The 275,053-nt window shown below is 48.4% G+C and overlaps 3 protein-coding genes and 1 pseudogene across 8 annotated transcripts; 1 reads left to right on the top strand and 3 right to left on the bottom strand.

Annotated features, from left to right (window-relative positions):
- The first annotated feature begins 20,050 nt into the window (after window positions 1–20,050).
- Window positions 20,051–109,614, top strand: JPH3 (junctophilin 3). Its single transcript, XM_090260949.1, has 5 exons — window positions 20,051–20,480; window positions 53,927–54,704; window positions 101,857–101,981; window positions 104,384–105,267; window positions 107,719–109,614. The coding sequence occupies exons 1-5, from the start codon at window positions 20,099–20,101 to the stop codon at window positions 107,797–107,799; spliced, it is 2,250 nt and encodes a 749-aa protein (XP_090117075.1). The 5' UTR covers window positions 20,051–20,098; the 3' UTR covers window positions 107,800–109,614.
- Window positions 109,615–117,323: 7,709 nt separating this feature from the next.
- KLHDC4 (kelch domain containing 4) lies at window positions 117,324–168,940 on the bottom strand. Of its 2 annotated transcripts, XM_090260950.1 has the most exons (12): window positions 168,782–168,940; window positions 165,692–165,783; window positions 162,352–162,430; window positions 161,641–161,739; window positions 154,668–154,804; window positions 132,607–132,699; window positions 128,954–129,113; window positions 122,223–122,298; window positions 119,806–120,014; window positions 118,763–119,165; window positions 117,834–117,947; window positions 117,324–117,586 (listed from the first exon to the last, which is right to left on the bottom strand). In XM_090260950.1, exons 1-12 carry the CDS (start codon window positions 168,878–168,880, stop codon window positions 117,414–117,416), a joined length of 1,734 nt encoding a protein of 577 aa, XP_090117076.1. In that variant the 5' UTR covers window positions 168,881–168,940; the 3' UTR covers window positions 117,324–117,413. The 2 variants fall into 2 exon arrangements, with proteins under 2 accessions (XP_090117076.1, XP_090117077.1); XM_090260951.1 differs by lacking the exons at window positions 154,668–154,804; window positions 161,641–161,739; window positions 162,352–162,430; window positions 165,692–165,783; window positions 168,782–168,940 and adding an exon at window positions 140,216–140,494.
- A 9,624-nt stretch (window positions 168,941–178,564) lies between these two features.
- Window positions 178,565–194,611, bottom strand: LOC149994384 (cell adhesion molecule CEACAM21-like; annotated as a pseudogene). Its single transcript, XR_016507599.1, has 5 exons — window positions 194,427–194,611; window positions 193,395–193,748; window positions 182,352–182,629; window positions 179,334–179,455; window positions 178,565–178,625 (listed from the first exon to the last, which is right to left on the bottom strand). The product of XR_016507599.1 is annotated as a cell adhesion molecule CEACAM21-like (transcript).
- Window positions 194,612–198,688: 4,077 nt separating this feature from the next.
- LOC149994385 (kelch domain-containing protein 4-like) lies at window positions 198,689–227,392 on the bottom strand. Of its 4 annotated transcripts, none has more exons than XR_016507749.1 (4): window positions 227,226–227,392; window positions 224,179–224,270; window positions 203,578–203,751; window positions 198,689–199,540 (listed from the first exon to the last, which is right to left on the bottom strand). XR_016507749.1 is itself a non-coding variant. In XM_090260486.1 (3 exons), the coding sequence occupies exons 1-3, from the start codon at window positions 227,328–227,330 to the stop codon at window positions 209,515–209,517; spliced, it is 288 nt and encodes a 95-aa protein (XP_090116612.1). In that variant the 5' UTR covers window positions 227,331–227,392; the 3' UTR covers window positions 208,881–209,514. The 4 variants fall into 4 exon arrangements, 1 of the variants encoding a protein (XP_090116612.1); XR_016507748.1 differs by lacking the exons at window positions 198,689–199,540; window positions 203,578–203,751 and adding exons at window positions 204,359–204,502; window positions 209,147–209,605; XM_090260486.1 differs by lacking the exons at window positions 198,689–199,540; window positions 203,578–203,751 and adding an exon at window positions 208,881–209,605.
- Window positions 227,393–275,053: the final 47,661 nt, after the last annotated feature.

Raw genomic sequence — 275,053 nt, forward strand, 5'->3', positions numbered from 1 at the left:
TGGGTTTTTGGGCACCCTCACTCCCCATTCCTCCCTAAGGAATGCAGAAGTATCTGCAGCTTCTCAGGTGGAGTGAAACCCAGCACACAGTGTCTCTGTTTCCCAAGGCAGGACTTGGCTGTGGGGAGAGAGCTGCCGGCACTGCACAGATGCTCCTGTCCAGACGGGGTCTCCCTGGGCCAGCCATGTGCTCCGGGCCTGCTTGCAGCACCGCAGGATGGAAACCTGAAGCCTGGGAGGCTGCAGGAAAGGCCCTCCATGCACAAGGCAGGACCCCCGTTGCCTGGCCTTGGTACTGAGAGCCAGTCTCACTAATCCTTTCTGGGTGGAATAGATTCACAGCAATTGGCGCATAAACAGCCCATCTGGGCTGGCAGCTAATGGCAGAGACTCAGGCTCCTCGGGGAGGGAAGGAGCTATGCGGACACAAGCAGTGTGCCAGGAATGGTTTCTCCAGGCCTCACGGCTCTCTACCAGCCAGCCACGAACACTTTCAGGGGCCATGGTCTGTCTGTCCTGGCCCCACTGAGCACCAAGCTTTCTGCAAGAAGGGTGTGGCAGAGAACATGTGAGCACCTGGGGACCTCTGCTACTCAGAGGGTGGTCCTGGACCAAGAAGCATCAGCACCACCTTAGAAACTCAGAGTCTGGGGCTTTGCCCAGCCCTGCCAAACCAGAATCAGAGCCAGGTGATTCTGACCCATGTGGAACAGATGTAACAAGGAGGACCATCCCGGTGGCGGCAGAAGGTTTGCAAAATGCCCTTTGACCTAGCTGTTCTGCATTTTGGAATGTATCCAAAGGAATCAGAGATGCCCATACGGAAATGTTTGACATGGCAATGCAGTGCTTACCATGCACGTCCTGCCCCAGGCACCGTGGATGTCCCAGTTCACGTCCCTGGGAGGTGGCTCCCTGATAAAGAAAGAACTTACGAAAGGTAAGGAGCCTAAAGTTATCCAGCCAGAACACAGTAAAGTTAGGAGTTAAGTTTAGACAGTTGGCTGTGGGCCACTGGCTGCCCCCGGCTGTGCCCTCTGTCTACCTGTGTGAATGTACAGTGTTATTTATATGTCACGGAACAGAAGGATGCATCTCCAGCACTGAGGGCTGGCCAGGTAGAAGGTGGTCTATCTGTATAACTGGATGTCCTGCTCTCTAGTTTGAAGCATAGATACCACCCAGCCCCCTAGAAGGAGCCTCATGCACACCTGATCAACACCTCTCCAAATTGGCCTGATGTCTACAGTCTCCTCCCTTCTTCCTGCCTCTGGAAAATGTTGTAGAATCTCAGGGGCTCGTGTGGCTTCCCAAGGGAGGGGTGTGCCTTTTCGGTGAGCCCGGGTCTTTGTTCCACTCTTGCTGCCATTGGCCAGAGAAGGTCCTGTGTGGTGGCTCAGGTCGCCATTGCCATGGGCAGCTTGGGTCAGTCCTCCTTCTAGAACAAGGTGTTTGAGACCAAGGGGGTCAGGAAACAGGGAAGAACAGAACAACCTCCTTGTGTTACTGCAGCTATGGGAGCTCCAAGTTAAGTTAAGTTCCAAGTTAGCTCCAAGTTAACCCAGCACTTCTTGCAGGTGCATGCAGGTGCACATGGCCACACAGACAGGCATGACTACCTTCTCCACCACAGGCTTCTGAGAATGACGTGACTGAGTCACAGATGGCCCAGTATCAGTTAAGACACTGGGCCCAGAGTCAGCTGGCCTTCCTGCCACCTCTTAGTCTGACTTCCAGGATCATCTCTGTCCTGTTTCTGCCCATAATGAGAGACACTTTAGAGGCAGGGTGAACTCGAGCCAGACGGCCTGGGTTCAAATTCTAGACCCACCACTTAGCAGCTGTGTGACCTTGGGCAAGTGGCTCCACTTCTCTGTGCCTCAGCTTCCTCCTCTGTATGGGGTCATAAAAGTAGACTTAGTTCATGTGGTTGTTGTGAAGATTAAATGTTACTCTATGGAAAGCATTGAACATGTATGAGTACAATATAATTGTACTCATTGTATAATTGTAATGTAATGTAATTTCTGTTGTCAAACATTATAATCTCTAAAACACGATATAAACTATACATATACATAAGCGTTTCCTATTAACAGTTATCCGCCTCGCTAGCTGGAACATCAGGACCATGTGCCCCGGACTTACTGCAGACCTTCCGTGGATCAAGGGTGCCAGGAAAACTGCTGTCATCGATAGGGAACTGGCACGACTAAACATCGACATTGCGGCTCTACAGGAGACCCGGTTGGCCGACAATGGAACTATCAGAGAAACCAACTACACCTTCTACTGGCAAGGGAAGTCTCCGGACCAACCAAGACAGCACGGTGTTGGGTTCGCTGTGAAGAACACGCTTGTTAACTCCATAGAGCCACCCACAGGAGGCACAGAGAGATTACTTACCCTCCGATTGTCAACAACTTTCGGCCCAGTCAGCATTCTTAGCACGTATGCCCCAATCCTCTGCGCCACCACCGAAGAGAAAGAACAGTTCTACCATGCACTGGACGAAGCGTTATCCAAGATTCCCAGAAGTAACGCTCTCTATCTCCTTGGAGACTTCAACGCAAGAGTAGGAGCCGACCACATGGCCTGGCCCACCTGCCTTGGAAACTTTGGGAGAGGAAAGATCAATGAGAATGGTCAGCGACTGCTTGAGCTCTTGTGTCACCACGGCCTGTGCGTGACAAACACATTCTTCAAGTGCAAAGAGATCCACCAGGTGTCATGGAGGCACCCCCGCTCCCGCCATTGGCACCAGCTTGACCTCGTCATCACCAGAAGAACGGATATTGGCAGCACCCTCCTCACCCGCAGCTACCACAGTGCAGACTGCGACACGGACCATGCCCTCGTGGTAAGCAAGGTGCGCATAATGCCGAAGAGGTTGCACCACTCCAAGATGAAGGGTCGCCCACGCATCAACACCAGTTGTGCCAGCAACCCAGTTAAGACCCAGCAATTCATCAACAGGATGGAAGATGCACTCGGCGAGGGAATGGCGGCAGATGACATTATCGAATCCAATTGGCCACGTCTCCGCGACGCCATATACAACTCCGCCATTATTGCTTACGGGAAGAAAGAGCGGAAGAACGCTGACTGGTACGAGGCTCACTGGGAAGAAATGGAACCCGTGATCGAGGCTAAGAGGAAGGCCCTACTGGCTTACAAGGTCACGCCCACTCCCAGTACACTTCAAGCTCTACGGGTTGCCAGGAACAAAGTCCAGAAGACCGCCCGCCACTGTGCCAACACCTATTGGCTAAACCTGTGCAGAAGCATTCAGGAAGCCACCGATATAGGCAACGCACGAGGAATGTATGAGGGTATCAAGAAGGCAACAGGCCCAATCCCCTCCAAGATCGCCCCCCTTAAGTCCAAGACAGGTGAGGTCATCACTGACCAGGAACAGCAAATGCGGCGGTGGACCGAGCACTACCTCGAGCTGTACGCAACGAAGAACACCGTAACAGACACTGCTCTTAAAGCCATCCCAGACCTACCAGTCATGGAGGAGCTAGACACCCCACCTACTGCGGCAGAGCTCGGCAAAGCCATCGACCGCCTTGCTTGCGGGAAAGCACCAGGAAGCGACAGAATCCCTCCAGAAATCCTAAAGAGCGGGAAACCAGTCCTGCTACAGCCGCTCCACCATCTACTCTGTCGCTGCTGGAAGGAGGGTTACATCCCCCAGGATATGAGAGACGCCAACATTATCACCATGTACAAGAACAAAGGAGACCGCAGTGACTGCAACAACTACCGGGGCATCTCTCTCCTCAGCGTCGTCGGCAAAGTATTCGCCCGGGTCGCTCTTGCCCGCCTGCAGACCCTTGCTTCCCGCGTCTACCCAGAGTCCCAGTGTGGCTTCAGAGCTGGCCGATCAACAGTGGACATGATCTTCTCCCTACGCCAGCTGCAGGAGAAGTGTCACGAGCAGCATAAACCACTCTACCTCGCCTTTATTGACCTCACGAAGGCGTTTGATCTGGTCAGTCGAAGCGGACTCTTCAGCTTGCTACGGAAGATTGGCTGTCCACCACATCTGCTTGCTGTGGTCATGTCCTTTCACGACAACATGCACAGCACGGTGTCCTACAACGGCGCAACCTCTGAGGCCTTCCCAGTCAGCAGCGGAGTAAAGCAGGGCTGCGTCCTCGCGCCTACGCTGTTCGGAATCTTCTTCTCCATGCTCCTCCAATACGCCTTTAAGGACTGCAGCGAGGGTGTCTTCATTCACACCAGATCCGATGGCAAGCTCTACAACCTGGCCCGTCTACGAGCCAAGACCAAAGTCAAAGAGGTGCTCATCCGTGAGATGCTCTTCGCCGACAACGCAGCTTTGACATCACACTCCGAAGAGGGACTCCAGCAGCTAGTCACTTGCCTTTCCCACGCATGCAAGGAGTTTGGACTAGCCATCAGCCTGACGAAGACGAATGTTATGGCTCAAGGCACGGGGACTCCCCCATGCATCACCATCGACGGATACACCCTGGAGGTTGTCAACGACTTCACTTACCTTGGGTCCACCATCTCGAGCTCTCTGTCAGTCGACTTGGAGGTCAACCGGAGAATCGCCAGGGCAGCCACAGTTATGGCCAGACTGAACCGGCGAGCGTGGAACAATTCCAGCCTCACTGAGAAAACCAGACTGCGCATCTACCAAGCCTGCGTACTCAGCACTCTCCTCTATGGCAGCGAGACGTGGACCACCTACGCAAGGCACGAAAGGAAACTCAACAGCTTCCACATGAGGTGCCTGTGACGCGTCCTGCATGTCGCCTGGCAGGATAAGGTCCCCAACACCGAGGTGCTGAAGCGAGCCAATATGAGCAGTTTGCATGCAGTTCTTAGCGAGAGACGCCTCAGGTGGCTCGGCCATGTCAAAAGAATGGATGCAGGCCGTATCCCTAAAGACCTCCTCTACGGCGAGCTAGCAGAAGGCAAGAGGATGACAGGGCGCCCAAAACTGCGGTTCAAAGACATCTGCAAAAAGGACATGACACAATGCTCCATCAATCTCAACACATGGGAAGTTCAAGCAGACGACCGCCTAGCCTGGAGGCTCGCGGTCAGGCAAGGTACGTCACGCGCGGAGGCTGCGCGCAACGAGGAGGCGGTCCAGAAAAGATCGAGGCGGAAGCAGCGTCAACAGCAGCAACAACGGCCATCTGCCTTCACCTGTACCAAGTGCGGCAGGGATTGTCACTCCCGAATCGGACTGCACAGCCATTCTCGGCGGTGCAGATAGACTCTCGAGAAGCTACGCCATCGTCTCTCGAGACGGACGGCTGCCGACGATTAACAGTTATAGAAGGATGCTAGCAACCTTTAAGTGGGGCTGTAGATGACAATCTGATGATGGGAAAATGCTCAGGACATATGCTAAGTGGGAAAAAAAGTAAGTACAAAACAGCCTTTTTAGCATGATCCTGATTTTGTAAAATACAGGTGGTCCCTATGATATTTCGACTTTACAATGATGTGAAAGCACCCTGCATGCATTAGAAACCCTACTTTGAAAAAAAAAAAAAAGAGAAAGAAACCCTACTTTGAATGTCGAGTTCTGATCTTTCCCTGGGTTAATAATAAGCAGTATGGTAATCTCCTGTGATGCTGCACAGCAGCCATTCAGCCATGTGATCATGAGGGTGAATAACCGGTACTCTACTATGTAGTATTGCCAGCATTTTTTGGATGTTATGGTTTGGTTCTTACATCTGATTGTGTCTACAAAAACACCCGTTTTTGCCTCCTGCTTCTGGAGAAGAAGAAGAGGAAGAGGAAGAGGAAGGCAATTACTCTTAAGATAAAACCCAAGACAGTTGCCCAGCTGCAGGCTAATGTAGATGTGCTGAGTGCTTTTAGAGGCAGGCTGGGCTAAGCTATGATGTTCAGTAGATTAGATGTATGAAATGCATTTCAACTTACGATAGGGTTGTGGCCCTATACCCCATCATAAGTCAAAAATATTATAAGTCGAGGAGCATCTATATATTTGTGTTAAATATGCACAGAAGAAAATGACAGAAGGAAATAAATCAATTGTTAACTGAAACTGCTGGGTGATGGATGATGATGATTTTCATTTCTTGTGTGTGATTTTATGTGTTTTCCAAAATGTGTATAGTAAGTGTAATGGTTATAATAAGGACTGTGCACATCTTTAAAAGCTGCTCTGTGAAGAAGAAAGCTGTAGTCCAAGGGGCCTCCGACAGTTTTTATGAAGGGGAGCTAGCTTCCATTTTCTAAAGCTGCAGCTCCATTGCAGGGTAAAGGTGTGGGGGGGGAGATGGACCAGTGGGAGGTAAGGAGAACCACTCCATTTCCCCCACACACCAGGGAACTAGAGAGAGCCTGTCGACCCAGGGTCTGCCTCTCCCCCAGCCTGGGGCTTCTTCTTCTTTTCCTGGGGGTGCCTCCCACGTGGGCTTATTGTGCTGATTGATAGGTAATGCTTAGGTCAGCTCCTTGCACACAGCTCTTCATAAACAAAGGGATTGCCAGCACCTCCTGCCAGGTTAGCACGAACCATCACTTACATTGGTAGTGTGTGCACAACCTGGTTCTGTGCAGGGAGGAAGGGCTGATTCTTCTTCCCATTTGACAGGTGATGACTCTGAGGCTCAGAATGGCTGAGTGATTTGCTCAAGGCCATGTAGCTAACAAAGGGCAAAGTTAGGACTTAGCGCACATCTTGTGAGTCCACTCCTGGCTTTCAGAAATTCTTCATCATGTGACTCTTTATTCAGATAGGTGAGTTCTTAACTGAAGTAACTATTTACCAGTCAAGCCTGTTCTGCACATCATCAGTAACTGTAATTTCTGTTGTCAAAGCTTTTACAGTGTGATAGTTTTCTGGGCACATGGGCAAAGACCATGACTGCTTTATTCTCTGCCACATCCCCAGCCCTAGCCTTGGGTTCCTTGAATGAATGTTGAATGAGTTGTTGAATGTTCAAGGTGAAGGGTCTATGTTTTAGAGGCAGGAGAGGTGGGTAGGTTAGGGGAGAGAACACAGAAAGAAGTTAATCTGCTCAGTTCTTCACTTGGCGAAGGGAAGAGACTGGGTGCCAGCTGCTCACAAAAGCTGTAATGAGCCTGGAGAGTCATCAGATTCAGGCAGGCTTCAGGCTCTTCAGCCCCCTGTAGTGGAGTGGAGCTTGACTTGTGCTTACACTCTCTGATTGACCCCCTCTCTGTGTCTTCTACACCTTGCTGGCCCTTCCTCCAGGAAGCCCCTGTGTGTCCAATCAGCTCTGGTCACGGTGGGAAACAGGAGTAAATATCCTGGGACCTAGTCTATGCAGGTGCCTGGAGTGCTTTCCCCAAGAACCCACTGTGAGGTGTTGAACAACACTGACATCATTGGTTGTACCCTGCACCCTCACCCATCTTCGGGGCCCTTGTTTGGGAGGTGAGGCCGCCATGCTGGAATGACATCGAGCAGGCCAAATTGATAAGGGTGAGCAGTCCTCTCAAAGAAGGCGGATATGTTAGTTAAGGTCCTTTAGCAATGACACCAAAAGCACCACTACCAACAATAAAAAATAGGTGCATAGAATTTCATCAAAATAAAAAATTTGTGCCACAACTAATAGATGCCATAAGAAAATGAAAAGACCATCTATAGAGGAAAATATTTGCAAAGCAGATAGATCGGATAAGAGATTTGTATCCAGAATATATAAAGAACTCTAACTCAAAAAATAAAAATAAAAATTTAGAAAAGGGCAAGGATTTGAATACATATTTCTTCAAGAGAATACACACAAGTGGTCACAGGCACATGAAAAGATGCTCAGCATCACTAATCACTAGGGAAATACTGCAGCTGGTCTGGAAAACAGTCTGACAGTTCCTCAAAAGGTGAAATGGAACTACCGTATAACCCAGCAATTCCTCAAAAAAAAAAAAAAGCTGTGCATGAGTGCTCACAGCAGCACCATTCACAACAGCCAAAAGTGTAAACAACCCAAATGTTCATCAGCTGATGAATGGGTAAACCAAATGTGGCCCATTCAAACAATGGAAGACTATTTGGCCTTAAGAAGGAATGAAGTCCTCCTACATGCTATAACATGGTTGAGCCTCGAGAACATGCTGAATGAAAGAAGTCAGCCACAAAAGGCCCATAGTGTATGGTCCTATTTACAAAAAAGTGTCCAGAATAAGAAAACCCATAGAGACAGGAAATAGAGTAGAGCTTTCCAAGGACTGGGGGAGGGGAGACTAGGGAGCAGCTGCTAATAGGTATAAGTTTCTTTTTGGAGTGATGAAAAGGTAAAATTACATTGTGGTGATAGTTCACAACTTGACGATTGTGCTGAAAACATTGAAATATACACTTTAAATGTATGTATTATATGGTATGTGAATTGTATCTCAATAAAACTGTTTGAAAATATCTTTTTGCAAATACTAGAAAACCCAACTCAGAGCGATGTAAGTAAAAGGGAATTTGTCAGCTTCTGTACTTCAGTAAACAGGTAAGTTCAAACACAGACTGCCTTCAGGTAATGTGTGATTCAGGGACTAAAACAGGTCAGCAACACTTGGATGAAGATTACCCAATACATGGGTTGAGGATCAGGAAGCAATCTGAATGTTTTTGCCTAAGTAAAGGGTAACAGATGCTGAATGACCCTATGGCCATTGCAAGCTTGACTAGGCACAAGAGGTAGCCACTAGAAAGGAGGAGAGGGAGACCTTCTGGCTTTGTCTATGCAGAAGGCAAGGTTAGGGGGCAGGGCTGGGAGAGGGAAGAAGCTGTCCCCAGACCCAGTTACCTCTGAGTCACTCCATGGTCCTGAGCAAGTACTTGATCATCTTACTTATTCAGTCACCACAACTCATATTTATTGAGCACATACTATGCACAGACACTGCATTGGGATAGAATGTGAACACAGTGGTCACAGACCCTGCCCTTAGTCACCTAGCAGAGAATGCTGACGATAAAACAAACCAGGACTCCATAGTGTGTCAAATGCTATGAGTCAGAAGGTGCAAGGAGTTCTGGGAGCACAGGGCAGGAGCATCCAGCTCAGGGCAGAGGGTCAGGTAGGCTTCCTGGGAAAAGGAGTTACTAAGCTGAGATATGAAAACATGCAGCACTGCGGGGTAGGGGCGAGAACAGAGTATGCGAGGGTGAGGGAGGCCAGCCTAGACAGGGTGGGATATAGGAGGAGGGAGTATGGAGGAGGGAGGGAAGAGGCAGGAGTAGGCAGCCACCAGTCAGGGTCCTTGTCAATCACGTTAAGGAGGCTGGATGCTATCCTGAGGCCAGTGGGCTCTGATGAAGCCCATCACTGATAGAATAGGAGGGAACTCATCTGGGCTGGCCTGTGCACCACCTGGTTTACTCTGGCCACGCCTCCAATACATTACTGTGAGTTCTGGATTCACCTCCCCAACCTCTGAGCCTCTGCACGCCTTTGATGGGTGTCTTCGAGGCTCTGAACCGCAGAGACACCCAGCAACCTATGGCAGCTCAGCCCCTACCCACAGTCCTTGCCCATATTCCATGGCTTTCATTTTCCTCTCTGATGAACCAGCAGGTCTGTGGGCCGCTTCCTGCCACCACCCGCTCGCTAATCTTCCTTAGGGATGGACAAATTGAATACACAGTAGATAAGGAAAAGGCATGAGGAAACTAGCTGTCTTGCTCTAATGAGGTTTAATCACACTTATTAGCCCCGGGAGGCAGAGAAGGAGGAAATAGAAAAAGGCAATGTGGCTGGAAGCACTTTTTTGGATGTCTTTATGCATCCAACAAACTGCCTACTGAGCAGGAAGGGTGAGTGAGGCTTCTGTCATCCTCCCCATTCCTCTGCCTGTAGACTGTGTCCCCAGTTGCCATGTCTGTGATATCGGCCTGTGTCACACAAGGTCAAAACACAGATCAGAAGCAGCCACAGCTGAGTGAACGTCTTAATAGCGCCTCTGGGCTCCACTAGTCACTTGTATGACAAGCTTCAGTGCTACAAATGTATAGGGGAATGCTGACTGTTCATTCATTTATTCATTTGTTCATTCATCATTTACTCAAAATGCAATCACTGCATTCCTAGTGCATGCAGACATCATGCTGGGTGTGAAGGGGGAGGAGAGGAATCTGACAGGGTCTCACCTTGCAGCACTCCCTCTCCCCATGTGAGTGAATGAGACCCTGAATTAAAAGGTAACTACATGGCAGAGTGACATATGCACAGGTGCTCAGAGAAGAGGAATCCCTGGAGAAGGATGTTTATGGTGAGTCCTGAGAGTGAACAAGGGTTCCTGGACCAAGAGATGTGTGCACATATTTCAGAATATATAGACCAACAAGAGGAAGCAGTTGTTTGTAATAGCCCCAAACTGGAAACCAGCGAAATGTCCAGTTACAGGAGGATAGGTATTCATAGTGAGTATTTTACAGCTAAGAGAATGAATGGGCCCCACAAATGCACAACCATATGAAGGAACCTCAAACACAATGTTGGCAAAAGAGAATGCATAAATCTAGTCACGTAAAGTTCAACAACAGGCAAAACTGAACTATAGTGCTTAGGAATGCATATGCACAAGTGGTAAAACTATAAAGGAAAAAAAGATGGTTATAAATGCAGATTGGTGGTTCTGTCTGTGGGGAGGAGAAGGCTATGACTGGGGAGGCGCACATCATGAGTTTTAGGGGTGCTAATGATGTGCAATTCCTTGGCCTGGGTGGTTGTTCACAGGCATTTGCAATATAACCATTCATCACATTGTGCAAATATATGGCTTGACCGTAGACAACAACTCTTCTTCTCCAGTGAGGGGGCGTTTACACACTTGAGACAGAAGAGTGTGCTGGTTGCAAGCCCATGCTCTGCTGTCAACTGCCTTGGGCAAGTGACTTGACCCGTCCACATCTTACATTTCCTCACCTTTAAAATGAGGATAATAAGAGTATAAGCCTCATAAGGTTGTTTTAGAGTTAAATGTGATAATGAATGTACAGTGTTGAGCACAGAGCCAGGAACATCAATATAAAATTAATCACTGTCATCATCACCATTATTATCGTCATTATCACCATTGTGTCACCATCAACATTACCATAACTATCATCTCTATCATCACCATTATCACCATCATTACCATCATCCTTGTCATCATAATCACTATTACCATCACCACCATGATCATCACCATTACCATAAGTATCATCTCCATAATCACCATCGTCATCATAATCACCATTACCATGATCAACATCATCACCTTCACTATTATCACCACTACCATAGCCTCTCTTTTTCCTTCTTGCTAATCCATCCAAATCACTGCTGCATTATCCTCCTCTTCCTCCTTTCCTTCATGTCTCTCTTTTTCATAATTTTCTTCCTCTAGAAATTGAATGACCAGTGCTCCTTTTGGGGTCATTTAGTTCTTGGTAAATAAGAAAGTAAAATTATGCCTGCCATTTTTTCATAGCTCTTTTGTTCTCAATGTCAAATCATCTGTCCCATCGACAGAATACACACCCCAATTTTTGATTCAGAATGTGTCTCCTCTACTTGCACTAGAAATGTCAGTTATGTTTTCTTCCTGCTGTCACAAGGCAGGACCCTACTCCCTGACCACAGCTGACTGGGTCAGGAATGGGCACCTGACCTATGCTGGCCCAAGCTGAATCTCTCTCCCAGTAATCAGGATTCACAAAGTCCAGGTTATGGACTGTCAGGGTGTTGGACTGAGAGATGCTGTAAAGAGCAGGCTGCAGCAGAGATCACTGGTGTATGGAGAGCAGAAAACTGAAGCACACAGGCCAAGAGGAGAGACAGTAGGGCCTAAGAAAAGGAAGAGCCTTGGGTTCTGACTTTTCAGTTCTTGGTTTCTGTCCAGAGCCTGCTTTTACCATCATCCTTGAGGTCAGAGAGGTCTGCCTCTCTTTCATTAAATTGCCACATTCTCATCCCTGCTGGCCTAGTAACTGCATAATATTATTCTTTAAGTGTGTCTCCCGCATCCTTTAAAAAAAACTTGGATAGATTTATTTTCAAAGAAAAATTTACATTAGCAATCTAAATAGAAAATCTGTGGCATATGATATTCTCAGAAGGAAACTGTAAAAATAAATACAACAAATAAATAATATGAATAGATATAAGCATAAAAAATAAAAATTAAATAATAAAATACAAGTAAAAAATAAGCTTCATTAATTTACAAAGTGTTTATCTAATAAATGCAAATTAAACTCACAATAAGGTACCATTCTATATCCATTAGATTAGCTAAAATGAAAGATGAACATTACCAAAGTGTTGGATGTGGAGCAGCTGGAGCCCTCACCCTCTGCTGGGGAAGTGCCGCTTGACTCAACCATTCTGGGAAGGTAAATCTTCAAGTTAAATATGTATCTACCCAAGGTCCCAGAAAATTCACTCCTAGAAGCGACATACAAAAGTGCTCATACTAGCTTTATTCAAAATAACCCCAGATTGGGAAAGACACACGTTTATAAACAGAAGAATAGATAAATAAATTGTAGGATATTTACAAAATGAAATACTATACAGCAATGAAAAGAACAAAGTACCATTATACATCACAAAATTAGATGATTCTGAGACATAATGTTGAATGAAAGAAGCCAGACACAAAAGTATGATTCCATTAATATGAAGTTCAAGGATAAGACAGAACTAATTCATGGTGCTACAAGTCAGAATAGCTGTTCCCTGTGATGTGTGGAGGGAAACAGTGATAGGACGTGTACAGGAAAACAGTCTATATCTTGAACAGGATGTTGCTGCTATTGTTGCTGCACTTGTTACCTCTGAGGGTGGGCACCAGGCAGAGCAGAGTGGAGGCTGTTATTGCTGCTAGCTCCTGATGCCATGATTCCAGTGGCTGAGATGGAAAGGGTAGTTTAGGGACGAGGATGAGGGTTTGTAACAGGATAGCAGGATGGAAGGAGGTGGCCATATGCCTGCTCTGAATCCGCACTGCCATTTACTGGCAGGTAAGTTCATTTATCCAAGGCTCTGGCTCCTCATCCATAAAGTAGCACCCACCCTAGAGACTGAAATGGCTTGAGGGAGGTAGGAATTTGGGAGTACTGAGCCCAGCTCACAGCAGGCACCCACTGGCTGTTCTTATGAAAGGTGGTCAGGGACAGGGGTTCCTGGAATTCATGGTGGAGAAGACAAATACAGCACATGAATCTGGAAACACTTGAACTTGGAATGTCCAGGTTGCAGCATATCAAGGTGGTTCAGCTGATTGGAATGTTGTCTGGTACACCAACAGGTTGCAGGTTTGACTTCTGGTCAGGGCACACACCTAGGTTGTGGGTTTGATCCCTGGTTGGGGTGCGTGCGGTTGGCAACCAACTGATGTTCTCTCTCTCTCTCTCTCTCTCTCTCTCTCTCTCTCTCTCTCTCTCTCTCTCTCTCTCTCTCCCTCTCTCTCCCGCTCTCTCTCTCCCTCTCTCTCCCTCTCTCTCCCGCTCTCTCTCTCTCTCTCTCTCTCTCTCTCTCTCTCTCTCTCTCTCACTTCTTTTCTCTCTAAAATCAATAAACATATCCTTGGGTGAGATTTAAAAAATAAAAAAGAATTTACTTGCCTATCTTAGGCAAGTCACCCCTCCTACTATCTGCTCTCTGCCTCCGTTTTCTCATCCATAACATGGGGATAAACACATCCTCTAGGAACCACTTATTGGAGTTGTTATGAGGCATAAACGAATTAAACACGGGAAAATGCTGAGATAGAGCCTGGTGCACAGTCGCCAGTGCTTTTGGCCATTGCTGTTACTAGCCTTTCCTGGGATAAAGATGTGGGCCTTGTCAGCTTACCAGGTAAGGGAAAACACACCCAGCGGGTGTCTTAGAGTTGAATTCAAAGCTCAGATTAAGATTTTTCAACCTTTCTCCTTAGTAGACCCTTGACCCTGGAGCTGGTCAGCAATTAATCAAAAACAAAGGCTGTCTAGCCCTGGCCGGCGTGGCTCAGTGGTTGGGGCGTCAACCCGTAAACCGAAAGGTCATCTGAAAGGTCGCGGGTTCGATTTTCAGTCAGGGTGCATGCCTAGGTTTTGGGTTCCATCCTGAGGCCGGTATGACTTTTTGATGTTTTTCTCTCATGAGCAATATCTCTCTCCCTCTCTCTCTCCCTCCCTTCCTCTCTCTCTAAAATCAATAAGCATGTCCTCAGGTGAGAATTAAAAAGATTTAAAAAGGATTCCTGCCCCAAAGGCTGGGTTCTGGTAGTGGACAGCAGCCCAGGAGTGAAAGATCCCCCAATTTCTCCTTGTCTTTTTGGGGACAAGCCCTGGTGCTGACACTTACTAGCTGTCTGTGGCCTTGGGCCACTCTATCTGCCCAAGCCTCAGTTTCCCCATCTTTCAGGAGGAAGGATGCTTGCAGTCTGAACCCCAAAGGGTTATGCCAGGCTTTAGATGAAATAAGGTGCTCAAGATCTGGCACAAAGAAATTGGCCAACCACACCCAGTCTTTCTGACTACTCACCTTGCTCTCACCAAGGGCTGGCATCTTTCACTGCCTCTGGTTTGGGAAGAATCAAGAGCCCCAGGACAATCTCAAGGTTTAGACCCCTATGAGCACCTCCAAGCCATTGTCATCTCTTCCCTGGGGCCTGAGTATGGACAAGTGGAGATCTACAACCAGAAGCTGTGTGGCAGAGAAGGAGAGGGAGAGGGAGAGGGAGGGAGGATACAGGGCACCTGCAGCACCTCTGGGCCATAGGCAGCACCTGTACCAGATGACTGTCTTTATTTTGGGAATAACCATTCCTGGAGAGAGAGAGGGAATAATAATAACTATGAGTTACTGAGGCCCAGCAAGGTGCTGAGGACCAGCAAGGTGCTAAGGACCACCCAACACCTTTCCTACCTGTGTCAAGTTGGTTACTCTTCGCCCCAACCCTACAAAGTGGGAATAGGTGTTGGTGCCACTTTAAAGATGAGGAGAGAGGCACAGAGACATCCCATAATTGACTCCTAGCAAGTAAGCAGCTGTACTGATTTTCATACCCAGGCAGCTAAGGGGACTGACTGCATGGATGAGACAGGGGACACCCTCTCAAACAACTGCTCCTGGTACTCCAGCTGTGGCGGCTCCACATCTGCCACACTCATGGTCCTGATGAGTGATCCACTGCACAAGGACTATAAGTAAACTCACCCCCCACGCAGTAGGGCAGGATCACACTGGACTGCAGGAAGAAGGGCAATGAGTGCCGAGGAAAATTCTAGAACTATAGAACTGACAGACCAGGGAAACCATCTAGTTTCCCATTTTAAAGGTGAAGACACTGGGCCTCGGGAAGCTGGTAGACTTGACTGATGTCACACACAACAAGTTAGTGTCAGAACCAAGACCAGAACCCAGATCCCTCGATACCCAGAGAGTGTTTTCCCTATCACCAAGATATTGACCACCAACTCATGGGTTGATAATTTGTGTCACAGAAGTGTATCATACACCATGTGTGCCTTCTTACTGAGGGCAGATGTGGTTCCTTCTACACAAAGCTTACAGCCTGTTCTGTTTACCACAGTTGTGTGTCAAACCACCCAAAACTCAGTGGCTTGAGGCAGTGTATCACAGACTGAATGTGACCCCCAAATTAATATACTGAAGCCCCAACCCCCAGTGTGGCTGGATTTGCAGTAAGGAAGTAATTAATGTTAAATGAGGTCTTAAGGGTGGGGCCTGATCACACAGGATTAGTGTCCGTATAAGAAAAAAACACCCAAACACTCTTGCTTGCTTCTGCTCACTGGGTCTTTTCTTTCTCCTTCCCTCTCCTGCCTGCCCAACTGTGAGGACACAGTGAGAGGCACAGGAAGAGGGTCTGCACCAGAACCCAGCCATGTTGGCACTCTGTCCTCAGACTTCCAGCCTCTAGAACTGTGAGAAAATAAATTTCCATGTTTAAGTCCCCCAGTCTATGGTATTTTGTTATGGCAGCCTGAGTCAAGTAACACACAGGGCTTGACAAACTCTGTACAGAACAAGACGGTAAATATATTTGGCTTTATGGGCCATATAGTCTCCCCTGTAAGGATTCAACTCCTCCATTGTGGTGGGAAAGCAGCCACAGGCATGTGAATGAATGGCGGGCGGCTGCGTTCTGATAAAACTTTACTTACAAAACCAGGCAGTGAGCCAGACTTGTATGGCCCCTAGCTTAACATTACAACAATCACTAATTTTGTTCAGAAATTGAAATTATGACAGGACGCGGTGGGAAAAGCTCCATGGGTGGGATCTCTGCTCCACGTGGCATTCATGGGGGTGGCCCACCTGAGCTAGAGGATCTAGTTCAAGATGGTGCACCCACATGGCTGTCCGTATGTGCTGGCCTGGCTGGGACTGTGGGCTGGAGGCCCTGTTTCTCTCCTGTGCTCTTTCCTCTCCATGGGCTACTTGGGCTTCCTCATAGCATGGTGACTCTGTTCCAAGCTCTAGCATCCTGAGACCATGAGGTGGAAGCTGTGTCACCATTTATGCCCTGACCTTTAAAGTCACATTGCGTCACTTCTGCTACATTCACTAGTTGACCCATCTCTCAGCAGGAGGAGTGTGCATGTCACTTTATAGGAGAGCCCCCAGAATGGGACATCTTGGTGTGGACAACTCAGTGTGGGAGTAAACACTGGCACAGACTAGAGGACTGGTAACTGAAGGAAACAAACAGGCTTCTGTGGAGTTGAAAGGGGGGGTGTTCGTCATACAGGGAAATGGAAGGCCTTTCAGGAGCTGAAACCAGAAAACTTCCAGGTCGTGGTCATGGAAGAGGGTGAAGGGAATGGCAGTACAATGCCTGGAGGCCAGAAATGTTACAGGCTGGAAAACCAGGCAGCTTGGGCCAGCATCCTGCTTGGTCATTCTTTTCCCTTCGGCCAGACACTTCCCTTAGGTAGGCTCCAAACTGGTCTTTACAAAAGGGGAGTATGTAATCCCAGGTCACCCAAGGAGTGCCCGTAGGGTCACCGATGTGAGGTATTCATCCCATAGCCTGCTGCACACAGCCATGAAGTTCTGCATGCTGATATAGTTTCCAGTTTTTCTTCCTGGTTTTGTTTGGAAACTTCCGGCTGGTACTATGTTTATAGCCTTGTGGAGTTTTCTACAAAATGAGATCAATGCCCCCAACCCCACATTATGGGAGAATGATTTACAAATTGCACAAAATGAAGGTCTCTAATATCTGCACTTCAGACAGTAGAATCTGTCACTGCTGAAGCTAATCTGACCATGCACTGGAAAGAAGGGAGGGTCAGTGTGTATGTGTGTGTATTGGAATTATCAGGGGCCCAGAGGTAGAAGGTGCTGACCAGGAATTACCATTTTCCAATAAGATCACCATTTTCCAATAAGATCCCAGTTGCAATCCACTGCTCCTGTGGGGACGGGCTGCTGAATTAGCAAGGGAAAAAAATGTGTTGGAAATAAAATGGAAGAAAGTGCAGAGTATACAGGAGAAACAATGATTTTATGTCAACAGTGTTTGGGGGAGCAGGCTGAAGGCTGGGTATCCCACATAAGAACCCATGACCTTTATTGAGGGGCTGGTCTTCTAATAACAACTTGGCTTCCTATTTCTTCAGTGCTTACCATGCGCTGAGTGCCTAGCTACTTAAATACTCATAGCACCCTTATGTGAACTACTATTATACATAGCCATCTCACAGATAAGAAAACTGAGCTCAGTGATATTAAATGACTGCCCAAAGCCACACAGCTGGCCAACTCTGGAGGCAATATTTGAACCTGAATCTTGTGAGGAAAGTCTGCAGCCCTTTTGTCTACACACTTACTATATGTAATTTTTCATTTTCACCAAACAGCCAAATGCTATTTCATATCTGTTTAGACTGACAAAATAAAATAAATGAAAACCTAATATAAGTCCAGTAATACCAAGTGCTGGCCAGGAAGTAGAGGACCGGACGCGCAGGTGCACTGAAGGGTTAAAAGGAAATCCTCCAAGTGTTCTGGAGAGCAACTTCTACTAAGGTAGAAGGTGCTTTGAATTTTTGTAACTGTGAATCACAAAGCTAAACCGAAAACTCCCTAAAGGACCCTCCCCAGGGGGATGGGTGAGGAGGTAACTGCCCTCCAGGCCAGTGGCCCTTTAGGGTGGGTGCTTGGGTGCCCAGAGCAAGACATGAAGTCAGAGCTTGAACTTTGAGGGTCGGAGGAGGGGTTACTTTTCCAGTGAGGGCCTGTTTACCCAAAAGTGGGAACAACGCAGGCAGGAGAAGGCAGAGCGGAGCCCTAGGCTTATTGGAGGTTTCATTGCACCCCTTCTGCTGTGCTAAATCTCAGGCTCCCCTGCCTGGTTTGCAAGTCCTGGCTCAACCCAGCCCGCCACCCGCCCGCGCTCCAGTTAGCCCGGACCTGGTGCAGACTCCGTCCGAAGCACTGGCTGCTGCCATTTGTCACATGTGCTCCCAGAGAGCTAGGAACACAGGCTCTGCCTTACGGATTATGGTCCAGGAAATGCATTTTAAATTGGTCCCAGGATACTGGGATCCAGGAATCAGACACCATCTCTTGGGGGTGGGGTTAGGCATGGGAATATGTGTGGAGAGAGACCAAGTAACGCTGGTGTGGAGATCACACTTTACTCCCGAAGCGTGACCATTCCCGTTGTGGGCGGGGTGGGTGCGGGGTGCTACCTGTTGTCCAGGGCGCAGGGGAGAAACGGGGCTGGGGTACCTTTACTCCAAGATATGTATGTATGGCTGGACTTTCTTATAATTTATGGGGAGGGGACATGTTTTCTGAGACTAGCACCCCCCTCCCTCCCACGTTTTGGAGTCAAACTGCTTGTAAGGAAAAAGATGGATTGTCTGTCATAGGGAAAACCACCTGTGGTCTGCCAAGAGCCTGTCCAGTCAAGCCACGGGCAGGCGTCGCAGACAGGATCCAGGCGGGAGGGTCGAGGCGCGGAGCTGGGGAACCGAAAGCTTCGGGGCGCCCCAAGGGGCGTCCCCCGAACCGCCCCAGGCCTGCTCGGCCGGTCTTCACTCTCGGCTCCCGGCAGGGGTAGAGGGCACCCTGGGTGCTGGGCACCTTCTCGTTACGCAGTTCCTGTCCCTTTAAATCCAAGTCCCGGGAAGGGGGGCGGTGCTGGGGTGCCCTGGCTGGACCCCTATTTCCAGGCGGGCCTGGACAAGGTGGGGGGGAGTTTAGCGGGAGGTAGCACAAGGTGGGGATGAGGGCGGGGAGCCTGGGGTCCCGGCCTGCGCCCCGCGCCCAACGCCAGGAGGGGCAGCGCCCCTGTTCAAGCTGCCCGCGCGTCGGGGGGCCGGGAGCCGGGGCGAGGGCACGCGGGCGGGCTCTGGGTGCGGGGCAGGGGCGCGCGGGCGGTGTGCGGACGCGCGCCGCGCAGGCCCGAGCGCGCAGGCCGGGCTGAGAGCGGACGCCGTCGCCGCTGTTGTCGCCGCCGCCCGACCCGCCGCATTGCTGCTGCCGCCGCCGCCGCCGCCGCCGTCCCGGCCCGGCCCGGCCCGTGGCCCCCAATATGGTGCAGCCGCCCGCACCGCCGCCAGTGCCGCCGCCCGCGGGCCCCGCCGCCGCCCTCGGGCGCCCGCAGCGCGGCAGCCGCAGGTGTGGGGCTGCCCCCTGAGCCTGAGCCTCAGTCCCCGCGCCGGCCTGCGTGGCCAGCCCCGCGGGCTCGCCTCTGAGGGGCACTTCGCGCTGAGGTGGAGTCGTTTGCACCAGCGCCGCTGCTCCTGCCCCCTCCCTCCCTTCCCCTCCCCTCCCCTCCCCTCCCCTCCCCCTCCCTCCTCCCCTCCGGTCCTGTCTCCAGCGGGAGCGCGAGACGCTGGTCAGGCTCCGCGGCGCAGCTCGAAAATGAATAATCGCCCCCGATTGACTTAAATTCCACCGAAGCCGGCGCCGCCGCCGCCCGCCGCTTGGGATCTGCTCGCTGTGTTTTTGCTTTCTCCATGCTTTCTTTTTTTTAAAAATAGCAAAACAAAACCAGTCAGCCAACCAAGAATCCGGTTTGTTGATAGCCTTTTTTTTTTTTTTTTTTTTTTTTTTCACCGTTTGCGGGATTTGCAAACCGAGTTACATGCATGTCCAGTGGGGGTAGGTTTAATTTTGACGATGGAGGGTCCTACTGTGGAGGCTGGGAGGACGGCAAGGCGCACGGCCATGGCGTCTGCACCGGCCCCAAGGGCCAAGGCGAATACACCGGCTCGTGGAGCCACGGCTTCGAGGTACTGGGCGTCTACACCTGGCCCAGCGGCAACACGTACCAGGGCACTTGGGCGCAGGGCAAGCGCCACGGCATCGGCCTGGAGAGCAAGGGGAAGTGGGTGTACAAGGGCGAGTGGACGCACGGATTTAAGGGGCGCTACGGGGTGCGGGAGTGCACGGGCAACGGGGCCAAGTACGAAGGGACCTGGAGCAACGGGCTGCAGGACGGCTATGGCACCGAGACCTACTCGGATGGAGGTAGGTGCGCCGGTGCGGGCGGGCGGGCCGGGGGCTGGGCGGAGGAGGGACCTTCTCTTGTCTTCTGTTTATCTCTGGGGAAGTTGAGCTTCTCCCTCCAGTGGGGCCCTGGGCATTTCCTGGGGTTCCCTGGAGGCCCAGCTGCCCTGGCTACAGGTTGCCCCACTGCTTGGTGGGGGATAGTACCCCTGTGCCAGCTGAAGGGTGTTGGGGGCTTTCCAGGAGCAGAGCCAGGCCCTGGAGCTGCGGAGCTGAGCAGTGTCTGTGCATCACCCAAGAGCAGGCCAGAGATTTGCGGGAAGGCCAGACTGGGCCCACGGCCTCCTCTGGGACCCACTGAGGGCGGGCGGGGGCTGAGAGAGGCCCCCCTAACCTTGTTGACAGAGCTCCTTTGTTGTGGGCCTCCAGGAGTCAGGCCCCAGCTTTGCTTCTTGTTTTCCTGCGGTACTAAAGGGCCTCCCTCAGACCTGATCAACCCAAGCCAATGGAAAGGGAGTGATTAGGAAAGCTAGAGGCGGGGGACACGAACCTAAACCAACACAACAAGGCAATAAACTTCTAGGTGGTTGGACATGGGCTAGCGCTGTCAGAGCAGGCTGCTAAAGGGAGAGAGGGAGGGAGGCCCATCTGTTTAGTGAGAGCCCAGGAATCTCACTGTTCAGTGGCTGAATCATTTTCTCCATTAGTTCAGGGAATGGTCTGTGCCTTCATTCTAACATGCCACCACATTCAGGGCTGAGCTGGTGCAGGAAGCCAGGGAGCTGTCCACCCGCTGCCTACCACTGCTGTAAGATTTCTGTGCAGGGAGCCTTGATGGCCTTGCAGCTACCCCCCGTCCCAGACACTCCTTGGTGCATCCGAGAGGCATGGAGCATTTACTGTTCCTGGAAGCCAGACCCCAAACAAGCCTGCTCTCCAGATGCAACCTATCCTCCACCCCCCCGCCACCCCCCTGCCGCCAATCTGGAAGCTCATCCTCAGAAGTGGTTTGGTAATTTTTCAGGCAAGGAATGGGGCACAGCAGCGACTTGCTTCTGGGGGCATAGAAATCATGAGTGTACGTGTGGTCTTCTCCCTGCCTGCTCGCTGCCTCCGAGCCGCATGAAGCAAGTACTAAACACCTGCTCCCCGGCCTCATCCAGGAGTGACAGAGGGCTGGAGAGTAATTATTATTTTGGCTTATGCAACTGAGAGGTAGGGTTCATTATTTCTCAAAGGGGAGGAGGCATGGGGGCAGTTAATTATATAATGCTCCTGCCTGTCATAGCCCTGCCCAGCCCTGGTCCCAGGTGGCCTCTACTGTGCTGTTGTTTTCACTGATCAGGTTGGAGGGTTCCCTGACCTAGGGGCATGGGGCCAGGCGAGCAGACCAGCCTGCTGGGTTCCAGGTTCCAGGTTGTGGGCGTGCGTGCCTCTGTGTGTGTGTGTGTGTGTGTGTGTGTGTGTGTGTGTGTGCAGGCACAGTGAGGCCTGGACAGCAGATGTGGGTGGCTGAGGTGGGCGGTTGAGCAGCCTGGCGCTCCCAGCTGGACGCTTTGGGAGCTCAGGGGCAGTTGTCACCTCAGAGCTTTGGCCAGGCTGCTCTGCAGATCTGTCCCTCCAGAGGTGTTCCCAGCTGTGCCTGAGCCAGGAGAGTGGCTTTGTGATCCTGTGCAGGGGACCTCATGTGGGGGCATGAGGAGAAGAGTCAGGAGCTCCCCAGAGTATCTGAGGGTGAGGTCTAGCACCCCAGGCTGCCCACCTTCCCTGGACATCTTCAGTGGCCTGTGGAATTCTGTCCTTCATTCAACAAATATCTACTGTGTGCCTCTAATGAGCAGGTGCTCTGGACTCTGGGAAAAGAGCAGTGAGCAAAGCAGAGAGAAATCTTTGCCCTCATGGAGCTTCTGTTTTAGAAGGAAGGGTAATTACATTGTAATTACTGGGGGAAGAGAGAATCTGCCTCTGTGGCTGGGCATGAATTTAGGATCCGACATGTTGATGTGAGAAATGCTTCTTTTATTGGATTTACATCCTTGGGTCTCTATCTGCTATCCACCCAGCTAAGCAGTGTTCAGCTCCCTAAAGCACTTCCCCTCTGCATCTTCTTGCTTGAGTGTCACATGATGGAGGGGATCATGGCCCTTTTACAGAGGCGGGTAGTGAGGCCCAGGAGCCAGTCCCCCAGCCTCTGGTGGCAGAGTTGAAGGTTTGAACCTCAGTCTGTCCTCATCACACCACCTGTGTGCTGAGGACACACAGATGCAGGGCGCCAGGGCCAGCTGCTCCCTTTGGGTTTGCGACATGGCATGGCAGAAAATCGAATTGACCCTCTGGCCTAGGGTAATCAAGCCCAACATCTGGGGCCACTTTTCTGGAACACGACCCCTGCTTCTCATTAGGAAGGAAGTGACTGTGGAGAATGTGTGCCTTTGAGCAGTCCATCATGCAAGCAGAGCTAAAGTGGGGTGTCATGATCTGCTGGAACCAAACAGTTCTATGCTTTCTCCCCAGTCCACTGGTGGGCTGTGATGGGTCTTCCTTCAGAGAGGGCAGAGCCTTTAATGAGTTAAAGGTCTAACCAACTTTTCCTGTGCACAAGGAATGGGAATATTGGGCGGGCATCTGCAAAGCTCCCAAACTTCAGCCTAGCTCCCAGTGCTGGCTTGGGAAAACAGTGATATTCATGAATAATACACAAACGGCAAATGTATTCTACATTTAGCTGGAATTTGTATGGAATCCATTTCATCTGGGGACACTTCTGCCAACTCCTCCTCCTTCAGGTTCATCCTCCTATGAGCACAAGGCAGGTATTGCTCATTGAAGAGAGCTGAGTGGCTTCCACTGTCTATTGGTGACTCCACAGAGATGGTGAGGCTGGGGTGTGGGGTGACAGAGCACATGCTGTGTAGTTTACAGCCATTGTGCTTGAATCCCAGCAGTGTCTTTGCTCTGTGACCTTGGGCAAGTTATTTAACTTCTCTGAGCTTCTGTTCCTTCACCTGTTCAAAGGGCTGATAATAATTCCTGTAAAACAGGTGGGCATTAAGTGAGGTGGTATACATGGCTATACCAGTAGGCATCATTATTATTTATGACTGTTTTCTTATTACAGTTCACATGTAGTGTATGTCACATGTAATGAGATCCAATATCTAGACATGACAATGATGATTTTGAAAAGGATAATAAATGGGAATATTAAATACTTCCTGTGGTCAGGGCATGGGGCAAGTGTTGGCATGAATTATAGTACTTAATTCCTATACCTCTCCGGGATTGTCCCTCTGATTTTCCACATTGGGAAGTGGAGGCTCAGAGAAGGCAGATGAGCATTGAGCCACACCCAGATTCACTCTCAGGATGGCGGTTCCAGATCCCGTGCTTTCATGTGGAACACCTGTTTCTAAACTGCCTGGTTCTAAACTACTTCCTTGTTCCTCCGTCTTCCTCCACACCTGTTCTTCTCTTCTGGGCACAGTGGCCCAGAGTTGTAGACAAGGGCACATTCACAGATACACACACGCAGACCCTGCTGCTTGGGTCCCACCAGTCGCATTGCCTGTTCTACACTTGCTGGACCCCTGCACTAAGCTGCACAGGTAAATATTTCTTCCTGGGTGCCGTGTCATAGGACCCCTGGGACCAAAAGTTACCCCCTCCAAATAAACCCTCCCACAGCCTGAAAGATATGAGTCATCTCACACACCCGGCCTCTCCCCCTCATACACAGATTCCGTTCACCCGCCCAGATCCCTCCGCCCACACAAATCACACACGCCCACAGTTGAAATTCAGATTCCCTGGCGCCTGCGTGCGCAGGCACACAATATACCTGTCACCCAGAGACATTTTCCATCTTGCCCCCCAAAACACAGCCACGTGCACCCTCCCAGCTTTGTTCTCTGGCCAAGTACTCCATCCCTACCAATGCCTGCTCCTGAGAAGCAGCCATCCCTGTGAAGGGAGAGTGCCAGCACTAGAGGAGGGCTCAGGTTACAGATGGAGCAGAAAGCTTCATTTCCACTTTAAATACACATTTATGCAGTCAATGCTGCTTGTAAGGGGGGAAACTCTTTCTCCAAACAAAAGAAACAACCGTTGAGCATATTTTTAGTACTTAGCCATGGATACGTGAATGTAAATTTTTAAGTCCAAATGCCCAGGTTAGGAAGAATGAGGCCCATCGACATATTACGTCCATCAGAACTCCTTCCAGAAATAAAAAGAATTAAGCACTCAGCTATGGGAGATAAAAGCATCTCCTCAGAAATTCTCTTTCAGACACTTTGGGGAGGGAGAAGACTCCACGAGGTGAAAGGAGAAGGAAACGGCAAATAACTAGTTCTTTGTTGCCAATAATAGCTGAGAAAGAAGTGTTACTGAAGACTCCCTCACCCAGCACAGCCCTGAAGCAATTTGTCGGGCTTTATATTAGGAAGCCCAGCAGGGCTGGTGAGGAAGTGAGGATCAGCACCCTCCGAAAATAGCCACTCCACCCATAGTTACTGAGTAGCCCCTAGGTGAGGTTAACAATTAATGCAGCTAACCCAAGAAAAGGGGCATGGGAAGACCCCAGAAAAACAAAGGGTGGTAGTGGCTATAGTGGGAGGGCCGGGACCTCTGCTATTTTTCTTCAAGACTTCTTTTCTTCCTCAGATTTCCTCCAGGCCTCTACTACTGTAAAGACAACCAGCCATCAACTCTTAGGTGGTCATTTTGTGTACAAAACTCATTATATCTTTAAAGGACAACCAGATATTTGTAGAGTTGTGAGCACTACAAAAAGAGTGGTGTTTAATTTTCCACAATGGTCCACTCTCTCTTAGATCATCCACTACCTAATTTGTAGTTTTCTGGTTTGTGAGAGGCGACATGGTAGATGAAGGTGAGCGCTGCGGGGTTCTGGGGGTTTTGGCATTGCCACAAACAGGCTCTGTGGTTTAGGCCAAGGGGCTGGCTCCCTTGGGTTCACCTGTCTGCCTTGGTGGGTGGGGGGTGAGGCCGGGGAAGAGAGCGAGAGAGCTCAGCCTCTTCAGCACCTTGGAGAGCGCCCCACAAACACTGCCTGAGCAGCTGGCTTTGCTCTAATTCTCGCCAGGCCGCCTTTTCCAGCCAAACCACGTTTGTCTCCTGGCCAGTGACTGCCTGGCTCTGACCCCTTCCGCACACTTGGCTATCAGAAGTCTGCCTGCTCTCATTCTGTCAGTGTGTGGGTTCCTTACTCCAAGAAACACCACCCCTGGGGGTGTTTGCCTATTTTTCACCCCAATCCTGTCAGTCTTTTCTAAAAAAGTTGAGTACCCCCCTGGTGTTGCCTACTGAAGTGGGAGAGTCTCTCCCAGATGATATAGGAGGGTTTTTGGAGTGTCCTTTAGTAAGTCTTGTAGACATTGCCCTGAAATCAGAGGTTTACTTCTGCCTCATGTTGTATGTGCTCAGTTTCCACGGAGCACGGAGGGGTTATAAGTGCACAACGAAAAGTAGGCAAAGGAGTGATCTATTTTACCATTGTTCCCTTTAACTTGACATCAGTGGATTAGTCACATAGACCAGGCCTGCCCAATCTAGTGACTGGCCTCATGTGACTATTGGAATTTAAATTTAAATGAGTTAAAATGACATAAAATTTACCAGTTCAGTGCCTCAGCCACACTGGTCAAATTTCAAGTGCGCAGTAGCCACATATGGCCAATAATGGCACCATATTGGACAGTGCTGAGGTAGCACATTCCCATCGTCATGGAAAGTTCTCTTGGACTGTGCTGGTGGAGTGAAGTAAGTCTCTTGCAGGAAGGGATGTGTTGTCTGTGCTGGTCCCTGCTGTGTGTCCAGGGGCTAAGATAGTGCCAGCATCTAGTGGCCACTCAATAAATATCTGTGGAATGGACGAACTGGTAAATGCAGTAGTAGTTGATAAGTTCATTCACCATCATCGTTTCATACATCCATCTCATTGCTAGAACTTAGAACTGTACACAGACCATTAAAGGGAAAAGTTAAAACTTGCTTTAAAGCATCACTGTTATAACTCCTTGATCAGTTCTGTTTGTTATTGGCTCTGTCATTGCTCTTAAGAGTCTCTGCCAGTGTTTTACCTGAGTAAGATGGATGGTGTTGAATACAATAAATAATAGATTAATAATGTCCTAATGGTGCAAACCAGTTGTGACCAGAAGACATTTTTGGAGCACTATTTAATGAGCAGCACTCATTGCAAAGTGCTAGCTAAGATGAGCAGAAAACACCCTTCCATCTGCTCACTTTCTATCTCTTTATTGCTACCTTTTCCTTGGCTTAATTCATTCGGTCATTGAGAAGCACTTCCTGAGTTCCTGCTATATTCAAGGCACAGAGACAGAAAAGCTCAGCTCCCCCTTCAGTGAATTAACCTGGAAATATTTACGGAGCACTGACTGTGTTTCAGTCTGTTCAGGCTGCTATAACAGACACCACAGACAGGGGGCTAATAAACACCAGTCATTTCTCACAGAGGCCGGAAGTTTAAGATCAAAGTGCTGAGAAATTTGGTGTTTGGTGAAGGCCATCTTCTGGGTTGCAGGCTGCCAGCTTCTTTACATCTTCACATGGTGGAAAGGACAAAGGAGATTTCAAAGGTCCCTTTTATAAGGCACTAATGCCATTTATGGGGGTTCCACCTTCATGAACGCTGCAGGTGTTTGCCTATTTTTCATCCCAATCCTGTCAGTCTTTTCTAAAAATGTTGAGTGCCTTTCTAATACTATTACATTGGGAGTTGGGATTTCAATATTTGAGTCTTGGGGACACAGATATTCAGTCTATAACACTATGTAAGTGGTACATATATTTTTAAAAAATGTATTTATTTGTTTGTGTTTTTTTTTATTTATTTTTTATTTTCTAGAGAGAGGTGAAAGGAGAAAGAAAGGGAGAGAAACATCAATATGTGGTTGCCTCTCACTTGTGCCCCCAACTGGGGACCTGATGTGCAACCTAGTCATGTGCCCTGACTGGGAATCGAACCAGCGACACTTGGCTCGCAGGCCAATGCTCAATCCACTGAGCCACAGCAGTCAGGGCAAGTGGTACATATTTTGCAGTAATGTAGGCTATAGGGAAAAAATAAACATATAAAAAAATGATATAAGAAAAAGGATGACATGACTTCTGCCAAAAAGAATATGCAGTCTGGATTCAAAACTAAAGCATGTGAAATAATTAGGGGTTTCTCATGCCAGACTTTGGGGATCCTGCATGGACATGTTGTAGGTGAGAGTTCTGAGGTGGGACGGGAGCGTGTGTGTCCTTGAGAGAGCAGCAGGGGTACCTAGGGGAGGGGATACCTGACTTGAATCTGGGAGGGTGGGCAGGGCAGCTGTTGCTCCAAGACTGAAGTTGCTGACCTTGAAGAAGGCTCTTCCTCTCTCGGCTTCAGTGTTCTCACTTCTGTGATGGAATCATACCACTTTTTCCCTTTCAATGTGTGCCATCTCCTGCTTTCCCAGGAATGTCACAGGTTTTAGGGACCCAGGGGGTCCCCTGGTGCTTTGGAGGTCCCCCCAAGTAATTAAGGGTCAGTTTGGCAGGGTGTTGGTTTGCCACTGCCTGTCACTCTAGGCCAGTGCTCTGTAAACTTGTGTGTGTATCAGGATCACCTGGAAGGCAGGTGAAAACCGATTGCTGACCCCATCCCTGAGAGCTTGCCCAGAAATTGACATTTCTTACAAGTTTCAATGGATGCTGATGCTGCTGGACCAGGGATCTACCTTTAGAATCATGGCTCTAGGCTAGTGCCTATGAGCCCTACTGCACATTAAAATCATGAAGAATGGTCCCCTGGGAGACAGTTACAAATGCAGACTTTCAGGACCCAGTGCCGACCTCCAGGGGAGTGTCCAAGTGTTTGAGAGATGCCCAGGAGGTTCAAGTGTGGGAAGCACTGCTCTAGCACACTAGTTCTGATCTTGGCTGTGCAGGAAATCACCTGGGTGCTTTGAAAAATGCTGATGCCTGGGCTGAATGAGGTGGTCTACATGCAGCCTGGAACTGGGGGTCTTTTGTAAACTGTCCAGGTGTTCTAGTGTACACCTCAGGTTGAGGGCCTCTCTTCCAGATCACCCTCGGCTGCACATAGGAATCCCTGGGATGCAGTTGGGGTTCCATCCAACACCACTCCATCCAGGATCTTGGAGGGGGACACCCAGCCTGAGTATGTGATAACAGCAGCCAGAGCCAAGACTTGCTACTATAGACAGAGGTTTTCAAGCCCTGGGTCAAGTGGCTCATGAAATTAATGTTTTGCTTCACTTAGAAAACTGAAATAGACTAGAGAGTTTCCAAGCACAACACTTATATTACAGCAAGGAAGAGCACTGCTCTGTCACCACGTGGCCTTCTCCTCCGTGTCTGTGTCCTCCCTTCTTCCTTTCTTATCAGGACACTTATCATTGGATTTAGGTCCCAGCCAAAACCCAGGATGAGCTCATCTCAAGATCTTTAACTTCACTGCATCTGCAAAAGGCAAATTAACAGGTACCAGGAGTTTGGTGTAGATGTATCTTTTTTTGTTGGGGGTGGGGAGTCACTATTCAACTCACTGCAGTGTCTCACAGACTTCACTGTGAAGTAGCTCTAAAACACAGAAGTGAAACCTAGAATCTCAAAGCCAGGGAGAGCCCTGTGAAAGAAGGATGCAGATTTTAAATGTCCACTTTGTTCTGAGTACAGCACTTTACCATAAGTGTTATTTCTTTTATTCTTTAAAACAGTGCTTTGAGATAAGCCATGTGCTCCCATGCAAGAGAGGAGAAAAGTGAGACAGGGTTATGTGGCCTGATGAGGTCCTATGTGGACGGTGGGGCTTGACTGGTCCGGAATAGTCTCCAGCACCCAGCCACGGAGCAGTTATTCCAGCCACTTCCTTGCTTTACAGATGACAAAACCAAGAGGCCTGGAGAGGAGCCTGGGGCCTAACAGTGCAGGAGAGGCAGAGAAAGGGGACACCATGCTCTTCTAAACCTGGCCTTCAGTGGCCTCTGTCCTGCCATCCATAAACCTGTGTGTTCTTCCAGACCCCTCTGAGAGTGGGATGAAGCTGCAGGTCCCCTCCCAGGATACACCCATGTCCCTACACACGTGCAGTTGTTCGCGGACACTTACTGGGTTCACAGACTCCCTGGGACTTATTCATGGACCCCAGGATAAGAACCCTTTCTTCTCCACAGGCGCTTAAATGTGCAGAGATGGAGCTCAGCGAGCACAGCAAGTGGGAGATGGGAGGAGGGCAGAGCCAGCAGACTCCTGCTGGCCTGTGGGTCCAAAGCAAAGGCCAGGAGCAGGCAGAGCGGGAGATGTGGGAACAGGGACTCAGCAACGTGTGGTCGCCAGGCCTCTGGACAGGCTCCTCAGAAGAGAGCTCAGAAGTTTACAGAAGGATCACACACCTGATACAGGGGGTCCTAAGGACATATCTTGAGAAGCACCTGTGCTCCTCCCAATCAGTCCATGCCTCAGGGTGAGGACCACTATAAAGGATAATGAGGCATAGGGGGTAGCAGTCTGACTGTAGGGAGGCCCAGGAGGGCTTTTCAATGGGGAGGGTTTCAGAAATTAAGGGAGGCAGGAAGATCCTCCTGGGAATATGGGGCTGGGGTAGCAGGGGGAGCGCTACCTGGTAGGCAGGCATCACACCCTCACCTTACTTGGAGGCTAGTTGTAAAAGCAAATCCAAGGGGCCATGAGCTGGTACCATCCCCCTGCCAGCCTGGAGACTGTCCAGCTAACTGTTGTGCATAAGCTTTCTGTGGCCCCACCCCTGGCCATTTGGTTGCTCACTGTTAAGTTCAGAGGCCTAGCTGCTTGTGGGTAACTTGGGATAGGTGGGGGAGCAATAGTTGAAATGCACTTTGGTGAGGATGGTATGGGGTAATGGATGGGTTTGCCGGGTGCAGGACATCTTCCTCTGACCTCTGCAGTGCTCTGTGCCCTCCATTATTGTGCGTGCGCCTGTGTACTGTAACTAGTGGCTTCTGGGGCTGTCTCCTCCCCTTGGACTGGAACCTCCTAGAGGGCAGAGACCCAGGCTGCAGGATTGCTCACTGTGGCCCTAGTGTGGCGATAGTACCTGTAGTGGGGGTGGGGGGAACTCTGGAAGTCAAGGTTGGACAGTGAACGATGCATACAAATCAGTGGAGTGCTGGAGGATATGAGTCATATGGAGCGTGGGAGAAATAGTGTGCAGGGAGGGAAAACAGCACGTGCAAAGGCTCAGAGGCTGAAACAAGCTTGGCTTGTTCCAAGATCCAAGGGAAGAGGCATGTGGCCACAGCAGGCCAAGGGGGAGAGAGAGGGTTAGGGGGTCTGAGCACAGAAATCTTCCATGGAAGGGATTTTGGATTTCGGATTTTGTCTGGAGGCCAGGGAAGGGCACTGAATAATTTAAGCAGGGCAGCAACACTATCTGGTGTTTGTGTTTTCATAATTAAGCTTTTTTATTTTGAGATGATTATAGATTCACAGGTGTGAGAAATAATACAGAGAGATCCCAGTGTATTCCACCTCGCTTCCCCCAATGGTAACATCTTTGAAAACCTTTAGTGCAATGTCACAGCCAGGATACTATATTGATAGAGTCACACACAGAACATTCCATCACCACAAGACTCCTCCACTCATCCTTTTACAGCCATGCCCACCTCCCCCTCGCCCCTGTATCTCCTCACCCCCAGCCACCCCTGACCTGCTCTCCATTTCAGGAATCTTCTGTAACTGGAATCATATGCTATCTAATCTTTGGGGTTGGCTTTTTTCACTCACTGTATTTCTTTGGAGATTCATCCAGGTCATTACTGCATCCATAGCTCATTCCTTGTTATTGCTGCCTAGTATTCCATGGTGTGGGTGGACCACTATATATTTAAGCAGTTGCTGGATGAGGGGCATCTGGGGTATTTCTTGTTCGGGGCTATGAGGGATATAGCTGCTACAGACTTGCATGTAGAGTTTTTTTATGTGAGCGTGAGCCTTCATTTCTCTGGAATAAATATCCAGGCGTGTACTTGCTGGGCCCTGTGGTAGTTGTATGGCTGTTTTTAAATAATCACCCTCGCTGTTCAGTGGGGAAGAAAATGGGGAGAAGGCTGGAAGCTGGGGGTGCAGGTGTCCTGGATCTGGCTGGGGGCAGTGGGTTGGGAAGAACCAGAACCCTGAGAGCTTGGAGGTGGGCTGAGCAGGAGGACAGAGTCCAGGACAGCCAGCTCCTAACACTCGCTTGTCTTGGCCACATGACCAACATTTTCATCCACTATGTTATGTTATTGCCCCACTCCTTCATGAGTCCAGGTCCGTAGGGTACTGTGCCTGCCCACTTACAGGCAATAAACCAAAGCGGGGCTGGGGTGCAGAGAGGGGTACGTTAGAGTGACTTGCCCAAGTCACTCTCCAGAAGCCACTGAATCACATGGCATAGAATTGAGTTCAGAGTCAAGTTACTCTGTTACAAGCCGGCATAGGTTCTTCCTGAAGGTTGGATGTGAGATCAGGTGAGGGTTTCTGAGCATACACCTGGTGCACGCAGATGCTGCATAAATAAGCTGTCGTTACTGCTATTGTTGTCATTATGTTGTAAACCTTAGAAACCCCAGGGGTGGATTAGATACCCCATCCTGCACTTCACATTTCCCCCCACTTTCCTGGCTAATGTCCTAAAGGTCGTACCCTATGCAACCTCTATACCCTGAGAGGAAACAGATGGTATCACAGTGACATTTTTTGGGTATCATCTTTATTGAGATACAATTTACATATCATAAAATTCACCCTTTAAAGTTTATACTTCAGTGGTTTGTAGTATGTTTACAAGATTGTGCAACTGTCACCACAACCTAATTTTAGAACATTTTTTTCACCCCCAAAAGAAACCCCATATGCATTAAACAGTCCCCATTGTGGTCACCTGCCCCAACCCTCAATGACCACAAATTTACTTTGTCTCTTTGGATTTGCCTATTCTGAATATTTCCTACAAATGGAATCATATAAAATGTTATTTCTTTCATTTAACCCAATGGTGTCAAGGTTTATCTATGTCACATGTATCAGAACTTGATTCCTTTTTTAGACTGAATAATATTCCATTGTGTGACTGGACCACATTTTGTTTATCTGTTCATCAGTTGATGGACTTTTGGGTTGGTTCCACCTTTGGGCTGTTGTGGATAGCACTGTTGTGAACATTTGTGTACCAGGTTTTATGTGGATATATGTTTTCCATTCTCTTGGGTAGCTATCTATAACTGGAATTACTGAGCCCTATGTTTCACCTTTTTAAGAACTGTTTCTAGGGCAGCTGCACCATTTTACATTCCCATCCACAGCATTCAAGGATTCCAGTTACTCCATGGCCTCACCAACACCTGTTACTATGTCTTTTTCATTAATTAATTTCATGAGCCATCCTAGTAGTGCGCATGAAGTGGCATCGCACTGAGGTTTTGATTTTTATTTCCCTAATAATGTTAAGCATCTTTTCATTTGCTTATTGGTCATTTGTATGTCTTTGGAGAAATGTTTCTTCAGATCTGTGACCACTTTAAAATCGAGTTTTTTGTCTTTTTATTGTTGAATTGTAAGCTTTTAAAAATATATTTTTTATTGATTTACTTTTAGAGAGAAGGTAAGGGAATGAGGAAGAGAGGGAAAGAAACATCGATTGGTTGCCTCTTGTACATACCCCGACTGGGGACTGACCCCTAAACCTAGGCATGTGCCCTACTGGAAATCAGACTGGTGACATTTCACTTTGCAGGATGAGGCCCAACCCACCGAGCCACACCACTCAGGGTGGCTTTTTTTGTTTGTTTGTTTTAATATAATGTAGATCCACCGGTGACTTAGACTCTAGTGCCTGACTTCTGACCACCCCCACAATGGCTGTTTGCATGTGGCCTCCCCAATGGATGGTAGATTCCTTGAAATAAACTGTGTGGGCGCCTTTCTCTTGTCCCTAGAGTACCTAGCACAGTGCCAAGCGCACAGTAGGTGCTCAGGAAGTGTCAACTTGACAGAACCCTTCCCACTGCCCACTGTCCAGTTCTCACTGCAGAGGCTTTGATGGGCTGTGTACAGGGTCTGCTCTACCCGCAGGGAAAGAACAGCCATGGTGTCTGCAGGGAGGCTGGTACCCATGGGGTATTTATTGAGCACTGACAGTGTGCCAGGCAATGAGCTGGCTCCAGGGACGGCAGTGAATAGATAGCCCCAGGGTTCTGTGGGGGACACAGCTCCCCAGGTTTAATGCTGGTGGGAAGCGGGGCCAGGCCAGACTAACAGAGAGACTGGGCGGGCATCTGGGGCAGCTTAGAAAGCCTCTGGGAAAGTGATTTTCCCATGAGGACCTGAGGATGGAAGCTTCATAGATGCTTCTGGAGAAGCATTATTAAGCACTTGGAGGTAGAGGGAGCAAGGCCACCAGAAACCAGCATGATTTTGTCTGTGCCAAAGCACCAGGGGCCACATCCCTCCTGGGTGGTGGAGGCCCTGGCTTGACCCTTTGGGTCTGCACACAATCAACTCGATTGTTAGGAGAAACAAGACAGGAGGCAAACCCACTGGGGATGACGGGCCCAGTCCAGAGCCCCACTGGAGGTCTCCTGCTGCTCCAGGATCCCACAGACAGAGTGGGGACTTGCACTCCCTGCATGGAGGCTGAGTGGCCACATCCATGGTGCAGGGCCAGATGCAGAGGAAAGTAAGTGTGTGTGTGTGTGTGTCCTCAAGTGAATGTGGCAGAACTATGATAGAGGTCAGGGTTTTCTCAGGCTTGAGGTGGCTCTGGTAACAGGGACCATGGGGTTCCTGTTCAGTGGAGGCCTGAGCAGCAGGAGGAAAACCAGGAATGTGTGAGCCAGGGGTGGAAATTAGTGGAGAGACAGTGGGAGGGGGTTAGGGGAGAGACAGAGGGAGAAAAACAAATGGGTGGGAGGGAGGCACAGGCAGGAGAGAGGGGGGAGAAAAAGGAGGAAGGGGAGGAGAGGTAAGAAGAGGGGAGTGGAGGAGGAAGAGGCAGAAAGACTGGGTGGGTTGTGAAGGGGCAGCGGGGAGGGAGAGGGAGGAGAGAGCTGGAGAGAGGGGGTGAATGAAGTGCGCCTGCTGTCAGGGGCACAGATTACTTCTCACCCTGCCCTGTGGAAGCTGCAGCTCTTGCTCCTTGGCACTGTAGCAGCCCTGGGCTGAGCGCCTTCCAGGCACCCGACCTTTATGTCCAGGCAGCAACTTCTGCAGCAGGGCACCCTGTTGCACTGAGGCGGGGCAGCACCTGAGCTTACATAGGCTCCAGTATGGAGCAGGGGCCTGTGTGGGCTGGGTGCCCAGGCTGTCCAGTGCCCCTCCCTGCCTCAGTTTCCAGTTTTGTGCCTGCCTCTCAGGGCTGTGAGGGGCATTCACTAGAAACTGGGTCCCAGCAGGGTTGGGGATTTTGAGGTAATGCTCAACAGTGCTTCTGGGCAAGCTGGGGTGGGTGGTTGTCTGGATGATTCTGAGCTTGTGGGCATCAGAGGCAGTGGGCGCAGCCCTGGTGCCTCTGACCCTCAGGAAGGCAGTAGCCCCCTGCCTCCCAGGCTACCTCTCCACCCCCAGCTGCCGGAGGGGAGGACTCCTGTGGAAATACCCAGAACTCCCTCAGGGATGCTGGAGCCCTCTGGCCAAGACCCAGGAGCTCACCCAGGGTGGAACAGTCAAGTTTACTCCTTGTTTAGCAAGGGTGGACCCTCCCCAGGGGAACATAGGGAGAGGGTGTTACGGCCCCTCCTGCCCATGTGACCGGGACTGTGGCAGGTGCCTGGAAGGAGTGCTCTGGCCCTGAGCCAGTGGGACTGGGGTGGGGTCTGGCCAGGTTTCCTGGGGAGGAGCTAGGCAGAGTGGGGGGCAGGGGGGCCCCAGAAAGGGTCAGGATCTCCAATCTATTTACCAGACCTCACCTGTGGAGCCTTCAGTGTGCCCCCTGCTCTGGGCAGCATCAGCCTGGGGCATGAAGACTCAGTACCGGATGTCCCGTCTCCAGGCCAGCACCAGCTTGGAGTGGCATTCGTGGGGTCAGAGGACTGTGAGCACTGTGTCCTTGGCCCTGTCCACCCTTGGCTGGCTGATCTGGTATCCGGCGGGTGGGTGTGAAGTTCATCCTGAGCTCTCCGGCCCTGCTCCGGCAGCAGCAGGCCTGGGTGTAACTCTATCCCAGGGTGTTTGCAGCTACTCTCATGGGACATGCCATTTCTGTTGGTGACAAAATCACAGGATTGCCATACACCACAGTAATCTGATGCCTATCTACATCTCAGGTAGAGGTTAGTAAAAAGTAATAATAATAAGGCTAATTTCTCTCCCCATGACCCCCGGATTGTAACCATGGACTCCCAGGGGTCTGCACGCTCCAGATTGGGAGCACCAAGCATGCCTTTAGGAGCAAATGTCACATCTGAAGTTGGATGCTCCACCTCTGTGTCCTGAGGGGAGTCCGGAACCTGCCTTCTCCTCTGCATAGGCCACTGGAGTCCTCTGGCACACTTGAGGGGTGCTCTGTAGAGGTTTGGGGCACAGCCTGGAAACAAAGCTCAGCTGTGGGGGCTCCTGGTTTGCTGAGCAAGCTCTCTGAGAAATACTCATCCTGTGAGAGCCCCCACCCAAGGGACCTAGGCAAGGAGCGGGTGGTGCTTAAACAGAGGCTTTGGGCGTTTACAGGAAGGAGGGCGGACAGGGCAGCCGTGATGTCTGTTAGGAGGGGCCGAGGCCTCTGTTCCCCTCCCTGGGGCAAAGGCAGGCTGGAGCTGCCTCACGCCAGATTGCAGAGAGGGGTCCACCAACTCACACCTTTATTTTTAATAGCTCTATAGAGATAAAGTTCACATCCCATACCATTCACCCATTTAAAGTGTACAATTTAATGATTCCCTGCATATTCACAGTCGATTTTAGAACACTTTCATCACCTCAGAAAGAAACCTCACGCCTAGAGGTCATTTCCCTCTCCCCTCTCCCCCAGCCCCTGACCGCCACTGATCTGCTTTCTGTCTATGGATTTGCCTGTTCTGGACATCTCATATAGATGGCATTATGTGACATGTGACCTTTTGTGACTGGCTTCTCTCACCATCATGGTTCTGAGGTTCGTCCACATGTCATATGCCAGTGTTTCATTCCTTTGTAAGACAGAGGAATATTCCAGTGTATGGCTGGACCACATTAGTCCGTCCAGTCACCCAGTGAGGGACACTTGGTTTGTTCCTGCCTTTGGCTTTTCTGGTAACGCTGCTGTGAACATTTGTGTACGTGTTTTTGTGTGGATGTGTGCTTTCATAGCTCTTGGGTAGGTGCACCGAGGAGTGGAATTGTTGGGTCATATGGTCGCTCTAGGTTTGTTCGAGGAGCTGCCAGACTGTTTTCCAAAGTGTTTGTACCATTTTACATACTCATTGAGCTTCTTTTAAAAATAAATTTCTGGAAGCTGAGAAGGCCTTACCAGTCCCCCCTAGGGGGTTTATTGCTGGACATGGAGAAAATCCTAACAGGATGGAGACAGTGATTTGTGGAATGTACAGTCTGTAGTCACAGGGACCATGCAGTGTCACCTGTGCAGGGCGTCCTGACCATATTCCTGCCCTTTCTTCCTCTACCCCCAGCCCTGCTGTACTTTTCTTTATAGTGGTGGTGTTCACGGAATGTCTCTCTGCTTCTCTCAAGCTCAGATCCAAGAGGTTCTTGTTCTCTGTATATTGTCAGCCCCTGGCATGCGGTAGAGACAATATCTGCTTGGCAGTAGCTAGTGGTCAGGAGAATACGCAGGGGGTTAGAGTAGGCGGTGTTACCTCCACGCTGCCAGAAGCTGAGGCTGGGGCGAGGGCGGGGGCCTTGAGGAAGCTCAAAGCTGAGTAGTGACGGCCAGTGGTCGAGCTCAGCAGGAAGGAAGTGACGTTGCTGGACAAGGTGGCTTCCAACCACTCTTTCATTTTTCTCAGGACAGATTCTGGGGGGGACCTCTCTGAGGAGATGCCAGGCACCTGGGGGGACCTCCATGAGGAGATGCCAGGCACCTGGGGGGACCTCCATTAGGAGATGCCAGGCACCTGGGGGGACCTCCATGAGGAGATGACAGGCACCTCGGGGTGTCTGTGAGGATAAAAGAGCACACAGGGACCCGCCCCTCACTCTCAGCGGCCGCTCCAGATTCCCAGGCCCAGTCATGGTCTCGCCGCAGTCTCGCAGGTGAGGAGCTGTTGTTGTCACCCTTTATAGACATGGAAACTGAGGGTAAGTCAGTCGCCCAGCCCCACAGTTAATGGGGGAGCTGGACTTGAACCAAGGGGTCTATGGGTGACTTCCTCTGCCAGTCCCCCTGGCAGAGGAGCTGCATACAGAGGCCTCACCGCTCCCCTAGGAGGTCGTCTGGTCCAACGCTCTGGAAACTGAGGCTGGTGGAGGTCTCACTGGGGCCCATCGATGGCCTTGAGGAGGCCTGGAGCCCCCGTGTACAGTTATGGGTGGACATGTGTCTCTTCCTGCAACTTTGGCTCATAAATCCTATCGCAAACCCTCCATTTTAATGCGGATCCTGGGCCTGAAGGCTGGGCCCCCAGCCGTGGTGGGAAAGGAAGGCCAGCGAGGGTGAGGCTTCCCGGAGAGCGTGAGACCGAGGAGGCCTCTGTCTGAAGTGAAGGCAGAAGCTGGACCTGCCGGCAGCTTTTCAGCAACAGGATCGATGGTCCTCAAAAACATAATGAAAAACGAAAGTGATTGTTTCTTCTGAAAAAGGAATCACCTGGGAGCTTTAAAAACCCTCTGGGCCTCAACTCTGACTCACTGAATCTGTGTCTCTGGGAGGCCTGGCATCAGTAATCATTTTTCAAAGTCCCGCAAGTGAGTCCGATGGGATATCCTGGACTGTGGGCCACGAGTGAGATCAGAGTCACCTGGAAGGCATGCTATTTCTCTGGCTGTCAGTCCTCCCCCAGAGTTCGGTGGGCCTGGGTCCAGCCTGAGAACCTGCATTTCAGTAAATGCCCAGGTGACACGGACGTGGCCGGGAGAAGCGCGGCCTGGAGTAGCGCAGGGAGCCCTGTTTGTCAGGAGCCGCCCCCGCGCCTCCCCTGTGCCCGTTCACTTCTCAGACCACAAGCCTGCAGGGTGGATGTTGTCATTGCTCCTGTTTCACAGAAGGGGACACTAAGGCACGGTGAAGTTGGGTCCCTTGCCCAGGCTTTTCCTGCTGTGTTCCTCTATTGTAGCTCAGAGGAAAATAATTTTTATCCGCATTTTGCAAATGGGGAACGCAGGGCTCAGAGAGGTCAGGGAGCCTTGTCCAGGGTCACAGGGCCAGGACCTGAGCTGAGACCTGCCTGACTTCCAGCCACACTGGTGAAGGGTCCTGTCCCGTGAAAGGGGCTCCCTACGTCCTCCTCCCACACTCCCTGCTGCCTCACCTCACAGGCATTTCTCTTAACCCCTGACCTCTGAGAGGGCAGCCTCGTGGGCCTCAGGCAGCTGATGAGCTTCAGTGCCCGCTGGGCGACCACGAGGGGAGTATGGGCCCAAGGAAGGTGCCCCCAGGTGGCAGGATACCAAGCAGCACCCTCTCTGTGCTGCCTCCCCTGTTCATGCCCCAGGGAGGAGCAGCCAGGGATGGATGAATCTGGGGTTGGGGGGCAAGGGTGGTCCCTACTTGCTGAGGACATGGGGCTAACACTTGGAAGCTGGCAGGAGGGTTGCCCAGGTCTCCTCAAGCTGCACATGTGAACTGTTCACCATAGGGAGGAGACAGCACTTGACCTCAGCGGTATCAGGAGCAGCCGCGGGCCTCCTTAAATGAACCCCAGCGTCCTCCCACTGCCCAGTTACCAGCTGCCAGGGCTGGGTGTTCAGCCACCACCCAGGGGGAGGGGGCACCTTCACACATAACGAGTCTTCCTCCTACTCACCTCCCTGCTATCCTGTGTGAGCGACCCTGTGTGTGCACAGGTGTGAGGACCACTGACTCAGTGGTGACGTGGTGGGCTTGGAGCTGGAGCCTGCCTTCCTGGGTGTTGGCTTCACCCCTCCCCCCCATTTGACGGGGAGCAGTGCAGAATAATCATCCCGATGTGGGCTTGGACATCAGACACCCCTGGCAGGGGGCCTAGCTCAGCTTCCTCAACATCACAGCTTTGGACAAGTGACAACCTCACCACACCTCTGTTTGCATCTGTAAAATGGGTACAGTGATGTAGTAACACACCCCTCACAGGTCATCTTGAGAACCAAGTGAGGGGCTCATGGAAGCTCTTAGCATGTTATGGACACACTGTGGGCACTCAGCAGGATTGGGGTGTCATTCCTGTTGGCAGGTGGGTGAGGCTGCCCTTCCTGGTGAGGTCCGGGTGATGAGGTGAGCAGAGTCTATCCCCATAGGGAGTATGGCATGGAGGGAACAACATGAGACCACCATACTTCCAGAAAAGAGGACACCTGACTGAGGTCTACAGACCAGCCTCTTCTTCCCAGACTTGCACTTATCAGCCAACAGCACAGGGGTGGGCCTCCCTATGACAAGGACAAGGAGTCAGGAGGGGGCTCCCATGTCCCCACAGCCTCTGTTAGCTCTGGGGATAGCTGAGTGGGGTGGGTCAGATCTCCACCTTTTCCTGCTTTGTGGTCTTGGACAAATCACCTCACCTCTCTGAGTCCATGTCCTGTTGTTAAATGACAACACCTGGCACTCCATGTTCTGTGAGTGCTCAGCAAATGTCAGCTGACATTGTCCTTCAGACATGGTGGCCGTGGTTCCTGACTGTGGAATCCAGGAGGGTTGTCCAGGTGCCCCCAAACTAAGAAGGCAGCTGACACAGGGAAGTTTGAAAGATAAATATTTGATTTGAAACAACATTCTTTATTCTGAGATTAGACTCATCTTTTTTATGTGAAAAAGACTTTCTCTTTTTTCATAATTCCCCAAAACCTGGAAGCAACAAAATGCCCTTCAGTAGGGGAATAAACAAACTATGGTGCAAGTCCACAGAAAGACATGGAGGAATCTTTAATGCATATTACTAAGTGAACAAAGCCAGTGTGAAAAGGCTGCATGCTGTCTGATCCCAACTCTTCATTCTGGAAAAGGCAACACTATGGAGACAGAAAAATGACTGGTGGTTGCCCGCGTTTGGCGGGCACAGAGGATTTTTAGGGCAGTGGAATGGTGATACCACAATAGTGGATGCATGCTGTTACACATTTGTCCAAATCCATAAAAGGTACAACACCAAGAGTGAAGCCTCCTGTGGACTATGGAGTCTAGTTAATAATGAGTCAATATTGGCTCATCAATTGTAACAAGTGCACCACGCTAATAGGAGCTAATAGGGAAGTGTGTGTCTGGTAGGAGGTGAAGGGGTACATGAAAAATCTCTGTGCTTTCCCCTCAATTTTTCTGTAAACCTAAAACTGCTCTAAAAAAATAGTCTATTATTTTAAAAAAGAAAAAGTTAAAGAATAAGCCGTTCCCATGATGAACGATGTGGAGTTTGGGATCCACCCCCAAGGTGGGAAGATGGTAGAGGTGGGCACTCGTGGGTGGGCCATCATGCTTTCTGCGTCTATGAGGCTGAACACACCACCTGGACCCGAATGCCCTCTCACCTGGGTGACATGGAGGCAACTGTGCAGGTCGTATTTGCCCCTCCCCACTGGGGTCTGCTCTGACACCCCACCCCTTCCTGACTCTGGGGTTGCTTCCTGGCTAGTCTCCCTAAGATAAGTGTGGCCTCTTAAGTGGCCTCTGACAGTCACCCAGTCTGCATGTATCTGAGGCCTTCTAAAGGAAGCTTCTCCCCACTGTCCCCCACAGGGGACCACAGACCTGCCTCTTCTGCCCCCTCTTTCTATTTTTCCCCACCAACCTTTTAACTATATGGCCCGAGCATTCGCTGGGCCACTGTCCTCCATGAGGATCAGGGCTTTGTATCACAGGGCCGAGTTCAGATCCCCACTCCCAGGAAGCACAAATCCTCTCTGAGCCTTGGTGTCTGAAGCTGGAAAAATGACAATATCACCATTGTGAGAATTTTCTCATAAAGGTGTCCCCACTCCCATTCCCCTTGAAATTTTTCATTTTTAAAAAATACTGTGTGCTCATAGGTTAAGAGGTCAGGCACGGCTAAAACCAAAATAGTGCCTAGAACAGACATCAGCAGGACCCTGGCCCCTCTGTCTGCTGTGGCCCCAAACTGCACTTTGAACTCTTGCAGCTGTGTCGTCAGAGACGCACCTCCAAGCTGCCACATACCTGCTCTCACTGCTTTCGCTTAGCCATTGTCTATTGATTTCCTACCATTGTACATGAAGGTTTCAGTCTTTTGGAATCCTCTTCCTCTTACCTTCCTTAACCATTCCAGTATTTTGTCACAATTTTTTGGTTAACCAGTCAGTTATTTCATTATTAAAAGCCTGTGTTAAATATTGCTTACTGGTGAGCCAAGCAATGCACTCTTGATTCTATACACTTTTCATACACAACTTGAATTAGTAGTTGCCTCATTTTTACAATTGCAGAGGGTTTTTTTGTTTGTTTTTTGTTTTTAATCATTGGTTAGTTCTTTCCCTACCTTCCAAATGCTTAGGAAAGTACAATGCAGCTTTTCACATGAACAAACCCACCAGATTCTCTACAGATAACACACACACTTTTAATATATTTGCATATTTTCATTTATTGCTTTCTGTAAGTCATATATACACATGGGGATATATACATATACATAGCCCTGTTCGCACTAACGCCTCTTCTTCCTGGAAATGTCCTTTGCCCTTCCTGTGTTGGACCTCTCCTGTGTCTTCCTCTTTCTTGGTTTACTCCCTCCTTTTTGGTGGAGTGCACCGTGCAGCAGCTCCCCGAGAAAGGACGCAAGGAAGATACAGTTTTGGTGGCTTGGTGACTTAATTGATAAATTACTTGTGTGTAGAATTCTAGATTGATGATGATTTTTGTTCAGAACTTGGTCGCGGGGGAGGGACAATTTCCCACTGACTCCTAGGTTTTGGCACTGCTATTGAGAAGTTTTATGTCATTCTCATTCTCAGTCTTGCACATATAATCTACTTTTCTTTTCTCTGGAAGCATTGGGGATCTTGCTCACTGGATTTCTGAAATTTCGTGATGCCATGTCTCGATATGAGTCATTTTCCTTTGTTGTGAAGAGGCCGAGCCTCTTTAGCCTGGACACACTCACACCCTTCAATTCTCCTATTTTATACCTTTGGTGATTTTTCTTCGTTGATCTCTGGAATATATGGACTTGGGGCCTGCTGGATGGCTGTAAGCATCTCAGTACCCTTACTACTCTGCTCACTCCTTTGTTCCTGTTTATTGAAAGATTTTCTTGAACTTATCTTCCAACTCATTTACCAAAATTGTTATTTTAGCTATTCATACTTTTAATTTCCAGGAGCTCTTTCTTTTTCTCTGATGTTTCCTTTTTAAAAATTACATTTTATTCTCATTTTGTGGATGTCATAACTGATTTGAAGATATAATTTCTGGCTTCTCTGATGTCTTCTTCCACACTTTGCATTTTGTCATGATTCCCCCAAATTCTTTTCCCATTTATTTGTATGTTTTGGTCTCTGTCTACCCTGTTGGAGGCTTTCTCCAAATGTCGGATGACCCTTGGTTGTTCATTTATTAGAGTAAGGTACCAAAAAGTTGATTGGAAGTTCTGTGTGTCCTTCACCCCCAGCCTAGTTCAGTCTCTTCAAAGGAATTTCCTCTCCCGCCCGGGTGTAGTAATTCCAGTTGGATGGGCCGGGAAGCAGACAAGGTCTCTGCTCAGAGTGAGGACTTCCTTCTACTAGTCCTGTGTCTGGTCTAAGCCTCATCCTGCCCTCCTTTCTGCCTGGTGGCCCCCCTGACACGATCTTCTGGTTCTATAATATTTCTCCAGAAACTTTTCTCCCTTAAAAGAGAGAAGGCTCTCTTTTAGAATGTATTGTATATATGTTCTTAGCAATATAACTTTCATTTTTTCTCTTGGTTTGTCCTCCTAGCTTTTACTTTTTACTTCTTACTTCTGTAGTTACCTCACCTGACTGGAGACTGAGAATCCTGTAAAGGTTTCTAGGCTGCTGTAGCAGAAGATCACAGACTGGGAGACGGAACCAACAGACATTTATTGTCTCACAGCTCTGGAGGTGGAAAGCCCAGGTCAAGGTGCCAGCAGACCTGGATCCTTCTGAGGCCTCTGTCCTTGGCTCGCCAATGGCCACCCTCTCACATTCTCCTCACATGGTGTCCCTTCCTCTTCCTGTAGGAACACCAGTCCTATTGAATTATGGCCCACCCTAATGGTCTCCTTTTTAAATTGCAGTAAAATGCACATCACGTAGAATTTATCATCTTAACCATTTTTAAATGTATATTAAATCCATTCAGAATGTTCTGCAGCTATCATCACCATCCGTCTCCAGAAATCTTTCATCTTGTGAAACTGAAACTCTGTTCCCATTAAACAATAATTCCCTCTGCCGCCCCCAAGCCCCGGCACCGTCTTCCTACTTGCTGTACCGCTCTAAGTACCTCATATACGTGGAATCATACAGTAATTGCCTGTCTCTATCTGGCTTATGTTTCCTAGTATAATGTCCTCAAGATTCATTTGTGCCGTGGAGTATGACAGAATTTCCTTCCTTTTGAAGGCTGAGAAATAGTCGATTGTATGGTTGGACATGTTTGCTTTATCCATTTGTCCTTCCACAGACACTTAGGTGGCTTGTACTTCTTGGCTGTTGTGTGTGTGCATATACCCAGCTTTCAGTTCTTTGGGTACATGCCCAGAAGTGGAGTTGCTGGGTCAGACAGTGATTCTGTGCTTCATTTCTTGAGGAACTGCCAGACTGTCCCACAGTAAACAAGGGTTCCTGTTTCTCCACATCCTCTCCAGCACATGCTGTTTCTTGGTTTTTGTTGTTTTTGTTCTTTTTGTGATAGTAGCCAGTCTAATGGCATACAGTGGTACTTGGTGTGGTTTTGACTTGCATTTCCCTCATGCTCAGTGATGCTGAGCATCTTTTCATGCACTTATTGCCTAACAACCTCATTTTATCTTAATTATCTCCTTAAACAGCATGTCTCCAAACACGAGTATGTTGTAAGGCACCAGGGTTAGGACTCCAATGTACAGATTTGGGGGGAACATAGTTCATCCCGTAACAAACTCCACTAGCTGTAACTCTTCAGAGCCCATCTGAGAACAGATTTTTAAGAGTGATACTTTCTGGCGCTGGTGATGATGTGGCAAGAATCTTTTCTGAGGCCAGTTTATCAAAAACCTTCAAAAATTTCTTCCTTTTGACCAAGCCATTTCATTCTAGAAATTTATCCTAAGGATATAACTTAACATTGTGTACCAAGATTAGCCAGCAAAAATAAGAACTACTTGAGTATCCTGCAGGACAGGGTTGGCTTGTAATTTATATGACTGTACAGCATTCATATGCTGGAATAGTTGCAACCATTATTATTATGTTTTTAATATGCTTTATTGATTATGCTGTTACAGTTGTCCCAATTTCTTTTCCCTCTGCTCCCCTCCACCCAGTGACCGCCCTCCCTCCAGTTGTCCTCCCCACTTAGTCTATGCCCATTGGTTGTGCATATAGTTCTTCTCAACCTCTTCCTGTCTGCTCCACTCCCTCCTACTATGCTTCTTAATTCCTATACCATCTCCCTCCCTTCCCCTCCTTCCCCCTCCCTGCTGACCCCCCCCATAATGTACCCATACCTATAATTCTTTTTCCACTCTCATTGCCTACTTAGTTTGCCTATGTTTTGATTCCCTAGCTTCTGTTGTTGGTTGTTGTGATGCAGTTTTCATTTTAATGTTCATCATTTTGATCCTCCTTCTTCTAACATCTCATATAACAGTAGTTTGGATCTGATGAACTCCTTCAGTTTTACTTTGTCTTGGAAGCACTTTCTCTGCCCTTCTATTCTGAATGACAGCTTCACTGGATAGAGTAATCATGGCTGTAGGTTTTTGCTTTTCATTACTTTGAATATTTCTTGCCAGTCCCTTCTTGCCTGCAGAGTCTCCTTTGAGAAATCAGCTGATAGTCTAATTGAGACCTCTTTGTACATAATTCTCTTCTTCTCTCTTGCTACTTTTAAGAGTCTCTCTTTATTTTTAATTTTTGACATTTTGATTACAATGTGTCTTGGTGTGGTCCTCCCTGGGTCCAGCCTATCCGAAACTCTCTGTGCTTCCTGGACCTGTAAGTCTATTTCCTTCCCCAAGTTAGGGAAGTTCTGCTTCATTATTTTTTCACATAATTTTTCAATTTCTAGTTCTTCATCTTCTGGCAACCCTACAATTTGTATTTTCACTCTCTTATAGTTGTCCCAGAGGTTTCTGATCTTCTCATTTTCCTCACTTTTCGTTTCCTCTTTCTGCACTGGTTGACTGTTTGTTCCTTCCCTATGTTCCGATTTGTTGATTTGATCCCTGGTTTTCCTTCCTTCACCACTTGTTTCGTATGTGTTTTCATTCATTTCAGCAGGACTAGCCTTCATTCCTTCCCCGTCTTGATTAAGTCCCGCTGTTAGTTCTGTAAGCTGTCTTATAACACCTCTGAACTGAGCCTCAGAAAGGTGATCTATCTGTTCATCCATTAATTCATGTATTTGCTTTCTGGTCAGCTGTGTGATTGGAATCCCTATCATTATCTCTGCCATCCTGGTAGTTTTTGCTTCCTGGGTGGGGCTGTCACACCTCCTACACTTAGGGGGCAGAGCCCCGTGCACTCATCACTACCTGGTGACCCTTTTCACCACACTGTGGCGCTTTGTGTGTGTATGGGGGACGGGGTCCAAGATGGATTCCTGCCGTTCCCTCTCCACTGAGAGACCAGGAGCCTCCTCCTCCATCCCCACCCGCTCTGGGCCTCACAGTCTGAGGCAATGGGGGCCTGCCTTCCCTGGCATTGGAATCGCAAGCTGACGAGTTTGGTCAGCAGCTAGGGGTGCTCCCCAGGTGCTTTTCGCCTCCCCTTAAATACGGGTGTCTGTGCTTACCGCTGTCCCACCGCCGGTCGCCACTGCTGCTGCCACCTCCAGCACAGCTTGACCTCTCCATCCCACCTTCGCCCCTCCTACCTGTCCGGACAAGCACCACTTGTTTATAACTTCATACGCTGGACTTCCATGTAACTTTATTTTCTTGAACTTCTGGTTATTTCTGGTTTTGCGGTAGTTGTAGTCCTTCTTAGTTGTCAAGGGAGATGGAGCGTGTCAGTCTAGGCCTCCATTTTTGCCAGAAGTCTGCAACCTTATTAATGATGTAGAAAAGGTGGAGGTGGGTTCAGGATACAGTGTAAACTAAGGAAGGTTCCAGAACATTGTACAACCACCTGTGCCCTGGCTCTGCCGCCCGTGAGCTGGGTGACCTTGAACTAGTCGCTTCACCTCCTGTTCTTCCTTTTCCATATCCCTAACAGCCAGGGATGCCCTGCTGAGGAGAGCTAATGGGAGGCTGTGACAATTACAGGTCACCCGGTCATCTCTGGCCATCCTGATTCTGTAGGTTGGCCTGGAAATTTGTATTTTCCTTCCCCTCTTTTTAAAGAAATACAAACACAATAGTTGACTTTCATCTTATCTTCGGGAACACTTGGGAAGCAATAATTTCCTCACTGGTCATTTTAGAGTCCTGCCTGGCTTGGAGATTCTGGGCTTGGTCCTTGTGCTGTGAAGTCGCTGTGGTAGTCTTTTTAACTCTGGACAGAGTGCACTCTGATGTTTATGTACACAGGCTCTGGGAAAACCACTTCCTGGTTGAACTGCGAAGCAAAAGCAATAACAGAGCATTGTTTGGTGCATCCTCATGATGGTCAAATGGCCTCTCTGGCCACCTGGGGCCTGGGGCAGATGAGACGGGAAGGCAGGGCAAAGGGCTTTTGGTCCACCTGTGAAAGAAAAGGGGCCTGGAGCTTTGTACATGCCATTTGTTACCTGCAGGGAGATGCCCTTCAACATGTGATTCGCGCAACCAACTCGAACACACACCTAGAGCCTGATGCTGTGAGGGGTCCAGGGGCCATTTCATCTGGCCAGGCATCTCCAAGCTGATGCTGTCCCAGCTCTGGAGGCCAGCCCATAGTGAGACTGGTCCTCTGGGCCTGTGATGAAGGCTTCAGAACTTCATCTTATGGGTGGGGGCTGCAGAGGAGGAAAATAAGAGTGTGTGTGAGATGCGTGGGGCCCAAGACAGATGCTAATAACTTGGCAAGGGCTGACTATTCACACTAACCCAAGATGCCGGGGGATGGGGTTGCGGCTGGAACTTAACTGACTTAGTAGCGTGGGCCTAGCTGGCCAGACTGTGCTCCAGCCTAGGGCTCTGGTTTTCAAATTCAGACCCAGATATTTCCTGAACCAAACAACATTGGTGCCCACACAAGCCAGGTGCTGTGCCAGGTGCTGGAGTGAAACTCAGAGTGGGGTCCCGAGAGTACTGCATCAGCCTCGCCTGGGAGCTCTTTACAAATGCAGATGCTTGGGTGCACCCACCCCGTGGGGTCAGAAACTTGGGTTTTAACACACCTGGTGGTGGATGCTGACACTGTTCAAGTGTGAGGCCCACTGGTGGTCTTGTCTTGTTTGCTCTTACCCGCTGTCTAGATCATTCTAGTTGGCATTTGAAGGCAAGGTTTAGGGAGGTTTCTTTCCTCACCTGCGTCCACTCAGATCTCCTGTCCAGGTGTGGGTGACAGGGACCTTCACCCCCACTCTCCTCAATGAAAGAGAGAGAGAGAGAGAGGGAGGGAGAGAGAGAGAGAGAGAGAGAGAGAGAGAGAGAGAGAGAGAGAGAGAGAGAGAGAGAGAACAGGAGAGAGGAGCCCCGGAAGGGGGCCTCAGAGGCCCCACAGCCTTCCTTTGGGCAGAGCCGTCTCCTTGCTGAGCTGGCTGGCGTTCTCTTTCTTGCTCTTTACCACCCTTTGCGGTGGAGCCATGAGGCCGAGCTGCCCGAGGCACTCATAGCAGAGCTGATCTGGAGAGTGTTTCTGTATGTCAAAACCCATTTTCTTATTGATATCAGTTATGAAATCAGAGCTATATCCCCACTGGGGGCAAAAATGCAGATATAACTAGACTGCAAACTTTAGGCAAGGCAGGCTTAGCCGCCCCGTCACGCCCAGTGCTTAAGTGCGTGTGTTGCAGAACGTGAACCTAGTGTATGGGCACAGTTATCGCCTCCATTATACAGGTGAATAACCAGAGTCTGAGGAGTGAAGTGCGGACCCTCAGGTTGTGGGCTCTGCTGTCGCAAAGCTTTAGCTGCTCTGGGTGGACCACCCCAGCAAGACCCTATTGGCCGCAGGAGTTTGTTTTAAAGGCCACATCCCTGACTTTACTCTCAAGATCCCCTAGAAATTGATCATCTCTTCTTTTGTCTCGTTTTGAGAATTTGAAATTATATCTACATAATTTTTTTACTGTGCTTTCATTAATTTCTTGACTACCAATCATTATATCCTTAAAAAATCGATATGAAATCTATATAATGTAACACTAATTATTTTAAAGTAAACAGTTCAGTGGCATCTAACACATTCAGAATGGCCACCTCTGTCTGGTTCCAAACCATTTTCATCACCGAAAAAGGAAACCCGTCTCCATTTTCCCGCCCCCAGCCCCAGCAACCACCAGTCTGCTTTCTGTCTCTGTGTATTTGTCTGTTCAAGACATGAAGTGACGTAAGGTCCTTTCTCCTCACTGATCACCCTTGTCTGGGCCCAAGGCGTGCCCTGTGCGCACATTTTGACCCTTCCTAGTGTTAGCTAATCCGTCAAGCGGTCTCCAGAGTCACAGAATTCAGAAGTAAGTCGCTGAGTGGATGCCCTCATTTCACTGATATGAAAGCTGAGGTTATAGAGGCTGTGGTTTGTCCTGGTCACTCAGCTCCTCAAGGACATGGTTGGGTGGCTCGTGGAAGGCCAGGGTGACATGACATGGGAGCTCAGGGAGAGTATGAGGGACAACCCGAAGCTGGATCTGGAACCACTGCTCTGCTCACTCTGTCACTTAGAACAAGCTAAGGTTTGCCTTTGGTCTTTTGTTAGATACCCTCTGTGCATTCACATGTGGGGGACAGTAACGGTGATGTTCAGCTTGTAGCATGGACTGAAAAGTGAGGTGCTATTTACTCCTTAAGGTTTTGATGATGATGATTAATGATTGTTAACTGACTGTTAATGACCAACCAGCACTTTACCTTGATTATCCCATTTTACAGATGAGGAAACCGAGGCACAGAGAAGTTAAAGCACTTTCCCAAGGTCACAGATCCACAAAGTATGGAGGTGGGGTTCAAACCCTGCTCCTCACTCCTCCACGAGCCCCTGCACCTCACAGCCTCCACCGAGCCATGCGTGAAGCTCCTATGAGCGCCTTCACTTCTTTTTTGTGGCAAAATATACATGACATGAAATTTACCATTTTCACCGTTTTTAAGTGTACTGTTCAGTGGCATTAAGTACATTCACAGTGTTGTACAACCATCATCCCATCCAGTTCCAGAACTTTCCCACCTTCCCAAACAGAAACTCCATCCCCACTAAAGACTAACTCCCCGCAGTTCCTGACACTGACCCTTCTCCTTTCCATCTCTATGAATTTGACTGCCGTAGGAGCCTCATGTAACTAGAATCATACAGTACTTGTCTTTTTGTGACAAGCTTATTTCACTGAGCATATGTCCTCAACATTTGTCCATGTCATAGTGTGTGTCAATTTCCTTCCTTTCCACTGAATGGAGATCCCATTTTGTTTGTCCGTTACGCCTTCACTCTTTAAACTTCGTTCTATCCTTATCCGTAAGCCCAGTCTCCTTTGAGAGGAAGCAGAGGTGCTGGGGACAGGGTGCTTAGTCTCCTTCCATTGCAGGGGGATCCTCAACTTGGGAGGGGGCTGTCATCCTCAGCACCCCTGCCTCAGCAAAACCCTCGGTGCCATCTTGGGAAGTCCCAGCCAGGGGTCCATGTTCAGCAAAAATCCTATGGATGCCCAGTTACATTTGAAGTTCAAATCACCAGTCTGATCTTTTCTAGTGTACATATGTTCCATGCAGTGTCTCCTAAAAAATTATTTGTTGTTCATATGAAACTCAGATTTAACTGGGTGTCCTGTGTTTTATCTGGCAGCCCCATCTCCAGCTCAGAAGTAGAGGGGGCAGTAAGTCAAGGGTAAGCTTTGCAGGAGAGAGTCCTTACAATGGCAGCCCGTCACTGGCTGGAGGGGGCTGCAGGAGGTCACTGTCCAGGCATCAGTCTGGCCCAGGCAGGGGGGAAGCCACCGAGCTACAGAGCCTGGTCCCAGGATCCTTCTTATAACCCCGGACTGGGGCAAGCCTTGGAGTCTCTGCCCAGCATGGGCCATGCTGGGATGCTGAGCAGCACAAAATCAGCCACTCCCTTTGCCTGCCCCTCCATGACTGTGCTCTGCTGGAAGCCAGGCTGGCAGATTCTGGGGTGGCAGTGCAGGCAGGGGGTGCTGTGGGTCATGCAGGTGCATGGCCCTCTTGAGGAGAAGGTGCCCACTGCCCAGAGCTCAGCATGGGCCACCAGGCCACCGTCGCCTGAGGCAAGAAAGCCTTTGATTGGGGTAGAGGTTGGGAGGAGGGAAGTGGGTGCTGAGCATTTCCCCTGAGTCAGGGGTAGCTTCCAGTGTTGATGGCAGTAGGCTTTACCTGCCTCACTCTGTACCCCCACATCCCCAGCTTTTGGGGTGGGGTGAATTCCATTCAGCTCCCCATGCCATCAACCTGGGGCAGCGGTCCAGCTGAGACCATCTCCTCTTGGCTCCTCGCTGCCCTTTCTCCCTCTTGTACCCCCTCCCCCAAAGAATCAAATTCACAAAGTCTTAGGCTCCGCTCCTAGAAAACACCTGGGTCATGTGTCACTTTTTAAATGGACAGACTGAGCCCCGACTAGTGTGACTCAGTGTGTTGTGTGACATCCCACAAACCGAAAGGTCATCAGTTTGATTACCGGTCAGGGCATGTGCCTGGGTTGTGGGCCAGGTCCCAGGTTGAGGGCATGGGGGAGGCAACTGATTGATGTTTCTCACATATCAGTGTTTCTCTCCCTCTCTTTCTCACTCCCTTCCCCTCTCTCTAAAAACAAACAAACAAACAAAACCTTTTAAAACTGGACAGGCTGCTTTCTACTGCAGCACAGAGGGCTCTCAGGTTCTTTGTCTGAGGGCCCTGGCCAGTTCTGGGCTGTTTGCACTTATGAGGGCTCAGCTCACGTTGTATGGAGAACAAGGTGTCTAGAAAGCAAGGCCCATTCCCCCGGGGACTGTGTAATCTGGATGAGCAGGGAAAATGCATTCAGCAAATGTGGAAGAACCCAGGCACTCTCCTGAGCCCACCCATGGAGTGTTGGACACAGGCCCAAAGCTGTCATGCTTGGTAGGGAGCACTGTGGGCTGGGATGTTCCACCAAGCTGTTATTGACAAGGGGTGCAAGCTGGGCTCGGTTGGGTATGAGTTGAATGGTAGGGTGGAGATTTTGAGTAAGGACAGGCTGTGTGGATGAGGCCTTAGAGACAGAAAAGCCTATGAGTGGCCAAAACCAGTTCTGACTTGGGGTTGATGGCAATGTGGAGTGGTGACAAATCAGTGACAGATCACTTGGGACCATGTGTTGGGATTCCATACTTAGTCTGGATTTTACCTTCAGTGCAGGACATGTAAATAAAGGAGATGGCCTGGGTGGGACACAGTAGGGAGTAGTAGGGAATGGGGCAAACTGGATGGGGCATGCCTATCTAGAGGAGGCAACTACTACTGTACTCCAGTCCATTTTGCTATCTGAAAATAAAGACCCAGGTTTGTCAGATCTTGTATATTTTAGGAGAAACAAGAGATCTGAAATTTTATGTGAAATCTTTTGATTTTGAAATATTGGCAACTAATTCCATTTTTTTAATAAAAAGGCTCTGTGGGACAAATAAAACCTGCATATTGGCAAGTTTTAGCATCAGAACCTCTGGTTTTCAGCCTCTGCTACAGTGTGTTGGAAGAGCGATGGGACAGGAACCTTACCCCCCATTCTCACCCCAAAGCCCTTACCAGATGAAATGTTTCCTCATTGGTGCCTTGCTGAGGCCTGGTAATAATTCAAATAACACTTAGGACAGATGCAGATTGAGGTTTACTTTATGTATGGCACCATGCTGAAGGTCATTTAATTCTCACAATGACCTATGGCTTGAGGAATTTTAGATTCCTTCTATTATAGATGAAGAAACTGAGGGTTCAGAGAGGTCCAGAAACTTGCTGAAAGTCACACAACCAATAAGTAGGGAAAGAAATATGAGCCAGTTTTGCTGATTTTTTTTTCTTTTTTCTTTTATTATGGTAAGATATAGATAACATAAAATGTGCCATTTTCATCACTTTTAAGAGCACAGTTCAGTGGCATTCTTTACATTCATTGTTATGCAACCATCACCTCAAACAGAAACTGTTTCCATGAAATAACTCCTTATTTCTCCCTCCCCCAGCCCCTGGCAATTACTACTCCACTTTCTGTCTTTATGAATTTATTCTAAATACCTTATATAAATGTAATCATATAGCTTTTGCCCCTTTGTTTCACTCAACATAATGTCCTCAAAGTTCACCCGTGTTGCAGCCTGTGCCAGAATTTTTTCCCTTTTTAGTGCTGAATAATATTCCATGCTATGGATAGACCCTTCTTTGCTCATTCATTCATGCGTCAGCGATCACTTGGGTTGTTTCTACCTGTCGGCTATTATGAATAGTGCTGCTGTGGATGTGACAAATATCTCTTCAAGTCCCTGCTTTTGATTCTTTGGGGGATATCAGGTCTGCCAGTTTCAATGCCTGAAGATCTCCAAGCACTTAGGTCCCCATCAGTAAGATGTCCCCATACAGTAAGGAGTCCCCAGCAGTAAGGTATCTCCAGCAAGAGCTCTTCCAAACTCTTCTTGGCAATGGGGAAGTTACTACCTCCAAAGCAGCCTCTTCAGTACCCAGTTTGTAGCCCAGATGTGTCCTTATAGCTGCCGCTCCCCCAGGATGTACTGCTTCTTTTTTCTCCCAGCCTTTTTGGAGTGGCCTTCTGCCCATGTACAGGAGAGATCTCCAATTTATTCTCGACTCTGTGCCCCTGACTATACATCACAGACTATTAGGCCTCCCTCCCCCCACCCCAGCTTTTAAGGAAGAGAACAAAATGCAACTGTGGGAAGCATGATGGAAGTATCTTTAAAAGACAACCATCAGTGATTTAAGTCATAAAAACGCACCATGGTCTGCCAATCTCAGTTTCACCTCCCCGAGTTGTCCCAAGACAGAGTTAGGACCATGGAGGCTGCGTCCACCCTGTAAGGTGCCCCTCCTCCGTTACTGTCTTGGGAGCTCACCCTGCCTCCTTTGTCTCCACAGGGACCTACCAGGGCCAGTGGGTTGGTGGCATGCGCCAAGGCTACGGTGTGCGGCAGAGTGTCCCCTACGGCATGGCGGCGGTCATCCGCTCGCCCCTGAGGACGTCCATCAACTCTCTGCGCAGTGAGCACACCAACGGTGCTGCGCTGCACCCTGACGCCTCCCCCGCGGTGGCCGGGTCGCCGGCTGTGTCCCGAGGTGGCTTCGTGCTTGTGGCCCACAGTGACTCCGAGATCCTCAAGAGCAAGAAGAAGGGGCTGTTCCGGCGCTCGCTGCTGAGCGGGCTGAAGCTGCGCAAGTCGGAGTCCAAGAGCAGCCTGGCCAGCCAGCGCAGCAAGCAGAGCTCCTTCCGCAGCGAGGCCGGCATGAGCACGGTCAGCTCCACGGCCAGCGACATCCACTCCACCATCAGCCTGGGCGAGGGCGAGGCTGAGCTGTCGGTCATCGAGGACGACATCGACGCCACCACCACTGAGACCTACGTGGGTGAGTGGAAGAACGACAAGCGGGCGGGCTTCGGCGTGAGCCAGCGCTCTGACGGGCTCAAGTACGAGGGCGAGTGGGCCAGCAACCGGCGGCATGGCTACGGCTGCATGACCTTCCCCGACGGCACCAAGGAGGAGGGCAAGTACAAGCAGAACATCCTCGTGAGCGGCAAGCGCAAGAACCTCATCCCGCTGCGCGCCAGCAAGATCCGCGAGAAGGTGGATCGCGCTGTGGAGGCGGCGGAGCGGGCTGCTACCATCGCCAAGCAGAAGGCGGAGATTGCAGCCTCCAGGTAGGAGGGTGCAGAGGTGGTGTGGGGCAGCAGGGTGGTTCTGAGTTGCCAGCTGGGCCTGACCCAGTCAATCATGCTGCCTAGTTAGAAGCCTACGCTGGCATTTCTCTAACTATGCCCCTTGGAACCCTGGGGTTCCTCAGAGGTTCTCAGAGATGAGGCAAAAGGTTTTGGGTCCTACAGCCCCTCCTCAAATAGAGCAGTATCTCTTTTGTCTGTTTTATATGCTGTTTTGTGTTTAATGTAAAATCTTGACGAATAAAGAAGGTGGGCCATTCTGCTGGTAAGACACACGAGACAGTGCCGGCTCAGAGCAGGGCAATGCCTCTGTGGCCGCATTTCCAGCTGGGCATGGAGCGCCCAGCATTGCTGGGATGTGGGAGGAGGGTGGAAGCTGCCCTGGCCACCTGGCCTCCAGCCCGGAGCGTCCCTGGGCCTCAGGAGACAGCACCAACTGGGCAGATGGGCTGTAGGCGCCAGGTAAGCCTTGCTGCTGTGGTCAGCAGCTGTTCTGAATGGGATACAGGACTTACTGAGTTTGGGGTCAGCAGGGCTGCTGGACCCTAAGCAGCAGGTCCAGAGTTGATGCGTGTGGGCACCATGTTGAATTTGCAAGTATCTTTGGTGTCGGTGCAGGGATGGGGACTTCAGAGCTGGAAGAGGGGGTGCCCAGGGACTATCTCCCTGGGAGCTGCAGAGGTAAGCTTGTAAGCCTGGATCTGGTCCAGGTGAGGCTTTGGGAGGCTGTGGACAATAGGAACGAGGCAGGCGCTTGCCACAGGTCGAAGGAAGCTGCCCTGTTGAAATCCAAGGGCTCTCAGGTTGCCACACTCCTGGATTCTAGAGGAACAACTCCTGACTGAGGTGGCCAGAAGGTCCCACCATCTGGTTGCTTTCCTGGGTCAGGATGGAGCCCTCGAGGTCGGCCCTGGGCGCCCTTGGGCTGGGGACAGGGTCTGGGGACTGCTTTAGGTCCCTCAGGGTGCCCAGGCAGGAGGCTTCTAGGACAGGCGTCTTTCTGGATGATTCTGTATTCCCAGCCAGGGGCAGGCCTGGAGTTAGTCCAGGAAAGCTCCCAGCTCAGTTATACTCAGGTCTTCCCAACCTTGTCACTTAAAGTTTTAGCCCATTTTGTTCTGGTTTTCAATGACCTTTGATCCATAGTGAAAGGATAAAAATGGTGGCTGTGGTTTGCTGGCAGAATATCTGCCATTCACAGCAGCTGAGCCTTTAGTGGGAGACGAAAATGGCAATACTACCTACCTGAACAGCGAGGTCAAAATTGCTCTGTTCACACCCTCTCTACTCCCCCAGAAATGTTCAGGCAATAGAAATAAATAGGAGCTGCATGTATGACGACTCACCTGGTATTTTAAGAGCAGATGAGGTTCAATCATTTTTTTTTTTTTTTCATTTTAAGTGTAATGCTTGCCTCATATAGAAAAATTGGAAAATGGAATGTGAAAGGAGAGAAGTGACATGAGGTCTGGTCTGATATGTCACCAGAGACTTGTTGGCATTTCACCATATTTCTCTCCTTTCAGTGTTTTGTTTTGTTTTTTCCCTTTGTATTATGTTTGTTTTGTTGACCTCACTGAAGAAGTAGTTACAGGGCAGGGCAGAGCATCATCAAAGGTTTGGCTCAGTTGGTTGGAGTGTCATCCTGTACACCAGAAGGTCTTGATTAGGGCACATACCTAGGTTGCAGGTTTGGTCCCCGGTCGGGGCACGTACAAGAAGCAACTATCTCCCCCCCCCCCAAATCAATAAACATACCCTCAGGTGAGGATTATTAAAAAAATGGTTTAGGGTGCGTGTGACAGCTCTTGTCTGGCCTGAGGTTAGTTCTAGGCCAAGGGTCTGGGAGGCAGAAGCACAGAATTCAGTGGGCACGGAACCAGTTTTGATTTTAGAGTCCAACAACCAGGCAAATTTCTTAGGACTGAGGACTTTTCTGACAAATCCCACAGAAATCTGGAGGGTGCTTGTCTCATTAGGGAACTGAGGGGGTGGAGTGGGCAGAACTCAGAGCCAGCACACCCAGGGAGCTTTTCAGTGTTTCTGAGCCCTGGTTTCCTCATCTGTGAAATAGGGGTAATGGCTCCTGCCTCCCCTGAAGGCCTGGGAACTGAGGACAGCTTGCTCCTGGGCCTGGGGCCTCCCTGCTCCCCTGGACAGGGGGAGAGTGTGGGGTTTTGTGAGGGCAGATGGATAAGCAGCATGGATCAGGAGAAGGCCAGGGTGCTGGGCCAGGAGGGCAGGAGGGCAAGAGGGACACCAAGAAGTTGGGGCAGTTCGGAATCCATAGGGCACTGGCGAGCCAGCCCCCCTTGGGGCTCCCACATCTCCTGGGGAGGCCTTGCTAGTGTGTTACTTCATGGGGGGAGGACTGAGCGAGGGTGGGGAGATGGCTGGTGTTTGTGCCACCGAGAGGATTAATTCCGGTCAAGGGTGTGACCAGTGCCTGGGCAGTGGTGGGGAGGACTCAAGTGGCTTCCTGATTGCCTGACTCTGCTACACTTGGGGCTTTGGAGCCCCACCCTCATGAGAGCCAGACCGGCCGACGGACGTGTCCTGCTCTGTACACACACATTTGCACACACCCCACACAACTCACGCATACACTCTCATAAACACCTTCACACCCTCACACACAAAACGCAGACACCCCCATACACATCCAGGCATGCACACGGAACCGTGGGCACTGTGGGAGGGGTGGTGCGTAGCCTGGGCCTGTGCAGTGTGGGGTGGGGATGCAGCCCCCGTGGCCCCTCCATCCTCTCCCAGGTGGGTCTCCCAGGTCATGGGAACAAAGTTCCAGAGGCCAGCATTTAAAACATGTCTGAGAGGAGGGTAAACCTGAGGCGGCATCGGGCACTGCCTCTCAGAGTCTGAGCTCTCGGAGCCTGCAAACCCATGGGCCCATCACTGCTGAGTTACCTGGGGGAGAGGCTTACTGGGCCAGGTTTCCCATTGAAAGATGGGAGGGGCAGCACACAGAGCCCTCAGCAAGTGTAAGGCCTAGTGCGCTCTATTGCCCCCCCCCCACACACACACACACATACTCTCTCCTGAGCCATGCCGGCCCCTCCCACCTCCAGCCCCCAGCCTTGCAGGGAGGTGGGCATGTCTGCACATCCACAGGTGCGACCTAGTCATGCTGGCCTCCTGGTGTCCAGCGTTGGTTGCTCCTTGGAGGCCGGGAGTGACAGTGTTTTCAGTTACCACGATGGGGATGAGAATGAGCCTTGTCACAGGCTGCGGTGGAGCTGTGCATTCTGCATTTTCTCAATGGGCTTAGATCTGAAAAAAAAGGAGGAGGGAACAGAGGCTTCGTTCTCGAGAGTGAAGCCAGCAGATGGATGGCTGGATCGGCGTCCCCAAAGCCCCAAGGCCCACCCTCCACTGGAGTGTGAAAGTGGCTCTATGGGGCTGTGGAGACTCCGGTCACTGTCACAGCCAAGAAAGAGACCCCCGGGCGACAGGGGAGCTCTGACTGGCAGGGCGGCAGGGCGTGGGTTACTGAGCTGAGTCGAAGAGAAATGGTTTGGCGTGTCCTCATTAGAGTGCCTGGAGCTTTCTGGTTAAGCAGAGGGGTGGGGTGGGGTGGTCCACACAGAGTTGAGTTCTGAGAGGTGGTCCCATTCTCTCCGTTCCGGAGTGGCCCAAGGCCCACAGCAGCCATGGGCCGGGGACTGGCCACACAGCTAAGGGGAGCCGGGATGCCTCCTGGGACAGGGTCGGCATCAGGTTCCCTCTCCCCCTTCGCCCTCCCACCTTGTGAATGCTGGAATTGCCTGGGGGCTTAGACACAAGTGCTGACCACAGCAGATGCTGAGCTCCTGGGCTCCAGACCCCTTCAGGTCTCTCCAGGTGACTCTCAGGGGTCCTTAGCACTCGGGAGGTGTATAAAATGCAAATGGCTGGACTGCACCTCCAGAGCTTCTGATTGGGCAGGTCTGGGTATGGGCCTGAGAACCTGCATTCCTGAGGGCTTCCCAGGATGCTGGCTCTGCTGGCCTGAGAAACTCTACTCTTCTCCCTCACAGGAGGCCACAGGGGAGAGGCAGTGCTCGCAGCCGTGCCTGTGACAAAGGCAGAAGGTGGAGGGTACCCTGACAGGGGCTTCGGTGGGAGGCCAGGGTGAGGGGCAGGTGTGCCGGGCTGGTTGATCTGCATGAGATGAGATCAGAGCAGAAGGGGCTGCCATCCTTCACTTGTGCCTCTCTTCTGTAGGGTCCTCTTCACCCCATTGTGAACCCCCATTTGTGATGGGCTGTGATATACTCCATTTTGCCCTGTCACTTGGCCAAGTTGGTCCCAGTCAAGTTGGAAATTGGGGTCACTTCCAGTTAACCTGCTTTAAGCACCTGTGTTCTCACAGGCAGACCTCTCTCGCCTTCATGCAGTCGGGACGCTGTTATGAAGTGGTTTCTGTAATACCTAGATAGCAAATAGGTTACCTTTGCACCTGCGACTTCTCATCCCTCACCTCACCTGTGGCAGATGTAACTAGTCAGTCACAGTGCTCCTAGCTGCGATCACCGTCATTGCTCAGCAGAGGGCTGGTCCAGCCTGTGGGATGGTTGGGAATCAAAGTCTAAACCTGACCGCCTACTAGAGATGAAAGAGGCACAGAGAACATCTAACCCACAGGTTGTCACACTTTACCTTCCGGTCCAGAGCCCTTTGTCATGCAAACTCCCCAAGGTATAAAATAGATGAAGTCACTATTCAGAGTCAAGCTGGGGGCCAGTCGGGGCAGATTGTGGCCTGTCTGCCCCTCCCCTTCCGACCTCTGTGTGGTGGCCCTGGGACATTCAGCAGCATCCTGGGTTGGTGGCTCAGGCTTGAGAAGGTGTCAGACACTGCACCCAGAGCCCTGGGACAGAGTGCTGGGGTCGACTAGCTATGTCTGCCCAGGGCCAGAGTGGGATGTGAAACTCATCCACCAGTTGGACCCTACAGACCCTGCATTCCTCTATGATTTGTCTCAAGTGTTTCTGTGAAGAGATGTCAAAGGGTTTTGCAAAGTGGTAAAACGCTGAGAGAAGGAGGTATTCATTATCATGTATTGACTCCATTCTGTTGGTACATGAACTTCCCCAGGCCAGGGTTCACTGCTGGGTCCCTGGAGCCTGGGACAGTGTCTGGCTTAATGGCTTCTTGTCCATGCAGGAGTTATGTTTTGAGTGAATGAACAAATGTATAACTGCTTAGGCCCCACTTGCTTTCATTGTCAGGGGCACTGGCTGCTTCCTTTGGTTCTGGGGACCTGGAGGTGTGGCAGTGGCCATGGCCACCTTGGGGCACAGGGTGACTGGGTCAAGTTCACAAGGAGCAGGGGTTGCAACAGCTGAGTGATCAGTCCTTTACAAGGGATCCCACTTGCCCCTTGGTGCTCACAGATTCTCAAGGGTGTGAGGTAGACCCTCCTGGGTATGGCAAGGTAGTGTCTTCTGGCAAAGTTCATGGGGAGAGAGAACTGTGTGCTCCTGCGGCTTAGTTCAGTGCGCGGCGCCGGGGCCCCGACAGCACACAGATGTGGCTGAGTCACAATGCACTGGCTGGCTCCACGGCTGTGGGCACATCACCAACTCCACAGAGGGTGGTGCAGGTACATTGCCCCTGGGGTCCTGTGTGTGGGGATCACCTACAAGGTGGTGTGTGTACAGTGTGTAGCACAGCACCCAGGTGTGGGAGGTGTTCATGAAGGTGAAGGTGAGAACTCACTGTGTGCAACAGTCCTACCTCGGGGGTCCCTGCAGAGGACCAGGTTGGCCCCTGAACTTGCTCTTTGGGTTGACTGTGTGGCTGGAGTGGTGGGGGCAGACAGCCGGAACACACTGGGCAGGGTGATGCTCCAAATGCTCCACATCTCCACCTGCTACTTCTTGGCCTGGCTTCCTTCTGGTGCTCAACCTGAAGCCTAGAGCTTGGAGCCCTGTCTGCTTCCTGGCAGGGACCGCTCGCTGTGCTTGGGGCTGAGGAGGAGGCAGACGGGCAGTTGTGCTTTTCGAGGATCTCTCGTTCTGGGAGCAGTTGGGTGAACATGGGTGCGTGGGCTGGGGGTAGGGCTGGGCTGGGAGGCCTGGGGCTCGGAGGCCTCTGTCCCGGCGGAGGCAGGAGCCTTCCTAGAGGTGACTGTGCAGATGAGGGCACCTGCCCCTGTACACCGAGGCTGTCAGGGTCGTCGCGGTAGTTGACAGGGTTGTAACAACTGGCCTGCATGCCAGCTGTCAGCTGCCACCCTGTCTTATGATGCTTTGCTGAGTGAGCAGAATCGCAGGCAGGTGGAGGCAGGAGGGACCTTGATAGGCATTAGATGGGAAATGACAAATTTTTGGTACATTGGCAGCCATTCCTCTTCCTGAAACCATGGCAGACATGGCTAATTGATTGTTGCACTCAGAATCCTCCCACTAGGCAAGTAGGCCCTCTGAAGGATGGGACCAGCACTGCCAGCACCGCAGGCAGTGTGGCCGAGAGCCAGGTTCCCTACATTCCAGGGCAGCGCCGGGTCTCAGAACTAGGAATAGACCTTGTGTCTCGGGTGCTGCCTCCTGCCCTGCTCCATATCTCTGCCCCTTCAGACCTGGACCAAATTCAGGGAACCCCAGTCATGAATTTGAGGCTGTTGGCTGGCTACCTTGAAATGTTCATTAAATACAGCATTGCCCCCAGAATGGGAAGGATTTGGTGTACAAACCCCATGAGTGGCCCGCTTAGGGAGGGGCTTCCAAATGCACAGCCAATGTCTGAGCGCTTGCTGTATGCCAGGCCTTGAGCTGGTATCTCTGCTGCCAGGTCTCAGGGCACCTGGTCTATTTACCGTCAGCTGTCCGCAATGGCTCCGCTGCCCCTGTGACTCACAGCCCCAGAGGCCCATCCCAGAGCCAGTGCACGGAGACGTGCACAGAGCCCTGGTCCAGGTGAGAGCGGTTCCCTGCCAGATTTCCGACTGGGGCATCTCTGCATTTCAAAGGAAACAGAATCTCTGAGGGTTTGAAATTGGGGGAGGGGATGGTTTAAAAATATTAAAATGATAACATATTCTTGTAAAATATTAAAACAGTAAAGCAGATTGGTATGAAGTAACTGTGTCCCACCAGGACCTGCTCATCTCCCTATAGAGAATTAGAGTTTTTTCAGACATTTTTAAACACATGTATGTCACACCTACATGCTTTCTGGTTACACTAATGGGGTCGCACTGTCTGTGTTCTTTTGTAATTAGTTTTTCTTTCCTCCTCACTTACATCAAGGACATCTTTCTTGTCAGTATATCTAGACTTGTAGGTTTCTATAATGGCTACATCATGCCCCATATTGCTCCAACCCTTACTCTGTTTGTGGATGTTTCAGATGCATCCAATCTTTCAGTCTTGCCGGCCAGGCCGCAGAGACTAGCCTTGTCTACCCACCTTCGCTGCTGGCCTGGGTGTGTTTGCACCATCATCTCCCCGAGCAGGCACCGCTGGCTGAGAGATGCGTGCATGCAAGTCTGTGGGAGATCCTGCCACATTGCCTGGCAAAAAGGCTGCCCAGTTTACCGTGTCTGGGAGGAAGGCCTGCAGGAGGAGGGGATGGGTGGCCTTGACCACTGCTGTGCCACTGAGGAGTTTGTCCCCCAAAGAGGAATCTCCCTGGAATCTGTGGGTGTCACATTCCATGGCAAAGTGGTTAAATGAAGGACCTTGAGATGAGGGGATTGTGCAGGATTATGAGGTGGGGGGTGGGGGGGGCGTCAGTATAATCACAAGGGTCCTCATTAGAGGTCAGAGCCAGAGAAGGGGCAAGGATGATGGAAACAAAGGTTGGAGTGGTGTGGCCACATGCTAAGAACATGGGCGACTTCTAGCAGCTGGGAAGCCTGAGGAAACAGATTCTCCCCTGGAGCTTGCAGAAGCAAACATCCCTGGCGACACCTTGATTTCAGCCTCCGTAGATTCAGTTTGGGCTTCTGACCTCCAGAACTATAGGATGATCAATGTATATTGCTTGAAGCCACGGAGCATGTGGGGATTTGCTACAGCTCCATTGGAAACCCCTGCACTCTGCATTCTGGCTGAAAACAGGGCATTTCTACTCCCCCCACACCGTGTTCCCCAGGTGTCCCCCTCCAGAATGGGCATGCCCATCCCCTTCCTGCCCCCTGCAGGCGGCCAGCTCTGGAGTCACGTTTCCTGGCCCTGTGGAATTGGGCCCTCTGTGCAGGGTACACGCAGCTTCCTGCCTCGGTGGAGGGCCTGCCACATGTCACATTGGGCAACAGCCATCTGTTCCAGATATGCCCTCCAGACATAGAAAAACAAACAAACAAACAAACAAAAAATGAAGAAGGAAAGACTAGGGAGTGGGTGCACGATCCTGGGAAACGGCCAGATGCAGGGCAAGCTGAGGGCTCGGTGCAGGGTTGAGAAGCTGTGCCCCGGGACCGGGTGTGCCCACAAACCTTGGGTTCCATCCCAGAGATCCAGGAACTTTTCACCTTGGGCCTGTATCTAGCATCTCACCGGTGCTTCTTGGGGACTGACAGGTGTCAGAGGCCTGGGACTCAGGGAGCCAGCTCCTGCCTGCACCTCCACCACCTCTGGTCCTTGCCCTACGGTGTCTCAGCCTCGAGAATGGGGTCAGGGGATGAGGACTGTCAGGTGCGATTAGGATCTGGCCCATTTCACTCTGCACCACTTGTTAGACAGAATGCACAGAGTCTCTGACTCATCCACAGGCAGCTTTCCCACTTGGCACTTGGAAGGCACCTTGGGTGACGTGGGGAACTGGGAGCCAGCCCTGAGCTGGCTGTGTCCAGGAGAGTTTTGGGCCAGAGGTCCTGGGGCCCAGAGTCGGCCCAGGTGCTATGGAGGCTTTAATCTGTCCTCCCCTGAGCTCCCTTCCTTGTAAGACAACCTGTTGCCTTTTACAAGGCCCTGGAGAAAGGGACTCCAAAATGGTCTTGGTGATATGTCCCCAGACTTGACGACTGTAGGAATTTTTCCTTTAAATCTAACCCAAACCCTCCTGTTGCAGCTGGAGCCCATTTCTTCTCCATCTTTGAAAGAAGTGGTGAGTGGTTCTGCTCTTCTTAGCTCTCTAGCCTCAGGCACGCTGCATAAACTCCCTGGGCCTTCATTTTCAAGTCTGTGAAATGGGTTGAAGATAGTATGTGTCCAGTAAGGTTGTTGTGAAGAGTAACAATGTCTCAAGGAAAGACAGGACTCCTGGATCTCTTTACCCTGACACATTAAAGCAGGCAGGGAGAGAGGTGTGGAGAGGACTCCCTGGCCCTCAACTCCTTGACAGTGACTGAGCTCAGCTTCCCCACCTGAGTGAAACTGCACTCAATGCCTAGGATGCCATATCCACATTGGTCATATCTGAGAAGTTTCTTTAATTTCATTTAAGTTCATTTCAGTTCAGCTGGAAACCTGAAGTGCTGTGGTAGGATTCACCTTTGGTCCTGATTTCTCTCCCAATTACTGGGCCCATGCTCTTTGCCCTGTGACTTTGGCTCTCCCACTGGAGGCTTTGTTTGGTCAGTGGATGGCAGTGATGATGTGCCAGTCCCAAGCTGAGGCCCAGGGAGGCTTTGTATGCTCATCCTTCTTGTACTTCTGCCAGTGTCATGGCAACATGCCCTGGGAAGGACTATCCACCCCTCAACGCCTGCCCCGCCATCCCTGGGGATGAGGGACCCTTGGGATGACCCAGATGCATGAGTAAAAAACAAATGATTATTCTAAGTCCCCTGCCTTTGGGGAGGGGAATTGTTACTCAATATTATTGTGGGAACAACTGACTGATACAGCATTCAGTGGGTAGTTCTTGAAGGAAGAAAGGAGTGTCTTCACTGTGCTCATCCCTACAAACCGTGGGCTTCAGCCACACTGGATCAGTGGTCCTTTTGAGGCAGTCCTGATCATCTCTGTGTAAGTGTCCTAGAGCCGCCATAACAAAGTGCCATAAACTGGGGGGGCCTAAAACAACAGAAATTTATTCTCTCGCAGTCCTGGAGACCAGAGGTCCAAAATCAAGGTGTCATCAGGGCTACTCCCTCTTGAGGCTTTAGGGAAGGATCCTTCCTGCCTCTTCAGGCTCTTGGTGGCTGCGGGCATTCCTTGGTTTGTGGCCATATCACTCCAGTGTCTGCCTGTGTTTTCATGTGGCCTCCTCCTCTGTGTCTCTCTGTGTCTTCTCTTCTTATAAGAATACTGTACATTATTGGATTTAGGGCCCACCCTATCCTAGTATGACCTTATCTTAATTATGTCTGCAAATACCCTATTCCTTTAAAAAAAATTTTTTTTAATTGATTTTTACAGAAAGATAGAGGAAGGGGGAGAGTGTGGGGGGAGGGAAAGAGAATGAGAGAGAGAGAAAAATCAATTTGTTGTTCCACTTATTTATGCATTCATTGGTTGAGCCTTGTATGTGCTCTGACTGGGGACTAAACCCACAACCTTGGTGTATTGGGATGATGCTCTAACCAACTGAGTTACCCAGCCAGGGCAAGACCCTATTCCTAATAAGGTCATACTCTGAAGTTCCTGGTGGTTGTAAATTTTGGGGTCCATTCAGCGCACTATACTTGGCACACTGCCGCACAGCCAGGCTGTTTCCATGGCTGTAAATGCCTTTCTTCCCATTTCTTCATTTCAGCTACTCTGTAAATCACAGCTCATGCCTCTGGGATCAAGCCTGCCCTCCAGAGAGCACAGATCAGAATTTACTTACCTGAACAGCCCAGAGTCAGCTCAAGCCCTGTACCCCACTCAGCTCCCCCGCAAATTTACTTGGTTCTCAGGTTCTTGTATGCTCATGCTTTGTGCCCCTAAGCTTGTGGGCATTGCTTCAGCTTTCCTGGCTTTTTGCTGAGCATGAACTTTCCATGAAAGATGACCTACATGAGGCAAGTGTGTGTGTGATGGACTATACAGGTGGTTCGAAGAGATGGAAGGGGTGTGATCTCAGCTACTAAAAGGACCCGCCACTGCTTACAGATGTCACTATTCTCAGAATGCCCCCGACACTCATGCACGGTGAGATCCAGGTTCTGTCCATGGTCAGTCCCCCGCCCCCACCCCGCCACCACCCCAGACTCTGCCCTAGGTGGCCCTTTGCCTCCAAAGACCCATTAATGGGCTCTGCCAGGCAATGGGTCATCAGTCCCAGGTCTCCCCCTGCCAGCTGTCTAGTGCCCAGGGAAGTCACAACACTGGAGCACTAAAGTTATGAGTTGAACCAGCTTGGGGGCAGGAGGGAGAAACAGCGGCAGGTGTGGAAGGAACAGGGTGGGAAATGGGAACTTCTCCCTGCACAAGCACGTTGCAGGGAGAAGATCTGTGTGTTTTGTATCACAGAATCCCTAAATGGGTAACCACAGGTGATTTTGAAGACTCATTTTGAGGTTTTCTCCAAACCTATGTTTGTGGAAAATGTGACCTGGCTGTATTAATCAGGACTCAGAAGCAAGCAACAGAATCACAGCTCAGATGAGCTCAAGCCAAAAGGCCCTGTATTGCCCTAAAATTCTCGGGTTGGCTGAGGCACGGCTGGGTCAGTGTCCAGATAACGTCAGGGTTCCGTCTCTCCCTTCCTCTCTCAGCTCTGCTTTCCTCTCTGTGCTCATTCATTCTCCGGCAGGCCCTGGGCACCTGCAGTCAGAAAGTGCAGCAGCGTTGTTCTCACAGAACCCTTACAGCTCTGCGCCGTGGAGGGGAGGGGAGTTTTGCTCCAGCACCTGTATAGTAATGACCTGGAAAGGCCCCACTGACTCTGCTGGGGTCACCTGCCCACTCACTGCCCAGGAGGGATGGGACTTTCTGATTGCCCAGGCTGGGTCATGTGCCCACCTCAATTGTGAGGGGGGTGAGAAGAGAAGAGACACCCTGACTGACACCCCACTAGGACATGGAGTGGGGAGGGTTAGTCCCCAGTGGGGGATGCTGGGCAAACAGACTTCAGAAGGGAGCATTGTCAAGGTTCATATACTCATATCTGTGAGAAAAGATGGAAGTGCCTCCTTCACTCTCTTTTCATTGAGATATATTCACAGACCACACAAATCACCCTTTGGAAATGTACTAGTCACTGGTTTCCAGTGGATTCACAGAGCTGCTCAGTCATCACCACTATTACTTCCAGAACATCTTATCACCCCCCAAAAGAAACCTGTTCCCCACTAGCAGTCACTCCTCATCACCCTCCCCCAGGCCCCTGCAACTACAAATCTACATGCTCCGTGAATTTGCCTGTTCTGGACGTTTCATATAAGTGGAGTCACACGATATGGGAGCTTCTGTGCCTGGCTTCGCTCTCTCAGCATAACATTTTCCAGGTTAATCCGTGTTGTAGCGTGTCAGAGCTTCACTCCTTTTCATGGCTGAGTTATATTCCGTCGTACGGATAGACCACCTTTTACTTATCCGTTCATCGCTGATGGACATTTTGGTTGTTTCCACCTTTGTCTGTTGCGAATAATGCTGCTCTGAGCACTCGTGCACAGGTTTTGTGTGGGCCTGTGCTTTCAGTTCTCTTGGCCGCACACCGAAGAGTGGGATTACTGGGCCATATGGCAATTCTAGCTTCCACTTTCTGAGGCCCCGCCACACTGTTCTCCACATTGGCTGCCCCATTTTGCATTCCTGTCAGCAGTGGGGTGGGTTCCAGTTTCTCCCTGTTCTCGTCAACACTTGTCTGCCTTTTGATTCTAGCCATCCCAGTGAGGGTGCAGTGGCATCTCCTGTGGGTTTGATTTTTGTTTCCCCAATTGTGAGTGACATTGAGCATCTTTCGTGTATGTGTGTGCTTGTTGCCATGTGGAGAATTGCCTGCAACTTGGGTTTTTAATAAATATTTGTGTCCTCTTTACTGTCCCCTGCATTTGCTCTATACTGACAGGCAGACTCCGGGGCCTTGGCCCTGTGGCTCTGTCCTGGGGGAAGCAGTGGGGTTAGTCTGGGGGCAGACATGAATTTTTCTGCAGTTGTCACCAGGGAGGCTGGATCCCTTCTGCCCCAAGGCCCCAGTGAGCTCTTTGTCCAGAGGAGTTAAAAGCCCTTCTTGGCTTGGGTGCCTCAAGGAAGAGACTGAAGCTGCTCAGACCCTGACCCTTTCCTGAACGAACCATGGGATGCTACCCAGGCACCTGGGAAGTCTGAAGAGTGTCACAGAGGCAAGAGGATGTCTGTCTCTCTCTCATCTCATCTTGGCCTCTCTGGGTCCCACTTCCTCTTCCCTTGAGCCCCCACCCCCAGCCCTGGGCCCCTGGATGGGGGGAAGAGGATGGTGTAGGGGTTAGGATTCTTGGGCCTCAGTCCCCGTGCACCTATGCTAAATGGATAAGAACACTGCCTTTGGGGCTGGTGCAAGCACAGTACTTACCATGAGGGGCTGGTTGGGGATGAACAGTGCCCCCAAAATTCTTGTCTACCTAACCTCAGATGAGACCTTATCTGGAAATAGGGTCTTTACAGATACAGTTTGCTAAGATGAGGACATACTGGAGTAGGATAGACCTTAATCCAGTGACAGGTGTCCTTGTGAGAAGGCCATATGAGGACTCTGAGACACACATGGAGAAGCAGATTGGAGGGATGCAGCCACACACCAGGGGGCCCCAGGAGGGAGTGTGGCCCTGCCTAAAGTTCTCTTGTTCTAACCCACCCATTCCATGCCCACTGGCTGCAGTGGCCTCAGGAAACGATGCCATGCTCAAACCCAGGCCTATTCCGGGCATGGTGCCTTTGCTGTTGTGGCATTTTGCTCGTAGCCCCATGTCTGCAAGCTGTGCAGGGAGATGCCACACCTTCTTCACCGGGACCAGGGTCACATGGGACCACTCCCTTGACTTGGGTAGATTCATCACTTTCTCGCTTTTTTGAAAATGACCTTGAGTAGGAATATACTTGTAAAAAGGAAACTTATAGCCAAACAAGGCTCCATTTCCTCTCCATCCTGCTGGTTGCTGGGTCCACCATGACTATGCAGGGCTGGATCTCAGACCACCAACCCAGTCCCCTTCTCCCTTGGGCATCCTACTTTGAAGGGGATTGAGTCACCATTTTTTTTAATGTATAATGTTTCTTGTATATTATATATTCTTCAATAAATGTCTCTTTTTCATAGTACATGGCTGGGCACAGCTGGTGGCATCTCCCAGCCTCCCTGTGGTTGAGGTGGCCCCGTGTTCCACGAGGAAATGACCTTCCTCTTTGGGTTCTTGGCTTCCCCAGATACACGTGGCAGCCCTGGAAGCCAGTGAAGGACAAAGGCACCTGGGTCCTGAGTCACCACCTGGAGGAAAGTCACTGCCAATGAGGAACTTGCATTTAAAGTACACATATCATAAAATTCACCATCTTAACTATTTTTAAGTGTACAGCTTAGTGGTGTTAAATCCATTCATAATGTTGTGCAGCCGTCTCCACCGTCCATCCACAGAACTTCTCCTCTTTCCAAACTAACACTATCTCTGCATCCCAGCCCCAGCCTTGACAGCCAGCACCCTACTTTCTGTCTCGGGTGACTGCTCTAGGGAAGCCCTGTGAGTGGAATCATACAGTATTTGACTTTTGTGACTGGCTTATGTCCTTTACCTTATTGTCCTCAAGGTTCGTCCATGTCATAGTCGGTGCTTCAGTGCTTTCTACTGTTGGATAATAATCCATTGTCTGGAGATACAGCAGTTTTTTATCCATTCATTCATCAGTGGACATGCGGGTTACTTATACCTTCTGGCTGTCGTGAATAATGCTGCAATGAACATGGGTGTGCTGTTTACTTTTACCAGGTCTGTCCGGAAAAAATCCAGCCATTGTTAATATAACAAGAACAGTTTGTGCAACATCGATGTAACCAGGCAGCTAAGGAAGGTGGACTGGCATGCATATGCATGAATAATGACAACTTCACTGTACTGGTCGGTGGAGGTGGTAGAAGCCATTGAGTGCGCACATGTACTGTGTGGCTGTCGTATTAAAAATGACTGAGCAAGTAGAGCAATGAATCAGCATCAAATTTTGCATTAAGTTTGAACATTCCTCAAGAAGGTCATAACTGGAGATGATTCATGGGTCTACGGCTATGAGCCGGAAATGAAGGCCCAGTCATCCCAATAGAAGTTGCCTGGTTCTCCACGCCCAAAGAAGGCATGGCAAGTCGCAGCAAAATCAAGGCCTTCTTACCTGTGTTTTTTGATTGGGAAGGTGTCCATCATGAGTACACTCCTTCAGGCTAAACAGTTAATAAGGAGTTCTTCATTGGTTGAGAGATGCAATATGATGAAAACAGCTGCAGCTATGGACAACTAGTGATTGGCAGCTTCATCATGATAATGTGCCTACTTATGCATCATGTCTCGTGCCGAGTTTTTGACAAGACATCAAATCACCCAGCTGACTTAGCCCCCCCCTACAGTCCAGATTTGGTGCCCTCTGATTTCTGGCTTTTTCTAAAACCAAAATCACCTTTGAAAGGGAAGAGATTTAAGATTGTTGATGAGATTCAGGAAAATACGATGGGGTAGCTGATGGCAATTCCAACAAAGGATTTTGCAGTGTTTTGAAAACTGTGAGGTCCCAAGGTGCCTACTTTGAAGGGGACTGAGGCACCATTTTTCTGTGTACAGTGTTTCTTGTATCTTACATATTCTTCAATAAATGTCTCTTTTTCATAGTACATGGCTGGGTACTTTCTGGACAGACCTCTGTATTTCTAATTTTGTGTTCACTGTATATTATGGAAAACTTCAAACATATACAAAAGTGGCGAGAAGAGTCTAATGAATGCCATAGGGTACTCACCTGGCTTGAACTGTTAGGAGCTCATGACTCTTGTTTTTCTGAACCCTGACCCACCCCTCCCTCAAGGTTACTGTTTTTTTAAAATATATTTTATTGATTATGCTATTACAGTTGACCCAATTTTTCCCCTTTGCCCCCCTCTGCCCGGTATCCCGATTCCCTCCAGCAGTCCCCTGCTTAGTTCATGTCCATAGGTCATGCATGTAAGTTTTTTGGCTACAGTATTCTTAACATCCCCCTATTTTGTACCTACCAGTTTATGCTTCTTAATTCCTGTACCTTTTCCCCCATTCTCCCTTCCCCCCTCCCAGCTGATAACCCTCCAACTGATCTCCATATCTATGATTCTGTTCCTATTCTGCTTGTTTGCTTAGTTTGTTTTTTAGATTCAATTGTTGATAGTTGTGAATTTATTGCCATTTTAATATTCATAGTTTTGATCTTCTCTTTCTTATATAATTCCCTTTAGCATTTCATATAATAATGGCTTGGTGATTGTGAACTCTTTAGTTTTATCTTGTCTGGGAAGCACTTTATCTGCCCTTCCATTCTGAAGGATAGCTTTGCTAGATAGAGTAATCTAGCTTGTAGGTGCTGGCTTTTCATTACTTTGAATACTTCTTGTCTGTCCCTTCTAGTCTGCAAAGTTTCTTTTGAGAAATAGGCTGACAATCTTATGGGAACTCCTTTGTAGGTAATTGTCTGCTTTTCTCTTGCTACTTTTAAGATTCTCTCTTTATCTTTAACTTTTGGTATTTTAATTATGATGTCTCTTGGTGTGGTCCTCTGTGGGTCCAACTTGTTTGGGACACTCTGTGCTTGCTGAGCTTCTATGTCTATTTCCTTTATCAAATTAAGGAAGTTTACTTTCCTTGTTTTTTTCCAAAAAGTTTTCAATTTCTTGCTCTTCCTTTTTAACTTCTGGCACCCCTATGATTCAGATGTTGGCATGTTTGAAGATGGCCCAGAAGATCCTTAGCCTATCCTCATTTTTTGAATTCTTTTTCCTTCTTGCTATTCTGATTGAATACTTTTTTCTTCCTTATGTTCCATATTGATTTGATTCTCGACTTCATCACTCCACTGTTGGTTCCCTGTAGATTTTTCTTTAATTCACTTAATGTAACCTTCATTTCTGCCTGGTTCTTTTTTATGCTGTTGAAGTACCCAATGAGTTTCTGGAGCATCCCAATAACCAGTATTTTGAACTCTGCATCTAATAGGTTGGCTGTCCCCATTTTGTTTAGTTCTTTTTCTGGAGTTTTGTTCTGTCCTTTCATTTGGGCCATATTTCTTTGTCTCCTCATGTTGACAGCCTCCCTGTTTTTGTTTCTGTGTATTAGGTAGAGCTGCTTTGACTCCCTGTCTCAGCAGTGTGGCCTATTGTAGTAAAACATACCTGTAAGTTGTGTGGGGTGGAGCCTCAGGTAATTGCCAGGGTGGGGCAACCTGTGTCACTGCTCTGTGGCTCTGTGTGGGGCAGGGCTCAGTGAGAGGACTAGGCTGCTGCCTGTCCTCTGAAGTTTTACCCAGGAGGAAGCTGTCTCCCGGCACTCGCCCTATTGCCAGTCACTTCAGTTTCTCCCTGTATGCCACTGGTGCCCTTCCAGCTGTTGCTCTGGTACTGAATCCTCGAAGGGGTGGGTCTGAGTAAGTCCTAAGTCTGTTGCAAGTCCTTTAAGAGGAGTCTCCTGAGAATCCCATAGTTTCTTCTGCCTCCTAGCCCCAACTGGTTTTTATAGTGAGAAGTTACAGGGACTTATCTTCCTGGCGCTAGAACCCTGGTCTGGGTGGCCTGGTCTGGGGCTGGGATCCTTCGTTACTGAGATATGCTTCCTGATTTTTGTCTACCACACATGGATGTGGGACCACCCATTCCATGTCTCCGCACCTCTCCGCACTTCTCCACACCTCTCCACACATTTCCACTCTTCCTACCCATCTGGATGGACGTTAGACTTCCATACAGCTCAATTTTCTGACAATTCTGGGTGATATTTGTTTTGTAGCATAGCTGTAATTTTTACTGTAGTTGTGTGAGGGGATAAGGCATGTTTATTTACACCTCCATCTTGACCAGAAGTCAAGGTTACTGTTGTTGTCGTTGTTTTAATTTTAGTCCTCACCTGAGCATATGCTTATTGAATTTAGAGAGAGAAGAAGGGGGAGAAGGAGAGGGAGAAGGAGGGGGGAGAGAAAAAGAAAAAGAGAGAGCAAAACATTGATCAGTTTCCTCCCATATGTGCCCGACCGGAGATTGAACCCACAATCTAGGTATATACCATGACTGGGGATAGAATCTGCAGCCTTCTGGTGTATGGGATGACGCTCCAACCAACTGAGAGCCCAGCAGGGCTGCCTCATTTTAAATTATTTGTTTAAATCAGGCTTAACATAAGATCCATATGTTGTCATTGGTTGATGTGTCTCTTAGATCTCTTTTAAGCTCTAGCTTACCACCCCCCCTTTTTTCCCTTGAGACAGTCATGTTATTTGTCCTGTAGAATTGCCCAGTTGGGGTCTTGCTGAGTGTTTGGCGGGGGGGGGGGTAATATGAAACTCTGTCCCATGGATTTCCTAAAACTGGTAGTTAGACCAAGAGGCTTGATCAGATTACAATGATGTTTGCTTGTTTGTTTCTGCAAGAACATTTCTTCGATGTGCTGAGTAACTCTAAAGACAGTGGGTACATAGAGGTCTCTTTGTGAGGCCAACAGTCAGTTATGGTCATTGCCTGGTTCCTATTTCAGAAACACCTGGATTTGACTGGACATGAACAAGAAATAAACGTCTTTTTCATCTGAGCCATTATCTGTCATTGGGCCCATTTGTTACAGCTGTTAGCCTGGCCTGACTGATACACTGACTGCTTAAACTGAAGTCTGCCCTGCTGCAGTACTTGTGGGGGCTCCCTGCTCTCAGCACCAGGCCCCGCCATTGGGGAAGCTGGTGGGCTCCCTCCAGGCTGCTGGCTGGTCCCCCAGAGCCCAGAGAGCCAAGGCCTTTCCCAGTGCTTGCTGGCTCATCCCCAGGCAAGCGTGGCTCCTGCTCCCTCTGTGCTGCTTGGATGGGAATGAAGCCAAGCTGGCCCTGCAGTTCAGCAAAGCAGGACTGACCTGGCATTCACTTGCCATTAGTGCCAGGCAGTGACCCAGAGAGGCAGCTGGTGGGTAAGAAACTTGGCCTGCTGGTGAATGGGACCCCTCCATTCCCAGACTCAGCAACAAGACTGCCCTCCTCCAGCCCCCAGCCAAGGGAGGGGCCTTTCCTCACTCTTCTCTCAGGCTGGCCATTGGGCCCCATTTGTCTCTCCCTCAGCTTGCTCCTAGTATTACTATTTTCTTCCTCTTTTTATTAAAGAGTCTGGTAAAAATGCAGCCTCCAGGCCCTGCCACCCGGAGTCGCTGTTAATATGTTAGGCAGCTCCTGTCATGGGTGTGTTTTTCCTGTGCATATGGAAGTGTGTGCATCCATAGGAAGAATCTGTGTGTTTCTTCTATAATTCCACAGCCATCTTTTATTCCAGATACTTTCAAACATCTCTGTGTGATGCAGAGAGCAGTGAGACGTAATGTACTCCTTCCCTGGAGCAAAGTGGCTTCTATGGCGCTCTTGATGTAAGGCTAAAGTAAAAATTATGGGCTTTAAAATTGTATGTATATTATGAGGCTATCTTCACACACAAAAAAGCTAAAAGTATATATTTATGAATCTTTAGATGAATAAATTTTGGCCCTGTGGCTTAATCTCTGTAATTTTCCCAAGCCCTTTAAATTCCCCTGTGACTGGGACGACGCTGGGCCCCCAGGGGGTGCCGCGAATTGCTGCGCTAACAGCTTAGAGCAGGGCAGTGCTACAGAGGTGGGGTCCCTGCAGCAGGGACCTTGTGTCCTGGTCTCATCCCCTATCCTCATAGCAAAGGCAGGAACCCAGGAGGTCCTCAGGGATGGCTCAGGACTTTTCAGCCACAAGCCCCCTTGCGTTGGCACCCTGTCCCTTTCTTGGATCTTGAGACTGTGACCTCTGGTTCCAGCCCCTGATGAGGCTTTGAGGTGAGGTCTGCAGGCCTGCTCTTCCTGAAGGGGAGTTCACGGGGAACCAGGCCTAGAGTGAGCACACCCAAGTGCACTGGTCCCCTGGCGCATGACCTGCCAACAAGGACCCCTGACAAAACCCCCGCAATCCTATCCCCACCCCTGTTTGGCTCTGAGAAAACATTGTCCCACAGACGAGCCTCTCTTCATTGCCAAGTACTCAAGGGTTGTGACCCAGCAGTTGTCTTAGCCAAGGGCCGGGTGGCACTGTGGGGCTAGAAAGGGCTCAGGGACTGTCAGCCTCCTTGAGGCTCTGCTCTGCTTACTCTTGAGAGTCCACACTCCATGGGACGGGGGGACCACCCGCTGCTGAGCAGCATTCTCAGCCTCTCCCACCACTCCCACCACCAGCCACCCAGCCAGGGCAGTGAGCTTCCTAGAAGTGTGGTCCACATGATGGTCTCCCGGAGACTGCCACCCGGGCCGTCCCTGCCTCTCCCCACTCAGCCACCTGACAGAGCTGTTTCTCCTTGAGCCTCAGTTTCCCTGTCCACAGAACAGGAATCATGTCTCAGTTTTACCTTCCATTTCCTCTTTTCCCTAAACAGTCATTACTGTTCCCAGGGATGATATTCAAAATTCTAACAGCCAACTCGCACAGCACCAGCCAGTGTCCCAGCCCTGCAGAGGGAACTGTGTAGCTGTCCCAGCTCCACACTTCCGGCCTCAAGGAGGTCCTGGGGTGAATTAGGTGAGGGTACGAGCACACACACACCTGCTACCAGGTTCATGCTCAGGAATCTCAGCTGCTGCTCCACTGCCATTGCAGATCCTGCCCCTCCATGCACCACCCCCCCTTTGTGGGCATTGGCAGGCTGGGAGGTGGGGTGCAGGGTTGTGCTCCCACCATGGGGCAGCTGGACAAGCCAGCTTTGCTTCCTGGCCACCTTCCTTCTCCAGGCTGTCTGCCTGGGGTATGATGACAGTGTTGTATAAGGTTCTGAACCCTCACCAACAGCCGTGGGCGGGTGGCGTGCTGTCTGGGCTTGCTGCAGGGGCTGGAGCATTGCTGTCTGCCCCCCACAGCCACGGGTCCCTCCCCTTTCCGACTGAAGCTCCCCTCTTAGTTATTTACCCTGCAGGCTGCGTGACTGGCTGGTGCCTGGCGGGGTAATTACAGGAAGTGTCTGAACTGGGAGTGATTACCGTAGGGCGCCACAGCCTGTGGCTGCGACCTCGGTTATTGGTTACCGCTGGCGCTGGCCAAGGTGCCAGGGTGAGACACTGTGGCCAAGGCCTGAGACAGCCTGCCCTGAGTCTGGAGCTGGTTCTGGTTTAGAGTAGCTGTGGAGCAGCTTGCAGGGAACGGCCGCTGCCATCTCTGGTGGGTGGTCTACCCAGGGCTCTGGGTTGGGAAGGATTCTGAGGCCAAGTCTGGGTCAGTGGAAGGGCCTTGATTGAGCAGTAATGCCTGTCATGGGCGTACAGAGGGGGGCTACCAGCAAAGGCCCCATGTGCTCATCCTTTAGCCGCCCTGAGGAGCAACATGCAGGGAGGTGACACAGTGCTCCGGCTGCTGGGCTGAACTTCTCTGGAGCACGTTGTTCACTCTCTTCGGCCCTTGGTGGCTATGGCATTTTTGTTCTCAATTTTTTGAATTGTGGTAAAATACATGTTATATAAATTTTATCATCTAATCCCATTTAAGCATACAGTTCAGCAGTATTAAATCCATTCATAATGGTGTGCAACCATGACTGCCGCCCATCTTCAAAACTTTTCCATTTTCCCAAACTGAACCTCTGTCCCCATTAAACACAAATTCTTCATTCCCTCCTCCCTAAGCCCCTAGCAACTACTATTCTGCTTTCTGTCCAGGAATCTGACTCCTCTACAGGCCTCATATAAGTGGAATCATGCAGAATTTGTCTTTTGTGACTGGCTTATTTCTCTGAGCATGAAGTCCTCAAGGTCTCCCCATGTTGTAGCATGTGTCAGAGTGTCCTTCCCTTTTTAAAGCTGAATATTATTCCATTGTGTATATAAAATAGTTTGCTTATCCATCCATGCATCGATGGAGACTTGGTTACTTCCATGTTTCAGTGACTGTGAGTAATACTGCTCTGAACACGGTTGTACACATATCTCTGTGAGGCTCTACTTTCTGTTCTTTTGGGTATGTACCCAGAGAGAGGTAGAATTGCTGGGTCATATGGTAATTCTATGTTTAATTTCTTGAAGTCTCTCCAAACTATTTCCACAGCGACTGTACCACTTTCCATTCCCACAAACAGTGCACGAGGGTTCTGATTTCTCCACATCTTTGCCAACACTTGTTACTTTTTGTTTTTTTGATAGTGGCCATCCTAGTGGGTGTGCGCCTGCAGCATTTTGTACCAGCTTCTGTTAAATCTAAGTTTCCTGCCTCAGTAGAAGATGCCCATCCGCCCAACTGGGCAGACCAGAAACACAGACGTACCCTTGGACCCCCTGCCTCCTCCAGCCCTGGCTAATCCCTGTCAGCCCTGCTGGGTCCCTGCGACTCTACCCCCAGGGTGGCCCTCAGGTGCCTCTTTCCTCCCGTGGGTTCCCTCACCGCCCTGCCTGGAGTAAGTGGCTGCCCCTCCTGGCTCTCTTCTCTCCATGGTCCTCCCACAGCCAGCCTCAGGCTCCCAGGGGAAGTGCTCGCAGGTTCCTGGCTCAGAACCCTCAGTGCTTCCCACCACCACCAGGAGGGGCCCAGAGCGCTGGTGGCGTCCCTGGTGCGGCAGCATTTCTCCTGACTGCCCAGCCTCGTCCTGGCCCTCGCGCACCCCGCACACCCGCCTCTGCAGCTGTGCTTTCAGGCTCAGCAAACCACCCCCAGTGGCCGCACCTGCTGTCCTTCACCTGTGGCCCAGGCACTGCCTCACTGGGGGCTTTCCAGACCCTTCCCTAGGCCATGGGAGGTGCTTCTTCTCAGAGTTGCCACTGCCTGTTTACCAGGAGTTGCCCCTCCTGGTCTATGAAGGGCCTCAGGGGCGGGGAGAAGTCCTAGGGAGGCACAACCTGGCCCTGCCTCTCCCCTCCTGGGCCATCCCTCCCCGCTTCAAGGAGAGGCCTTCCCATGACTCCTGGAGGTGGGGAGAGAGGTCAAGCCCTCCACTCATTGCCCTGAAACCCTGGGCAATGCCGAGGCTTCCCGACAGGCTCAGATGGGGAAATAAATAGCACACTGTGCTTGCACTAACCTCTAGGCGGAAGTTAGCATTTCCCCTGATTACAAGCCTCAGACGGCATTTTCTTAGCATGAGGTGGGGCGTACCCAGCACCAGAGGCAGATTTAATCGCGAGCGCACCAGGTGCACGCCCTGGGCCCCGACTTCTGAAGGGCCCCGCAAAACCCCAACTTTACACTTTTTTCTAATGACACCAAGTTTGGTTTCATATGTGCAATTTTAATTACGTACAAGTTGTAAACTTGCGGGGCCCCTCAGAAGTCGGGGCCCAGGGCACACGCCTGGTAGGCCCGCCGTTAAATCCACCTCTGCCCAGCACCACTCCTAAATCACGTCCCCATTAGGCAGACTGCTGCATCTTGTCTCCTGTGTGCACCAAGGCGCGTGGCACAACACATGACTCGCTCGCAAATGCGGTCGGTCAAGAGCATTTCAGAACCATTGGTCTCTTTCATAACTGCATGTCTTATTTTATGTATTTCAAATCGTCCTGGGACAGCACTGGAAGTGCCTGCCGCTGGCACAGAGACGCTCATGGGCCTGGCTCGAGAACGCAGGATCCGCCTGTACTTCCCTGTGTCGGGCAGCCACCCCGTGTTGCTGGGCCAGCAGCAGCCCTGTTGTGGGAGGTGTGCCATGTGGACCAGGGACGGGGACGAGGGAGGTGTCATGCTTGAGGCTCTCTGTACAACACGCCTGGCCAAGAAGTGCTCTGTCACCCTCTGAGGTCCATGTGAACCAGGGGCGGCGAATGGTTTTGAAACTGAAACCGGAAGGACAGCTGGAGGGTATCCCTCCCTGCCCCCTGCCACCTAATTTTACCAGGCTCATGTCTGATTTCTTAAGACTGTTTGCTCATGGGCCAGGTTAATTCTGTGGCTGTTTCTGCTGTCCTGGCTCAACTTCTGGGCTGTCTGGATGGGGAATAAAATCCCGAGGGGTAGATAGAGCGGGACATCAGGGTGAGTGAGCCTTGGCCGATCCACAGTCAGTCTTGGGTCAGAACCTAGTGTTTGCCAGACCCTACTGAGGGTTTGGGATGAGGGCCCTGTCTCTTGGGTTGGCTTTTCCATTTACCCTTTAAATTAAAATGTTGCATCTTCCATGTGAGGGTCCCACACCCTCTTTTTTGTCTCCCTCTGAAATCCACCCTCCACGGGGCAGCCCCCTGACCTGAGAAGGCCCTTCCCTGCTAAAAACCCTTCCGGGGCTCCCCTGTTGCCTGGAGTAAAAAACATAGGCCTTTCCCAACAACTCCCAGGGCCCCCTGGGGTCTGGCACCACCAACACTACAGCCACCGAGTGCTCACCCGGCAGCGTGCTCTCAGGCACCCGGCTGTTTTCCAGCCCCTCTCAGACCATAAAAGTGTGACAGTTAGGGGGGTTTGCTCTGTGTACAGGGCGATAGGATTGTTTCAAGGTTAGCTTCTTGATAGAGGTAGTTATGTAGTCAGTTCTGCTACAATGCTTGTTTTTAAAACGCAGATCAGCTGCAACACGACTGATACATGAGGGAACAATTTGGACATCGTATAATTTGCATGTTTCCTCATGCACGATTTCATCTGCCAGAAACACTGAGTGAACGCAGATTACGGCAGCAGGGAGTTGGGGGCGACGGGAGAGGTGCGGGTAAAGTCAGAAGGCGAGGGCCCCTATCACCCAGGCCCCTTCATGCCAGGGAAGCTGACATCATCCCTGGGCATCCTGGGAGACTGGTGAGGAAAGCCCCAAGAACAGGGGCAGTCTGAGAGCAAAGGGCCAGGCCCCCCAGACTCTGCTCTCTGCAGGCTGAGCAATCTGGGAGCAGACCCCCTACCTCCTGGCATCTGCTTGGGAGCTCACTCAGAGCTAGTCCTTTCCGACATTCCTGTTTCTTTCCTCCAGCTCTGCTCTTTCACTCAGTATGTATATTTCCCCAAACAATTAAATACTTTTACAAGAATTTAAACTTCCCTGAGACAAGCAGACCCCGGGCTTTTACCCAGGCCATTCCCAGCACTTATAAGCCCCTCCCACGTCACCTCACGGCCACTCTGAGGTTCAGGGTGCAGCTTAGTGATGACAGTAGGAACAGCAGTGCAGTCAGGCGCTGTACCAGTTCCGCATGGACAACGGTGCCCCATCTACAGGCCTGCTCTGCAGCCTCTCCCGCCCCAGGGCTGTGGCTCCGCGGCGCCCCCGTCCTCCCTTATGGCACCAGATGTCTGTTATAATCATCTGCCATCCAGTTACCATCCTGCTTCACAGAGAGAACGTGGAAGCGAAGGCCACGCAGCTGGTGTGTGGAGGGAGCTGTAGCCTTGTTGCTGAAGGCTAGGCCTGTGTCTCCCTCACCTCTGTCCTCAGGTGTCTGGCTTGGTGCTGCCACCTGAAGGCACAATAAAGATTGAACCAATGGCTCCTTCCTGGAGGCCTGGGCAGAGCCAGTGGCTCAGAGATGTTGGTGCAGCAGCCCTGATCTCAGCAGCTGGATAGGACCGTGCCCCGCCCATCCCCCCCCCCACAGGACCATCTAGTGATGACAGTCTTGTCATCACTGAAAAAGTGACTTCAGTGGAGGCTAGTGGCAGGACGGGAGGGAACACCAGAGTCGATGACCCCGTAAGTGCTGCCCACATGCCCTTACTGTCCTCACAAGGCCTGGGTGAGACGGCATTATGATCAGTATCTCACATGTGGGGAAACGGAGGCCCCAGGGGCATGTGACTTGTCCAGGGTCCCACCCAGCAAGTAAGTGGCAGAGCTGGAGTCACAACCAGTCATCCAAGTCACTGCTGAAACTCCAGATCCAGCCTTGCCCCCAGCCCAGCTTGCACTTCTGTCCCCTCCAAGCCCCCGCCGCACAAAACTTTGAGCACCTTGTGTGCAGATGTCTCGTCCACCTCCAGGCTCATCTAGCTTGCTCCTGGCAAATAGGTGGCACTCAGTGGTGGATTCTTGCATGATGGATAAACCAGAGAACCAGTCACCCACCTTGCTCCTCACCCCAAGCTCTTCCCTCTGATGTGGAGGAGATGCTGGTGGCCTCATCTTCTGGGGGAGGGAATGAGCTCATTGCAGAGTGGCTGGACTGGAACCTTCCTCCCAGGGCAGCACTCATGGCACCAAGCCAGGACACTCGAGCTGGTGGCTGCTCTGGATGTGCTGTTTCATTTCAGCTTCGCTGACCTCTGCAGCTGCCACCTTCCTCCCTGCCTGCCTTCATCTCACTTCCGCTCACATCCCCACCGAGCCCGGCGTGAACCTGGCAGACCACATCCTCATCCCCCGTCTTTGATGAGGCCATTTGACAAAGCACTTGTCTGCTCTCCAGTATGTTCTGTCCCCAGTTGGAACTTTGATCATCATGATTCTGTTCTCAGTTTTGACATCAGGTCTCATCGTTGACCCTAACCCCGGGCAGTCAGGTGGCCCCATGTCCTCCAGCCTGTCTCCTTACTGATGCTGAACTGCTGATGTGCAGTATCACCTTTAATCCAGAGTCAGCAGATACAGACCAGGATGCTCAGTGATAGTTGCGTTTCAGAAAAACAACAAATAATTTGTATTATAAGTGTGTCCATGGTAACCCCAATCTGTCATGGGCACCCCTTGAGGTGGGCAGCATTGTTATTCTCATTCTGTAAGGGAGACTGAGGCGACCTGGGTTGGAACCCAGACCATCTGGCTCCAGTACCTGTGTATTCCCTGGACAGCTGGGTGAGGGTCCTAGTCTGCAGACATTTGTCCTCTCATAGCGCTGGAGGCTGGAAGTCTGGACTCTAGGCGTGGACAGGACCATGCTCCCTCCAGAGGCTCCGGGGGAGGGTCCTTCCTGTCTCCTCCAGCTCCTGGTGGTTCCAGGTGTCCCTTGGCTATGGCAGCATCACTCCAGTCTCTGCCTCTGTGGTTACATGGCTTCTTCCTCCTCTGTCTCAGGCTGCTCTCTGTGCACCTCATGAAAGGACACTTGTAATGGCATTTGAAGTCCATGAGAACAATCCAGGATGGTCCCAAGATCCTTCATGGAGTCACTCTTGCACTCAGAGTCAGGACAGTTACTAAATCGCCTTCTCTTATAGGTAGCTGTCCTGGGTCTGGGATTCTGCATGGGCCTGGCCCCGGCTTAAAGACTCAGCCTCTCCAGAAGTGCTCTTTCTGGGTCCTTTTCAAATCCCAGCCATTGGTGGGACTTGGGCAGGTGAGTTTGGAAGCATAGCTGAGCCTTAGTTCCTGTCTGAGAGACGATACCATCTCGCTGTCTGTCATGCCAGGGTCGGGGAGAAGTTTCACTCAGCCCAGAGCATGGCCTGTCATGCTGGCTTTGTGTCTGTTACAGCAACCTACTATTTCCTCTTCTGTAAAATGGGAGAGAATCACCTATTCTGGCTCCGTGTCTAGAGGGAGTTCAAGGAGCTGAGTCAGGCCTGGGCAGTGTGGTCCTGTCCTGTCCCCCTGATGAAGTAGGGCCCACACGTTGGCTGCTTGAACGGATGGTCTGTCTCTAAATGGGCCCTTTCATGGCTTCTGCTGAGCCCCTGGTGCTCTTGGCATTACGGACCAAAGAGCTGGACTCAGGGGCCACCTTCCCACCCCTTCCACTGGGAAAATGGGAGGGAGCTTCCCTAAGGAACCTGGGCTTAGACCCAGGCCTCCCAGCCCCACTTCCCTTGGCCACCATGCTGGGCAGGGTTCCTCCAGCTGGCCCCTTCACAGGCCTGGATCTGGTCTCCAGGGAGCTGCAGACACTTTACTAACAGCTCATTAAGCCTCTCAAGGTCCTGTGAGGTTAAGCTCATGCAGCTCTGCCTTCGGAGAACTGAAAATTAGCGAGGAATTCTCTCCCAGCTTCTTTGGGTGGACACGAAAGCATTGAGATGCTGCCGATGTCTCCTGTCTCAGGCCGGGTGGGAGGGGGACCTCTGTAGTCGTCAGGGTCTGCCCTGGGCCCTCACAGGCTGGTGGTACAGGAAGCAGCTAGCTGCAGGGGTGGGGGTGGGCTGAAAGCCCTGCCCACCCCCCTCCTGCAGGAAACCCAGTCCTGTCAGTCAGTGGGTGAGGGATTTTTTACCTCGATGTCCACATGTTGGGTGGAGCTAAAGCCCAGAATGGGTGTCTCGTCTCCTCCACACCTGACTTGAGAGGGGCTGAATACAAGAGAGACTTGGTTACATGTAGGTGCTCAAGATCCTGTCACCCCTCCGCCCCTTGCCTGTCACCTTGGGCAGATGCAGAACCTCCTTTGTGCTGTGCCTCAGTGTTCTCTCTGTGAAGTGGGGTGATCCTAGCACCAGGTGCTCTGAGAGATGCTGCACAGGAAGTGCAGGGCGTTGGGGGTCCTCAGCCTGCAGCGGCAGCTGCGTCCCACCTCACTGGTCCCTCTCCAGTCCTGGCTCTCAGTGACTGCCAGTCCAAGTGGAATGAGTGGCATAATGTGTGAGAGCTGCTGACCCCGAGGGGAGGGGTAGCCAAGCCTGTCCGGGCGGAGGAAAGAAAAAGAACGTTGGTTGCAGCAAGAGTAGCAGCAGCAGCAGCTGACATTCATGGGGCACGTCCCCAGTGCCTGGCACACTCACAGGGCAAATCCCTGGTGCCTGGCCCTGTGGGAGACTGTGTGTGCTGACTCTCTTGGCCTCACCCCCCATTTTACGTTTAGGAGTTCAGAGAGGATAGAGGAACATTCCAGTGTCACACAGTAGGTGTTCAGCTAGCGTGAAGCCTGGGCTGGGTTGTCCACAGGTGTAGCCACATCTCTGCCTGCCCGACGACTCCGTCTGGTCATCTCAGCCGCTGGGGCCTCGGGGACAGCCTGCTTGCTCGGCGCTGTGTCCAGGATGTTGTAGGAATTGCTCCTTTCACTCTGCCCCAGAGCAGCTCAGCCCCTTCCACAGCTGGAGATGTGGAGGTAGGAACCTTCTGTGGCGGGTCAGCATCACGCTCGGCCCACCCTGCGGCACGGCTGGTTCCTAGAGGTCCGGGGCCTGACAGAGACTGGCTTTCATGCCACAGGAGCAGAAAGGATGACGGGTCATGATGAGGGGGCTGAGCTAGCACAGAGGGTGACTCCTGCACCCAGCAGCAGTGACGGTGGCCTGGGGGGACACGGCTAGAAAGGTGGCTCCTGTTATAAATGGTCTTCTCCTTCTTTCATCCCATCACTGACATCCTGGGAGAAGCCAACTCATATCCTGCACTGAGTCAGCTGGTGGAAGGCTCTCTGCCAGGTCTGGGAGCACGAGCTTGACCCCTGATTAACATCCCTGACTTGCTATCCAAGGTCCACTAGGGCCTGGCCTGGCATTATTTCACTTATTCTATCAACAAACACTTACTGATTTTGCTGTATGTACATCACTGTGCCAGGTTTCAGGATCCACATGAGTGGACCATGGGTGAGGGTCTGCCCACACCTTCCTCGGGCAGCGACCTGTTGGTCCTCCTTCTGTGCCTGCTTAGCCTGTCCTGTCCTCCTTTCCATCCAGTTGTTCATTAGACATGTGCCTCCTGAGCACCCCCTGTGCACCAGACTCTGTTGATGGGGCTGTCAGCCCCATCCCCAAGGAGCTAGTGGGGAGGAGACAGATGATTCTGAAGAACCACAGAAATATATTGCTTTTCAGTTCAACGAATGCCTATATAGGGCCCACCCTACACCTGCCACTGGTCTTGGTACACTGGCCTGCTCTCATGGGGCTCTGGAAGCTTCTAAGAAGGGTGGGGAGAGGTAGGGATAGGAAGGACTTCTCAGAGAAAGTGGCATTTGGTCAGGGATGGAGCAGCCCTCCCTGCATTAGGAGGCAGAGGGTGGCAGCGGCGGTAAGCAGGTTGTATGGGCGGTGCTGTCACTGGGGGTCCACCCCCAGAAGGGCCCTGCACTTGGATTCAATGCCTGGTGTCCCCACCTTGACCTTCTGAATCACAGCTTTGAAACCGTTGTGTAAATGAGGTCCCATGGACAGGCGCTGGGGTCTTGGAGCCTCGGCTCACACAGACAGGTTCTCGGCCCCGCACGGCCCTCTGGGGAAGGCCTCCCCTTTATCACCTCGAGATGGTGACCGAGCCCATGTTCTACCATTGCCCTTGGCCCTGGCGGGGACCTGGGAGCCTGGAGGTTTGGGACCCAGAGCATGGCCTGCCCTGAGCTGAGAGGGTCACAGCATGTCTGGTGAGCTGCATGGCAGGGCCTCTCGTCCTGCCCCATCCCCGCGCCAGCACATCCTCGCTGGTAGGTTGCCCTCCCGGTTGCCTGCCTGCCAGGCTTGAGGATAGCAGGCGCATTGGAGGGGAGTCCAGTGGCCCTGAGCCCAGGCCAGACTTCATGGATGGACGGGCTCCTGTTTTAACTGAATATAACTAAGTTATTTCAAAAATGACATTGCAGGCAGGGCATTGAGTGGGCAAACTAAAGAGGACCCGGACACAAGCTTCCCTGACTGGTCTTAAGTAAGTGTGTCCCAGCCTGACCTTTCTGTGCCTGGGAAAGACAGCACCCAGGGTTTGGTTCGGCTCATTCTGTGTTCAGGATCTGTCCCTGCCCTGGCACCATGCCTCCCATCCTGTCCGTTCTGGTCCTCCCTACCCCAACACACCCACCCCACCCCCCTGACCATGTCCAGGTCAGCCACAGGGACAATCGCAGGCAGGTGTGACCTGTGCACCAGGCTGAGCTGGGTGGTAGCGCAGCACCCCGTTTAGCCGTCTTGGCACTTGTTCAGTGGGTATGTAGGCTAATTGTGGGGAGCTGCTTGCCTGCTATTCCTGGTATGTGGGGGCTTGGGGTGTGGGGTGAGGGAGGAGGAAAGTGGGTGCTCAGTCTAAACATAGACTGCAGCCCAGAGGGGAGGAGAGGCGGGAGGAGAGAGAAATGGTGTTGGGAAATCAACTCTTTAGGAGGCTCCAGTTTCTAATGAGCAGGAGGTTGTGGGTTGCCATGGCAACCGGGAAGGTGCCTGTCTCCACCCCACTAGCCACCCCTACTCTCAAACCCCATGCCCAAAACAAGCCAGCCCAGGGCCTAACAGGATAATTTCCCTGGGCTGGCCTGGCTGAGATGGCCACTGAGCTTCCAGCTGGAGACGGTAAACACAGCAGCCACAGGGCTTCGCCTCCGGTGGCCTCAGTTTTCTCACCTGTGAAGTGGGGATGGCAGTGGCAGCCTCCTAGAGATTCTCTGAACACTCGCTCCTACACATCAGCAAGGAAAACGCCTGCCCCCACTCCTAACAGCTGAAGTGCAAGTTAAAATCACAAAGAGACAGCACCATGTTTCACCTGTAAGCTCAGGAAAGATAAAAAATTGGTAACCCGCTGACCTGGAGAGGATGTAGGGAAACGACCCTCTCTGTACTGCTCCTGTAAATGGGTGTGACCTCTCTGGATAGCAAATTTTCATCTCTATCCAAGGTCAGACTACAGGAACATTTAAACTGCATCGTTGACTCAGCAGCTGCACTTCTGGAACTGTATCCTGAAGAGAGATTTGTGTGTGAAATGTCAGATGCACCAGGGTATCACTGTACCATGATTTATAAAAGCAGAAAGTGGAAAACAGCATACATGTCCCTCAGTAGGGGCAGGCTCTCTGTATTTCAGCACAAAACCCATTAAAAAGAACAAGAAAGCTCTGTGTTTGCTGATGTGGAACACCCTCCAAGTTACAGTGTTAGGTTAAAAAAAAAAAGCCGAAAAAGCAAGAGGCAGAACAGTGCGGTGTGCTAACATGTGTTGAGTTTTTATTGCGATATTATGCAGGCCTTAAAAGCAATAAGAAATAGCTTGGCGCACTTATAAGCAGAAGTGCCTGTGGCATATTAAAGGCAAAAACAAGTCATAGGAAAAATATGTAGAGTATGACCTCATTTATATTTCAAAAATAAGATGCGTGTGCCTGTAAGTATATAGAAAAGTAGCTGAAAGAGACTCCACCAGATTTAGGGGTTGTTATCTGTGGGATGTTGAATAGATGAGGAAAGTGTTGAAAGGGGAAATTTATATTCATTATCCACACTTTTTTTTTTTATTTTTTAATTTTAAAGAAACCATATTCCTTTTGTATGTTTTTTAAAAGAAAATATCCAGCCACAATAGCCAGAGAGTGGAAGGATTTTTTTAATTATAGGTTATTGTTGTCTCAATTTCTTCCCCTTTGCCCCCCTCCATCCAGCCCCACCCCCACTCCCTCTAGCAATCCTCACACCACTGTCCATGTCCATGGGTCCTGCATGTATGCTCTTTGGCTGCTCCATTCCCTGTGCTGTGCTCTGCATCCCCGTTGCTATATATGAATGACAGTGGAAGGTTTTAAACCCAGTTTCTTAAGGTTGTTTCTACCACCCTACTCCCTCCCCACTAGCAGAGGCTGCTGCCCACCCACCTCCCTGTACACTCTCACCTCCCTCAGTCCCCTGACATGTCGCTCCCTCCCCTGCCCCTGGGCCTTTGCACTGCTGTCCCTTCATTCTGGAACTGCCTTCTCCTGGCCAAGCCTTCCTTGCCTCTCAGGCCTCGGGGGCCGGTGTCCATCCCAGAGCATTGTTGATGCTCCCCGTTCTGTGGCTGTGTCCAGCCCAGCGTCCCTCATCAGAACTTCCGCTCCCTCTGGGCCGGCCCTGCCCCTGTGCTTTGAGCTCCTGGCGCCTGCATGTGTCCAGCCCGTCTGCCCCACACTGAGCCCCACCAGGCCTGCTGTCCCAGGTCATGGCTGGTGGCCTGCAGTCACTGAGCAGTACTATGGATGTTTGTGTCTGGGGCCAGTTTTCTGCACTCCCCTGTCTTCTGTTGTGTGCCAGGAGCATGGTTTTCTAGTTTTGTCAGCTTTTACAGCAAAGACAGTCTTTTAACTCAAAAAAGAACTCCATAATGAAAGGAGTTCATAGGTGGCCCAGGTGCAGTGGGAGAGCCAAAGGGGGCCGCAGCACTGGCCCTGCCTGATGGGGTCACCTGGTCCCACGTTTCCCTACACACCTATCCCTCTCCCCGCCCCACTGGCAGACTCAAACACAGCTGCTTGAGCCTCTCCCCTGCCAGCCCTTGGCTCCTTAATTCCTCCCTGAGAGAAATACTCAACAAAAGAACAAAAACGCAAAGCAGACTACAATTGACAGGAGCTGGAGGAATGGGGAGTGACTGCCACGGGTACGAGGTTTCTTGTAAGGGTGATGCGAGTGCTGTAAAATCAGATTATGGCGACGGCTGCACAACCCTAAAAATACTAAAACCCAGAGCAACACACCACTTAAATGGGAGACTGTTATGGTGTGTAAGTTATATCTCAATAATCGGCAGCCGTCTGTCTCGAGAGACGATGGTGTAGCTTCTTAAGAGTCTATCTGCACCGCCGAGAATGGCTGTGCAGTCCAACTCAGGAGTGACACGGTATCTGTCTCCTCCCGTGTTGAATCGACATCTTGCGATGACGCTGGAGTGTCCTCTCCAGTGAAGCTGAAGCTACAGAGCCTGGGCAGGGTGATATGGAGGGTCTGCTGTTGCCCATGCAGCAGACCCCCCCTCTCTTCGCAGCTGAAGGGTCCAAGGGAAAGACGGAGTCAATACAGCTTGGCTTCAGGTGCGCCGCAGGAGTTGCCGGTGTTGACAACAACGTCAAACCGCCTTAGGGACTCCGGCTCCGGATTTTCTGTCGGGGTTTACTCCCTTAGCCTTTCCCCTGAAGAGGTATGCCGCAAGGCAGCGGAGGTTTTTTGGAGTCAGAGTTTTCCTTCTCTGATGTGCCCTGACTGGAGGATCGAACCAGCGACACTTAGCTCGCAGGCCGACGCTCAATCCACTGAGCCAAACCAGCCAGGGGTATATCTCAATAAAGCTGCTAATAAAAAACAAAACTCACACACAAAATATCCACTAAGATTCCCAGAGCTGCGTGCTGTCTCCTGACTACAGAGATCCTGCAAGGGTCCTTATTACCGTACCCATTCTGCAGTTGAGGAAACTGAGGCTCAGAGGCATAGCTGACGCCTCTTGCAGTAGCTGGTGAGTGAGTGGGGAGTCTGGATGCCAACACACTGAGCCCCATCACATCCTCCTGGGTCATGATGCCAATCTTAGGAAGCCCAGAATGCTTGTGGGGGTGGTGGGTAGGGGTCAGGACTGCTTTCTGGGAGTGACATATGGCCTGGGATCGAAAGTCACAGAGCAATGGAACACTAGTACCCCATAGGAGGTTAATGGTAGCCCCCAAGAGATATGTCCAGCCAGAACCTCAGACTGTGCCCTTATTTGGAAATAGGGACATCACAGATGTAATTAAGGTAAGGATCTTGAGATGAGGTCCTCCTGGATTAGGGTGGATCCTAAACCCAATGAGAGTACCCTTTAAGAGAAGAGACAGGGAAACACACAGAGACACGCGGACAGGGGGAGGGACTGAGTGATGTGGGTCCCAGCCAGGGCATGTGCAAGCCTGTAGGGCCTTCAGAGGGAGTGTGGCCCCTGGCCTCCAGACCTCTGTGAGGATTTTTGTTGTTTTAAGCCCCCAGTCTGTGGCCATTGTTACTGCAGCTCCGGGACACTCATCTTGCAGGCTGAGGCAGCTCCTGACCTCAGATGCACCCCTCCGCCCACCCCCACCTGCAAGCCCAAGTCTCAGCCCTTGCTCATCTCCAGGCTTGGTCCAAGGTGCTGGTGGCTGGATGGCCCTCCATGTGGCATCTCCGTGACCCCGTCTGTTTCTGGCTGCCTTTGTGAGTCAGCCTGGCTGGAGCCCACTGGTGCACCAGACACGTTTCTTTCATTACTTTGGGCTTTTATTTATTTATTTTTCTTTGAAGATTTTTTTAATAGGAGAAAAAAATGGGGGTAGAGGAAGATGTGGCAGGAGGAAGAGAGGCCAGCTGTCATGATTTGGTCTTGAGTGTTTTCCAGCTTTTCAGGCAGTTCCACTGTGTGACCTGCGCATCTTCAGTGCTGAAACCGGATCTGGCCAGGTGACCTATACTTTCCAGGGACTTGGGTGGGATTCAGGCTCCTTCCCCCATGTCCTGCAGGGCTCCGGTAGAAAACCCCATTAGAACAATTGTAACAGGGACTTTCATTTTATACCGTTTGGCTCTGAATTCTTTTTTGACTTTAATAAATTTTTTTTTAAATCTGCCTATTCCCTGCCTTACTCATATGGACCAGCTTAGGCAGGGATGCAAAGATGTCACACATACTGTAGAGGTCAGTGATCAGTCAGTTCTGCATATTTCTGACAGGGCTCCTCCTCTCAGCGCATACCTCAGAGCTGGTCCCATCCTGCCCACAGCCCTTCAGAGGCCCCTCACTGGCCTTGGAATAAATGAGGCCTCTGTAATCCAGCTCCTGCCCAGCTCCTTTCTCTACTAGGGCCGTTGGGTGCAGCATGCCTTTCATTCCCACCCAAGACCTTCACATGCCCCATCCAGCCTCTTGCATTCACTTTTACCGCTCTCTTGCTAGTCCTTCAAATCTAGCTATCACCTCCTCCAGGAAGCCCTCCCTGACCAGGTATGAGCCCCTGGGAATACATTCTCAGCAATCTCATTTTCTCTGCAGCACTCATTATAACTGGTTACAGAGTTATAACCAATGGTGTTGTGGTTAGTTGATGCCTGTTTTGCCCTCGAAGCCTCCTGTGGCAGGTGCTGGGTCTTTCTTCCTCCCGTGTCCCTGGTACTTGCACTGGGTCTGACACAGTTGTGGAACTCCAGGAAGGTTGCTGTGTAAGTGATTTAAAGCCAAGGCCTTCCCTCTCTCTGGTCGTGGCAACCCATCCTGCCACCTGGAGCTGAAGCACACAGACATTGAGGGTTTAGCCTTCTTTTGCCACCAGAGTACTTGAGGGTGGACGCCTGACCTTCCATGACTCACATGTGCAATCCCTGACCACAGCACACAGACAACAGAAGGGCAGGGAAGGATGCTATGAGTTGGGGATGCCCCTAAGAACCTCCAACTCTCTGTCTGATGGGTCTTCTCAGCCAGTTTGCCTGCTGCCCATAACAACGTAACAGCACAGTGCAGATGACAAATGGTGGGAGACATCCCTCTTATTAATTCCCATGTGCAAGTGCCAGTGGCTGGTGCTCCAGGGGGCAGGACGCCCAGGGCAAACATGTTCCCCATGGGGTGCACAAGCTGGGCCCTGAGACAGTAGCCCCAAAGGTATCCGGGAATGTCTTGCCAGCAAACCGGTGTGTTTGGCAGCCCTGGCCTGGATGGGCACCCAGGCCTACCTGGGAGGGACGCTGGGGCCCAGCGGGCCCTGGGAGGGCCACTCTTACCCGTGCTGTGTCACCATCTCTCCTGTTCCTGGGAAGGAGGGGCCTTTCAAGGAGGACTTCATTTTCGATGATGTCACTCAGTCCACTACAAAATGGAATGAACCTGATCATGGCTCATCTTCACCCGCAGATGATATTGCAGCGTTGCCAACCCCGTGTCTGAGTGTCCCCCACCCTGCCCCCCAGGTTGAGCCTCCCTCCCCCAGAGGTAGATCCCAGGAATCAATGAAGCATGATCATCGGGGTTTTCACAACATACCCACGCAGGCCTTTTGTATTCTTTCTCTCAAAGAAGGCCCCCAGCTTTGGCTCCTCTCGTGGCCCAGCTTTAGCCTGATCGGGGCTGTGGCCCAGGACCATGTGGGCCTTTCTGGGGCGCTGGTCTGTGTGTGTTAGCATCCCCTGGAGGGCTAGTTCAGGCAGATGTCTGGCGTTCCTGATTGAGCAGGGCTGGAGGGCCTGAGAATCTGCATTCTGGACGCCCCCAGTGATGCAGGTGCTGCAGATTTAGGGACCTAATTGTGAGCAGCATAGGTGAGCCCTTGACCACCTCTGGCAGGTGTGTCCCAGTCTGGCTGGGGTAAGGCACACGTAGAACAGTAAGTCCCTTTGGCTGATGTCTGTACTGTTCAGTGTTTTTACCATAATCAGACTGGCCCAGGGTTCTCCACAAGCTTATGCTGATACAGAAATAAGTAGCAGTCTGCCCAGGGACGGCACCTAGCTCGCAGCTTGCCAGCTGATTCTGACTGGTCGGTCAGGGTGGCTGAAAGCACGGAGGGCTCCCAGGCTGTGGCCAGAGCCCCTGGAAAGAATGCAGTGATTGCTTAGTGATGTCTGCCCAGGAGGGGCCATGGGAGCCGCCCCTGACATGAATATTAATCTCTTGTCCATTGGGTTCCTGAGATGAAGCAGCCTCAGGGCTGTGCCAAGAAGGGATGTTCCATTTACAAATGGGGGGACAGGGTCCCAGGGTTCTCCCCCAGGATGACCAGAGTCTGGACTCCAGGGCCCGTCTGCCTGCTCTGAACACAGAAGCTCTTTCTAACACACCGTCCCTGCCAGGGCTCCGCCCACCCATCCCCCACCCCCGAGCTTGGGGCAGGGGTGGGGGGTCTGACCCTGTGGCAGCAGGCCCATGGAGAGCTGGGGGGCTGTCTACACCGGGGCTGTGCTTGCAGGCCTGTGCCCGGAGCACCGCTGGTCCTGCCAGGGGTCTGCTCCCTCTCAGCTTGGTGGTGGGAGGCAGGAGAGGTCTGGAGAAAATCCTTAGTCACATGAGGGCAGCAAGGAAGGGTGCTGGGGGAGGAGCACCCCCCATCCTAGGCTGGGAGCAGGGCTGGCTCAGGCACCAGCAGCCCCCCTTCCCCACTGATGGGCAGGGACTGCCATCCGGAGCCAAAAGAACACAGCTTCCCAATCTGCCAGCATTTACTCTGTGCTGGGTGTGTGTTGGGTGTGTGGCCTGTGCCATTTCAGTTAATTATTGCGATGGCTCTGTTTTACAGACGGGAAGACTGAGGCCGATGGGGCCTGGTGACCAGCCCAGATCTCTCCACAGCTACAGGGCGGGGCCTCCCAGGGAAGTCCCCAGTCCTGGCACCCCCTGAATCGTGATGGGCAAAACCATGGACTTGGAGGTGGTGTCATGTCTCAGCTCAGCCTTTTCTGGGCCAGGTTTATCTGGGGCAAGTCCCTTGACCCTCTTTGTGCCCTGGCAGGTTCCCAGGGACTCTCAGGGTGTCCTCCCTCTAGCGTGTGGTTCTGGGACCCATGGAGGGGGCGCCCCAGGCAGAATGTAAGAAAGAAAGAGTGGGAGTTGGTGCTCTCCTGTGCCATCAGCTGGCACTTCCAAGACTTCGCCAAGCTATAAATTCCATGTTAAAAGACAGGTTCTGATCCTGCGGTTGGGCAGGGCCTGCGAAGAACATGCATTCTGACCGTCTCCCAGGTGATGCTGCGGGCCCTGGCTCCTCAGGAGGAACAAGGCTGGGGGCTGCTCTCAGCTTAAGATACTTGGGTGTGTACTGTTGTCGTTGAGGCCACTAGCACCCAGCCAGCCTCTCCCATCCCCTGCATCAGCCTGGAGAGTGTCCATCTGCCTATAGACGACTCATCAGAGCACAGACTCCTGGGAAGGAAGTCGCGGGCTTGCAAAAGGTGCAGCCCCTTATTCAGAAGAAACACTGGGCCTAAGCTGAATAGGACTGGCAACCTGTTTATGAAAATGCATTTTCTAAGGCAGTGAAAGGAGAGGGCTGGTTGGAGGGGTGGACAGGGAGGCCGAGGCAGGAGGAGGAGGAGGCACTGGCCATCTTCTCTGGCTTCCTCGCTCAGGGCTCCCAGGAGATGAGGTTTTGGACAACTGAGGAAATGGGGGCTTCAGGACAGCCTGCTGTGTGTCACAGGCAGACGTGCAGAGCAGGGAGATTGGGTTTGGAAGCTGGCTTCCAGCTTCTTCAGGCCTTAGTTTCCTCATCTGTAAAATAGAAACAACACTAATTCTCTTTGTGGGCCAAGCCCTCTGCTGCCTGACGCTGGGCGACAGGGCCTAGGATCCTAAATCCAGGAGAGACGGGCTCTAGTCCTGTAGGGACTGACCTGTGGGCCTGGGCCTCCAGGGCTGGGTCAGGCTCTGGGCACTGGCTCAGAGGGGTGGGAGGCCTGCTGTGCACCCAACCCTGGATGTGGGTCCCTCCCTCCAGGAGGCGGGGTTGCCTTGGCAACTGCAGCCAAGAAGGAACAACTTGCTCTGGGCTGGGCTGTCTCCCTTTCTGCAATACATGGTCCGGAAGCCGGGCTTGCTTTGGAGGCAGGGCAAGAGGTTTTCTTCCTTTGACTTGGAATTAGGTTTAGTGGGAGCATCCCTGAGCCACTGGGTCAGTGGGATTGGCTTGAACCAAAGGCCGGGGTGTGAGTTCAGGGTTAGCAGTGACCAGAAAAGAAGAGATGCCACGAGTAAAAGGAGTCCGTGGAAAGAAACCACAGATAACGTGTTAGTCTGCTCAGGCGGCTGAGACAGCAGATTCTCTCCCAGTTCGAGAGGCTGCAGTCTGAGGTCCTGGTGCCGGCAGCCTGGTTCTGTCCAAGGCCTCTCTCCTTAGCTAGCAGCTGGTGGCCTTCTCCCTTGTCCTTCCCTCTGTGGGTTTGTGCCCTAGTCCCTCTTCTTATAAGTGGATTAGGGTCCACCCGCAAGACCACATTTTTGCTTCATTGCCTCTATGAAGATCTTACTTCCAAACAAGGTCATGTACACAGGTACCAGGGGTGAGGACTTCAAGATGTGTAGTTTGGGGGCACAATTCAACCCATGACATACACTTATATCCTTTGTCATGTAAGGGGGGAAAACAACGCATTTTTACAGTGGGAAGAAAACCCACCCTGCCTCTTGGTAGCTGTCAGAGCCCCTGGGGTCTGAGACCCCGACTCCGCTTGCTCTGGGTGCGATGCTGGGTGTGTCCCCTCGTTTCTGTGGACCCTGGTTTTCTCATCTGTGAAATGCCATATGGAGGTTTGATCCTCATCGGGGCTCCCATCCTGTGTCATCAGCCTCACCCTCTCGGCTGGGTCACCCGTCTGCCAGCATGCTCTGGTTGGCACCTCTCCCCAGGAAAAGCCTCGAAGGCACAGCCTGCCCATTTCCTGCCCGTGTCCCCCTCCAGGGCTGAGAAGGTGTGGACGGTGAAAGACCAACTGGTAGGGGTGGGATGGGGCTGAATCCTGAATCAGGGAACCTAGCAAGCTGATTGATGGGAACCACATGTGGGCTGGTTTCTATTCGACAATGGTACATTAGTCCTTAAAATGCAGAAATCTATCTGTGTGCCCCCCTGACCCCCACCATGCATCCTAGACTCTCCTCTCGTGTCCTGGGAACCCCAGGCAAGTCGGTCAACCTCTCAGGCCCCAAGTTTTGTCACCTGCAAAAGGGCCTCACCGACCTCCTGGAGTCGGGGTAAGCGGAGCGTGTGTGCGAGGGGCCTGAGCACAGGGAGGGTGAGTGGTCAGACCTGGGTGGCCGTCCAGGGGCAGGAGATCAGTCAAGACAGTGCTGGAGCCCAGCATGAAGCTGGAAGCGCTGGCGTTGTTGTTCCTGCCCAGGCTGGAGCTGGCGGGCTGGTTCTTAGCCCCATCAGTGGGACACCTGTCCTTGAGGAGCCGACTGGTTGTGGGAGAACAAGGAGCAGCGCATGTGAAGATAATCCAGTTCTGAACTGGGAGAGGGATGGTGAGGCTGGAGACCCAGCAGCAGGTCACACGCCCCACTCCTCTGCAGGCGAGAGTGGGGCTGTGCTGGGACCCGTGGGCTCTCATTCCCGGGGCGGGGGTGGGGCGGGCTGGCCAGAGGACACACAGAGGGTCTGGAAGTCGGGCTGTCCCGGAGCTAGGGCAGGTGCAGCAGAACAGGAAGTAGCAGGCAGGAGGGGGGCACAGAATTTAGAGGTCTCCCACTACGTGCCAAGTCTCAGACTGACAGCTGCGGACCACCAGCAGCCAGTTCCCAGGCCCTGCCTCTGACCTGCTGAGTCAGACACTGGGGGCAGCCAGGTGGCAGGGTTTTATCGCACCTCGGGAGACCCTGTTTCCAAGTTAAAGTCACATTCCCAGGTTCCAGGACAAAGTTTGGAGGGACACTGTTCAGTACAGTACAGGTGATAAGGGTGGGCCTGCAGGGACAAGGGCAGGTCACCCTCTGCCCTGCCTACTCCTCCTCTTGTGCATCTGTGACCTTGACCTCTCTGTGGCCCCTGAGGTTGCATATCCATCCCCTGGGCTGCCTACAAGGGCTGGTGACTCAAGTTGAAGAAGCCCGGCCCCTGCCCGCCCGCCGGTCAGCAGCAGCGCAGGAACCCCGTGTGCTTTCCACGGCCACTTCTCTGGGATCCCAGCTGGTTGTGGGAGCAGGGTGGGGGTGGGGTGCAGAGCCTGATTAACACTGCGGGCAGGGGGACGAACGTGACTGAGGTGCAGCTGGTGGAGTGGCCAGCAACTGAGGAGCTCGGTGGCCATCCTGACCTGCCCCGTACCCACCAGGTGTCAGCCAGAGGAGTCTTGGCCCCCAGCTGAGCCTGACCCAGCCATTACCCATCCAGGAGCTTGGCTGCTGGCCCGAGTCCTGAAAGTAAAATTAACCTTTGTGATGCACCAGGAGGTTTTTTCTCTACTAAATGCACTTGCACTTGTCTTGATTTAATTTTATTTTAGGGTTGGCACAGCACAGTCTTTTTATGTATGTGTGAACATACATATGTAAATACACGTAAGATGTTGTGGAATTAGGTATATTTACTAAGCGAAGCAGTAGAAGCCAACAGTGGCCCCTTCGGGAATGTTCCCATTTGCTCACTTGTCCTGCATATGTGCTAGAGGAGCTCGGAGCAGGTGGGGAGCGACATGCCTTCCTGTTCAAGAGTGCATAGTCTCGGGGGACGGTCATGACAGGCGCCCATTGAGGGTGGGTCGGTGGGTGCTGTGATGACAGGGCCACAGGACCTGAGGGATGGGACGAGTCGGCACTCCCCGCCATGCTGGCTCTGAGGAGGGGCAGCGTCTGGGACCCATCCAGCAGAGCCCAGGCTGCCTTGAAAATGCCACATGCAATGAGCCCTACCAGGAGCAGACCTGCCTCGCTAAGAGTCAGCCAGGCGGGCAGGGGTGGTTTTTATTTCCAAGGGTTCAGGACAAAAGAGAAACACATGCAGTGAAAGAATGATCTTTGCTCGACCTCTGGACATGTCCCCCTCCCCCCAGGAAAGGCTACCATCACTGAGCCACACATGTCCTGTGAGAACAGGGCACCTGGCGGGTACGACATGGTGTTTGCTTGCATGCTGTTGGCATGCGTGTGTGCAGAAATGCCTTGGAATGACATCCTATTAGCTTGGCTTTGGGGGGGTTTAAGCTGAGTTCTGTGAAGTGGGCAGTCATATAATAAACAAAGGTCACATTATTCCCCTAAGTGAGGAACCATCAAACCTGTTACTTTAAAAAAACACAAAATCTCACTTTCATGTTTCCTCATAACTTCATTCTGTGCACAGCCGTGTCCAGTCCAGCATGTTGCGCTTGGCTGTGGACTTGAGCGCACACTGTCACTCCGGAGCCTCTAACCACCTCTGCTCAGCAGCCTCCCACAGCTCCGCAAGCCCCCGCAGCCTGGCAGCGCTCGCTTCACCCTGGGTTGGCCCATCCTGCCTTTCCCTCCTCGGTCAGGCCATGCCCCTGCTGCGCCCTCTCTGCAGGGTGGTCAGTCCCATCTCTTGGTCCAGAGCTTTGTTTGGGATCTGTGCTCATCACCTTCTGTCCTGGTCAGCAACACGGACTGTTAAGGATGTGGAGATCTGCTGTTAGCAGGCAGCAGAGAATGTTCTGTCTCAGATTCTCATCAGGGGGAGACGCCTGCCCCAAGCTATCCAAGCTTGACCTCAAAGAGGGATCTCCACAGAAGTGCATCAGGCCTCTTCCAGCCTGAGGTACTGTCTCTGGGTCATCCGGCTCTTCGTTTATTTCCACTGAGCTCACTTTGCATGGCCCCGGCAGCCTACATTGAGGGTCTTTACAAGGAGCCCCCAAGGAAAGCTGTGAGGCCGAGTGAGACGTCCTTCAGGTCCAGGTCCAGGCTTGGCCTGGCTGTCCCTCTCCTGGGCCACAGCTTTCATTTTGGCTGATGTGCACCCTGATCCTCATCAGTGCTGTTCCCTGCTTGCCTTGGCCTCCAGGGAGCTCGAACGCTCGTGGCGGCCCGGGTCCTGAGCGCACACTCTGTTACTCTCCCCTCTGGCTTCCTGCCTCTGTCCGTTCCCTCACTTCCTCGGGACCGTAAGTTATTCTCGTATCGGTTCATTTCTCTGCCTGCCCTTGTTAGAAGGCACTGGAGTACAAGGTGAGTAAATGCTGTAATGACAAGTGTGACAATAGACATGAATGAGCCTGGTCCTCCTCGTCCCCAGCCTTGTTCCCTCCCCTTGGCCTTTTGAAATCCCCATCTTTGAAGCCCCCTCACTCACCATGTCTCCCACCAGTTTGGGGAGGCCCCCTTGCCCCTCCCCTGACCACCTGGCCATTCACTGTCTCCAGCACTTGACTCACAGCCCTTAAAGCATACTTACTTTTCAGATTCCATCACTCAACATGAGTGACCCTAAGCACCAGGCCAAGTGGTGGACAAAAGTGCACAGGTGGTTCAGGGTGGACGTCACCTGCTTGGGTCCCAGCCAGACACAGGGCTTTAGGGACACTCGTCAGTCAGCTGTGATGCTCCTTTGCCAGCTGATTACCCCAGGTCCCTGGGATTAGGGGCACTCGGCCAGCAGGGGGACGGCCCTGGCATTCCACACAGCAGCCATGTGCAGCTGGCCCCGTGGTGGTGGTCCCCTGGGGCCAGGCACGCAGGTGGGAGTGGGAGTGACTGCTAATGGGTTTGGGTCTCCTGTTTGAGGTGACGGAAGTGATCTATAATGAGGTAGGGGTGGTGGCTGCATAGCACTCCGAATGTGCAGATGCCACTGAACGCTTTTAAATGGTTCACGTTATGTCATGTGAATTACACCTCAATTTTTTAAAAAAAGGGAAATGAAAACCTTAAAAAAAAACCTAGTTGGGCACGGCATGTCCAGAATAGGCAAACTTATTGAGACAGAAAGAGCTTGGAGGTTGCCTAGGGCTGGTGGGAAGGTGTTGGGGAAAATGGGGGACGGGGGAGTGACGGGCAAAGGGCACAGGGTTTGTGGGGGCACAAATGTTCTAAAGTGGGTTGTGGTGATGGTTGCAGAACTATGAATATACACACTAAAAATGATTGAATTTTAAATGGAAGACTGTATAGTATGTGAGTTATATCTCAATAAAAGTTATTACTGAAAACAAAACCAAAAGACCAGCCCTCGGCATGTTCTGGAGAGAAGCATGTCATCCCGGCAGAGGTGAGCCCGGGGCGCACTGGCTGTGCCGGGGTCCACCTGCAGCTGCGCGGTGGGCGGCGGCTCCTGGCCACGGGCCGCCTGCGTCTCCAACTGGACCAGGCTCGCTGCGGGTCGTTTCGGCTTTGGGGCATCACAGAGCCTTAGGGAATCTGATGAAAGCCGTGAACCCTCTGCCTCCGGGTGGAGGGGAAGCTTGCAGAGCTTTCTGAGTACAATCTCAGGGGACACGTGGACCCATCCAAAGGCCCCCAGTGCAGAGTCCCACCAGGGGGTTGCTCAGGGCCTCTGTCAGCCCCTGGGTATCCGGGTTGGGGCGGCTGTGCTGCTCCAGCTGTCCTCTCACTGGGTTTCAGCCCAGGACAGACGCATGACATGCGGTGGGGAGCTGCTCTGCTTGCCCTCCCTGTCACCCTCTACCCTCCCCTCCATCGTGACATTCCCACCCAAGATGTGGCCTTGGACAACTGAGGCCACTCACTGGCCCTCACTGGGTCTGACTTCCGCCCATGTTTCTCGTGTGATGACACTGATGGCTCTCGAGATACGGACGCGCCTCTTCCAGCCCAAATTGTTCACTCGTGGCTGTGACCTTCAGGGACTCAGGGCTGGGACACACTGGCTTTAAGTGGAAGAGGTTGCTCAGGAGCTTGTGGAGTGGGGATGGGCTAAAGACTGCAGTAGTGATTTATCCAATTGATTTATTACTGATACAAATGAAGCATCAATAATTAGTGCTTTATCCATGGCTTTGTCTCCAAGAGGCTCCTGTCTCTCTTCAGTTGCAATTGCAACCAAGGGTTCCAAAGGAATCTTCGAGAAGGTGGTGCTTCTCAGCTTATGCTCCCAAGGGACACAGGGCTGCAGCTGTCTTGAATGACAGTCATCTTTTCCCAGTGTCTAGGAGAGAAACTCTGAACGGGAGGATTTCCTCAATGCTACATTTTTGCAGAGGTTTTTCTTCATCTCTCCAGCCTTTGGGGTCTGCTCCCAGGCGATGGGGTGACTGCAGGCGTGGGTGTGCCTGGGGAGGCCCATCAGCAGGAGCCCTGGGGACTGCTGCGCAGACATTCTCAGCAGCTCAATTCCTTTCTTGGACACGTGTGTGTGTATGACAGATACATTTGTTTTCTTCTAGTCAAGTTGGTCCTAGTTAGTGTGGTAGGATTTTGAAAAAAGAAAGACTAGTCACTCACAAGGAGCAAGGGGCCCCTTGTGAAGCCTATGGACTGTGAGAACCTTGGGTATTAGGAGGGTCAGTCTGCTCAGAGGAGCCTTGAGGGGTAGGCTACCCCTTGTCTTGGGGAATTGGTCATTGTGCCTCAGTTTCCCTGGTGTTGGGTAGCAGTGCCCCCTAGGAGCCAAGACACCAGGCAAGTGAAAAGTAGGGACCCCTGGCATTGTCCTGCCGTGAGCAACCAGTCCAGCCCCCTTTATAAAGGAGGGTCTCCTGTGGGCCTCAGCAGGGGAGAGGCATAGGGCAGGTGAGGGCCACGCATACCCTGGAGCCCTGAGTCAGTGTCCTGGGACCCCTGGGCTACAAGTGTCAAGGCGGCAACATCAAGCCAACTGCTGGCCCCACCACCAGGCCCACCCTGGTGTGGGGCATCACCAAGTCTGCTACTTGGTGCAGCATGTTCAGAATGTTTATTGATGTGAGAGAAAACCCATGACCCCCAACCCCCAACCTATGTTTGGAAATTTCATGAGCCACCCCCTGCCACACACACACACACACACACACACAAGGTTGGTGGTGTCACTTCATATGACCACGGTAGAAGCCAAAGCACAGAGAGGCAGGACTTCCACTGGACCTCTGGGCTCCTGCATGGAGGGGCCATGCCTGTGCTCCGAGGATTGCCATCACCCACATTAAGGTGCTAGTGGGAGTCAGGCCTCATCTCTGGGCAGAGTCCATGGGGAGCAGACTTGTTTTCTCAGCATCTGGAGACCACATTTCATATGGACTTGGAGAAGCTTCTTAAACTCTCTAAGCCTGTCTCCTCCACATACGGGTCAGTGATAGCAGCTTCCAGAAGGTGCCAGATGATGGCTGGCTGAGGGGATGCCCCACCTGGCCCTATGAGTGTGGGGTGTGAGTGGAAGAAGCTGCAGTCCCAAGCTCTGGTCTCCCAGCATCTCCTTCCCCAGCTCCCAGCTCACCTGTGCTTCCTTCTCAGGGCAGAGCTCAGGGGCTGGCAGTGCCATTTGCTGGGACAAGTGAGGCCCAGTTCACACCTGATGGGGCAGCCTGGGAACAGGATATTAGGCATCTGGAAGTATCTGCAGAATCCTTCAGCAGTGACACAGCCTCCAGCAGGACTGGCCCACACCCTTCCTGGGGCTGGGGCCATGCCTGGTGCCGGGAGAGCATTTTGTTCCTTACGCCCTTGAACTGCTGCTGTGAGCTGACTGGTCCTACCATCAAGCCTCTCTGTTCCTGCTCAAGAGCCCAGCTGGCCAGTTGCTCACCCTCTTGGGTGCAGTGGGGTTCAACTGCCCCCAAACTGTATTTGTCAGGTCAACATGATTAAGGACCTGCTCACCCCTGGAGACTGAGATCAGTCAGCCGTGGATCTCGGCCTCCAGTCCATGGGCACAACACAGGGCAGGAGGGACACTCTCTGGACCTGAAGCTTAGTCCAGGACAGTCTCCCTTCTAAAGGCAGCACTTCCATCTGGGATCCAGGCCCTACACAGGGTGTGGTCTGCCCTGTGCCCAAAGGAGCTGGCAGTCTCTCTGGCCTGGCTGGTGTCCAGTGATGTTTGCTGAATGAATGAATGAATGAATGAGAGATCCGGAGGTATGAGGGCATGACCCCCTGGGCACCCAGCATCCTGTCTTGGCCCAATCCACTGTGGGGAGGAGCAGCTGCCCAGCCCTCTCTGTCTCCTGTGCCTTCACTGCCCTCCCTGTCTCTCCCCACCCAGGACCTCCCACTCCCGGGCCAAGGCCGAGGCAGCTCTCACTGCGGCTCAGAAGGCCCAGGAGGAAGCACGGATTGCCAGGATCACTGCCAAAGAGTTCTCACCTTCCTTCCAGCACAGGGAAAATGGTGAGTCGGGGTGCAACGTGGGGGTGGAGCAGTGAGGAGTCCTCCAAGGCCACATTCCAGCAGGTTCTGCCCACTGCCATCTCACCTCATGTTCACTGTCCTTCATAATGGTGTGTGTCCCTGCAAGGAGCCTTGGCACACGCCTCCCTCAGACACACGTGTCAGAGCGTGAGGTTTCAGTATTTCTCCCTGCCTCCAGAGCCGTGTCCCTGCGTGCACATATTTCTGAGCATCACTCCCCTGCTTCCCATGATGCGGGATGTCTATGTGCTCTGCGTGGGCATGTGGTCTGTCTCCCTCCCTGGCCCTCAGTGTTATTCTAGAACTTTCTGTGATGCACAAACTATTCTGTAACTGCTCTGTCCAGTGAGGTAGCTACTAGCCATGTGGGTGCTGCGACTAGTGTGGCAGAGGGCTGGTGTCATTGGTTTTGATCATGACTGATCTATATTTAAGTGTCGATGGCCATGTGTGCCTGTTGGCAGCCACGCTGGACAGAGCAGCTCTGGAACAGTTAGGGGAGCTTCTGCCATGTCCTTGGTGGGAGCTGGGAGGAGCTAGAAGCCACTGCAGGTGGGCCAGATCTGTGAGCCTCGTCCTTCTCTCTGGGGAACAGGCCTGAGGGAGGCAGAGTAGGCTGGAGAAGAGCGTGTTGATGATGGGAGGCCCGCTGGAGCTGAGGGTCAGACCAGCCCACCCCTCCACCCCGTTTTCCACCCCACACTTCCCTCTGGTCTCCCTTGGCAGCTTCCTTGGCAGCAGGGAGCCCCAGAGAACAGTTAGACTGCTTCCCTCAGGGCCACACTTGCCAGTAGGAGTTTTAGGATGGAATCTGCCTGCGCAGTCTCTGCCCTGAGACCACACACTGAGCTCACCTCCTAGAGCCCCGAAGCTCCTGGCCTCATGGGTGGGGTCCTGGTCTTGGGGGCAAAGGATGTCAAGGCCCAGCTCTGGGGAGGCAGGAGGACCCAAGACAGGGACAAAGTGTTGTAATTCAGAACACATGTTCTGTTTTGCATTTTCACAAGGATGCTTCCAGGAATGTCACATGCTCTGGAACTAATTTTAGCTGAGAACGAACTCCAGAATGGTGGCACTGACAGGGAGCTGGAGCTTAGCGTGAGGGTGTGGGGTCCGCAGGCTGGCCAGAGCTGACCCTGGGGCTTTCAGTGGATAGATGGTCTAGCTGGGGAGGCCACAGGACCCTGCAGGGCTCGGTGTTCAGGCTTATCCAGGTCCCTAGGTGTAAAGTGCAGGGGCCTGGCCCCCCAGAAGCCCAGATCACATTTGGGGCAGGTTGAGGGAGTGATCATGGGAGCCCTATGATGGGGCCGGGGGGCCCTCCCATGTGTTGCCCTCAGGGTCCCCCACAGGGAAGGCAGTTATCCATGTGGTTCCTCTAGCTTGTTTCCTTCTCTGCTGGGGACTGGGGGGCGGGGAAGGTGGTGGTGGCTGCAGCCCAGCCCATTGTTCCCGTCCCATGGCCGCACAGGTGTAGTAGTTGAATGAGACCTGGGCTCACCTGGGCACAGCCCATGTGGCAGATGGGGTGCAGGTGCAGGGGGCTGACTGCTTGCCCTGAGCCCCATGCATCTGTCTCCCCAGCACTCATGGGTCTCAGGTTTCCCCATCCAGGACCATACGGGGCTCCTTTTGGGGGTCCTCGCCCTTCTGTGGAACAGCCATGGTGGCTGTCATGGGTGTCTGCAGCTCCGCCTTGTACTGGCCACTGCCGCATCTCACACCCTAAAGTGAGAGAAGGAGCTTCAGGCTACCATGGGAGCCACCAGTGGCACGGTGGATGTCCCCTCATAAACAGGGTGCCTGGTCCCTGCTGGACTGGCCACCATCAAGGGTACCATGTCCCCCGAGGCCTTCTCCTGCCCTGGCTCAGAGGCTCCAGTATGGAAGCAGGGAGGGAAGCCCAGCCCCAGGCCAGGAAGCCAACCCCTGTTCTCTCAGGACAGGCTACCAGAAGGCCTAGACCACCCTGAGATGGAGGTGTCCTGGCTGGATCAGATAAGTGACCATGATGTGTCGCCTCGCTCACTAGGCTGAGACCCCATAGAAGGTGGCCTAGCAGGAGATGCTTCCTTTCATCCTCAAGAGGACCCCATGGGGGTGGGACTTGAGGCCCCCAAAGTAGGCTGATCCCAAGTCCCTGTACACTCTGAGCCTTGGGTCTGCTGTGCCACTGGGGACTGGGGCCAGAGTTTTCTACCACTGCCTGTAGTGACCTGGTCCTCCTCAAAGCACCTATGGGGGGGAGGGGGCTTGGCATCCATGGGGGTACTTTGGGAATCACTGTGTCCCAGGGTGTTCTTGTGCCTTCCTCGGGCACAACCAGGCCGACACGCCCGAGTAAGGCAACCTGTGTGTGCTGCCCACTCCCCGTCATGTAGGGCTCGAGTACCAGCGGCCGAAGCATCAGGCTTCCAGCGATGACATCGAGGGGCTCTCCATCGGGACGCCCATGCAGCAGGAGAGCCCCGAGCTGTACCGCAAGGGCACCACCCCCTCGGACCTGACCCCCGATGACAGCCCCCTGCAGAGCTTCCCTGCCAGCCCCTCAGCCACCCCACCACCGGCCCCTGCCTCCAGGAACAAGGTCGCCCACTTCTCGCGGCAGGTATCGGTGGATGAGGAGCGAAGCGGGGACATCCAGATGCTCCTGGAGGGCAGAGGAGGGGACTACGGCCGCAACAGTTGGGGTGAGGACAAGGCAGGAGGCTCCAGGGGGGTCCGCAGCGGCACCCTCCGCAGCGGCCAGCCTGCGGAGGACTTCCGCACCCGGGGCTCGGCCCACAAGCAGCCCGCTAACCCCAAGCCCCGGGAGCGGCGGACGGAGTCGCCCCCTGCATTCTCCTGGACTTCCCACCCTCGGGGTGGCAACCCCAGCTCAGGGGGCGCCAAGCTGCTGGAGCTGGATGAGGAAAAGCTGAGCAACTATGAGATGGAAATGAAGCCCCTGCTGCGGGTGGACTCCCACGTTCAGGAAGCGCACCCTCAGAAGAGACGTTACAGCAGGGGCGCTGCCTGCCGGGGCCTGGGCGAGGACCGGGGCTTTGGGGTACAGAGACTGAGATCCAAGTCCCAGAATAAGGAGAATGTCCGGCCAGCTGCGAGCGGGGAGCCCGCGGTGCAGAGACTGGAGAGCCTGCGGCTGGGCGACAGGGCCGAGCCCCGGCTGCTGCGCTGGGACCTGACCTTCTCCCCCCCCCAGAAGTCCTCGCCTGTGGCACTGGAATCGGACGAGGAGAACGGGGACGAGCTCAAGTCCAGCACAGTAAGTGGGCACGGGACAGTCTTGGAGAGTAAGAGCCAGGTCCACGGACCCTGACTGAGACTGCCACGGAGCCCTCCTCCAGCTGGCGGGGTGGGGGTGGGGGGGCAGGAGGTGTGGCTCTCGGGGTGAGGGGGTGAGCTTCCACAGGCCTGGGGCCCTCCCCCACAGGAAGGCCCCCCAGGGCTAGGGTGGCATTTCCTTCAGACAGAGCCTCAAGAGGGCTGCTCCCAAGGCTTGATCCTTGCAGCGAAAGCACCCGGGCAGCTTTGGAAGCTCCCTGCAAGAAACAGGGCAGCATGGGACCCCAACCTCACCCAGACCTTTCCCCACCTTGCTCAAAATCCCCAGCTGTGCAGGAGGGTCCTCCCCTGCGCTGGAGGTTGTCTCCTTGGTAAGTAACCTTCGCCATCACTGTCTCTCAGAAGTCTCCCAGTCCCGGAGACACACAGAGGGCCCGACATGGAGCAGGTGTGGTGTCAGGCTGGGTCAGGTCCCCTTTGTCCAGGCCACACCACTTACTTATGGGCCAGGCACTGTGGTCCCCCCATCTGCCAGAACACACGTGTGTCCTGCTCCAACAAAGCCTGCTTTCTAATGGGTGAGACGGACAGTCCCCTTGCTACCAGAGCCACGGTTCCCCGCGTGTGGGCCGGGCTCCCTGCACAGGCTCCTCTGGAGGCCTCTGACCCCCCAGGGCCTGTGGGACAGTGGCTGCGTGTGTGGCTGTGGTGCAGGTTGATGGGGCCCTGCGTGGGGCACTGGGGCTGCTCCGGAGGGGGGCCGTGCCTCTCAGGTGCATCCTCACCTAGAAGCCCTCCTCCTGAGGTGCGTGGAGGACAGAACAGTCCCCTAGGCAGGACTGGGCGGGGGGGCTGGGGAGGGCTCCTGCACCCCAAATACCGTTAGGTGGCTTCCACATGTCAGCAGAGAAGCCTTGGTCCCTTGGCAAGCGGCAGCAGGAAGGGCCAATGGAGCACACGTCACACCCACAAAGCAGGGCAACGCCCCTGTGCAGTCCCACACAACCCACCACAGCCTCACGTGCACAGGAGGAACACGCGGGCCTGCCTCACGGGCACACAGAGCCCAACACCTACGCTTCGGTGTCCAGACCCCAGGAGCCTCGTCCCTCATCTGGGTGTCATCCCTGTGTGTCAGGATGTAGTGCCCCTTGGAATAGAGGCTTCCTGTCCGAAGCTGGTCTGCTGGCCCTCGAGGCCATTTTTGCTTCTCCTTGAAACCACTGTGAGCATGTCTTTCTTGCTGGTGGGCTGGTTCCTAAAATGTTTCACCCTCCCTGTGCCCAAATCCTCCTAGACCCTCCTGGAGAGCAGCCCCTATAGGACCTAAATACCAGCTGGCACTCACAATTCCATTTTCCTCCTGGCAGCTGAAAATATGAGCATGTGCGCCATATGTATATGGTGTATGTGCATGTGGTGTATACCCACCCATGTGCACATGTGCACATATGTGGCTATTTTAGGGACAGCCGAGGGATAGGCAGGGGTGGGAGATGCAGTTAAGGGTTCCATATTTAGCCCACTTAAGCATGCTGGTACATCTAGGTGCTTTAACGTGCAGCTCCCTTGGGTAGAGATGCAAGGCTTCCAGCTGGGTGCCTGTCCTTTCTCAGCAGACCAATACCTGGTCCTGAGTGGCAGCTGGGGACCCCGCAGTTGGGGGGAGCTTCCAGCGGAGGCCTCGGATGCTGCCTCTTATCCTGTCCTGCGGGGTGGCCCCTGCACCCCTCACTGAGAGGCTTCAAGGACAGCAAGCTGAGAGGAGGAGCCTGTGGTTGGAGTGCCCAGGTGGGCCGGGGTCTCTGCTCTGAGAGCACCTGGCACTTCACACTCCAGGAAAGGCTCGAAGGAAAACCAAGTGCTCCTTCCTGCCCACGAGGGAGGCCGGGCCTGCACAGGATGACAGTGAGCACAGAGCATGCGCAGTTCACAGGAAGGCTTTTACTGCGGAAGATGGGTTTAGAGGCCTATTGGAGGGTTCTCCCATTGCCGGTTCTGGGATCTCAGGATGAATTTAGAGGCCACTCTGGGCAGGCTATTATCTGGAACTGAGTGACAGCGTCTCAAGTCCCAGTTGTAACAGAGCTGGAGGCAAAAATAGTGTGGACAGGGGATGTTTACTTAAAGAGAGACCTGGGGCACCAGGAGGGAGGGCAGATGTTAGTTTTCCAAGCCATAAGGAGTCCCAAGAGCAGTAACCACAGACTTAGAATCAAGTAGGCAACTTCTTCCTCAAGTCTGACTTCTGAAGGGCTTCACGCTCTGAAGAGTCAGATGCTTGGTTCTGAGGGTCTTCCTAAGTAATCTACTGCCCTCCCACCCTCTCAGACCTCCTACGTTGGCCTGGGGCTGGGTGGGGGTGTGGTTGTGGCCAGGGAGAGAACACTCCAGACCAGGCTGAAGGCTCACTTCTCTCCTCCTGTTCCAGGGCTCAGCTCCCATCCTGGTAGCCATGGTGATCTTGCTCAACATTGGAGTCGCCATTTTGTTTATTAACTTTTTCATCTGATGAGACTTTCACATTAGCAAAAATACCAGTTGATGTACAAAAGGGGGACATTAAAAGCAAAACAACAAAAAGGAAAGGATCATAATTCGGACAGCTGACAGCTACTTGCAAGTTTCCTCACAGAACAACACGATTGGGTATTACTCACAGTTTGCCTTTTTTTCTGGGTAATGTTTTTTGGATTTTAGCCAAAATTCTTTGCTTGTATAACACTATGCTGTGTGGCATGGCAGAAGGAGGCCAGCACGCCGACCCTCCAGCTTGAAGTGGAAAGAAAAGGGATCCCAGCAAATCAGCGGCAAAAAAACAAAATCGTCATTGTCATCAATATCATCACCCTCCCACCTGGGAGGTGGAGGAGGAGGCAGCCGAGGAAGACCCCGCCGTGTCCAGCTGTGCCGGCCAGGGACGGGGTGGGGGGGCAGCTGCTGTGAGGTGTAACATGGGAAGTCAGCTAAGGCCACTTTTCCTCTCTGTTCTGGAATAGCAGGTGACAAGCAGGGGTGTGAGGCATGGGGAAGAGGGTGTCCTGTCCTGGCTGGCAGCAGCCTGGGCCTTTTTCTATTTTAAATCTGTGCAGCACAGTTAAGGAAGCAGAAGTCTACTCTTCTCTTCCCCATGAACAGGTTGTAACGCTGCCGTAGTCTCGGCACCGACCTGTGGCTTTCCTTACAAGGCCAGATCCCCACACCAAGTTTTAAAGTGAAATCCTTATTTCCCCGCTGTCCCTCCCCATATCAGCAGCCTCCCACCAGACCCCAGGGAGCCACGCTGCAGACGTTCAGAGGCCTGTGGAAGCCTGGGGCTGGTGCTGGAGGGCAGGGAACAGTGTGGGGTGTCCTGGATCATCATGTCTAGGTTCTTAGCATGTGGCATTCCTGTATGTTCTGTGCAAGACAGGTATCAGGACTCCTGTGTCCCTGTCAGACGTCTGCAGCCCTTAAGGTGATATCATCTTCTCTCATTGTCACTGAGCCCACGGGTTTCACATCTTTGTCCTGTGCCTGCAACTTCCCCCACGGACACGCTTGTTCCTTCCAGATGCGCCTCATTCATTCTCTGGAACTGGTCTGGTTCCAGGACAGGAATGTGGTTGAAACCCAGTGGCCTGAAAATTCCTGAGAAATAGTTGCATATCCATCTCCCCCAAAACATGTAACATGGCTTGTTTCAAACAAAAACAGGTTCTTGGTGGTTGTGCCTTCTCAACCAACGTTGCTCTGTCACCCAAACAAAGAACAAGATTCGAGAATGTTTTGAGTGCCCTGTGGCCCTCGCTATGGAGCCAGCCCAGCCTGTGTGTATGGACGTGTCAATGAGGCCATGGTCATGTCCATACGCAGGTCCCCCTGTGCTCACACCTGGGAAGGCCCTTAAAGTGAGTTCACACGGTTGTCCTGGGTACAGCCAGTCTACAACTCTGCCTTGCTTTGCTTATGTTCAGCTGTTTCTCTGCTACCTTTCAAGCAGATTTCTTTACTACACTGCACTGGATTGCTATATTTTTAACCAGAAATAAACTAAAGATTAGAGCATGTTCCAGTTAAATTCAGTTTTATTTTTTTCTGTTACACATTCAATCCCCATTCCTTCTCACAGTTTGGTTTAGGTTGGGGTCTTTTTGGGGGGAGTAGGGACATGGGAGAGGGAGGGAGGATCTGTAGGAAATACATTTCTGATAACGTTGCTTTCTAAAGGGGTATTACATCTTTTTGTACATCTTATTTTCCATTCCTCTTTTTTAATATTGAGTGGTTGCTGCAGACCTGAAGTGAACCAAATAAAGATGCCTGCTCCTTGCAGCTCTAAGAATCATCCATGCTGGGATATGTGTTTTATAATTCTGTTTGCAACTCTTTGTAAAGATGATAGACATTTTTTGTACATTCCAATAACTGCATGACAAAAACAGTACCTACAAATGCAGGTTACATATTTACATGCAAACACCATGAGGTAGGTAGATGAATAAAAGCAACAGCACAGAAACATGCATCATTCAACAGAAGCAGTAGTGGTTTCATGACTAGGTGTCCCCATCACTAGTCCAGCTGCCAGTCATGCACATGTGAAAACCAAACCAACACTCCTCCACACCTGCAGAGGGTGGAGCCATTTCCCAGCATTCCAAGTGGATTCCACCAAGACCAAAACATACTGGGTCTGAGAGGCTCCAGAAAGCTCATTTTCAGTTGTTCCAAACAGTGTGATTAAAGACCAGGTTGCCTTGCAGCATCCCTGCGAATAGGTCAAATGCTTTCCGATCAGCCCCACCTGCTTGTCCTACCTGCCCACAACCTCAGGTCTCCCCGACAGGTGTGCCAGTCACCTCCCTCCAGGGCCAGGTCAGGTGACCTGCTTCTCTCACGCACATGCCTAGTGGATGTGAGCGTGCTGAGCTCACAAGGACATGTGGGACTGTGGGGAAGAACAGGCGTGTGTCACAGCTGGCCCCCAGTGGTGCAGAGCGCTGACAAGTTGCGCTGACGAGTTTTAATTAATCCCAGAGCAACCTCGTGAGAGCCATTTCTCCCCTGACATGCTCTGGATGTGAAAATCAGAGGCAGAGAAATTGAGAAACCTGAGACATGGGGCTGCAGCCATGGGGAGGAGGGCTCACCACCATGCCCACCTCTCCTCACCCACCCAAGGTGGGAACCTGCACTGGCACCTCACCCTAAAAGAGCTGGAAAGGACACTGCCCTCTGAGGTCACCAGGCAACTTGTCGGGGCCAGTGGTTCACCAGCTCCACTTACTACAAACGTGAGGAGCCTTGTGCATCAGAGTCACTTGTGCTTTTCAGTCTGTTTAGTGCCTGAAAAATTATCTTTATCCATCCTTTTGAATTCTAAGTGTTTTAATCATTAGCACACAGAGATTCCCAGAGACAGAGATGAGTTATGCAATATATAAGCCAAAGAAGATGATGCTGACATAGAAAAATTAAGTGCAGCCACAAAAATGCAATGCGCATTACCAAAATCAGTCAAGAGAGAGGAGTCATCGAAATGTAAGCACTCTCTGACTCACTTTCCTAAGATGTCTGCAACCGCATCTAACAGCCAACACACTCGGGTCTCTGTTGAAACACCATGGTGTGGGGTACGAGTAAACCCACGTGGTAGGATGACAGGCTCCTTCTGACATGCACTAAACCTAAGATAACTATGAGGTCTCACCAGTCCACAGGCTCCCCTCAGGGCCTGTCTGGCGCCCAGGGCGCACAAACTGAGCAGCCCCACGTCCTGGCTAACACCTGATGTCCCAGCCTTGTTGTGAAAGCACTCCTGTTCCCTTTCAGAAGAGTTCCAGTTTGGACAGTAAGTTACATAGCCACCCCACTTACAGACAACAGTGCATCACTGAGAGCCTAGTGGAGGTGCTCAGACCGCATGAGTCTATGATGTTAAGAATTTGTTAAAACAGATGAAATATTTGCATTTTTTTTTTTTTTTCAGTTTGGATTTTTGATTATCCTTTAAAGACATCCAAGCATCCACCTCCAGTATTATCCCTCTGGGCCGGTGTTTCCTGTCAGGGCAGTGCTCACCTGCACCCGAGGGTGGGAGCGCCCGAAGAGGCCCAGTGGGTGCACCCAGAGATGCCCACAGTGACTCCTCCTGGGGCAGCTGCGTATTTCATTTCACGTGCACAACAACACACTTTTCAATAATAAGGGTGGAAGGAACAACCTCTTTTCTACATTAAGCTTAGTTTCTTTAACTCTACAGGTCTTGTCTTCCAACTTTCCTTGCCTTGGGTCTCAGAACTTAACATACAGGTGCCTCTATTCCCATAGCTGGTACACTGCCTGACCCCTACAACGAAGCGACAGTACTGAGCACAGCTGACACCACCTCAGTTTCATGATACCGAGGAAACACCACAACAGAGTCATTTTTAATCTCGCCAAGGACAAGGATGTGCTCCTAGTCGGTTAAGCGTAAAAGTGAAGTGACAGGATCAAGTCCCAGATAAGAAAGGAGGAATCGGGGTAAAGCTCTGACTGTGGGTAAACTTAAGGTGTCTGGTTAGTTCTGTTCTCTTGCCCAGGGCAGGCCACATGTCAGACAAGGCCACCAGTAAGCAAAGACTGAAAAAACGATCTGTCCCAAGTGCCAAGAAGTGTCCCTAACTCAGCCTTAAAAGAAGAAAAAGTGTAGTTGCCTTTGTTTAAAAATAAAAAATGAAGCTGTATTTTTACAGTGTACCCATATGCCTAGACAATGTGAACCACAAAATATACAGAATGTCTGAAAGCTATGGAGACACAGGGTCACAGTCACTTAACGTGTGGGGTTGGCCCTTACTAAGGAAGTCATGAGCGGACACACCTGGCTCCTAGAGAGAAGTGCAGGAGGACACGATAGCACGGGGTGGTGCCCTGAACAGGTCAACACCCCCTAGGGCAATGGCAGCGAAGCTTTGGAAGATGACTAAATGTTCTCCAAACCCACAGGACAATGCTATTTTCAGAGTTTGCTTCCACATGAAACCCCAATATGGAAGTGCCTGAGACAGAAATGTGCAAACGTGTTCCTAAACCCCTGAGAAGCAGAGAGCCAGCAGGGGCAGAGCACGGTGTGGACATGAGCTTGCCATGGGCAGGTTGGGGGCAGTGAGCCCAGGCCCGGGGCTTTGGCGGATGGTGAGCAGGGCAGGGTGAGAGCGGCAGACCTCACGCACCTACCTCACCTGTCTGCCCCACCACAGCCCGCTGCCTCAGCCACAGACACATGGCTCACTGTGCGCCGGGGCCACGGGGTCAGGCCCCACGCTTGGCATGCCTGTCAGCACATCTGTGCACACCTGCTGCCTTTCCCATCATGTCTGTGCCACACACGGATGCAGGCCTCCAGTTGTGACATGGTGACAGCAGCAGTCCAAACCCACAAATGCAGAAGGCACCAAGGAATGGGGAAGACCAGTCTTGGCTGGACCCTGCTCCCCTCCACCCTGCTGGCAGTACCAGCCTTGGTAATTCATCCACAACTACTAAGGTCAGAGAAGCCCCAGGGCTGCCTCCTGAGAGGTCAGCGCTTAAGATTAGAGCGCTCATCCTACAAGAACACTTAGTCCCCAAATTGCTCTTCCCCTCTCAATGTTATTAGTTCCAGCGGGGCAGACACACTAGGCACCCACTGACCTTCCATGAATGACGTCTATGCCATACTACGTGAGCCTCTGAAAGGCAGGGTCAGGAGGAGGGCTGCCCCACGTGGGTCCCCAAGCGTCGGAACAGGTCAGGAAGAAGACAGAGTGGGGCTCAGGAGGAAAGAGTCAGCTCTGAGGGCCAGCTCTGCGCCCGCTCCCTTCAGGGTACTCAGGCAGCCCTGACCCTGGGACCAAGCTCTTCCCTCTGAGTGAGCCTGCTCTTTAGCACGGTCACTGCCACCATCAGAGCAGCATGGCCTGCAGGTGGCCGTCACACACACTCGGGCTTACCCAGACCGCGTGCCCCTGAGCACTATCTGCCAGTGCGTCCCGAACACTGAGCTAAACCTGATGACATTCTCCAGCTGGACCCTGCTTATTTGCACTGTTTACCATCTCCAAAGAAATGCCATCCAGTGTGGCCTGAATGAAATAAAACCGATACATCCTCACCATTCTGGTGAGCAGCGTATGAAATTCATCTTCACTCTAGCCATGAAACCACTAACCCTGACATAGATGCCTTTTTTGTGAATGAACCCTAGCATAGGTCTGTCTCAATCTGCATTTTCTTTTTCCCATTTTTTTTTTTCCTGTGGTGCATGTAAACTGTTTGCTATACTGTGTGATCATTCTGTGCATTGGCAAAAGAGAATGTGGACTATGTTCTGTTTTTCTTATTAATGAAGCAGCTAAAAACATTACCTCGGCCTTTTTCTTTTAGCTGGAAAAAAATAGCTTGGTTACTTACAGAATGAAAATAAAGTAATTTTCTTTAATGAATGTAAGTGTTTCAATCATACCATTACTATATATTTCACTATTTGAAAGCAAGGGACACTGTTGTGATTCAAGACAAATCTTGCTCCTTTTAGTAATAAACGCTGTCATTTGAAATTTGGATAACTGGCATCATTTCATAAATCAGTGTCTTTACTGCAAGTTCCTTCTAGTGACAAAATTTCAAAATGGATAATTGCGACTTACAGAACCAGGCCTCCGTTAACGAACAGCACCCTCTGTCATATTTGGAGGATCTTATTCTGAGTAGGAAAGCTCTGTGAACACGAATCTGAAATGCGCCCCACCTTCTCCTATTTGACTGGACAGCCCCTGTCCACTCTCTCAGGACCCAGATTCCTCACCATAAACTGAGTGCCTGAGGCCTCCAATCCCTCCCCAGTGCTCACTCCTCTCTGCTCTCTAACTGGCCCCAAGAATCTCACAGTATTGCATTTTAAAATCTATTTTAATTTTATTAAACATCAACATCTATGTTTCTCATAGGGTGGTTACTAAATATCTTTCTTTCCCATTAAGAGTTTCTTTGCCTCAGAATCGTCCCGGACACACAATGGTCTTTCCAGGCTCAGGTCCACAGATGAGACCCACACCGAGCCTCACAGTCCCTCCGACACAGCTCAACATGCCCGTCTTCAGCCCAAGAGCTAGAGGTTCCATGGTGGCTCCTAGCACTTGGGCCACCAGCTGCTCTGGTCAGTGCCTCAGCTTACTGCTGGACATCATGGTCAGACCCCTGGTGACCAGGCACAGCCTGGACTCGGAAGGCACTGCCAAAGCTCCCTTGCAAAACGGAGAAAAGGATGACTATGGTTTATCATGGGATGAGATGAGACTAGTCTCTGGTGATCAACCACCTATACACAGCTCGCTTCCTGATCGAAAACACTTGGAAAGCAGTGGTTACTGGACTGTTCCCTCAGTACACATGGAACTAAGCAGTAGACCTGATCACTTGTCCTCCATGCCAGGGAACAAGTGTTCCCTCCCTGCCATCCTCGGACACAATCAACACTGGTGTCACCTTCTCACTGCAGCGCACTTAGGGGCTTCGAACCAAGCTCCTCATCTCATGCGGGGCAGCCTCTTGAGGGCTCCCTCTCACCCCAAGTGGGAGGCCCCTGGAGAGACTGTCACCAGCAGGCCCATCCAATATCTGACCCCTCTAGCCACTGACTTTCTGCTTATACCAACTTAGTAAAAGAAAGAAAAAAAATGTCAAATTGCAATAAACACCACTGTTGCACTTCTTAAAAAATCAACACTTTAAATGATGAACACTCCCAAGCTTCATTGGTGGTTCCCTTGATTTTTACTCAATTCAACCCAATCTCACGAAAGCCACTGCCTTTCACCATCCCCTCTGAATTCCTCATTTCGGCCTGACCCAGACAGCGGCTCGGCTTCTCCTGGGAAGTGGGGGAACAGAGAACCCTTCATTCCCAAACCCCATGGAACCCTCCCAGGAGCTCCGGCACAGTGTCCACGGGGCTGACGTGGCAAGCCGATGGGCACCAGTGAGAGAAAGGTGTAGAACCCACCAAGGGGTTGGGTATTCAGGGCGGCTTTCCAACAACCACCAGCCAGCCAAGGGACAGGGAGACGGGATGCACCATTGCAGGGTCCCTGCTGACCTGAACACGGCCGTCTGTCTCCCAGCTGTTCCGGCTTTGGCAAGGCAGGAGCTTCGACCTAGCCTCTCATGGCCAAGGCAGCTGTTGGGATGTCAAGAGCATTCAGTTCGGCAAACCAATTACCGACGAAGAGAAGGCCACGTGGCTCCAAGTCGAATTCCCACCTCCCCAGCTGCTGTACATTGAAGGCACAGCGTTACCAGTGTTTTAATCACAGCAGTTAAACAGCAGAGAGAGCAACTCTTCTGGAAGCTCATTTATTTAATCCTTGTGGGTTCTGATCAACCTCTTCACTCAACCTGCATCTTTAGTAACAGCCCCATGGACATGACAGCAAAACATATTTGTACAAGTTTTTTCTTTGGAGACTGTTATTGCTTTCAACTTAGTTTATTAAAAATTATCATCTTCTTTCAAATATCATTTAGCTACAGGCTCCTCTAAGAAAAATGGCCTCTGATAACAGACAGCTGTGTTGAGCTGGACCTTCCAATTATTTCTCCCCAAAGTCTTAGCAAAGCCTTAGCGACTGCACAACCCACTCTGCTGTGCTCATGTCAAACCATCGGGCAGAAGGGGCCTGAAGCCTCTGTGAGGTTCCCGAGGGCCAGCTGTGGCCTTCACCTGGCTTTTCAGCCCTGCCCGAGGGGCTTTCAGCTACATTCTGACCAGAAAGTCAGAAAAGGACTCAGGCTGCCCCAGTACCCAACGGAAGTTGCCAAAATAAGAGGGTAATGCCAGAACGCCTCACCCTTCCACCCAACTCAGCCCACACCAACCAGCCAGGCACCATGCCACCTAACACCCACCTGGCTTCTCCCTGATGGCCAGGGCTCCTATGGGCCCTGCAAGGCACCACACCCAGAGGGAGGCTCCTGCAGACAGCTGTGGCGGTCAGGCTATTGTCAAAGAGCTGCTTTCCAATCAGCCTGCAAGAGCCCATTTCCCCTCTGAATCCTGTTACAGCACACGGGTCACACCCATGGGAGCTGGTAGGGGCCAAGCCCCGTGAGAAGATAAAAGGCAAGGTGGAAGGAGGGGCTGCTGTTGGAGCACCCTGGCCCCTGTCCTTCACTGAAGCCTGGGCCCATACCCTGCTCTGCTAGAGGTAGACATCCCCACATTTTTTTAAAAGACATTCCCACATTTTTTTTAAACAGGTAATGAATGGGATGTTGGCCCCGATACTGAAAACTAAGATCTTACATTTTCATTGTTAAAGATATTTAAGTGAAAAAAAAAAAAAAATGCACCAGGTGGTAATTCAAAGCCCAAATTTTGACCCCAATTATACAAATAAAAAGTGGTCTCCTGTCACTCACCTTGGAGAAGGCACCAGCCAGCGTGTTAACACACCAGGACTTCTGCTGTGAGGGAACCCTGCTCCCAGGCCAGGCACTACACAGCAACACTCCCTGGGGACGGTGGGGAACTGTGTTCCAGCTTCCCTGCCTCTCTGCTACTTTGCAAATGACAGCCTTGAGCCCGACAGAGGGCTCCAGCTCCTCCTCCCCAACAAGGCGAAGGGAGTGGTCCTGAAGCTGCGGGTCCACTTGATCACCAAGGGAGCCCCAAGAAAAGTCAGTGGCAGAAAAGGAGCAGAACCACCCAGCCAAGAGATTTTATTTCACAGAAAATAAGAAACCTCATGCAGGCAGTTAGAGGGCTACCCCTGATCATTTTTAGAAGTCAAAAGGCCAATCTCCAGGTTGATGATATGTGGTCAATCAGAACACTTATCTCCTAGTTTTGCAGAAGGGAAACCCCCACAAAGCACAAATGTTCCAGTTTTATTAGAACAGAAATGTGTTTCCTGTGGGCACTTCATCTTGCTGCCTGCTGTGCAGGCGGCCCACCCTCAGCCTGGCCCTGCCCGCAGGCCCCACCAGGACTCGGTGCCTGCAGGGACACACAGATGACACCTCTGCAGCAGCCTTGTTCCAAGTCCGGTTTATTGTCAATCATACCAGTGATGTCAGGGAAGACAACCTCACTCAGTTTAACTTCTGGCCCAGCCTGGCGGCTCATGCAGACTCATCAAAGAAAGCTTTTGCCATGGCATGGGCTACCTTTAGTAATCTCTTCTCCTTTGCTTCTGGCCCAACATCATCTCGGGCACGCCTCACCCAATACTGCTCAGTCCTAGGCAGGTAGTCCACAAACTGTTCACCAGGCGTCACCAAGGGGTGCTGTGGCTCTTTCGTGGGGAAGGAAAAGAATAAGAAACACATTCAGCTGAGGAAGGAGGCCTGGGCCAGGCAGTGAAGGCCACCAGCTCATGGCCTGACAGAGTGAATACAGGAGGACCCAATTTACAGAAACGACACCACGATGACACTGCTCAAATATCAAGTTCCTCAAACACACTCCAGATGCAAATACCTTTTCAAAAACTTAGGCTCGCCTCCAGGGCCTATCTACAAAGCAGCCAAATTTTCACTCACCCCCGTCCTCCTCGCTGCTGTCCTCATCTTCCTCATCCTCCTCTCCGCCTTCAGCACCCTCGGCCACATCACTGTCCTCCTCCGAGTCGGTCTCCTCCAGCCACTCCTGAGTTTCTTCAGAGCAAAACAAACGTCCCCAGTGTCAGTGCACCCAGAGCCAGGGGAGCCGAGATGGGAGCTCCTGAGGATCCCTCCTTCCCACTAAAGAAACTCGACCCGAAAGCAAGTCCCCTGCCCCCGACGTGTCACACAGCATTGTTTGACCTGGATCCTAAAAGAGGTGGTGAGAATGAGATCAGCAAAACCAGAGTTTTCGCCAACCTTGCTTTGCTGTAAGACAGAAACAAATCCTACACCAGCGGTTTTATACCTTGACCTAAAGGTGTGGATTTTAACTTTACTTTCAGTCTCAGATCTTAAAGATATGAGTAGTGACTTAAGAAATGAGCATTGTATCACCAGCGCCAGCCTGTGTTACAATGTGAAAGTGAAGGAATGCGGCAGCTTGGATCAGAGTAAACGAGGCCCAGCGGTTCCGAAGGCCACAGACAGGAAAGTGGCTGCCTGGTCTGCTTGTGTGCACACAGCAGGCGCCGTCACCAGGAAGAATCCACAGGTAAAGCTGCTTTGAAACTGTGTGCCCATGAGCAGCACCTGGGGAGCTCTGAGGCTCACACAGGTAGCGTCAAGAGTGAGCCCATCGCCTGCAGTGTAACTAGCTTGCTCCCCAGCTCCTGGAGCAGGATGGGTGTGTTGGGGAGGTGCCACCTCCCTGTGACCAGGGCCTGCTCTCACCTGAACAGCTAGAGAGCACACAGCTCACCGGCATGGGCGGATCTGGGTGGCACTTGGGGGCACACTTGATGAAGATGCTTTCAGAGTTCTGACCCCAACCAACCCAAGGAGGTGCTTACCCCACGACAGCTCACCTGGATCCACCTCCACCAAGACTGTCCACTCATCCATCTTATGCAGGTCAAGGCAGTACAAGTCGCTGAGGGTGACCTGGCGGGTACCAGCCTCAAACATGCCGCCATAGAGGTAGAGATGGCCATGCTTCACAGCCAGCATGGCATTGGAGCGGGGGCAGGGTTCCACCGAGGAGCCACCTGCTTCCTCAGGGCTGTCGTCCTCATCCACCTGTGGCTGTTTTGACAGGCCTGGGGCAGCAAGCACCTGCTTAATGGTGACCACAGTCCCGTCCTCTGTGACTACCTCTTTGACCACCTCCAGGGGTGCCTGGGCTCTGGCCTCTGCACACTCCTGCTTGTCAGCACCCTCAGGCTCTGCTTTCATGGCCCGCCTGCGCTTCCTCTTCTCCAACTTGGGACCCTGTTGACAAAAAGTGGGACAGCCCACTTTAGCAGGAGACAGGGTGGCCTGGGAGCTCCAGAGTGCATGTCCCCATGCACCACCCACCCCTGGTGCTGGCAGACAGCTAGAGAGTGGCACCCCCATTCCACCAATTAGGAGCACCTCTCAAAGACCACACCCAGTGTCACCTGTACCCAGTGTTACCCCTCAGAGAAGGCGTAAGAAGGTGGTGAGCTCAGAAACAGGTCCTCATGCTCACCCAACCCTCAGCAGATGCACTGAGACCCTTCGCCCGGGCTGAGTCTCTGCCACCAAGCGCAGCTGCCCTCCCGCAGCCTCAGGTCCTATTTCTAAAGCCGCTGACCTGACCTCATCAGCTTGAGACCCAAAGCCCCTGGGGGTCCCACTATTGGTACGGATCCTATTGTGTGGACAGAGGTGATCAGTTCCCTGCTTATAGTGACAACCCACAGAGCCACATAGAAGGACCTGGGGGCCTGGGTGTCTCAACACCTGGCCTGGAAGGCAGAACCGGCTGACAAGACCACACAGCCTCTACCCAGTGTCACCTACAGAGGTAAGAGCCAGGTGTTCTGTGTTAAGCTGCGTGTCTGGTGTATGACATACCATGGCAACCACTCTGGAGCCCAACTCTTACCTTCAGCTGTCCCTCAAACCAGCGGTTCTTGGTGGCATCGTAGAAGTACAGGTCATTGAGGAAGTTGCCCTCCAGGCTCTCCTCCTCTTCCTCATCACAGACACCCCCGAAGAGCAGCGTCTGCTGGTTTGGTGCCACAGACACAGAAAAGCCAGACCTGGGAGTGGGCTTGGCGCCTGAAGGGTTAATCCGGGTCCACACCCATCTGCCTGTCACAGGAGAGCAGGAGCTGAGGTAAGATGTAGGGATGGAAGGGTACCAAGGGCCAGCCAATCACATGAATGTCCCCAATACCTCCAGTGACTAGGATAGGTGAAAAAATGTGAGACTGGGTAAAAAACAACCCTGGCTGGTTTGGCTCAGTGGATTGAGCGTCGGCCTGCGAGCTAAGTGTCGCTGGTTCGATCTTCCAGTCAGGGCACATCAGAGAAGGAAAACTCTGACTCCAAAAAACCTCCGCTGCCTTGCGGCATACCTCTTCAGGGGAAAGGCTAAGGGAGTAAACCCCGACAGAAAATCCGGAGCCGGAGTCCCTAAGGCGGTTTGACGTTGTAGTCAACACCGGCAACTCCTGCGGCGCACCTGAAGCCAAGCTGTATTGACTCCGTCTTTCCCTTGGACCCTTCAGCTGCGAAGAGAGGGGGGGTCTGCTGCATGGGCAACAGCAGACCCTCCATATCACCCTGCCCAGGCTCTGTAGCTTCAGCTTCACTGGAGAGGACACTCCAGCGTCATCGCAAGATGTCGATTCAACACGGGAGGAGACAGATACCGTGTCACTCCCGAGTCGGACTGCACAGCCATTCTCGGCGGTGCAGATAGACTCTTAAGAAGCTACACCATCGTCTCTCGAGACGGACGGCTGCCGACGACGGGTAAAAAACACCGAGTTCACTCATTTCTCTCCCTCTCAGGAAAAACAAAGCATAATTCAATACCCTACCCCAAGTTTAATTCTCCCTAAAGTGCAGTTTGCACTTGGGTCACCTTTTTCACAAACCCTTCCAACGCTGCCCCCTGGGGGCACTTTCAGGCCATGAACAGAGCCGGGCACACCCAGTGCTGGGAGAAGCCCATGCCGCACCCTGCCCTCCGAGAGGGCTTTGCTCCACCCCACATGCGCTGTAGGGTCCTGGCTGCATGCCAACAGGCCCACCTACAGGCCACAGCACTTTATGTTCTTCCCTCTGGCTTGTGTCTAATTTCTGGGATCACCCTCAAGATGTAGCCTAGTGTAAAATGTGGGGGAAAGTTTTCTACCACATCTGGAAAAAGGAACTGAGATATTCCCTCTAACAAACATTAAGAAAAAACAAAACAGAAGTAGTAAATGGCAGACATTCTACTGTGTCCTGCCTACATGTCCTCCTTCAGTGCACAGTGCAGGCGTGACTTCAGGCTGTACCCATCAGTGGGCCATGAGATTGATCCATTACCACCAGCATTTTAATGCTTTGAGGAGACAGAAAAGGATACACGTCAGAGTGCCCTGCACAGAGCCAGGTAACACATACTTGTATGCCACATACATACAATCAAGCATCAGCTCATGATGCACCACGTCCTTCTCACGACAGAGATCAAGGGCCTGATGACCAAGACACTGGGGGCAACACGCAAGCTTAGGGGGTCTCACTCTCTGGAACACAGTCTAGCTTTCAAGTTCAAGTTCAACTAAGCAAGTTACCTCATGGATCTAAAGCTAAGTTCCCACTTGAAAATGCAGATGTCCTCAATAGTCAGGCAATGCAGTAAAGTTGGCACCTGAGAAGCACCTGGGTAGGAATATTTCTGAAGCCTTGGCTTGAAGAATTTTAAAGAAGAAATGAGATAAAGGTATTCTGCACAACAGTCCCTCATTTTGCAGACAACAGACCTCACAGGGAGATGAAATAACTCACGAGAAGTCATAAAGCAGACCTAGATCATACTGGATCCCTTGGGTCTAGTCCAGTCCTCTCATCACAAGACCTGTGTCATACAAATGAACCACAACCTTGTTTTTTGTAAAGGAGCTTTAAAAAGTCAACATTGGGGATGCCAACCCCATAGTAAGCGTTCTGGAAATCTATATCCTAACATTAGTCACTGAGCAAGAACAAGAGAAATGACTAGAAAGCTGTGGTTCCCACTCTCTACAAAGTGTCTTCAAGCCACTCCCTCTTCAACTCCCTCAGAGGGTGAACACTCTTCAGCCGCTTCTGCTGTACAGACAAGCGGACACTCAGGGTTATTTACAGAATGTCTGGCTTGGCCTGCTCAGGGGCAAGGATGGCTTGCCCGCAGCTCCAGGCAGCAAGCAGGGGCTGACGACCAACTCCACACCCACAAGGGCAGCTGGGCTTATTTCTCTGCCTTGGCTTCTGCAGCAACACGCAGACCACCCCCTGGCCCATCCTCTCCCACAGTACACGAACCTTCTCTTCCTTCCTCAAATTTCAGCAGAAACATATCTGAATGCTGGGTGCCTTTATCCACATCTTTCTTGACTCTCTGCAAAGGAAAAGGAGAGTTGGTGAGAACTACCAGGGCACCATCTACAAAACCTAAGAATAGATTTTAAATTTAAAAAATCTGCCATTCTAATAACTACAATCATGCTAGAAACACTCTAGTGCTCTTTCTTACTACAACTTCCTATGCCTCCAGCAGTAATGCTGTTTCAGGTGGATGGGGGCTCGAATGGAGATACTGTGGGACTGCTAATGATATCACAATATAACTATCCTTCCATTTTCAGTCCCTGCATATCTTCGGTTCCCATAATCTTTCAAATTATGTGATTCAGGCTTTACCGCAAGGATCAAATTAATGCTGCAGAAGCCAGCCACTACCCATGTGAAAACTTTGTAAAAACAAGCTCAGGTATCTGAACCCAGAGTCCTCAGCTTCATCTCAGTGTTATTAGCTAGCCAGACCGACACCTCGTTCTCAACAGCAATGTCTTCCAGGCCTCTTGCTGGAGCTGTTACCCAAACCCTTGGCAAATATGATCCTGGGTGGACGGATGTCAGTAAATCTTAACTTCTTTGTATTTGTACTTTAAATTTTCTATTTTAATATAATTTTAATTTCAGAATAGTTTTACAATTACAGAAAAATTCAGAATATAGCACCAAAGATTCCCATATACGTACCCCGCACCCAGTTTCCCCGACAGTTAACATCTTACATTAGTGTGGCACATTTGTCACAACTAATGAACCCATATAGACAAATTACTATTAACTGAAATATTCCTTTATTCAGATTTCCTTAGTTTTTCCCTAATGTCCTTTTCTGTTCTAGGACACCATGTTACATTTAGTCGTCATGAGTCCTTAAGAGTCCTCTGGGCCGTGACAGTTCTTTAGACTTGCCTTGTTTTTGATGACCTTGGCAGTCTTGAGGAGAGCTGGTCAGGTGTTTTGCAGAATGTAAATAACCATGGGTCCATATGATCACAAACAAATGACTGAATAGATACATTGGAGGACAAAGCTCCCATGCAGAGTTCCACAGAAACTGGGTAGACAGTACACTTTCCAGGAGGTAGAACATGACTCACGTCTCTGTAAGTGGGGTCTATAATCCAGTATCATTTCATTTTGTTGCTCAAATTGTTTCAGCTTTGGCCACTGGGAACTCTTTCAGTTGGCTCCTGCATCCTTTGACACACCCCATCAATATGGCTTTCTTATAAACACTTTATTAGGATCTGGCACTACAAGTTGCTGGACTCATCTTGTATATTTCTTGCTCCAGTCCTAGACCTGGCCATGTCTCCAAGGAGTCATGGCTCTTTTTATAGAAGGTGGTGTTAGAAACCAAGATCTGAGCACTGGTGCACTCACTGCTGCTGGGTGCTGTTGCTTTTTGGCCCGCTCAGCGGACAGAGCCAGAAAATGTATATGCACAATTCTTTTAACTAATGAGCATGTATTGTATTTACTATAAGGCAGGGGGTGGGGGGCTATTCTTTTGGAAACGAAACCAACAATCCAATTGTCCATGTATTGGATATGTGACCTGAATATCCTAAAACCAAGGAGGTTCAACATGGGTCATGTGTAGGAAACAGCTGGAGTCTTAGGAAATGAAAGCTGGTGCAAGCCTCTTATTTTCCTTCTGGAAACATCTGTACAATTCAAATGATGCAATTTCTGCATGTTACACAGTTATTAAGACTAGACAGTCTTCTCTTTTTCTAGGAGGTTAATACAAAGGAAAGGACTGCCACTCCATGCCTACCCTTCTGGACTGAAAGACGCAGCATTTTCAGGAACTAAATTCACACCCAGAGGCCTCTCCCATTGGGCAGACAGTGAAGGAATTCAGTGACATCTCTGCCTGCATTAGAAACTCAGATACCAGCTATGCTTCGGCAAACTCTCACTTGGCCTCCTCGTTATCACTGCACCTGCCAACATTAACTGTACTGTTTTGCTGACAGCAATGATTTTTTTCTCAGAACCAATAGGCTTTTACAGCATAACATTTAAACACATCCCCTTCAAGTCCCTAATAGCCAGAACCCTTCCTAAGGAGGGCCACTAGCTCACCCAAGTCCACGGACTCCGCAGAGTGGCAAACCAGGAAGAGCTCTGGGTGGGAACAAGAAAGCCTTACCCTTCCAACGGGAGCTGACTCGTTAACAGGTCAGCACACCCCAGCAGCTTTCTAACCCCTCCTTCATAGCAGTTTCTTTTCTTGAAGTGTTGTAACTTACGCCAAATTCCAACATCCTTGTTCTCAAAGGGAAGAAAAAGCTGCTTTGCATTATTCTCTTATTGTAGATCACCTACGCCAGATTCTTTCTGTTACTGCATATCACACACTGGCTTTAAATTCACCCAGTTAGTCTTTTCACTGGATTAAATTGTACTAGAAGGGGAAACAGAATTTGCATGAATTTTTAGAGGTGTCAAGTTTCCATCTAGCTCTGAAGAAGGTCCAGCTTTTCTCTAAGGATGCGCCACCTCCTCCTCTAAGCAGCTCAGGAGACTGACATTAATGCCACACATCAGTAACCTGGGTGTTCACTCTACAGAGCAGAATTTATTCCTCCACTCATAAATTTCTGTCTTATAAAATATTAATGAAATCCAAAGACATCCAAGAGAGAGAGATGTGTATCAAGTGTTACAACATCAAGTTGAAAAAAAACTCAACTGTCCCTGAAATTATTTGGAGTCTGTCTGAGACCCCAGAGCCCAGCAATGGGCTGCGCACCAACCCCCCCACCCCAGTCCCAGGCTGTGTCCTCAAAGCTGGCAGCCAACCACTGTACCCCGTCCTCGAATCAGCAGCTCTGGCTCCCTCAGTCTTAGACTAAAAGAAGGACCATTTCGGCTGTCGTGAGAGCAGACACCCCTGGACACCCACTTGACTCCCGTTTTCAGTGCAGTCCAGTCCCTGAAAAAGGTGGCAACAGCTCTAAGGTGAGCAAAGGCCTTGCACTCCAGAGAACCAAACTCGACCATCTCGGCCTGAAGAGCCCTTACTTCTCCTGACCGCTCCCTGGGGCATCCCAAAGTTTATCCCCAAAGGGCAGGGGGAAGTTCCATAGAAAGCAGCTGCAACCTGGTCAAGATTCAAACAAAATGAAAAGCCCTGAAAGGGAGAAGCCACCTGCTTTTCGGGGGTCAATTAAAGCAGCCTTGCAACACATCCAAACCAGCAACCGTGCAAACAGAAAGCCCCCGTCCTAAGGGCTAAGAGACAGCAATACAACCAACAGCGAGGGCAGGAGGCCCCGCCAGCCTAACTGACAGCAACAGCCCCAATCTGCATGTGTGCTCAAGACACCCTTGCAGAGCGGTGAGAATGAGCTACAGCCCCCCCACCCCCGTATTCATGGTTTCACTTTCCTCCATTTCATTTAACCTGTGCTCAACCACGACTGCAAAATATTAAACGGAAAATTCCCAAAATAAACAATTTACATTTTAAATTGCAAGTCATGAAATAGCATGATGAAACCTCACACTGCCCCACCTGAGGCATGACCTGTTCCTTTGGTGTCTCTACATGGTACACGCTCCCTGACCATTAGTCACTCTTCAAATCAACTGTCATGGCATTACAGTGCTTGTGTTCAAGTAATCCTTACTTTACTTACTAATGCCCCAAAGCACAGGAGTAGTGATGCTGGCAATTCAGACATGCCAAAGAGAAGCCGTGTTTCCATTAAGCGAAAAGGTGAAAAAGTTCCTGACTTAATAAGGAAAGAAAAAACCTTGGATGTGAGGTTGCTGAGACCTACAGTAAGAACAAATCTTCTAGACGAGAAACTGTAAAGAAGAAAAAAGAAATTAATGCTCCTCTTGCTGATGTACCACAAACTGCAAAAACAAAGGCCAGAGTGCATGTAAGTGAGTTAAGATGGAAAAGCATTACATTTGTGGGTGGAAGACATGAATGGAAAGTGTGTTGCAACTGATGACAACGTGGTGGACCAGAAAGCATGTGCCTACAGAAAGACTTCAGCAAGTAACCCCCTGAACTGAGTGACACCAAGCCATTCACTGCAAGGTTACTGAATGGTTAGACTCAAGAATAGGTTTGGACTGGAAAATATAAAAATTATTGGAGAGCAAGCACTCACATAACTTTTATTACAGTATGTTGTTATACTATTTTATTATTAGTTATTGTTAATATTTTACTGTGTCTGATTTACAAAGTAAACTCTATCAGTGGTATGTGTGCATAGGAAAAACAGTATATATAGGGTTTGGTACTCTCCATGGTTTCAGGCATCCACTGGGAGGCTTAAAACATATTTCCCACACTTCAGGGAGACGACTGTACTTAAAAATGCCAAGGATTCCTCTCAGCTCATGTGTCTGGAGCAGTGTAAGTTGACTTCTATTCTCTAGCCTGCCAACATTATCGACCGACTTCCAGCCACCCTCAGCATCTTGGTTAATGGGAGGTCAGATTTACCAAGTTATCAGAATTTCGTCCTGGTTCCCCTGAATTTACAATGGCAGTAATTTTTCAAAACCAGGCACAGTGATGGCTGCGGTCCCCAGCTGGAATATCTGTGAAACACAGAGTCCACTGGGAGGCTGCCCTTCTGACGCCTCGTGATTTAAGACCCTACATGCACCGGCAGCTCTGAGACGGTGTCAAGGCATTTTCACTGCACAATGTGCTGGGCACGTCATCAGCTCCCCATGAAGGTCACCCAGCAACCCCCCTTTGCCAGGTGGTGGTGCACGTGAGAAGCTCTCCCATCCAGGAGGCTCCCTGTGAAAGACTTTCTAAAGGGACTTGAGCAGACTACTGTCAGTCATTCCATGCCTACCCCCTACTTAGACTAATTTGTTAATATTCCATAGAATTCACAACTCAGATTTTTCACTAATTCTGATAAACTCCCCTCAATAAATCCAAACAGACAAGCTTTTCACTACAATTCAAATGCCACAGGCCTGAAGAGAGTGGACGAGGATCAGCCACCCGGCTAGTTTACGTGGCAGGCTGGTGGTAAGTAGGCACTATGTTAATTAAAGTGGCAACAGCTTGACAAGGTTTCACTCTTTACCACCCTGGTTTAGTCTAGGAGGCATCTGCTATGATAAAGTGCTGGAGCTGGGCACTTTGTACAGCTTTTGGCCACACTGGCCTGTTTCTCAGACCCTCCTGTCAAACCTCTCGCTGAGGCTGGGCAGGTCACAACTGCAGAAAATGCACCCATTTTCTCTTTCCAGAACCAAGGCTGACTGCTCACTGGGGTAGATGGGGGTATGGAAGAAGGTGGACACAGGATACCTCCCTGCCACAATTATCCCAACCATCCCACAGGCAGCCTGCTCAGCCACCAAGTTGGAGGGCCCATTTCAGCCAGAAGAAATGAGAATTAAAACCACATGAGATGGCATACACCCACCAGAAAGGCTGAAAATAAAAAATGTACCTCAACAAATGCTGGCAAGGATGTGGAGTGGCCACAGCTCTCAGAAGTTCTGGTGCAACTACTCTGGGACAAGGCCCGGCACTTTTCTTATTAAGTTACATCCCTCTGTGGCCCAGCAGGTTTACTCCCAGAAATCTACCAGAGATATCAAAATGCACAGCGAGAGAATGACTCACAGCCCTTTATTCATAGTAGTCAAAAAGTGGAAAGAGACCAGGTGTCCACCAATAAAAAACGGACAAACTGTGGTGCATTATACACCAAATACTCATCAGCATGAACGTGCAATGCGGCAGAATCTCGAAACGTGCTGCGTGAAAGGAGCTTCCTCTAAAGAACCCATGTTGTACGGCTGCACCTATCAGAAGTTCCTGAACCAGCAAACTGAATACACGGTGGGACAGACCAGAGCAGTCCTTGCCTCTGGAGGGTGGTGAGGGCAGAGGGTGGCTGGGGAGGGCGTGGCAAACAAGGCTCACAGGTGCACACAGTTGTCATAACCAACGAGTACACACTCAAAATGTGTGCAATTCACTATAGGTATTTTAACATTAAAAGTTAAACATTGAACTCTACTCAATGATACACACATTCTGGTATTTAGGGGGAAGCGTACAGATGTGTCTGCACTTTTCTTTGAAATACATTTTTAAAAATGGGTACATAGCAGTACAGATATGAACAAATATGTAATAAAGCAAGTACAGTGAAATGCCAATGGCAGAATTCTTTCTAGTTAGTGAATGTTGGAAAATTTTTCAAAAGAAAAAAAAAAGAAAAATCCTACAATGAGATACCAATTCATCCCTCTCAGATTCACACATTGGTGAAGTGCAGATAAGCATGAAGTGAGAGGAACGCTGGTGGGTTTTGATGGTGTGAGTGGGCACACTGTGTGGAGGCCACAGCCAGAAGGAGACCCTTGAGAGCACGTGCTCCCGGAGACGTGCACAAGAACATTCACGCCAGCATGATAGCACTGATTGCAGATGAGAAAAGAAAAGGCCCATTAGCAGTAGGGAGAACAAATCATGGTATCTTCTACAATGGAACAACATACAGCATTAGATCCCCACATACAGAATTATTCATACTGCAACATTTGTTGGGCATACAGATTAGAACGTAATATGGCTGGAGCAGATTAACACCATCTGTCCACCTCTAACTCAGTAAAAATGGTCATTTATACGCAGTAAGTTATCACTGGTGAAGTCACTGTACTTTCCTACACGCTGGTCTTACCTGTTTTGAGTAGCCCCCATAGATGACGATGCTGCCCTGGGGAGTGGCGGACATTTGGCAGCCCGATCTGGGTGTGGGACCAGTCCCTGATGGGGACAGCTTGCTCCACGTGAATGTGTCCAGGTTAAAGGCATACACATCATTGTAATAGATGTAATCTCTGGTTATAATAAATGAAGTCACACAAACAAAAAGAGCGACATTAAAAAGCAAATCTAATTCAAAGTTAAGTTTTCCATCATTTGTATTGTCAGTTTAATTAAAATTTAAATTCATGACACGACTGAAAGCATATGCGAGTTTGCATTTGAAATTAAAATAATGCTAAACCACAGAAACACAGTAATTTGCCTGGATCTGAAACCCTTTCCGTCGGCAGCCGTCCGTCTCGAGAGACGATGGTGTAGCTTCTTAAGGGTCTATCTGCACTGCCGAGAATGGCTGTGCAGTCCGACTCGGGAGTGACACGGTATCTGTCTCCTCCCGTGTTGAATCGACATCTTGCGATGACGCTGGAGTGTCCTCTCCAGTGAAGCAGAAGCTACAGAGCCTGGGCAGGGTGATATGGAGGGTCTGCTGTTGCCCATGCAGCAGACCCCCCCCTCTCTTCGCAGCTGAAGGGTCCAAGGGAAAGACGGAGTCAATACAGCTTGGCTTCAGGTGCGCCGCAGGAGTTGCCGGTGTTGACTACAACGTCGAACCGCCTTAGGGACTCCGGCTCCGGATTTTCTGTCGGGGTTTACTCCCTTAGCCTTTCCCCTGAAGAGGTATGCCGCAAGGCAGCGGAGGTTTTTTGGAGTCAGAGTTTTCCTTCTCTGATGTGCCCTGACTGGAAGATCGAACCAGCGACACTTAGCTCGCAGGCCGATGCTCAATCCACTGAGCCAAACCAGCCACCCTTTAATCTGAAAGTTACACCATACTTCCTTACACAGTTCATAATATCACAATCTAGCAAATAATTACATTAGGTTACTACACATGTAATTTTAAGCTTAACAATGAATTATAGACCTAAATGTATTTTCAGGATGGCGATAGTCACAGCTTGGCAAGAGCTGGGAAGAGACCCTGGACTGGGTGGAGATGAGGCCAAGAAGGATGCAGGAGAGTCAAACCCTTTGACTCTATAAGCACAGGCAACAACAAGGCCATGGTTGAGGCATTCCAGGAGGCACTGTGGCCCTGCCCTGTTTAATGCTCCCAGGACTTAAGTGACAAAGGACTCAAAACACAGAAAGGCCTTGCGAAGGGTGCCCCTGGTGCAGGGAAAGCAGCAGCTCTGCCGAGGCACAGGGAGCATGCTGTGTCCTGACCTGGCAATTTTACAGATGACCACAGGCCGCAGGTCAAAATTACACCAAAAGCATAACAGACCCCACTCCAGCTATTCAAAAGAGAGAGCCTAGAACTGGTTTTTAAAAGAAAATGTGGAGGAAGTGAACTGCTTCATCCCGGTCTGAAGGAATTTCTGTCTTTTACACAGCATTTTAATAATGCAGGACTGGGGCTCCACAGCAGAAGGACCACTGTGCAAGGCCAGTCTGCTGCCTATACCCTCAAACGCTGCGCAAAGCATGGCACTTAGAATAAGTTGTCTGCTGGACAACAAAGAAACAAACTTTCTGACTGGCAGCATGATCAAATGCACCCTTTTGTGGGTGGAACAGGGAGGCTTGTAGTTTTTAAAAGACTTCACCACATTCCACTATTTCCTCAGATTTCACACTGCAGATTTTCAGCAAAAATATCCTATTCTGAACATACAATAACTATCAACTGTTCTTTAGTTTCTAAAAGTCAAACTCATTTTGTTTAATAAGGATGGTAACTACACAGCTATCTGTTCTTCATTTTTTTCTGTATGTTTAAAATACTTCATAAACAATAATTTTAAACAAGGTAACAGCTGAGAATAGCCTTGAAAAAATTTCTCATTTTGAAATGGTTGCAAATTACAACCACTGTAAAACCGGATTCACTTTATAACCTAGAGCACCAGGAGGAAGGGCTGCCCTGCACACAGTAGGTGCTGACTTAATGTGCTGACAAAATCATAAATCCCCATGTCTGTATATGACAATTATTTCTTTTTAAAAACACATTCCAAGAATAAATAAAAAGGACAATTCCTTGGGTATTAATTTTTAAAAATAGCCCAGGCTCCCTTGTCCAAATGGCAATGACTAATCAAACATCTACTCGGCAGGAGGGCAGGCCTAGGCCAGCGAGCCGGGTGAAGGCAGGAGGACAGAACATAAGACCAACTGAAAATAAGCAATCTTTGGTTAAGGACAAATTCTACTACTTATTAGTTATCTTTGTTTCCTCTACTTTGAGATAACCTGTCCTACCATTAGCTTTAAGAGAATGTGTAAAAACCACCTGGTAAACTATATCACAAGACAAAAAGACTAAAGCTTTATTATGCCCAAGTTATGCCTTTAAGAATACAAAATCACTCCTTGTTTAATTTGGATTATACTTTTAAAATCCCACCCAAAAGCATTTATAAATGCTTGTTTCTCAATTCATAAAAATATTCCTTATTCATGAAGAAAATGGAAGCTTTAATGGAGCCAAATTATACTACAATCCTCAGCCTAAGATGTGAGAATGGGAAAAACATTACAACACTCACTCACCAAATGCCTCCTTCTTCACATGTATGTGTGAGGATTTAGTTTCATAAGCCAGGAATTACTTAAAAAAATTTTTGTGTGTAAATGGACCTGTAATGTGACAAAATGTGAGTGGGGCGACCATAATTAACAAATTAATAAGTGTGCTATTTTTTAAAGGAGGAGAGAGGACAGCAAAAATGAGGCACTCAGAGAAAAACATCCACCCACCTTCTTTGACAAGGTCATGGTCAGAGAAAAAGCACTGCAAGCATGGCCTTCACTAGGCATTAGAGTCTAAACCATTTACTCCCTAAAATGCTGTTGAATTATGATGGTGACAGGAATACTACTAACCTAGTCACCATATACTTTGTTTTTCTAGACTAAACTAAGGATATTCAAGAGCATGTCTGTACATATGCCAGGCTTAAAACAATCAGGGGCCCTGATAGGCTGGCCTGGGTAAGCAGTGTGGCTTATACCAAGGTAACCATGACAGTGGAGGAAAAGTGGAGGTCCCTCTTCAGACACCACTGCAGAACACCAGCTACTACTGCATTTCCAAACGAGGAAAGGGTCCCCTGGCCAGCAGCATCAGCATCACCTGCAAGTCTACAGAAATGCAGATCCTCAGGCCCCAGGCCTACTGAGTCAGAAACCTGAGGCAGGCTCAGCAACCAGTTTTAACAAGCCCTCCAGGGGACTCTGTACCAGGCTCAAGTCTGAAAATCCTGTGTTAGATACGACTAACCACATCACCTGCAGGGGGTGGTGCAAAATAAAAATGTGGGGCATGTTCAATAATTATTAAGAATTGCAAGACAGTGACAGCAGAGCATTAAATCAAGCTCAGGCCTGCCTATGTGTGGGGCCCTGGCTGGTACTTGAGCTGCCTGTCAATGAAGCTGGCACTGGTTTTAGCAGATGGGTAGCATGTTCCACATGTATTTAGAATGATACTTCCCATAAAAAGTCCACTCCTTACTTACTAGTCCAGGAAAGAAAACTCTTCCTGCTATTGGCACTAACCTTGCACTCTCATGGAAGCCACCAAAAAGGATTAACTGTCTCTTCCAGGCTACCATCCGATGTCCACTCCGACCTGAAGGACCTCCTGGTGATCTAAAGTTTAAAAAAAAAGAAGACAATCAATTTTTTAGACCAATTTCTGTTTTGCAAGCACTTACTGAGTACCATTTAATTTGACCAAGAGTTTTGCAGACCTCAATGAGCTCCTTAAAAGTGCTGAAAACATGAACCACAACATTGAAAGGTTTTCTTTAATAGAGAGCAATGTTCATGGTGTGTATATACTTACTGTAATTTGCAATTATAGTATATCTATAATGAAAATAAGAAACAAACCGAGCCAACCGCCAAGGACATATTTTGGAAAGAGTGGTACCTCCTCAGAAAAAGCCTCAGGCAGGTCCTTCAGGAGATGCTCCAGGAGAGGCCGAGTTACCACAGAGATAGCTGCATGTGTTACTGCCCCTGGGGACCTTCCAGTGCGACAGATGCAGAGGTGGAAGGCCACATACTCATGATCTGGACTCTCTGTAGGCTTAAGCTAATGTATGTGTTTGTTTGTGTCTTAGTTTTTAACAGAAAGACATTTAAAAAGTAAAATAAAAATTAACAAACTTTAAATGGATAAAAACTTATTTAAAAAAAGGATATAAAGAAAGAAAATATATTTGTACAGCCATACAATGTGTTTGTGTTTTAAGCCAAGTGTTACTACAAAAGGGTTGAAAAGTTAAAAAAATGTTTTAAGTTTATAAACTAAAAAAAGTTACAGTAAGCTAAGGTTGATTTATTTTTGAAGGAAAAAAAATTTATATATTTAGTGGAGCCTAAGTGTACAGTGTTTACAAAGTCTGCAGTCGGGTACAAAATGCCGGAGGCCTTCTCACTCACGCACCACTCACTCACTGCCTCACCCAGAGCAGCTTCCAGTCCTGCATGCTCCTTTCACGGGAAGTGCCCTATACAGGTGCACCATCTTTACTTTTTGTATTTTTACTGTGCATTGTCAATGTTTAGATGCACAAATACTGAACACTGTATTACAACTGCTTAAGGTATTCAGTACAGTAACACGATGTACAAGTTTGCAGCCTAGGAGCAACAGCCTAGACTATAGAGCCTAGGTGCGTAGTAGGCTGTACCATCAAGGTTTCTGTAAGTACACTCTATATTTGCACTATGACAAAATCACCTAACAACACATTTCTCAGAACACAGCTCCATCACTAAGCAATGTGTAACTACAGATATGCCTTGCAAGGAATGTTTTTTAAAAGTTCTTCAGAGAAAAAGGAAATAATATAGGTCAGAAACATAGAGTCAAATTGAAAATGGTAAAAATAAAAACTTTTACTTAATTGACCTAAAAGATAACAATTAGTTTAAAATAATAGAAATAATGTATTTCATTATGTAAGCTTTTATGCACACACACTTATGCATGTGTGTGTATATAAGTAAAATTAATGACAGCAATGATACGAAGGACAGAGGTAAAAAATCAATTTTTTATTATAAAGTATTCATATTACTCATGAAGTAGTGTAGTGTTATTTGAAAGTGTACTTAGATTAGTTATAAATGTCAGGCAACCACTAAAAAAAGAAGTGTAACTCATATGCTAAGAAAGGAAAGAAAATATAATCATATAAAATGCTCAGTTAAAACCACAAAAGGGGGGACTTCCAGCCAAGATGGAGGCATAGACAGGTACACTGCGTCTCCCTCCACAACTAAGAAGGAATACAACTACCTCAAAAGTAGAAACCACCAGAAATTCCAGAAAATCAAACTACATGGGAGTCCAGCAAACAAAGATATAAAGAAAAAATATTCATCCAGACAGGTAGGAGGGGCGGAGCCAGGGCGGAGAGGACTCGGTGTGGTGGCAGCAGCAGTGGCGGTGGCAGCTGCAGGCTGGCAGAAAGTGCAGTCACACGTTTTAAAAAGTCAGGAGGGACACCTGGGGAACACTCCCAGCTCCTCAATGGACCTCACAGCTCACAGTCCCAGCACCAGGGAAAATCAAGCCTCACTGCTTTTGACTGTGCAGACCAGTGGGGGTTGGGGTGGAGGCGGAAACTGCTGGTCTCTGCGGAGTCCACTTGTTTAAAGGGCCCCCATGGTCCTAGAACAGCCACAGACCCACCCACTCTGGGAACGACAGCCAGGGCAGCAGCTAGATGAGCGCCAGTCCCATACGGAAGTGGGAGAGGTGCCTGGAAAATGGGTGAGTGCTGAGCTGGTGGCATTGTTCCCTCTCGGACCCCTCCCCCACACACAGCGCCACAGTGTGGTGAAACAGGTCGCCCTGTACTGACGAATCCCTAAGGCTCCGCTCCTTACAACGTAACAGGAGTGACAGCTCTACCTGGGACGCGGAGGCAAACAAACAGGAGCCTGTCAGAATGAGGAGACAGAGAGGTAGGGCCAAATGGGGAAATGGATCAAGGTTCCAGTGGGAGAACTAAGCGACGAGGAGATAGACAACCTAACAGATGAGGAGATAGACAACTTCACAGACACAGAATTCAAAACACTGGTGATAAAGATGCTCACAGGCTTGACAGATATGCTTGAGTACGGCAAACGCATAAAAGAAGTAGTAAAGGCTATGCTAAGTGAAACAAAGGAAAATCCACACAAAACCAATGGTGAAGGGAAGAAAATCAGGGTTCAAATCAATGATTTGGAACATAAGGAAGAAAAGAACAGTCAACTAGTGCAGAATGAGGAAGCAAGAATTGAAAAAAATGAGGAAAACTTCCCAAATTTTGTGAAGGAGATGGACATACAGGTCCGGGAAGCACAGAGGGTCCCGGGCAAGCTGGACCCAGAGGGGACCACACCAGGACGAGATGCCAAAGGTGAAAGATAAAGACAGAGTCCTGGGGACAGCAAGACACAGGCGAAGAGTTGCCTACAGGGGGGTGCCTACAGGACTATCAGCTGATTTCTCAGAGGACACTTTGCAGGGAGGAAGGGACTGGCAAGCAGTATTCAATGTGATGAAAAGCAAGGACCTACAACCAAGATTACTCTATGCAGCAAAGCTATCATTTAGAATGGAAGGGCAGATAAAGTGCTTCCCAGACAAGGTAAAGCTAAAGGGGGTTCATCATCACCAAGCCATTATTATATGAATTGTTAAAGGGACTTATTTAAGAACAAGAAGAAGATCAAAACCATGAACATTAAAATGACAACAAACTCACAACTATCAACAACTGAATCTAAAAAATAAAAACAAAAACAAGCTAAGCAAACAACTAGAACAAGAACAGGATCATAGGTATGGGGGTCATGTGGAGGATTATCAGCTGGGAGGGGCAAGGGGGAGAATGGGAGAAAGGCACAGGGACTAAGAAACATAATTGGTAGGTACAAAACAGGCAGGAAGACGTTAAAAATAGTAGAGGAAAGGGAGAAGCCAAAGAACTTATATGCACAACCCATGGACATGAACTAAGGGGGAGGATTACTGGAGGGAATGGGGTACTGGGCAGAGGGAGTAAAAGGGGGAAAAACTAGGACAACTGTAATAGCATAATCAATAAAATATACTTAAAAGGACACATCTTGAAAATGGCTAAATAAATTTGTCATGTTTTCCTGGTGATGGGTCTTGAGTCCATGTTAATATATTATCTATAAGCCCAATACAGCGAGTCATTATAAAAAAGGTATTCCTGAAAGGGAAAAAAAAAAAAAAGTGAAAACATCACTATATTCACTTTATATAATCCCACAGAAATTAAAATAATAAGGGAACATTATGAACAACTCTATGGTGACAAATCTGATTACCCAGATGAAACGGACCAATTTGTTAAAAGACAATTTGCCAAAACCCACACAAGAAGAAACAATCTTAATAGTCCTATATCTATTAAAGAAGTTGAATCAATAATTAATAACCTTCAAGAACTGCCTGCACAAGACCCAGATGGGTTTGCTAGTGAATTCTAACAAATATTTAAGGAGGAAATTGTATCAATACTCTATAATTTCTTCCAGATAGTAGTTTCTATCCTCTATCCAGCATTATTCTAATACCAAAACCAGACAAAGACATCACATGAAAAGAAGACTACAGACCATGTCGCTAATAGACACAGGTGCAAAAACCCTCAATAAAATACTAAGAAATTGAATCCATAAAGTACAAAAATATGACCAAATGTGATTTATGCTGGGTATGCCAGTCTGGGTCAACATTCAAAAATCCATTAATATAATGCATCACATCAATAGACTTAAAAAGAAAAACTGCATGACCAATAAAGATATAGCCATTTGACAAAGTACCTGTTCATGATAAAAAAAAAAAAAAAAAAAAAAAAAAACCCTCAGTATAGGAATAAAGCAGAATGTTCTGAACTTGATAAAGTGCTACCAAAAAAAATCTACAGCTAATACCACACTTAATAATTAAAAACTCAAAGCTTTCCCTCTAAGATCAGGTACGAGGCGAGGATGAACCCTTTCACCTCTCCTTTTCAACACTGTGTTGGAAGTCCTTGCTAATGCAGTAAGGCAAGAAAAGTATATAAAATGTATACATACTGAGAAGGAAGATATGAAACTGTCTTTGTTAGCAAATGACATAATCATCTATGTATTGGATTGGCCAAAAAGTTCACTTGTTTTTTTCCATAAGATGACTCTAGTAGCAATTAGCTTTCTTTCATTTCATTTGAAACAATTTTGTTAGATTGTAATGTGACAGCTGACATAGCAGCATGTGTTTGAAAAGTAACTTATCAAAATTGGTGTTTCTTTTGTGTAGCCATTTTAATGTTGAAGATGGAAGAAAATACACAACATTTTCAGCATATTATGCTTTATTATTTCAAGAAAAGTAAGAATGCAACTAAAATGCAGAAAAAGATTTATGCAGTGTATGGAGAAGGTGCTGTGACTGATCGAACGTGTCAAAAGTGGTTTGCGAAGTTTCGTGTCAGAGATTTCTCACTGGACAGTGCTCCACAGTCAAGCAGACCAGTTGAAGTTGATAGTGATCAAATCAAGACATGAACTGAAAATGATAAACATTTTACCATGCGGGAGAGAGCCAACGTACTCAAAATATCCAAATCAATAGTTAATAGTGAAAATGAAAACTGTGTCTTTTATTTTACAAAAAAAAAAAAATACGAACGTTTTGGCCGACCCAATAGAAAACCCAGAAGAATTGAAAATAAAACTCCTAGAACTAATAAGCAATTATAGCAAAGTTGTAGGCAACAAGGTTAATTTACAAAAGTCAATTGTTTCCCTATATACCAGCAGTGAACAAGTGAAATTTGAAATCAAAACAATACCATTTATATTAATGCTCTAAAATAAAATACTTAGATGTAAATCTAACAAAATATGTACAAAGTCTATAGGAAAAACTACAAAATTCAGATGAACAAACGCAAAGAACTAAATAAATGGATGGACATTCTATGTTCATGTAAAGGAAGACATTAACTGTCAAGATGTCAGTTCTTCCAAAACTGATCTCTAAATTCAATGTAATATCAATCAAAATTCCAGCAAATTATTTTATGAATAGCAACATACGGATTCTAAAGTTTACAAGGAGAGGCAAAAGCCCCAGAATAGCCAACACAATATTAAAGGAGAAGAATAAAGTGGCAGATTAACACCACCTGAGTTCAAGACTTACTATAAAGCTACAATAATCAACACAGTGTGGTTTGGGTGAGAGAATAAACAAATAGATCAATGGAGCAGAACAGGCAACACATAAGTAGACCCCTATAAATACAGTCAACTGATCTTTGACAAAGGAGCAAAGATAGTCTCTTCAACAAACGGTGCTCGACCAACTGAACATTCACAAGCAAAATAATGAACCAAGACACAGATCTCACACTCTTCACAAAAATTTATCAAAAATGGATCACAGACCTAATTGTAAAATAATTGATAAGTTGAACTGTATTAATATTTAAGTCTTCTGCTCTGCAAAAAAACAGTATCAAGCAAATTAGGAAGGAAGTCACAGCCTGGGAAAAATATGTGCAGAAGACACACCTGATAAATGACTGTTACCCAAAATATGCAAACACTTAAAACTCAAAAACAAGAAACAACTTGATTAAAATATCCTCTCTACGCTGGAATCGACACCCCTCCCCCAAGTACCTCTGCTCACCCTGTTTGACTGGTTGTTCTCTAGGCCTGGCTCTCCCACCTATGGAATCCCACCATCAAGGCCAGTGACCCCAAAGACCTCAACAACTCCAGGCTGCAGAGAACAGTCACATACTGAACCACACAATTATAGAACACACCATTCTATACGCCTTTCCTCAAAACAGATGCCCTCAAGAATACGTCAGCATGCAGAATCTCATAGTGAAAAGGAAACCTGAGCTGCCCAATCTAAATATCTCCCCTTCAGCAAATTTCAATGAACAGTTCATCATACTTCTCTATGAGGCCCCCCCCAGGGACTTCCCTTATTCCAACCCAGACTGGATTCCCTTCTTGTCACTCTTCTTCAAATGCTTGATCATACTGATCTCTCACCCCTAATGCCCTAAATTTATTTACATCTCTTTAAATGTGTCACTCAAAATGACAGTTTGGGAAAAGTCAGCCAAAAGTCACCAACACTTGTTCAACCTTTAAGCATTGGCCTCTGGGTAGCCTCATCATATATCAATGCCTACCCGAATTACAGTTCCAAATCCCTCTATTCTATGAGCAAGGGCAGCTTCTTTTCTTTTCTTTTTTTTAAAGGTCATATCTCCTACTCCTGTATTTATATGATGTCTACTAGGAAACTTTATCCCACTTCAATACTTTAAAAAATTTTAGCCTAGCTTTTACTGATAGCATATTTGTATTTAGTAACCATATCTGAAAGTATTTTTTAAATATTTAAAAAATTTTTCAATTACAGTTGACATTCAATATTGCATTAATATTAGTTTCTAGTGCACAGCATATAGGTCATTTACATAACTTATGAAGTGATTCCTCCCCAGCAGGCCTACTACCCTACTGACTGACTCCATACACAGTTATCACAGTACTATTGACTGTATTCCCCAAGCTATACTGTACTTCCCTGGGACTATTTTATAACTGCCAATCTGTGCCTCCTAATCCCTTTCATCTTTTTTACCCAGCCCCTCCTGGCAACCACCAGTTTTTTTCTCTGTATCAATGAGTCCATTTCTGTTTTGTTTGTTCATTTATTTTCTTAGATTCCATATATAAGTGAAATCATATGATATTTGTCTTTGTCTGACGTACTTTACTTAGCATAATACCCTCTATGTCCATCCATGTTGTCGCAAATGGAAAATTTCATTCTTTTTATGGCTGAGTAATATTGCATTTTATATATGTACACTTCTTTATCCAATTGTCTATCAATGGATACAGGTTGCTTCCATATCTTGGCTATTGTAAATAATGCTGCAATGAACACAGAGATGCATGTATCTTTTTAAATTTGTGTTTTGGATTTCTTCAGATAAATACCCAGAGTGGGAGTGCTGCGTCACATGACAGTTCTATTTTTAATTTTTTGAGCAACTTCCATACTGTTTCCCATAGTCGCTGTACAAATTTGCAAACCCACCAACAGTGCATGAAGGTTTCCTTTTCTCCACATCCTCCTGAGCACTTGTTTGTTGATTTTCTGACGGCAGCTACTGTAACAGGTGTGAGGTGATATCCATTGTAGTTTTATTTTGGATTTTTCTGATGGTTAGTGATGTTAAGCATCTTTTCATATATTTATTGGCTATCTGTATGTCCTCTTTGAAAAAATGTCTCTTCAGGTTCTCTGCCCATTTTTAAATCGGATTGTTTGTCTTTTTGGTGTTCAGTTATATGAGTTCCTTATATATTTTGGATATTAAACCTTAATTGCATATATATCATTGGCAAATTATCTTCTCCCAGTCAGTAGGTTTTCATTTTGTTGATGGTTTCCTTTGTTGTGCAAAAACTTTTTAGTTTGATGTAGTTCCACTTATTAATTTTTTTTGTTTTTCTTGCCTAAGGAGACATATCCAAAAAAAATATTACTAAGAACAATGTTATAGAGTTCACTGCCTATGTTTTCCTCTAGGAGTATTATGGTTTTGAGTCTTACATTTAAGTCTTAATCCATTTTGAGTTTATTCTTGTATATGTTGTAAGAAAACAGTCTACTTTTTTTTTTTTTTTTTTGGCATTTATCTGTCCAATTGTACCAACACCATTTCTTGAAGAGACGATCTTTTTCCCAATGTATATTCTTGCCTTTTCTTGGTCATAGATTGACTATATAGGTATGGCTTTATTTCTGGGCTCTCTTCTGTTCTACTAATCTATGCGTCTGTTTTCATACCAGTACCATGTTATTTTGATTACTATAGCCTTGTAGTATAGTTGGATAGTGATATCTTCTTCTTCTTTCTCAAGATTGCTTTGGCTATTCGGGGTCTTTTGTGGCTCCATATAAATTTTAGAAAGGGGAGAGGAGGGGGGGAGAGAGAGTGGGGGAGGAGGGAGGGGGTGAGAGAGAGAGAGAGAGAGAGAGAGAGAGAGAGAGAGAGAGAGAAACATCAATTTGTTGTTCTACTTATTTATACATTCATTGGTTGATTCTTGTATGTGCCCTGACTGCGGTTCGAACCCACAACCCTGGCATACTAGGACAATGCTCTAACCAACTGAACTACCCAGCCAGGAAAATATGAACATTTTAATGATGTTAATTCTTTCTATATGCTTCCATTTATATCTTCTTCAATTTCTTTCTTCGGTATCTTACATTTTTTCTGAGTATAGGTCTTTTACCTTTTTGGTTGAATTTATCCCTAGGTATTTTTTGATGCAATTATAAGTGGGATTTTCTTAATTTCTCTGACAATTTGTGTATAAAAATGCAACCAATTTCTGAATATTAATTTTGTATCCTGCTACTTACAGTAATCAGTTCTAATAGCTTTTTTTTTTTTTGGAGTCTATTTATTTATTTTTAGAGAGAGAGGAAGGGAGGGAGAAAAGAATGAGGGAAACATCAATGTGTGGTTACCTCTTGCATGCCCCAACCAGGGGCCTGGCCCATAACCCAGACATGTGCCCTGAGTGGGTATTGAACCAGCGATGCTTGGTTCACAGGCCGGTGCTCAATCCACTGAACCACACCAGCCAGGGCAATTCTAGTAGATTTTGATAGAACCTTTGGGGCTCTCTCTATATAGTATTATGTCATCTGCAAATAATGACAATTTTACTTCTTCCTTTCCAATCTGGATGCCATTTATTTCCTTTTCTTGTCTGATTAATGTGGCTAGGACTTCTAATGTTATGTTGAATAAAAATAGTAAAAGTGAACATGCTTTTCTGGTTCCTGACCTTAAACACTTCCAGCTTTTCACCACTGAGTATGATGGTAGCTATAAGTCTGTCATATATGGCCTTTATTATGTTGTTCCTTCTATTCCCACTTTGCTGAGAGTTATCATACGCGGATGGATTTTACAAAATCCACTTCAACACTTCTTGTTAGATTTGATCCACAGGATAATTTTGGATATGTCAACAACTTATTTTCTACCCAAATTTATGATAAAAATACCAAATGAACAAGGTTTGGAAGGAGAACCTGGGTGTGCCATGATAGTACCACCTGCAGGTTCACACCACCTCTGGGCACTGGCCTCAACTGGCACTCTGCGCAGTGGGAAAGGGTTCTCCTTGGAGCTGGCCCCACGCTCCCGACTGAAATGAATGGCACAACATCGCCATCCCCTCTGTGCTGGGTGCTGAGGAAATGGGCCACATGGTACAACTGTACAATAGAGAAGCTGTAAGAAGCCACATGTGCTGGGCAAGAAGCAACCTGCCCTTTTGATAAATTCTTGGATGTAATACTTAAGAAGTACAACCTGGGGAACAATTCAACAACTAGGATGGTCCAAGTCTACTTCAAAAAAATTACACAGGAGAGCCGGAATGCTACCGACGTTAGTCCAGTAACAGTGAACCTAATGGCCCAGAGACCTATGGAAAGTGTCAGCAACCTCTCATCTTTAAATAACTCCCAGCAGCCGAGATGCACCAGGTTAAGGACTTACTGCCCACAAATCTGATGGGTGTTTTGTCCTCTGGTGATCCAGGCACAAAGGATTTAATTTACTTTTGGTAGCAGCAGCCAAGTACCGCTGTGCTTTGTAACCAAAACGAGAAAATTTTTCCATAAAAAGACTTCATATACCCCTTTAGAAATATAAAGTGACCCCCAAAAAGCCTGTTTATATCTGAATCTCCAACAGACACTTTTCAACTGCCATCACTCCTAAGTATGGCGTCTTAAAAAATTCCCATGTTGTATGCAGCCAAATCTATATACAGCACAAAAATACATGTGCAATGCTGTGGGAGTAAGTGCTTTCAGGACAGCTGAGTTATGCCGAGTTATGTGCAGAACGGCATGCCAACAGGGCAAGGAGCTACTCGTTGTCACCCAGGCCCCTTCTAACGGGTCACTGGGGTGACATCCTTGGGATTAGAGTACATACAGAGTGTTCAGCATCCAGCACATAAATGCTCCCTAAGATATTTCAAAGTTTACACCTTACAAAATACATGCTATAGTACCATGCCATACCAGGCAGCCCCGGGACATTTACTGAGCAAAGGAACAATTTATCTCATAAAACCTGAGTCAACATCACAAAGGCCCACCTGAAAGGAAACTGTCTAGTGGCTCATCCTTCACCAGAAAAGGCCCCTCTTCCAAAAATGGTTAGAGCATGGCCCAAGCAAAAACCGTGTGCAAAAAGCATTGCCCCTTTCATTTCAAACAGTGTCCCTTTGGCATTCGATCCCACTTTTCCAAGTTTCAAATCAACATAGTAATGATTTGAGGCTTAGTAAGTATAGGGTATTTTATTACCTTGTATAGAATAACAGCAGTCAAACTGTTTTCTTGTTTTATTTCTTTTTTAACTATTACCATTAATAAGAAAACTATTATTTGTAGAGAGTTTATTCTATGCTATGTGCATTTATTCCTCACAATAAATGCATGGCGCAGACATTATATTTAATCCCATTTTACAAATGAGAGAATCAAAACTTAGAAGTCAAGAAACACACTAAGCTAGTCAGTGACAGAGCCAGAATTTAAATCAAGGCAATCTGGTCCTAGAACCTGCACTTTAAACAACCAATTTAGACACTAAACTACACCAAATGAAGTCAGAGGTATCGTACTAAAGAACTCTATGGGCCAAAAAATGACTACTTACCCTAATGACAGTCTTCAATTTTATACATCCTTTGCCTTACCCCTTGATTTTCCTAAAATCAGTCACACTCTCTGTGTTGGTCTTCCCTCCCCCTTACACACAAGCACATCAAATCAAGGCAATCATCAACCAGCAGTGAAGGAGCAGGGGGTCCACACAAGCTTCCACTCCCAATTCTAGGGGTTGTTGGTTTCACTCCCATTTGCTGCACAGCTGTTAATAAAACTTGCCTAACTATGAGGTCCAGAAAGCCTCAGACCGTTAGTCCAACCAGCTCACTGGAAAACCCAGAGAGCAAAGCACATGTGTGTTTCTATTTCTACATGCATGTTTCTCACCCACAAGATTCACATTCTTTATAATTATGGGGCATGGTCTGATACTAGCTAATTCATTACTGCTTTTTGCAACAGGATTGTAAAAAGAACTCTGAATCATTTTGCTAATAATTCTTCTTTTCTAAGATGTCAACTTTTCTCAGATACAGCTTTAAGATAATACACTAAGTGGGTTTTACTAAAGACTCCATAGACATTGGTTCCTTTCCCAAATCAAGAGAGAACAGTGCATGTGTGCACATGGGTGCACACACTTATACAGTATATATTTCAATCAATTTTTATTGATCATGTACTAAGTGCTTCGATGCATATAAAAATGTATTAGTTGTACACAAATGTTCATAGCAGAATTACTCTCATGAGTGGGAAGTGGAGACAACTCATGGATAAATAAAACATGGTATATCAAAACAATGGAACATATTCAGCCATAAAAAAGAAATTCTGACACATACTGCAGAATAGATGAACCTTAAAAATATTATGTTAAGTGTAAGCCAGTCACAAAAGAACAAATACCATAGGATTCTAGTTACATGAAATATCTAGAATAGGCAAAACCACAGAGACAGTAAGCAAACTAAAGGTGACCAGAGACTAGGGGAAAGGACAAATGTAGGGTGAGTGGTATTGGGAATGGAGTCTTTTCGGAGTAATGGAAAGACTCTGTATTTAAAGAGCAGAGGTAACTGTACAACTATGTGAATATGCTAAAAAATACCGAATTATATATTTTGAAAGGGTAATTTTTTTTTTTTTTAAGCATATGAAAAACATCTAAAAACAGTTGAATTCTATAAGTAGCTGGACCTCCTGTCTGTGGTTTATGGAGTCACAGATGACTAACTAGGATGGCACCAACTTTAGAAACAGAGAAAGGGTGCTGAAATCTTTCTTCCTTTGCCCAACTGCATCTCCTCCAGGGGTAAGGAAGGAAAGCGGGGTTCGCCTTTGGAAATGCTGGCTTTTGAGTGTGGCAGGCTGCCCTAACCAAACTTTATCAAACAGGCAACCTGAACTGGTACGGCAGGCCCGCTATGATTGAAGGAAGGGCTAAAAGTGCCTGAGCACTCCAGCTGGTTACACATGCGGTTCCTCTCCCAGGGCTCCTGGCTTTGCTCACCATCAAAGAAGTCCCACCAGAGCACGAAGCACCAGTGGGAGACTGCAGGTGCATGGAGGAGAGGGAAGGAACCAGGGCACAGCCTCTCTGTCCTACTTCGGCACTTTCTCAGGAGCACATCTCCTCCAGCTCCAGCCCCAACCCCACCCCACTTCCAAAGCTGAGCAGTGGGATGTGGCTTCTAGCTGTCCCACTGGTTTGGCTTTCTCCACCACAGGTGTGACCAATCACCCTTGCATCTTTCTGATTAGACCCTCACTGATACACCAACCTACTTCAAAGGAAAGGTCTTTGTAAACACCAGTTGCTAGGTGTTGGGCTGAATGTTTGTATTCCCCCACATCCAAATGCATATGTTTAAGCCCTAACCCCACCCCACCCCCACCCCGTGTGATGGTATTTGGAAGTGAGACTTTTGGGAGTGATTGATCAGGTTTAGATGAAGTCAGGAGGGTGAGGCCCCCATGATTGGATCAGGGCCTTTATAAACAACAGAAAGAAAAAACACTTTCCATAAGCAAAAAAAAAAAAACCAAACCATGTGAGGACACAGCAAGACGACAGCCATCTAGGAACCAGGACGTGGGCTCTCACCAGATATCAGATCTGCCTTCATCTGGGACTCCCAGCCTCCAGAACTGGGAGAAATCAGTGTCTGTTGTTGAAGTCCCCCGCTCTATAGTATTCTGTTATAGCAGCCCCAACAGGCTAAGACACTGGCCTTTCTAGTGTTTCACTATTTCAAGGTTGTTTTGCTGATAATCAAAGATATACCTTCAATCACCAGCCATTCATTTGCTTAAGTGGGAGGGGAAAGGTAAATTCTTTCAATCCCTTTCCTCTCCCCAGCCCCTCTGCTGGTTCTCCATTGTGAAACATGGTAAAAGCCTCTGTACTGTGAGTGCCAGAGCAGGCAGGGCAGACACTGAATCCTGTCTTTGGTGTCTAACTTCCCTCAAACTCACATAGGTGCACATACATTTAAACACAGACAGCCACCCACTTTGTTTCCCTACCCCTGGGAGCAGATGTAGTTGGGGAAAGAAAGATTGATTGTATGTTTTATAAAAATAAAAAGTTAGTATACAGAACCTATGTTGCCAAATCAAGCTTTTTTTTTCTTTTTAAATTATCAGGACAGTTTTGCAGGCACTTCCCACTGAAGATAGAGCCTGAGGGAATCAAAATATCTGCCAAAAGCTGGTCGAATACGTCCAACAGAAAATGAGGAGGCTGAAGCTGACATTTCATTTAAGTTTTGGTCCTCTTGATGTTAGTAATCCTATGATTTTTTCCTCTGACTTTCAAGCTGTTATGATGTCAAGTAAATGTCTCTTGCTAGAATAGAGACTGTGCATATATGAAAACAATAAAAGGTTACTAAGTGTCCATTTGCTGTCCGATGTGCTACAGAAACACCACCATAATAGCAAAACCCAGAGATGAAAATGCCAAGCACTGGTCTGGGTGGAACAGGGGGAGTTCTCCTGCCCAGCTCATGGTTCTGTAAATCAGCACCACCAGTGTGGGAAACGGTTTGCCACAGCAGGCTCCAGCAGAACGTGGGCAATCCTAGCCCCCATTGCCTTATTCTACTCTTTAGATGTAAATTTAATGGAAACGCATATATATGTTCATCATAAGATGTGTAAAAGAATGCTAACAGCAGCATCATTTGTAAGAACTGGAAAATGGTGACTTTCCAATGCCCACCACCAGTCAAACACACGGGGACCCATTTCTATAATGGAATATTATACAGCATCAAAATAGACAAACTATTACCACATGCAACAGAGGCAAATCTCACAAAAATACCGCTCAGTGAAAAATGCCAAATGTAAGAGTACATTTATGATGTTCAAACCAAGCAAACCTAATTTGTGCCTGGGGCGGGCAGTGGGGCCTTTCTTTGGGATGCTAATAGCACCTTTTCCTGGACCTGAGCAGACAGGCGCATCTACTTTATAAAATTCTTCAAGCTGCGTAACTGTACTTTTCTTTATATAAAGTTTACTTTATTACAGTTTACTTTAAAAAAAAAAATAAACAGCACTTTTACAACAACTAAACGCACCTTTGGTCCCTTTGGGGCCATTGGCACCATTTGGAGACGCTGTCCTCTGAGCAGACAGTGGCTGCAGAAGTGTCCAGCCCACAGGTTGCTGCCTGGCTGCTAATGGCTGCACTTGGCTCCTGTTATGCCCACACACAGCCACTCCAACGCCACTTGGGGTGGAGGCAGGACCTGCTCATGTCACTCAGCTTCCAGTGGCAAGACAAGGCCATGAGGAGGATGTGGTCAGAACCTGTGCTCTTGTCTCCACACCCAGCGACCAGGGAACATCGCTGCTAAACACAAAGTTGCAGGCGCTGCTCGTTCAAGGCAGCCCTTCAGTGACCTGCCGGTGAGCTTGCATCACCTGACTTCTGACCTCAGAAGAACCATTCTTACCGAACTACTCCAGACCCTGCCCATGCAAGGATGGGCTAAATACACTTGCCATATGAGAAGCCTAGTTCAAATCAGAACACCGGCACTGAAAAAAGCATTATATTAATCAAAAGTCACCAGCTAGGAAGAGAGAACCCATCCTACCCCGCGATGAGGAAAAACCTGTTTAAAAGTCAAGAAAGGGTCTAAATACAGATGTTGATTTAACTTGACCTCTGTTGGCCTTTACCAATATGCAACCGTTCTCACTTTCAGTCAGTCTCCCCAACTGTAAAACTAACCCTATGGGAGTGAAAAACATTTACAAAAAAATGAATGCAGAGTGCCCAGCCAAATTCTGTTAACAAAATATAGTTCATAGCAAAATAGTATAGTTTATAGCAAACTCCACTGTGCTTTTCAAGTGATACGAGCCCACATCATGTGGATTTTCCTAGGCTGAACAGTCTTCCCTAGAAATGGAAAATCAGTCTTCATTTTAGCTAAATCTGCTTACCTTTTCTTTTAGATCAGTTTCTTTAAAAAATTATAGAAGATAAACTGTCAGCAGCATTCCTCTTTCAACAGTGGCCATTACGTCAGTGCACTAATAACCAAATCCAATGACAGGCAGCAGCTGCTCTAACTCAAAATCCCACCTGCTGTATGTAACCTCGCCCAAGGACTCAACAGGCGGACTCTAATAATCAGTCACCTGCACTTTTCCGAGGTTATACTGGGTCAGGTCAACTAGGCCTGCACAGCCCTGCTGAACAACAGTTAGGTGATGCTTTCATTTTGGAAAATTAGTAAGTTACAAAAGCAATACTGTCATAATTTGAGTTCTTAAGGATCTAAGAAGCATTTTGCATGAGTTTTCTTACTTCTGAAAGAGCAGCACACATCTTCACATCAGTGAACAATGTTCAAAATCAGCATGGGACCCACCAGTAACCAAGGCTGATGGACCAATAACCGAGGTCTCCAGCTGTGGTCCAGGGTCTCAGAGATGAGGCTCACTGCAGGGGCTGGGGTGGAGTTAATGTAAACTGCGGATTCCTAAGCCCAATCTTAAACCTGTTATAAGTCAGACTTGATATTTGGGGTAAGGGCAGAAATGTGGATTTTCAAAGCTCCCTAGGTGCTACTTGGCACATGGAAGTCTGAGAATCACTAACGGAGTAACAGGTATTCTCTCAGCACTGAGTCATCTCCCCAGGCTGACACGTCTCCCAACCACTCCTGCTGGGAAACCTGCTTCACTGTGCCCCTTTCAAGTGCAGATAAGGCCAGAAAAACTGCTCATTCAGGAGGCAGCCCACCGGAAGGAAGTCTAGCACCTGCTATGCTGTGAAGCAGGGCGCGCAGTTAACGAGTATGACCAGCAGCCAGAAAAGAAGGCTGTGAGTGGAGGAGCTCTGGGAAACAGGCTTCCCTCCGCGCACTCAGCGTGGGGGTACCCAGTAGTGTCTTGGGGAACGACGAGACACAAAGTAAAGGCTTAGGAACATCTCCACCTTTGACTTTGCAAGTCTACTTCTAGGCTGTTTTGAACTTTACTGAAGGATAAAAAAATGAACCTAACTAAATGGAGATAAGTACAATGTTCTTGACTGGGAAGAGTAAGGATCAGAAACATGTCCTCTATCTAAATGTATCTATAAATAAAAGCAATTCAATCAAAATCCTATTGAAATGTTTAAAAACAGAACTTGAAAGACTGATTCTGAAGCTCATATCAAGAGACTGAGAACATGACAAAGAAATATTTTAAGTAAATGGGAAAAACCATCCAGCTATCAAAATATACTGTAAAGTTATTAAAGTGAAGTGATATCAGAACAGGTGAAAACAGAAGACCAATGAATCAGAAGAAAACCCAAAACTAATCCAGACTTTTCCTTGTGTGCGTGTGTGCGCGCAGGCGCCTCTGTAAGCACCAGGTTTTCTGGCCCAACTTGTAAACACACGTGCAGGTACATTTACACTCAGACTTTTTCCTCAGGCATGTGCTGTTCTGCATCTTGTTTCTTTGTGTGTATTTTTGTACATACTTTTCTGCACAAAATGAGAGTATTTCTCTAAGGTACATACCTAAAAGTGAATTTGGGGCCAAAAGGTATGCACATTTAAAATAGGATGAAATGACAGGTGCTGCCAACCAGCATCAGTCTGTTTTCCCAACTGTCACTGTCACTAAACAGGGCTGTGTCTTTTAGTGTTTGCCATTTGTGACTTGCCTTTTTATGTCCTTTGCCCAATTCCCTGTCAAGCTACTCATTGCTTACCAAATTACAGAAGACCTTTATTTTGCACACGAGCTCACTTAACGCTGCTGGTACTTTGTCTGCACTTGTCACTACACTCTACTTCCCTTGTGGTGTCATTTCCCATAGAAAACCTTTAATATTTCATATGCTCAGGTCTAGCGATCTCTTGAGGATCCTGGTGCAGTGACTGACTGAGGAAGCCCTGACAGAGATGGATCGTAGACAACTGGAACAGCGAGAGAAGGGGCCACACCAAGCTGTGCTCTCCTCAACAAGGCAGCAGGTGGAAGGGCTGCAGCTGTGGGGATGGGCAAGGCACCAAATATGTTAGGAAGGCTGCAGGTTAACACCCAAGATGAATAAGGGTGGGAGACAATAAAGACAGGGAAGCAGACATCTCTCAAACAGTATCTTGTGCATACCATATGTGATTTTTTGCAACCCATGAAGAGCCTTAAAAACTGAGTAAGCCCCAGGACTTCTGGCCAAGATGGAGGCTTAGACTGACATGCTCGGTCTCCCTCCACAACTAAGTAGGAATACAACTACCTCAAAACCAAAGATAACCAGAAATTCCAGAAAATAAAACTACATGGAAGCCCAACGTATGAAGTTATAAACCAGCGGTGCTCGTCTGGATGGGTAGGAGGGGCGAAAAACCAGAGCAGAAAGGTCGGGCGGTGCTGTCCGCGGTAGCAGCAGGGATAGCTGGTGGGACTGCAAGAAACACCAGGGGAGCAATCCTGACTACAGTTGAGACCTGCCAACTTGCGATTACAACGCTGGGGAAAGCAGACCCCTATTGCCTCGGACTGTGAGGCCCAGAGGGCGTGGGGTCGGAGGAAGAAGATCCCGGTCTCTTGGCGGAGAGTAACAGCAGGAATCCATCTTGGAACCTCGCTCTCACACAAAGCGCCACCGTGCAGCGAAAAAGGTCACTGGTTGCTGCCAGTCGCCGGGTAGTGATGAGTGCACGGGACTCCACCCCCATAGCCCGCCCAGGAAGCAAAGCTAAACGCAAGACTGTCAGGATGAAGCAGAGCACAACTGAAATGCCGGTGACGCAGCTCACCAGGCAGCAGATGAGGGACTTAACCAATGAGCAAATAGGAAATCTTTCTGAGGCTCAGTTCAGAGCTATAGTCATAAGGTGGCTTACAGAATTAACAAAAGATTTGGAACAAGATGGGGAAGGAATGAAAGCTAGTCCTGCTGAAATGAACGAAAACACATACGAGACAAGTGGTGAGGAAATGAAAACCAGAGATCAAATCAACAAATCGGAGCATAGGGAAGGAACAACAGTCAAACAGCGCAGAAAGAGGAAACAAAAAGGGAGAAATGTGAGGAGAGGCTCAGCAACCTATGGGACAGCTATAAGCGAATGAACATTCGAATTATAGGATTGCCAGAGGGCGAAGAAGAAAAACTAGAAACTGAAAAATTATGTGAAAAAATAATGAAGCAGAACTTCCCAAACTTGGAGAAGGAAACAGACTTACAGGTCCAGGAAGCACAGAGAGTTCCAGAAAAACTGGACCCAGGGAGAAACACTCCGAGACACATTATAATCAAATTGCCAAAAATTAAAGATAAAGAGAGAATCTCAAAAGCAGCAAGAGAGAAGAAAAGAATTATGTACAAAGGGGTTCCAATTAGACTATCAGCTGATTTCTCAAAGGAGACCCTGCAGGCAAGAAGGGATTAGCAAGAAATATTCAAAATAATGAAAATCAAAAACCTACAGCCACGAATACTCTATCCAGTGAAACTGTCATTCAGAATAGAAGGGCAGAGAAAGTGCTTCCAGGACAAAGTAAAACTGAAGGAGTTCATTAGATCCAAACCACTGTTATATGAGATGTTAAAGGGATTGGTTTAGAAGAAGGAGGATCAAAATTTATGAACATTAAAATTGAACTGCATCACAACAACCAATAACAGAAGCTAGGGAATCGAAACAAAGGCAAACTAAGTAGGCAACGAGAGTGGGAAAAGAATTATAGGTATGGGGAACATATTGGGGGTGGTGTCAGCAGGGAGGGGGAAGGGGGAAAGGGAGGTAGAATGTACAGGAATTAAGAAGCATAGTAGGAGGGAATGGAGTAGACAGGAAGAGGTTGAGAAGAACTATATGCACAACCAATGGGCATGGACTAAAAGGGGGGGAACAACTGGAGGGAAGGGGGTCACTGGGTGAAGGGGAGCAGAGGGAAAAGAAACTGTGACAACTGTAACAGCATAATCAATAAAACATATTAAAAAAAAAAAAAAAAAAAACTGAGTAAGCCCCAAACATAAGGCATCTCATTAACCAGAAATTTGTGAAGTAGCAGCATCTGAACTTTGCTGAGCAACAGAAACACAGAAATTAACCTGGTCATTTAAAATCTCCTGGCAAACGAAAGAAGAGGCAAAGCTGGGAACAGACTCTCCATCTCCTGACTTCCTGTTCTGTACTCAACAGGTGGCACCTTTCTAGTCAGACACTCCCACATGGCCTCAGGGACCACAGGTTCAGGTAAAATGCACTCTTCACACCCAGGCCACCAAAGGGAACAGCTCAAAGCAACACTCGGCCAGTCTCTCTGCTCATCCCACCCACAAAGAACCAGAAACCACTAACTAGAAGAAAGGCTTGAAAAAACAGTGATCTAGACAAAAAATCAAGCATATAATCCCTTTCTTGCCTCACCACTCACTTAGACTAAAATACAGGGGTTAAGAATGGCAACTGAATTTTATCTTTGTAGTTTGTAGTTTCACATTAGTTTTTAATAGTCTCTAGACTGTGCCTTTAAAAATATTCTCACAATAAGCAAGTATTCAAGTAACGAGAATGCATTTATCAGAGACAATTTTTGATTTAGGACAGATGCATCAAATGCTGCATAAGCATAATGGAGGCAACTGGAGTCATGCACTGAGGCACCTTCCCATCACTGACTGGCTGGGGGACAGTGGGGACAGTGGCCACAACGAGTTGTTCAATGGACACTCCCCAAGTGACCACACGTCAATACTGCCTCCCTGCTTCCTTGCAACACCCATGATACACGTTATAGAGCCAGAAAAGGCTGAAGGCCACAAGAAAGCATGCACGTCACAAAATAGCTTAGAATGTCCCTGCAGGAACACTCCACAGATGTGCTGTCATCACCACTAAGCCTAGCCAAGTACCTGTAAGATTTGTACACATTCTTTCATGGACAGGGTTTATTGTCCCTCATCCATAAATTTGGACAAACAGCAACCAAAAGTGATAAAAATGCTAAGAAAATACCAGAAATCAATTCGCCAGCAATGACAATCAATCAAATAAAATTGGATTTTGAAAAAAGTAATTGAAGCAAAACAAGAAAACACAAATTGCATACTTTGGGCCTAAATACTTTTTAAATTAAGGGGAAAATGACTAAGTTTCAATATACATATAATGAAATCAATTATAACATGAAAATAATTTCTTGACTGGTGTGCCTACTAAGCTAACGATACTTTCCCAAAGCAAGTAAGAGAAGGGAAGCGGAGTCAGTAATTGGTAATGCACACCAAGGCTCGTTCTGGCTCTGGTTTGATTCAGGTTGCCACTGTGCCCTTCTCCAGCAGGCTAGCCCAGCTTGGGGCATCTATTTACACTCCCCCCTTACACAATAGACTCTTTACATAGTTAGCTCCACTCTAGGCCTGAAGCCAATCAGATCAGGCCTCCACAGCCAAGCAGACCCTCCAGCGAGGGACGTTTCCCTCTGACGAACCTCAAACACCTCGCGCCACTACTGAACTCCACAGTGCAGCTGCCTGCTCAGGAGGTGAAGGGACTCCAGTGGAGAGAAGGCACTCTGCAACACGGTGCGCACAGCCTGGCAAGCAGGCATGCCCACCCGAGAAGAATGAAGCCAACTAACTCTTCTGATCTGTCACTCTCCTAGGTTTCTTCTCATAAACAATTTATATGCAGACACAATGTCTGTCCCTTCACAGAGTCAGGTGTGTAGTGCTGACCACTGCACTAGTAGTGAAGCCCCATGGTAAACGTGACAACCACATACCATCGCTGAAAGGTGCAGAAATCAGGCTCCAACGATGGCTGAGCCTAGTTTATTGAAGAGTGATATAAAGGCCTTCCCATCCTTCATCTCCTAGTTCCACTGTTTCTATGTCAACTAGACCTAGAAAGAGCACTCCCTTTTCGTAAATACCACAGCTCCATTCCAGGAAGGTGAAACCCAGAGCGTTGTCTTTAAGGACATAAACAGATGGTTCAGGAGCAGAACTGCAGTAAAATATAATAGATTTAATGCAGACAAGGGAGGAACAAGAAAACGAATGTGAATACAGAACTGCTCTCAGCAACCCTTTGTTGGGAGATGTTGAAGGCAACACCTTCAACAAAGCCGGGTGTCAGGCAGTAAGCAGTAGCCAAGCAGGGCTGCTCTACAAAGGATACAGAAGAACTTACTGCAGTTACCGCTGCAGCTGGTCCCTCAGGGCTCTGTGCTCCATGCTCCTCCAAGTCCTGTAATTCTGCAAGATCCGATCTCGTCACTGTGAGCCAAGCATGCTGGCACAGAAAGGAGCCGGGCCCAGAGGTTGGCTCATCAACCAGCGTCTTACCTGACTTGCTCCCAGGTCTTGGTGGCCAAATGCAGAACCCAGAGATCCTTGTAGTGGTAAAACTGCTCTCCATCGGGAGAAGCAAACTCCCCTCCAAAGATCCACAGCTGCCCGCCACCCTGAGGCACCACCACAGCCTGTGAAAGGAAAGGCGACAGGTCAGGACAAAGCCACACAGCTCTTGGCGAACTCCAGAGGTGCGGAGCAGCACCTGCACCACCCACCAGAATACAGCCCACCTGCACCACCCACCAGAATACAGCCCACAGTAGTCTTGGCCAGTGCCCACACTCCGGCCTTTGAGGGAAAAATTCCTGAAAAATCCCTCATCAACAAATCCTAAGTCAAAATCTAATCTAACCTAGGCATTCCTAGGTTGCAAAATTACCATCTACTTACATTTAAACAACCCCATATCCCATTAAAATGAGGACAAGTATGTCAAAAATTAACATCAGTTATAACACAAACTGACAAGAGTATTTTTTTATTAAATATCTATACCAAAGCTGTTTATCTGCACTCATTAATTCTTTTCCTAGCTATTAAGCATTGTACACCTAAAACCACATTCATGAAGAAGACATGTTTATGTAGCATTATAAACATTTACTTTTTAAAAGATATAAGCATAACAGGAAGGCACACGGAAGCAGTGAGGACAATGCCCTTTGGGCTGCACGTGCAGGAAGCTCCCACATAGGAGAGGACAGAGTGGCACAGTAGCTACACTGACCCTGCACCGCACCACATCGAACTTTCAAGATGCACACATGCATATTTCAAAGTATTACTAGGCTTACCAGAATATCAAAGTATTCACAGTACCAGAGAAGGAAAACTCTGACTCCAAAGAACCTCCGCTGCCTTGCAGCATACCTCTTCAGGGGAAAGGCTAAGGGAGTAAACCCCGACAGAAAATCCGGAGCCGGAGTCCCTAAGGCGGTTTGACGTTGTAGTCAACACCGGCAACTCCTGCGGCGCACCTGAAGCCAAGCTGTATTGACTCCGTCTTTCCCTTGGACCCTTCAGCTGCGAAGAGAGGGGGGGTCTGCTGTATGGGCAACAGCAGACCCTCCATATCACCCTGCCCAGGCTCTGTAGCTTCAGCTTCACTGGAGAGGACACTCCAGCGTCATCGCAAGATGTCGATTCAACACGGGAGGAGACAGATACCGTGTCACTCCCGAGTCGGACTGCACAGCCATTCTCGGCGGTGCAGATAGACTCTTAAGAAGCTACACCATCGTCTCTCGAGACGGACGGCTGCCGACAGTACCAAGAGTCCACGGCCAAACATTCCATAAACTAATGAGCTAATATGAGGGGAAAAGCGGCTTAGAACAGGAAGTCCAAGGCTCATATCCCATGAGCAAAATTACTCTTCACACTTCAAGGTTACTCACCAACTCAACGAAAATGAAGCAAGAACACTCAATAACCCATACCCTGCACTAGTATCAGGAATGCAAGTATGAAAACACAGAAGTTTGGCCAAGCCATCTTGTTCTCAGAGTAATCAAGCAGTTGAGTTTTCTGTCACCTCACTGAAAGCTGCATCTCTGTGGGGCAAGGGCAACATTCCAGACTCTAGACTAGGACCGCCATGCTAGATCCCCCATAAGGAGAGAAAAGCAAGTCAAAGCATGTAAAAAGGCCTTTCCAGATAAGGAAAATATTGGGCAAGGGCAGCAATTTTCAACTGGTGTGCCATAAAAAATTTTAAAACATGCAATACCTGACTGTGTAGTCAGGGGCACTGACCTCTTTTCCCTTAGATTGTCAAATAAAAAACCGAAACAGCCGACACAACAATAGCTGTCCATGTAAATGAGTCAAAATTATACCTATGTTTCTGTCACATTGAAAAAAAATTTTTTTTGGTGTGCCGCAGTTTTAGTCATTAGTTTATGTGTGCCATGAGATGAAAAAGGTTGAAAGTCGTTGAGTAAGGGAATGTATTTCAGATAGTCACAATAACAGTGGATGCTAGTTCATGTAAAATAACCTCTATAGATGCAAATTCAAGAAACACAGATTTGGAGAATTTTAAAGGCAATTTATACACTACCTAGGCCCAGGGTTTTTAAGCTTTGGGTTGGATTTTTGTTGAAGATTGCTGACGTGAAGTCCAAATGATAACATATAAAATTGGAGCCCCCTCACCCAGAATTCCAGATTGGCCTCCTTCTCACCAAGGACACTTATCTTACAATGCCTGCACTGTCCACTGTCCTCTCTGTGGTTTTGCTAAAGACCCAGGATGACTCTGAGGTCCCAATGGAACCACCCATAACTGCCTGAACCCTCCAGAGTCACACAACCCACTGGCTGGCCAATGACCAACAGAGCCATCCCTCCACTGATAAAGTTCAATGGTGTGCCACTTGCTGGATGGCACAATTTCAAAAACAAATCACGATGTGGCTGGTTTTATGGTTAGCTGACCTATAAACCGAGTATCTGAGGGGACAAACTGCACAGAAACGACTTCTCCTGCAAGTACCCCACAGACATGGGGTTTGACACTCACTCAGTCAATGCGTGGCACAGCGCAGGGCAACAAAGCAGACAACGTAACCAAATCCTTCACACCAAGGGTGTATGGACAGGGAACAGCAAAGGGGCCTTCTTGCCAAGGAGCCTGGATCGGTGGCGGCAGCAAGCTCAGTGTGACTGAGGGAGGGGATCTGGGTCAGGGGCTATGCGCACCAGGACGCTCCTGAGCATTCTGTGTGAATGCCTACTTGCCCTCACATACCTCCACGGAAAAGTTCCCACTGGAAGGGTCAGACAGTGGCTGGCAGGAGGGTCCAGCCCCAGGCACCTAGAGTTCCCACTGCAGCACGGGTTCTCTGACCTACCTGGCACTTAAGAACACTGCAGAACCACGGCTCTGTCACTGATAGCATTCTTGTCCTGGACTACCTGGAGGGTCCTGAGTGGCATACTTAAGAGTAACACAGCTCTCTTTCCACTCCCATTTTCAGACACTTTTGTGTGTAGCATGTCAGCACAGGTGACTGACATATAAAGGGACAAGCCAGTTCCCTATCACTCAGTAGTTCTAGAGGAAAGAAACTGATCGTTTCAAATCTTTAACACAGGTGTGATGATTAACTCAGGCCCAAACCTAACACATTTCTTGAGTTTAATGAAGTTAGGTGATATATTCATGCTCCGTAATATAATGAGTTCTGAAAATCATATTATAGAAGGCTACTTAATGTCATGAGATAACAGTATAATAATGCATCAACTGGGAAAAACAGTATAGAAAAACATATACATATATGTGTGCGTTTATATGTATATGCCAACTAATATGAAATACAGATGTGTAGAAATATAAATATGCAGAGAAAATACGAAGAAATATAAATTAGCAGTTCTAGAATGATGGGCAATGAACTTTTCTACTTTTTTTTTTTTTTTTACAATGAATATCACTTATATAATCAATGTAAAAGCCATTTAAAAAAAATGAAGTCCAACTCCAGGCAAGAAGAAAGGACTTAAGCCACAGTTCACCTCTACATTCCATCCCCCCTCTTCCTCACAATACCAGGCCTGTCCCAGTCAAAAGCGTAGGGACTCTTGGAAGCTGGGTCAATAGTCAGTGATCTGAGGGATCTGTATTAACCTGGTCCTCAAAGAAGAAAGTTAATATATTATTCTAGAGATTAGAACTATAAAGAGACAGGCACAAGACTTCTACTTCTGACCATGATGGAGCAACCTATACCATGTGAACAGGGAGAAAACTGGACAAAATCTATGAAGGAACTAGAATCAGATGACAGGCAGCACAGGACTGTGATGCCGAGGCTGGGAAATGAGGATGGTGAGCCTGTGCCTCTGGAGGCAGTCCCTGCACCCTGGTACAGGGGAAGGAGCCCAAGAGAGCAGGTGGTCTTGTTGGACTGAGGAGACAAAGGTCAGAGTTTAGGGATGCTGAGGTAGCTGGAATTTGCAGGCAGAGTACTGGACAAAGAGCACCCTAGAAATCCACATGGGGTCCCTTGGAGCCTTTGAGCACTAAACTGCACATCTGCAGGAGAGGCTGAAAAGAGAATCACCACTATAAGTCGGAAAGCTTGAAAGTGACCTCCACTTACATAGGGCTTAGAAACAGGCAGTTTCCAACCAGATGCAGTGAAAAATGTCACTGAACACCCAGGGCATTCAGTAGAGACCCCATAAAGGACATGTCCTAGTGCTAAGCCCTCTCTAGAGAAAGTTTCAAAGGGGTCACAATGACCTGCAAGTGACTTAACTACCTCCCCAAACAAAATTCATCATGCTGACAGACAGAAACAAAATCCAGACAGTCAACATGCAGCATTTACAAAGTGCAGCATCTAACCACATAGTTCTAGCAGGAAAATGTGGCTTATGACAAGGAAAAAGGTCAGTCCACAGAAAGAGACTCAGAAATGACAAAGATGAGAAAATCAGCAAACAAGGACTTGAAAACAGTTTTTATAAATATGTCCAAAGATTTAAAGGCAAACATGAACAAAATAAACAAACATGAAAACAATAATCAAGAAGCAAACAACTTCTAGAACTGAAAAATACCATACATAAATGAATAATCCGCAAGTTCACAGCATATCCACTTACCTTGAAGGGCAATAACAACTATCAAAATGAAAAGAGAAAAAAGACTTTAAAAATAAAAATAAGAAGACAGAGACTCAATAAAATATATCCTCAGGTAAAAATTAAAACAAAAAAACAAAAAAACAAAAAAGGGCTAAGTGTTTAAAAAAAAAAAAAAAGCCAAAGCATTTCAACAAAATTATTTTCTATAATATCCTTCAAAGATAAGAATTCTTCTGCATACAGAGGAGGTATGAGCTGGCCTATTATCAGCTCCTCAGAAGAAGGTGAGCTGGACCCCAGGAAGAAATGAAGGCACTGGCGGGAACCGAGATAAAAGCAGGCCTTTCTCCTGCTTACTCACTACTCATGCCCCTTTGCACTGTCAGACTTACAGAAGTTTACGCCCCCAAGCTGTACTATGGGTGATTAATTTATGTATGTTGAAAAGAAAGCTATAAAAATAAAAGCCCTTTAAATATATATATTCATGTACACATATACAGTTGTTTTGAAAACCGTTTAACTATCTGACAACCAACAGTCTCTGCCTGGATCTAAAGCAGGCACAGCACTAGGGAGGCAGTGACCAAGTGCATGAAGTAGGGCAGCACTGCTCCAGGGCCAAGGCCAGGCCATCCTCTTCAGCACCCACTGCCAGCAGATGTTATAACCCTTTACTTTCTTTCACTGGGTTGTATTCATTTTACAAAGGGCCATCTAAACTCTAAAATTACACACTAAAATAAACTTCACCCCATCCCAAAAGCCAGAATCTAGGAGAAAAGAATAAAGGGTATATGTATAAGCTTTTTCTTTCTACTCCTTTTGCATTATAATTGAATAGAGAGAAGATCAAGACCATGGCTTCTAATATCACATTCACTAAACTAGTCTGTAATGAGAAAACTTATGTCTCAAATTTAATGTGGTAGAATTTAAACTGCAAAAACCTTCAGGCAAAAGACTTTATAACCAATTTTCTGTTTGTCATCACTGTGATTCATTGTGAACTTCACAGCATAAACAGCAAGCCAACCTTAACTACAAGGATATTATTAAGCTCCAAACTAATAAAGTCCTCATCAGGCAGGCCTATGAATCAGAGCCTGCTGAGCACCCTGCCAAAATAACTGAATTTTGAAATCTCAGACCTTTATGACTCCAATTATTCAAGGATACTTAATAACTGTGATTGAAATGGATGAGAAAATAAACACAGAAGCAACCCCTAGCCTGCACTGTGACACGGGCATGAAGCTTGACTGTTCCACTGCGACATCAGCATTCCCGGGGCCCAGGAATCTGACGAGGCATCTGAGAGGCCTGGGGTGCTCACCTCTGGGACAAGACAGGACTCAGTCCTCTGCTTAGAGGCCTGGGGCAGATTATTCACACTTCAGAACTGGAGTGGGCTCTGGTAAATGAACTTAAACTTATCAAAATCCATTTGTTTATTAAAATCCAAGCTGATTAAATCTGGCTTTTCAACCTGAAAACAAGAGCATGCCTCTTTTCCAGAAGATAAACCAGTCCAAATGCTTGCAAGCCTTCATGTGCACCGGATGTTGGTGCAGTTCAGGCAGGCAGGCCCTCCTCTTACCCACTTCCAGATCAGTAGGCTATATTTGAGCACAGAATCAGAAAAAGGAGAACCACACACACCATGGTGGGCTCATACAATCATCTTCTTCCACCCTAGATAGGTATCACTCACTCAAATTGTTTTTTTGAGCCCCAACACTGTTCCAAGTACTGGGTTATAAGAATGAACAAGACCAAGGGCCTGTCCTCATGCAGTTGTACAGAATCTCAAACCAGGACCCCTTTCCTGATAGGGTAACAGCTCTGACAGAGCTCTCCTGGGGTAAGCAAAAACCAGCCAACAACATGCTGATTTAGTGCTACTCCTTCTTTATCCCTGGTTATGACTCATTCATTCTATAATAATTATTTTCCGAGCAGCATTTACACCTATTTTTGAACATTGTTTTCTCATTTTCAGCTCTCCAGACACCAGACCATGGGCTTCTGGGAGTCTCTCTCACTCTAAAAGAGGAGCAATTTGCTGACTACTACATGCCAGCCACCAAACTAGGTATTTTAACCTGGATTATTTCATATGATCTTCACACTACCTGGAGGAGCAGGTGTCCATCTCCCCATCTTACATGTGAAGACACTGATGTGTGAAGAAGTTCAGTAACAAGTCCAAGTTAGAAAACAGCAAAGTGAGGACCATGTGCAAGGCCCAGCCTCTCTGCACGAGGCTGCCTGTCATTTATCAATTCTAAAAGTCTCTCACGGAATCCTTGGCCTCAAGGCCTAACAGGAACATGGGAGAATAAGGGTTAATACTGACACATACCTGGTGAGCACAGCGCCTCGGAGGTGGATTGGGGATTTCAACCTTGGTCCAGGTGTCCTTTCTGATGTTGTAGATATAGAGCTCATTATATAAAAACGTCTGCAGGAAGGAAGGGGACCTTTACTGTCATGAATGATGCTCCCATGCAAGTGACAGTTAAGTGGAAAGAAGGCTTTCCATCACTGGCCTTCCCTGGAACATGTGTTTCCTAAAGCAATGTAAATCATACCAATACAGGACAGGTGCAGCTGGGCCCAGGACCCTTTAGGGTGATGACACAAAGAAAAAGACCATCTACCTACCACGGAGGGAAGGTAGTTTTTATGCTTTTCCAAATGTTTCATACGCAACTCTGAAACACCATTCTGGCCTTTTTAAAAATAAAAATTAGCTCTAAATCAGTACTTTTCCTATTCAAAACAATTTTAGAAACCCATCATAAGGAAAAACAGCATGAACAATCAACCTGAATGAGTAGTGTGCTGGTCAACCTCAAGCAGGTAGTAAGAGGAGTGACCCTAAAGGTCGCTAAAGGATGCTCTTAGCTTGTCAAGTACAACGTCACATACCACTCCTGCAGCTCAAGAGGCAGGACACATGGGAGAGGAGTTAAAGGACCAACAAGTATTTGATATCACTGCTTTAAATTAATTTTACTACAAAAGAGACCCATGGAAATTTGGGAAGAAAAGAAAAACATATATACTTTACTTTTTGGCCATTGAAATATTCACCTCCGAAAAGGACTAATTCATCTTTCTCAGGATGAGCGGAGAGAGAGGCATTTAACCTGCAAGAGACAAAAGCAGCAGATCAACACAAAATCAGACCATTCGCTGCCCAACCTGAGAGCTCTTCTTTCTTCCATCAGAGGGCTTTACCAGGGACGGCCTTTTCTAAACTTTTGTGAAAGAGGAGCCTGGGGTTGCGAACAGAAGGCACTACCCTTAAATGTTGTCTGGGCCACGATACTAATGCCCAGGCTCCTTTCCCAGGAATGCTGGCACAGGGCTACCCCCACAGTATCTGGCTAAAATTATCAGGCAGTGGCAAGTCTAATTGCTCCTACTTATGTGCCAAATTTTCCAGAACTGTCTTATTTTAAGGGTCTATCCTCTTAAATCAGAATCAAAACTGCTCTTAAAAGTCCAGCATTTAAGCATTTCAATATACATCCCAGTCACCTTCCATCTGGAAAAAATGGCAAATAACTTTTCTACTTATTTCACACATGAGGACAAAAGAACAGCTATAAGGAAATTATACATATATCCTGTCCATTTCAGCGAAAAGTAATGAAAGCTATGGTGACTGAGGTAGTCAGTCACTGGAAAATGCCCTTCCTTCAAAATCCTGTTGAGTAGTATTCCCCAAGGTGCATTCCATAACACTAATTTCAAAAGACACTTCTCAGGAAAGAAAGTCTGAAGGTCAAGTAAGTCTGGGAAATCTGAAAACTCTTATTTTTTCTCCTGGAGATTTATCATACACAGAAACATCTTACAAGCTGAAAAATTCTGCATTGAAGAAACCAGTGTTAAGCCCTGGCTGGTGTGGCTCAGTGGACTGAGCAGCAGCCTGCATACCAAAAGGTCACTGGTTTGATTCCCAGTCAGGGCACATGCTGGGTGGTAGGCCAGGTCCCCAGTTGGGGGCGTGCTAGAGGCAACCAATCAATATAGTAACATTCATGTTTCTTTCCCTCTCTTTCTCCCACCCTTCTCCTCTCTCTAAAAGTAAATAAATAAAATCTTAAAACAAACAAAAGTGTTAAAATAATGCTGCCATAGCAGTCTCTCAAAAGTTAAACAGAATTTTACACTCCTAGGTATATAATCAAGAAAAGTGAAAACTGCAATATTCATTACACTAGTACTAATAATAGCCCCAAAGTGGAAACAACCCAAGGGTCCACCAATAAATAGATCCATGGATGAAAGGGCAAAATGTGGTCCATCCACACACGGAACACTGTCCAATCTTAAAAGGAATAACGTTCAGATTCAGGCTACAACATGGACAAACCTTGAGGACATTATACTAAGTGAAAAAAGCCAGTCACAAAAGGGGGGTTATTATATGAAATATTTAGAAGAGGCAAATCAGAGGGAGGGTAGAGGTCACCAGGGACTAAGAGAGATGGAAAGGAGAGCAACTGCTTAATGGGTATAGAGGTCCTATTTGGGGTGATGAAATTTTTAGAAATAGATGGTGGTGATGGTTGCATAGCATTGTCACTGTAAGTAATCCCACAGATTAGTTCAGTTACAATGGTAAATTCTGTTTTATATTTTATCACAACGAAAAAAAAATTTTTTCAAAAAGTGGAAATCAGTGTTCCCCCAAAGTTCTTAGAGCACAAATCTTTTTCTCAAATAACACATTAATTTTCTGTGGAAAAGTCACACACACAACTTGGAAAACAATTCAGTTCAGGCACAGAGCACTAAAATGCCACTGCTGTCCCAGCCCATCCACACCAACCTTCTCCGAGTCACAGACACACGAGCACTGCATCCTTATTTCCCCATTAAGTTACATCTCGGCCAATACTTGGGAACACACACTTACCAAACTTGGTATTTTCATGGCTTTGTTACCATGACATGATGGAGAGGTAGGAGGTGAGAAGTAACAAACATTACCAAACAAAAGGTATTAATCTCATTATATCTCAGCTCCATCAACTGTAAGGAAGCATTCCCAGCTGACCCAGGGAACCACCAACCTTTCGAATTACATCCTAACATTACACCTGGCTCTTCAGGCAAAGATACTTCAGGAAAAGTTATGAAATGTTATCCAAAAATAATCAACCCACAAGTGGCTTCCCTCAGGGGCACTGCACGTATGAAGCCTTAAAGATCTCAAGAATTTATTTGCTTCAACAATTCAAATGAAAAAGTACATCTACCAACATGTGGATCTTATGTTTGGCTCCAATGATAACATGCTGAGTAACGGAGAAAATAAAACAAGATTCCTAATGCAACTTATTAAATAAGAACAGGAAGGACCTTCCAACTTTGGGAGCTGCTGCATCAGGTCGTTTGGCTCAGGGGCTAATCAAGTCGCCAACCCCACCCCACCAACGGGTGATAATTAAATCCTGGGTCCCGGGTCAGCAGAATTTGCAGAATTCAAGGGAAAGAGCCGTCACCTGTCCCTCCCTGAACTGGAGGCAGCACTATAACCACGTGTCTTCCTGAGGTGCTGGACCCCAGGCCTCCATTCAGGCTGACGACAGCTCTAAGGAGACTGACCTCATTCTGAGGGAAACGAAGCAAATCACTTCTCAACACAGCCCCAGCCCCAGGTGCTTGTGGAGCTAACACTTCCCCCTTCTCTGAAGGACACGGTGTCTCTTTATTAGGGTCACTTGGCCTTTCCCAGGTTTCTAACTCAGTGCATTCGGTGTCTTGCCTCTGCTCTGTTGGCAAATATAAGAATTGCAGAGCCTGAAATAAAACTATAAAACAACTGGAATTCAGAAGCCAAAGGAGCGGAACTGACGCAGAGGAATAATAAGTCAGATGGAAACCAAAGCCTGCTCATTTCAGCTCACACCACGAGTGTCTGAAATCCTTTGGAGTTTTCAAATAATTTAGAAATTCATTTAAAACGGCTTATATAAAATTTGTATTTAATCACATTTTTCACAAGAATTTAAAAGCACTATAAACAAACACAGCTAAAAGCTATTGTGATTTTAAGCTTTCTACCTGTGACAGGCACTTTTAAAATACCTTGAGAACCAAAGCAGAGCTCACTAGGACCACACTTTAGTCCGCAATCGTTACCGGGTGGGGAGCTTTCAAACCCGCACAACTTCCCAGGGGAGCAGCTGTGCTGAGACTCGTCTCCCTGTTTCTGCATGGTAAGAGACTGGAGAAAGTGAAAACGTGTTCTGTGGGAGCTGACCAGACAGGTTTCAATGATGAAAATGTCCCAAGTATCTGGTTATTTATGGAAACATGTTGCCTATTTAAAGCAGTTTTCCAATTTATACAAGAAAACTGTCAGAAGCTATAATGAAGTCTTGCTCACTTACCTTGGTGAAGGTGGGGAACAGGATGTTTCCACGATCTGAGTCTTTCTGGCATCCAGCGTCTGGAAATGGGCTATGAGAGCTTCAAGATCTTCCTAAAGGCAGATGAGCAATCACACGTGAGACGTTCCCTTAAACCCTACTACGGGGCCGAAAGCCTGGGGCAGCTTTCCCACTGCCCAGGCAGAATCTGACACATGCAAAAACACTCAGAGCTTCGCCTCACAGGGAGTTTTCCTGGAAGTGCGGATGCTTGCACGTATCCTCTCACTGCAAACCCTCACTCACACTGCCCCCGCAGAGGGCCTTCCACTTAGGCAAGCCCACCCTGACTTCACACCGGCATCTTCAACCACTTCTCAGAAACGCAACACCGGGCAACCGCACCAGCCTGCTTTGCTGTCTGCAGAGCAGTATCTGATATGAGAATTCCTGCTCATGTATTTTTTATTTTATTTCCATGTCCCTCCCACCAAAACAGTAAGAGCTCCAAGCAAGACTTGACAGTCTGCACAGACACAGCCTCTATGGGGGCTTGGCAACTCTGGGCTGCAGCCACTCTGTGTAATAGGGTCTCTACGTTTACAACTGCAAACAGGATGTAGGATTTACCTGCCCAGCACGTGGCACTGGAACCTGGTCTTCCTACTCGCAGTCCAGAGCCTGTTTCCCCGTATTAACCTCCCCACACCCACAACCCCGAAAGGCGATGATGCATGGCCTGCCTGTGTGTCATGAGGAAAGTCACCTTCCTGGGGACCGCATCCCCTGGAATACATCCCCGGCCTTCCTCCCTACTCCCTACCAACACACACCACCCAAAGCCCTCTTTCCCCGAGTTCCACATGCCACACTGAAGGTAGGTTAGGTGGCCTTCCTGCCCCTGCAGACACTTGCAGACCATTCTTCCTTCCTCTCCGGCCTCATCTCCCACTCCACCTCCTACCCTCAAGCTTCACTGGCTTCCCCTCAGGTCCTTTAACCAGAACACGTTCCCCTGGCCTAAACAGCCACCAGCACCACCCAGCACTTCCACCTGATGTAGCTGCTGTCTGGAACTGGGAGTCATTACTCTCCAGCATTTCTTTTTTTCTTTTCTTAATTTATTTATTTTAGAGAGAGGACAGGAGAAGAAAGAAAGGAAGGAGGGAGGTAGATTTGTTGTTCCACTTATCTATGCATTCATTGGCTGCTTTGTGTCCTCACCAGAGACTGAACCACAACTTTGGCATATCGGGACCACGCTCTAATCAACTGAGCTACCTGGCCAGGGATGCCAGCATTTCTTTACATTTTTACCACATGTTATATAACCCTCAGCAATATATACATATGTGTGTGTGTATGTGTATGTATATATATATATATATGTGTGTGTGTGTGTGTGTGTGTATATATATATATATATGTGTGTGTGTGTGTGTATATATATATATATAAAGGTCCTCAAAAAAACACCATTTCCTTATAACGTTGATGAGATGCCAGAGGATTTAATTCTTGTTTCTATCAATTAGCCTAGAGTAAAAGTGGTTTCAGTATATAGCAACCTTAGAGATATTTCGGGTTCAGTTTCAGATCACCGCAATAAAGCAAGTATCACAAGGAAACAGTCATAATCTTACAGCTGGTGGAGAGTCTTACCTTCCATATGTAAAAAACTCAACATCTATGAACACAATAAAACAAGGTATGCCTGTAGTATGTTGTTTCACTTAAACTCACAGAACCTATGGACGAGGTTAAGGACTTAATTCTTTTACATTTTTCAATTCCATATAAATGGTATCACACTGTATATCTTGCAAAATGCTCTTCTGTTAAACAGCTTGATACACTGAATGCACTCACTCCCACTGTGGCAGAGCTTCCACTCCATCACAGCTTCTCTATCCAGACTGTTGATGAACAAACATCTGGGTCAATTACTTTTTTTTGTTTCTATAAAGGATACTACTATGGTCATTCTTGTACCTGCCTTTGTGTAGATGAGGGAAGTTTTTGCAAGGTAAGCCTTCAGGTGCAGAGGTACAAGGCTGCAGCTTCCACTGCTCTAGATATTGACAAAGTAGGATCCAAAGTGGCTCTGCCAATCTTCACCCTCACAGCAGCATATGAAAGTGCCCCTTACCCTGCCGCTTCTATGTGGGCAGTTATACAACGACCGTCCTGTTGACCAGCACGTCCTAATGCCAAATGTGCTGAATTAAGTATTCAAGACGAATTACTGAATGACTAGACTTTTACCGAAAGACCTGGAAGAAGGAGGAACTGTGGGAGTCACAATTACTTCAGAGCGTGGGGTCCAGTGTCAGTCACCTCAGAAACAATCTTCCCTAAGGTGGAGTGGCTGCAATGAGCAGCAGCAGGTGTGAAGGGCCCGCTGCTCTACCCGTCCTGGTGCAAGCTGGCGCTAACACCCACCACTCTGCAGCGAACCCCAGTCACATGCGGACAGGGGTTTCCACCGGCGTCTCGTTGGGAGCGGGCTTGGGTGCTCCCCTTATTGACAGCTTAGGCTCTGCTGTCTGTCGACCCCTTCAACTCCCCCTTCCTGCCACTTCACAGCTGCGTGACCCTGGGCGGCGTGTTCTCATTCCCTAACTATCAGACGGGGACGCCAAAGCTACCTAATTCGCCTGCCTGTGAGGATTAGAGCCCAGAGAGTAGCAAACACGCATGAACCATTACAAACTGCCCGGCTTCGGGAGCCGGAGAACAGTAACAGAAAGCACAACGCTCAACTCGAAGCTCAGCCTGTCCCACTTGCAAACCCCGCTCAGAGAGAGAGGGGGGAAGAGGGACTGAGAAGGATGAGAGGGGCGGCTCCCACCCACTGCTACGGAAAGCCGAGTTTCACCTACTCCGCGGACGCTCGCTGCTCGCGGTCGCGCTCAAACGACTGACCGTCTTTTCAAGACGAGCACTGAAGCTCGGAAGTTAAGCCCTTGCGCCCAGATCACGCCCCTTGCAGAGGCGCGCCCGCTTACACCAACTCCCGGCCGGGCGCTGGAGGGGCCGCACGACACCCCGCCACGCCACGGACACGGGACGAAGGAAGCCAGCAGACAGGCGCGCGGCGGCCCCGCTCACCTCCTCCTTCCGGGAGCGCTTGGACACCTTCTTCTCCATTTTCGCGGCCGTCTTCTCCGCCCCGCGACCCTTCTTCTCCTTCTTGCCCTTCTTGCCCATCGCGCTTGTTTGAGGCAGCGCCGAACACCGAGGATGGAGAACAGCGCCCGGCGCGCCGGAAGTACATTTACGGGGCTGGTGCGCGGAAGAGCGTCACTTCCGGGTGTGTGGGGCCAGGTTCTGGCCGCTTTTACACCCTTCGGGAAAGGGACTTGAGGGCCTCGTGCACAGGCTGGCCGCGCCCAAAAGTAGCAGATCTACGCCTGGTCCCCACCGCCGTGTGTTCTTAGCCGTATTGTGAGGTGCCATCGTTGTTTTCTTGGTGCGACCCAACCTGGCCTTGAAGGTTGGCTTCGGTGTTTATTGTACTTGGGCAATTTGTTTAGCCCTGTGTGGAATGACCCGAATGGGTGACCCTGTAAGGGATTCACATTTTTTCCCTACCTTGGAGTTTTTCGATATGTAATGATTTTTGTGGCTTCATCCCGATAAAAATGTTCATGCACCTACAAGGACTGGCCGGCCCTAAGTGAAGGCAAGCCCTTCTCCCACACAAAGCTGCTAGTACCGTTAGGTGTGGAGTATGAAATCGGAAAACTTGGCATACTGCTGCCTGTCACTACCAGAACTAGTAAGTAGAGACAAGGATTGATATTTCTGAGCACTTTATTCAGATGTTGGTGATCTGAGAGAATGGTGGGGGTATGTACCCTAAAAAACGCCTTAATGTCTTATCTGAAGCTGACTCCATAAGTAGAAGAAAAGGATAGGTCAGGGTTTCGGAAAAGGTTAATCAGATAAGAGTTGCAGTCAGTTGGCGATTTTCATTGTATTTCTTCATCGTTATTCTTAGGTTCAGTAAGAGCCTCAAAACCCCCACCCAATAAGTTGATTAGCAGGAAGTAAAAACTACAAACAATGGCTATTGAGCAGTCCAGTGAAAAGTTCCTCAAATCTTGCAGACCACCAGTAGGAGGTAGAAAATTTTTTACTCCCTTATTCTATTCTTCTCTCCAGCAACATGCCCAATAAATCACCAAGTACCTTCTCCCAACAGAACACCAAGTGCCTCGTTGTTCCCACCATTGTGCCCGCCGTTACCCCCAGACTCAACCCATTGTTCCTGCCGTTACCCCCAGGCCAAACCAATCACTAGGCGCCCCAATAGCCTGTTCCAGTCACCTATCCCTCCCTTTAAAACCTTGTCAGCCTGTACGCCAGCTGCTGTTCTCTCCTTTGAGACAGCCCGGCAGGTTCCTCTTAATAAATCTTGCATCTCAGCTTCCTTGGTTTCGGTTTTTACTATTTCTAACAGTTATATGCATCAGGGAGGCTGACTCGGATACTATCTCCATTGCTTGCAGACCTCCCTGGGGCACAAAGATTGAATTGCTCGTCCACCTCCTGGAGTCAGGTAGTTCATGTATTCTAGTTCCTAAACCACAGCTTTCCACTTGAGTTAATCACATAAGCCTATCAACTCTAACTAAAGCTAAAATCTTTAACTCGAGTTCCACTATCAAGAATATTGTGCTCAACAAGAAAACCTTAGCCCTGCCATTCCACATTCTATGTGACTTTCTTTCCCTCAACCGCCCTGCGTTAGAGGACTTGTTTCTTCATTGGTAGAACAGGATTCCAAGGGTAGTCATTTTATCAAGCCTGAAAAACTAGAATTGCCCGCGAGGAAATTGTACTCTAGTATTTGACTGAAATAGCATAATAAATGGGAAAGCCATTTGTAGGACATGGAATGCTGTGGTTTGAATAGAGCATTAGTGAAAATGCTTGTCCCTACTTAGAAGATGGCTTCTAATCAAAGCAATAGGAAAAATTAAGGACAATCACAAGCAAACATTTGCCAAAAGCGAAGTGTAAATCAAGAAATGACCTAGCTTCTTATTTTGTAGGTGAACTGCCACAGAGCTTAGCCTTAAATAAATTACCTCAGATCTAATCAATTTACTAATTATTGAACAGCTAGGGAGGAATGCTTTTCTAAACAACTCTAAGCCTTGTCCAGAAACTAGTTCATTAAGAAGAAAATGAAATTTGAGGAAATTATGAGAAGAGAAGGTAGACTAGGATTCTGACTGCCACTGTCTCAGCACCACCTGTCAGAGAACAGAACACCTGTGATGATTAAAACAAAAACAAACAAAAAACAGAAGCTGATTAAGATGGAAAGATGGAGCCAGAGAATTTCACAGAAACCTGGGTCCTGAATCTTGTCGTCAACAAAGAGCTACAAAAGGCCAAATCCTCACTATTGCCTTGTGGAAATCATTACTTTCCTTCTAGTGCAATGTGACTTGACGGACATGCCTAATTCTTTTATACTTTTCTAAGAATATAAGGTAACCCTGAGGCAATGCACTTGAAGCAAAATGGCCCTTCATTCACAGCACATTTGTCGAAATACATTACAGGAGCCCCCTTAAGAGGACTGCAAAAGGGGAGCACGTTCCCTGTTGAAGATGTAGAAGGATCTGGTAGATTCGGGGCTTAATAGTTTTATTATCTGAAAGAATCTTGAAGCTGAATCGGAAGGCTCTTGGATTATGTGTCATGGTTGATACAGAGAGATCTGATCAAATTACTGGGAGGAGTAGGGTTGAGCCATAGGAGGAAGCAATGGTAAACATCTAGGATGGGATTGGCTGAGTAGCTGAATGCCTCCAGAGCACATGGAATTATGGGCTAAAAGATTTGACATAAAAGATGGCTAGCTCTCTGACCCTAGGGTCTCAGGTTGGCTCAGGCTGTTAGGCTCACTGGCTGGCTTTCTTCTATCTCAAGCTGCCTGAGTTTTGCAACAGATGGTATTTTGGATGGGAAGGAACTCCTGGCACAGCCTAGGATCTGGCTGGCCTGGTAGAGGGTGACAGGTTTATTCCTTGGGTGTTCTAGAGGGGACAACCTCTGAGACAGAAGCCTGCCATTTTTCCAAAATTGTGTAACTTTTGTATCTTATGTTGTTTTAGTTTTGTAAATTAACCCTATAGAAATAAAATAACTAAAAACTAACAGGGGGAAATGATAGCAGAACCCAGGTGTCAGTTTCGCCTTAATTCTTAGGTTTAAGTGATTTAAGCTGAGACTTGATAGGCTTAAGTGACTGCTTTTGAATAAAGACTGCTTTCCTTTATCACCAAACCTTTGCCTCTGGAATTTTACCTACAGGGTGGGCAGCAGGACTCATTGTTCAGTAGCGTGGTGAGTTACATGTAAGTTGAAATTCTCATTATGAGAAAGAAAGAGAATAGAACATTTCAAATGAGATCAGAATCCTAAGATAGTAAAAAGATTAAGTACAAGGTCCTATTGTAGTGCCATTCACATTTTTGAAACTTTAATGGATTATCTTAAATTTAATAATATATCATTAACTTTCAAGTGTACTTTTGTGTGGTCAGGTGCTCTCTGCTATCTTCAAGTTGAAATCCAGAAGAGAGAAAGATATTAATAATGGACCTAACTAACTTCTAAATTACGGTCACCACCAACAATCCATGTAATTAGAAAGTTCTGTCAAGCGTGGTATAGATGAGACGGTTCTTTGCACATTTCCCTCATGGAGGGTAAGGATGTTAAATCTGCCCACCCACTACACAGAATTCTTGGGAGAATCAAGTGAAAACATAAGAAAGGTTAGACAAATAAAAAGCAAAATATAAATTTAAGAGATTTTATGTGCTCCAAAATGAGGCCATGATTTGAACTGACTGACAGTCATTTCATTAACTGGATACTACAATGTGTGGACATTGTACCAGGTCACCTGAGATACAAAACAGAACACCCAACCACCGCTTCAAGTTTTTGTACTAGTGAGAAAAACATCATGTTCTGCAAATACTGTGTGAATTGAAGCAAGGAATAAGGAGGGAGGAAGAAAGGAAAGAGAAGGGAGACAATGAAATCAAAGGGAAGGAGTGAAATCAAAACCATTGTTTCATATATTTTGTCCAGTTTTCTAGTTATCTGAGAAGAAAGGATAAATTCAGTCCCATTGCCCAGTGTGGCCAAAAACAAAACTCTCTCTTCTTTGGGGTTACAGAATGCTACTTAATGTCCAAATATTTGGAGATCTTTTTGTTATTTATTTCTAATTTAATTAAAGATATCTAAGAATTTAGTGCTCTCAATTTCCCTTTAAATTCTGCTTCAGCAGCACCCTACAATTTTTAGTATGTTGTGCTTTGATTTTCATTCTGTTCAAGACATTATACTTCCTCTTTTGATTCCTTCTTAAACCCTGGGTTACTAAGAAGTGTATTATTTAGTGTCCAGATATTTAAGGATTTTCTAAAGATCTTTCTGGAAGATAATGTTCTCTTAACTGCTTTTATGATTTTCAGTTTCACCAAGATATATTTAGGTATTAATTTATTTTTATCTGTTTTGCTGGGGAATTGGTAATCTTCATGAAGCTGTTGATGATTCTTAAAGTTAAGTTTTTTGTTTTCTTTTCCAGATTAGTGTAAAGTTGTTTTGTTTTTGATTTTTAGATTTTATTTATTTTTAGAGAGAGGGGTAGGGAGGGAGAAAGAGAGGGCAAGAAACATTGACATGCAAGATAAGTTGATTTTTTTAATCCTTATAATATCATTGTTTTGAACATCTGGTTCTTTAATCCTGCCTGACCCAGGGACCAGCTCAATTGCCAAGCCCAGTCATCTCACAGTCAACCAACCACTTATGCTTAGGGTTCATGCAGTAAGTAGCCCCTTAAATTCCAGCTGCCTACCCATGAAAATAGATTGCATCCACCAAAAGTGGAAGGGCTTTTCTGTCACTGTTCATGATTGTCTAACCACTATGTGAACACAAACTAATAATGAATGTAAACTGTATTGAAAGAAAAAGACCTTGGTTTGCTCATCTCTACAGTGCACACAGCTGTGCTTCAGGCGGGTCTTCCAGGTCTCTGTCTAGAATCCTCTGTGACTGAGGTCACAAGGACAGAGGCAGATTCCAGAACCCCAGGGTTGGGTCCAGCTCTCACTCTGTGCATTGGGAATGATGAGGAAAAATCCTTCTGTTTTCCCACTGTCCCCAGGCCACCCTCTCCTCTTCCCAGTTCCTCTATCCCTTCCTCCTCACCTGGTGTCCCCCACTGCCTTTGACAGGCCCCCACTCTGGGCCCTCAACCTGACTCTCTTCCTGCTCCCCCACCTCACCAGACCAAGTTCCCATCTCTCACCAGTGGGCACCACACTCACTTGGGAGCCCACAAGGCCTGCAGCCTCTAAAGGTCCACTGGGGTCCTCTGCTGCCCTTGCTCTGCCAGTTCCCCTTCCCCTCCTTCTCTCCACCCTGTGTGCTTGGCCTTTCTCTCTGCTTCTTTTCATTCTTTCTTTGCCACACACACCCCTTATGGTCCTTCTCTGGCCTCCAGATACCTGGGCAGAAGGCTCACCTGCCCCCACCCCCCTCCTACCCAGTCACCTTTTTCCACCATCCCCCCTTCTTGGGTCAACCTGCAAATTGTCTCCGGGGCCTGGAGTCCCTGCCAGTGGGCACCTGTTGGGTGCAGGGAGCAAGAACATGGTGGGCAGCAACTATAGGCAATCCTGGTGGGCCCTCCAGTGCTCCAGGAATTCCCTCCCCCTTTTCCACAATGACGTCTCAGTCATCTGGGTGATGTTCCTCTTGGGGGCTGGTCCACAGAACAAAGAAACGTAACAAGCTTCTGTGTGTCAACACTTAGGCCCACCCAGGCCCTCTGAGCTGCCATTGGAAGAAGGTGGCTGGGGTTGGTGGACTCGGGGCAGCTTTCCTGACAGGCTCCTTCCCTCCGTGTGGCCAAGTATGGTCCCATCATTCAAAAAGAGCAACCACCCTGTTCCTAATACATACCAGCCTCCTCAGGACACAGGGCTAGGGGTCCCTCTGGCAAAGCAAAGACTTCATAGGTGAGTGGGACTGTGGCAGTAGGAGCGAGGCAAAGCTCTGCTGTTAAGGTATCAGGGCCTGGAGGCTGGTAGACAGCTGGGACCTCACTGGAATGAAGGGCCTTTTTCACTGCAGTCCCGGCTACTCAGGGGCAGTTGATGAGCTCTGCGGCTGAGCTGGCCCTCAGCATTCAGCTAGATCAAAGACCCTGTTCCTGCAGCCTCCCTGGGGGCAGCCGAAGGCTTCTGTGGAGGGTGGGAGAATGTAGCAGGTGGCGGTGAAGGCTTTCTTGAGGGGCCTCTCTGAGGCCTCAGAGCCCCCCACACTCCCCTTTCTTCTCTTCCCTGCATCTGATTCACTGGAGCCACCAGTGTATCAAGTGTTACTTGATCCTAATGAAAAAGCCAGGACAAGCAGTTTCTTCCAGGCAGGTTGCAGCTGTAGGGCGTTGCTTCTAGACAGACTCACTTTGTTTTCTGGTGCACAAATGAGTTTGGCTAATTCTCTCATCACCAGATCAAATATCTGTAGGCTTAGAAATAGGCTTCGACTCCTGATTTAGCAATATCTCTTCCTTCTGCCTGTAAAGAAGACACTGTCTAAAAACTGGGAGGCAGCATTTTGATATAGAATGTATAATTTTTATTATAAATATAGAAGAAGTTTTACAAATAATTCAAAAGTGGCCTTAGTCAGGCAAAATTAAGTAACACAGACTACCACAGATGAAGGGAAGTATATACAGTCTATGTCAAGGTTAGGAAAACCTGATTGAGGTACCTGAGTACAGAGAACTCCCAGCTAGCCCTCTCCGAGGGGCCTCTGAGACACAGCATGAGACCAAGTCATCAATATCGAATAAATTCTTTCTCAGCAGTCCCAAAGAGAGGCGTGTGTGTGGAAGGCTGGGTGGGCAGTATGTTTGCCTCTCCTCCTGCCCTTCCTTTTTATTCTGACACATTGGGATCATAGACCACATGGGAGAAACACATTTCAGAGCCTGCTCACGAAGCCAGGGGCCCAGTTATGATCATCCCTGTGTCCTAAGGACCAGGGCAGCTTTCTGGGTTGTAAACAATGCCCACAGCGTGAGTGACAGTGCTTGTTTCAGGGCACACACTTCTCACGGTCCAAATACACCTTAGCAGAGGCCACATTTCCCTGAGAAAGGGAGTAGGCAAGACGGACAGGACATGCACAGGCAGAAACATGGCATCTGACGATGGCTGATGACCGGCCTGAGATGCCTGGAAATGGACTTAGACCTGCTGCTAGCTGTGAATGAGGAAACTGATTCTGCTTTTCTATTTGGAGTCCCTGACATAGAAGCCTTGAGGAGCTCCTGGCCAAGGGGTCTTGAGGGATTTTGGTGGCTTCTATCTCCTAAGGACCTCAGACAGGTTTGAACAGCAAAGCCAAGTAAAAACAACACCTTTCCCATAAATAAGGAGTTGTAAAAACTGAAATGATGGAATGTCTCAGAGAAATGGAAAAAAACCCAATACCCCAAATTGTGTGTTCTTTAATAATTACTTAAACAATCTCTGAAGCGTAACTCTCTGAGTCCTTTCTGAAATTCCCAGCAGATCATCTCTATTAGGAGCTGATACCTTCTAAAGCTATAACCCCTCCCTCTGTAGGCATTTCTGTGAAAAAAAGCCCACAAAGTTATTAAAACATATATGCATTTAATTGCATTTTCCCTTGGGAATCACCTATATTTTCCTAGTTGCTTCTAATGGCTTCTCTGAAGACAAGCTTGCCAAGGGGCTTAGGTGGGATTCTAGCCAAGCAGCCAGGTGTTTGGGCTCTGGTCCTACCTGTGGACAGACACCCTGACAGTGGACAAAGGTATAGAATTTTCCTGTTGAGAGCTGGTTATACACTTGTTTTCCTGTGTATGGCAGCTTCACACTGGGCTTTGGACAGATAGGAGATTCTTTTACTTTTTCTCTCTCTTCTTCTCTGGCACATGCATTGCAGTGGATAACGACATAACTCTCAAGATTATTGCAAATTCAAGTTAGACTCCAACAGGACAGGACTGGGGTGGGAAGAAATGAGTATATGCTGAATAGGTTGTTTAGAGCAAGTCTAGACCAGAGAGGTAGGAGGGGAAGGATGTTCTGGCAATTCTCCCAAGGCCCGCTTTGCCAGATTTTAATGACAAAAAAGGTTGGGCTTCCTACAGACTCTGGATGTTCCTTTTTATCTGTTGACACTGAAGGGAGAGGCTGTGATAAGGAGCCCAGAGATGCCTCCTAAGGGAGTGAAGATGGGGTGGGGGAAAAGATGCCTGTTCTCATTTTTCCTGAGAATGAAGGGATCACCTAGTGATGAGGATGAGAAGCTTGGAATAAGTCAGCAGTGCGGTGAGCAGGGCAGGTTGCATTAGGTCCTTTTTTGACATCCGACTGTTTCTGTGGCTGAAGTTGGTTTCTTTGATTCCTGGACATTGAAGTGTAGGGAAGAATATGTAACTTCATTGACCTGAAAGGCATGAGCAGTGATCAGTTAAACCAGTGTCATAGGTGAGGCCGTTACCTGGTCTGGTGTGATTCAGCACCATCTGCTTTGGAGAAGGGCTTTTATTACTCTCCTTTGAATGGCCATTAGAAGAGGTAGGTTATGGTATTCATACAATGGAATATGACAATACAGCAATGAGAATGAACTACAGATTCATAGCACAATATGGATAAATCTCACAAAACCATTTTGAACAAAAGAAACCAGACACATATAAAGATACACTGTGTTTTTCCATGTAAAAGCACAAACAGGCAAAACTAATCTAGCGCCTGGCACATGCTTGGGCACTGTGCTGGTGCTTTATATTTGTTATCTCATTCCCTCAACTTCTCTCTGCAGTAGGCAGCACACTCATTTTACAGATGAGAAAGCTGAGGATTAAAGAGGTTAAGATACCTGCCCAAGGTCCCAGAGCTACAAGGAGTCACAGCCAGGATTCAAACACAGGATGGGGTTCACTCCAGAGCCCACGTTCTTGCATGAGGGAGGAGTAGCTGATCTATACATCTTGAGTTGTTGCTGCAGTGAGGAACCCTGACCCAAACTTGATTGCGTTTGTGCCTTCAAGGGTAACTCATTCTACACAGAGATGTTTCCATGAGAAAATGAGCCAGTGAAACTGGCTGTGTTTACCTTGTCAGGTGAGTTGCCAGTGGCCTGACCTGGGGAAGTAAAAGAAAAGTTACCAATCCATGAAAATCCAAAGCTGACTTGGGGCCTTGCAGCCCTCGTGCTCCTAAGCTGTTGTGATTTCCAGCTGAAGAAGATGGCAGGCAGTGGGAGAGTGGGGTGGAGAGGTGGCCCGGGATCACTTACGGAATTTAATTCCCTCAGAGTCTGTGGTCCAGGCCCAGGGTGTTCGTACCTGCTGGAAGAGGGCAGGAGGAGACCCTCAGTCCACTTGTGAAGACCTTCTTCCAATTCGCAAGGCCTTGCTTTTTGCCCAGTTGTGTTCCTCAGCAACAGGCGGCAGTGGCAAGAAGGGGCATTGAGACCCACAGCAGCCAGAGCACCACATGACGCTCACCAAAGGGAGGTGCCCACATCCATAAAGGAGGCAGGAGGGGGAGGGGGAAGTTGAGGAATGGCTTGGAGAAGCGTGTCCATCTTACTCAGGCCTGCCTGGTCTGGCTGAGTGAGTCTCTCCCAGGGCCGGGCCTCAGTGAAATCTTATGTGGCTAGGAAGTTCTGGGGACCTAAGCCAACTTACGGTTGGAAAGTGGAGATCCCTTTCAAACATTCAGAAGGTACCAGGACTCCTTACTAAGGCAGGGCGCACAGTGGAAACAGATCAGCTCTCACTGGGCGGAGGCTTTACTTAGTGTGGGTAGAGGCTGAGGGTTTGTGCTCTGTGACATCGCACTGGCTGCTGGCCCTAAATAAATCTCAGACACTGTGACTGCTGCTCCCAAGCGTAGGGTCTTGCTCCTTGAAATAGGAAGAACACTGTCAGCCCATAATTCCTTGGGGGTCCTTGGTACTCATTTATACCAGGGCCGGCACTGCCTTCCCTCCCAGGGCCCACCACCCCCTGTAATGTGCACTCCTTTCCTGCTGGCCTGCTGTCCACATGAGTCCATTCTTTATCAACTGCTTCTGAGCCCGCTTCTACCCCGACATCTGTCCCTTTTGAAGGTAAATGTTGTTTTATTCTCACTTTGTTTAGTGCCCCAAAGGCCTTCAGTTTCTGCCTTTTCTTAGGTTCTCTTCCTGTCCCGCCCCTCTGTTTTCCTTCTTTTTCTATAGTTGACAGAGCACAGGACTTGCTTTCTCCTGCTCCTCTTTTCATTTCTTCATTTGTTTTCCTTAGACCTTGATTTCCCTGATTGGGGCTTGGTGAACCATAATCAGATATGCCCTCTCTAAACCAGATGGGATGTGAATACCCATGTTCCAGAGCGAGTGGAATGAAGATGCTTGGAAACCAGGGAAGAAGAAGCTGCAGGGATTAGTGATGAGAAGCAGGGTTTAGGAAGGAGGAGGAGCAGATCCAGGCCCAGAGACAGAGGGGAAGTCTCCTTTTCTCTCCTAGGCACGGTGGTTAGCCTTGTAGGAAGTGGGGCAGGAGGAAAGGCTGTCATGCCCTCCAGTCTTCCTGATGTACAGAAGTACACCAGGACATCAGAACCACCCCAGCCAGGACTCCAGTTGTGATGCTGGTAATAGTCCCATCTGAGAGGCCAGGATTTTGTGGTGTTGAATCATTTTCATGGATAGAAAAGAAAAGGATGAATGAAGGTGACATTATTTTACAGTTGTGGGTGCCCTGGGAAACTACTTTCAACATGAAGTAGTTTGTACTTATTCCTCCAAGGAATAAATTTTCTGTGGGAAGATTGCTGTGTGGTGATCAGCTGACTACATCTTTGTAACTTTTTTCTTTCACTGTATTTCTAGGTTGGTGGCCATGGGCAGGAAACTAGATACACAAACAGTGGAACAGAATTGGTAGCCCAGAAATGAACTCACATGTATATACGGGCAACTAATTTTCAATGAAGGAGCCAAAATACACAATGGAGGAAAAGAAAGTCTCTTCAATAAATGGTGTTGGGAAAATTGTAAAGCCACATGCAAAAAAGTGAAACTAAACTGCCCTCTGACACCATGCACAAAAATTAATTCAAAATGGTTGAAGATTTGAATATGAGACCTGAAACAATAAAGCACATAGAACAAAACATAGGTACTAAATGTATGGACCTTCGTCTTAAAAAGGTTTCTGTGAACTTGACCACAAAGGCAAAGGAAATAAAAGTAAAAATAAACAAATGGGACTACGCCAAACCAAAAAGTTTCTGCACAACAAAAAACATTCATAACTTAATAAAAAGAATCCAACTGAATGGGAAAAGATACTTGTAAATGATACTTTTGATAAAGGGTTTTAATATCCAAAATATATAAAGAATTCATACAACTCAACAACAATTAAATAATCTAACTTAATAATGGGCAAAGGACCTAAACAGGCACTTTTCCCAAAAGGACAAAAGATATGTGAAAAGATGTTCAACTTCATGAGCTACAAGAGAAATGCAAATCAAAATCACAACGAGATATCTCACACCAGTTAGAATGGCTACTGTCAATAAGACAAGAAATAATGAGTGTCGAAGAGCATGTGGAGAAAAAAGGAACCCTAGTACACTGCTGGTGGGAAGGTAAATTGGTATGGCCATTATGGAAAACAGTATAAATGTATTTGAAAAAAAAATTAAGAACAGAGCTACCATATGACCCAACAATTTTTCTTCTAGGTACCTACATGAAAAATTTTTAAGCTTTTATTTGTAAAGATATGTACCCCTATGTTTATTGCAGCATAATTTACAACAGCCAAGACATGGAAACAACCTAAGTGTCCTTTGATGAATGATTGGATGAAAAATATGTGGTGTGTATATACAATACAGTATTCCTCAGCCATAAGAAAAGATGAAAGATTGCCACTTGTGATAGCATGGATGGGTTTTGAGAGTATCATGTTAAGTGAAATTTCACATGGAAAAGAATAAGAAGCATAATGATTACACTCACATGTGGGATAGAAAAATCAACAAATAAAAATACTCATAGACACAGACAACAATTCGGTGGTCACGAGAGTTGAAGCGGGGAGAGGGTAAGGAAGGTAAAGGGGGTCAAATATATGGTGACAGAAGGAGACTAGTCTTTGGGTGGTGAGCACATAATGTGATAGAGTTGATGTGTTATAGAATTGTACACCTGCAACTTAGATAATGTTATTAACCAATGTCACTCCAATACATTTAACTTTCAAAAAATTGAACAAAGAATTATCATTTGATCCAGCAATTCCACTTCTGTGTATATACCAAAAGGAATTGAAAGCAAGGGTTTGAACAGATATCTGTACACCCACATTCATAGCAGCATTATTCACAACAGCCAAAGGGTAAAAAAACAGCCCAAAAGTTCAAAGATGGATGAAAGATAATGAAAATATGATGTATACATAAAGGGAATATTATTCAGCCTTTAAAAAGAATGAAATTCTGACATATGCTACAACATGGATGAACTTGAAGACTTTATGATAAGTGAAATAAGCCAGACACAAAAGGACAAATATCATGATTCCACTTACATGAGGTACCTAGAATAGTCAAATTATAGAGACAAAAAGTGAAACAGTGGTTAGCAGGGGTTGGTGTGGGGGAGTGAGGAGTTATTGTTTAATGGATACAGAGTTCCAGCACATACGGTAAGATGAAAATTTCCTGGAAGTGGATAATGGTGATATTTGCACAACCACTAATGTAGATTACTAATGCCACTGAACTATACACTGAAAATAGTTAAAACAGTAAATTTTATATGTATTTTATCACATAAATATTATAGCAGAAACCCTGGCTGGTTTAGCTCAGTGGATTGAGCATCGGCCTGCGAGCTAAGTGTCGCTGGTTCGATCTTCCAGTCAGGGCACATCAGAGAAGGAAAACTCTGACTCCAAAAAAACCTCCGCTGCCTTGCAGCATACCTCTTCGGGGGAAAGGCTAAGGGAGTAAACCCCGACAGAAAATCCGGAGCCGGAGTCCCTAAGGCGGTTTGACGTTGTAGTCAACACCGGCAACTCCTGCGGCGCACCTGAAGCCAAGCTGTATTGACTCCGTCTTTCCCTTGGACCCTTCAGCTGCGAAGAGAGGGGGGGTCTGCTGCATGGGCAACAGCAGACCCTCCATATCACCCTGCCCAGGCTCTGTAGCTTCATCACAAGATGTCGATTCAACACGGGAGGAGACAGATACCATGTCACTCCCGAGTCGGACTGCACAGCCATTCTCGGCGGTGCAGATAGACTCTTAAGAAGCTACACCATCGTCTCTCGAGACGGACGGCTGCCGCCGATTATAGCAGAAAACAAAAACCTTGTGCAAAATCAGAGTGAATTCCAGACCCAAGATAATAAGCTAATATATGTGATTCAGTGACTGAACTCTTAACCACTTGGCATTCTGTTTACCAAAATGGTCTCCTGATTGAAATTCTACCCCTGTGATTTCTATCCACTTCACACACCATTGAGGGGGCAATCCTTCCAGGGAGGTGTAGGAAGGAGCAAGGGGTCACCTGCATTGCACATCCAGCCTGAAGGGGTCACTTTTGTTGGAACTGACAGGGTTGGAGACCTTATACTGAAAATCCCCAGCATCTTCTCTTCTGACGCAGTCTATACTGAGGGTGCTGTTGTCCCAGGAGAACTTCATCCTCTCCATGAGTCACAGACTCTGGTCACTGAAAAACCATGGGTGGAAATTCCAGTGTAATTTGTGAGACAAATCAGGATCATGGTGTCCTTATGCTCTGTGACTGTGGTGTTCCTGGCTCGGATGGAGGGCTTTCCCACAGGCTCTGTGGAGAAACAGAGGAGGTGACTGGTGGAGAGTGGACTCCTTCCTCAGAGATCTCAGCCACTCACAGTCCCCAGTGAGCTCTGTAATGATCACCAGGAAATGGCCTTCTGCAGAAGGAAGGGTGTGTTTGTCCAGGTGACAATCTGTAAGGAGAGGGTTGTACCTCCTCTCCAATACCAGATCACCCTGGAATGACCCCTGACCTGTCCCCCTGGACATCTGTAGTATCAACCCCAGGAAACTCTTCTCAGCCCACGTGTCTAGCATCCTCATCATCAGATGAAATTTTTCACCCATTGACTTTTGTATGACCCTTTCCTGTAGTTTTCTGTGACTTTCTAAAAGATCAGACCCCCTCTCCAGTATGGTGGCATTTCTTGTTTGTTAAGTGATTTATTCAAGAATAAGAATAGTTTAGCCAGTTTTTATGACCCTGGGACCTTGAGAACTTCTAAGCTAAAGGATCTCTCAGTCTGAATAGGACTTTCACTTCCTGGTCTGTGGATTGGTTACCACAGAGAAGAAAGGAGATCTCTAAAGAGAAGTAGTCACAGTTTACCCAAAAGGCTGGTACTCTCCGCCTTCTCCGAAAATGATAAACTTGGTGGCATTGCTCCTTCTGTCCCATGAAGGGACTTCATGGGTAAATCTACCTATGTGCCAAGTGCACACCAGTGTTTACCGCTCTCCTTTGGAATATCATATACATGGGTGTCGCACAGCATTATGCAGCTGGTGACTTCAGAGCCAGTACCCAGCTCAAAAGAGTCTATTCAATGGTTCATTCTCTTTCCATTTCTGTCCAGCCTGGCCTGAGGGGGGCCCTGGTGTCAGTGGGTGGCACAGTTTGGCCAGACAGAGAACAGGCCACCTGTGCAACTTTTCCATGGGCCCCTGTCCCAGCACAGATGGCAGCAGAGCTGATCATCCTACAGCACACAGGACAGCTCCCAACAAGAATTACCAGCCTGCAATATCACTGTTGAGGAGAGCCCTGCTGTGTGCCCTGCCCCCAACATTGCCAGGGGCGGTTCCCTCGCCCCCGTTTCTCATCTCTCCCGACCTTGTCCACCCCGTCCCCATCCTCTTGCATCTTCAGTTCCAGTCCTTCTGAACCTGAATGTGCCCTTTGTCCAAGGTCAGCTCTAACCTCTCAATCCCACCCCCCACCCCTTTTTTCCTCTTCCAGCAAGAAGAATCCACTAGAGGGCACTCACGCTCCTGCTCTCCTGCCACAAACCCAGCCCCGGAATGCTCTTTAGATTTGCCCAGTGTGAATCTCCTGCATCAGACGTCACAGTCCCCAGGGAACAAACTCACACTGGAGGATGTGGCAGCATGGACTGGAGCTTGGAACCGATCCCAGGCCCCAAGTCACTAGGGAGAGGGACGACCAGTGCAGGCTGGACATTCAGGGCCCCGACGCCCCCAGCCGGTGTGTCGTCACTGGGGGAAATGACAGGGAGTCCGTGGCCCAGAGGATTGGATCACTCCTCTTACCTGTCTCTGTCCTTCCCACAGCCGAATCACACAGCAGCACCCTCCCTTTGAGACCTTGCAGTTCCTCCCACTAGAGAGGAGCGTGCCCGCCCCTCCCCATTTGTCTTGGGAGAAGCTGCAGGCTCGCTCAGGCAGGAGTCTCAGGCAGGAGTCCAGGTCTGGGTCAGTTCCCACCATGCAATAGAGGCTCCCGGTTTCCTTGTTTCTCCCAGTCAGCGGCAAGAACAGTGTCTCACGGTGGCCTCTTTATCTCTGGTGCATTCAGGAAACCTGCTGTGTGTCTCAGGCCTGAGGTCACCTCAGAGTCACCCCTAGGAAAGGCCCTAGCACCAGCTCCTCCTGTCTTTGTTCTGAGAGGTCTGAGCCGTTAGTCTGGTCTTCCTGTCCAGGGAGTGGCCCTACCTGAGGTCCAGGTCCCCTCAAGACACTCTGACCCTAAGTAGGGCTTCCGCACCAGCCTTCACTGTGGCTCTGCCCCTGACCTTGAGCTGTCCCCATGGGTGAGTCTTGTAGGAGGTCGAGGCCCACAGGCTTGGAGTCCATGTGGTGGGCACAGGCAGCTGGGCCTCCCTGCTGACCCGCGTGGTGCTGCAGGGGCTCCCCAGTGCGTCTGGGGCTCGCTGCAGTACGGTGGGCACCTTCCTCAGGCCAAGGAGCTCCCCCTTCTCCCAGTGCGCCATCAGTGCCTGCCTGTCCAAATCTGAGTGAACGAGGAGTGTCTCAAAGACCACTTCGCCTCTCTTGTCGTCATTATATTATTCTCCAGTTAACCCGTTGGTGTGGTAAAAGGCAGTGGTTGATTTGTGACTGGTAAGGCCACCTTGCATTCCCGAGGACCAAACTCAACTTGATAAATCCTGATGGATGTCGATAGCATTTTTCTTTAGGGATTTTTCATCTCTGCTCGTGAGAAGGGCCTGCACTTTCACTCCCTCATTCTTTCCTGGTCTGGTTTTGACACAAAGGTTATGCTGCCCCATTAAAGGAGTGAATGAGAGTCCTTTACTTTTACTTTTCTCTGGGAAAGTTGTGTTGGGTTGGACTGGGCTGCCCTGTGATTGCTTTGTGGATATTTCTGTTTAACCTGAAGAAATGTTACACTCCTTTTCTTGTAAAGTAACATGAATGTTGCAGTCAATGCCCGCATGTGTGCGTGCTCAGGAGACCTCTGCCCAGATCCCGGTAGAGAGCTGTGCCCAAACCAGGAACCGCTCTCCTGCCCTCCCAACAGTTACAGCCCCAATGTCACCTCCATTCTGATCAGCAGCACTCCAGACTAACGTGTCCTTTTGGGAACTTTTACACAAGTAGAATTGTTTCTTATATTTCTTTCTACATTTGACAACTTCATTCAAGTCTGCATATGAGATGATCCATGCTGTTGTGGGAGCAGTAATTTATCCCTTTTTCATGCTGTATAATATTCCTTTGTTTGTATACACCACAATATTTAGCCATTGGCTGTAGGACATTTGGATTGTCTGGTTTTGGCTCTTCTGAACAATACTGATGTGAATATTTATGTACATGTATTTTGGTGGATCGAACACATGTTCTTGCAATAATACCATTGTATTTGCTGGAACATCTTCTAAAATATATATAAATTATAGATTCTTCTGCCAGATAGTTGAACAAAGTTATATTTCCACCACCAATGTTCACATGTCTAGGTTTCCAGCTGTTGGGGTCATCAATCCTTTAAATTTTAGCCATTCTCATGTGGTTGAAATAACATTTCATAATGGCTTTTATTTGCATTTCCCAAATAAACAATAAAGCACATTCTTCTTTACATATGCTTACTGGCCATTTACGTATGTTCCACTGTTTAGTGTCTCTTCAAGTTTTTAGTCATTTCAAAAAAATGGATTGTCAGTCTTTTTCTTGTTGCTTTTGTAGGATTTTGTTATGCACTTTGGATATGGCTTCTTTGTCATATAGATGTACAAATACACATATATAACTCCCCCACTCCCAAAACTAATACAATATTGTATTAGTCAGCTTCAACTTAAAGTCGTCGTCGGCAGCCGTCCGTCTCGAGAGACGATGGCGTAGCTTCCTGAGAGTCTATCTGCACCGCCGAGAATGGCTGTGCAGTCCGACTCGGGAGTGACAATCCCTGCCACACTTGTTACAGGTGAAGGCAGATGGCTGTTGTTGCTGCTGTTGACGCTGCTTCCGCCTCAATCTTTTCTGGACCGCCTCCTCGTTGCGCGCAGCCTCCGCGCGTGACGTACCTTGCCTGACCGCGAGCCTCCAGGCTAGGCGGTCGTCTGCTTGAACTTCCCATGTGTTGAGATTGATGGAGCATTGTGTCATGTCCTTTTTGCAGATGTCTTTGAACCGCAGTTTTGGGCGCCCTGTCATCCTCTGGCCTTCTGCTAGCTCGCCGTAGAGGAGGTCTTTGGGAATACGGCCTGCATCCATTCTTTTGACATGGCCGAGCCACCTGAGGCGTCTCTCGCTAAGAACTGCATGCAAACTGCTCATGTTGGCTCGCTTCAGCACCTCGGTGTTGGGGACCTTATCCTGCCAGGCGACATGCAGGACGCGTCGCAGGCACCTCATGTGGAAGCTGTTGAGTTTCCTTTCGTGCCTTGCGTAGGTGGTCCACGTCTCGCTGCCATAGAGGAGAGTGCTGAGTACGCAGGCTTGGTAGATGCGCAGTCTGGTTTTCTCAGTGAGGCTGGAATTGTTCCACGCTCGCTGGTTCAGTTTGGCCATAACTGTGGCTGCCCTGGCGATTCTCCGATTGACCTCCAAGTCGACTGACAGAGAGCTCGAGATGGTGGACCCAAGGTAAGTGAAATCGTTGACAACCTCCAGGGTGTATCTGTCGATGGTGATGCATGGGGGAGTCCCCGTGCCTTGAGCCATAACGTTCGTCTTCGTCAGGCTGATGGCTAGTCCGAACTCCTTGCATGTGTGGGAATGGACATTTTCTGGTGAGCCTGTCAGACACTTGTCCCAGGGACTCAGCTCCTTCAAACAGGGTCCTGTCCGTGCCTGGGCTGGAGAGGGACATAGACAGTGGCCTTGAGCAGGTCAGTCAGGAGCCAGTCAACACCCAGGACCAGGCTGGGGCAAAGCCACCTCCCCTTGAGCAGTATTCCCAGGACATGCCCTTGGAGGGAAGACTTGGCAGGGACCCAGATGGAGCCCATGAAGCCACCGCCCTCAGAGCGCACTGTTCTTATAACCCTCGAGATGTGGGGGCAGCTTCCTCTGACCTCCCCCACCCTTCCCTTTGCTCCTGTTTGTCCCTCAGACCTGGTCCTGCCCTGTCCCCAGGCTTCTCTCCATCCAACTGAGCACTTTCCACAGCCACTACCCTGCATCAGAACCTCTCAACCTCACGCTGCCTCCCCGAGAGCCCTCCTTGGAGATGCAGTCAGATTGCTGGTTCTCCCAGGGAGGCCAGGGGGACAGAGTGAGAGCCCAGTCGCCAGTCACCTGCCTGGATGGGAACAGTGGGGTTTAGGGCTGTGCAGTTCACTGAGCCCCTGGGGAGAGGGAGATCCCAGAAGAAGAGCCTCCTGGGCCTTGGGAGGCTGAGGGGAAGAACGAGGTCAGGCCCCACATGGCCAACCTGTGGATGTCCGCTGCAGGGACATCTGGGTGTCCAGGAATCCCTGAGGCTTAGTGTGCTGAAAGCCACTCCCTGGAGGCTGGAGGTTGGGGGTTGCACACTTAGGTGGGCAAAGCCTACAGGGGCTGGTACAGGTATGGAAGGTGTAGGATGTCCTAGAACTTTGGGGTTCACCTCTAGCATGAGTCAGCCTGGATGGTGTCCCCATGAGCAGGTGTGCCTGGGTGCATCTTTCTGTGGTGATGGTGGAGCCTCATGTGGAGAGAAATCTTGTCCTGCGTGAGCCCCTCTATTGTTGAGTCTCAGCCCAGGGGATCCCTGTCCCTACAGAAGACATGTGTCCCTGATTCACACATTGCCCTTCAGGAGGTGGGATGGGGTCTTTAGATGGTGTTGGAACCTGCATGGAGACTGACCCTTCTCTCCAGGTTGCACCTTATCCCAGGGTCTCAGCTTGAGACCTGGACTCTCCCATCCTCTCTCCTCCCACCTCTGAGCAGGATGATGGGAGCAGTTGCTTTATGTCAAGGGCATTTCTTCTTGGTGTTACCGGCTGCACATGGGTCCTCCTGTCTATTCCTGTTGTCCATGCCGGAGTCCAGGAGGCATCCACATGTCCCCCTGGAGAAGGGACAGAGCTTGGATTCCTGCAAGCTTATCACGTGCTCCCACCAGTCATCACATAACCACTCCCCATCCTCTGAGTGACTCAGTGATGTCACCTCCACTGTAGAGATGGTGCAACTGAGACCAACCAGAGGTGAGGGCTGGTGTGGAATATTATTTAAGTCAACAACAATGACAATGTCTGTTCGCATTTTTGAGCATTTATTGATTCAATGCAAGTCTTCTAAGGACTTTCCACTTCCCTCACTGACTATTCACAGGAAAACTATTTAGAAAGTGCAACATAACCATCATTTTCGGATAAGAAAAAATTTATTCAGAATTTAATGATATAGAGAAGGGGATGAGGGTCACTCATATTTCCAGCTGATGGGGTTGGAGACCTCACGCTGATATAACCCCAGCGTCCTCCCTCCTGACAGGGTCTATGATGAGGGTGCTATTGCCCCGGGACAGCTTCATCCTCTCCATGAGCAGGAGACTCTGGTTATTGGAGAACCACCTGGTGTAGACCCCAGTGTCATTTGTGAGACAAGACAGGACCACAGTGCTCCTGGCCCAGATGGAGGGCTTTCCCACGGGCTCTGTGGAGAAACAGAGGAGGTGACTGATGGAGTGGGCTCCTTCCTCAGAGAGCTCAGCCACTCACTGTCCCCAGTGAGCTCTGTGAACATCACCAGAAGATGGCCCTGACCTCTGCAGAAGAATGAGTGTCTTTGTTAAGGCAACAATGTGTAAGGAGAGGGCTGCAACTCCTCTCTGACTCCTGATCACCCCAGGGCGAGCCCTGACCTGTCCCCATGGACATCTCTGTACTATCAGCACCAGGAACCTCCCTTCAGCCCCTGTGTCCTACAACCTCATCCTCAGGTGGGGTTTTTTTCTACAAACTTTCTGACCCTTTCCTAAACTTTCTTTGACTTCAAGGAAGATCAGCTTTTGCTCCTCATGTAGACTTCATGTTTGTAGGGGAAGGCAGGCTTGCCATTTCTGTCCAGCTCTGGGGCCAAGGAAACCTTACAGAAAGTGGGAAGGCACCTACTTCTTGTTAAATAATTTACTAGACAATAAAACAGCCCAACCCGTCTTTATGACCTTGGACCTACAAAGGTGTCATCTAAGGGTTTCTCAATCTGAGCAGGACTTTACTCCCTGGTCTGTGGATTGAATATCACCGTGAAGAAAATCTGTAGAGAGAAGTGGTTATAGTTTTAACAAAAGACAGGAATGGTAAGAATAGAATACAACTATTCAACAGGGTAAAGACCACACATAAAAGCCCACAGCTAACATGATACTCCATGGAGAAACTCTGAAATGTTACTAAACTGTGAACAGGACAAAGATGTTGCTTTCACCATTTCTATCCACCATACTGAAAGTTTGGCCAGAATACCCAGGCAAGAAGATGAAATATAAGGCATACGAATTGGAAAGGAAGAAGAAAAATTATCTCCTTTTAACAGAGGACATGGTTTTATATGTAGAAAATCCTCAATATTCCACATATAGAAAAAAAAACCTGTTAGAATAAATGAATTCATTGAAATCACAGGAGACAAAATCAACACTCAGCATCATCTTTGTTTCTTTACAAAAACCATGAACAATCCCAAAACAGAATAAAAAAAACAATTCCATTTACAACAGTATCAGAATGAATAAAATACTTAGCAATAAACTTAAACAGGGAGGTGGAAGATATATACACTGAAAACTACATTTCTGAAAGGAAGCAAAGAAATAAATGAAAAGACATCCATGTTCATGGATTAAAAGATTTAATATTGTTAGAATGTCAATATATCCCCAAATGTCTATATATTTGATATGATCCTATCAAAACCCCAATGAAACTTTTGCAGAAATAGGAAAATCCATTCTAGAATTTATATGGAATTTTTAGGGACCCCAAATAGTTGTGACAATCTTAAAAAAGAACAAATTTGGAGGTCTCACACTTCCTAATTTTAAAACTCACTACAGAGCTCAAGCAACCAAAGTATTCAGGCACTGGCATCAAGGCAGATATCCAGATTGTGGAAGACAGTAGGAACCCAGAAATAAAGCCTCCGTCACATGAGAAAATGGTCTCAAGAAAGAAGCCAACACCATTCAATGGAGAAAGGACAGTCTTTTCAACAAATGGTGATGAACAACGACAACCACTGCAAACAAATGAAGTGAACCACTGTCTTACACTGTACACAAAATTAACTCAGATGGACTTAGTTCTAAAAGGAAGACCTCAAATTATAATACTCAGAGGAAAATATAAGGGGAAGCTTAATGACATTGGATTTGGCAATGATTTCTTGAATATGACATTAAGAACACAGGCAAAAGAAAAAGAAAAAATTGATAAACTGAACTTTGCAAAAAATGAAAAACTGTTCATCAAAGGACACGTTCTACAGAGTGAAAGGTGACTTATGGAATGGGGGAAAATACTTTGCAAATCATATATAGGATGAGGGGTTAATATCCAGAATAGAGAGAAAGAACTACAACTCAACAACAACAACAAAACCAAATAACCAGGTTGAAAAATGGGCAAAGCACTTGAATAGACATTTCTCCAAAGAAGATATACAAATGGCCTGTGAGCACAAGGAAAGATGCTCAACATCACTATCTAAACTCTTGGGGTCAGAGTTGTTGCCTATGGTGTTAGGAGTGGGTAACTCTGTTGTGCAGGTAACAGAGGGAACACATCCCTACGTGGTACCTTTGATCCCTCCAAAGGCTTCTTCAATTACAGTTGGCACCTCTCACCTCTTGGCCAACTTGAGTCCTTAAAAGAGTAAGGCAGGTCTATGTATCTCAAGACAAATGGATGAGAATCTGAGTACTCAGAGAATGCAAGGCCTGCCACTCTAAGTCTGGGAGAAAGCACAGACTTTCTCAGGTGTCACTTAAGTAACAGGGTTTGATCATGGGTGTCAGAGATCGCCCGCACTTCCCCTGGTTCTTCACTGACCAGCTGACTGCCTGGCTGAACAGGGGCCATTCCTTCCAGCGGCACAGACCTCTATCACCCAGCTGAGCCACGATTTCCCAGGATGTCCTCAGACTGGGATTTGAGCAGAAATAACACATGGGGACCAGGAGCGATCCAGTGGTCCACTGACTACTCAGGCCCCTGGGCCAAGAGGTGGGTCAGGTCTTCCCAGGTAAGAGTGACTGACGTAAGTCAGTGAACCAATAGATGATAGAGCAGAGTCCAAGGAATGATCTAGAAAAGAATGAGGCAAACAGGCAGGAGCTGGTTGTGGCAACAAACCCATGTGCTCTGCACTTGGTCATTGAAGTCATTCTCCCTCTGCTGAAGGCAGGTGGGGACTTGGGCAGATGCAGAGGGGTGGCAAAGGGCAAGTGGGGAACATGAACCTGCTGAAATTCTGGCTCCTGTGGACCATTTGTGTTTGGTAGTTGAGATAGAAATGTGGAAAGAAGTTAACATTTTTCCATATGTAAATTTATTATTAATGTTTCAGGGGCTAAGACCAATTGCAGGAAGGAATATTTCTCTAGAGAGCAGCAAAGAGTCTGAGACAGGGGTCTCAGTTCCTGGAGAAACAGGGAGCCTGTGTCCTGTGGCCAGAATTCCAAGGACTCTGAATCCAGGTTCCAGTCTCTGAAGAGATTTTGGATTACATTCACTCATTCATTCAGCACTCACTCCCTCTCTCTTACATAAGAGAGCCATTGAGGGCTGGTCCCTGAGCTGGTTGCAGGTGTGCAGTGGGGAGTGAGAAAGCAAAGTCCTTTCCTTTGTATCGAGCAGGAGTGATACCAACACATCAGGGAACAAATAAGTGGTTTCAAGTCCAGTGCTGGGAGGTGTGGATCGGCCACGTGGGAAGCCCTGGGCATTCCCAGCACTGACTCTGATTGTTCATGAAGGTAATTTGGTTCTGGAGTAAAAAAAAAAAAAAAAAAAAAAAAAAAAATTAATTCTCCATTTGCTCCACATCCCAGACCAGAATCTGTCCCTCTGAGCTGAGGATGCCTAAGAAGAAAGGGTCTGAACCAATGGTTGGTCTAGGGATCCACAGGCACCTAATAAGGCCCTCAGGGTGGAGGAGAGTGTGGGGCTGTGCCTGAGGCAGACCTCTCATTAGATCAGCTGCTCATGGTCTGTGTGACTTTGCTTTAGTGACTGTACCTCCCTGTGCTGCCGTTTCTCCTCAGTGGAGGGGGATGAATATTTGGCTGCCAGGTTGTCAGGATATTAACCGTAAAATATTCATAGTATCTGACCTAAATCTTGGGATAGGGGAGCTGCTCAAATTAGAGGCATGTTACTGATCAGCTCCCAGAGTGAATCCCCTGGGCTGATCCCTGGTGGACAGGAGCTGCCAGGATACTGACCTTCCTCTAAGCTCTCCTAAGTCCCCCAAGGCAGCCCACAAACGGCCTGGTGACCTTGTCCATCTGTGCTCTCCACACAGTCTCAGGTGAGGACCAGGCTCCAGCCCTGCCCAGACGTGGCTCTTGGGGCTGAGCCCTGGCTGGTGAACAGCTCAAGAGCCACAGGCAACTTGGAAGTCATTGCTCCCAGTCAGCCCCGCCCATAGACCAAACCCAGCCTGACACAGGCTCCCCAGAATCCCTGGAGTCAGGAGCCCTGGACCAAAGGTCTGGGGAGGGACTGACCAGGCTGAGCTTCTCCGTGAAGATTCCAGGGGCCCCTCAGTCCAGGCCCTGACTGAGCCCTGCAGGGTCTTTCTCTGGGTCATGGTCATGGGGAGGGGCCCAGGGCACTGGACTGAGACAGGATTCTCTTTGCTGAGTCACTCCTATCAGACTGGTCCTTCTCTCTGTGGCAAATGCCTTCAGGGCTGGACTCCATGATGAGAACCCTGATCTTAGAGAATCTGTCTCTGCTGTGTGTATCCTGCACAAAATGACCCAACCCCAACCTGGGGCATGATGCAGAGGGGCACAGAGGCAGGGTCCAGGGCTGTGAGTCCTGCGTGAGAGCAGAATTCAGAATTCTCCCCGCCTGACACCCCGAGGTCAGAGAGCAATCACTCACAGTGTACTCGGAGCTCTCCAGTTGCTCTGTCACCTTGAAAATTTTTTTTAATGGCCAGTAGAGTGTAGTATCCGGTGTCCTGCAGGGTGATGTTCTGGAACAGCAGCGATCCATTGGGGTATACTGTCTCTCGGCTGCTGTATGCAGGTCCTGGGTGTGTTTCTTGAGCATCTATTACATATGATGCAATTTGACAGTCGCTGTCCACGCTTTCCCCTTTGAACCAGACATAGCCTGCAAGAAACCCTGGCGGATTGTGGACAAGGAGAAGAGCATCCTTCCCTTCAGTAGCGCTGGTCGAAACTATAGTGAGTTGGGCAGTGGTGGGCAGGCTCCAGAAGATAAAGAGTGAGACTAGGAAGGAAGAGAGAAATTGATCGACACTTGAGTCTACGTATTAGGAGGGAAGGATAAGGCCCTGGGTCCTGAGCAGGTCTCTTCTTCTCTCAGCCATGGTCTGTGTGAGCATGAGTGTCTGTGTCTGCACCTGTGAGTGTAAGTGTGTGTGTGTGTGTGTGTGTCTTCCATGGTCAAGGTCAGCAGCATGGTCACCATGACTTCAGTACCTCTGAACCTGTTATTTTCTCTGTTTCAAATACTCTTCCCCAGGTGTCTGCCCGGCTCACCCCCTCACTGCCCTCAAGACCCCTGCTGACACTCAGGGACATCCTTAGGAGACAACTTCACTGACCACCTCTTTTAATTACCCTCTGTCTTCGCTTTCTGACCTGTCCCTGCTTTGTTCCCTTCATGATACATGTGGGTACCTGACGTCACATCTAGATCTTTCCTTGGCCCTCTCCTCTCCATAGAACATGAGCTGCATGGGGGCAGGCGCCTGTTGTACCCCCAGATCATGAGATTTCCCTGTTGCTGAGCCCCCTCCCCCATCCTACTCTATTCCTCTGTTCTCTCCCCTCAGGTCCAAGTGGCAGTCCTCTGTTCCCTCTCAGAGCGCTGTCCTCCCCAGGAGACCCAGCCCGTCTCTGTCCCCCATCCTCCTGTCCACCCCCAGGGATTGTCCCGTTTTACCAGCCAGCAGGAGCCACTGCCAGGGGACACGCCCTGAGGAGAACTCCATGGTGTCTGCTGCCTGCTCCGTCTCTCCTTCTGCAAGAAGCTCCAGCTCCAGAAACGGTCACAGGCACCTCTGTGCTGAAGTGCGGGACCTGCTGTCCTTCCTACCTTTGAGCTGAGTCTCCTCCCAAAGCAGGAGTGCTTACCCAGTCACATGGGAGGGGCGGGCCTCTGCCCAGGACCCTCCTCCTCCCCTCACTCTCCAGTCTCCTGCCCCTCCTTCCCTTTTCCTTCTGGGCACTGCCATGGCTTCTTTAGCTGTGACTCTCCACCACGTACACACACACACACACACACACAAGCACAAGCCTGTGGTGTCAGGGTTCCAGACAACTGCCACAGCCCCCCTTATCACTTGGGATTTTTCCCTTCAGAACAGGATCCTGGGGTCACATCAGGAATTCTCCTCACAAAGATGTCATTCCTGTGGTGCAGCAGAATCACCTGTGAAACTTTTTGTAAAGCTTGAGATGCCCAGGTGACAACTTAAAATTGCTGCTTCAGCAGCTGTCCAGCTACGGTGACAAGCAGGCCAGGCAACGCCCTGTGATGTGGGGGCAAACAGGGAGTGGCTCCAGATTTCGTTCATATGTGGATTCTGACTCAGCAGCTGTGCTGTGGTCCAGAGAGTTTGCACACAGCCTTGGACTCTGCTGTGTAGTGGCTGTGGTCTGCCATCAACAGAGAGCCCCAGGGGTCCCCAAACCTGGGGTTTACTTCCATCTTTGATACAGAAGCTCAGCAGTGCACTGGGTCTGTCTCATGGTCCCAGATGTTCTGGGAGGGTTGGATTTCCTCCCTGGAAGGGGTCACATAGATTGAATCTAAGGTGAAAAAGGGGGAATCTGACTGATGGCAGGTGAAGGGGATCCACTTTCTTTCCCCAGGTGTCATCAGCCTGGCCTCAGCTTCCAGGAAAGAGACCCAGGACTGGGTGTCTCAGGAGAGCCTGCAGTTCCCTGGTGTGAATGGGGAGGCATACTGAGTGTCCTGAGAGGTGAAGACTGGGCTTGTGGTCAGGGGGCTGTGGCTCCCTGGTCCTCAGATTCCAGGTTTCAGGGAGACCCTCCCTCTCCATATCTGTTGGCTGAGCTGTGGTGCAGAGCCTGCCTCTCCATGTGCTCCCTGAAGATTGAGGCACATGCCTGGGGGATCTCCTGTGGTCACCTGCCTTCCCTACGGTGGTGCCAGGCAGGCAGTGCGGAGCAGCACAGAGACTTCCCGACAGCACGAGTGGGTGGAACAGAGCAGGCATAAGGGAGGGGCCCAGAAGGTGTGTCTATGGAAATCAGGCTCTTCTTTCCACCTCCATAGCCAAAGCCAGGTTCACGCGTTAATTTTGTCTCAATGTCGCCCCCTGGAGGGAATAAGGAGACCTGCGTCTAATGTCAGCGGCTGCACCGGGGACGCTGACCAGGCTCCAGAGGATGTGAGTATATATACCCTGAGCCCTGGGCAGAGATGGGCTTTGACCTCCAGGCTGAGTAGACAGTCATTGTGGGTCCCATGCTTTTCCACTCCATCCCAGAGCAGGGTGAGCCCAGTGAGAAGACAGGCATTGTCCAAAGGAATCCGGATCTAGTGTCAGGAGAACTGTTCCCCCAGGGGCATGTGCTGCTTCAGTTGTTTGTCCCTGAAGTTTCAAAAGAAGGGCCTGGTGAGGGGTCTCCTGTGGCTTACAGCAGAGGGTGCCAGCCTGGGGAGCTGTTCCCCAAAATGCCCTGTGTCCCCCATCACAGCACTGGAGCGTTACATCCAAGTCACCTGTGTCCACCTGTCACCTGCTCTAGGCTTCCCATGCCCCAGGAACTGGTGCAGCTTTGTGTGGATACTCGGTCAGGAGACCCTGTGGGTTCATCTGTTAAGGGAGGGGAAGTCCCTGTAAGATCTTCTGTCCCTCCGAGATGGAAGTGACCACGGACCCTGGGTCCTCCTGTCCCATCCTGCACGGGAAGTGCCCCTTGTTCCCCAGAACACCATGGCCTGGTGGATGTCTTCAGGGCCCACAGGCAGGTCTCCCACAGACCAGGGACCTTGGGGATGGGGAATCAGCTCCTGATTCCATTGTCAGAGTGGGCTCCTTTGTCCCCTGGTAGTAACTCCACCTGGGGTGGAGGATCTAGAGTTTCTGCCAGGTCAGGTCTCTGTGAGAAGAGGAAGGACACAGGCTGTTCCCAGGAGCACCAGAAGACAAGACATCACTCACAAGCTGGGGGTAGGGAGGACTCCGATTTTTGGAGAATGAATGGGGTCAGGATGTTACAGGACCTCGAATGCCAGGTCTCTGAGTCTCGATGCCATAGAATGAGCACTGAACTCCTCACAAGATAAAGCAGATGGTTTATTGAAAAGAGCTTGTGCACAAGAGCCAACCAGGAAACAGAAGTTGAGCCGCCCAAGGGGCTCTTGTGGACGACTTGTGTAGGGGCCTAAGGGAGGACGGAGGGTTTGGGTTGAGGTCAGTTGTCCCACAATTGTCATCTGGTGGCAGTTGATCCCGGGGGAGTCACAGGATGTCTTCCATGGCCAGTGGGCCACTCAAAGGGCCTCTAAAATAATGGTTGCACAAATATTCTAGATACCAATTGACAAAAGAAGGATTTTGCAGAACATGTTAAGAAAGGATATTATCCTACATTTTTTCTTTTAAAGCTACAGTTAGGTTAATTTCAACTATGGAATTTTACTAAAAGCAAAGAGTCATAGTCAAACCTCTAAGATGGACTTCTTTTGGTCAAGATGAAGCCTAGACATTACCCCTGTACTGTCCCAAGACCGCTCACTGTTAGGAGACCCCATCTTCCTGACTGGACGAGGGTCAGGTTCATCCATGGGACAGCTGTGGGCACTTGCTGGTGTCCTCCCATGCTGACAACAGTGACTCGCAGGCCAGGCAACACCCTGTGACGTGGGGGTGCACAGGCAGAGGCTCCAGAGCAACTCTGCGGTGGACCTGAGAGCTTGCACACAGCCTTGGCCTCTGCTGTGTAGTGGCTGTGGTCTGCCAACAACAGAGAGCCCCAGGGGTCCCCAAACCTGGGGTTTACTTCCATTTTTGACACAGAAGCCCAGCAGTGCACTGGGTCTGTTTCATGGTCCCAGATGTTCTGGGAGAGTTGGATTTCCTCCCTGGAAGGGGTCACATAGACGACTCTAGGGTGAGAAAGGGGAAGCTGAATGATGGCAGGTGAGGGGATCCACTTTCTTTCCCCAGGTGTCATCAGTCTGGCCTCAGCTTCCAGGACAGAGACCCAGGACTGTAAGAAACACGCTCTGACCCCAGATGTTGTGTGGCTCCCTCGTGCATCCATTTCACCGTGTTTACGAAGCACCTGTGAGGGTGCAGACAGGCAGAGCTGCATATGGCAGACACTGTTGCTGGAGGGAGGCTTCTGTCAGAGTCCCTGCCTGGGCACAAGGACTGGACCTCCCCATCTGTCACCAGGAGTTAAGCTCAGTTGCTGGCACCTTGGCTCCGCCTCCTGCTCTCACTGCGGGTTCCTGGTCAACCTCTGAATCCCTCTGTGCCTTGCATGGGGCCTCAGCACTGCCTCCCTGGCACAGGGTATTGGTCCTTGAGGTGTCAAACGAGCAAACCCTGTGCCTCAGGTAACCGTCCTGGCCTGGAGAGAAGGGCCAGGTGATGGGATATGGGCCCTGTTGTGGGACAAAGACCCCAAGTCTCAGTGGCCACCACCTGTGGGGACTGTTGTGACCAGTTCAGCAGCATCAGCGTGGGTGGCGTGGAGGACCAGGGAATCAGGTGAACCTGAGGCTGGAGGTGTCCGGGTGCACCCAAGATCTGCCATTAAGTCTGAGCTCATGTTGGTCACTTCACTGGGCTTCAGGAGTTTCTAGTCGTCTGGGGACGCTGCCAGGCAGTCAGCACTGAGCCACAGAGAGCACAGCCTGACCTGCCAATCAGCGCCCTGTGAACTGGGGCCATCCGGGTGCAGGGACAGCCTTTGGGGAACCCCGCTGTCTTGAGGACCAGGGTCCTCAAGCCTCAGGTTGTCCTGCTGCTGTTCTTAGTGGGATCTGGGTGAGGGCCGGGGAGCTGCCTCCAGTTTTGTATTTGAGGTTTAAGGGGGAAAAAGAGTAACAATTCCTACCAGGTCTCAAAACTGCAGGTAGCATATTGACGAAAGGGCACATTCGTACCATTGTAAAATGAAGATAATGCACTGGAATGTTCTTTAAAGGAAAACAAATAACCATTTAAAATTTATCAGCAACCATGACGCATGTTTTATTTTTCTAGTTCATTGTTAAGGTCACTTTGTGAGGCTTATCTCTTAGGAAATGGTGAAAGCTGACCCCATCCATGTTTTTATCACAATGTGGATTTTATGTGGACTCTCCTCTAACCATGTACATTTGTTATCATGTTTTTTCCAGGTGTCCACAGAATCTCCCTCACCCCACTTTGCAGTATAACCCAGGCACGTCATTCTGATTTGTGGTTGCACCCTTTGAACACCCCCAGTCTTCCAGCTGGTGAGCTACAGGCAGCCATAAGTTAATCACTTCTAAACATGCTTACTTCTGAACCTGAATGCGACCTTAGTCCAAGGTTAGCCCTAACCTCTCAACAGTCCCACCCCCACTTTCTCCTCTTCTGCCAGGGACAATCCACTAGAGGGCACTCATGTTCCTCCCCAGCTCCAGGGGACCTTGTGCATCACCTGACACAAAGGCAAGTGCTGTTACTGCCACAGCCCCTGCCCTCAAAACACTTTCTAGATTTGGTCAGTGAAGCTCCTGCCCCAGACATCAGGGTCCCCAGGGACCCTCACATTGAAGGGTGTGGTGGTAGGGACTGCTGACCCGGATCCCACCCCAGGGCCTGTCACTGGGGAGATGGATGACCAGTGGAGGCTGGAACCTCAGGGCCCAGTTTCCCTGCCTCAGGTGTGGCCCTGGAAAATGGTCGTGAGCCTGTAGGCGTAAAGGTCCTGTCACTTAGGATCTGTTCAGGTGGAGCTTGCCTGGACTGTTGCAGAACTTTCCAGACTTGACATTCCACAGTGGGAGATGGGTCCTCCTGGGTATTGTAAGAACCTTCCTTCCTGGAAAAATTAGAAGAGATGTGTTATTTCCATGACACAGGCTCTCACAGGGCCCGAGGGAGCAAGTGGTGGCTGGGCTTTGCCATCAACTCCGCATCAGGACCCAGGATGTGGGTCCTGCCTGACGCCGCCTCTCAGGTCCCCATCGCTGGGCTGTGTAGGGAACTCAGTCTTCCGCTCCCTGGAGTGCAGGAAAGGGACCCCAAGCCCCTTCATGTAGAGTTGGGCCATAAATGAGCACAGGTGGGGCAGCACAGGTGGACGTGCGGAGAGGCCTTTAGTCCTGGAGGTGGGAGCTGGGGGATGGGCAGACAGGAGGCGCAGAAGCTGCTTAGCCTCCTGTGCTGAATTACAACATAATATGTATGTCTGCTCACCAAGCCCCTCGCATGCTTCGAGTCCTATATCCTTACTGATCAGTTTGCTCTGTTACTCTAAAAGATAGGCTCAAATCTCCTATCAAGAGAGTGAATTCCAAGTGGCTTTTTAAGGAGAGATGTGTCATCTTAACACATGCTTACCCAAAAAGCCTGCAGAATTCTGCAGTAAAATAAAGTGTCCTTAGCTACTGTTTATACAACAGCCCCCTGTCTTCCTCTTTTCACTTGGTGAACTTGCTGTCCTGTGGGCAAAACCATTTAGAGCACCCAGGGACACGGTACATAGCCAAGGGCGGTGTGAATCTGGGGAGCTAATTTTATTTTTTTGGGTGGGTGTGTGGATTAGCATAACCACTGAGAGGCACATTCTGGCAATTTCTATTTTCATTAAAGGTGCCCCTGCCCTACAGCCAGCAGCTCCATTTCCTGTATTAAATCTCCAGATAAATTATGACCTGTGAATAAGAAGACAAGCTCACAGGGTGCAGGTCTTGCTGTGATGGCACAGAAGTGGTTTAATTTACAGCTTTCATGAGGGGGGTGAACTCTGGTGTATGCCCACAGTGGGCTCATAAAAAGAGTTGTGTGTTTTTTTAAAGCCTCTTACAAAAAATACTTATCTTATGACCCATTGCTATACATATTAAAATATACTGTAGAACTACACAATATGTTATTTACGAATACAAACAGGGAAAAAGTGTCAGACAGACCATCCCCCTGCAGGAGAGCAGCTACTCAGGGGAAAGAGGAGGAAAGGGGCAAGGAGGTGGGGTTTGAGTCTGTAACATTTGCCTCTTTTCTTAAAAGGGAAATCTGAGCAAATATCTAAAACGTTGGCATCCGTGAAATCTCGGAGGCAAGCAAACAGATGATTTATAATATTTTGTGTATGTAAGAAATGGTTCATGATTAAAAGGAAATACATAACATCTCTCCATGTCAGGAAGTTTAATTCTCTCTCATCTTAAACCCGTCTCATGGCTGCAGAGGGCTTCACCAGATGGATAAAACATGCTGGAAAAAACACGTAATGGACATAAATTGTGCCCACATTCTTTAACTTGTAAAAATGTCTTTTATGTATGTCTTTGCAAGTTTGTCTTACTATTTCTATAGATCAAATTAGTAAAAGTGAGAATTTCTCAAAGAATGAATGAATACATTTTAAATTTGGCCAATACATTAGCCTATTTCTCTTGCAGAAGATGATGATTTTTGCCTCTGACGCACAGCATTCTCTAAGCTTACTGGCTTGTGCTGAGGGATAAGGGGAACTAAATGAGACAATGTACATAAAATACCAGGTACAGTGTCTGGCATATACTATGGGCTCAATAAACAGTAACTATCATTCATACTGGCAAGTGGATTTAAAGTCAGAAGATTTAAAGCCGGAAGATTGTGGTGAAAAATTTAAAAATCAATGTATACACCTATCAAGCTGAAGTTAAAAATGGCAATACCACCAAATGTTGGCAGGATGCAAATTATTCATACATTGCTGGTAGAAATATAAAATGGTATAGCCATTCTGGAAAAGTTTGCCAGTTTCCTATGAAACTAAATGTGCAAATACCATACAATCCAGCAATTAGTTGTACCATTGGGCATTTATTCCAGAGAAATGAAAATTTTAAATTTACACAAAATCCTGTACAGGAGTGTTCATAGCAGCTTTATTCTTAATTTCCAACCACTGGAAGCAACCAGATGTCCTTCAATGAGTGAATGGTTAAACCAACTGTGCCACGTCCACACCACAGAACGCTACTCAGCAGTGCAAGGGGGGGAAGGGAAGAAGGAGGGAAGGGGAGGGGAGGGGAAGGGGAGGGGAGGGGAGGGGGAGGAGAAGGGAGGGGAGGGGAGGGGGAGGGGAGGGGAGGGGAGGGGGAGGGGAGGGGAGGGGAGGGGAGGGGAGGGGGAGGGGAGGGAGGGGAAGGGAAGGGGAGGGGAGGGGAGGGAAGAAGGGAGGGGAGGGGAGGGGAGGGAAGAAGGGAGGGGAGGGGAGGGGGAGGGGAGGGGTGGGGAGGGGGAGGGGAGGGGTGGGGAGAGGAGGGGAGGGGGAGGGGAGGGGAGGGGAAGGGGAGGGGAGGGGAGGGGAGGGGAGGGAAGAAGGGAGGGGAGGGGAGGGAAGAAGGGAGGGGAGGGGAGGGAAGAAGGGAGGGGAGGGGTGGGGAGGGGAGGGGAGGGGTGGGGAGGGGAGGGGAGGGGAGGGGGAGGGGAGGGGAGGGGAGGGGGAGGGGAGGGGAGGGGAGGGGAGGGAAGAAGGGAGGGGAGGGGAGGGGGAGGGGAGGGAAGGGGAGGGGAGGGGGAGGGGAGGGAAGGGGAGGGGAGGGGCAGGGGAAGGGAGGGGAGGGGAACTATTAATAAATGCAGCAATCTGGATGCATCTCAAGGGGATTATGCCTTTGTCCCAAAGGCATCATGTATGATATATGATTGTTTATATAATATTTTGAAATGACAAAAGTATAGGGAATTAGAACAGACTGCCGCAAGCTGCTGGGTAGCCAGTGGTCAGGAACCGAGTGAGGGTGCAATGGAGGCCATGGGCGGGGGAGGAAGGTGGGCAAGGTTACAAAAGGCCAGGAGGAGGGAATCTGTTCTGTATCTTGCCTCTGGTGGTAGATACATAGAAGTTCATAGAAATAAATACACACATGGGCATGTGTGCGTACACACACACGTGTAAACTGGTGAGATCTGAATCACGTGAGTGGACTGCATCAACGTTAATCTCCTCCCTGTAATATTGTACTCTAGTTTTGTACCCAGTTAGGGGAACTGGTTGGGGGGTACATGGGATGTCGCTGAAGTATTTCTTATAGCTGGGTATGAATCTGCAACCATCTCAAAGCAAAATGTATTTTTTTGGTTTTTCCTTTCCACAATAAGATTTGAAATAGCTCTTTTCTTGTGCTCAAGACTAGATAATACCAACCTTTTCCGTGACAGCGACCAATTTCCCATTTATTAACTAATAATCATCCCAATAATCCTATGAGGTTAGAAATCCCTTTACCCTCATTTTGGAGATAAGGAAACAGGCACAGAGAAGGTAAATGACATCATTTTCATACAGCTATAGCTAGTAGCCAGGAAGGGATCTGAATCCTGCAAAAAGTCGCCAATAAAATTGAACCATCAAGAGTTACTTAGTTACTATTGAGTAGAGCAGGACATTGTTTCCTGTTTCCCCTTACTTTTTATTCAGTGAACTCACTATCTTAAGGCAAAAAGAAGAGTTTGAGGTATCACTCTAACTTTTGGCAATCTGATCTAACTTAGTAGCACAGCGCTCACTTCTCCCACTGCCGTATGGGACTGGCTCCCCTTTAGCTGTTGCCCTGGCTGTCGTTCCCAGAGTGGGTGGGTCTGCAGATGTTCTAGGGCCATGGGGACCCTTTAAACAAGCGGACTCTGCTGAGAGACCAGTCTGCTCCAACCTGCACTGGACTGCACAGTCAGAAGCAACAAAGCTTGATTTTCCCTGGCGCTGGGACCATGAGCTACTAGGTGCGGTGAGGAGCTGGGAATGCTCCCCAGGTGTCCCTCCTGACTTTAAAACATGTGACTGCGCTTTCCGCTGGCCTGCCACCACCACTGCTGCTGCCACCGCTGCCACCACACCGTGTCCTCTCCGGCCCCTCCTACCTGTCTGGATGAGTATTTCTTCTTTATATCTTTGTTTGCTGGACTTCCATGCAGTTTAATTTTCTGGAACTTCTGGTTGTTTCTAGTTCTGAAGTAGCTGTATTCCTTCTTAGTTGTGGAGGGAGACGCAGCACGTCTATCTACGCCTCCATCTTGGCCAGAATAAATGAAATCCTAAAAAAAATATTTGAGATGATTTTAGCATCAAAAAGAATTAAACACATTCATTATGCTAAAAAACTGTAATTATCCTACAAAAGAGACACAAAACCATCCCTAAATGTTCTTTACTAGAGGTGACAGTACCAACTCCTTACTCCAAAGTCATGGCCTTTAGGAAAAGTATACAGCCAGGATCCTGTTTTCTCAACAGGAACCAGTGTGCAGGGGTAAGGGAAGCCCCTGTGCACAGGAGGTGCCTGCGTCTCAATGCAGGAAGGACCAGAGTCACTGGCTGCCCTTGTACACCAGACAACACAATGGGCTCGGGCCAGGAACAGGGCGGATGATGCAGCAGTGGAACTGTGATATGACACCCTCAGTGCTTAGGTGTTCTGTCAGGTTCCCACAGGACCTAAGGGGCTATGAAGTTCATACTGGGAGAGAGAGTTGTCTGTCTGTACTGGAAGATGGTCTCCATTTTTTTGAGAGGAACAGTGCATTAGTTTCTTGTGGATGCCATAATAAATTTCCACAAACTAAATGGCTTAAAATAAAAATAAAAAATTTTCTGGCATTCTGGAAGTCAGAAATCCAAATCAAAGTATGGACAAGACCTAATTTTTTCCACAGGCTCTAGGAGAGATTCTGTTTCATCTTTTTGGTGGCTGCCAGTATTCCTTGGCTTGTGGCTGCATCGCTCCCATCTCTGCCTCCATCTTCACACTATGGCCTTCTCCTCTGTGTGTTATCCTGTCTTCTGTTTCTTAGAAGAAACATATGATTTGATTTAGGACTCAGGCAGAAGACCCAGTATAATCTCATCTTGAAATCTTTAACTTAATTATATTGGCAAAGAACCTATTCCAAAATTAGGTCACTTCACAGGTTCTAGGAGTTAGGATGTAGATGTATTTGGGGGGAATCCCCACTCAACACTCTACAGGCTGTCTTTTTGTTCCAGTCCATGCTGGGATTTGGGGTGATTCCAGGGCTTCATCCATGGAGGCTCCCCTAAACTTTTCAATGCACACCACTGAGTTTAGGCTTCCCAGAAGTGGGAAGTATAAAGGGGAAACAGAGAAATACCAGGAGAGAACTTCCAGACAGACCCAGACACGGATCCCCAGGACCACCAGCCACGGCTCTACATAGAGTCAAGCATGTAGTAAAAAGAGGGTTTTCTAGATTAATATCACATGCACTGTGAAACCCTCACTCAGATCATGGCTATAAAAATGTCACAAAATATATTTGGGGACAAGCACAAAAATGAAAATGGATAAACTGGACTTCATGAAAATTTTGTACTTCAAAAGACCTCATTAAAGAAGTGAAAGAAGCACCCACAGAATGGGCAAAAAAATCTGCCAACTACATATCAGATAAGGGACTTGTATCAATAATATATGGTAACATGAAAAACTAGTAATACAAACCAAAAAATCTCAATTAAAAAACCTGCAAAGCATACGAATAAATATTATGGATGTCCAAAGAAGATATACCCGTGTATATACACAAATAAACACATGAAAAATGCTCTACATCATTAATCATAACTGAAATGCAAATAAAAACTACAGCGAGATATCACTGCACACTCTCTGCACTGGCCAGAATCACAGACAGTGCAGATAACAGGATATCCTCATTCACTTCCCATATGAGCTGCCTGATAACATTCTGACAGTTCCTCAAAGTCTTCACCAGAGTTGCCATGAGATCCAACAACTCCACCTCCAGGGCATATGCCCAACAGAAAGGAAAACCTATGACATAGCACATTATTCATTAACAGCCAGAAAGTGAATAAATCCAGGTATCCACCAACTAATAAATGGAAAACCAAACCGTGGTTATGTTCATACACTGGAATACTATTTGATCATATAAAGGAATGGAAAACTGTACATTTTACAACACGGATGAACCTTGAAAACATTATGCTAAGTGGAAGAAGCCAGTCACAAAGGTTCCATACGACATACATGGCTTCACTTATATGAAAAGATCAGAATAGGCAAATCCAGGAAACAGAATGCAGATCAGTGGCTGCTAGGGGTTGGCGGCGAGGAGGATTCGGATGTGACTAATAATGGGGTAGGAGATTCTTTGGAGACTGAAAATGTTCTCATTAGAGGGCAGTGATGGTTTCACAACTCTGAGCTTACTGAAAGGATTAAATTATACATTTTATACGGATGAGTTATAGCTCAATAAAGCTGTTAAAATACATTTTTAACATACTTGTTCTGAAAGACGGGTGTATGGGTTTCCTACTGCTGCTGTTACAAATTACCACAAACTAGTAAAGAAGTTTGAATGTGAACTGTATATTAAATGACATGAGCAAACTACCGTACTGTTAGATGTGTGAATGGAACTGTGGTTACAAAAAGAAATTCTCAATTTCAGAAGACAAGCAGGTGGAAGAATTAAGAACACAGTTTTGTCTTTTGTGATTACTTTGTAAATGCTCCAAAGAAAAACTGAAAAATAGATAAAAAATGAAAAGCTAGATAGATGCAGACAGATACATGGCAAATATAACCAAAAATATGAAAACTTTCTCTCTGTGGTGGATATATGACTCTTATTCGTTGTTTGTATGCTTCAAACTTATCATAATAAAAACTTAAAAGAAATATTCTTCCTTATTTACATGAGGGCAAATGTGTATGTTATATATGGTTTAGGGACATAAATATATTGTTTATCTAAGTAGCTTTGGGCCTATCACCAGGTGCTAACACACATCTCACACTTCATGAAATGTAGATGCTTCAAGAGCCAGAGTATCTGATATTTTTCTTTAAGAGGATTTTTCTCTGTAGGAGAATCTGCGGGTGCCCCCCTCAGACCCCTCCTCTGAGATGTGTGTTCGCCCCTTCAGATGCCTTCTGCAGCACAGGTTTGCTCCCTGCTGAGCCCCAGTCCTTGATTTCAGCCCAATCAGGCTCATTTCCAACTCTGAGGACCAGAACTATTAAATACTTAATGTGTGTGTGTGCTTCTGTCACTGTGTGTGTGGTAGTTCGTTACAAAAGCCACAGGAAACTAAGAGACTTTGCAGAGCTTCAAGGTTGTCTATCTAACAAAGCAATGCTTCCCCATCAAGGCTGGCCCTACCCCACTGTGGTCCACACCCGCAACAGGGTCATTGACAGAATACCCAAAATAGGAATTTGGGAGTTGGTAAGGGGAAAAAGAATGAATAAATCTCAAAGAAGCTACAGCATCCAGCTAATTTTCACAGCCAGGGTCAGAGAGTATGCCTGTGAGCAGATGTAAGGATTCAAGGGATGACGGACCATAAACCTGAATGAGAAAGTGTGTGTCAACACAGGGCAGGTCCATGCCACACAGAATGTAACTCCATGGCAAGAGCCTCTATATGGACTTCTGGAATAATACTGAAATAACTCGAGTGCCTCGGATAAATTAATGCCACAATAAATAATGAGACCCAGAACTGCAGATAACAGTGATGTGTAATAAAGAAGGCAGAGGCTAGAAATGAAAACAGGAGGTATTGTTTCAGAACTAGACTCTGGAATAGCAAGGGGGTGACGGGGAATGGCAGAGGTCAGCACTTTGTCACCAGAAGCAAGCTGGGCATAATTACATTATAGGCAGCCGTATCAGAGTACAGCCTGGTCTGCAGAGATGTGGGAGATGAATCTGAGAACATGGAACATAGTATCCTTAGGAACAAAAGATAAGAAAGACCAGCATGATGTCCATTAACAGGCGTAATCAAGAGATGAAGAACGGAGAAGCAGAAAGCTGAGGTCAGCTGTCCCAAAACAGAGTCATGATCCTTGGCCCAGTGTGGACCTGAGTAATCCTCACAGCCAGACTCCTGATAAAAGCTCAGTCCTCATGAGGGTGTCTACAACATCAAAGAAAGTGTACACCACGTAATCCCTGTTCATCCCAGAAGGGACCTACAGCATTATTTGGGTAAGTGGACACTTGGGAAAAAGGAACACACAGATCTTTCAACAGCTCTAGGACATTGAGCCCAGGTTAGCATAGTATTTGGGGACTCCAAGCACCACCAGGGGCCCTATGTAAAATATTTGTGTAAAAGGGTCAGGAAACTTGTGGGTTCCTTGCCCACATTAATCTCACATCAGCCCCACTGGGTCTGTTGATCCACTGGGTCATCCTTTCCCCAGTTCCAGTGGTAGACTAAGAATGGATATAAAAATTAGTTAAGAAAATTCTTACAATGGTTTACTTGACCTGTAACCAAAGCTAACATTGTAGGAAAAACAAATGATTGTTTAGTGGAGACTTCTACGTCTATTTCTCATCTCCGCTGACAGTTCAGTAAACACCCCACGGCAGTGCTACCGAAGATGCTGAAAATGGCTCCAGACCGTGCTTCACGGAGAGCTGCATACAGCAACCTGGTGACAGGCAGACACTGTGACGCTTCGGCTCTCACTCTGGAAACTGCTTGCTGTGTACTGTTCCCTGCTCTGCACTCAACACCGTCCCCCGGCTGCTACCCCAGCCCCCTTCCTACTCTGACTACCTCACACTCAAACCCCCTTCCTGACTCAGGTCTCCAAACACCCTCAGTTCAAAATTCCTGTGTTCATGGTGTCCTCAGTCCTCCAATCCCTTATTGCTCTCCACAATGGATGCTCATTTTCCTCACCCACTTGGCTTCTGTCCCATGTCCCCTGTCAGCCTGTACATCTGGTGCTCCCTCTTGTCCCCAGTGTCAGGGTGCTCAAGAGCCTTAACCTTTCCTCAGTCCTTCATATCTCAAGGTTCACTCCCTTCCAAGTCTGGAAGAACACCACCCTCGACTTCACTGCACCAATTTCAGTTGTTCCCCCTTAAATGGTATAGCCACCCCCACTCACTCACCCTGAAGCCCCCTTTAAAAGCCCTTCTCCATGGCAGATGCAGGTCCACTCAATCCCAAATTCATCCAATAACGCAAACCCTTCCCAGGCTCTAAAATTCTCTCACCTAACTCTGCGCAGGAGCCCTTCCCTCCATACCATCCCCTGCTGCCCACCTCAGGTTCCAACGATCCACCCCTTGGGCAGGTCCTCCAGATTCCACCCAATGCTCACTAGCCAACAGGAGCAAAAAGCAAGAGAATTCATATGGTAGAATTTATTTCTCAACTCTTGTGTCCTGTGCATGAACTCTCTTTCATGGAGACACCCACCCAAGTTTGTGAAAATATTAAACAAAGCACAGACGTGAGCATACGGACACCTGCCTGGAGGTGGCTGCCCAGGTGGGGCACTGGGCAGCAAGCCTGCAGTGAGGCCATGGGGCGGCTGACAGCGGCAGCATCTCTCATCCACGGGAGTGCAAATGCTGATGGCTTTTAAGGAGTGGTTACAATGAACTGGCCGTCAGGGTTATGACAGAATACCTTCAAGATCCGATTGTTCCATTAAGACGAAGTGAACATGCATGCGGAACGAGAGCAGCATTGGCGGCTGGGGCTGCTGCGGTGCTGTGCCCTTCCCGGGCTCTATCAAGTCAAAAAAAAGACTGGCTCTTTGGGGAGCCTTAATTAGCCCACTATAGCATTAAAACAACGTTAGAATGTTCATTCTTCATACATAACAAATGTTGCTCCTGCAGTCGAACTGCTCTATGCTCCCCCTGCACTGTAGGAGGGTCCCTTCTCCTCTTAACTCTGTCCGGCTTTTGCCCTGTGGGTCAGAGCACCTTTAATCCAGTTGGTGCGGCGAGTAATCTTGGATCACAAGTGGTTCTTGGTAACGGGGCACGCACTCACTGGCCAAGACTGCCTTTGGGGGGAGTGGCATATCCAGTACGTCTCCGTAAAAAGGCCGACTCTCCTACAACGCAGTCGTATCTTGGACTGAAAACAACTGGAAACAAGTGCTATATTACTTCATTGGATCCGCTTATTCCATTTTGAAAGGACAAAGGTATGGATATGTGGTGAGTAAAGCAGCTAAACTTCTCACGGGTAAGATTTGAAAGATTGGAAGAGATAAATTAATGATGGATGACATGGGACAAGCCCTGACAGTGTTGGAGCCACTGTGTACATTTCTAATCAAAAAGATGCTGATACTTCTACTTGGCAAGGCAGCTTCAGCTGCACACAACCTGGTGGACATGCAAAGTTTAAAATGGAACATCACACATTTCTTTAGAAAGATGATGTGTCGTCACCAACCAGCACAAGTGACTGTGGTTTAATTTCTGCTTATGAATCCAGCTTGTGTCTACTCAATCTTTGTGAATTCTTAAAGACAACCTGACATTATTTTTATGAGGCTATACATTGTGGGAAATTAACAGAGGAGACAGCAGCCTCATTACTAAATATAAATCCCGTACGTTAAAATAACTGTTTTCAGGAGGACACACAGATTCCTGTCTTGGCTGCCTGGACCAATTCTTCAACTGTAGTTTCAAAAACCACTGGTGAGAAATTCTGATCCTGAACTTCGTTTTCATCACTGTACTAACCCCACCTCTCTCACAAAGAAGGTGAATTTAAAACTGAAAGGAGGAAGGACTGCCCTGGAATGTGGTCTCAGGGCTGGTTCTGTGGAGACTTCCTTCTCATTTTGGGGTAAGTCTCTGGCCTGGGTTCTGAGCAGGAGATGGGGCTCGATCTACAGGAAACCCATGAGAAGCTAGGAGGACATCTCCATGGGGCAGGAGGTACTGTGCTGGGAGCCTACATGGGGTTTAGCTGATGGAGATGGTTCAAAGGTGAAATTCTAGAGTCAAGTCTTGAGGAGGCTTTGAAAATCTCCTGCTTCAGTTTGAAGAGCAGGAGAGGGTGCCATAAATACAAATCTTGGGCACCGGCAAGGGGCATTTGTGGATTTGAGGAAGAGTCATCATAAAATGCGCACCATGAGGAAGTCAGAGCAAGGAATAGGGCTCCGAGCAGGTGTTGTGGTGGAAGTTTTCAAGAGACAAATTATGATGGGGACAAAGGGAAGGTGAAGCTCTGTGCTGCAGAGGATCTTCCAGGACTTTAAAGACAGGCCTGGGATGGGGAAGTTTTGACTTGCCGAGCTTCTGTGCCGTCTTAACTAGGCCTGTTACACCTACAGTTGAAACAGCACAGACCATAACTGAGGTGACTCTTTGCATGTAGAAATGAAAGCGTGGACAAGCAGTCCCAACCCCTGTGAAGTTATTCTTACCACTGAGATTCACCCCCAATTATCCAGGGTACTTCCCTTCTCTTCATCCTCTTTTCCTCACTTCATCCCTACTCTCCCATCCTTCCCTTAGGTCCTTCTGGGCTCCCCACTCCACAAGTTTCTGACCCTGATCCCAGCCCCTTCCCCATTTTTCTTAGCTTTTTTGGGCTTGGCAGACTCCAAGCTCCTCCTGGCCCTCAGCACCCACCCCTCTCTCTCTGCACCTTGTTGATTCATCTGACTACTAACTCCCAAGGTCTTATTGGCCCTAGATACCCTGCCCCACTCCTCCAAGTTTTCTAGATCCTTGTGGGCTCTGCACACATCAAGTTCTTCCTGGTTTTTGACCCACTTCCTCCACCCCTATCCACACGTTTAGGTTATTCTGGTCTCTGAACATTCCAGGGTGTTCCTGCCCTCCATCCCTGCCCCCTGCCCCCACACTTCGCCCAAGCTTCTTTCAGCCTCTGTACAGGGCCTCAGTAAGTTTCACTTACTGATAGATGCTGGCATCAGGCTAACTTCAAAGGTTGGCTGAAGGGAGTCTTGAAACTCGAAGGTCAACATTACCTTTCTACACAACACCAGTGATATTGCAATGACAAGACCCAGACCCAGCTTCGAGAGCAACGGTGCACACCTCAGCCAGTTAAGAACTGAAACTGGAAACCCTGCCCTAGCTCTAGAAACTGTGTTTGATGCATCTTGTCACCATCTCAACCCACTTTTCACTGGCCATCCTCACCCCAGAGCAGTTCAGAAACCCTCTTCTGCTCCACACCCCAACACTTAACTCACCTGATTTTTTGAATTGGTCCACACACTCAGCTCAGGACTTCTGCTTCCCCAGAGTCTGCATGTCAATATCCAGTCTCTGAATTTCCAGCTCCACTGGGATTTGAATCTCCTCTTGACCTATTCCCTGTCCCCTGTCCACCGTTGGCCTGTCCCTCAGACTCCCTCTTCCTAACCTGTGACTTCCTGTGCCCCTAGATATTGCACCTGTGTGTACTCACTCTAATACCCTTAACATACACACACAACATACCCAAATACACCTATACTCACATACATACCCAAATACACATATACTCACACATACATATACTCACACACATACCCACAATCACACACACACACATTCAGCCCAAAGGACTCTCTGCCCTAACCTCTTGATTCCAGTTGTTAGCACACTGATTCAGGTCTCAGGGGACATGATGGAAAAACTGTCACTAGGTTTGGATCACTTCATTTGTCTTTTTTTGCCCATGCCTATATTACTGCTGTAGACTGTGTCTCCAATGATGTCCCTGCTAATGAAGCCCCTGCTGACCACTCAGGGCACCTTGCAGAAGAGGAGGTATGTGAGATTGTAAGAGCTGGTCACAAGGGTGGAGGGTGGACCAGAGAGTAGGCTTCATGGTAGAGTAGGCTTCAGGATGTGACCACTGCCTGACCCACAGTCTAGATCTGGGCCAGAACAAACTGCTTCTGTAAATCCCCTCAGAATCTGCCTGACCCTCCCTATGCCCCCCAGCATGCTGATTCCTGTAACAAGCTGGTGCCGTGCCCAGAAGCAGGCATGTAAGTTGTTTTCCCTTTATCTAGGGTGGGGGGTCACACCAGCACCTCTATCCACCCTGCCCTGTTCTATATAATTCCTTAGTGCCTGCTATATTGATATAAGGCTGGAGTTGTCACCCTTGTTATTTGATCTATCCAGCCCAGGAAATTTTATCAACAACTTGTATTCAGGACTCTTTGGATCCCATTTGAGCTCACGCAAACAAGACTCAGAATGGGCACTGCTCACTCTGGTCACTGAAAACACCAAACATGTGGTTAGTAAGTTGGGCTTTGAACTCGCCTGCTATCCAGAAATAGAAGTGAAAATAGGGATTGAGTTCAATATCATGGCCCATGTCAATCATACCTGCCCATGTAATGAAACCCCAATAAACATTCTGGACACTAATGATGAGATGAGTTTGGTTGTTAAACACTTTGAGGCGGACAAGGCTGAGGTGTCCTGCCTCCTTCAGGAGAGGACTTTGGCCGCTTTGCCAGGGGAATTCTCAGTGACCTAAGCCCTATGTGTCTCTCCTTTTTGTTGGTTCCAAACTGTATTGTTAAAATAAAACTATAATCATAACTATAGCATTTTGCCAAGCCCTGTGAATAATTTTATCAAATGTCCAATCAAATGGAGCGTGGGAACCCCTGAAGTAGCTCACTGGACAAAAGTATGGGAGGCTTGGGAACTCCAAATGTGAGGCTAGTGGTGATGTTAGGGTGGGATTATGAGAGAATTCTCTCTTAATCACTGGGAACTCGGCTAGCTCTGACAGGAAGCTTCAGAATTAAATTGCAGGACAATATTGCAGTGAGATTAGGGATCATAACCTTCAGAGAAGGGGACATGCTGGGATGCAGCTCCTGCACAAGCTGGAAACCCTAAAGACAACCAGGACCCTCAGGAGGACTGGTGAGAACCACACTGGTGAAGGAACACTGCAACACTGAAATGCATGTGGTGGGAGCCAAAACAGGAGCTGCTGTTACAGAACAGAAGTTCATAGTAACAACAAGGTAATAAAATCTGGGAAGGACAGAGGCTAGCACATAACCATCAGAAGCAAGGTGGGAGAGAGAACTGTAATAGACAGTGCTATGAGGGCGCAGCCTGGTCTGCAGAGATGCAGGAGACGGCTCTTACTGTTACGGGGTGGGGGGGGTGGTGTTCAAAAATCCCCAGAGCCTGCAGGTTGGAGTATGGGGAAAGGAAACAGCTTTTCAGATGCCTTCACATGCCTGTGGCTAGTGGCTAGTGTCTCTGTGTCTCTGCTACACAAATGGCTTTGATGCTTCCAAGGCCCCAGCCAGATGGGAGGGGGTTTTGGACCATGGAATGGTACAGAGAGCAAACAGAGCCTGCGCAAGGTGATGTGAATGCTCAGAGCTGGCTACCACACCCACTGCGTCAGAGAACGCCGTCAGGGGTTTAAAAATAGGAGGCAGACATTTTAGCACGGTTCTCCATGCAGTTTTGAGAAGGCAGAATACCATGCAGCTTTGAAAGGGCAAAGGGAGAACCACGCGTGATCCAGTGCCACATGACACATGTTTTCCTGGACTGCTATACGGAGGGTGATGGCATCGCACCTGGATCCTGAAGGAGACAGCTAGCTGACAGATAAGGGATGGGGAACTTCTGCGCATGTTTTTAGCTTCTAGCTTCTTGGGGAGCATGGGAAGTGCTGGGTCCCATGGGAGAACAGGGCTCTGAGCTGAAGTGCTCACTGCCCTCCCCAGGTTGGAATATTGTAAAGAAAAACCTGTTTTCCTCAACACTAGTTGTTGGGTTTTACACCCAGGCGCCACGTGAAAGAACCCCCTTTTGCTCTGCAACATTACAACATAGCGTCCTTAGGAACAAAAGATATGAAAGGTCAGCAAAGGTGTCATTTAATAGACATAATCAAAGAATGAAAGACCAAAGATGAAGAGGGATTCCTCTAGAGGTTCTGGTCAGCACTGTAGAGTAGGTAAATACTATAGCTTAACAGAACTGTAACTATGGATATAAGAAAGCCACGTTTTTTTCTTCCTTATGTTCCAAATCATTGATATGAACCCCAGGATTCTTCCCTTCACCATTGATTTTGTGTGAATTTTCCTTCATTTCACTTAGCATAGCCTTCACTTCTTCCCTTATGTGTTTGCCATACTCAAGCATATCTGTCAAGTCTATGAGCATCTTTAACACCAGTGTTTTGAACTCTAATGTCTGTTAGGTTGGCAATCTCCTTGTCATTTAGTTCTCCCACTAGAACCTTGATCTGTTCCCTCTTTTGGGCCATACTTCTCTGTCTCCTCATCTTGAAAGGCTCCCGTATTTGTTTGCCTCTGTGTCTTAGGTAGAGCTGTCGCACCTGTTACATTGTAATGGGCAGCTTTAGGCATTCGTCAGTACAGAGTTACCTGTTTCACCACATTCTCCCACTTCCGTATGGCACTGGCGCCCCTCTTGCTGTTGCCCTGGCCATCATTCCCAGAGTGGGTGGGTCTGCGGACGTTCTAGGACCGTGGGGGCCCTTTAAACAAGCAGACTATACTAAGAGACCAGCAGTTTCTTCCTCTGCCCCAACCCCCACTGGTTCTCACAGTCAGAAGCAACCAGTACAGAACGAGGAAACAAGAATTGAAAAACATGAGGAGAGGCTTAGGAATCTCGGACAACTTTAAATGTACCAACCTCTGAATCATAGGGATGCCAGAAAGAGAAGAGGAAGAGCAAGACATTAAAAACTTGTGTGAAAAAATAATGAGGAATACTTTCCAACTTTGGCAAAGGAAATACACATATAAGTCCAAGAAGCACAGAGTCCCAAACAAGCCAGACCCAAGGAGGCCCACACTGAGACACATCATAATTAAAATGCCAAAGGTGAAGGACAGAGAGAATCTTAAAAGCAGCAAGAGAAAATCAGAGTTACCTACAAAGGGGTGCCTATAAGACTATCAGCTGATTTCTCAAAAGAAACTTTGCAGGCAAGAAGGGACTGGCAAGAAGTATTCAAGGTGATGAAATGCAAGGACCTACCACCAAGATTACTCTATCCAGCAAAGCTATCATGGTAGGGCAGATAAAGTGCTTCCCAGACAAGGTAAAGCTAAAGGAGTTCATAATCACCAAGCCATTATTATATGAAATATTAAACAGAATTAGTTAAGAAAAAGAGAATCAAAACTATGAGCATTAAAATGACAACAAATTCACAACTATCAACAACTGAATCTAAAAAATAAAAACAAAATCCAACTAAGCAAACCAGAATAGGAACAGAATCATAGGTATGGGGATCATTTGGAAGATTATCAGCTAGGAGGGGGAAGAGGGAGAAATGGGGAAATGGTGCAGGATTAAGAAAACATAATTGGTTGGTACAAAATAGACAGAGAGAAGTTAAGAATAATATAGGAAAGAGTGAAGCCAAAGAACTTATATGCATGACCCATGGACATGAACTAAAGGGCATGGGATTGCTGGAGGGAAGGGGGGTACTGGGCAGAGAGGAACAAAGGGAAAAGAAATTGGGACAACTGTAACAATATAATCAATAAAACATACTTAAAAAATAAAATAAAATGAGGATAGTTTAAGAGATGACACTGACTGTATCAACAATCATGATAGCAGTATCAGAAAAAAAGGGAAAAAGAGAGCAAAAGATTGGAAACCTATTTGAAGATATAATGACTGAAAACTTTCCTAACGTGGTGAAGGAAGGAGACACACAAGTCAAAGTAGCTCAGAATCCCAAGCAAGAAGAACACTAAGAAGCCCACAACACACATCATAATTAAAATGCCAATGTTTAGACATAGAGAGAATCTTCAAAGCAGCAACAGGAGAGCAGTTACTTACATACAAGGGAGTTTCCATAAGACTGTCAGGTGATTTCTCAACAGAAACTTTGCAGGCCAGAGGGATTGATGCAAAATATTCAAAATGATAAAAAGCAAGAACCTACAACCAATATTACTCTATCCATCAAAGTTATTTTTCATTTAGAACCAAATGAGAAATAAAGAGCTTCCCAACAAGAAAAAGTTAAAGGAGTTCATCACCCCCAAACCAGTATGACAAGAAATGTTAAAGGGACTTCCTTAAGAAAAACAAGAAAGAAAAAACATTAAGTATGAAAAATAAAATGACAATTACTACATAACTATCAACCATCACTTAAAACGTAAATCAATTAAATTTTCCAAACAAAAGATTGGAGGCTGAATGGATGAGAAAATAAGACCCATATATATGCTGTCTAAAAGAGACACCTCAGAACAAGTCACACACTGAAAGTAAAAAGACAGAAAGCGATATTGTATGCAAATTGAAACAAAAAAAAAGCTGGGTAGCAACACTTATATCAGACAAAATCAACTTTTAAAACAATGACTATTAAAAGACAAAGAAGGACATTTTATAATAGCAAAAAGATCAATCCAACAAGATGGAACAGAGAATATATATAATTTTTGTAAACATTTATGCACCCAACGTAGGAGTGTCTAAGTGTATAAAGCAAATATTAACAGGTAAAAAAAGAAAGATAAAAAATACAATAATTGTAGGGGATTTCAACCCCATTGACATCAATGGATAGGTAATCCAGACAGAAATTCAGCAAGAAAACAAGAGCCTTAAATGACACATTAGACAGATGGATTTAATTGATATTTTTAGAGCATTTTAGCCCAAAACAGCAGAATATGCATTCTTTTCAAGTGCATCTAGAATATATTTCAGGCTAGATCACATTAGGCCACAAAACTAGTCTCAGTAAACTTAGGAAGAATAACGTCATATCACGCATCTTCTCCAACCACAATGGTATGAAACTAGAAATCAATCACAAGAAGAAAACTGGAAAACAAATATATGGAGGCTAAATAACATGCTACTAGATAATGAATGGGTTAACAAGAAGTGAAAAAAATACATTTAGACAAATCAAAATAAAACACAAGGGCACAAAGCTATGAGATACACAGCAGTTCTAAGAGGAAAATTCATAGCAATGCAGGCCTACATCAAGAAAGAAACAAAAAAAAAAACACCTCAAATAAACCATACACCTAAAGCAACTAGAGAAAGAATAAACAAAGCCCAATAGAAGAAAGAAAATAATAAATATCAAAGCAAAAATAAAACTTTGTCTAAAAAGCAATACAAAAGATTAATGAAACCAAGTTATTTCCTTTAAAAGATAAACAAAACTGATAAACTTTAACCAGACTCATCAAAAGAAAAAGAGGACCAAATAAATAAAGTCAGAAATGAAAGAGTGACAAGTGACACTAAAGAAATATAAAGGATTATTAAAAAATACTATAACAATTATATGCCAGCAAATTGGACAGATTAGAAGGAATGGATAAATTTTTAGAAACACATAATCTTCCAAGGAGTCAAGAAACAGAAAATCCAACAGACCAATAACCACTAACAAAATCTGAGCAGTAACCAAGAAACTCCCAACAAACAAAAGTCCCGGTCTGATGGCTTCATAGATGAATTTTCCCAAACATTTAAAGAAGAGCTAACACCTATCATTCTCACACTAATCCAAAAAAATTCAAGAGGAAGGAAAGCTCCCAAGCTCTTTTTTTTTCTTCCCTTTTTTATTTGGGAGAGTGGGGTGAAGGGAAGAGGAAACTCCTGGATGGACGTGAGGGCCCGTAGGAGCAAGGGGAAGGTGAAAGAGGGAAGGGTGAAGGAAGAAAGAGGAATGGGGAGTAGAGACGCCCCGTCACCCACATGGGCCCACAGGAATCTCCTCCAAGCTCATTTTTTAAAGTCAGCATTACCTTGATTCTAAAAACAAAGACATTATAAAAAAATTATAAGTCACTATTCCTGATGAACACAGATGCCTCAACAAAATATTATCAAACTGAACTCAGCAATATATTAAATAGTTCATACACCATGATCAAGTGGTATTTATTCCTGGGATGCAAGGTTGGTTCAATATCTGCAAATTAATTAACATGATACATAGCATCATACTCAACGGTGAGAAGCTGAAAGTGTTTTCCCTCAGATTTGAAAAAAAAAAAAGGCTACCCACCCCAATGGCAGAGCCAGCCAGTGGCTCCCTCAGCACCCTCATGGACCTCCTGCGAGGGACGATGCGTTGCTGAGGTGGGATCTGAACCGACACCTTCAGTCACTATGGGTGAAACATCTTTCAACCTAATATCAGAATTCTGTGACATTCTATCAGTTCTCCAGGACCATCCTGAAAACAGGACTTAGGAGGAAAATCAGGAACTCAGAAAAAGTGTAGTGGAGCTGGGAGAGGATGGCTTTGTGTCCAGCCTGCTGACAGTCTTCTACGACCAGATCTCCTCCGACAGAATCATGCTGCTCTTGCTCCTGCCCACCTCAGCTTTCATCAGGAACCTTGCAGACTTCTCCTGACACTTCATCGATGAGAGATGGTCATCAAAGACTTCCACACTCATGTAGATCCTCAGGGTCTCAGGCATTGGGGACTCAGGCTCCAGCCCTGGACTCTGAGGTCCTTCTTCCCTCTTTAGACCTCAGCACCAGTGTGCCTAGCCAGGGGACTTGGGTTTTGCTCTGCATTTGCAATTGAAAGAGGACAGATTAGCCAGCCAGAAGCATCCTACTTGAACTGTCTAAACTGTGTGGCCTTGGGCAAGTCACTTTCATCTCTGGGCCTCAGATTTCCAGAGAAATAAGAGCTCTAGATTGGACGGTTGACATAATTAAGGAGTAGCAACCCTGAAGACCCAAGATGTGTTTTGTTTATGATATATGGTATAAATCTGACAGAGATGCCAACATTTAAACATTGGGCAATTTTCATACAAAAATCTGGATTTCTCTGGAAAATTCAATAGATCTAGTTCATAGGCCTTATTCTGGCAAAACAATGAGCAGAAGCTAAGGGGCAGACATCTGAACCAGGACCACAAAAGCCAGGATTGGAATTCTCACTTATCCTCTGGTAGGCCTCCTTCCTAAACTGTTTTTTTTGTTTTTTGTTTTTTCCCATTTGGCCTTTGCAGGAGCTGGAGCCCATGGCCATGAAGTGTGGTCACATTCAGATCACAGCCCCATCTCAGACAGTGAACAACGCCCTGCAGGTGGAGTACATGGACGAGATGGACATGGCCCTGAACCACCACGTGTTTTGAGGCTGCCATCCCTTCTGCTTACCTGCTCTATAAAACACCCACTACAGCACCCTCTAGGTAGCTGATAAACGTGACTAATTCTAGGTCATGAGGTGGAGTCTGCCACACAGTAAGACTTCATTCTGAATAATTACAGCTTTTCATTAAAAATATATATATATTTTATCAATATATTGAATCAGAGAAGGAAAACTCTGACTCCAAAAAACCTCCGCTGCCTTGTGGCATACCTCTTCAGGGGAAAGGCTAAGGGAGTAAACCCCGACAGAAAATCCGGAGCCGGAGTCCCTAAGGCGGTTTGACGTTGTAGTCAACACCGGCAACTCCTGCGGCGCACCTGAAGCCAAGCTGTATTGACTCCGTCTTTCCCTTGGATCCTTCAGCTGCGAAGAGAGGGGGGGTCTGCTGCATGGGCAACAGCAGACCCTCCATATCACCCTGCCCAGGCTCTGTAGCTTCAGCTTCACTGGAGAGGACACTCCAGCGTCATCGCAAGATGTCGATTCAACACGGGAGGAGACAGATACTGTGTCACTCCCGAGTCGGACTGCACAACCATTCTCGGCGGTGCAGATAGACTCTTAAGAAGCTACACCATCGTCTCTCGAGACGGACGGCTGCCGAATTATTTTACATTTAAAAATATTTTTTAAAAGACTTTATTTATTTTTAGAAAAGGGAGAGAGAGAGGGAGAGCAACATCACTGTGTGGTTGCCTCTCACGCGAATTCAACTGGGGAGCTGGCCTGCAACACAGGCATGTGCCCTGACTGGGAATTGAACCTGTGGTCCTTTGGCTTGCAGGCCAGCATTCAATCCACTGAGCCACACCAGCCGGGGCTTGGCTTTTAAATTTTTAAAGTGATTTAGACTGTAGTTAGAAAACAGAAAACATACAGCCTTTTGGGCAGTCACTGGGAATAAGGCCTTCCAATTATGGACTGTGCTAACCTGGCAAAATTTTTAGTAGTTATTTTCATGGAGGATCAAATGCTTTTTAACTTGGGGCTAGGAAACCAGGACTCCTGACTCTACTCTCAGTTCCTTGAGACCTTTGGTAGGTCACCTCCCTCTCTGGGCCCGTTTCTTCATCCGCAGGTTTCTGCCAGTGTTGACATTCTATCGTTGTATAGCCAGAGCCCTCTGATTTCCTTTGATGATGGGCAGTGCAAGGGAGGAAAAGCTCAAGGTCAACTGTCTTAAATGACTTACCAGTTCTATAAAAAAATCAAGTCCAATCAACCATTGGACTGGACTTTGGTGGATGGCTAAACAAAGTGAAGTGTTGGCCAGTTGAAGCCAACTTGAACATGAGAGCTTTGGTGTGGTTCCAAATATTCATGATGGGAGTGTTTTTATTACCATTAACTTAAGAAGGAAAAAGAGACTTTTATGCCAAAACCTAGAAAGGGATCTTCAGTATGCAGTTCAAGTTGTTGGGGCCCCTCTAACTCTCAGGGATAGGAATGCCTGAAAGGCCTTTCAAGGTTCTTCTGCCAGCCCCACTGGGACAACGGCTTGAGAAAAATTACTCTGGAACCTGGAAGCTTTCTACTCATCCCGAACATATTCGGGAAGTAGAATCTAGATACTCAGCTGGGTGGAGACACTGACTCTGGGTAGGCTTAAGTAATGTGTTTGTTTGTGTCTTAGTTTTCAACAACAAAAAAAAAGTTTAGGAAATAAAATGAAAAAAATTTAAATGGATAAAAGCTTATAAAATAAGGATATAAAAAAGAAAAGATCTGTGTACAGCTATACAATGTGTTTGTGTTTTAAGCCAAGTGTTACTACAAAAGGGTTGAAAAGTTAAAAAAGTGTTTTAAGTTTATAAAGTAGAAAAGTTACAATAAGCTAAGGTTGGTTTATTTTGAAAGAAAAAAAAATTTATATATTTAGTGGAGCCTAAGTGTACAGTGTTTACAAAGTCTGCAGTCGGGTACAAAATGCCCGAGGCCTTCTCACTCACGCACCACTCACTCACTGCCTCACCCAGAGCAACTTCCAGTCCTGCATGCTCCTTTCACGGGAAGTGCCCTATATAGGTGCACCATCTTTTATCTTTAGTACCGTATTTTTATTGTACATTTTCCATGTTTAAATATGTTTAGGTACGCAAATACTGAACACTGTAATACAACTGCTTACAGTATTCAGTACAGTAACACGATGTACAAGTTTGCAGCCTAGGAGCAACAGCCTAGACCATAGAGCCTAGGTGTGTAGTAGGCTGTACCATCAAGGTTTCTGTAAGTACACTCTATATTTGCACTATGACAAAAATCACCTAACAACACATTTCTCAGAACACAGCTCCATCACTAAGCAATGCCTAACTGCAGATATGCCTTGCAAGAAATGTTTTTTAAAAGTTCTTCAGAGAAAAGGAAAATAATATAGGTCAGAAATACAAAGAGCATTAAAAAAAGTAAAAATAAAAATTTTTACTTCATTAATCTAGCAGATAACAATTTGTTTAAAATAATAGAAACAATGTATTTTTTATGTAATTTTATACACACACTAATGTATCCTTACATATGAGTAAAATTAATGACAGCAATGATACAAAGGACAGAGGTAAGGAATTAGAGTTATTTTATTATAAAGTATTCACATTACTCAGTTAGTACAGTGTTATTGAAAGTGCACTTGGATTAGTTGTACTGGGTTGGCCAAAAAGCCCATTGTGTTATTTCAGTAAAATAAGACACATTTTTAATTTTCACCAATAGCTTTATTGATTTGGATATTCTGAGTAGGTCAGTATCTCCCGCTACTGGCTTCTAGTGGGTAGAGGCCAGGGTGCTGCTAAACATCTTCCGGTGCATCAGACAGCCCCACAGCAAAGAATTATTTGGCCAAAATGTCAATAGTACTAAGAACTTCGCAAACCACTTTTGACGTGTTTGATCAATCACAGTACCTTCTCCATACATTGCACAAACATTTTGTGTTTCAGCTGCATTTTTACCTTCCTTGAAATAATAAAGCAAATACACCAAAAATGCTGCATATTTTCCATATTCAATAGTAAAATGGCTGCACAAAAATTCACCAATTTTGATAAGATTTTTTTTTTTAATGCACGCTGTTATGACAGCTATCACAATACAATCTAACAAAATTGTTTCAATGAAGTTAAAGATATGTAAGCCCTACTAGGGCCATCGTATGGAAAAAACATAAAGGACTTTTTGGCCAATCCAATAGATCCTGACATTAAGCCTGGCTTTGGGGGCAACATTACTTTAGGAAAAGTTCTGAAATGTCATACAAAAATAATCAATCCACAAGTGGCTTCCCTTGGGAGTGCTATACATACATTATGAAGCACTGAAGATCTCAAGAAATTATTTGCTTCAACAATTCAAATGATAAAGTGTATCTACCAATATATGGAATTTATGTTTGGCCCTAATGATAACTCACTGAGTAAAGGAAAAATAAAATAAAATTCCTAATACAATCTATTAAATAAGAACAGGACGGACCTTCCAACTTTGGGAGCTGCTGCATCAGGTCATTTGGCTCAGGGGCTAATCAAGTCGCCAACCCCACCCCACCAACGGGTGATAATTAAATCCTGGGTCCCGGGTCAGCAGAATTGGCAGAATTCAAGGGAAAGAGCCGTCACCTGCCCCTCCCTGAACTGGAGGCAGCACTATAACCACGTGTCTTCCTGAGGTGCTGGACCCCAGGCCTCCATTCAGGCTGACAACAGCTCTAAGGAGACTGACCTCATTCTGAGGGAAACGAAGCAAATCACTTCTCAACACAGCCCCAGCCCCAGGTGCTTGTGGAGCTAACACTTCCCCCTTCTCTGAAGGACATGGTGTCTCTTTATTAGGGTCACTTGGCCTTTCCCAGGTTTCTAACTCAGTGCATTCGGTGTCTTGCCTCTGCTCTGTTGGCAAATATAAGAATTGCAGAGCCTGAAATAAAACTATAAAACAACCGGAATTCAGAAGCCAAAGGAGCGGAACTGACGCAGAGGAATAATAAGTCAGATGGAAACCAAAGCCTGCTCATTTCAGCTCACACCACAAGTGTTTGAAATCCTTTGGAGTTTTCAAATAATTTAGAAATTCATTTAAAACGGCTTATATAAAATTTGTATTTAATCACATTTTTCACAAGAATTTAAAAGCACTATAAACAAACACAGCTAAAAGCTATTGTGATTTTAAGCTTTCTACCTGTGACAGGCACTTTTAAAATACCTTGAAAACCAAAGCAGAGCTCACTAGGACCACACTTTAGTCCGCAATCGTTACCGGGTGGGGAGCTTTCAAACCCGCACAACTTCCCAGGGGAGCAGCTGTGCTGAGACTCGTCTCCCTGTTTCTGCATGGTAAGAGACTGGAGAAAGTGAAAACGTGTTCTGTGGGAGCTGACCAGACAGGTTTCAATGATGAAAATGTCCCAAGTACCTGGTTATTTATGGAAACATGTTGCCTATTTAAAGCAGTTTTCCAATTTATACAAGAAAACTGTCAGAAGCTATAATGAAGTCTTGCTCACTTACCTTGGTGAAGGTGGGGAACAGGATGTTTCCACGATCTGAGTCTTTCTGGCATCCAGCATCTGGAAATGGGCTATGAGAGCTTCAAGATCTTCCTAAAGGCAGATGAGCAATCACACGCGAGACGTTCCCTTAAACCCTACTACGGGGCCGAAAGCCTGGGGCGGCTTTCCCACTGCCCAGGCAGAATCTGACACATGCAAAAATACTCAGAGCTTCGCCTCACAGGGAGTTTTCCTGGAAGTGCGGATGCTTGCACGTATCCTCTCACTGCAAACCCTCACTCACACTGCCCCCGCAGAGGGCCTTCCACTTAGGCAAGCCCACCCTGACTTCACACCGGCATCTTCAACCACTTCTCAGAAACGCAACACCGGGCAACCGCACCAGCCTGCTTTGCTGTCTGCAGAGCAGTATCTGATATGAGAATTCCTGCTCATGTATTTTTTATTTTATTTCCATGTCCCTCCCACCAAAACAGTAAGAGCTCCAAGCAAGACTTGACAGTCTGCACAGACACAGCCTCTATGGGGGCTTGGCAACTCTGGGCTGCAGCCACTCTGTGTAATAGGGTCTCTACGTTTACAACTGCAAACAGGATGTAGGATTTACCTGCCCAGCACGTGGCGCTGGAACCTGGTCTTCCTACTCGCAGTCCAGAGCCTGTTTCCCCGTATTAACCTCCCCACACCCACAACCCCGAAAGGCGATGCATGGCCTGCCTGTGTGTCATGAGGAAAGTCACCTTCCTGGGGACCGCATCCCCTGGAATACATCCCCGGCCTTCCTCCCTACTCCCTACCAACACACACCACCCAAAGCCCTCTTTCCCAGAGTTCCACATGCCACACTGAAGGTAGGTTAGGTGGCCTTCCTGCCCCTGCAGACACTTGCAGACCATTCTTCCTTCCTCTCCGGCCTCATCTCCCACTCCACCTCCTACCCTCAAGCTTCACTGGCTTCCCCTCAGGTCCTTTAACCAGAACACGTTCCCCTGGCCTAAACAGCCACCAGCACCACCCAGCACTTCCACCTGACGTAGCTGCTGTCTGGAACTGGGAGTCATTACTCTCCAGCATTTCTTTTTTTCTTTTCTTAATTTATTTATTTTAGAGAGAGGACAGGAGAAGAAAGAAAGGAAGGAGGGAGGTAGATTTGTTGTTCCACTTATCTATGCATTCATTGGCTGCTTTGTGTCCTCACCAGAGACTGAACCACAACTTTGGCATATCGGGACCACGCTCTAATCAACTGAGCTACACAGCCAGGGATGCCAGCATTTCTTTACATTTTTACCACATGTTATATAACCCTCAGCAATATATACATGTGTGTGTGTGTGTATGTGTATGTATATATATACATATATAAGTGTGTGTGTGTATATATATATATAAAGGTCCTCAAAAAAACACCATTTCCTTATAACGTTGATGAGATGCCAGAGGATTTAATTCTTGTTTCTATCAATTAGCCTAGAGTAAAAGTGGTTTCAGTATATAGCAACCTTAGAGATATTTCGGGTTCAGTTTCAGATCACCGCAATAAAGCAAGTATCACAAGGGAAGAGTCATAATCTTACAGCTGGTGGAGAGTCTTACCTTCCATATGTAAAAAACTCAACATCTATGAACACAATAAAACAAGGTATGCCTGTAGTATGTTGTTTCACTTAAACTCACAGAACCTATGGACGAGGTTAAGGACTTAATTCTTTTACATTTTTCAATTCCATATAAATGGTATCACACTGTATATCTTGCAAAATGCTCTTTTGTTAAACAGCTTGATACACTGAATGCACTCACTCCCACTGTGGCAGAGCTTCCACTCCATCACAGCTTCTCTATCCAGACTGTTGATGAACAAACATCTGGGTCAATTACTTTTTTTTGTTTCTATAAAGGATACTACTATGGTCATTCTTGTACCTGCCTTTGTGTAGATGAGGGAAGTTTTTGCAAGGTAAGCCTTCAGGTGCAGAGGTACAAGGCTGCAGCTTCCACTGCTCTAGATATTGACAAAGTAGGATCCAAAGTGGCTCTGCCAATCTTCACCCTCACAGCAGCATATGAAAGTGCCCCTTACCCTGCCGCTTCTACGTGGGCAGTTATACAACGACCGTCCTGTTGACCAGCACGTCCTAATGCCAAATGTGCTGAATTAAGTATTCAAGACGAATTACTGAATGACTAGACTTTTACCGAAAGACCTGGAAGAAGGAGGAACTGTGGGAGTCACAATTACTTCAGAGCGTGGGGTCCAGTGTCAGTCACCTCAGAAACAATCTTCCCTAAGGTGGAGTGGCTGCAATGAGCAGCAGCAGGTGTGAAGGGCCCGCTGCTCTACCCGTCCTGGTGCAAGCTGGCGCTAACACCCACCACTCTGCAGCGAACCCCAGTCACATGCGGACAGGGGTTTCCACCGGCGTCTCGTTGGGAGCGGGCTTGGGTGCTCCCCTTATTGACAGCTTAGGCTCTGCTGTCTGTCGACCCCTTCAACTCCCCCTTCCTGCCACTTCACAGCTGCGTGACCCTGGGCGGCGTGTTCTCATTCCCTAACTATCAGACGGGGACGCCAAAGCTACCTAATTCGCCTGCCTGTGAGGATTAGAGCCCAGAGAGTAGCAAACACGCATGAACCATTACAAACTGCCCGGCTTCGGGAGCCGGAGAACAGTAACAGAAAGCACAACGCTCAACTCGAAGCTCAGCCTGTCCCACTTGCAAACCCCGCTGGGAGAGAGAGGGGGGAAGAGGGACTGAGAAGGATGAGAGGGGCGGCTCCCACCCACTGCTACGGAAAGCCGAGTTTCACCTACTCCGCGGACGCTCGCTGCTCGCGGTCGCGCTCAAACGACTGACCGTCTTTTCAAGACGAGCACTGAAGCTCGGAAGTTAAGCCCTTGCGCCCAGATCACGCCCCTTGCAGAGGCGCGCCCGCTTACACCAACTCCCGGCCGGGCGCTGGAGGGGCCGCACGACACCCCGCCACGCCACGGACACGGGACGGAGGAAGCCAGCAGACAGGCGCGCGGCGGCCCCGCTCACCTCCTCCTTCCGGGAGCGCTTGGACACCTTCTTCTCCATTTTCGCGGCCGTCTTCTCCGCCCCGCGGCCCTTGTCGTACTTGCTGTAATTGCGGTTCTTGCACATCACCCAGGTTTGAACAGGCGCCTGGACACCCAGGAAGCAGGCGAGCGGCGCACAGCGCGCCGGAAGTACGTTTCGGGGCCGAGCGCCGAAGTGCGTCACTTCCGGGCGCGGGTTCTGGCACCTTTTCTCCTCCGTGGGTGGACCTGCTCTACGGGGTCTCTTCCAACAGGTGGGGTTTGCGGATTAGGCGGTGGGCCCTGATCAAGAGTAGCGGACCTGCGCCCGGTTCACCTTCACCCTGATCTTTAGCCGTCCTGGGGGTGCCCCGCCGCGCGGCAGTTATAGTTCTTCAGCCACCCTATCTGGCTTTAAAGGTGCCTTCCGTGTTTATTGTATTGGGGCAATTTGCTTAGACCTATGAAGAATGGCCCAACTGGGTGGCTCCGTAAGGGTGCCATATATTTTTTTCTACCGTGGTCCCTTTTGGAAATGAGGTGATGTGGCTTCATCCCCAGAAAGATGTTCATGCACTTATAAGGTCCGGCAGACCCTACATGAAGACAATTCTCTCTCCCACACAAAGCTGCCAGTGCTATTAGATGCAGAGTATGAAATCGGAAACGTTAGCAGTCTGCTGCCTGTCACTACTACCTCCAATAAGTAGAGACAAGGATTGATATTTATGGGCACTCTATTTAGATGAGGGGAATCTGAGAAGGCAGCAGTTTATGTACCCGAAAGACCATCTCATCTCAAGCAGACCTTTTCATAAGAAGAAAAGAGTAGGTAAGGGGTTTAGGGAATAGTTTATCAGATAAGAGTGGCAGTCAGGTGGCGATTGTCTTAGTATTTCTTCATCTAGTGATCAATAATTTTATAAAAAGATTTTTTAAATTTATTTTAGAGAAAGGGGAAGGGAGGGAGAAAGGGAGGGCTAGAAGGATTGATGTGTGAGAGAAACATCAAATGGTTGCCTAAAACATGTTCCCAGCCAGGGATCTGGCCCACAACCCAGGCATGTGCCCTGACTGGAATTGAACCTGTGACCTTTTCGGTTGCAGTCCGGTGCTCAATCCAGTGAGCCACACCAGCCAGGGCGGAAATAATAAATGGGGAAACCATTTGTAGGACATGGAATATTGTGGTTTGAACAGAGCAGAGTGAAAATGTTTATTGTTACTTAGAAGACGGCTTCTAATCAAAGAAATAGGACAAATTCAGGACAATCACAAGCAAACATTTGTCAAAGGCAAAGCATAAATCAAGAAATGACCTGGTTTCTTACTTTGTGGGTGAACCACCACAGAGCTCAGCCTTAAATAAATTACCTTAGACCTAATCAATTTACTAATCATTGAACAGCCAGGAGTGCTTTTCCAAACAACTCCAAACCTTGTCCTTTAAGAAGAAAATGAAATTTGGGGATATTATGAGAGGAAAAGGTAGAATAGGATTCTGACTGCCACTGTCTCAGCACCACCTGTCAAAAGAATAGAACACCTGTGATGATTAAAAAGAAGAACTAGTTAGAAGCTGATCAAGATGGAGCTGCAGAATTTCACAGAAACCTGGCTCCAGACATCCTCACTATTGCCCTGAAGAAGTCATTACTTTCCTTCTAGTATAATATGACTTTAAAAACATGCCTAATTATTTTATACTTTTCTAATAATATAAGGTAATCCTAAGGCAATGCACTTGAAGCAAGATGGCCCTTCAGTCACAGCACATTTGTCTGCATTACATTACAGCAGCCCCCTGTTAATGGCTGCAAAAGAGGAGCACATTCCCCACTGAAGATTTAGAAAGATCTGGAGATGCAGGGCTTAGTACTTTCATCTGAAAAAATGTTTAAACTAAATTGAAAGGCTCTTGGATTATGTGTCATGGTGATTTACGTGTAAGCTGAAATTCTCACTATGAGAAAGAGAGAATAGAACATTTAAAATGAGGTCAGAATCCTAAAATAGTAAAAAGGTTAAGTACAGGGTCCTATTGTAGTGACATTCATATTTTTGAAACTTTAATGGATTATTTTAAATCTAATAGCATATCATTAACTTTCAAGTGTATTTTATGTGATCTGGCGCCCTCTGCTATCTTCAAGTTGAAGTCCAGAAGAGAGACAGATACTAATGACCTAACTTCTAAATTACCATCATCACCAATAATCAGTATAACTGGAAAGTTCTGTCAAGCATGGTATAAATGAGGTGGTTCTTTGCACATTTCCCACATGGAGGGTAAGGATGTTAAATCTGCCCATCCACTACACAGAATTCTTGGGAGAAACAAGTGAAAATAGAGGTAGAAAAATAAAAAGCACAATATAAATTTAAGAGATTCTGTGTGCTGCAAAACGAGGTCATGATTTGAACTGACTGACAATCATTTCATTAACTGGATACTACAATGTGTGGACATTGTACCAGGTCACCTTAGATACAAAACAGAACACCCAGCCACCAGCTTCAAGGTTTTGTTCTAGTGAGAAAAACATTATGTTCTGCAAATACTTTGTGAATTGAAGCAAGAAATAAGGAAGGGTGAAGGAGAAAACGAAAGGAAAGAAGGGAGACAGTGAAATCAAAACCATTATTTCATATATTTTGTCCAGTTTTCTAGTTGTGAAGAAAGGATAAATTCATTCCCATTGCCCAAGTGTGGCTAAAAGCAAAATTCTCTCGTTTGGGGCTAAAAAATGCTATTTAATGTCCAAATATTTGGCGATCTTTTTGTTACTTATTTCTAATTTAATTAACAAGATATCTAACAGTTTCGTGCTCTCAATTTCCCTTTAAATATTGCTTCAGCTGCACCCTACAATTTTCAGTATGTCGTTTTGATTTTCATTCAGTTCAAGGTACTTCCTCTTTTGGTTCCTTCTTAGACCCCTGGGTTACTTAGAAGTGTGTTATTTAGTTTCCAGGTACTTGGAGATTTTCTAAAGATCTTCCTGGAATGTAATTTTTTTTCTCTAACTGCTTTTATGATTTTCAGTTTCACTAAGATATATTTAGATATTAATTTCTTTTTTTAAAGATTTTAAAAATTTTTATTTTTAGAGGGAAGGGAAGTAAAGGAGAAGGAGAGAGAAAGAAACATTGATGTGTGAGATACATTGATCGGTTGTCTCTCACACACCCCCAACTGGGGACCTGGCCCACAAACCAGGCATGTGCCCTGACCAGGAATTGAACTGGCATCCCTTTGGTTCACAGGCCAGCACCCAATCCACTGAACCACACCAGCCAGGGCTAGATATTAATTTTTTTTTTTTAATTTTGCTTGGGAATTGGTAGGCTTCATGAAGCTGTTGATGATTCTTAAGTTGATTTTTAAAATCTTTATATCACTGTTTTGAACATTTGGTTATTTAATCCTGTGTGACCCAGGGACCAGCTCAATTGCCAAGCCCAGTCATCTCATAGTCAACAACTTATGCTTAGGGTTCATGCAATAAATAGCCCCTTAAATTCAAGCTGCGAACATGGCTATGTTCATATCTATGAACATAGATGACACCCACCAAAAGTAAATTCTCCAGAAGGGCGTTTCTCTCACTTCATCCTATCTCAAGCCACCTGGAGGAAGCTAGGTGTTACTCTTTCACAGAAGCACAGTTCTGAAGCCTACTTTCTGGGTACAGAGGTAACCACATCCTATTGGCCACAGTAGTAAATGATCTAATTAATGCCAACATGGGAAATCAACAAAAACTTCTACATCAGAATCTGAGGTTTGGTTTGTTGTAAAAGGAACTCAGAAACTGGATTGGAGATTTGGCTAAGTGTTCCCCAGTATTTCCAAAACATGGCAGGAGTAATATTCATGTTGTCTAATTTCTAACCAATTATCAATGTTTGTCTCCCTTTCCTTCCCTTCCCCACTCTAAAAATAAAGAAATAAAAACTTTAAAAAATAAATGCTAATAAATTATGAATAAGCAGTGACTGTATTAAATCTCCAAATGACTCACAAAGTGATACAGAGGACATTTGTGTGGCATGGTCAGAGGAGGGGAATATTTTAGTTGGACAAATAGTGTAAGTACTGTACACAGATTATTCATTCTAAATGCTGAAAGTCTCACATTTCAAATCAAAACTCGAGACAAAAATGAATATTTAGAAAGATCTAGCAGAGAAAAATAGGACTGATGAGTAAATTTACAGTTGATAAAATGAGAGATAAGCCAGTTCTGATGCAATTTGAATAAGGTGAAGTCCTGCTTTTCCTACTACTGGACTTCGTATGGGGTTTGATTATCTCACTGCAAACCCTTAATTCTGATCCTTAATATCTTGTTATTGATTTTGGTGTTGGCTCTCACTTGTTTCTTATTCCTTCCTTCCTTCCTTCCTTCCTTCCTTCCTCTCTTTCTCCCTTCCTCCCTCCTTTCCTTCCTTTTTATTTTTTGCTTGAACCTGAGAAGGCAGGCCTGAGGTGGGCAGAGGGAAATTCTTCAGCAATGGGCCCTGGAAACACTGCCAGTGCTGCGAGGAAAAGCACAAAGTAGGTTATTCCAGGGAATGAGTGGAAGCTGACCCAAAGCAAAATCATGACACCTGTGAAACTGCTATGATGCTGTGTGAGGCCCTTTTGCTCCTTTTGTGCTGCCTGGGCCCTCCCATGTCAGCTTCCACTTCGGCCATTGACATCCCCTCAGTATGTCTCTGACATCCCAGTCTCTCAAATATCCTCTCTCTACAAAGAGACAGTTAACGAATGTTATAAGACATGGCGATTGCTCCACATCATGTTTCACCAGGGAAATGCAAATTAAAACAAGGAGACACCACCACACGTAGGAGAACAGCCCAAGTCCAGAATACTTATAGCACCAAATGCTGGGAAGGACGTGAAGCATCTTTTCATGTGAGCAATATATTTAAGTTACCCTCAATTCATCCCCCAAAGCAGCAATCCTGTAAGACCCATGCTGTGAAGAAGTCAGAATACCGTGGTGGATGGGGTCAGGGAAGCCAGTGCCCACCTCACGGAAAGTAGGGTTAGGGGTCACACTGAACCTGCAGGCTCACAGGGGTCGTGGCTTCATTACAACCCACTCACTGACTCACGGTGGTGCCTGTGACGTTAAAAGCTGCTTCCTGTCTGACACATCTCCCAGTCTTCCCGGAAGGTACGCTGCGGAGAGTCCCTGATGAGACATAAGGAAACTTCCAGCGGCCGGCCAGCAGGGGGCAACAATTACACAGCATGGAAAATGGGCACACGTGAAATGTTCACATTAATGTATATTTAATAATAATAATAAAAGGAAAGGGAAAATAGGGAAAAGCTTTACCACATTTAAAAATGACCAGGTACTATGTAAAGTGGGCAGCCTCACACTCCCATTTTTGACCCTTAACCTATACCTGCCCAGTCCTGGGGAAGAGGTCAACATTTCTTTGTGATAATATACTTAAAAGTGATGTCTTATTTTCTCTTAACATCATTCCACTTTGGTTCGCTGTCCAAGTGGCTGGGATGGAGTAGAATGGGCACTTTCTGGCCACTGCAGAGACCAGACAACCTGACCCTTTCTTGGACCAAGGATGTGGACAAAAAAGGCCAAAACACAAGAGGTCAAATCAGAGCTCAGGGCCTCGGCTCAACAACAGCAGAGCTAGCTTTCTTCGAGGTGCCGAGCTGTGCAGTGGTCCCAACGGGTCACTAACTCCCCTAGCCAGAGTCGGGCCCAGGGCTTTGGGCTGTGGACACAGTTCCCCCAGCAATGAGAAGGGAGCCTAAGAGGTAAGTCTTACCCCACCGCCCACAACCTCACAACAGCACTTGCTGAGCTGCAGTTTCACTAGGCTCCCTCTGGCTAATGGAAGATGACCCAGGAGTTGGTAGAAGCACAAAGCTCACCAATGCCAGAGGCAGCCAGCAGAGGTCAGCCCTTGCGCACAGACAGCGGGCTCCCCGGGAGGCAACATGATGCCAACCTTGCATCAGCCCTCCTGGCCTCCAGGAGGACTCTGACTAGCCTCCCCTGGGGCTGCGCCCTTGGGAAAGCACCCGGGCCCAAGCGTTTCGTGCCGCGGAGGCTGGCCTGCTGCCGGTGTCATAGGCAGAGTTCATGGGTCCGCAGCAGACCCGCACCTGTACTCCGAATCCTCCGTACAGGCTGGCTGTGATGGCTCAGAAAAAGCAGCCTTTCTGAACACACTGCTCTCTGCCAGATGAATAACATGTTAGAAACTGCATTTTTGTCCTCTTTGTTTTTTAAAGGGAGCTTCAGTGCCTATTCAGCAATTGTTTTACAGTATGATGAAGGCAGAAATAGAACCTGCTGCTTATCCCGTTTGCTCACACACACAGTACCCTGGGCAGGGGGCAGGGGAGGGCATGGCTGGTGCCCTGGGCCGCCAGTGGAGTCTGCCAGGCTTTCATAATCCAGACAGGACAGAGGAGCTGGGGAAAGAGGGCCAACCAAATACTGGGATGTTTGCAATCCCTGGCGTCACTATCACCCAGTGTCTTCACATGTCTATGGAAACCCCTAAATACTGTTTGCTCAACTGTTCTGAAAACAAAAGGACACAGAAACCTCCTTTCCGCCTGCCAAGTGATAAAATGATTGCCCAGGGCTTGGGGGCCAGGACAACTCGGCTGTTTGCCAACCGTTTGCCCCTAATCCTTCCTTCAACAGCCTCATTTTCCATCATCAAAGCACTTGAAAATCCAGAGCTTGGCCGCTCTGAGCTTCCTACACAGAGAACCAGCCTTCTTCCCCGCCTCTTTCCTATGCAGGGTTTGTAATCTTTCCCTCTCACGCAGGGTTTATAATCTGCTTTCCTCCCCTACCCTCTGCCCACTGGACCTGCCCGCTCCACTATCCCCAGCCTCCTACTACTTTCACCTGTGGCTCTTTTATTTTTTTAATTAATTTTTTTTCTTTTGGAATTATTTTGGATTTGCAGAAAAGTTGCAAAGATAAGTCCAAGAGTTCTTGTCTGTTCCTCTCCCATGACCATGGTACATCCATCAAAACCCAGAAACCTACACTGGGACTTGACAATTAGCTAAACTCCAAGCTTTATTTGGACTTTGCTGGTTTTTCCACTAATATTCTTTGTTTGATCCCATTCAGGATCCCATGCAGGGTATGAGGTTGCTTGTATATGTGGCTCATTTCTCAGAGTGCAGGCCCTAGACCATTCTGCCAGCCCGTAGTCTCCACCTCGGGCTCTTGGGAGAAAAGACAGCCTTAACAGTAGTTCTCACTTAAATACCTTTGGGTGACTGACAAAAATGGCTGAGGGTATCTGTTTCACTCTCCCCAAGCATCCGAGACACTGGTCTTCCCCCATCCTTTTGGGGTACCCATTGGCCTCCTCATTTCTCCAGTTGCAGCACTCTCAAGATTTTAAGTATCAGTCATTCACTATTTAGTTATAAACCACAGGCCATGCAGCACTGCACATTGCTGAGATGTGAACACAGGGGGTTCTCTGGGACAGGAATCATCTAGAATCTCAAGTAGTATAGGGATGAAAGCCTCTGAGAACCCCGTTAATTAGGTAGAGTCACCTCACTCCTTCTGTGACTGCCCCTTTTGTATCCCTGGGATGCCTGGAACAGCCTGGAGTTTTGAAGCGTCTACCCCAGAACCTTGGTAATTAGCCGAGTCTCACTGATACCCACCCTCCACATTCCTCCCCAAACCCCACAGTCGAAGTGCGGGCACAGGACATATTGGAGACACACTTCCCTGCAGCATCGAGACACTGGTGAGATGAGTTCTTTGCTCTAGAAAACAGGAGAGACTGTAAGAAAATCTGAGGCCAGGCCTTCCTTTGAGGCTCATCTCCCAGAACTCCGATGTCTTTGTCCAACTGCCCACAGGTCATTGGGTTCCTCTCAGAAAATCAAAACAAACCCATGGGCAAGGGATTCAGAAATCAAAATGTATCTCACCCATATGTCAGAGGGAACACTGAGTTATTTGTTTTTCCTGCTCAGGGGCCTCAGGCCACACAGAATGTCAGTGGCATTTCACCCCCTGGATGACCCGTGTCTCGTTATGATTGGAAAATGAGCTAAAAGCGTGTGGAAGAAAAGGGGCTGCATGCTCAGGGGAGGCCTGTGCATTGGACTTACAAACAAGCCTAAAGTAACCATATAGGATGGTCTGAAATTTAAACTTTCTAACTGAAAACAGGTCATGGCAGGTAGTCATATCTTAGGCTGGTATTTTTCCCTAACAAAGGTCAGTCTTTACCTTAACTGAGCCTGTCTGTTGTCTTTTTGCATCTGCGATAACATACCTTTGGAAAGTTAAATTTCCTTTATCCAGATCCCTCAAAGCACAGGAATTGCACCAGGGGGAGACCACAGATGCCCTCATTGTTAGTCGTTGACTGTTAACTATCCTGTACCCACCTATGTATAAGAAGTATGTGTCTATCATTTTACTTCTTATCCAATCCCAGAGGTTTCCCCGCTTTGCTCTCTCCTGCTTCCCTAATCTATCACCAATGGATTTTATGTGACCCCCTTATGCCTCCTATTTTGATTGTAATGTATACAATAAGGTGCAAAATGGCCATGCAGTTTCTGGAGCATTTTCTCAACTTGTGGTGGTTTTGCTTCCTGCCAATTGTCGTCAGTTTGGCTCAAATAAACTGACAAAAATTCTCTACAGGTTTGAACGTCTCTTACGCTGACAAGCGTTCAGGCTCTGAGAAGCGCTAGTGATGTGAGAGGAGATTTGCTTTTCCGAATCAGTGACCCCAGGAAAGCTGTAATGACCTTGTTGGGACCATGGAGGAGATGAGCCAAAAACTGACGAGTTCTGAGTCGCACGGCCCTTCAGACCAGAACTGGAGATACAGGACAGCCTCCTGCCCTGAGTCCAGTGGTCTCTGGACAATACTGGGATGGGAAGGCACACGATTCCTGCACCCTGGCATGGCTGCTGTGCCTTCAGGTGTGAGGGCAGAGTTCTGGGAGGCTGACAAGGGTGAAGTGCTTAAAGCAGTGCCTGGCACAGGGCAGTGGCTCCAAAGTGTGAGTTCTGTGGCTGACAGTGCTGAGAGTTCAGGACGATGGCAGCCACTTTCCTCATCCTCTGCCAAGCCCTATCCCAGCTCTGGGGATACATTAATTCAGACTGATCTGCTAGCAGTCTTCATTCTTTCCCCCAACAAGCTGAGCTTGCAGAATACCCCTGCTTTATTTTGCAAATCAGGGATCAGAGCACAAAGAAAGGAAGCCTCTGTTTGTGGAGGCAGCAGAGAAGCCAGAACTAGGAGAAGCAACTCCCCAGGCCCCTGAGCCAGAGTTGCTCAGGCTGCCAGGTCCCATGAGCCTTGGTGTTACTGAGCAAATGGGGGCTCCTTGACATAGCGCCTTGGTGTATGACCCAACAATTAGTGTTGAGAAAAACAGATCTTTATTTACAATACAGTGTATTCCAACCTTAAGGGGCTGGGAGCACTTCAGCTCAGAGCCCTGTTCTCCCACAACACCCAGCACTTCCCCTGCTCCCCAAAAGGCTGTAAGCCAAAACCAAGCCCAATAGTTCCCCATCCCTTATCTGTCAGCCCCCCCTTCTTCAGGATCTGGGGTACGTTGTTCTCAGCCTCAGTATAACAGTCCAGGAAAACATGTGCCATGTTACACCAGGTCATGGTGAAGCCCAGGAAAGGCACACATCCTAATGATGGGGGACCCAAATGTTGGATAATTTTAGTTTCAGGTAACAGCTAATAAGCTTAGTAATCAATGTATGAAAAAGCTACTGTTTCAGGAGCTGGAGGTACAGCCCGCCTTGACTCCAGGTAACCATAGGCAGTGTCACCTTTGTGCCTCAGGAGGCCTGCAGGCAATCAGGATGGTATCTGAGCTATTCCACTCCCGGGTGACCACCGCCCAGGACACAAAGACTACATACAGCCCAGGACACAGATGAAGGAATGCTGCAGCTTTTATCTGATTAACCTTTTCCCTGAATTCCAAACCCCTTACCTACTCTCCTTATAAAAAGGGCCCATTTATACTGGAATTTAAGACAGTCTGTTAGGGTACAAACCCGCTGTCTGCTCAGATCACTGACCATCTGAATAAAGCCCCCATAAAGATTCAATCCCCGTTTCTGCTTATTGGGTCTGGGAAATGACAGGCAGCGCGAACACCGGCTTTTCTGGTTTCACTAAGAGAGTGTCCTCTCTGTATGTCCTGAGTTCCAAGAGTCCAGATAAAGCCCAGGTCTGCAAGGTGGCTCTGGAGTCAGCTGCAGCAGGCGTGATCAAAGCAACAGCGTGCCTGCTTTCTTGCTAGCCCAGGGCACATGGCCGAGTCCTGACTACAAACTGCGCAGCTGCTTGCTGCTTCCCACAGGGCTGCTACAACCTGCTCCTACTTCATGGCACCCACTTCCATCCTGCTTCTCCATCACAGCACCCTCTTCCCACCATCATGCTCCTGCATCATGGCACCCTTCCATCATGCTTCCTACTCAAGGCTGCCTGCCCTTCTTTTTAAATCCTGAAAGTCATGTAGGCCCTGGGGCAGTCGTCGTCGTCCGCAGCCGTCCGTCTCGAGAGACGATGGTGTAGCTTCTTAAGAGTCTATCTGCACCGCCGAGAATGGCTGTGCAGTCCAACTCGGAAGTGACATGGTATCTGTCTCCTCCCGTGTTGAATCGACATCTTGCGATGACGCTGGAGTGTCCTCTCCAGTGAAGCTGAAGCTACAGAGCCTGGGCAGGGTGATATGGAGGGTCTGCTGTTGCCCATGCAGCAGACCCCCCCTCTCTTCGCAGCTGAAGGGTCCAAGGGAAAGACGGAGTCAATACAGCTTGGCTTCAGGTGCGCCGCAGGAGTTGCCGGTGTTGACTACAACGTCAAACCGCCTTAGGGACTCCGGCTCCGGATTTTCTGTCGGGGTTTACTCCCTTAGCCTTTCCCCTGAAGAGGTATGCCGCAAGGCAGCGGAGGTTTTTTGGAGTCAGAGTTTTCCTTCTCTGATGTGCCCTGACTGGAAGATCGAACCAGCGACACTTAGCTCGCAGGCCGACGCTCAATCCACTGAGCCAAACCAGCCAGCCTGGGGCAGTAGCACAGCTATTATCTAGCTACCAGCTTGCCATAGATATGCAAAGAATCTTAAAACTGTATTATCTCCTTCCCCCTTCCCCCAAACCATGGGCTGTGGAGAATATCTGTACCCTGTTGCACTGGAAGTTTCCGTACCTGGGAGAGGCTAGTGAGCAGTTACTCCCACCAACCCTGAGCCCACTCCAGCCTCTCCGGCTCTCCTGCTCAGCTGCCACAGTGGCTCCGTGATTGTCCTTTCTCCTGGTACCCCTGTGGCCACCTCCACATTCATTCCCACCTCCATCTCCTCTGGACAGTGAGACCAGAGAAAACTTCATACCTCACAGCAGTGGCGTTGGAGTTCAACACCTAACCCAGAGAGGGAATACAGTTGTTCTTAAAAGCCCTGCGTGTCTGTGGGCTAGCTGATGGCGAGGCATGAATGCGGGCTCATGGTTGTAACAGGTGTACTGCTGCAGTATGGGGAGTCCACGTGGGGAGGCGCCTGCTGAACCTTCCACTTAAACTTAACTTTGCTGGGAAACTAAAACTGCTCCCCAAAAATAAAGTTAAAAAAATAAAAATAAAAAGGCAATCATCTGTGGCTGGGCTGACCCTGTTCCCTCTGAGAGCTCACCCTGGATCCTATCCCCTTGGTAGCAGGGATCCCTGTTTCTGCCCTCCTTGCCTTCTTTCACCCCAGTGCCCCTTCCAGCTGCCTCTTCCATCAATGCCCACCCTCAGGGCTTTCTTCTGTGGGTGACTTGGGTCAAAGAGCAGCCTGCGGCCCTGCAGACCCTGCCTGCATTGCAGGACCTATGCAGCCATTCTGGGCCTTGAGAATCCGTCCCCCACTCCCCATATTACTCTGCTCAGGCTTCCATAGCCAAGTTCCACAGAACAGGCTTAAACCGCAGAGATTCATCTCCTCACAATTCTGGGAGCTGGAAGCCTGTGATCAAGGTGCCAGCAGGGCTGGTTTCTCCTGAGGCCTCGCTCCCTGGCTTACAGATGGCTGTCTCTCCCCATGTCCTCACACGGTTTTGTCTGTGCCTGTCTCTATGGCTAATCTCTTCTTATAAGGGCACAAGTCAGATTGGATTAGGTCCCCACAAAAATGGCCTCATTTTAACTCAGTTACCTTGTTAAAGGCTCTGTCTCCAAATACAGATACAGTCTAAGGTCCTGGGGGTCACAGCTTCGACAGATGAATGTTGGGCGGACACAGGTTTTGGCTTGAGAGTCACATGACTGGGGTGGCCTCTCTTTCTATGATGTTGGAAGCCACTGATACTCAGTCCCTACATCCACTTATTCACTGGGGGCTGCAAAATGGTAATATTTTAATTTGTTTTCATCAAGTCGTTGGATTAATCTTATAAGGAGACACCCACTCTCATCTGCTATGAGGGATTACAGTGGTACAGTTCTTAAGGAAAGGCAAGGTAAATTCTTGGCTCTTCTCTTTAATTTACCTAATTTTCAAGATAAAACCAGGATTTCAAGATAAACCCAGAGTGGACTGATTCTCTGTCACCCTCAAAGTGTGAGTAATTAGTTTGCTTGTTTTCCTTACAAATACCATTAAGGACTCATGAATTTGAACATGTGTGATGGGTTTAAACATATGTGATGCAGTTCTTAACCTTATTGAAGCTCAGATAGACCCACCTTTGGCCAGTGAGAGTGTCCCCCATTGGCTCTCACGTCCTGAGGTCTTTGCTGGCACCTGGCCTCTTGGGGTGTCAGGTGATGTAGGTTCATTTTGTATCTTTCCTGCCTGGACCTAGAATCCATGGTTTCCTCAAGCCCTGGAATTTTGGACAGAAAAATTGTATTTTAAGACAACAGTCTGCGCTCTAGTGGTACACATTGCTCCTGGGGCATTTTCTTTGACCCCTCTTTGTTATGTCTCTGTCTTCTGACTTCTGAATCCTAGTTCCTAAGGATACCTGGAGTGACAGAATTAGAACACCCCTAATGACTCACCAGCTCTGTCTCACATTACATGTACTGTATCTCAGAAGAGTAATGCCAATACTATCAGCACTAAGTGTGACTGCTGAGACAATAATAATTGCTTGTAGATGATCCCCCTCTTATTCCCTATTTTTATTTGGATAACGTCTACATTGTCAGATTATATGGCCATTGCATATTGTCATGTCTTTAATTTAGTCTAGTTCTTCAAGTAACTAGATGTTTAATGGGCACCAGCAGTCCTTGTATTGACATCTCCTTCGTCATTGGGCTGATGAAGAACCCATCTGCCGAAGGTTCCCCAGAAAGGCCTATGGGAACAATGAGTTCATGCATGTGCGCAGCATTGCGTCTATGCTCTTTATATTTGAAAATCAGTTTTGCTGGATATAAAAATCTTTGGCTCAGCCCTGTCTGATGTGGCTCAGTGGACTGAGTGCCAGCCTGCAAACCAAATGTCACCGATTTGATTCCTGGTCAGGACACATGCCTGGGTTGTGGACCAAGTCCCCAGTTAAGGGCGTTCAAGAGGCAACCGATCAATGTATCTCTTGCACATTGATGTTTCTCTTCCTCTTTCTCCCTCCCTTCTCCCCTCTCTAAAAGATTAATAAAAATTTTTTGGCTTAAATTTTCTGTCCTTGAGTATCTTGATTATGTTACTCCATTTTCTTCTGGCATAAAGTAGTGCTGTTTAAAAGTCTGATCATTTTTTTCTCTTATAAGTCATTGCTCCTTTTCCCTAGAGGTCCAAAGGAATTTTTCTTTTCATTTAAATACCAGCAATTTTACTAAAGTATGTCTTGGTGTTGGTCAGTCCGGGTCACTATCCTCACGTACAGAGTGAGCTCCTCCAATATATAACATTAAATCGTGGTATTTCAGGAAAGTTTTCTTGAATAGAGATTTTAGCATTTATTCTGCTCCCTTGCTTTGCCTGGCTTCCTCCAAGACCCTGCTATCTATATGGGGGGTGGGGGGTTGTCTTTCTTGCCTATCTTTGATGTTTCTCTCTTCAACTCAAAGCCTTTTCATGTATTCTTTGTTTCTGTTTGAATTTTAAAATAGCTCTCCTTTTCATCCTCTACTTCTTTTAAGGCATTATTCATAGTTGGTGTACTCTTGTCTTCCTTCTACTTTAGTCTCATTTATGAAGTCATTTTTTCTTTTATTTTTAATTCCTCAGTCTGTCACCTCATTTTTGAGTTTTAAAAATTGACTTATGGTAGTATTTTTTTTTCATATTTTCTATCATTTTCTCAAACATTTTTAGCTTATTCTGAAACAGCATATTACAGTTTAGGTTTTTTTGTTTTAGCATATCCTTCTCAAGTGCTTCATTCTCTGTAGGAATGTTATTCTGCTTATTCTCATTTTTACTTACAGTATTTTTGTGTGGGACTGATATTGATATTTCTCTGTTATTATTTTTTTTATTAAAAGAATTTTTTAAATTGTTTTTCTATTACAGTTGTCCCACTTTTTCCCCCATTGCTTCCCCCCACTCCTTCTCCCACAGGCAATCTCCACCCCATTGTCCATGTCCATGTGTTATTTATACTAGTTCCTTGACTAGACCTTTCCCCTTCTTACCCCCTTTTTCTCCCTCCCCCCTCCCCCCGTCACTGTTAGTCTGCTCCTTGTTTACGTGTCTCTGGCTCAATTTTGCTCATTTGTTTGTGTTGTTCATTAGTTTCCTGTATTAGGTGATATCATATGGCATTTGTCTTTCATTGCCTGGCTTTATTTCACTAAGCATAATTCTCTCTAGTTCCATCCATGTTGTTGCAAATGGTAGGCGTTCCTTCTTTCTTTCTGCTGCATAGTATTCCATTGTGTAAATGTACCACAGTTTTTTGATCCACTCATCTACAGATGGGCACTTAGGTTGTTTCCAGCACTTGGCTATTGTAAGTAGTGCTGCTATGAACATAAGGGTGCATAGGTTCTTCTGAATTGGTGTTTCAGGATTCTTCAGGTATAAACTTAGCAATGGAATTGCTGGATCAAAAGGCAGTTACATATTGAGTTTTTTGAGGAAATTCCATGCTGTTTCCCACAGTTGCTGCACCAGTCTGCATTCCCACCAACAGTGCTCTAGGGAACCCTTTTCTCCACATCCTCACCAGCACTTGTTGTTTGTTGATTTGTTAATGCTGGCCATTCTGACCGGTATGAAGCGGTATCTCATTGTGGTTTTTATTTGTGTCTCTCTGATGGCTAGTGATGTTGAGCATTTTTTCATATGCCTATGGATCCTCTGTATGTCCTCTTTGGATAAGTGTTGATTCAGGTTCTTTGCCCATTTTTTAATTGGGTTGTCTGTCTTCTTGATGTTCAGTCATATAAGTTCTTCATATATTTTGGAGATTAATCCCTTTTCTGAGGTATCATTGGCAAGTATGTTTTCGCATATGGTTGGTACCCTTTTCATCTTGCTGATGTTTTCTTTTGCTGAGCAGAAACTCTTTAGTTCAATGTAGTTGTAGTTCCATTTGTTTATTCTTTTCTTTATTTCCCTTGCCTTAGGAGATATATTGGTGAAAATATTGATAGATATCTGAACTTTTCCTGCCTATGTTTTCCCCTAGGCCTTTTATGGTGTCATGGCTTACATTTAAGTCTTTTATCCATCTTGAGTTTTTTCTGGTGTATGGTGTAAGTTGGTGGTCTAGTTTCATTTTTTTGCATGTCCCTGTCCAGTTCTTCCAGCACCATGAGTGAAAGAGTCTCTGTTACTTTTTATGTGAATTTCATCTTCATGAGCTTTAAAAAAAAGATTTTATTTATTTATTTTTAGGGAGAGGGGAAGAGAGGGAGGAAGAAAGGAAGAGAAACATCATTGTGTGGTTGCCTCTTGCACTCCCACACCCCCAACTGGGGACTTGACCTGCAACCCAGGCATGTGCCCTGAATGGGACTCAAACCAGTGACCCTTTGGTTCACAGGCCGGCACTCAATCCACTGAGCCACACCAGCCAAGGCTCATGTTTGTGAACTTTTAGCAGGAGGCCTGGTACAGATGGCTTTTCTCATTTCATAAACATCCCTCTTCTGGTGTTCTTATGTGATATTATTATTATTAATTATTATTATTATTATTAATCCTTACCTGTGGATATATTCACTGATTTTTAGAAAGAGAGAGAAATACCAGTCAGCTGCCTCCTGCACACTTCCCAACTGTAAGGGACAAAGAAACTGGTGACTCTCAAACCAGTAGGAAATAATTAACAACTAAGGACAACTGTAATTGAATCTTGAATCAGGGGGTCGGTGTCCGAGTTAACAGTAAAGCAAGGGAGAACGTTAGTTATACAAGTCAGGAAATGACAATCTGCAGTTCATCACGAATGTCCCTGAGATCAAAGGGGGGGGGAAGATATTCATCCCCAAACACAGAGAAATGGGGAAATGTAGCTAGACAACTCAGCAAACAAGTCAGGGCATCTTCAAGGGAGAGCTGGAGACAGACCTCTAACTAGATTACTCTTAGTTAATTACTACCCTTAGTTAATTGCGTTAGATTGTAACTCTGGAGTATCCAGCTAATGGAAAAACGGAGGAGGAGAAGGAAGAGGGTGGGGGTGCTACTTGTGTTAGAATAAAACTAATTGGCTTTTTCCACTTGGGCATGCATGCCCCTGGCTGGGTGTGCACACAGCTCTGCCCCCAGCTCTGCAGACCTGTCAATAAACACCTCATTTGCTGCTGAAGTCCTGTGTCCTGGTGTTTTCTTGTGAGCGTTTCTCACACGACTAGGGATCAAAGCCACGATCTTTTTTTGGTGTACAGGATGGCATTCCAACCAAATGAACCACCCAGCCAGGGCCTCATGTGATTTTAACACACATGGTAACTGGCCTTTGAAGGTGCCTGCCCCTACTTTTTCCCACACCTTCTCTCTCCTTGGTCTCTATCCTCCCTGTTTTGCTCAATTTTGATCTTACTCTCTGCAGTTTTTTCTCATGTGAGGCTGTGTCCTAGAAGGAGGCCCTGGCTGGCCACTTTACAGAGCTCACAGGGGCTGCACCATTCCGGCCCCTTCAGATACGACCAGGTCACCCTGCACTCAGTCACTATCACAGCAGCCGCCCTTCAGTCAGCTTCACCTACTGGTGTGAAACTGTTCTGCCCCCATGCAGTACAGGGCACACCTATGGGTGCTCTGGGGCTCCCCTACACTCAGGCAGGTCTATTACTGCCCACTGCCCTCTCCACACAGACCCAACACCCCAAGGTCTGTGCCTGGCCAGGGCTCAGCCTCACCCACGTGTACTTCAGTCTGTAGCTCCTAGTTTTGTAATAGGTGTTGTCCATGAGTATTTTTATTTTAGACATTTACTTTTTAATTTATGTAAAATAGCAATAGTAGTCCTATTGCATGTCAACATAAACAACCATTAAAAAAATAAAAAGTAGCTATTTCTGAAAACACAACAAACATTTAGTGAGAAAACTGGCATGTTTTGTTGTTGTCATTTTTCTTTAAGATTTTATTTATTTATTTTTAGACAGAGGGGAGGGGAGGGAGAAAGAGAGGGAGAGAAATATCAATGTGTGGTTGTGTCTCATGTGCCCCCAACTGGGGACCTGGCCTGCAACCCAGGCATGTGCCCTGACTGGGAATCGAACCAGTGACACTTTGGTTTACAGGCTTGTGCTCAATCTACTGAGCCACACAAGCCAGGGCTAAGACTGACATGTTTTATGTTTTTGCAAATGTCTTAACATCTGCTTTAGTAGGCTATAGGTAGCCCTGGCCAGTAGGGCTCAGAGGGTTGGGCATTGTTCTGCAAAGTGAAGTTACTGGTTCGATTCCTGATTGGGGCACATGCCTGCACTGCAGGTTCAGTCCCCTGGTGGAATGTGTGCAAAAGGCAGCTGATTGATGTGTATCTCTCACATCAGTGTTTCTCTCCTTCTCTTTCTCCCTCCCTTACCCTCTGTCTAAAAATATAAGTAAATATTTTCTTTAAAAATAGACAACAAGTAGATTCTTGTTTGCAGGTTCTAGCAGAGGAGTGCAGCTACTTGCATACCCTTGACCAAAGACTGGTCCTCTCTTCTAGTTGGGAAGGTTGTCTTCTTCTACCAAGCATGCAGCTTTGGAACGGATGCACATGGATCAGTGAGGGAGGAAGGGGACACCCGCCTAGCCAGACAGATCAGCTGATTCAACCCTGACAATCAATGGGGTGACCAATGTCACAGCCAGACCACCCTCACATCCAACAACATGTAGATTTTTATATCTGCTCTTGCATGTAATCTGTTGGGTTATAGCGTGTCATTTGACCTTTGGAAAACTCAACTCTACACTCACGGGGGTTCCTGAAATTTTTCTTTTCTTATCTACTTGTGCCATCTGCTTTTTGTCAGGTAGCTTTGCTCTGATAAGTCACCCAGAAAATAATCTAGATTTTTACACCAGGTTTATTGAAAGAAGGGAGGGAAAGAGGTTAGTAGTAAGAGAACACTCCAAGACCAACTGGAGAGTCTGTGGGAGTAAGAAAAGGAGAAGGGAAACTACCAGTTCAACTAGAAGGCCTATCGAAGTTCCCTGCCTCCATGCCTGCAGGTGCCATCTCCACACCTTTCCAAACCTACCTTCCCTTAGGGTGAGTTAACCCACCAATACTTTTGGCAGGTTAATTTGCATACAGTTCTTTTGCATGTGGGTCATTTGCATATGTCAAAAGTCCAGCAGGCAATCCAACTGCAGCCATGTTCTGACACTTTTAAGTGGGGATTTTAAAATATCTAAAAACTATGCCGCTACTGCTTTTTTCCCAGAATTCTTCATAAGCTTTCTGATGGGAGAAAGGGATAAGAAATAAAGATGTAATGTCCTCTCTCACCACACATATTTAGCATTGCAAAGTGCAAAAAGGCAGAAAAAGGAAATAAAAAGCATAAGGTTTGGGAAAGAAGAAACTAAACTGTAATTATTCAGAACCAATATAATGTAGAAAAGCCAAAGGAATTTACCGATAATCTATTAGATTTAACAAGTAGATCTAGCTAGGTTGCTGGATGTAAGATCAACATACAAAAACTGGTTGTTTTTCTATATGCCAGCAAGAAATAAATAGAAAACTGCAATCTTTATAAGTTACCATTTATAAGAGCATCAAAAACTATCAAATGCCTATGAATAAACTGAACAAAAGATGTGCAGGACTCTCTACCCTGAAGACTACAAGGTATGTTGAGAAGAAATTTAAGGAGACCTAAATAAAAGAAGTTAGATCTGAATAACTGGAGGAACACTCAAAATTAGAAAGGTGTCCATTTTTCCCACTACCTGTTTTCCAGAAGGTTGTGTGTGTGTGTGTGTGTGTGTGTGTGTGTGTTTACAAACTGACAAGCTGATTCTAAAACTTAAATGCAAAAGCGAAGGACCGAGAATGAAAAAACAAGATGTAGAAGGCTTGGCTTTCCAGATGTTAATGAAGAAGGGAACCCACCTGCAAAATAATGTGCAGATGAGAGGTTGGACACACCATGGCTCCACAGAAAACCAACATGTTTCTTTAATCCCAAGCAGAATGTTTTCATGGCACATTTCCACATTTTGTACCAAAGTAATTTCAAGTAAAAAAGGAATCAGAACTTGGCCCCAGTACTTTCTCTGGCCATTATGTGATGGCTCAGGGTTTGTGGGAATTCGGGTTGGGCCTTCCTAAGCCCCTCCACTAACCTCTCACAGGCAGTAGACAAACGCTGACTCAAAACATGACTCAGCTTTCCCCATCTGAGCCCACTGGCTTCTCCTGGCGTCATCTCAGTTTTTTGGCAAGATTTTATGCAGTAGCCAGGAGGCCTCAATTTCTAAAGGCAAAGCCAAACCAGTTTGCCATCTTTATTAGAAAACAACTGGCTCATCTTTGCCCCAAAGTGCAATGTCAAGAGCTGCTGGTGTTCTTTGCTTCAGGGAGAGGGTATTGAAATGGCCCACAAGTCTGCACTTGGCCATTTCCCTTATTTAAGACCCAAGACTCACGCGCTGCTGAAAATTTTTTGTGAACTATTGAAAACTGACATAGAAAACAAATGACTAGGAGGGAAGTGAAGTTGGAAGAAAGCGTCTTCTCAGACTTGTTCAGTCGCGTTAGGAAAGCCATTAATCTGCTGAGTTAAGAGCCCAGCAATTTTTGGATCCCTCCAGCTGTTTCATTCCTTGGAAATTAACACATAGGATACTGCAAGTTTTAACAAACAAGGCCAGGAGAGAGGAACAGGACTCCCCGAGAGCTTTGGAGGCCACGATCCCAGGGATGAAGCAGAGGAGTGCTGCTCTGTGCGCACAAGGCAGGAGTTGACATGGAAAGTTCCTCTGTCCATGAGACAGCCAGGAGTCAGTTCGACTGTACATTGCATGATACAAATGTGGGCTTAACAAGGATGCAGAAATTCATTGTGCAAAATGTGGTTCAATACGGCATGGTGAGTGGCTGGTACATCTCCACAGCAGCCCTCGCCCTGTGGCTCTCCGGGGGCTCCATGTGACCCCACTGGACTCCTTGGACCTGTCCCATAGAAAGCAAGCCAATTCCCCACCTTTGGTGTTTGCTTTTGGCCTCCAGGATCTCTGGAGAACTCCTCCTTGGGAGAGCAAACGTAAATAAACTCATAATAGGTTTTCCATTTTATTAACCCAGAAAAGACTCTTTCTTCACTGGCCTTTCATCTACTTGGCTAGTGGACACAGCCCTAGGCAAGATCACGCAATGCTCGCATTCTTTGGAGATCGTTGTATAATCTTGCTGTAATTAACAAGCACACCAGAGCCTTGTGATGGACCCCGCGGCATGGGGCAGAGATGGCACATGTGCTGGGTCTTGGCTGTGCTCTTGGGCTTGGCTGCCATTTGTCTCTGAGCATCACCACCTTCCTGGCTCCCCAAGGTTCTCCCACCCAGAAGGGAGCAAGCCATGTCCTGCTGCCAAGACACAGGGTATCACTTATCCCATTGTGGTTACGAAGCTCAGCCAAATGGTGGCACCCCAGCCAGTGAAGAGTGTTCTCTGCTGTCGGTAGTCATGACCAGATTCAGACTTGAAAGTGCCAGGTCAAATAAGCAAGGTTCCCAGGTCGCAGGTGGAGAAGACCGAGCAGAGGGACACAATTCCCTGAGTTACTGCATTCCCCTCACAGTTGGAGGGAACTTCATTAGCTGAAGTGGCACAATGAGCGTCCAGTGGCCGGAGACTTGAGTGTCTACACAGCACACTGTGCCCTCTGTTCTCCCCCAGCCCGGGCCAAGGGCTCTTTGTGTGTCTGAAAAAACTGGCGGGGAGCTGGACAGCAAACCTGTGCCAAGAAACAGGCAACAGGGCTGGCTTTAACTCATGATCCCCTGCTGGAATTCTTCTTTCATTTTACAAATATTTGTGGAGTGCCCTGCGTGTGCTAGGCCGCTCTAGGCACACAGAGGCCTCCGCTCTCACTGAATGCAGTTGATGGAGGGGAGACAGACAGAAACAAGTGAACAAACACAGACAGCTTTGGATAATGATAAATGTGTGAATAAATTAAACAGAGGACTAGGACTCCATCAGGTTGGGGACAAGGAAGGGCTCTTGAGGAGGGCACTGAAGCCAGAATAACCTGGGGTATGGGCTGCTGTGGCATGAGTGAGGAGGTGGATGGAGATGCAGGGCCATCTCCCATGGGACCGTGGGCAGGGAGAGGGGTTTGGCGAGCTGGGAAGGGTGGTGAGCTGGGCAGTGATATGAAGGAATCTATCTTTTTTTAAAAAGAGCACTCTGGCTCTGGATGGTGTGGCTCAGTAGATTGAGTGCCGGCCTGCAAACTGAAAGTTGCTGGTTTGATTCCTGGTCAGGGCAGTTGCCTTGGTTGCAGGCCAGGTTCCAGGCTGGGGGCCTGTGAAAGGTAGCTGATCAATGTTTCTCTCACACGTTGATGTTTCTCTCCCTCTCTTTTTCCCTTTTTTCCTTCCTCATTCTCGGCGATGCAGATAGACTCTTAAGAAGCTACACCATCGTCCCTCGAGACGGACGGCTGCCGACGAAAAATAAATAAATAAATAAATAAATTTTTTTTTAAAGAGCACTCTGGTCACTGTGAAATGATAAAAGGATGAGCAGGTAGGCAAGATAACCACATCCTGTCACTTATAAGGAACCTGTGTATATGTGACCATATGTTGCAAAAGAGACTTTGCAATTAGGTTGAATGAAGGATCTTGAGATGAGAGATTATTCTGGATTATCCAAATGGTCCTGACATAATCACCAGGTCTTTACAAGGGGAGACAGGAGAGTCAGAGGGTCAGAGAAGATGTGACAACAGAAACAGGGGAAAGACTCTGCTGGCTCTGAAGATGGAGGAAGGGGCCACAAGCCAAGGAAAGTAGGTAGAAAAGACAAAGGAACAGATTCTCCCCCGGAATCTCCAGAAAGACCCAGCCCTGCCCACACCTTGATTTTAGCCCCATAAGGCCCAAATGGACATCTGACCTCCAGAACTCTACAATACAACATTTGTGGTAATTACAACAGGAGGAAACTAATGCAGACGGCAAGAGGTCACTGGTGTGGTCCAGGTGAGAAAGATGAGAATGCCCAGGTGCCCAGGTTTGCTGATGTTTCGCTTCACAGCACACAGAAAGGTACCAGCAGAGTGTCTCACAGTCTGTTGTGTGATACGGATGATCTAAGTGGTGGTAGCCCAGAGATAGGAGGGGATGGGATCTCAGCTTATTGGTGGCCCTTGGCTCTCTGCACTGGGGGGAGGAGGGGGGTCCTGAACTGGAGTCAGTGACAGAGTAGGGGTGCAAGGAGGGTAGACAGGGCTAACAGTAAAAGCCCAGGAGGCCCTGAAGCATGGGCTCTTCTGTATGTTCTTTTCTCTTTACTTTTCCTGTGTCTTCACCTCTCTACTCTCTAGTTACCCCAAGGTGCTTCTGTCCGTGTACATAAAAAATCAACAAAGATGTTTCCAGTTTATGTTTGTTTTTGTTTTTTGTTTAGGTCAAAGATCAGATACTTTCCTGGTAGCCTGTTTTCGTGAAAAATCCAAGACAGAAACAAATTATAACTGAAAGCAGGACCAGCTGCCTGCTACTACAAAAGCCAATACTTGAGAGGCAAATGCTGATGTAAAGGAAACTGCTTTGTTTTCAAGTGCCCGCAACCTGGAAGATGCAGGAATCATGTCTCAAAGCCCATCTCCACCCTTCAGTGGAGGCAGAGGTGTTTTTTTGTTTTTGTTTTTTGTTTGTTTGTTGAGGCAGAGGTTTTTGTAAGGAGGGAGAGAGGAACAGAACAAAGAGATCAAGGGAGGGGGTTGAAAAGTTCTCTATGTGCAGACGAGCACATTCCATTCTGATAAGGCAAGTGATGGTCCTATGTGCGTCATCCTGATTTCAACTCATTCTGGATTTACAGGTGAAGGTCAGCAATTCTCCAGGAGCTGAGATTCCTAAAGGTCAGAGTCTGTATCTTTTGAAGTTAGTTCCTAGGATTCTTATAGAAACATGCTGCTCATCTACAAGCTACATACTAGTCAAGAGTCTGCACTTACAAAAACAATTTCAAAAGAATGGTGGAGCGGATGACAATTTTCCACTGTTACAAAATGGCAAGGGAGATACAGACCAACAAAGTCCGTGTATAGCTTCAATGTACTAGAGATATAGTATTACAAATGGAAGCCCACAGGATGCCTGAGTGTCCTGGGGTGGCCGTAAGGATTTGCCATGAACTGGAGGGTTTGAAAAAACAGAAGTTGCTTCTTTCCCAGTTCTGGGGGCCAGAAGTCTGAGATCAGATGTCAGCAGCTGCCTCCCTCTGAAGGCTCCAGGGGAGGCTCCTTCCTGCCTCTCCCAGCTCCTGGTGGAAATGACAATGGCAATCTTTGGAGTCCATGGCTTATGGCTGCCACTCTAGTCTGTCTTTATACAGCCTCCTCCTTGTGTCTTCTCGTGTCTTCTTGTAAGGACAACAGGCTTGGATTAGGGCCCACTTGCATCTAATGTGCTGTAGTGGGTTGAATAGTGTCTCCCCAAAGGGTATGTCTCAACCCCTGGAACCTGTGAATGTGACCTTACTTGAAAATAGAATCTTTGCAGATATAATTAAGTTATAAAATCCAATGACTGGTGTCCTTATAAGAGAAAGGAGAGGGAGATTTGAGCCCCAGAGACACAGGAAGGAGGCAGAGATTGGCACGATGCAGCCATGAGCAAAGGAGTTCCTGGAACCACAATAAACTGCAAGAGGCAGGAAGGTATGAGAATTAATGTTATGTGTCATCTTGACTGGACCACAGGGTACCCTGATATTTTTCAAACATTATTCTGTGAGGATGTTTTTGAATGAGATTAACATTTACACCAGTAGACCTAGTAAAATAGATTGCCTTTCACGTGGTGGGTGGGCCTCACCCAATCAGGTGAAGGCCTGAATAGAAGAGAGGCTGACCCTCCTCTAAGAGGAGTACTTCCTGTCTGATGGCCTTTGGACAGAGATAACAGGTTTTGTTTTTCCTGCCTTCAGACAGAAACTGAAACGTCGGTTCTTCCTGGGTCTGGAACCTTTAAATTGGAACCACTCCATCTGCCCTCGTGGGTCTCCAGCCTGCCAACTCACCCTGCAGATCTTGGGATTCGTCGGCATCCACAATCACATGAGCCAGTTCCTTATAATAAATCTTTTCTGTGTATGTACACATCCTGTTGGTTCTCTTTCTCTGGAGAACCCTGACTAATCCAGAAAGATCCTACCCTAGAGCGTTTGGAGGAAGCCTGGCCCTGCCGATTGCTGGAGTTCAGACTTCTGGCCTCCAGAACTGGAAGAGAGAATGTTCTTGTTTTTAAGCTGCATAGTTTATGGTAATTCATTATAGCAGCCCCAGGAAACTCATACACTCTCAAACCAAACCAAACTAAATTAAAGTTAGGAGAAGCAAGACACCGTTGCTTAATGAACTCCTCTCTCCAAACCTACCTCTCCTTTTGAAATGCAAGCTTATGCATAAGCACTGGTAATTCTGAGGGCGGAAGAGCCTTTACTGTCCCAGCCTGCCCTAGCAGAAGAGCCTGAATGCCGAGCTCTCACCTGGTCTCCAGAGAAAGTGTTAAGAGGAAAGAAGTTGGGTTTACCTCCCAGGACGATGGCAGGGAAGAAGAGAGATGATCACCACTGTTGACTTTAGGTTTCTGTATTGGCTGTATTTGTTACCAGCCTGAAGTTAATATGAGAAGAGCTTTACTGTAGCTTTCAGACTAACAGGATAGGAACCTGGGAAAATGCAGCTCCCCACTCTGGGCCTCCGACTTCTTGTCTTTCTAATGAGAAATTATCAAAACGATCAAAACAATCAAAAGGATCAAATGATCCTTCTTTCCACAGTCCCTCACTCTCCAGTGCATCCCCTGCCATCACATGTTGAGTTTCATGGGTTCCCCGAGGCGCCAGCCTGCTCTGCCATGAAGCCTCCTCTCTACCATTCCCATAGGCAGGTCCTTGGCCACGCCCTTAACACCTAGGCAGGTGTGAGAATCAGTCCATCCCTGCTGACCTCACAGATGCTGGAGGCCTGAAGAGGGGACAGAACTCTTCTTACACTTTCCCTGGAGCTCCCCCACCCCCTACCCCTGCACTGTGGGCCACCGGCACCTATAGGGACACTGTGTCCTGCCACAGCTAAATCTCCTATGTGATCCATGTTGTCACCTCATGAACGTTCATCTGCCTGACCAGGCTGGAGGCTCTTGGAAAGCAAGGTGGGATTCTGTTCATTTTGGAGTCCCTTTGGTTCCTAGTATGGGGCCCTGCAGAGGGCCGCCACCTAGTCTGTATGGCACAGTGGTGGATTAAAGATAGTCATCCGAATTCTTTGGCCCTCCTTGCATCAAGGAGTAGGGTCTACAGCACTCCTCCTTGAATTTGCTGGGCTGCATAACTATTGGACCAATAGCATCTAGCAGAAGGAATGCTGTGGCAGCTTCCAGTTCCTGACTCTCGGAAGAGTCACACTTGGGGCCTGGAATGCCCATGTAAGAAAGTCCAACTGCCGTGAGACTGTCAAGCTATGGGGGGCCCCCAAGCAAGTCCAGTGGAGAGGCTGCACAGAGAGAGAGATGCTCAACTGGCCCCGTAGTCCTAGCCGGCCCAGCCCAGGGGCCAGACATGTGTCAGAAGAAGCTGTGAGTTAACTCTAGGCCCAGCCGACATCTGATTGCAGCTGTGTGTGGGACTATGAGCAAGAACCACCCAGCTGAGCACAACTGCCCAGAGCAACGCACCTTCCAAAGACATTGTCTTAAGCCATTAACTTTTGGGCTGATCTGTTTGGTGAGGACTGAAAAAATCTTTTCCCCTGGGGGAACACATTGGGAAAAAGCACCCCTCTCCACAGGCACAGTCCTACAGGGGGTTTGGCTGGTGCACAGGTGGCATCTCAGGGCAGAGACGCGGATGCCCCGTACTCGAGCTGGAGGGGCCCAGAGTGTATGTGGAGCACAAGCCAGAGCACCGTGCCTTCATGCAGTGCAGACTGTGCAATTGTACATGGTCGCCTTGAGTCGAGGTCTCACCGCTGACAGGAGGAGGCAGGCAGGGTCTGTTTGGGATGGGTGCTCCATCACTGTCCCTCACTACATCCCTTTGGCCCTACAGCGCTCAGTCAGTCTCGGGGCCTCTCCTCGTGCCAGCCTATTCTGGCTGCCAGGCAGTTCAGCCAAGCAGAGACCCGGAGGAAGGCACTGACAGAGGCAGGTCTGGGCGTCAGGAGAATGTGGAGGAGGGAAACGGAGAGGCTGCCAACAAGGCTCTTGGGCTCACGGATCAGAACTTCACCTCACCTTCGGGGCACAGGTCTGTCTGTAGTCACTGCTTGTCCAGCCTCGTTCAGCCCAACGTGAACTCTTTGAAGTAAACTGCTGGGGAATGATTAGTAGGAACACGGATCCAGAACCAGGCACTCACCCCCATCCCTCTAATCCTTGGCCGCCTATGCGGGAAGCAGATGTGCCCTCCTGCCCTCCCTGGTGACTCCAGCCTACCTGGAGCCTCGTGGCGTTGCAGTCTCGCCTGCTCTGCCCAGACCTGAAGGGACCAGTGTGCTGCCCGCAGACCCTGCTGCTGCTGTCCTCCGCCCCGGCCGGGCGCGGCCCCGCAGGGCGCGCTTCCCCGGCTCCTCACTCGCAGCTTCCTCTTGGGTTTGACGCCGCTGCAGGCGCCTGGAGACCTGGGGTGAACGGAGAGGGAGGCCAGGGAAGACCCTGTCCCCAGTTACTTCCTGCAGGAAAGGGGGCCACGTTCCCACACAGAGGGCCTATCGGCAGCCCCTTCACAGCTGCAGAAATTGCCGCATCCTTGCCCGCCCCCCCCCCTGCAGCCCCCCCCCCCCCTGCAGCCTCTTCTTGGTAACTAGTCCCTAGGTTACCCTCCTTGGGGGCCACCTGCTCTGTCAGGGCGCTGCTGGTGAGGAATTAAAGGGACGACAACTGGGGAGGAAGGCCTTGGTCCTCCCTCTGACTCTCAAGAAAACCCTGGAAGATGTTGAGTAAGAGGTCTGCAGAAGGCAACCCCCCAAAGAGGGTTGTTCACTGCATTCCATACTTTAGCGCCTGATGGGGAAAAGGGCAGCACGTGCATCAGAAAGGAGAGAGCGGCCCCTTCGTCCCTCCCTCACCAGATGCCAGTGTTTTGTGCAGGGGGCCTTGGGAAGATGACCAGGCCTCTCCAAGTCCCCACGTCCTCCTGTGTAATAATAATAATAATAATAATAATAATAATTTTAAAAAGTATTGGCACAGTGCCTACCACACCATGACACAGTCTCTCCTTGAGCAAACTCTAGTCAGGCTCCTCTGGGCACTCTTTCGAGAGGCCTCCCCTTGCGTCTTGTCCTAAAGAACCTCATTTTAGCAAGACCCCTGGTAAGCCTGTTTAGCCAGGACCCTCTAGATTCACTACTGGGCACCCTGAATATGGATTGGGTCCCTCGACCCCCTCCCTCCCCCAGGGGATGTCCAGTCACCTGGCCTGCCTTCAGCACGAACCCTGTCATGTCCATGTAGCCAGAGTCCCCCTCATCCCTGAGGCTTCCCCTTAGTTACTTTCCATCTACCCACCCCGACCTGCTCCTTCACTCTAACCCTCCGCTCGCCCACGCCATTTTTGGAGTTCAGCCCCATCCCTCTCTCCTCTTGCAAACCCCACGGCTGTGTCCCGGTGTCCACTGCGACAGTCCTGAAGAAAGAACAAGCGTGAGGAATCACTGGCTCTCTAACAGCCGCAGCTCCCTCAGTGTGAGTGAGCACGGGGCCCACCAAGGGGCGGGGGCGGCAGGGCTTCCTTCCCTCCCTTCTCAGGTGGAGGAATCTCCTGACTTTTGAGGGAGAGGCCTCCATGTTCTGGACATGAGAAGATGCTGCTCACCTGGTCCTGGGCCTCTCAGCAGCCCTCCAAGGAGGAGCAAGTGAACGTGGCTGGCTTTGAGAGTCGGTCTTCTCAGTGGACAGCTGGGGTGGCGCTTCCCGGCTCCTATGGACACTTTGGCAGGAGCCCCTTCCCAGGAGCCCAGGACAAAGGAGGTCAACAGAAGCCCACTGGAGGGCTGCCAGCCTCCAAAGAGGCTGAGAAGGTGCAAGGGACAAGGAGACACGTGCATGGCAGGCGTGGGGGATATGGCGGGCCAGATGTCAGAGATGGGGATGGAGGAACAGGACAGTCAGCTGGGCTGAGACGGGAAGGACAGCTCAGGGCCCCGGGCTCAGTGCTCAGCTCTCAGCTGGGCTAACTGTGTCCCTCACCCCACCCCAGGGGGCACTTGGGAATGTTTGGTGACTTTTTTTTTTTTTGAAGGTTACATGAAATTTATTGATAGAGCAGAGAGGTGGGAGAAAGCAAAGCAGGGAAATCTCTCAGATTGAATAGAGTGGAACAGACACATGTTTCTTTTACAATGGGAGTACAGGGTAGTTAACTTTTATTACTCATAGGGATGGTGTTTGGGTAACAAGTTAATAATAGTCTCCAGCTTTGGTGGTGGGTGTGCCCTGAGGGTTGTGGAGATTACTCTGACATTTCAAAAGAATCTCCTCTTAGATGCAAAAAGATTGACCTTTGTCAAGGAAGCTATATACTTAGGATGTGACTGCCTGTGTGACTCACTTTTTTTTTTAATTTATGAAATTTTTAGAGAGAGGAAGGAAGAGAAAGAAACATCGATTTGTTGTTCCCCTTATTTATGCATTCATTGGTTGCTTTTCTTTCTTTTTTTTGAGGATTTTATTTATTTTTTTATTTTTTAAGATGTTATTTATTTATTTATTTATTATTTTTTTTTTTTTGGCTCAGTGGATTGAGCGTCGGCCTGCGAGCTAAGTGTCGCTGGTTCGATCTTCCAGTCAGGGCACATCAGAGAAGGAAAACTCTGACTCCAAAAAACCTCCGCTGCCTTGCGGCATACCTCTTCAGGGGAAAGGCTAAGGGAGTAAACCCCGACAGAAAATCCGGAGCCGGAGTCCCTAAGGCGGTTTGACGTTGTAGTCAACACCGGCAACTCCTGCGGCGCACCTGAAGCCAAGCTGTATTGACTCCGTCTTTCCCTTGGACCCTTCAGCTGCGAAGAGAGGGGGGGTCTGCTGCATGGGCAACAGCAGACCCTCCATATCACCCTGCCCAGGCTCTGTAGCTTCAGCTTCACTGGAGAGGACACTCCAGCGTCATCACAAGATGTCGATTCAACACGGGAGGAGACAGATACCGTGTCACTCCCGAGTCGGACTGCACAGCCATTCTCGGCGGTGCAGATAGACTCTTAAGAAGCTACACCATCGTCTCTCGAGACGGACGGCTGCCGACGACGAGGGATTTATTTATTTTTATAGAGAGGGGAAGGGAGGGAGAGAAAGAGGGAGAGAAACATCAATGTGTGGCTACCTCTCCAACTCCCCCAACTGGGGACCTGGCCCGCAACCCAGGCATGTGCCCTGATGGGGAATCAAATCGGCGACACTGGTTCGCAGGCCTGCATTCAATCCACTGATCCACACCAGCCAAATGGGGACAGTTTTTGTTGTCAATCAATACTGGGAGTGAGGGGACGGTACATGACATCTCATGGGTGGAGACCAAGGATGTTGCTCAACTTCCTACAACACACAGGACAGCACCCCCACCAAAGAGAATTACCTGGCGCTAAATGTCCTTTGTGTGGTGGCTCTGAAACCCCTGGACAGAGGGGCACAGCTTCCTGACTCCTGCCCATCACTTTTCCTTGTCACTCAAGCAATGGCGACACCAAAGATAGCTTACATGCATGCCATGTGCATGCCACGTGAATGCAGCTGTCGGGCCAACTTCCCAGCCGTGCAGGCCCCTCTCTCTGCAGCCAGGGTGCTACCCATAGCTCTCCTCTAGGAAGCCCCCACTGCTCCCAGGCCTCAGAGCCTTGCCCAGAGTCCCTGGGTCAAATCCCCACTGCTCAGTCTTGCTTAAGGCCGGAGACTATGTTTCTATTCCTCTTGGGGCCATTTCCCCACCTCTGGCTAGGTCTGTGGGGGGAGATGCAAATGTATCACTCTTTTTTCCTTCCTCCCTCCTGTGCCCACAACAATTGCAAGGGCTCCAGGAGGAGGAAAGGCCTGTTTCTGTGGACCACTCTTGAGTTCCCCTTCTGCAGAGCTCGGGCACTGCCCCATCGACTGGCACTTCTGAGCCAAATGCTGGCAGTTGATGCAGAGGCCCTCCCTTCCCCCACTGGAGCACGGGTGGCCTGCAGTGGCAGTTTTTGCTGGCACTTCCTTCTTGAATTGCATGCAGTCCCAGGAAGGAAAGCAATCCTGGAGCCTCTTGCATCAGCCACTAGCCTCAGCGTGATGGGAGGTGGAGACAGGGAGGCGGTTGGAGCCTCCACCTGGCTCCTGAGTCCACTGACGCACAGAAATGAACATGTCCCCAGGGGCTTCTTTCTCAACAGAACATGCCTCACCTTTTACGCACGGGCTGTCCCTTGTGCAACTGGAAATGAGGATTGTAGTGGGACCTGCTCTGACACCTGCCTGCCCTCACCTGGATATGAGAGGTCCTGAAGAAAGGGCAGAGGAACACAGTGAGCAGGGGCCCTGGGAGCCAAGTGTGGCTCTCTGCCTGTCGATATGATGCAGCACAGGTTCTGGAAGGGGTCACAGTGCTAGAGCAAGGATATACAAACCAGGATACTCTGTGCCCCGAGGAATGACAGAGAGGCTTCACTGGGCCAGCTCTAATCAACTGCGTTGGCTATCTAGGTCCCCAAGTGGCACCTGGGCTTTAGTTTTCTAGCAGCGGGATGCTGGGCCGTGTCCTAAGACATTTTTGGTTGTCACAGTTTGGGAAGGGGTTACTACTGACAGTTAGTGGGTCCAGGTCAGGGATGCCACTCAACATCCTACAATACACAGGACAACACCCCCCAAGCCCCTGTCCCACCCCCACACAAAGGATTTTCCGGCCCCCAATGTCCAAAGCCAAGACTGAAAACACTGATTTAGAGAGTGCTGTAGCCCATGGCTCATGTCCCACCTTCAGAATGTCCCGAATGACAGCATTTCGTTCATTCATCTCCCCCAGTGTCTCTGTGGGACCTTAGAACTCATAGTCTCCTTGCCTGGCTAGCTCCTGGAGGGCCCCATGTTAAGGAGAAGGTGTTTGCACCTGGGCTACACATTGTACAACTGCAAGGCGTCTGCCACGTGGTGGCCTTATTTGGACTGATGTTTTCTTGCGTATGGTTTTCATGTGGGTCAGGAGTTGAAATATCAGATGCCTCCATGGGCCAGACCAGGAGGAGAAATGAGTTGAGGGCGCAGGTGGAGGCGATGGTGGAGCCACGCCCTGTCTCTGGAGACTGAGAGCCTTAAATTGCTAGATCCTGGATTTAAAAAAAAAAAAAAAAAAGTCAGAAATTTATTTACTTTTAAATGTGAAAATTTCCAATTTTTGAATGTTAATGCAGATTATTTGAAAATACTGTGTGTGAGGGTTGGGAGACTGTGGATCCACGCTGGCCCCAGCTGTCCCTTGTACAGCCTCTGCGGCTTGTCACACAGGCCCCAGCTCCTTAAGTGACTGTGACTGTGACTGTGCCGCTGCTCAAACGGCAGCAACCCTCATGTGCTCCAGTGCAGTGGACCGTGATGGGTTAAACCACCGGCCTATCAGAGAACACGCACCCGAGGGGCTTGGGGCAGAAGAGAGCATGACATGCAGGGAGGGAGGGATGAGACCCCGGAAGGAGTCCGTGGCCGGGCTTGCAGAGGCTGACCCAGACAGGCACCTCCCAACTGGCTTCCCCACCACACCCTGGTGGGGAACCCTTTAAACTACAGACCTCCAGACTCCATGCAAGATCTGCCAAACCAGAACCATGCAGGTCTGACCAGGAATCTGTTTTTCGAAAAGCTTTTCAGTAATGTTCTATCTCTTGATGGGGGTTGGTTTACGAAGTATATGTTTGTCCAAACTCATTGAGTGACACACTACAGATGGTGGACATTGTCGTGTGCAATTTTACAAAAAGAAGAAAAAAGGAAAGGAAGGAAGACAGCAAGAGAGAGAGAGGGGGAGAGAGGAAAAGGAAGGGGGGGAGGGGAAAGAGAAAGGAGAGAGAGAACCCTAAAACAATCTCAAAACACAAGTAGGGCCCAAGTCTTCTGCTTCTTGGTCCATTATGACTCATGTCCTGGCAATTTCCCAAACCTTGGCCAATTCATGACTCAGTTAACCATTTTACCTCTCCTTTCCATTGAACTCTTACTATTTTTCTTTAAATGACTCAGTTACTTAAAAGGAAAATCAGTCATAAGTAGAAGATAAGTGTAAAAGTAAATAAAACATAAATGTACATTAGAGTCTAGCAGGTTTGGGCTGTTTGCCAAAGGATAGGGGACTTCAGGTCAAGAAAAATCACAGGTGTTGGGACGCATTCAAGGCCCACCAGCAGCTAACTGGTACTTACTCAAAACCCTCCAGAGGGCTGAGAGGGGTCTGATGAGAACAGAAGATTCTCACTACATGATTCAATGTTTTTACATGAGGGGTCCTTGACCTGAGTCACCTCTGAGGCACCGATCCCTATTTTGGGAAGGATGCCTTGCACCCCACTATATGGCTCAATTGGCTGGTGAAATGTGTGAATGAGGCTCTCATTCTCTCCAACAAGACGGCCAGGAGGCAGCTGGGTAAGGTATCAGTGAAAGTCTGGCTAGAACCTCTGGTCAAATCAAAGGAAAATCGGGCGACTCAGCGATTCCATTCCCAGGAATGTGCCCCAAAGAAATAAAAATGAGTGTTCAAATCAACACTGTTTGTAATGGCCAAAGTGGAAACAACTCAAATGTCCACTTACTGATGATAAACAATATTTGGCAAATCCATACAGTGAAATATTGCTCAGCCATAAAAAGGAGTGACGTACTGACATGCACGTACATGAACTTGAAAACATTATGCTGAGTGAAAGAAGCCAGACACCAGACACACAGAAGCACATAATGTATGATTTCATGTCTATAAAATGTCCAGAATAGGCAAATCCATAGAGACAGAGAGGAGAGTACTGGCCAGGAGCTAGAAGGAGAGAGGGGTAGGGGGTGACCACGAATGGCTGTGAGGTTTCCTTTCTGGGCGATGAAATGTCCTGGGACTAGAGAGCGGTGGCGGGTGCACAACATTGCAAATGTGCTAAATGCCCCTGAGTTCGCACGTTAAAGTGGTTGATGCTGTGTTATGTGAATTACACTTCAATTTAAAAAATCCTTTAAAAATAATTTTAAAAATTTAATCTTTATTGTATTTTTTTATATTACCTCTATCCCCTTTATACCCCCCTCCTCTCAGCAATGAGCACACTGTTGTCCATGTTCATGAGTCCTTTTTCCTTTTTGCCCAATACCTCCACCCCTCACCTCCCCACCTTAGCTGTCATCCTGCTCTCTGTCTATGAGTCTGTCCCCATATCCCTTGTTAGCTGTTTGTTCATTAGATTCCACACATGAGTGAAATCCTATGGTATTTGTCTTTCTCTCACTGGCTTATTTCACTTAGCATAATGTTCTCCAGGTCCATCAATATTGTCACAAAGGGTAAAATTTTCTTATTTTTTATGGCCAAGTAGTATTCCACTGTGTAATCATCCCATAGTTGTTTTATCCACTCATCTACTGATGGACACTTGGGCTGCTTCCACATCTTGGTGATTGTAAATAATGCTGCAATGAACGTAGGGGTACTTATGTTCTTTTGAATTAGTGTTTTGGGTTCCTTCAGATATATTCCCACAAGTGGGATCTCTGGGATTTATTTTTAATTTTTGGAGTTATCTCCAGAGTGGCTGCACCAATCTGCATTCCCACCAACAGTGCAAAGGAGTTCCCCTTTCTCCACATCCTCCCCAGCACTTGCTATTTGTTCATTTATTGATGGTAGTCATTCTGGCAGGTTTGAGGTGATATATCATTGTGGTTTTAATTTGCATTTCTCTGGTGATTAGTGACATTGAACATCTTTTCATATGTCTATGGGCCACCTGTATGTCCTCTTTGGAGAAGTGTCTGTATGTCCTTTGCTCATTTTTTAATTGGGGTTTTTGGTTTTTTGGTGTTGAGTTTTACAAATACTTTGTAAATACTGGATAGTAATCCCTTATCAGCTGTATCAGTGAATATGTTCTCCCATTCTGTGGGGTTTCATTTTATTTTGTTGATTTCCTTTGCTGTGTATAATTTTTTTTAAAAAAGGAACACTTGGAGAGAAGGGACCAAAATGGTTTAATGCATGAAGCTGAGCTAGGGAAAAAGAGTGATGAACCCTGGCTAATGTGGCTCAGTTGGTTGGAGCTTCATCCCATAAACGAAAAGGTTTCAGGTTTGATTTCCGGTCAGGGCACATGCCTGGGTTGCAGGTTTGGTCCCTGGTCAGGGTGCGAAGGAGAGGCAACCTGTTAATGTTTCTCTCTCACATTGTTTTTTTTTTTTTTCTCTTCCTCTCTTTCTCCCTCCCTTCCCCTTTAAGCATGTCCTTAAGTGAGAATTAAAACATAAAAAATTAAATTTAAAAGAAAAGAAAACTGAGCCACAAGAAGCTGCAACCCTGAGCAACAGGCACTCAAATCCCTTTTTAGGATGAGAACTGTCTGTGCTTGGCAAAGTGTGCTGGCCCCAGGAGGACATAGGGAGTGGCCACAACCAGGAAGGAGAGGTGCCCTGAGGTGCAGGGTGCTGCACTTGGTGGGGAAAAAGCTTCCTGTATCCCAACATGTTCTGGCCCAGTACTTCAGGCCCCAGAGAGCATGGATGAGAGCCCTGGAACCAGGAAATATTTGTCACTTCCCCTCCTTTCCTTTTCTGACCAGCAACTTATCACTCAGGCTCTGTGGCCACATAGAGAGGGAACAATGGGCAGAGGTCAGCGAGTCTCCAACCATGACAGTAATGTGTCTGAAATCATCTGCTCTAGAAGACGCATAGACACCTGCAAAGCCTGCCTGATATCAGTGAGATGACAGCCATCTGCCGTCACATCCACACGGAAGGAGGAGGAAGTCCAGGCCCTGTGGGGTCAGGAGCTGCCCTGGCCAAGGCTGGATCCAGAGGGCTTTTCAGGGCTCAAGACTGACCTGGGGGCCCCCAGTGAGCAGTCAGGACAACCTTTACTAGACACTCAGGGAGCTTGTTACAAATAAATGTGAGTTGTAGTCCTCTCGTATGCGAAGATCCATGTCCCCGAAAAATTCACCTCCACCCAAAAACTCAGATGTGACCTAATTTGGACATAGGGTCTTTGCAGATGTAATTAGTTAAGTTTAGATGAGGTCATTCTGGATTAGGTTGCCCCTAAATTCAGTGACTAGTGTCCTTATGTTTGAGATACAGGCACAGGGAGAATGCTGTGTGAGGACGCAGGCGGAGGTTGGAGTGATGCAGCCACAAGCCAAGAAACACCTGGAGCACCCAGAAGCCACATGAGGAGAGGATTCTCCCCAAGAACCTTCAGAGGGAATGTGGTCTTGCGACACCTTGATTTCAGACTCTTGGCCTCCAGGACTGGGAGCGAGAACATTTCTGTTGTTGTAAGCCTGCAGTTTGCGGTTATCTGTTGTGTCAGCCCCAGGACACTAATGTACCCTTGCTCCTACCTATCTTGTGGATACGTGGTGTACTCAGGGTGTGGGGTCCTTCACAGGCCTTTTGGCTGATGCTGAGGCCTGCTCCAGGCTCACCACAACTTCCTCTAGCCCATCTCTCACATCCCCATGAGAACAACAGGTGCTTCCTTCACCCGATGCTGGCCACAGCCTGGCACCCAAGCTTGCCCAAGATCACACAGCTGTGATGGGGACTCTCAGCACTCAGGAACAGCTGAGGGCAAGCCCACTCTGAGCACAGCCCCTCACAGGAAATGCAGGGCATGTGTCCCTGAATTGAGCAGTGAGAGCATGGAAGGGATTCAGAGGACCAGGAAGGTGCGGGGAGTCACCCTCCTTCACACAGGGGTGCCAGGGCAAGGGGAGAGTGAGTTTCCCAAAACCTAGTGAGGACTGCTGTGGGAGTGTCCTGGGCTTCCCTAAAAAAATGCCATAGACAGGGGGGCTTCAAATAACAAACATTTTCTCTCTCCCAGTTCTGGAGGCCAGAAGTCCAAGGTCAAGCTGTCAGCAGGGCTGTGCTGCTTTCAGAGGCTCTAGAGAAGGATCTTTCCTGCCTCTTCCAGCTCCCAGGGGCTTTAGGCATTCCTTGGCTTGTGGCCACATCACTCCAATCTCTGCCTTTGCCATCACATAGCCTCCCTGTGTCCGTGTCTCAAATCTCCCTCTTCTTATAAGGACATTTGACATTGAGTTGAGAGTCCACCTACTTGAATATGATCTCATCTTAACTTGATGACCTCAGATAAGGTCACATCCACAGGTAGTAGGGTCTAGGGCATGACCATATTTCCTGAGGACACAGTTCAGCCCATGACAGCAGTAGAGCAGCATGGCCACCCCCAAAGCTGTGGACAGGGCAGCGGGGTATGTGCAGCCAACTCCAAGTGGCCGAGAGGTGGTAGGTGAAGGGAGACTTGAGGCAGAGCAAAATCCCCAACTGAGCCTGCTCTGCCCACACTGCTGGGAGCTCATAGGATGGCAAGCATAGCCTGGAGACTGAGGAGAGTGAGAGGGGCAGAGGCAGAGACCACCAGCACCCTACTTATTTTGGGTTTATTCTAGGTATGACAGAAAGTGACATGATGTGATTGGAGGCGCCTAGCTGCGGAGCAGAGTATGGAGCCATGCTCCCAGCCATGGGATCTGACACCCACTGACCAACTGAGATGGTCCAGGATGGCTGAGTCCCACCTTGGGGCAGCTTGGACCATGGCTTCTGACCGGGTGTTTGGTTCCGTAATTAAGTCACCTAACTATGTTAACCCAGAAATGGAAGCTGCTGGAATATCAATTGGAAGCAAGGTAAGCGGGGTGCCTCAAAGCTTCTGTTAGCTCTTCATTCTCACTGTGGCCCCATGAGGTCACCCTCAAGTTGGGAGGACACAGAGGCTCAGAGGCTTGACATCAGGCCTGAGTGCAGAGGGGCCCCAAGCAAAGGAATGGGTCCTACCCGGACTGTAGTCCAGTGAGACTGTGTCCTGTAGAACTGGGAGATAATAAATGTGTGTTTCAGCCCCCAAGTTTGTGGTACTTTGTTACAGCCACCCCAGGAAACTAATAATATTAAATATCTGTGGAATGAGAAGATTTATATTTTCTTTGATTCAATATTCTGTGATCCCTTCTTTAATAGAAATGTTTAATTGAAATATAACATACAAATAAGAAAGTGCTCATATCCTGACCGTCTACAGTTTGGTGGATTTTCATAGAGGTACTGCCATGAAACCAGAACCAGGACATGACCAGCACAACGCAGTAGGCCCCTTGGGAACTCACCCCAGTCGTAACTCCCCTTCAGGCATACATGGGATTGAATGGCAAACCCCCCAAATTCACATGCCCCAAAACCTCAGAATGTGACCTTATTTAAAAATAGGGTCTTTGCAGCTGTAACCAAGAAAAGATGAGGTTGTGATGGAGTAGGGTGGGCCCTAAATCCAGTGACAGGGATAGGGAGATTTGGACTAGACACACAGAGGAGAGGCTGTGTGAGGACAGAGGCAGAGCCTGGAGGGAGGTGGCCACAAGCCAAGGTGTGCTTAGAGCCTCAGAAGCTGGAAGAGGCAGGAAGGATCCTCCCCTAGAGCCTCCAGAGGGAGCCAGGCCTGCCCCCACCTTGATCTCAAACTGTTGGCCTCCGAACTACAAGAGGATAAATGTCTGTTGTTTAAACCCCAGTTTTGGGCTGAGTTGTTCCAGCAGCCCCAGAGCCACCACTACCTGCCGTGTCACTCTGGTGATGTCCCCAGTGTTTTATCTTTCTGGGAACAAGGTCATACAGCAGGTAGCCCTAGGCAGAGGATTCTCTCCCCCACACCAGGTCTGTGGCACTCCTCCACATGGCCGCATGCAGCTAGGTCACCATTCTCATCGCTGGTCATTATCCCGGCCTGTGAGCACAGCCCCGTTTCTCCTTTCTACAATTTATGAGCAGCTGGGTTGTGCCCCATTGGACTGTTGTGACCAGAACGACATTCTCAAACATGCCCAGGGTGTGTGGACACATATCTTTCAGCTGGATCCAACCCCAGAAGTGAAATTGCTGAGTCATTTACTAGATTTAGTAAATGCTGCCTGGCCATTTCCAAAGGGGTTGACCTCATTTACACCCCCTCCAAAGCAGAGTATGAAAATTTGGAATTTTGTTATTACTGGACATCTCATGTTTTCCTAGCGAAAAATTGAGCATACATAGAGAAAATGGAATGAGAGAGGGCAAGGGATTGAGACATATGAGTGATCCAGGGAGGATTTAGCTGAATGGAACTTTTGCTGCCTGCAGGGTTCTGAAAAATATGTATAAAGCTGGATCAAACTGGTTCAGGTTGTTGGGATGAAAGAGTTTAGTTCCTCCTAGAAGAATGAATGATGTCCACCACACCCTGGTTTGCAGGCCTTCAGAACATGGGCAGAAACAAGCTCTGTTTGAAGTTCTCTGTGATGTCCCAGAGCGCCTCATGTTTGATGAGAGACACAGATTTTTCTTCAGAAGGAGACACAGAAAGACAGCAGGAATGCACTGCTGGCGACAAGGCCAGGAGGACACCAGCCCCAGCATCGGAATCTGCTGGGCCCTGGGGGCTGGTGTTGGACACTGTTTACTAACTCACATGTTCCCAGGTTTCCTCTGACCTGATGTGACCACTGTACAGGTGTCCTAGTGAAGACCGAGAGGAGAGACAGACAAGGGGAAAGGGCCCAAGCCCCTTTCTCCAGAGGACATGTGATATGGCTTCATGGTATCTTGTGGGCGGGCTCCTGGAAAGCAGACTCTGAGACAGAGGTGTAATGTGAAGGCTTCCTGGGGTGACCCTGAGGGACCACAGCTGTGAGGGAGGTGGCACTGGGCATAGGAGACCCTGTTGCATGTCATCACAACAGAGGCTTTAGCTGACTCCATGGTAGCTCTGGGGCCAGATGGCTCCAAGAATTGTCCTAAATTGGGGCGAAGGGGCCTCTACATGCCCAGTCATCATTGGATGCCAGCACCCCACAGGGAGGGGGTTAGGTAAGGGCAAGCAACCCCCTCCAACCAAGAGCATGTCCGGGAGGGCTTAGTAAGAGTGGTCAGCAGCCACCGGGGCAGGCAAGGCACAGTCCTGATGGGGCATCTGGGCTGCACCTAACAGTGTTCATTGGACAGAGTCAGGGGCCGACACCTGTCATCCTGAATGGTTCCTGGAGGGGACATGAGCTTTCACAGTCATGATAAGGACATTTATTTCAGGGTCCTAGGCATGGATGTCATGCTCAAAGCCACACTCGGAATCTTGGTTCATGACGACTCTTTCATTCACCCCATGGCCTCCAGGAGGGCAAGTGGGCTGCAGGAACTCGAGTGACCTCTGCAACTGGAATACAAGGGGTCGGAGTGCTTCTGGTGACCTCTCTGCTGTGCTCCCCTGGGCTTTGAGCCCTTTCTCTCTGCTGCAGCCAGAGTGTAGTGGTTTCAGGCGTCACACCTTGGGTGCTCGGCCTTGTTCATAAGAAGAAAATACTTGTCCTAGGAGATTCCCTTGGGGGCCCCAGCAAGTGTTCCTCAGGGTTCAGAACCTCGCAGCTGCAGCTCATGAAGCACAGCTGCAAAGAAGTGTGCATTTGCCTGTGAGCCCATTTCGGCCTCGGGAGCAGGCAGTGGGCTCAGGGGCCCGGAAGGGAAGGACGTGGATTCTGGAATGAAAATGGGTGTGCTCTATGGTGGAGCCTCTCCCCTTAACCCTCACCCACCCGGGAGATGGATGGGTCCTCCTGCCACACTCACCTCACCGGTGGGAGAACTGAGGCATAGACAGGGGAGCAACTTGCTCAGATTCTCCTGGCTGGAGGGTGGTGGGCTGGGATTTCACACAGAAACGGCCATCTCAGATCCTAGGCAAACTAACAAGATAGCACATCCCCCACTCTCTGGCTTCCAGCTAAATGTCTCCAGGAATCCCCAGCATCCAACATGTTCTCACGAATGAGCAAGGAAAACAAAAGCCAATAAAAAGGTGATTCACAGCATTCTGTATAAACCTGGAGGGGGCAGAGCAGTCCGGTGCTCCTCGTGCCCAGAGAGAGGGGCTCCGCGCAACCAGAGCCGCCACAGCACATACATGGGCGGCGGGGGTGGGGGGCGGAGGGGGTGCAGTGCAGAGAGGGAAACAGCAAAGGAGGGGTTCAGTGAGGAAGCAGAAGGTGCAAAAGGCCCTAGGGTGTGTCCCGGGCACGAAACATTCTAGCATCTAAAAGAAGGCCGTCACGGGTCAGGGCACAGAAGGAGGGAGATGGTGGTTCAACAAAGGGTAAAAAAGTAGGCAAGGGGCAGACACGCAGGCTCTAGGCAGCCTTTGTTTCAAAAGCAACAGCCATTGCATTAGTTCTTTTAAACATTTGTTCCTGGCACCTTGTTCCTGTTGTTTCAAGTCAAGGATAGAAATGATGGACAAACAGGGCTCAGGAAAGAGACCTGTGGTTCATGCCTGTGCGTCCCCCGCATACAAACAACCATCTGTTCATTGGCTCCTCTGGGAGGGACAGACTGCTGCTCACCCACCAGCGTGAATGTGCTGTTCCGCCATTGGCCTTTCTGTCTTCTGGGAACAAGGAAGGAGTTGTGCAACCCACATGCATGCCGCAATTGTCTGGGTCTGCCAATCAAGCAAATCCTACAACAGCTGCCCCCCAAATTAAACCCAGACCAGCCACTGGCCCAAGGGATCATCACCTCCTTTTGTAAACTCACACATTGTCCCTCCATGAGTTCATTCTGGACACTTTCCTTTCCCAGGTGGCAGTTCACGTGATCTCTTCTTTCCCTTCGGAAAGAGCAGCTATCCACTTTCTGTAGTGGATGGCATTTCTAGTTCTTTCTGTCTGTCCCCTAGAATGTAACTCGTCAAAGCCCAGTGCTTAAGTTCATCACAGTCACATCATTATTGTCCCCTCGTGTTCTGCACCCTTCTGAACAGGCCACAAGAACCCTGGGAAGAGAGCTGGAAACGAGGGGGGTGGGGAGCAGAAGCCTACTTGCAATACGTATCCTGTGAACTTTTGGAATTTTGTACCATTTGTATATATGATCTATTAAAAATATGTCATTAACAGAAACAATGAGGTCATTCTCTTTGATAAAGAAGGCAAAATTCTAACAAGAGTTCAGGCTTTGCACTTTATCCTATCTGTGGCTCATATAGTCTCACCCCAAACTCGGGGTCTTTCTGTCTGTCTCTCTCTGGGCCTCAGTTTCTCCATCTGTATAACAAACTGAGCCCTGATGGTCCTGGTGCAGCCATTTGATCCCAGTTTGAGATTCTGACTCATCGTTGCCTAGAGACACACCTTTGCCATCTGGCAATCATTTGGAGTCTTGGTGGTTAAGCCTCTGGGAGCAGCCCAGTGAAGGCCACAGTCACCTAGCAAGAGCCCAGGGCAACTGCTCGGGTTAGCAAGGTGGGGCCCTGAGTGTGGAGCCCCAAAGGCCATTTCAGAGGGAGCTCCAGAACTCTCTCCTCCAGGGTGACACCAACAATGTCCCAAGATACCTTTGACCCTTCCTCTTAGGGAGGCCTCATCAAGATGAGAGCAGGGGCACAGAATCAATGAATTTGGACTTTGGTGAATTAATAAATTTGGGCTTCCTGGCTTCCCAGAAGCATCCAGAACCTAAAGCTTCTTGCAGCTTGTACTGGAGACTCCAACCCTCAGAGGGCAGGTAACTGCCAGGGCCTGTGAATGGCCTCAAGGAACCCAGGAGTCTGCTCACACCAGTGGATCCCTGCTTTGTCTCCCACCTTCCCACACCTGGGTCCTCAGCCTCAGTGTGGCTCCTGATGAGTCCGGAGTTCCAGGCCAAAGTCAGACAGACACCAAGGCTGGAGAGGAAGGGACAATGACACCTCAGTCTTCAAGTAGGCGGGAGTCCTAGGGTCTGCAGTTCACCTTGGAAAAGCACAGCCAGATCAGGGCAAAGGCCAGGCAGCAAAGCATCTAGTATCTACTTTCAAAAACTGATTTAGAAAAGTGTGTAAATCTTAGATGCACAGCACAATGAATTTCCATCCACCTAAATCAAATTACAGACCAGTGCCAGCATCCTAGAGAGCCTGCTGATTTCTATAAGCTAATTTTAAAAGTATGTTTTTTGTGAATGGGTGAATCATATACCTGATTCAAAATTCCTAAAGGAACCAATGGGTACAAGGTAAAAATACTTTTCCTGCCTCGGGTACTCAGGGTCCTTGCTTAGCTCACCGATCCTCAGGGTCTGAGGCCACCGGGAACTCATCATGGACAGAGGAAATAAGGCCAGGCTCTCCACATCTACAGCCCTGATGAAGGTGCTTGTCAGTGGGGGTGCTGGGGCAGTGGGAGAGCCAGCAAGTGACTGGGGTAGGGGTGCTGTGCCCAGGGGCCACAGAACAAATGACCCACATTCATCACACAGCGCGGGACTTCACAGAGCCCTGCCATGGGGAAAACAGTGAAGGCTGAGAGCCGCTTAGGCTCGCTGCAGAGAAGCCCCTCCCTCTACCACTACAGGACACTCATGACGCCCCCATTTATCTGTGACCAGGCCAGACACATTCCCTCTGTGCCTCAGCAGTGATGAGCTGAACTGTCCCTGCCGATCCATCAAAACAAAATGCTCCTTAACCAAACTCTGGTTCAGCCCCTCTCCTTCCCCAGACTCCTGAGCTTGGCCCCCTCAGGCCCAGCCAGCAGATAGCCCCTCCTGGGACAGGCTGGTCTTGGGGGAAAACCTTCCCCACCCACCATCCTCCTGGCTGCCCCCACCCCACACCCATCCTGGCCCCTTCCATCCTGTTCATGGTCCCTCCACTCCCCGTAGAAGAGAGACCCCCACAAGCCCCGAGACAGAGCACGTCTCATGTCAGAGCAGTGTTGTCCCAACGGCGGTGGCCCATCCCCTCTGCGATAATCCTTTCAGATAAAGTCTCTCCTTACTGGGTCCAGATTTGGTTTATATTTGGCAATTCCCTCCCTGTGGAATTTGCAGCCCAACTCGAGGAACTAACCCAAGCCCAGAAATAAAGTAGGAGCAGCTTTAATGGAATGAGTGGGAACTCAGGGCCTCCTCTCCATGGCTCTTTGAGAACAAGGCAGGGCTGTCCCATGAGGGTATCAGAAGCCTGGAGAAATGTCATTGCAACTGGGGAGTGGGGCGGGGGTAGCCATGATGTCCAGGGACACACAGAAGGACAGAGAGAAGCCCTTTGGAAATGTTTGGAAAACATTCACTAACTAGAGAAACCAGCTCTGTGGGTTGTACAGCAGCCTGGCTGTGGTAAAATAGAGCTGTCCCCTGCACGCTCGGGCAGGCGGACCAAGACTGGTCCCGAGTCTCTCACATGCCTTTCCCAACCTCAAGTCGGGTGAGAGCTGTCAGAGGGTTGAGGCCTCTCCGAGAAGTTCAGGGTTCCATTGAGGCTGGCGCAGCCTCCACCTGTCAGAGCTTGCAAGGGCCGGGACCACGAGGTGGGCAGGGAGGACCCATGGTATGCCTTTGGGCCCTGGAGCCCTGCTTGGAGGGGTAACAGCCATCCTGGTGGCCACGTGCCATTCCACAGCAGCCTGCATAAAGGTCAACGGAGAGATTTCTGGAAGCCTCTGTACCCCTCTTTGACCCAAAGGATTTTTTTTCCAGTCAAACTGATCGCAACTAGTTTTGTGAAGGGCCTGTTCACCCGGGGCATTTTATGTGATTACATTTTAATCACACAGTTGAGTTTGTACTTGCAGAATTAAGTCACCCCTTGGCTGGAAGAGAAAGAGCTCAGTCTTGCTGAAACTGGACCCCAAGAAGTGAAAAGGGCGGCACACAGCCTGTCCAGTGTGGGCATGCACACAGGGGGACTTGGAGGAGTTTCTGGCAGGTGCTTGACGGTGCTCGGGCTCCAGAGATACCATATGCCTGCAGACAGCAGCTCTTGGGGCGAGGATCTGCTGCTTCCACTGGGGACTGGACTGATGATGACCTGGACTCTGGCTTAGAGTCCCTCCCACTGTCCCCATCTCTGGAGGCTGTTCAGAGATCGACGAGGACTTATGAACACTTTAGAGGCCGGAGAAGTGTCATATGTTTAGGAGGCATGACGGGTCCTGTGCAGAGGCAGGGGGCATGACCAGAGGGGTTCTTGAGGTGGAAGCATTGGTTCCTTCCTGGGGTCCGGGGACATCCCCAGTTTCTGAGCTGTCCCTCGTGGCTGAGACGTCACCCCCATTCCCGCAGCCTGCCCAAACCCACTCTTGTGGTAGTTCTGGCTGATTCTAGGGGCAAGGGTGGCTTTGCAATGTCACAGGTCCTTGCCTCACTGCTGGTGGCCTGACCCCACCAACCCCTCTTCACTGGGTCCATGCACATACATGGCGCGTTTGGTGTGCCTGGAAGAATTTCCCGAGAATTTAGGGATCCTGGTAAGTCTCCTCCTGTTGCAGCCGGCATTCCAGCCTTCCCCGCCCCTGCCCCCCAGCCCCTTTCTCTTCCAAACACACTCATTCCTCTCCATTCACGGTGGCTGTTGTTTGAATGTGCCCTCAACACCCCGACCCTGTAGACATTTTTGTCTTCCCACAATTCCTTCCTCTCCCCTGTCTCAAGCTCTCTTTCATCCCTACCTTCTCTCTCTACACCTCTCAGAGGAAGAGCTGGACCAGACAACTTTGCTCTGGCCACGTGTGCAAGGCTGTTTGTTCAGGTTGGTCTGAGAACTGCCCTTTCAAGTGTCCAGACCATTTTCCATCAGCTGCAGTGGAAGGAGAGCTCATCCCCGAGTTGGGGGAAGAGCTGGCTGCTGGGTCCAGGGTCCAGCCAGGACTGCAGAGCAGTCACGATGAGGTTCCCAACCTTTCATGCTTCCTATTATGCTTTCCAAATGCGTCCATGCCAATGGAAGTAGGATTTTAATAACTTGTCAATGCATCGTGACCTGTGAGTCATAGAGCTGCCCCTGGGATTTTTGTTCAGCCAGGCTTCATGAAGTTCTGGAAGAAAGCAGGTGATGAGGTATCCTGGGCAGAACCATTGTGGACATGTGACCCACTGGGGGCGTAGATGCAGCCGAGACAGGCATGCTTTGACCAGCCCTGCACAGGCAGCTCCCTGCCCACTAGGGCTGTGAAGTCCCATGGGCCACCTGTTAGCTCCACACCCCCTCCCAGCCTGCAGGGAAGGGGAGAATTCCTCCATGTGCTCATTTGCGGGCCTGCCTCGCCAGTTTGCAGGGTGCATTCTGTAACTGGGACCTGTGGACCGTCATGCTCTCACAAGTGTCAGCAGCACTGGGCCCTGGCGCTCAGAGGGCCTCTGCACACTGCAGGTGGCTCCAGGGGGCACTTCCTGCCCAGGCCTGTCTGGTAGCTCCAATGTCTGAGAGTAGAAGCCCCCTCGGTGGGAACCCAAGGCCTCCAGTTCCAGCCTTCGTGTGCCAGCGCCTCTGGCCTAGGCTCACTTGAGTTCCCGTGGTCGGTAGCACACCCTCATGTGCCTCCCTGCAACACTCTTCCCATCCTAGCACACCCACATTCCGCCTGTCCTCAAGGCCCCAGTCAAACCACAATACTCAAAATGGAGGCTGCTCGAATTAAGTGAGAGCTCTCGGTGGGAGAGCTGGTGTGGCTCTCAGCCCAGTCCACCTGGAGACCAGACACTCAGGGACGTCATAAATATGCTTGCTCCTTCCCTCCCAGCCCCAACCTGGCAGGTCACACCTCCCTGACCTCCTGGTGCTGACCTATGGCAAAGCTCTTCCCACCTCGAGAACAGTCTCTCTTGCTCTCCTCCTTGGTTTTGACTTCAATACCCCTTCTAAGAGGTAGACTGAATTCTTGCTCAGCCTCCCAGCCTCCACCGCCCATTGAAGGGGCTACAGCCACCTTGCTTGGCCTCCAAGGGGCTGTGTTGGTGAGTGGGTGAGTGCATGAATGAATGAATGAGGTGGGCCTAGAGGCCCATGACCAACCCTCCCTGGGGTAGTCACCCCCAGAAACATTCCAACTCCCAGAATTTGGCGCTAAAGGAAAGAACACGAAAGCCACCAGCAGTACTTACAATTCTGATTGTTTTCTTTAAAAAAAGAACAAAAACAAAACAGAAAACCCCAATACACTAAAAAACAACCCCCCCATCCCTAACCAGCCAAGTGTAACAGATTAGCCATTTACACAGGAAGAGGACATGCTGAAGCCACACACGTCATTACATGGTGGAGGTATTCCGGCTGGGCCGATGACAATGTCACAGTGACAGCACTGATGTATGTGGCAGGGAACTCCAACAAGAACACAAAGATAGCAAAAACAAGCCAGAGAAACCAGGCGTAATGGACCCTGCAAATAAATAAACATGGCGCCAACAGCACAACACTGAACAAATGCTTGCTGGTTATGCCGGGGTTTGGTTAAAAAATTAATCAATCCTCGGGACACTTGTCAGTAGAGTGGACAGGAAGAGCAACATCTCTGCTCCCCAGATGCTAACACAGCAGAGTCCCAGGGGTGGTTGCAGGCAGGCACCTTGGGATGTAGCCCTAGACAGTCCCTACCCTCAGAGGTAGGTCTCTGGGATGGGTTGAGTTGGGAGACACAGCCCCATGAATCATGGACTGGGCCCCCAACCCACCCTCCAAAGAGGTCCCAGCAGGTGCTGGGGCCAGCCAGCCACATATCAGAACTGCCTTTGACCTCTCAGTGCCCCCGCCAGCCCCTGCCTCAATGTGGAAAGGGAACCCTGGGGCCCCAGTCTACCCCTGCAGGGGTGACATTGCCCCAGTTCCCCATGACATGCATCTGTCTGCAGGCTGCTGAAGACCACCGTGGGGAAGCCACCAAGGTCTGGACAGGGCTGCCTGGCTCCCCATATCCATCATTCCAGAGCCAGGGGTTTGAAGCACGACAGCAATTCAGGTGCCCTGTCCCCGCAAGGGAGGAAGTGGACAGTCTGCTCAGATGCCGCTGGATCCCCATGAAAAGGCAGTGTCCTGCCACCTGTGCACAGGGCTGCAGTCACTACGAGGTCCAGTCTCCTAGACACGCACAAACCATCAGGCAGGCAGTACACTGGATACCGCCCCCATTTGCAGA

This window comes from Furipterus horrens, unplaced genomic scaffold (assembly GCF_987537825.1).
Source record: "Furipterus horrens unplaced genomic scaffold, mFurHor1.1.pri manual_scaffold_13, whole genome shotgun sequence".
NCBI classification, from domain to species: Eukaryota; Metazoa; Chordata; class Mammalia; order Chiroptera; family Furipteridae; genus Furipterus; species Furipterus horrens.

What these genes read in the sequence shown, in the direction of transcription:
- KLHDC4 (XM_090260950.1), bottom strand. Translation starts at nt 168,880, where the DNA reads ATGGGCAAGAAGGGCAAGAAGGAGAAGAAGGGTCGCGGGGCGGAGAAG. An exon ending in ATTTGAGGAAGGAAGAGAAG is followed by an intron (nt 120,015 to 122,222) that starts GTTCGTGTACTG and finishes CTCCTGTGACAG; the next exon opens with GCAGATGGGTGTGGACCCGG. An exon ending in GGTTTGAGGGACAGCTGAAG is followed by an intron (nt 119,166 to 119,805) that starts GTAAGAGTTGGG and finishes TTTTGTCAACAG; the next exon opens with GGTCCCAAGTTGGAGAAGAG.
- JPH3 (XM_090260949.1), top strand. Translation starts at nt 20,099, where the DNA reads ATGTCCAGTGGGGGTAGGTTTAATTTTGACGATGGAGGGTCCTACTGT. An exon ending in CGAGACCTACTCGGATGGAG is followed by an intron (nt 20,481 to 53,926) that starts GTAGGTGCGCCG and finishes TTGTCTCCACAG; the next exon opens with GGACCTACCAGGGCCAGTGG. An exon ending in GCGGAGATTGCAGCCTCCAG is followed by an intron (nt 54,705 to 101,856) that starts GTAGGAGGGTGC and finishes CTCCCCACCCAG; the next exon opens with GACCTCCCACTCCCGGGCCA.
- LOC149994385 (XM_090260486.1), bottom strand. Translation starts at nt 227,330, where the DNA reads ATGTGCAAGAACCGCAATTACAGCAAGTACGACAAGGGCCGCGGGGCG. An exon ending in AGCGCTCCCGGAAGGAGGAG is followed by an intron (nt 224,271 to 227,225) that starts GTGAGCGGGGCC and finishes ATCTGCCTTTAG; the next exon opens with GAAGATCTTGAAGCTCTCAT. An exon ending in TGTTCCCCACCTTCACCAAG is followed by an intron (nt 209,606 to 224,178) that starts GTAAGTGAGCAA and finishes AGTTGTTTTCAG; the next exon opens with TCCAAGATACGACTGCGTTG.